Source organism: Balaenoptera ricei, chromosome 15 (genome assembly GCF_028023285.1).
Source record: "Balaenoptera ricei isolate mBalRic1 chromosome 15, mBalRic1.hap2, whole genome shotgun sequence".
NCBI lineage: Eukaryota > Metazoa > Chordata > Mammalia > Artiodactyla > Balaenopteridae > Balaenoptera > Balaenoptera ricei.
This window is the reverse complement of record NC_082653.1, coordinates 21,242,301-21,530,658: the sequence shown is the minus strand read 5'-3', so window position 1 is coordinate 21,530,658 and position 288,358 is coordinate 21,242,301. Positions and strand designations below refer to the sequence as shown.

At 44.9% G+C, this 288,358-nt stretch overlaps 4 protein-coding genes, 3 long non-coding RNA genes, 6 other non-coding genes and 1 pseudogene across 22 annotated transcripts; 10 read left to right on the top strand and 4 right to left on the bottom strand.

Moving 5' to 3' along the window:
- Window positions 1–42,180: 42,180 nt before the first annotated feature.
- On the bottom strand, window positions 42,181–49,209 carry LOC132349438 (uncharacterized). Of its 6 annotated transcripts, none has more exons than XR_009497673.1 (6): window positions 49,055–49,209; window positions 45,443–45,702; window positions 44,205–44,357; window positions 43,841–44,025; window positions 42,627–42,726; window positions 42,181–42,549 (listed from the first exon to the last, which is right to left on the bottom strand). It is a non-coding gene; the product is annotated as an uncharacterized LOC132349438 (long non-coding RNA). The 6 variants fall into 6 exon arrangements; XR_009497672.1 differs by having other exon boundaries at window positions 42,181–42,520; XR_009497676.1 differs by having other exon boundaries at window positions 42,181–42,520; window positions 45,443–45,558.
- LOC132350101 (small nucleolar RNA SNORA71) lies at window positions 44,745–44,876 on the bottom strand. Its single transcript, XR_009497849.1, has one exon. It is a non-coding gene; the product is annotated as a small nucleolar RNA SNORA71 (small nucleolar RNA).
- LOC132350097 (small nucleolar RNA SNORA71) lies at window positions 46,446–46,579 on the bottom strand. The gene has a single exon (XR_009497845.1). It is a non-coding gene; the product is annotated as a small nucleolar RNA SNORA71 (small nucleolar RNA).
- Window positions 47,734–47,867, bottom strand: LOC132350100 (small nucleolar RNA SNORA71). The gene has a single exon (XR_009497848.1). It is a non-coding gene; the product is annotated as a small nucleolar RNA SNORA71 (small nucleolar RNA).
- Window positions 49,210–60,696: 11,487 nt separating the features above from the next.
- On the top strand, window positions 60,697–67,529 carry LOC132349283 (uncharacterized). Of its 2 annotated transcripts, XR_009497638.1 has the most exons (6): window positions 60,697–60,825; window positions 62,996–63,152; window positions 63,745–63,805; window positions 64,982–65,054; window positions 66,884–67,054; window positions 67,141–67,529. It is a non-coding gene; the product is annotated as an uncharacterized LOC132349283 (long non-coding RNA). The 2 variants fall into 2 exon arrangements; XR_009497639.1 differs by lacking the exon at window positions 63,745–63,805.
- Window positions 62,151–62,284, top strand: LOC132350099 (small nucleolar RNA SNORA71). Its single transcript, XR_009497847.1, has one exon. It is a non-coding gene; the product is annotated as a small nucleolar RNA SNORA71 (small nucleolar RNA).
- Window positions 64,386–64,518, top strand: LOC132350102 (small nucleolar RNA SNORA71). Its single transcript, XR_009497850.1, has one exon. It is a non-coding gene; the product is annotated as a small nucleolar RNA SNORA71 (small nucleolar RNA).
- On the top strand, window positions 66,086–66,219 carry LOC132350098 (small nucleolar RNA SNORA71). Its single transcript, XR_009497846.1, has one exon. It is a non-coding gene; the product is annotated as a small nucleolar RNA SNORA71 (small nucleolar RNA).
- Window positions 67,530–68,094: 565 nt separating the features above from the next.
- Window positions 68,095–82,357, top strand: LOC132349284 (uncharacterized). Its single transcript, XR_009497640.1, has 5 exons — window positions 68,095–68,214; window positions 75,861–76,031; window positions 77,236–77,366; window positions 77,897–77,986; window positions 80,124–82,357. It is a non-coding gene; the product is annotated as an uncharacterized LOC132349284 (long non-coding RNA).
- A 2,969-nt stretch (window positions 82,358–85,326) lies between these two features.
- On the top strand, window positions 85,327–192,039 carry RALGAPB (Ral GTPase activating protein non-catalytic subunit beta). 4 transcript variants are annotated; one of them, XM_059896340.1, is made up of 31 exons: window positions 85,327–85,551; window positions 104,528–104,743; window positions 108,850–109,052; window positions 116,110–116,273; window positions 117,851–118,037; window positions 120,589–120,720; window positions 131,126–131,304; window positions 132,355–132,503; window positions 132,630–132,846; window positions 135,096–135,131; window positions 136,374–136,575; window positions 139,374–139,541; window positions 140,063–140,177; window positions 140,560–140,707; window positions 148,799–148,863; window positions 150,066–150,195; window positions 152,022–152,143; window positions 156,544–156,726; window positions 157,984–158,135; window positions 163,679–163,866; window positions 166,195–166,301; window positions 167,861–168,013; window positions 170,166–170,375; window positions 175,602–175,760; window positions 177,372–177,537; window positions 180,196–180,318; window positions 181,576–181,712; window positions 183,750–183,858; window positions 184,635–184,713; window positions 186,963–187,111; window positions 187,942–192,039. In XM_059896340.1, the coding sequence occupies exons 2-31, from the start codon at window positions 104,558–104,560 to the stop codon at window positions 188,133–188,135; spliced, it is 4,512 nt and encodes a 1,503-aa protein (XP_059752323.1). In that variant the 5' UTR covers window positions 85,327–85,551; window positions 104,528–104,557; the 3' UTR covers window positions 188,136–192,039. The 4 variants fall into 4 exon arrangements, with proteins under 4 accessions (XP_059752323.1, XP_059752322.1, XP_059752325.1 ...); XM_059896339.1 differs by having other exon boundaries at window positions 152,010–152,143; XM_059896342.1 differs by lacking the exon at window positions 135,096–135,131.
- Window positions 154,474–155,297, top strand: LOC132348768 (small ribosomal subunit protein uS3-like; annotated as a pseudogene).
- A 2,276-nt stretch (window positions 192,040–194,315) lies between the features above and the next one.
- On the top strand, window positions 194,316–198,323 carry ADIG (adipogenin). The gene is made up of 2 exons (XM_059898287.1): window positions 194,316–194,442; window positions 198,211–198,323. Exons 1-2 carry the CDS (start codon window positions 194,316–194,318, stop codon window positions 198,321–198,323), a joined length of 240 nt encoding a protein of 79 aa, XP_059754270.1.
- Window positions 198,324–212,332: 14,009 nt separating this feature from the next.
- On the top strand, window positions 212,333–224,996 carry ARHGAP40 (Rho GTPase activating protein 40). Its single transcript, XM_059897874.1, is given in 14 exon segments — window positions 212,333–212,395; window positions 213,016–213,059; window positions 213,061–213,178; window positions 215,535–215,595; window positions 215,598–215,699; window positions 217,219–217,309; window positions 217,928–217,999; window positions 219,746–219,782; window positions 219,839–220,048; window positions 221,993–222,151; window positions 222,276–222,403; window positions 224,026–224,081; window positions 224,903–224,970; window positions 224,973–224,996. Coding segments are annotated over 14 exon segments (1,233 nt in total).
- Window positions 224,997–283,291: 58,295 nt separating this feature from the next.
- SLC32A1 (solute carrier family 32 member 1) lies at window positions 283,292–287,217 on the top strand. Its single transcript, XM_059898118.1, has 2 exons — window positions 283,292–283,684; window positions 286,030–287,217. Exons 1-2 carry the CDS (start codon window positions 283,292–283,294, stop codon window positions 287,215–287,217), a joined length of 1,581 nt encoding a protein of 526 aa, XP_059754101.1.
- The last annotated feature ends 1,141 nt before the right edge of the window (window positions 287,218–288,358 follow it).

Genomic DNA, 288,358 nt, shown 5'->3' with positions numbered 1-288,358 from the left:
TATACATGTGTATAACTGAATCATTTTGTTGTATAGCAGTAATTAACACAACACTGTAAATCAACTATACTTCGATTTTAAAATAAGTAAATAAATTTTGAGGAGGGTTTTAAAAAATATTTTATTTATTTATTTATTTGGTTGCACTGGGTCTTAGTTGTGGCATGCTGGCCCCTTAGTTGCAGCTCCCTGGCTCCTTCGTTGTGGCATGCAAACCCTTAGCTGCCGCATGCATGTGGGATCTACTTCCCTGACCAGGGATCGAACCCAGACCCCCTGCATTGGGAGTGCAGAGTCTTAACCACTGCACCACCAGGGAAGTCCCAAGGAGGGGGTTTAATTTTTCCATGTGGTTGGGTTTTTGTCTCATTTCTACTTTTTTTTTTTAAATATATATACTAGTTTTTTTGTTTTTTGTTTTTAAATTAATTAATTAATTATTTATTTATGGCTGTGTTGGGTCTTTGTTTCTGTGCGAGGGCTTTCTCTAGTTGTGTCAAGTGGGGGCCACTCTTCATCGCGTTGCGTGGGCCTCTCACTATCGCGGCCTCTCTTGTTGCAGAGCACAGGCTCCAGACGTGCAGGCTCAGTAATTGTGGCTCACGGGCCTAGTTGCTCCGTGGCATGTGGGATCTTCCCAGATCAGGGCTCGAACCCGTGTCCCCTGCATTGGCAGGCAGATTCTCAACCACTGCGCCACCAGGGAAACCCCTCATTTCTACTTTTTGTTTTAATTTCTGGTTTTATTACTTGGTGGTCAAAGAAGTCTCTACTATTTCTATTTGGGGGAAAATTACTGGTATTTTCTTTATAGCCATGGTCAAGTTTTGTAAATATTCTCATGGGTGTTTCAATGGAAGACATATTCGCTGTTTACATATTCATTTGTTTGCACGATGCCATATTATCACTAATATCAACCTGATTCATTGTTTGATTCAGATCCTCTGTATCCCTTTGTGACCTATGGCTCTTGGTAAAGCCCTTTAGCCAGTGTGGTTGAGCTGATTCACCTCTGTTCAGCTGGCATTGTACAAAGGTGATATCAGAGTGTGATTCTCACCTCTCTCTCCTCACCTTGCCCTTAGCTTGTTGGTTTGATATAGGAGCCCAGCTCAGAGAATTACAAGGGTGGTAAAGTTACAGAGTCATCCTTACAGCCCTGGTTCCCATCACCCCGGGGCTTCAAGACAGTCGCAAGGTGTGACCTTCCCTAACACTCTTGAGACCTCTTTTGCTCTGAGTTCTCATCTTTCCAAGTAAAGATGTTGGCCAGACCCTTCCAGACCCTCTTACTTACTTTTAGGAAACCTGTACCTACTTAATATCCGGGAGATAGGCAGGGACTCTCCATGTCTTCCTTAAATGTGTTACAGATATCTCTGGGCGGCTGGAAGGGTACTCTTGCCAATTTGCTCAACTCTGCCACATTCATTTCAGATGACACGTTCTTCTGTTACTTGCTCCGTCAATTTGTCTCTGCTGCTGCTGTTGTTCACCTGAAAGGTGTTGGAGAGGGTCAGCGGGGCTTTCACTCTGCCACCTTTTCCTCCTCATACCCATCAAAGCCAATTGCTTCTGTCTCTTGCCACGTTCTATGAAAGCCAATAGCTGGATCCTCACTAAATTGAGAGACTGTGTGCTGAAGTGTCTGACTCAGAATAAAAGCTATTAACTTTATGGATCCTTGGGGACACCTCAAAGGTCATTCTGAAACTAGAGTTCAGCGGGAAGCCCATGTGCTTGCTGATGAGGACAGACAAGGCGTGTTAAGGTGCCTTTGAGAGACAGCACAATGGCTTCAATCACATGTCTTGAGGACGGAGAGATGCTCCCTATTGTGTCTCCCACAGGCAGTTCGAAGTGGCTTCTAGATAAGCAGCAACCAGGCTGCTCTGGTTTAATAATATTCCTCTTATTTTCCTGAGCAATACCAAGGAGTCAGTTGAGCTGTCTATAAACACAGTATTCTCAAATTTTCTTTGCTTTTTCTTTACTGTTTTACCTTTTTCTTTCTCCTTCCCATTTTGTTCTTTTTTCTTTCTTCTCCTGTTCCTGCAATAAATTTGAAAGCATCAGTGTTTCTAATGTCCAGGAAGTATTTTTACGACTCTTTTTCTTTGCTTTAGACCTTACTGGCTCTTTCTTCAACCATAATTCTCACCTCCTCATAGTAGTATTTTACAAAACAGGAAATTTCTATTTACTGTAACTGGAAATTATTATATAAACATTCCTCATGTGTATTGGTCAGGTTTCAGCAGGTTGTGCTGCAGAACAAACAACCCCAAGATCTTAGCGGCTGATCACCATAGTGGTTTATTTCTCACTCATGTGACATGTCAGTTGCAGCTCTGTGCCAAGTCCTCTTCATTCTGGATCCAGGATGCAGGAAGAAAGGGAAGATCAAAGTGCAAAAGGGACAAACTAGCCAAATCTAATCCCTTTTAGAGGGCTTTTCCAGGAGCCTACCCTTTCCTGGTTCAGGTGGGTCACTCAGCAGCCTCCTACAGCTCAGGCAGCTGGTCCAGCACCCATTCCTACAGTCTACAGCAGCCAGAAGCACTGAAAGGCCGGTAGCTTCCCCCAGCATCCCCACCTTTGGCAATTTTGTATTCAAGTGCTTCCATTGAGATACCTCAGTGGTATCAGGATAGCTTTCCCTGGGACGATAGAGGGCAGTTTTCTGGCAAGTTCCACCAAGGCAGACCTCAGTAACTTTTCTGCTGTTTAGTGAACCACAGCTGTGCCCAATCCAACAAAGTCTGGACCTCAGCACTGGGGGCAGGGCATAGGGGAGGGGAAGCTCTTTCTCAGCCCGGAGAGTCATGACTTCTCCTTATATCTGCTACTTCACCTGTATTCTTCAGAGTTCTCTTTACCTCTTACTTGGCAACCCCTCATTACTTCAATCCTCTGTTATAGTCAATAATTCTTTATATTACACTTTCCCTATTCAAATTACCATGTGGTTTTTCTCTCCTGATTGAATCCAGACTAATACACCAGCCCAGCTTTGTTGGCTCACATCTCATTGGCCAGGACTAGCTGCCAGTGCTGGGAAATGTAGCTCTTTAGCTGGGCAGGTGGCCACTTCAACTAATCTAGGGTTCTACTAACAACGAAGAAGGGGAGTTGAGGTCTTGCATAAACAATGTGCAGCGTTGACCTCAACAGAAGTACATATTGATAAGGATGCCTTCCAGATCTCCAGTCAAACTTCTCTGCTTTCTAGGACAATTCCCTTGACCACACCCATTGGTGAAAATCCCCATCTGCCCACATCTCCAGGTGAACATTCTTACTTGTCCACATCTCCAGGCTCATTTCACAGCATCCTCCCCAATACCATGGATCCCTTCCCTTGGAAATCCCCTCAGTCCTCCTAGAAGAGGATTAAATAAGCGGAAACAAATTCAACAAGTATGATTTGCTCTATTATGAGCATTACACAGACTGAATGTCCCACAGTGTCCCCCTGAAACAGGTGGGAAGGGGGCAGGGCACAACCTTTAAAAGAATGACATAGCCTTTGGATATGACATAAACTGGTAAGAACCAACTAGGTCCAAGATGGCAGAAGATTCGACTTCCAGTAGACCTTGAGCTTCATTTTATGCTCATTGTAATACATTAGCATATGCTAAATGACACCAGGGCCATGACAGTTCTGAGGCTAACCATAAAAGGCCAAAAAGTGGGCAGTGGCCCAATTCCTGGAAATTCCCACCCCTTCTCCAAGATAGTTGGAATAATCCTCCCACTCATTAGCCTATGAAATTACCCAGCCCATAAAAACTAACCATCCCATATTTCAGGGCCTCTCACCTTCTGAGATGGCCCACACTCTGTCTGTGGAGGGTGTTTCTCCCAAGGCCACTCTCGCCTTTTGAGACAGACCATGCTCTGTCTATGGAATGTGTATCCCTCTAAATAAATCCACTTTTTACCTATTGCTTTGTCTCTCACTGAATTGCTGAGACATAAAGACCCTGAACTTCAGTAGGTCCTGAGACCAGATATGTGATTTAGTCATACAGAGTGAAGTAAGTCAGAAAGAGAAAAACAAATACAGTATGCTAACACATATATATGGAATCTAAGGGAAAAAAAAAAAAGGTCATGAAGAACCTAGTGGCAAGACGGGAATAAAGACACAGACCTACTAGAGAATGGACTTGAGGATATGGGGAGGGGAAGGGGTAAGATGTGACAGGGTGAGAGAGTGGCACGGACATATATAAACTACCAAACGTAAAATAGCTAGCTAGTGGGAAGCAGCTGCATAGCACAGGGAGATCAGCTCGTGCTTTGTGACCACCTAGAGGGGTGGGATAGGGAGGGTGGGAGGGAGGGAGATGCAAGAGGGAAGAGATATGGGAACATATGTATATGTATAACTGATTCACTTTGTTATAAAGCAGAAACTAACACACCATTGTAAAGCAATTATACTCCAATAAAGATGTTTTAAAAAAAAAGACAGTGGATTCAAGTCCCCATCTGGGTTTTGGCCAGGTTTGAGTCCCGGCCCATTGGTTCAAATCCCAATCTGAGTTGTGCGGTTTCACCCCCAGTCTTTGAAAGCCCCCCAGTCCCTCCAGCCTCTCAGACAGCCTGCCCACTGGCCCTCCATGTGCTGTGACCCATGTCGTGTCTGCCTCCCTAAACAGTTGAAGCCCCCTTAACAGGGGGACTGACCCTGTGTCTGTCCCTTGCAGCTCCCTGCCAGTCACCCTGGCCCCCAAGGCAGGGAAGGGCATCCTCTCCTTTCTCAGGATGCTCCCCAAGCTCTCAGAGTCTGCGCCTGAGATGCAGACATTATTGCTCCCCGTCTGATCCTCTGACTCAAGCACAAGTTCCAGCCAAGATGGAAAAAGGAGGTAGTGATGGGAACTTGCTGTGTGACTGTGGGAAGGTTAACAATCTCCTTCTCAGGGATAGCTGTGAGCGTTAAATGAGAAAGCGAGAGTCTTGCTAGTCACACAGTAAGTTCTCAGTAAATGCTAGCTGGGGTATTTTTATTTTACAGTTGCTGGCTAGCTCTTCAGGAAGAGGGGTCTCTCACCTCGAGGAGTTTAGGAACCTCCAAGTGAGTTCTGACCACTTTGAGGTCCTGGGGCATCAAGAGAAGTCACTCTGAAGGAACAGGAGGGGAGAGCAGCTTAAACAGCCAAGCTCCCCTGGTGGATGTTAACTTGAATTCACAGGAAGTTTCACAGGGAGATCTTTCCAGAAATGCAGAAGCTGCATTGAAAGTGCAAACTGCACCGCCATCTACTGGCCATGTCTTGGAAGGAACGTAGACAAGTAGACAACTGGTCACACTGTGCTGGTTAATCACGTAGATTCCTGGCCCACACTCTCAGGGGTACTGGGATGTCTGCATGTTTATCGAGTCTTTCAGTGGATTCTTGTGCAGGTGGTCCAGTGCCCCCCACCTCTTCCCATGAGGGGACCCTATTTTAAGGCATGAACAAAAATATTCACAATGATGTGATGCACTGAAATGCACTCTTGCCCAAAACACCTAATCTGAATCTAATTATGAGGAAACATCAGACAAACCTAAAGAGAGTGACTGGCCTATACTCTTCAAAAATGTCAAGGTCATGAGAGACAAGAAGACTGGGAAACTGTTACCAACCCAAGGAGACTAAAGAGAAAGGAAAACTGAATGTAATATATGATCCAAGATTTCCTTTCGTTATGTAGGATGTTATGGGACAGTTGACAAAATCTGAATATAGGCTGCTGAAAACAGTATTGTACCAGTGTCAATTTCATGATTTTAATCATTGTACTATGACTATATAAGAGAATGTCCTTGCTTTTAGGGAATACACGCTTAAGTGTTTAGGGGTAAAAGGCCAACAGGTTTGCATCTGACTTGGAAACAGTTCAGGAGGGAAATTTATGTATATATATGTATAATCTTGATGAAGGGTGTTCAGGAATTCTTTGTACTCTTTTTGCAACTTTTTTAGCAGTCTGAAATTATACTAAAATGAGAAAAATTTTTTCACAGCCTTACTGAGAAAATAGTGACATAATGCCACCATAAATCAGTTACACATTAAAACCTCACCTTTTTACAGAGCCCTTAGTAGGTGCTGGACATGTGCTTTTCATGGTTTATCTCATTAAATGCTCACAGCAACCCAAAAGAGAAATGCTGCTATTACCCTCCAATTTTCACATGAAGAAAGCTTCACCTCAGAGAGGTGAAGTAATCTGCCCAAGATCACACAGCCAGTAGGTGATAGAACTGGGATGGGCTCTCTCAATCCACAGTCATAAGAATCCAACTAGCAGCACGTAGGGTCCACAACACTAGAAGACATGGTTCTCATTTTTGAAAGGACTGGGGGCCACTCCTGCAGTTGCCAGATTGAACTCTACCATATCCTCCAAACATGGTCTGCCTCTGTCCAGACCATTGCTCCTGACTGCCTTTTTTGCTGTCTTCAATGTCCCTCCCCTACATCCTCTTCTGGGCTGAGAAACCTCTTCCCCCATAGTTCCTTCCCAAGCCCTGTACCTAGGAGGGACCTGTCCCCGCTCTGCAGTCCCACAGCCCTATACTTGTCCTTCTCTCAGAGAATATCCTATTCTCCATCTCCCACTATAACCCTTTGGCAGAGGCAGAAGAAGCAAGCTATTCCTGGCTCCAGCTCTGCACTCAGACAGACCTGGATTCGAAACCTGGCTCTGCCATTTACTGGCTGTGTGATCTTGGGCAAGTCACTTCACCTCTCTGAGCATCTTATAAGTAAAACAGAGCTACGATAACCCAACTCATTATAAAGAGAAAGAAAGATGAGCTATACAAGACATTTCCTATAATATCTGGCAAGCAGCAAGTACTTAAAAATGTTAATTACTATTCCTGTGTCCTACCTCCATAATGACTGTTTTAAATTTTTTCAGATAATTTAGTTATAAGCATGTGTCAAAGTTTTATTTTGATCATGCCACAAAGCCAAGTCAGAGTTCCCTTTTGTTAAGGACATTTCCCAGGAAAAGAGAATGATTGGATAAGCATTATTAAACTGAATACAAGATAAAGAATGTCTGATAATCAGCTGAGTGTTTGGGTAGCTGATTTCTCCAAGGAGGTTTTAATCTTGTTAGAGTTTATCAGAAAATTGCTTAAGCATTTACCAAGAATGCTAATTTCCTCCCAGAAGGAGACTGTGAATTGCATCAAGCAAGAGAGTTCTATACCAGATCGTGATGGGAACACTTTTCTCTTAATCAAACTCATAATAATCAAGGCTGACATTTCGTGAGGGTTCACTATACACCCAGCGTGGAGCTGTGTCACAGGCCTAGCCTTGAAGCAGATCCTGGATGTTTTTTTGTCACTGTGCCCTGTTCTGACTTAGTTCAGAGTCAGACTATGCAGGAGGCTACAAAATGCTAATGGAATGTGTGAACGGGAGTAGCGGCCATCACGTCCCAGGACTTTGCATGATGTGGGACACACACCCTCTCCTGTCCTGCACACCACCAAGATGGAAACAAACAGGTTTCTGAGAGTAGAAACCATCCACTGTTCCCCCAATATAATGGGATGTAAGTACATGACTTGGTTAGGCTTTCTGGTTCAATACTGTCAAGAAAGTCCTTTACCGGCTAGATGACAAAGTGCTTAATTCTGGCCACAGAGCCTGGCAGAGAGACCAAAGACTCATTACCAAGCATGGATGCCTTTCCTCTGGCAGACAATAAAGAGTTGGATCCAAGTTGCTCATTAGTTTCTTTAGGGATTTGTTGGACATCTTGCTACTATGTGAACAAACAGATGGACTTGGCTGTTGGCCACAAGGATATTTAATGAGGAACAGATCTGCCTACCCATTGTGAGAAGCAAAACGCTGTGTCTGAAGGGGGTGCACTGCCTCCCATATGGTTTTGGGATGAAGTCAGTGGTCTTCAAAGTGTGGTCCCCTGACCAGCAGCATCAGTATCACCTGGGAATTTGTTAGAAATGCGAAGTCTTGGTCCCCACCCCAAACTTACTGAATCAGAAACTCTGAGGTGGGATCCAGCACTCTGTGCTTTAACAAGCCTTCTAGGCGATTTGGATGCACATTCAAGTTTGAGTTAAATTGGGTTAAGTTGTAATATGTTTTCCTCTTTCTGTCTTCTCTGGCTTCCCCACATCTTCTCTTCCTCCCCATCATCTCCCATCCTTTCTCCTCTACAAACCAACACCTTCTCAGAATCTCCTGGGATTGAATATAAGTACTCAGCTGGGTTGTGAGACCATCCGTGGATCACCAAGAAAGATGGAAGATTATCAAACTCCAGAAAATTGTCACATTCTCCCAGCTGAACGTTTGAGAGCAGGCCTGCCTGGATGAGCTAGAAGACACCTTGATGGCATCTGAGGCCACAGCACCACATGCTTCTAAGGCAGAAACAAGATCAGGCCAGAGTTTGGAGTCTGTGCTGTCCTGGAGCCAGCCATGGCTGCTCAGAAGATGTTCAGAGCAAAATAGCTCAGGGAAAGAACAGCAACTGGGAGAAGAGGTGAAGAAATGGCTGTAGGTGACCACAAAGAGGCCTGGCACAATGGAACCATTCAGAGAAAAATACAACGGCTACAGGATGGATCTATGGAAACACAAGAGCATGTACTGGGCTCTTGAATGGATTTCCTGCAGATCTGGGAGCTGATATTCAGTGGATGTTCAAGGAAAGGGTGACTCCTGAAGGCTGGAGAACTTGGGACACTCATGTGACACCTACAAAAAGAAGGCACAGTCAACTGATTCTTTTAATAAACATTTTCAATTCACCATGGCACATGCTGAATTTTAGGCAGAGGGCAGATCTGGTACCTCACTCTGGTACTGTGGTCCCTTCTAGCAGGCTCTCCAGCCAGCTCCACAGCCATCTCTAGGTCTACTTAGACCACTCAGGATCCCAGGCAGCTCAGGGAAACTAAATTTCAAAGCCTCCTGCTATGGACAGAGTTATGTAACCCCAAAATTCATATGTTGAAGCCTAACCCCCAGTGCGCCGGTATTTGGAGTAAGGAACTAATTAAGGTTAAATGAAGTCATAAGAGTGAAGCCCTAATCTGGTAAAATGAGTGTCCTTATAAGAGACACCAGGCATATACACAATGGACTATTACTAAGCCATAAAAAAGAATGAACTTTTGCCATTTGCAACATCATGGATGGACCTGGAGGGTATTATGCTAAGTGAAATAAGTTAGACAGAGAAAGTCAACTACTGTATGTTATCACTTATAAGTGAAACCTAAAATATAAAACAGGTGAATGAATACAATAACAACAACAAAAAGAGACACCAGGGAGGCCACTCTGTCTCTCTCTGTCTCTGCTATGTGAGGACATGGTGAGAAGGCGGCCATCTGCAAGTCAGGAAGAGAGACCCCACCGGAAACCATATTGACTGGCACCATAATCTTAGACTTCCTGGCCTCTAGAACTGTGAGAAGATAAATTATTTTATTTAAGTCACCCAGTCTATGGTATTTTGTTTTGACAGCCCAAGATAATGAAGATAGCTCCCTCTGTCTGATCCCACCAGGCTGTCCAGTTGTCCTGGATATACTACAGGGTAGGACAGGGGATAGTTCAAGAAGTGGCTTCTTTCAGATTGCTAAATGGGAAGCAGAGTAAATGATTTCCCTCCTGTCCTCAGTGTTCCCTCTAATGCACCTTTCCCCCTGCAAGCCAAAGTCCACAGAAGAGACACCTTGGACCCCTCAGCCATCTGTCCAGGAAGCACAGAGAGTCCCAAACAGGGTCAACACTAAGAGGACCACACCAAGACACATTGTAATTAAAATGGAAAAAATTAAAGGGAGAATATTTAAAGCAGCAAGAGAAAAACAACTAGTTACATACAGGGGAACTCCAATAAGAATACCAGCTGACTTTTCAGCAGAAACTCTGCAGACCAGAAGGGAATGGCATGATATATTCAAAGTGATGAAAGGGGAAAGACTACAACCAAAAATACTCTACCCAGCAAGGCTCTTTTCATTCAGACTTGATGGAGAGATCAAAAGTTTTACAGGCAGGCTGGGCTTCCCTGGTGAAGCAGTGGTTAAGAATCCACCTGCCAATGCAGGGGACATGGGTTTGAGCCCTGGTCCGGGAAGACCCCACATGCCACGGAACAACTAAGCCCGTGTGCCACAACTACTGAAGCCCGCATGCCTAGAGCCTGAGCTCCCAACAAGAGAAGCCACCACAATGAGAAGCCTGCACACCACAACGAAGAGTAGCCCCCGCTCGCCGCAACCAGAGAAAAGCCCACATGCAGCAATGAAGACCCAACGTAGCCAAAAATAAATAAATAAATAAAAATAAATTTATAAAAAAAAGAGATGGTGGGCCAACTTTGGCCCACAAGTCATAGTTTGGCAACCCCAGGTCTAGAGCCAACTTAGATATCATCAAGATGGCAGGTCAGATTTGGATAGCAAGAATAGAGTGGACAAAATGTTGTTTTGGGGATCAGGGAATTTGATTTCAAACCTCTGCTCTGCCATTTACTAGTTGTGTGATCTCAAGCAGACACATATTTTCTAAGTCTCAGTGGATTCATCTGTGAAATGAAGAGGCTGTGACCTCATCAGATGGTCATGAGAATTGAACACAATCATGTATACAGAGAAGCTCTCGGTAAGCCATAAATAAGATATATGTGTGAGTAATTGCCCAGGAGATAGATTCCCCTGAAAGACAGTAAGTATTATCACCTCTACCTGCAACACGCTTCCTCCCTCCACCCACAGCCCTCCTTCCTCACCGGGCCTGTCCCCATTCTTCTGGTAGGACCCGTAGCTATTCACATGAAGAAACACATATGTGTGTTCTCTGTACTGCTTGTCTGCCTTTCCCACTGGACCACACAGCAGGACTCATCTCATTCCCAGCTCTATCTCCCCCTCACCAGGCCAGTACCTGGCCTGGAGTCTTCTCAACAAACACTTGCTTAATCTTTTCTTGAGTTCTCTTCCCACAGTCTTCTATTGGGGTGGCCAATAGAAGAAAAACGTTCATTTGGGTTTTTCCGTAATGAACTTTTTGGCCAACCCAGTACTTAAATTTCAGATACTCTATGAAGGAAAGTTGGATGGAGACAGTGGAAACATTTCCAAGTTCGTGGGTTTGGGAAAATTCCTTATAAAAGCTGGATGAGAAATCACTGCCCAGGATTCTGAGTGTCAGAGTCTCTGGAAATACTCTGAGAAGCGGGAGGCTACATGTGTCCAAATGTTCCCACACTTCTCATTTCTGTTCTATTTCCTCCTTCTTTAAGGGAAAGGACATCTACACTTTCCCCCAAGCATCCTTGGGGGAAACTTCAGCCTATATGTGGGAAGTCCTTAGAGATTTTTTTCTTACATTTTTTAAAATCTCCCCTCACTTCCAGGCAAGCAAGTTATACAGGTAGCCTGAATAAAAGGGAGTAATTGGCCCTCCTGCAGTTCCCTTTCCTGCTAAGTTTCATTGAGCATATGCCTACAGTCCGCCCGCAGAAGCACATGGGGAAAGTCTTCAGTCTAGTAATGAAGTAATGGAAGAGATCACCCCCTACATCAATTGTTTCCCCTTGTGAGTGCCAGGGGGAAAAGTCCCTCAAGCCTGCAGCCAGGGAATGCTTTGCTTCTTATGAGCAATTGGTATTTTTTTTCTATGCCATAAGTCTTGTTTGCCACTTTGCTTTGGCTGCAGGGAAGCTCAGCATCTACCTCTAATAACCTACATGTGAACTTTTCTTCCAACCTCACCTCACTCTTCTAACCTTATTTTCCATCAGCCTTGATTTCTTTATCTGTTTTCAGCTTATCGTAGTGTTATTCCTTCTGTAAGTTGCTTTAAAGCCTATTTAAGTGAATTGATTATAGAAACAAAAACACTTTGAGCCTGGTGTGTGTTATTGCCCAGAATTCATCTGGGGCACCTGGAAAAATTGACTTGAATACATCTGACCACAGATGTCTATGTCTTTGGAAGCAAAATCTCCTCCCTACAATTTTGGAGAAATCCTGGTGGGCTTACATTCTCACTTATTCACTCAACTTACATTTCATGAGCATGTCACCTGCTCCCTCTGTATCCAGTGGTGCCACACATATAGCCTCAATCCTAAACATAAATGCAACTCCTTGGATCCAAAAAAAAAATTAAACATAGAATTGCCATGTCATTCAGCAATTCCACTTTTGGGTATGCATCCAAAAGAATTGAAAGTAGGAACATAAATGGCTATTTGTACACTGATGTTCATAGCAGCATTATTCACAATAGCCAAAAGGTGGAAACCACACAAATGTCCATCAACAGATGAATGTATAAACAAGATGTGATATATACAAACAATGGAATATTATTCAGTGAATACAACTGACATATGCTATAAAAGGATGAACCTTGAAGGCAGTATGATAGGTGAATGAAACCAGTAACAAAAGGAAAAATATTTCATGATTCCACTTATATGAGGTACCTAGAGTAGTTACATGCATAAGACAGAAAGTAGAACAGTGGTTACCAGGGGCTGGGTGGAGGGGAAAATGGGAAGGAGGTGCTTGATGGGTACAGAGTTTCAGTTTGGGAAGATGAAAATGTTCTGGAGAAGGATGGCAGTGATGGTTGCACAACGATGTGAATGTACTTAATGCCACAGAACTGTACACTTAAAAATGTATAAGTGGGGCTTCCCTGGTGGCGCAGTGGTTGAGAATCTGCCTGCCAATGCAGGGGACACGGGTTCAAGCCCTGGTCTGGGAAGATCCCACATGCCGCGGAGCAGCTGGGCCCGTGAGCCACAATTACTGAGCCTGCGCGTCTGGAGCCTGTGCTCTGCAACAAGAGAGGCCGCGATGGTGAGAGGCCTGCGCACCGTGATGAAGAGTGGCCCCCGCTCGCCACAACTAGAGAAAGCCCTCGCACAGAAACGAAGACCCAACACAGACATTAAAAAAAATAATAATAATAAATAAATTAATTATAAAAAAAAAAAATGTATAAGTGGCACATTTAAATGTTAAAGTGGTAAATTTCATGTTATATAAAACATATACTTTACTGCAATAAAAAATGTTTAAAGTAAGTCAGACAGAGAAGGACAAATATTGTATGATATCACTTATATGTGGAATCTAAAAAATGGTACAAATGAACTTATCTACAATACAGAAATAGAGTCACAGATGTAGAAAACAATCTTATGGTTACCAGGGTGTAAGGGGCAGAAGGATAAATTGGGAGATTGGGATTGATATATATACACTACTGTATATAAAATAGATAACTAATAAGGATCTACTGTATAGCACAGGGAACTCTACACAATATTCTGTGATGACCTGAACGGGAAAAGAATCTAAAAAAGAGCTGATATATGTATATGTATAACTGATTCACTTTGCTGTACACCTGAAACTAACACAACATTGTAAATCAACTATACTCCAATAAAAAAAATTTTTTTAATGTTTAATGCAGCTCCTTCACCACTTTCCACCAAAGGAATACACTAAAATAAAGATTCCTAAATATCTCAGACCTTACCAAAGAGTTAAGGGAGGTAAAGAGGAGATCATGGAATGCACCACCCAGAAAAAAGATATTCTAATCTACATTCAGCATTGCCATTCTGAAAGGTCTCTTGTGGCCACTTTGCAGCCTGAGTTTTCTTTGACATTTTCACCACACTCATCTCCCTCTTCATTTTGGTTCCTCTCTGGTCCCTCCACTCCTCTGCATTTCACCTCCTACTGCTCTGAAATTCCAATCCCCCCCTCCTTAACTATGTATATAAGTTCAGTTGTCGCCAGTGTCTACATACTTACATAATCAGTGCCTTCCATTGAATGGAAGCCATCTCCTTGGAAGGCTAATGTGGTTGTATGTGCCATTATTTCCTGGGGACCAGATCAGGTTGAACTTGAATGTAAGTGTTCAAGGATATGAGTGGCTGAACAAAAGGTCAACTCACTTCACAGCCCGGATAGTACAGGTAAGGGGATGGTCAACCCGTCAGCATAAAGACCTGCTCCAAATGAAATGGACTACAAGAACCGGATAGATCATTCTGTCTTTCCAAGGCAAACGCCTCCACCAGAACGCTTACTCTCTTTGAGATTCTGTTTTATTGATAATTACCTCTCTCAACTCCATTTTCTCCTCTCTCCTCCCAGTGGCTCTATATGTCAAGTGAACACTGGGCTCAAGCATTGGGGTTCAGATGGCCAATGAACTAAAAAACAAAAATAATTTTTCCTCAACTCCACCAGCCCAATGGTTCATTATCTCATCTCATATTTCTTTAGAAAGAAGAAGAAACCTGTAGGGAACGTCCTCAACAACAGAGTCTGCAGCTGCAGAGGTCAACCTCCCAGGGCACAGTTAGGGTGGAGAAGGACGGAGGGTAGATATAGAGAGGCCAGGGGACACTCTCCAGCCACTTTACTCCAGCAGGTTTTCAACGCCATCCAAATACAGAAGATTCCCATATTTATATCTTCAGCCCAGGGACTTCCCTGGCAGTCCAGTGGTTAAGACTCTGGTGCTCACAAGGCAGGGGGCACGGGAAACTAAGATCCCACGTGATGCATGGCGTGGCCAAATAATTTTTTTTTAAAAGTATATATATTTTCAGCCCAGATCACTCCCCTGCCTTCATATATCCAAATTCCTGCTTGACAGCCTCACCCCACTGAACCATAGGCCTGCCAATCCAAATATGTCCAAAATAGAGATCTTGATTTCATAACTGGTGGCTCCCTGATCTTACCCACCCCAATGAATGGAACCACTAAACATGCATTGCCTAAGCCAAGAAAAGCAAGAATTATTGTTGATTCCCCTCCCTCTTCACCCATATCCAACACATCAGAAATCCCCAGCTACGTACACTGCCACCTTAATCCAAGGCACAATCGCCCCTCCCCAGATCTAATACCCTCTTAATAGGGCTTCCTGCTTTCACTCTCAGTCTCCTCCAATCTATTCTCTTCTCAGTGGCCAGGGCGTTTGTTTAAAAATGTTAACCAGATCATCAGGCTCACCTGCTTTAAACTCTTCATTCACAGAACAATATCCAAACTCTTCATCATGGCCCCAGAGCCCTATAGGAGCTGGCCCCTGCTGATCTTTCTGACTCCATCTCCTACCTCCCTGGCCCTTCTCATCTTACTCTTCCTCATCCTCGCTCTTATTCAAACACCGTGAGCCCTTGCACATTTGCACTTGCTGTTCTCTGTGCCTGTAGTAATCTTTCCCCAGCTAGACCCTCCTTACCCTTCAGTCTCCTCCGAGACACCTTATCCAAAGTAGACCTCCCTCCAGCTCAGGTCCTAGCTTGTCACCCTATTTCTTTTGCAGAATCTGCACGATCTATAGCAGACATTGTCAGCATCCCCCCAGAGCCCTCAGATCTTTTTTTTTTTTTTTTTGCCCGTACCGCACAGCTTAGGGGATCCTAGTTCCCCGACCAGGGATTGAACCTGGGCCCTGGAAGTGAAAGCACAGAGTCCTAACCACTAGACCGCCAGGGAATTCTCTAGATATCTCAGATCTTTCTGTGTGTTTCCAGCTGCTGGGGAATCAACACCCCCTCACCCTGGGAATAGTCTCACCACACGTTGGGGGGCGTAGTTCCAAGGCATGTGTTTTGCACCATTTCTTAGAGTTTCCCTCCAGGATTAAGCCCCAGTCTCCCACTGTGGTCTCTGGCTTAATATCTCATCTTTTGTCAGCTGCTTTCCCTTCCTGTATGGATTCCCCATCCCACTACCATGTCCCCTCCATCTTCAAAATAAACCACTTACACTCAAATCCTTGTCTCGGGACCCGCTTCTGGGGAAATCCAGGCAAAGACACTACCTAAAATTATCGTGTTTATTCAGTTGTTCATTATGTCCCTGACAAGGATGTAACTTCTTTGCCGATATGCACTCTGTCAGCTCGGGCCCTCCAGGAAGCAGACACCAAGATGAAACTGAAATGCAAGAGATTTATGAGAGAAAATGCCTGTGAAGGATAGAGAGGAAAGGAAGCAGGAGTAGACAGAGTCTTCAGACTACAATTTTGGTCTGACATATGTGAAGGGAGAGAGGGAAGGAGGGAGAACTGAGTTGTTCTAATTGAGAACTGTATGTGTAAATTACACACTGGGTTTTGATGACTTAGTATGGAAAAAATGTAAAATATCCCATTAATTTTATAGTGATTATATGTTTTAATGATATTTCAGATATACATATTAGGTTAAATAAAACATTATTAAAATTGGCTTCACCTGTTTCTTTTTACTTTTTTAATGGGGTTAACAGAAAGTTTTAAGTTACACATGTGGCTCGAATTACTTTGTTTTTTGCCCAGCACTGAGCTAAACAAAAGTTGTGAGGTTTGGAAGACAAGGACCGTACGAGGCTTCACATATTAGAAAGTGCCAGTCATGTGAGAGGCTCTATGTACATTGTTTTATAACAGCTTTATTGAGATGTGAGTCACATACTATAAAATTCACCCTTTTAAAGTGTACAATTCAGTGATTTTTAGTATATTCCCATAGTGGCACAGCCATCACCACCATGCCATTCCTAAACGATTGCATCACCCACCAAAGAAATACCCATAACTGGGTATAACCTGCAACGATTCTGAGCCTTCTGACAAGTTCAGACCTTTCCCATTTGGGGGCTCCTAGACTATTAAAAACTGAAGAACTCCTAAATAGGTTTACAGGCTCAATTTACAAAATTTATTAAAATTTAGATATTTACATTTAACAAATAAACACTATTAAAATATTCACATAAAAATACCATGAAAAATAACTGCGCCATTCACAAAATAAGTATAGGGTATGTTTCTAAAACATTAATTCAGGGAATTCCCTGGCCGTCCAGTGGTTAGGACTCCTCGCTTTCACTGCCAAGGGTGCAGGTTCAATCCCAGGTCAGGGAACTAATATCCCCGCAAGCCAAGCCGAGCGGCACAGCCAAAATAAATAAATAAATAAACAAAACATTAACTCACTGTGCACCAGAGGCAATATTGGTCCTGGAAAGAGACACAAATTTATCTTTGAGGATTAACCTTCTGAGAGCCTAAATCAACAGGCCCTTTGAGAAGGAGAGACCCAACCAAACATGGCCCTCTTCCCACCAAGCCCACCCCTACCATTCTAGGCCTTGCTAAGGTTATTTGGGGATTATGAAATACTGTATTAAGTGTTGTAAATACACACAATAAAGAAGTAACCACCAAAAAGGACGGACTTTTATTAAAAATTAGGGGAAAAATCTAGTTTTCTCTTCGAAGGGTATGTGATGACTCTTGCTAACCTCTCCTTAGAGCAATGCCAATCTTAACAGGAAGAAGACTCCTAGGTATTTGGCTGAATTTCTGAATGGATGTGTGATGGAGCCATTTGAGACACCTACTAGACATCCAAGTGGAGATGTTAGTTAGAAATTTGGGTCTATGAGTCTGGAACTCATGGAAGTGGTAGGCACTGGAAATGTAATGTGAGGTCTTATACAGATAGAAGATGCTTAACGCCAAGAGACTGAATGAGGTCACCTAGGAAGTGAAAGAAGAGAGGAAGGCCAAGGTTGGAGCCCAGGACACTCCAACATGTAAAGGCTGGAAAGAGGAGCAGGTGTGAGCAAAGGGCCCTGAGAAGAAATGGTAAACGAGATAGGAGGATATCCAGGGAAAGGTATTGTCCCAGAAGGCAGGAGAAGAAAATGTTTCAAGAAGGGAGGAATCAACTCTGTCAAATGCTACTGATGAGTTTGGCCAAGATGAGGAATGATAGTTGACCAATGGTGGCCTCAACAAGAATAGTTTTGGTGGAGTAGCGGGGGTGAAACCTGATTACCATGAGTTTAGAAAAGAACAAGGGGACTTCCCTGGTGGCACAGTGGTTAAGAATCTGCCTGCCAATGCAGGGGACACAGGTTTGATTCCTGGTCCGGGAAGATCCCATGCCTCGGAGCAACTAAACCCGTGCGCTGCAACTACTGAAGCCTGCGTACTGAAGCCTGTGCTCCGCAACAAGAGAAGCCACCACAATGAGAAGCCCGCGCACCGCAACGAAGAGTAGCCCCTGCTCGCTGCAACTAGAGAAAGCCCGTGCACAGCAACGAAGACCCAATGCAGGCAAAAATAAATTAATTAATTTTTTAAAAAGAACAAGAGAGAGATAGTGAGCCTATGCAACCAAATCAACAAAGGAGCCACTAATTTTCTATACCCCTTTCCTGGTGCACATTCCACTCTTCTCCATTTTGCTCTGTGCCCAGGGAGGCCAACCTGTATGGACCACACCAGTGGGCTCCTTATCCTCTGGCTTCCAAGTGTGTCTGGCAGGAGATGGGAGGGAGGAAGGAAGTGAGTTGGGGTGTCCTCTACAGGAGGCCTCTATACAACTCTCTTCTTCCAGCTCTGATAAGTGCTTCCTCCCTTCTCCTTTTGTGCCTGGGGTATGAGTTCAGCTGTCACTAACTTCAAGTTCTTGAACTATCCCTGTGGATCCCCTAAACTTTGCCCATACCTTTGAAAACAGTCTCTTTGTAAATAAATTCTCTTTGAATCATCCTTATTTAAATATGTCCTCCATTTACTGTTGAGATATTGACTTATACAAGTTATAATCCAAGAATTGAGCAGGTACCTGGGAACCTTTTGTTTAAAACATTTATTATGGAAAATTTCAAGATATATTAGAGAGAATTGTTATAATAAACCCCCATGGACCCATTACCCAGCCTTAGCACCTAACTCATGGCCACTCTCATTGCATCTAACCCCTGCCTGCCCACTCCCCACCCCTGCCACTGGATTATTTTAAAGATCTTGGACACCCTGGACATTCATCCATGAATAGTTCAGTATGGATGTAAAAAGTAAGAATTTTTTACATTACCACAATACCATTATCACACCTTAAAATTTAAGACTAATTCCATCGAAATATATAGTCGGTGTTCACATTTCCCTAATTGTCTCATAAATGTTTTTTTTCCTGCACAGTTTGTTTGTATACCAGGATTCAAACAAGTTCTCTTAAGTTTCGAAATGTCCCTTTTATTTACTTTTTTTCTTTGCCATCTTTTTGGTTGACAAAACCAGATCATTTGTCCCGTGGAATTTCCCACGTTTAAAAATTTTTCTAATTGCGCCCCTATGGAGTCATTGAACATATTTTCATTCTCGTGTATTTTCGGTAAACTACTAAAATTTAGAGGCTGGCCAGATTCAGATTTGAGTTTGTGGCAAAAATACTCATAGATGTCTCTGGGTACCCCTATTAGCATCAAATCAGGACTTACATAATATCTTTCGAGTGCAATGAGCACACCTACTGTCCAGATCTTGATTTCTAAATACCTTTCTTCCCTAAAAGGAACCAGGCTCCTTGGAGAAATGACAGATGCCAAGTTGGGGGCAAACAAAATATAAGATAAGCGTGAAATATCTTCTTCCATCGGAAAGTAAGTAAGTGCTCAAAGAAAGATGGAGACACATCAAAAGGACATGCGAGCCAGCTTGAATGGACTCTCACTGGACAAATCTGAGATAAATTTTTTAAAAAATAAATTTATTTATTTATTTAGGGCTGCATTGGGTCTTCTTTGCTGCGCGTGGGCTTTCTCTAGTTGCGGCTAGCAGGGGCTACTCTTTGTTGTGGTGCGTGGCCTTCTCATTGCAGTCGGTGGCTTCTCTTGTTGAAGAGTGCAGGCTCTAGGTGCGCGGACTTCAGTAATTGCAGCACAAGGGCTTAGCTGCTCCGCGGCATGTGGGATCTTCCCGGACCAGGGATCAAACCCGTGTCCCCTGCATTGGCAGGCAGATTCTTAACCACTGTGCCACCAGGGAAGTCCCAAATCTGGGATAATTTGAGTATCAAAATAAATAATGATATTAATGAATTATAACTCAGGGAACAAAATAAAGATCCATGAGTCCACACTAATATAGACAGATAAATATATAAGTAAATACGAAGGAAACACTTTTCCTTACAGTAGAAAGTCAATTAATTTGTAACTTTATGTTTGATAGCTTTTTATTATAAATAATTTAAAACCTACAGGAAAGTTGCAAAAACAGAAGAAAGATCTCCTGTATACAATTCACCAAAATTCCCCAATTGTTAACGGTTTCACTATATTTAGTTTAGCTACCAAAACATAAAGTTTTGCATAGTTGAATTGTAATATGAAAATTTCCAACCCCATTTCCCGACCAACATCTCCTTATACATATATGCTGGCTTAGATACAAAAGCGTATTCTTACAATAATTTCTTGGCAGTGAAATTAATGGGTCAAAGTGTCTTAAACTCAAATATTATCCCATTGCCCTCTGTATTAGCTCCCTAGAGCTGCTGTAACAAATTACCAGAAATTTGGTGGCCTACAACAACAGAAATTTATGCTCTCTCAGTTCTGAAAATCAGAGTCCAAAATCAAGGTGATAGCAGGGCAGCAATCCTTCCAAAGACTCCAGGGAGGATCCTTCCTTGCCTTTCTCAGCTTCTGGTGGCTCCTGGTGTTCCTTAGCTTGTGACTGCATCACTCCAATCTCTGCCTCCATCTTCACACGGCCTTCTTCCCTATGTGTCTCTCTGTGTATCCTCTCTTCTTATAAGGACACTCTCATTGGATCTAGGGCTCACCCAAGTCCAGTATGACCTCATCTCAATCCTGACCTTAATCACATGCACAGACACTGTTTCCAAATAACATCACAGTCTGAGGTTTCAACAGGAATTTGGGGGCACACTCTTCTATCCACCACACCCCTCTGAAATGCATGAATTTATACTCCAGCAACAGTGTGTGCATATGGCACCACCTTGTTCAGCTTTAAAAATTTTTTTTGTTCAAGATCAGCCCCAGCCCCACTGAACTATCCCATGATGGGACCCAGAAGTTCCTAAGAAGTTCTTTGGAAAAGCAGATGTCCAGCCCAGCTGTGAACTCCTGCTCCAGTTCCCTTGTCCTGCAGCTGCCTTGGGGCCACTGTTTCTTACATCTGCCCTGGGTGACATCCAACACTGCTGGGAAGAAGAGGAAGCACTTTCCCCTTCCAAAGCCCCTCCTTGGACTGCAGGGCAGTGAGAGGACAAAGCTCCATCTATCCCTCCGAGGAGGAACTACAACAGAACTCGATGACACATACAAGCAACAACTTCCTGGCAACCATGATAGTCTGCAGGGGAAATCCAACCAAGAAAGCACAGTCCAGCAGCCCTTCAAGCAACCTTTTCCTTCACTGCAAATTGCTGGAACTTGGGCTGCCCGAAAGCCTTGAACTTTCTCAGCTCCTCTCAACTGGCTCAGTTCCTCATCTGGCCCCTGGCTTTATAAGCACCTAAGCTTCTGCTTAGGGAAGCTGCAGGACACATAATGCAAAGCCAGCTCGCAGTGTTACCAAAAGTGGGGTCCGGCTCCTTGCAGCTTGAAAGCCAGTACTTGAGAGGTAAGGTTGATAGAAAGGAAAGTTTTCTTTATTTCGGAGGCTGGCAACCAGGGGAGAGGGTGGGCTCATGTCCAAAGGCCAACTCCGCACTGACAATCAGTGGGCAAGAGTTTCAGGGGTGTATAGGTGGAAGAAGGGGGCTACATGCAGAAACAGCACAGTCAGCTCTGACAGTCGTCTTGAAATTGGGCGTGCAGTGGTCTGATCAGCGTCATTTTGATTGTTTTAAGTACAGTTAGTCTTCAGTTCCAGGGTCGGTTTGTTCCCATTTCTTGGAGACCAGTTCTCAGAATTGTGGCAGCCTATGTCATGGCTACAGTCTGGTCATCATGTATCGATAGTTAACTTCTTCTACAAGGTGTGGGTTTCAGTATATACAAAACAGCTCAAAGGATATGGCTCAGAATATTACCTATAGCCCTTGAGGAGGAACTTAAGGTCCTTGACTTTACTGAATGACTATACTATTATTTGGTCTCGTTTGACTGTTTTCCTTTGTTTCTACATGTTCTCACTTCTCTGATTAAATGTATTCTTTGACTAAAGTTCTTCTACAGGCAGGCAGGCGGAGGACATGTGTGGGGCTGGCGTGGAGGACCATCAACAGGGTCCTTGTGGTGGTGAGAGCCCAATGAGTAGGATGGACAAGGGCAGCTAATGGGGGTGGGTGTCCGAGGCGAGAGGAAGGTCTTTAGTCTTGGAACGCTGGGGAAGGCTTCCTGGAGGAGGTAGAGTCTGAGCACACCTTGAAGGATGTGAATGAGATGATTTAATTGTCCTTTGCGGTTTAAGTCAATAAATTTGAGACAGCGTGAGAGGCTGAAGGGGACTCTCAAGATTCATTCAGAGGACTGATGTGCCCCTGGTTTTTCTGAGTTTGATGATCTGTCTTCCTTCCCTAGATTGAGGATACGTCGCTTCTTACTCCGGAACTCTAATCTAAGTCTACACCCAGGGCAGGGTGTCAGAGCCTCCCTGTCCAATAACTATGTGTCTGTCAGTGGGAACTGGAAGGTGTTTTTCACGTGAGTAGTACTGGCATTAGACTGTTTCTCGGCTTTGGGCAAGGGCATGTCCTCTTCCACTGGAATTCCCTTTCTGGGTTCTGAAACCTCCAGTCAATAAAGGACACAGATCTGACCATCTCTAAGCCTCAGTTTTATTATCTGTAAAATGGGGTCAATAATAACCCACCTCATAGATGCAATTGCGGCTTAAATAAAATAACAGATGTAAGGCATTTAGCAGTGTGCCTGGCATGTAGCAAATAATCAACACCGGCGGTTTTAATTTAAATGTTGAGGCTCAGGGACTTCTCTGGTGGCGCAGTGGTTAAGACTCCGCAGTCCCAGTGCAGGGGGTCTGGGTTCGATCCCTGGTCAGGGAACTAGATCCCACATGCACGCTGCAACTAAGACTTCACATGCCACAACTAAGGGGCCCGCCTGCCACAACTAAGACCTGGTGCAACCAAATAAATAAATAATAATTTTTTAAAAAATTGAGGCTCAGACAGGACACACAGCTGGTTAGTGAGGACTGGGAGACAAACCTGGGTCTTCATACGTTTGGCTTCTCTTCTGGGAGGTGACTGGTTCTACACCCTTTGCTTCTCATTTCTCCCACCCAGCACCTTATATGGTACTTTTGATGTGAGTGTGGATGGCACTTCCATCTCGATTTCTCTGAACTTGGGCAAGGACCAGTCTGGGTGACCCACTGCCTCCATGACCCACTGCAGCAACTCCACTGGCCATGTCAGCATTGAAATTTCTGGACACCTAAGGTAAGTGACCCCACACACTTGCTGGAGATTGTCAGAGTGGCCTCGGCATCCAGCTCACCCAGGGGATGCCTCTGATGGGACATCAGAGCAAGACTGAAGATTCATTAAGATCAGAGGTCAGTGACCCAAGGCCTGTGGGCCAAATCCACCTGCCACCCATTTTTGTAAGCAATATTTCACCGGAACACAGCCACGCCCATTTGTTTACATTTTGTCCGGGGCTGCTTTAGTCTGACAACAGCAGCGCTGAGTAGTTGGCAGAGACCATACGGCAGGCAGTGCCAAAAATGTTGACTATCTGGCCCTTTAAGAAACAGTCTGGGGACTTCCCTGGTGGCGTAGTGGTTAAGAATCCGCCTGCCAATGCAGGGGACATGGGTTCCATCCCTGGTCCAGGAAGATCCCACATGCCGTGGAGCAACTAAGCCCGTGTGCCACAACTACTGGGCCTGTGCTCTAGAGCCCACGAGCCACAGCTACTGAAGCCCGCGCGCCTAGAGCTGGTGCTTCGCAACAAAGAGAAGCCACCACAATGAGAAGCCCGTGCACCGCACGAAGAGTAGCCCCCGCTCACCACAACTAGAGAAAGCCCGTGCGCAGCAACAAAGACTCAACACAGCCCAAAATAAATAAATAAATTTCTAAGAAAAAAGAAACAGGCAAGATTGTCTTTAATGGCAAGCCAGCATTTCAAAGTGACTTCCTTGGAGGGGCTGCTCAGTGACTATGGAATGAACGATGGTGGTCTCTGGGTGACTGCCTCTCACTCAGTTTGGGTTGGCACTGCATCACTCAGGTCCTGGCGGGACACAGAGGGCAACTCAAAAGGCTTAACTGACAAGAGTCTAATGAAGAGAATATTAACTGGAGTGTGGTTAAGATTAAGGGGTGTTCAACAAGGGGAGGGAAGGGGGTTACCAGAGCCTAGAAAGAACTGGAATCTTGGAGAAGGAGCCAGGGGACAGGAGTATAGTGGTCCAGCAGGGAGGCACCTGGGTGTAAATACCCCATCTCCTCTCTCCTTCCTGCCTTTGTCTCCCATTAGCCAAAACAACCAGCAGCCAGGGAACAAGAGAGCTTGGGAGATGAATCTGCTGTCAGCCCTCCAGGACACAGAGAACAGAATGGAGCTGGCAGGGGGAGCAGTGGCAAATAAAATAAACTGTGAATTAACTTTTTGCTTGAGATGTATATGTTGGGTGACCATGTTGAGTTGAAAAAATGTTTCTTAATCCTGTCAGTTTAGGGGGAATTTCTATTTTGGGGAACCCAGAGACTGTTCCTTGTTCATTTATTCAACTGACAAATGTTTTCTGCACAAATACTAGAGGCTTTAAACCTGAGGCTGCCATTTGGGAAAGAAAACTTTTAGCTGAGCCTGTATAGCTTCAAACCACTGTATTGTTTTTGGTGTTTTGTTTGTTTTATTTTTGGCTGCGTTGGGTCTTCACTGCTGTGCACCGGCTTTCCCTAGTTGCAGCAAGCGGGGGCTACTCTTCGTTGTGGTGCGCGGGCTTCTCTTTGCGGTGGCTTCTCTTGTTGCGGAGCATGGACGCTAGGCACGCGGGCTTCAGTAGCTGTGGCACACGGGCTCAGTAGTTGTGGCTTGCAGGCTCTAGAGCACAGGCTCAGTAGTTGTGGCACACAGGCTTAGTTGCTCCGCGGCATATGGGATCTTCCCGGACCAGGGCTCGAACCCGTGTCCCCTGCATTGGCAGGTGGATTCTTAACCACCGCGCCACCAGGGAAGTCCCCACTATATTGGTTTAATTGGATGGGCATAATACCCCATTTCTCAGGAGCAAATCCATGAAATTTTATATGGTTTACACACACACACACACACACACACACACACACACACACACACACAAAGTGGAAATGGACAGAGTAGAGCCAGCAAAATGTTTTAGCTACTTCATTATGGTGGTGATAGCTACATGGTTGCAGTGCTATTGATATGGACACAGAAAACATGAACACACATGCTCTTGACCAAAATGGGGACTTAGTAGCTTTACTTAATCATTCGTTCAACAAAGATATCTTGATCCCCTATTATTTGTCAGATCCAATACAAGATGATGCAAAATAGACAGGGTCCCCATCTTGGTGCAGTGTATACTCTAGTGGGAGAAAGAGACATAAAATATTTTAATATATATTGAATTACCTTCAACATAGCTGTGATAACATACTCATTAGGAAAGTCCAGATGCTATGGACGCAGAAGGATTTTCCAGCCTCTGGAGCAGGGGTAGTTTCTTCATGGAAAGGATATCTGAATCAAGCCTTGAATTCCAGCAAAAGCGGAGGAGGGAGAGCTTTTCTAGCAGAGGAAGAAGCATGTGCAAAGATCCTGAGGCATGAAATAGCCTGTGCTTTCCAGGAAGTAAAAGGAGATCAGTGTACTTGGAGGGGGAGCAATTAATTAGGAGAATTGAAGGGAACAAGCAGGAATCAAATTTTGGTCTTTACCCTAATAGTAGGCAGTGGGAAGCCATTGGAGGATTTTAAGAAGGGCAGTGACATAATCAGAATTGCTTTTTAAAAACAGCACTTCCTTTAGAAGAGATTAGAGTAGGGCAGAGTGGAGAGAGGGAGACCAGAGAGGAGATGGAGGCAGTAGTCCAGGTGAGAGACAATGATGCCCCAGACAGGTGATGGCAGTGGAGGTGGGGGAAACAAGAGGAAGAACCAGTCCAGGATGACTTTTAGTCTGTGATCCACGGAAAGTCTCTTAGTGCTTCAATCTTTTATACTTTGACTCAGCGCTGGAGAGGTACCCATGGGTGTCATGGGGGGCAAGCTTTTCCAGAAGCAACACCCCAACCACAGCTGCCTGGGAACCCAGCCACAGTCTCTATGGCCAAGGTCACTCAGGCCCATCCAGGGGCCAAGGGTCAGCCAGGCTGTGAGTCCCAGGCTTGCTCAGGGGACAGAGCCCCAGAAAGTTCAAGATGCTTTCTGCAGAACCCCAAGAAATACTTGTGTCCGATTTTACCACATGGGTTTATAATACATGTACATTTAAAATAACACGCATAACTAATCATTCAATCAGCAAGCATCAAATGGGAAAGGAAATTTTACCAGAGAAAAAATTTTATCGGAAGTGATTCTACAAACTTAGTTCACTTTTTTCCCACAACCCCTTAGACTCACCCCCAGGTGAGTATGTAGCGTGACACACCCCGTTCTGGACCACGATTCTCACAGAGTGGCCTGTGGCTGGAAGTGGGTTAGACTCACATGTGAGCTCTGTGAGGTTCCTCATGTGAGTTTCATGAGGTCCCCTCAACACCTAACAGTGCTTAGCATGTAAATGAGGTCGGCAAACGTTTGGTTTTTTTTTTTAAATTAATTTATTTAGTTAGTTTTTTGGCTGTGTTGGGTCTTCGTTTCTGTGCGAGGGCTTTCTCTAGTTGCGAGCGGGGGCTACTCTTTGTTGCGGTGTGCGGGCTTCTCATTGTAGTGGCTTCTCTTGTTGAAGAGCACGGGTTCTAGGCGCACGGGCTCCAATAGTTGTGGCGGCACACGGGCTCAGTAGCTGTGGCTTGCAGGCTGTAGAGCGCAGGATCAGTAATTGTGGTGCACGGGCTTAGGTGCTGCGCGGCATGTGGGATCTTCCGGGACCAGGGCTCGAACCTGTGTCCCCTGCATTGGCAGGCAGATTCTTAACCACTGCGCCACCAGGAAAGTCCCCCAGATGCTGTTTTAAGTATTTGTACAAATGTTAATGTATTTAAATTTCATACCACCTCTATGAAGTAGAAACCATTAACATCATCCCCATTTTATAGGTGAGGAAGTTGAAGCACAAGGAAGTTGGAGACTTACCCAAGGTCCCAGAGCTAGTAAGTGGCAGGCCAGGATCCCAAACCATATAGTTAAGCTCCAGAGTCCATACTTTTCACTGGGCTGTGCTCCCTCCCCTGCATCCTGAGCCTGGAAGAACACAGGACACAGCTCCCCACCCAAAGAGAAGATTCTGTGACAGGGGAATTTCAGGCAGCTGTCAGGGCCTACATATTGTGGAGCCAGAGGAATCTTCCAGGACCCTGATCCACAATCTAGAGAGGAATCCAGCCACCATCCAGGCAGGCGTTGGATGCCTCTGCCCGACAACCTGTCTGGTAGGAACCTTGGTGGTTGATATGTCCTTCTGTCTTCAGGGTGAATTATTTGGCTGAAACTGGAGCTCCCCAGTCCCCTGTGATGCTCCGCCCATCAGGCTGCCCCCAAAACACGACCGCATGATCTACTTTGCAGTCTCCGAATATGCCATCAACGTGGCCAGCAGGGTTTACCAGCAGTCTGGGCACATGAAATTCATCATCTAAAATAAGCATGTGAGTAGGGGAGGGAGGAGGGTGGGGGCCCAAGGAGAGAGCATCCGATGGGACGGTAGACCTATTGTGGGTGCTCTCAGGATCCAGGGGAAGAACGTGGAATTTGGAGCCTGCCAAATAGGGGTTCAAATCCAGGCTGTGCTTCAGTTTCCCTATCTGTGTGTATGGTTCCTAATCATTCTTATTCCCCAGGGATTATATGAAAGACAGTCTGTAAAGAGCTTGGTGTCTGATGCACGTATGTACATGTTAGCTATTATTAGCAGTATTTCTAAAAATAAGATAGACTCTGGTGTGTCATATCAGGTACTCCAAGCAGCAGATGCCAAGACAGCTTTAGACTTGTAAGAGATTTATTAGGGAAACACCCGAGAGAGATAATGGGGATTGGAGGATGGAGCAGGCGGGGAGAGCCCTCAGACTGGGATGCCCGAGAAGCAGAGGGAAGGCAGGCAGATGGGGTAGAGGAAGTGCTGCTGTAGCTCTAAGTCTCAGCTAAACTGATGCGGAGCCACAGCACAAAGCTTGCTCATTAGAGGAGTGCATATCAGGCAGAAATCAAAGGAGTCTGGCTCCAAGGTGAAATCCTATGCGTGATCTTTTAGGTCTGACCATAGGCAATTACATAAGCTTTACCTGATAGGTCTTACCTGGCAGACCAGACTTGGTTCATGGCCAGTGTTCGCTAGTTTCCAGAGGGAGCTGCCCTTAAGGACACAAGCCCCCGCCCTGCTCCCACCCGGGGCTGGCCATGCTCTTACGCCAATCTGCGTTCCTAGCTTAGACACCTCCGTTTAGAGGCCTATTTATGGATGGGGAGGGGGAAACTTTAGCTGAGACCCCTTACTGGGGGCCTTGAAGACAGTTTTCTCCAGTTTGACTCAACAGTCAATACTTTTCTCCTCCTGGTCCTTCCCCATGTCCTCCACCTCCTCCCCCTGGGTCCACAATGACATCCTGTGTCCTGCCACAGGGAAAAGTATAGAACACAGCGGGGGCCAACGCCCTTTCCGGTTTAGCCTCTTGCTTGCACTCTGGCAGTAAGCGAATTAAGCCTTAATTGTGACGTTCAGTGTGGCTCATTGTCTTAACCAATCACCTCGAATCCTGAAATCTGACAAAATCCTCCAGCTCTACCACCCGGACTGTGCCCAGTCTGGAGCTGGGAGCTGTCTGGAAGAGGGTGGCCCCCGCGTGAACAATGTGGGCTCTGAGTGTGACGCAGGGGATGCGGGGTGCTGGGGGGAGGCTGTCAGCCGCTGCCCTCCTCACAGCTGATCCCCTGAAGGGAGGTCTGAGCAGCGCACACACACAGCCCCAAGCCGAGCGCTGTGATAAGGAGCAGCCCCGGTGAAGAGTGGGGATCTTGACGGTGGGGGGGGAAGAGATGGAGGAAGGTGCGCTGTGGACGGGTGTAGGCAGCGCTCACCAAGCTGAAAGAGGAGCAAGTCAGAGGCCTGGGTAGAGAATAGCACCAGGAGAAATTTCTGGCCAGAAAAGAAAGCCATATCTGGAAGCACATTCAATTCAGGTTGCAGTGGTTATCAGCTCTTGTTGACCCTTTAGGGGAGCATCCTGAGAAGTGATAAATAACAATAACAGACATTTATTAAGCCCTTCCTATGTTCCAGGCCCTGCACGTAGCACTTTACCTTTATAACATCTCATTCAGTCCTCACACACCCTGTACAATTTGCTATTACGTTCATCCTTGTTTTCCAGGTGCAGAACCTAACAAAGTTTATCAACCATCAGTCAGCCAAAAAATGGCAGAAGAAGTATCTGAGCCCAAGCTGCCTGACCTCCAAGTCCACCCCTCTAACTACTCTGCTGTCCTGCTTCTCAAGTAGCTTCCTGCTTCGTCTGCTGCAGATTCCCTTGGACTTTCCAATCCAGCTGCACACCAGCTCATTCCGGGCCATCATTCCTCAGGTAAGACCTCTGCCCGCTCATCACAGAGGACAAGACAAGCCTACTGACGTGGGCCAAATGTGGAGATTGTATGTGGACATCTATGAATGGTGCATAAACTTTCTCCAGACAAACAGCTTACTTACTAGCATAGTGGATAAAAACAGAAGTTATTAAATGATTTTTTTTTTTTTTTTTGGTACAAAATTCCCATCATTCTCTGACTCTTTGTGGCATAAAGACACAGGATCTGGATTCAGATCACCTGGGTTTGAATCCAGGGTCTGCTGTTTCCTGTCTTGGGAACTTGATCTTGTTGGGTCTCAGTTTCTTCATCTGTCAAATGGGAACGACTCTACTACCTGCCCCACTGGGCTGCTGGGAGGTCAAGTGGGAGGTAACACTCAACCAGTGCAAATACACAGGCTCCTTCCAGGATGCAAATAGGGGTACATAGGGCAGGCTAATAATTGGGGGCTAGACCAATAATTGATATTTGTTTGATGTTTATGTAGAACAGAGCTGAAAAGTGGCAGGAGCAAAGTGGAAAAGAGCTCTCAGCCTCCTCTTTTTTGAACCAGGCAATTCAGCTCTGGCCCCAAACTTGCACACTAGTCAACACAAGCTGGCCTACGTAGGATGCAGTATGGTGACCATCCACTGTTATTGGAGGATGCCCACCGGGGTGTCTCACCCATCCCAGATACTTTATCAAAGTGCCCTTTCCAAGCATAAAGCCGTCCACTGAAAAGGAGTTCTGAAAAATATAATTCCCACCATCCTGTGATTTTCCACTACCATTTTAGGGCCCTTGAAGATTTGAGTCTTGGAGCTCTGCCCATCTGACCATCTCCGATACAGCTCAGGGTCCCTCTGTCCATCTCCTGTCCTCCCCAAGTCTCTGCCCTCTTTTTCCAGCTGGCCAGATTGTACTCCAATATGGAGCTAGAGTTTGAGACGTCACCTCAATCAGCTCCATTCCTGATGTTCACCCCCGGAAATGTGACCCTCGTGCCAGTGATGGACATCCAAGCCTTCGCTCTCCTGCCTAACTCCTCTGGCCGCAAGCCCCTCTTCCAACTCAGGGCGTTAAGTCTGAACCTGGCCAGGGCAATAAAGGGTCATGTTTGCCATGGGTGGAAGCCCCTCGCTCAGCTGAAGGACTGGGAGACTATGCAGTTGATAGATTCTGGAGGCTATTTGTTTCTGGAGCGTGGTGAGTGGGTCTTGCATTCCTGGTCTGAACAGCCAGCCTTCCTGAGGCCATAGGTAATCAAATCATACACTGGCAGAGTTGCAAGAAACCTTAAAAGTCATTTACTCCAGCTGAGGTGGAAAATTTTAGCTTTCTCACTGTTACATTTACTATAAAAATTTGTTTAATTTCAGGCATAAACTTATTTAAATTGTTATAAATAAAAATCATCAAATTACCTTTTTAAAGAAGGTATAAAATTTAAAGAACTTGTAAAATAGCAATACTCTTCAAATTTATTTACAGATTCGACACAATCCCTATCAAAATCCCAGCTGGGTTTTTTGCCAGCTGATCCTAAAATTCATTTGTAAATTCAAGGGGCCCAGAATAGCCAAAACAATCTTTTTTTTTAAAAAGTTTATTTATTAATTAATTTATTTATTTTTGGCTGCGTTGAGTCTTCATTGCTGCACGTGGGCTTTCCCTAGCTGCGGTACTCTTGGCTGTGGTGCGCAGGCTTCTCATTGCAGTGGCTTCTCTTGTTGTGGAGCACGGGCTCTAGGGGCACGGGCTTCAGTAGTTATGGCACGTGGGCTAAGGAGTTGTGGCTCGTGGGCTCTAGAGCACAGGCTCAGTAGTTGTGGCGCACGGGCTTAGTTGCTCTGTGGCATGTGGGATCTTCCCAGATCAGGGCTCGAACCCGTGTCCCCTGCATTGAAAGGCAGATTTTAACTGCTGCGCCACCAGGGAAGTCCCAGCCAAAACAATCTTGAATATGAAAAATTAAGTTGTAGAACTCATACTTCCCTATTTCAAAACTTACTATAAGGCTATAGTAATCAAGACAATGTGGTACTGGTATAAATTGATGGAATAGAATTGAGAATCCAGAAATAAATTATCATAATTATAAATCAATTGATTTTCAATAAGGAGACCAAGACAGTTAAATGTGGAAGAATGAACATTTAAGAAATGGTGCTGGGGCAACTGGATATTCACATGCAAAAGAATGAAACTGGACCCCTTCCTTATACCATACACAAAAATTAACTCCAAATGGATCATAGAAATAAATGTGAGAGCTAAAACTATAAAACTCTTAGAAAAAAGATAGTAAATTTTCATGACCCTGGGTTAGGCAAAGCCTTCTTAGATACAACTCAAAACCACAAGCAACAAGATAAAAAATAGCTAAATTGGACTTCATCAAAATGAAAAACTTGGGCTTCAAAGGGCACCATTTGAGAAAGTGAAAAGACAACCCACAGAATGGAGAAAATATTTGCAAATCATATATCTGATAAGGGATTTCTATCCGAAATAGTTAAAGAATTCTTACAACTCAGTAATAAAAAAAGACAGCCCAATTTAAAAATGGGCAGAGCACTTCTGGGAAGATGGAGGAGATGTACATTTCCCTATTCCCCCTGCTAAGTACAACTAAAAACTCATTATGTATAAAACAAACATAAGAAGACTCTGAAAGGCAGAAATAAGAAGGCAGATTAGCTAGGGACCTCAGGACTTATGCAACAACATAATCATGAGCTCTCTGAGTTTTATTTTTGCCCTCCTGCATATCCCAATTTGGGGCTGAAGAAGTCAGCAACCCAGAAATGCCAACAGGCACAGACAAAAACAATAACAACAATGACAACAACACCACCTCCTTTCTCCACCCAAAGAACCAGAAAAAGGGAAGCCTAGTAAGATAGAAAACTTTTAGACAATAATTCCTCTACTGCAGCCAAACACCAGAGAAAAAGAAATGTAGCCCTAACCCCACCCATGCCGGCAAAGACTGATTGGAAAGCCTAGACTTCCACTCTCATGAAGCTGTAACAAGTGCCCCGACACCCCTCCTGGGGTGGGGTGGTGTCAGTGGAACAGAGAAGGAATAAGTGAACTAGAAGATAGAAAAGTAGAAATCACTTAATCTGAACTACAGAGGAAAAATAGACTGAAGGAAAAAAATGGAAAGAGCCTCAGAGACCTGTGGGACTATAACAAAAGATCTAACAGGATCAGGTCATCAGAGTCTCAGGAGAGGAGAAAGTAGGAGGGGCTGAAAAAGTCCTCAAAGAAATAATGGCTGAAAACTTCCCAAATTTAGTAAGAGACACAAATCTACAGATTCAAGAAGCTGAGCACATTCCAAACTGGATAAACCCAAAGAAATCTATGCCAAGACACATAATAATTAAATTTATGAAAATTAAGGGTAAAGAAAAAATCTTGAAAGCAGCCAGAGAAAAATGACACCTTATCTATAAGGGAAAAACTCTTCCAATGGCAGTATGTTTTTCATCAGAAACCATGGGGGCCAAAAGAAAGTGACACAATATTTTTCAAGTGCTCAGGCTCCCATAACAAAATATCATAGACTGGGTGGCTTAAACAACAGAAATTTATTTCTCACGGTTCTGGAGACTGGGAAATCCAAGACAAAGTCTGGAAGTAACACACATTTATGCCCACATTCCATTGGCCAGAACTCAGTCACACGGCCATACATAACTTCAAAGGCGGCTGGGAAATGTAGTCCAGCTCGGTGTCTTAGAAAACATGTAGCAGGCTCTGCCACAGGACCTTCCTTGTTCATCTTCAATACTTCTTAGGCACTGTTCAAACTGATAATGACCTTGTCTATACCTGAGCAGAAGCCAGCCTTTTTCTGTCCTTTGGCTGGAACACAAATAATGTTCCCTTTTTCCTTCCACAAGCCTTTGGGACATCAATTAGGTTTCAGAGTGGAGCTGTTCAGTGATGCTGCCACAGGCATTCATTCAAGTGTTGCAGGTAAGATCTCACCTCCTGGAAAGAGGAAGTGGACTCAGGTAGAACAGCTAACCATCATAGATGGGACAGGCTTTACGGGGCCTCCAAATCCAATCACCTGGTTCAACCCCACCACTGTAACAGGTCAAGCTTCATCATTAAACACAGATGTCAATTATTGGTGTCTTTAAATGTCTTTAGGGCTTGGGGACTCTCTGAACTTCCCTTGGTAGCCTGCTTATAAGTGGATGATCTCCCCATTCAAATGCTCTGTATCTTTAGTTTGGACTTATTCCCCTTTCTTGATGCTTCCATGAAGGTGGAGACCTCTGAAACCTCAGCTCACCTCTCATGACGTTAGCTGTGGAGCCACCAACATCCTGCATCCTCAGTCCATAATCCTTGTGTAGCTGCTCTTCACTCATCTGTCCCACATCTGGCTGTAGTATGTATCTCCAACATTTCTGGAGATTTGTCTCCTGGACTTGGACCCAACAGGATGCCTTCATGGGCTGAGAGTCTGGGTCATCCTCTTTTGCTTTTCTAGAGAACAAACATCTCCATCACCATCAATGTGAACTCCAGCAGGATCGTTGGTTCATTGACCACAGGAAGGTAAGAGGCCATGGGTGGGGGGAGGGGAGAGGATGGGATGGTTTGGCACTTGTCCTAGCGGTGTCCTCTGTCCAGAGCCTTTACCTGTGCCCCACATCTCATCCACTCTGGGCGCTGCTCCCTGCTGAGGTACAGGTGCAATGGGTTGACCAGAGGAATGAATTCCTGGTCTCAGGGTTAGATGCTGTTGGCTAATGGAATGCCCAGATCCTGTTAAAACAAACATCTCCTTAAGGGATCTTTAAAAAAGAAAAGGTAATTATGAGCATTTGGGGCTTTTGGACGTCCTGGAATTTGAGTTTATGCATGTGCCTTGGGGGTCTCTGCAGTGTCAGGGAAGACAGCCAAGGGCTTAGACTATGAGGAGACCACAAAGTAAGGAGAATTTGTGAGAAATCTCACACAATGATTTTACCAGGGAATCAATGATACTCCTCTGCCCCATGAGCGGAAAGCCAAGAGATCTGTCCAGGGTAATTAGAATTCCTGAACAAGGGAACCAGGTCAGCAACCAAGGGAAAGTCCATCAGGAAGGAGATCAATGGGGGGAATTGGGACTCGGCTTTTATAGTGACAGCAATCGGCATGCCAGCATCATTTGTGGTGCCTCTCTTTTCCATTTTTATTGTCTATTGCCATATTATAAAAGTATTGCCTGCTCATGGCAAGAAAAAATTGGAAATTACAAAAGTATTGAAAAACAAACAAAATCACCCATCACTTTGCCACACGGAGATTATCACCATTAATTGTTTCATGTTTTCGTCCAGTCTTTTTTTTTTAAATTAATTTATTTATTTATTTATTTATTTTTGGCTGCGTTGGGTCTTCATTGCTGCGTGTGGGCTTCCTCTAGTTATGGTGAGCGGGGGCTACTCTTCGTTGTAGTGCATGGGCTTCTCATTGCTGTGGCTTCTCTTGTTGAAGAGCACGGGCTCTAGGCACGTGGGCTTCAGTAGTTGCGGCACGCAGGCTCAGTAGTTGTGGCTCGTGGGCTCTAGAGTACAGGCTCAGTAGTTGTGGTGCACGGGCTTAGTTGCTCTGTGGGATGTAGGATCTTCCCGGACCAGGATTCAAACCTGTGTCCCCTGCATTGGCAGGCGGATTCTTAACCACTGTGCCACCAGGGAAGTCCCCAGTCTTTTTTTATGCATTTTTAATATCATTGGAGGCGTACATTACTTTTTGTATTCCACTTTTTCCAGGTAGTATTTATATCATCCTAACTTCTTCAATTTATCAAAGAGGCTCAGTAAATATTATTTTTAACAATGTCACTTCTTAAATCACAATGCATGCTTAAAGCCTCAAATCCACAAGCACCACATTGCAGAGGAACCCTTGGGTATCCAGCCCCCAGAAATGCCTGTGCCCTTAAGCACCACACACCCCACTGGCGTAACCTTGGAGAAAGTACCAGCCATGGTCCGCAGTGACAAGTGCTTCTTTCTTTCTCCGCACAGTGAGCTGAAATTGGAACTGAAGCACTCCAACATCGGTTTCTTCAATGTGAGTTGTTTTCCTTCAGTATTTCTTGAATGTCCTCTCCAAGCAGGGCTTCATGGGAAGAAGCTTCATGGAAGGGTTCCAGGAGAAGCGACGAGGTCCCAGATAAAGACGCACTGTAGTCTTGCAGGAAATGGGATACCACGTCTGAAAGTTAACCATCCAAGAAGGGCTAAAGGGGCAACAGGACGTGAAGATTAAGAACATGAGCTTTGGAGGAAAATAGGTCTGGGCTCTTCTATCAGCTCTGCCACTTGCTAGCTGTGTGACCTTGGGCAAATCACTTAACCTTCCTGAGCCTCAGCTTCCTTGACTATAAAATGTGAATGATAATAGCATCTACCTCAGATCAGAGCTGTAATTTGAGATGAGCAATGAATTCAGTAAGACACTTTGATCAAATGCCTCACACATATTAAGCTCTCAATGTATGTCACTATTATAATAATAGTGCCCAGGTGCACAATCCTTCTCTAAAGCCCTTGGGACCGACTGGTTTCAGAATTGGGAATTTTTGAGTGGTAATATGAGGCATGGCCCCTGTGTTATAAAACACTTCCAGCAGGACCTGGGGCAGCATTCTATAATCAAAACACATTTCATAATTTTGCAGCAAAATTTTAAAACATTCACATAAAGTAGAAAAAAAAAAACACTAAATAGTCCCATGACAGTTCAGGTCATGTTTGCCATAAAATAAGATTGCAGGCCCTTATGGGGAATGAAGTTCAGAGATTTGGGATTTGGGGATTGAGTAAGGAGCTGTTTATGTGTCATGGTGATGGTCATTGTCAACCTCTGTTTTTTAAATGGGATGACAGGTTGATGTTTCCAGAGTGGGGAGTCAGATGTTCTTCCCTTGGATTTCTGTTTTTATTCATGTCTTACTTGATTCCTTTGCTCTGGCCCCTCCTCTGCTCCAGATGAATTTGATGGAATCCATCCTCAATTACTATGCGCTCCACATCATATACCCCTCTCTCGATGGTAAGAATAGCTGCTACTGACTGGCCCATGCAAAAGCTGAATTCTACCCTTTCTGTAGGATTCATGGTTTGTTCATTCCTTCAGCAAGGTGAGCCTCTCTTCTGTAGTGGCTGGGGGACTGGCAATGCATGATCCTTGCCCTCATGGAGTTCACACTTTGTTGGGAAGGCAGACATGTAAATGACAACACAGTTAGATAAATGCCACAGCGGAAGAAAACTGTGGGGACTCGAGGGCTGCAGGAGCTAGGAGGAGGCACTGAACCTGACTTAGAGGTCAGTCTAGACGTGCAGGAGGTGAGGGCTATGTTGACTCCCAAAGCACAAGGAGTTAGGCCAAGGGAGGAGGAGCATTCCGGGTGGCACCGTGGAGAGCACCTGGAGTTAGCATATTTGGGTCCTGGTCAGGTTAGGTCACTGACTTGCTGGGTGACCTTGATGGAAGGAGGGCTTGGGACAGTCGCTGCTTGTGAACCTAGTGGGTTCCTCCGATGCCAGAGCCTTCTCCAACTGGCCTCACCATCTGCCTTTTATGACCAAGAGATAAGAGCAGCAAAACTGGCTAGGAAAAGAGAAAGTGGGGGAGATGGTGGTCCTCGGGGATGAGTCCTTGGATATAAACACTGCATGTCCCAGCCCAGGCCTCTTTGGATGGTGGATGAAAGAGGGCTCCCGAAGGGGCCAAGAGAAGCTCAAGAGTGTGTCACATCTGTCCACCCCTGAAGAGGCCTGTGTCTCTATGTGCCCTGCATCCAGTAGCCTGCCACCTGTCAGAGTAGCCCGCTCTCTCATTGGCCAGCTGGGAATGCAACGTTCTGCATCTATATCTGCAAATATATTGAAATAAGGTATATAAACTGCTCAGGGCAATTCTTGGCTCACACTAAGCTAGATCGATAAATTATAGTTGTCATCATCCATTCTTACTTATTAAAAATTCCTTAATATACTAGGAGTAGGATGACACTTTTTAATTTAAAAAAAAAATCTATCTTAAACCATCAACCAATGTCATTCTTCTGGTGAAATCATAGAGGTGTTCTGTTTTTATCTTGTAAGGCCTAGGGAATTAGCCAGGGACGTCTGATGACCTTGGCCAGGAAAACCCGAGGTACCTAAGAGGAGTAAAGACGTGAGATTTTTGGCAAGGATGGTGAAAGATAATGAACCAACGCCAAATAGTATCCTGGAATGCTTGGTTAGTTAGCAAAGAAAGTTACGATTTTTCCTGCAGATTACTCTATCCAATCTACTGCTCTAATCATGGGCTCTTTGAAAAAAACTTATTATAAAAACTTTCCAGTCTCCTTGGCCCCTCCTTCTCTGTTTCTGCATCTTTTGGCAGCAATAGGCTACCCAGTTTCTCATGGGTTTTCCTGACCAAGGTCATTGGACAACCCTGCCTACTTTCCTGGATTTTCAGGGTAGAAACATGTCCCCTCCAACCACAAAGGCCCACTTCACACACCACACACACCACACACACACACTTCTCCCACTGGCAGGAGGCATGCCTGCTGTTTTATTTTTAATGTCAGCAGACATGTAGGCAGATTGACAAACAAGGCTGAGTCTCTGAGAACGGATCGTTGTCTGGGAGCTGGGAGTGACGGCTGACACACACTTATTTAAACGGTTCAGCTGGTCCCCTTGCCTTCTGGACTCCTGGGTTAGCTAGGCCAGCACCACAAGCGGGCAAGTCTTCCTGAAGAAGTACAACACCTGCTGGGCCTCATGCCAGGGCTGGGCCCATCACAGGATACCCTAATAAGAAGCATCATACCTGACAAGCTTAGAAAAAGAATCGATGATGCTTTGGATTACAGTTGACAGACATCCAGCTTGACTGGGTATATGCAGAAAATAGACTTCATCAGAAAGTTCTTGTAAGCAAAAGCCAACATTGGTGGGAAGATTTTAAAGGCCTGACCAATGATGTTTCTCATGCATGTCCTGTCTACAACCAAATGTCTGACAAAACTACAGACAGTCTGAAGCCAGAGCCTCAGGGTCCCTTCAACCTCCTCCAAATGGACTGCATTCAATTGTCCCTTAACAATGGGACATATGTTTTGGTCATTATATGTCTATTCAAGAAAGGATCAAAAATTCCTCTTGTGGGGCTTCCCTGGTGGCGCAGTGGTTGAGAATCTGCCTGCCAGTGCAGGGGACGCGGGTTCAAGCCCTGGTCTGGGAAGATCCCACATGCCGTGGAGCGGCTAGGCCCGTGAGCCACAACTACTGAGCCTGCGCGTCTGGAGCCTGTGCTCCGCAACAAGAGAGGCCGCGATAATGAGAGGCCCGCGCACCGCGATGAAGAGTGGCCCCCACTTGCCACAACTAGAGAAAGCCCTCGCACAGAAACGAAGACCCAACACAGCCCTAAATAAATAAATAAACCCAAAGTTAAAAAAAAAAAAAAAAATTCCTCTTGTGAGAAAGTCACAGCTTTAACAGTGACCAAAAAAGTTTATGTTGCAACAGGCGAATAAATCTGACTTTATTGTTCCCTTGTGGTCTTTATCAGATGGGTTTTATCAGACTATTCAAGTTTTCTTTCTCCTTGAGGCAATTTTTTTGGATGTTTTCTAGAAATGTGCTCATTTTGTCAAAGTTTAATTTTTTTTTTTTGGCCGCACCATGCAGCTTGCAGGATCTTAGTTCCCCGACCAAGGATTGAACCCCGGCCCTCAGCAGTGAAAGTGCCGAGTCCTAACCACTGGACCGCCAGGGAATTCCCAAAGTTTAAATTTTTATAGGCGAAAAGTAATCTGTATTCTTTTTAATCCCAGTTCTGTCCTATGTCCTTTTCCCTTCCTGAAATTATTTTTCTTCATCAGTTTCATGACTTTTCAAAGAACCAACTCTTAGCCATGTTGATCGTTGTTGTATTTTTGCCTTCTGCTTTAGTTTCTGCTCTAATTTTTATCCTCATTACTTCTATTGTTTATTACTTATTAATAAAAATTATTCAGCCTTTCTTCTAATATAAGGACGTGAGGCATGAACTTCTTCAGAATTACTTTAGCTACATCTCACAAGTACTTGTATGTAGAAATTTTCATTATCATTCAGTTCTAAGTATTTTCTAATTCCCCTATGGTTTCATCTTTGATGAGTTATTTTTAAACGCTTTAAATTTTCCAAATATATGGATTTTTCCAAACCCATTTTTGTTGTTATTGTCCTTAATTATATTGTAGTATGATACAAATGTAATCTGTATAACTGATTCTTTGGTATTTGTGACTTGTTTTGTAACCTGGAACATAAAAAGTATTTGTAAATGTAGGTGATTGAGAAAAGCATATATCCTCTAATTTGGGGGTACATGTTTCTAGATATTTATTAATCATTGCATTATACATATCTTAAGTTGTAAAAGGAGGGGAACTATTTTTGCTTTCTTGGAAACTTCAGCATTACAGGCTATACCCTGAAAGCCTCAAGGCCGAAAAAAGACAAAAAAAAATTAAAGAGGAAACTTCAATAAATAATAATATCTATCAGTTATTGAACACTTTCTGAAGCCACACCCTACACAGGCTTCCACATACAAGTCTGTTTAATCCTTACCTCACCATATTCCTGTGGAGGTGTGGTTCTCATTTCACAAGGGGAAATGGAGGTCAGGTGATGGAAACTCACATTACGTCACCCTGCTCGGTTAGACCCCACGTCTGTGACTCAGAAGCCAGTGCTCTCACGCCCCCTCCAGGCTGATGCCCCCGATTTACCCAACCCCCCCACTCATCATCACAGGAATGCAGCGCCAGGCACAGCAGCCCTCTTTGGACTCCTCAAATGACAGCCTTTCTGTAAAGGTGTCCCAGCAACTCCTTTCACGGAATTCAACTCCTTATTTTCTAGACTGGTGCTGTCTGAACCTCCTGCAGTGATGGGAATATTCTATGTATCTGCACTGTCCAACCCCGCAGCTACTTGTGGCTACTGAGCACTTGAAATGTGGCTGATAAAACTGAAGACCTGAATTTTAAAAGTTTTATTTAAATCCATTAAAATAGCCACAGGTGTCTGGTGGCTTGCCATAATGGACAGCAGTTCTAAACAAGCTCCAGGAGGCACCCCGTTTTGTTTAAAGCTGCATCCCCAATACCTACAGTGCCCAGCAGTGCGTGTCCTGTAACGTTTGGTGTGTGGAGACATTATCTATATATTTATTGGTGACCCCTTTTAGGGCACAAACTGTCTTATTCACCATTGTACCCCTATGTCTAGTTATGATGTCTGGTTAGTCTCCCACCAGCTGCTCCAGTGAGGCCTAGTTTCCCAGCCAAGGTTTGTGCCTTACTGACCTTAAGCCTGGCTCCTGGGTCACCTTGGATGAATGCTCTCCTCAGATCTCCTCAGGCCCTCCAGGCCTGGGATGGCTACTGCTTCACACACTGCGGTAGAACAGGGCAGGCACGATGACCAGTGCCCGGTGTCCCCAGGAACACTGGTCAAGGACTGGCCTGCACGGCAGCAAACGTCACGCTCAGCCACAGCTGTGTCTCCAGTGGACCCAGACTCCTTCTCTCAGCATCTTTCCAGGCAGCTACAACCAGCTGAATAAAGGTGGCAACAGAAGTCAGAGGATAGTCCTTGGAGTGAGACAGAAAAAGGACTTCCTGCTTCTGGATGCCTCTACCAGGAACTAGCTAGCAGGGCAGAACATTCAGCCATGAAGAATGGCTAGCAGGGCAGAACATTTCAGCCATGAAGAATGGCTAGCAGGGCAGAACATTTCAGCCATGAAGAATGCCTGCCCCTGCACAGACCTTCAGGGTGTCAAAGCCACCAGGCAGGCCTGACAGCCTGAATCCTGCCTCAGCTCAGCCAAGGTGGTTTCAATTCCAAATGCAGAAACTGGACAATTAAGTCCAGCCTTTCATCACAGCCTTTGGGACATACTTCCTCATGTAGACTCCTCCATCTATAAAATGGAGATTAAAAAGTTCACATACATGTCCTCAGTGCAACTGTTGATTTTACCCCAATTATCTCCAAAAGACTGAGTCCACCAATGGCAGCTCCACATTCACCATTCTTACCTTTACTCAGTAACCTGTCCTCTCAAGTTGACACCATGTATTTTACACCCAGATAAGTTGACCAACTTGTTCCAGTTTGCCCAGGACTTTCCTGGTTTTGGCAATAAAGGTCCCATGTCTGAGAAACCCCTCAATTCCAGGCAAACTAGGCCAGTTGGTCACACAAGCAGGTACGTACTCATGAGACAGGCACCCACAGCTTCCCCAATGCCATCAGCACCTGTCTCACTCCGGTCCCCATCACCCTTCCCAAGCCCTGGCCTGACTGTTCCTCGACGCCCTCAACTCTCACAGGTCCTAACCTGAGCCAACCACCAGCGTTTGTTCACCCCCGTCCTAACAGAACACCTCAAACAACAGCCCGTGTGCCAAGCCTCAGGAGCAGGACGGAAAGGCTCAGAGTGAAAACAGGATTTGGCCTGTGACCCACTTTCTCCCTGCCCAGCCTCGCTGGCACGTGGTTCGTTACTGACTTAAAACACAGGCGGGGGTGGGGGTGCATACAGTTTATTGAACGGATGTGTGGAGAGAAAAGTGATGATGATGAGCAGCTGCCAACTCAAGAGACAAACTCTCGGTCACTGAAGCCACGCAGGCACGGCAGAGGGACGGGGGCCGGCCTTCCCCGTCCACGGTGTCCAAGCGCACTGCTGTCGGGACTCAGAGCCAGCTGAAGGGGACCCCAAGCCCCCAGTCCCAGCGCTTTGCCCTGATTTCTCGTGCTGAGTGAACAGTTCTCCCATGACACTCCGAGCAGGCGGCGGGGAGCTCTTCACGTGTGGACTGCACTCTCCATTCTCTGCCCCGCTGGTGTCCACGAACAAAAGGAATCTACAAGAAAGGACAAGCGAGACCAACGGCTGGGAGTTCCCATTTGCATAAACTCAAACCAGCCAACCCTCTGGAGGTGAGTTCCCAGCCCGTGGCATTAACTCACCTTGGGGAGAAATACCGGCAATGCCAGATCCCAAGTCACCCCAAAGTCACTGACTCATGGCCCTGGGACTTCCTCAACGATCTCCAGATCTAACGCTGACCTAGGAGGGAGAAGAACCATACAAGCATTTAATCTCCAGCACCATCTTCTCCCCAAGTAACATCACTGAGAGGGTCCCAATCGACTAGGCCCTACTAGGTATCACCAGAATAGGACTTCCCTGGTGGTCCAGAGGCTAAGACTCCACGCTCCCCAATGCACAGGGCCCGGGTTCGATCCCTGGTCAGGGAACTAGATCCCACATGCCGCCAACTAAGACCCAGCACAGCTAAATAAATAAATATTAAAAACAAACAAACAAAAAAAACTGACCTTAGATATCACCAGAATAGACGGGATAATAAAGGAAAACACCTCAAAGGTTCGGTTTTTAGAATAAACAATTTTCTTTCAAGCAGTTCCCGATCAAGGCAACTGGCCAGATACACCAGAGCTCAGTCTGAGCTCACTGTCAGAGACTTTGACACCAAGTTCCCACTGCATCTTGATCAAAGGATGGACCACCGTCCTCAGCAGTTCTCCCACCACCGTCATTACTTCTCTGCCCAGTCCGTCCCAAGGCCCCAGTAGCTGTCATCCTATTCTGCAAAGACCCACTTAATATGCCCACCCAAGAAAGGCAAATGAAAGAGAAACTTCCAGAAAGACTCATTAGGTGCCCAGATGGGTGAAAATCAAGACTGCCAGGCCCATTTGAAGGATAAATGAGAAAATATCATTAACGCTTGAGGACACTACACAAGTGACCCCCAACTCAACGTGTGGGACTTTGCACCCAGAGGTTTAAAGTGCCAGGTCTGGGATGGGGGTGTACGGGGGGAAGATAAAGTCTTTTCAAAATGGTCACCATCAGCCATTAAATCCTCCAGGCTGGCTGAGGAGCCCCAGGACCAGGGACTAGGCTGTGGGACAGGACAAGCCTCTGATGCGAAGGGGCAGAGGGCAGGTTTGAAAGACAAGGGAAGTCTCAGATTTGTTAGACGGCTACTGAGGACCAGGTGGTTCACATATATTAGTCTCACTACTTTCACGTCATCATGAGATGAGAACAAAAACATCTGGCAAAACAGGATCAAACAGGAGAAACTCGAATGTAGATGGAAGAAAAGGAGCCCTCAGGCCAAAAGTGGGTGGTGAGTGGGACCCCACCTCACCTGTTGTCTGGGAGCCAGACACGCCTCTTGGGAGCACCACGTTGCCCCTGCAGAGTCTACTAAGCGAAGGCGCCGGTGCAGGGTTGCGGCCTCCACCCAACACATCTGCAGCGCAGAAAGGCAGAAGGGCAGCCCCTGCTGACGGCTGACTACATGGCGGGAGACACCTCTTGCCACACAACATCCTAACATGAACCAGAAAGCAAGCCTTGAGTCTACAGATACAGACTCACAGACCCACAGGCCTGGGATTTCTTCTCCAGTGAACACCTGGGGTCACCCTTTTTAAAAGAGAACCCACAAAAGCACAGGTTAAAAGCGGGGGCTACAAAGAGGTTGGTGAGTCAGGGCACTCTTCTCTCACCAGTGACTGACAAGAAAACTCCTCGGGCTTCTGGCAGACCGTGATGAATGGAACCTTTCTGAATGATTCGGAGTTGGTAGGACCCCTCTTTGCTCCTACATCTGGCCCACCTTTATTTTTCTTTCTCCACATATTCGACACTACTGGTGGCTCCTGGAGAAGCAATACACATTGTGCTCAAGAAACGGTAAAGGGAAAAAAACCAAAAAAAGAGTAAAGGAGCAAAGTCAACACACAAACAAGCATGTCGGTCATGGGCTGCCTTGAATAATCTATTATTATGGGTCGTCCTCCATTCCTGTGAAGTTCATAGAGCAGAACCTACGATTTACAGTTCTCCCATGTGCCCTTCAGCATTATCTGAACTTATTCCAGTGTGAGGTCCAAATACAAATGGATGGACTGGTTTCTGTCCGGAGGCTCCTTTACTTCAAAGACAAAGTGAACCTCCACAAGTCCGGGGTCCAGCCCGGTCACCATATCACACGTGGGTCGGCAAAGGCCCGTGCTCTGAAGGAAATGGCAGGACCAAAAAGCTAGTGTGTGAAAGCTCCAGGGTTTGGAAGGGACAACTGGGCCCTTCAAACACGGGGAAAGGTCTTTCAGCGACTCCTGTCCCTGCACTATCGATGACCAGGGCACGGGCAGCCCACGATCACTTTCGATGCAGGAGCAGAAAAGGACAGAAAGAGCCAGGAAGGACGGGAGGCTGGAGCCAGGGGCCTGGGTCAGGGAGAGCAGCCCAGCCCAGCCGAGTCCCAGCAGCTTCTGTCGTGTCCTGCCAAGACCCCACAAAACCTCCCTGCCAGGGGGAGTCAAGACACTTCCAGCATAAAAAACTGGAAATGCTTTTGGGCTGAAAAAGATCAGGATCATGTGGTCATGGCACCACCATGAAAAATTTTTTAGAACTTTTGCTGCTATCCCAGCTTTGCTCTTCAGATGAAGATGTGGAGTCTGAGATGGGGTCACAGCGCTAGACAGGATGAGAGGCGGGACCGGTCTCCATCACAACGCTACTTGCACTGACACCCCAGGGCTCGGAAGGGAGATGCCCCGGGGAGCCCTTCACCCAAGCAGGTTTCTACAGGGCCCTCCCCTAGGCGTGTGGGGGACTGCCCCACAGCAGGATGCTACTGTCACCGCACTTCCCCTTACATGATCACCCGAGCCCCAGAAAACACACACGTGACTTTACAAAAAACACAAAATTCCAGAGAAAGGTCCAAAAGCCTTACCTGGGGCCCCAGGGCCTAGCGCCTGGCTGACACGAAGATGACGCCTCCTGTGGAGCCTCTGTGCACACAGACCCAGCTGCAAAGGAAAATCGGTGAACGGGCACTCACAGCAGGCCCTGGGGAACACACGGAACACTTGGCACAGCAGCTGGCAGTTTCTAGCACCCACGAAGGCAGGCTGTTACTGCAGGACCTGAACGGCCACACTACGGTATCAGGAACAAGGACGATTTGGCCCTAGGAAGGGGTCTGCAGGTCATCTGCGACAGGAATAACACCCACGTTACCCTGTGTGCCAAGTGTGATCAATTTGCTGCTAACCAGTCTGCAGGCTGTAGCTGCCTGGCAATGACTAGAATGGCCCGGGAGGGGTAACAGGTCGGGGGAGGGCCCCGTGCCTGCTACGTAGTATAAGGGCGACTTACACATGCATCCTCAACTATACTGGGCTTTGTCCAGGTCGGTCACTAGAAAATCACCCACAGCGGACCACGGGCCCTGCTCATGACCAGGATTAAAGGCAGATTATAGTAAGTCTACCGTTCATTACAGAAACAACAATTCCAGTGGAGAAAAGGAGGCTGACCCGGCAGGCTGGCTTGCTGGAGGGCTTGGTTCCCTGACACTCTGCAATGGGAGGAGCCCTGTCACCTCACAACAGGTGGGTCATCTCCACCTCTTCTGGGGTTTTTTTGGTCCAGGTGCTATGCATCAGGCACCAGACACAACACAAAACAAGGAGGCGCTGCCCTCAAGATTACAGCATAAGGGGCACGATCAGCAAATCAGCACTTTCTAGGTGTGATCAGTGCTGAGGGGCGGGGCTGAGGATGTGGGATGAGGAAGGGGTGCGATGGGGAATCAGAGAAAACTTCCGGAGGGGAGCCCTCCACTGCCAGCCCGTGAACTGCTGAGGCAGGGCCCTGTTTGGGAAAAGGGGCACTCAAGTGAGCACACAGCGCCAGGGACCAGGAAGCAACACAAATCAGTGGGAAGAAAGACATGTACGAAAGCTCCAGAGTTTGCAAGGGACAGGAGTGAACCCTCCAAACACGGGGAAAGGCTTTCAGCAATTCCTCTCCCTGCACTATCAATGACCAGGGCATGGGCAGCCCACGATCACTTTCGAATGCAGGGGCAGAAAAGGGCAGTGAGGGAGCTGAGAAGGGAGGCCACTGCCAGCATCCTGGGAAACGGCCTGGCCTAGGAACAGACCAGCAGACAGGTCACTGACCAGACGTACAGCCTGAGATGACAGAACCACCCGATGATTCACCAGTCCCTGCCAAGAGCTGAAGAGAAGACTAACGGCAGAAATACTGAGAACTCTTAGGTACTGAAGGAATGTGTGTTAAGTGGCACCAGGATTGAACCCCTGACAGAATTCTCGCTCAGGCTCACAGAAGGGCACTTGGCTGGTCACTGGATGTGAATCTCTGTCCTCTCAACATCACAGCAGCCTCCATCCAGGCTCTCAGGAGCAGAAGGGGGTCCACGCCTCCACTGCACCCTCACTCTCCACACCTCAGCACCCAGCACCTCTGGCCTCACACCCTGCACACAACCCAAGTACTAGAGAACCGGCGGGACACCACTCACCCGGGACTCAGTCCCGCTCTCCCTGACGACGCGTCTCATGCAACAAGAGCTACGTGACACTCCTGCAGGGGACAAGAAGCTGTCCCGGGATCTGCCCAGCTGGCAGGACACCATCATGCTCATCGACAGGAAAACACGGCGCGTGTGCTGGGGGGATTCGGGTCTCAGGCAATGAACGCACTACAGCCTGACTCCCTCCATCCTCAGACGGCCTCATACTTGGTCACTGCTAGTCACTGAAGCCTGTCCTGCATGGAAGGGACAAGTATGGGTCCCCTGAACATGGGGAAAATCTTGCAACTTTTCCTCAGCCCATATTACCAATGACCAGGACACAGGTAGCCTGTAACCACTTCAAATCCAGAGGCAGAAAAGAACACAGGGCTGCTGAGACTGGAGACCAGGGTCAGAAGACCACAGCTGTGGCAAGACCCATTCCCACTCTCCTTTTTTAAAGCCTCAGAGAAACCAGCACTAAGCCAGGCAGAGGGCACTCAACAGACTCCAGGTGCCAGGAGACATCTAAAGAGGTGGTGGGGGGAGTTCCCTGGCGGTCCAGTGGTTAGGACTCCGTGCGCTTTCACTGCCATGGCCTTGGTTCAATTCCTGGTCGGGGAACTAAGATCAGGCAAGCCGTGCGGTGTGCAATAATACATAAGTAAAATAATAAAAAGGCGGTGGGAGGAAGGCCGTGTGGGACAGCTCCAGAGTTCGGAAGGGACAGGAGTGAACCCTCCAAACACGGGGAAACGCTTTCAGCAACTCCTCTGCCGGCACTACCAGTGACCAGGGCACAGCCAGCCCACGATCACTTCCCAATGCAGGGGCAACAAAGGGCAGAAGAAGAGCCAGGCAGAGGAGCCCATGTTAGCAGCCGGCTCTCCACCCAGGCAGGGGAAAGCTGCCCAGCCAAGCCCGGGACCCCAAAGCTATCCTCACTTCATGGAAAGACTCCATCTCCCCTCATCAACAGAGGCCACAGGAAGACCAGCTTCTCGTAAAAATGCCTCAAGTACTCATCCACCCACAAAATACCAACTAAGTACCTACTAACCACTTGCCAGGCACTGGGGGTTCAAAGACACAGACCAGGCCTATGCCCCCCGGACTGCTTGCTGTTTCCCCCCTCAAACGAAAGGAGAGCTCAGGAGAATGAAGTAACTCACCCGAGGTTCCACGGCTAACGAGGGGCTGCGTCAGCATCTGAACTCAGGCCTTTCTGGCCCCCAAACCCAGCCCCAGCCTCCTGCACAAGACTTTGCAAGACAGTTCCCAGAACCCCCTAAGCCCAGGGACCACCCCCTCTGCGGCGGGGCAGGAAGGCCACGGCCCCCAGTTCAAGGCCCTCAGGAGCAGCACGTGCCCAAGGGACAGCTCAGCCCCTGGACACAGTGGGGCGCAGAGGCAGTGCGCTCAGGGTCCTGCAGGAGAGGAGGGGGCGCTGGCAGAGGCGCAGGGCCCGGCCAGGGAACGGGTGCGGAAGGGCTTCGGTGCGAAGCAGGGACAGGAAGCCAGACTCTGCCCCTCGGGGGCCCTGGGGCGCCCTCACTTTAGAGCTCAAACACCCGTTTGGAAAATGGAGGTTTCAACACTTTCCCTTAAAGCTTATTAAGGGGAAATGGGCTAACGGTCACCAGAGTATTTGGCCGGTAACCGACGAGCGGCTTTGGGGCGTGAAACGCTGGAGTCGGAGGTGATGGGCAGTGAATCAGGGGCTCTGGCGCCCCTCGGGCCAGGTTCACACGGGCTCTGCACGACCCCCTGCGAGACCTCGGGCCCACGCGTCACCCGACCGGTCTCTCGACATCAGCGGGCACAAGTCTCCCCACGGGGCGGGTGAGGCTCCGAGACGGCGCCGGCCGGTGGCGCGGTGACCCGAGGCCTCTTTGTCGAAGACACGAGGGCCGAGAAGTCGACATGCGGCGCTCCCCGCCCCCTCGGGCCTCAGTTTCCCCTTAGGGTGGGGTGGGGGCGGAGCAGACCACGTGCCCAGCGCTCCCCGCAGTAACGCACCCGGGGCGCCGTGAGAGATGGCGCGGGACAGAGGCGGAGACACAGCAGACAGTGCGGGAAGGTGCGGATGTCCGCGGGTGCTGGGAGATGGCGTGGATTCAAGAGAAACAGAAACCACCAGAGCCGGGAACCTTCTCCACCCGCGCAGCGGCGGCGGAACTGCAGCAGAGGCCAGGCCTGCGGCCTAGAGCGGCGTCGCCGGGAGCGGATCCCTTGCGCGCGGTCCTGCAGCGACCTCTGGTGGAGCGGAGCCCGAGTTCTGCGTCGGGATGACTTGGTTAATTTCCAGAAGCAGTCTGAAATTTTGAAAATAACATTCCCTCACCTGTTTTGCTTTTCTGTGTGTTCTGTTTGTTGTCACTGATTTGTCATTAATTTGTAGGAATGGTGACTCTTCCACATGAAGAGCTTTAATTAGCAAAAGTTCTTTTTTTTTTTTTTTAATATCCGAGTATAGCTGATTAATAATATTGTGTTAGCTTCAGGTGTACAGCGGAGTGATTCAGTTATACAGATATATATATCTATTCCTTTTCAAATTCTTTTCCCATTTAGGTTATTACAGAGTATTGAGCAGAGTTACCCCTGCTATACAGTAGGTCCTTGTTGGTTATCCATTTTAAATATAGCAGTGTGTACATGTCAATCCCAATCTCCCAATCTATACCTCCCCTGCCACCCTTCCCTGCTGGTAACCATAAATTCGTTCGCTAAGTCTGTGAGTGTGTTTCTGTTTTGTAAATAAGTTTGTTTGATCATTTTTTTTAAGATTCCGCATGTAAGCAATATCCTGTGATATTTGTCTTTGTCTTTGACTTACTTCGCTCAGTATGACAATCTCCAGGTCCATCCATGTTGCTGCAAATGGCACTATTTCATTCTTTTTAATGGCTGAGTAGTATTCCATTGTATATCTGTACCACATCTTCTTTATTCATTCACTTGTTGATGGATATTTAGGTTGAAGAGCTCATGTATTGTGTTGAGTTTAGACAATAGGGATCTTGTCCGATTGACCATTGTATTCAGTTTAGTGGCTGTCACAGTTGAACAAATGAATGAATTATGGCCGTATACTTATTTGGACACATCACCAGACTAAAATATTGTTCAGATGACCTGAAACTGGAACATGAGGGTGACAAGGAGATAAGCCTACAGAGGTGGGCAAGTACTCTGCTAAAACGTCATCCTAAAAGTAAAAGCAGTCTTGAAGCAGAGGGACTTGATCAAATTTGCATTTCGGGGACCTGGTCAGATTTGCATTGTGCCAGAGAAGACAGACAGAGGTCCCATACTCCCGATGGCACTACAGAGAGGCTTGAGAGGGGGGCTCTCGGCCCCTAATCCCACAAGCACTAACACTGCCTGCATCCTGGGCCGGGTGTATCTCTCAGACCTGAGGCAACCCTGCCACTGACTTGGTCCACATTCTCAAGTGCAAACAGCCCACCCTTGTGTCCGAGCAAGCGTCTCCCCACTTCAGATTCCTGGCACTTCACTAAGTCAGCACAGTGTGGAAATCCAGGCCTGACCGATGCAACGGAGAAGGAAATGGTGGGGGGGGGGGGGTTCTCTGAGGGTGAGAACACTCAATCTTCTGTACCTGGGAGGAGCCTGTGGGATTCTAACACTGTGAGAACACTGGGGCTCTCCGTGATGAGGAGGGGCCGTGGGATGCTGTGGCGGGAAGGACACTGGACAAAGGGGTCAGGTGTGCACACAGCCCCAGTGTCCTCTGCTGCCTCCTGCTCTTGCCCTTACTCTCCCTGTGGCTTTGGCTAAGTGACCTAACTTTGCCCGGCCTTAGTTTTGCTTTTCTGGAAATGGGCAGAGTCATGGTCCCCCCTCCCCCAATAGTGTTGCTGTGAGAATTAAGTGAAACAGTGCACACCGAGAACACAGCACAGAGCAGATGGCCAGGCACGGTAGTTGCTATACTTTGGTATTTCTGCGAAAGCCCAGGGCTTCTGTCACTGTGAGGACACCGTGAGATTATTTATGAGGCAGAGACAGTGTGCTGTATTTGAAGAGCCTAAGGCAGCACTATCCAGTAGAAACATAATGCCGGCCGGCCGCATGTGTAATTTTAAACCTTCCAGGAGCCACATTAAAAAGGTACCAAATGTACAGAACATATAAACAACAAGGTCCTACTGCATAGCACAGGGAACTATATTCAGTATCCTAGGATAAACCATAATGGAAAAGACTATAAAAAACAAGGTAGGGGCTTCCCTGGTGGCGCAGTGGTTGAGAGTCGGCCTGCCAATGCGGAGGATGCAGGTTCGAGCCCTGGTCTGGGAAGATCCCACATGCCGCGGAGCAATTAAGCCTGTGAGCCACAATTGCTGAGCCTGCGCGTCTGGAGCCTGTGCTCCTCAATAAGAGAGGCCGCGATAGTGAGAGGCCCGCGCACCGCGATGAAGAGTGGTCCCCGCTTGCCGCAATTAGAGAAAGCCCTCGCACAGAAACGAAGACCCAACACAGCCATAAATAAATAAATAAAATTAAAAATAAAATAAATAATAAAATTAAAGTGAACTAAAATTTAAAAAAACAAGGTATATATGTGTATAACTGATTCACTTTGCTGTACAGCAGCAGAAATTAACACAACATTGTAAATCAACTCTACTTCAATAAAAATAAACAAATTAAAAATAAAGAATTTAGGGACTTCCCTGGCGGTCCAGTGGTTAAGACTCCACGCTTCCACTGCAGGGGGCACAGGTTCCATCCCTGGTTTGGGAACTGAGATCCCACATGCCGCATGCGGTACGGCCAAAAATTTTTTTTTAAATTAAAAAAAAATAAAAAGGTACCCAAAAAGGTGAAATTAATTTTAATAGTATATTTTATTTAACCCAAGATAACCGAAATATTACATTTCAGTGTGTAATCAATATTTTTAACTTATTAATAAGATATTTACGATTTCTTTTCCTTTGTTCAAAGTCTTTGGAATCGGTGCTTGTTTTATACCGACAGCGCATTGCAGTTGGGACCGACTACGTTTCCAGTGCTCTGTGCCGCATGTGGCTGCACGTGTCTCGTGGCTGCTGTATATCAGCACACGTCTAAGGCCACCTGGCTTTGATCAGCCCTTCAGAGCCAGAGGAGAAAAGCAGCAAGCAGGAGGCTGAGAGCATGTCCCTACCACAGGCCCCCGCCACCCATGAGCCTGGGACATCCTAGGGGGGTCTGGGCCTCCTGCAACACTCAGGTTGGAAGCCTCATTGTTCTGAGCTGGAGATTAAGGGAAAGGTGCCTTCCAAAAGCTGGGAAGGGGCAGAGCCACAATTCCAACCTAGATGATCTCCTGTACCCTTTGCACCCGTGATGCTAGGGAGGGGATCTAGGCTGGTTCATTTCTGCATCCCCAGTGCCTAGAGGAGGCTGGGCATCTAAGAGGCGTGGCTGATGTTTGCTGTTAGCGTAACAGGCTATTAAAATGGACATTTCAGCCAAAGCACCAAGGAGGCACCAAGATAGTGGAATGAACCGCGTAACAACAACAAATCACAGTTGTGGTAGGTAAAAGGTGGTTCAATCTTGGCAGTTTTTGAAGGTTCCACCTGCTATCATGGCAGCGGCCTTCTAAAGAAGGCATTGGACCAGATGCAGAATTTAGGAAGAAAATAACTGGAAAATGGTGACTTGTGACTCAGTTCTCTCTTCTAATTTGAGAGTCTTAACAGTACAGTGTTAGACATGAAAAAGAGAGGGAATTATGGACTCTGTGTCTTAAAATAGTCCCCCCCCACCTTGCCCCCAAGAAGGAGAGTAGGAGGAATTTCCCCTTTCTCTGGTGATCCTCATACCAGGAACTTCAGCAGGAACACATGGGAACTTGATAAATGTCACCTGGAGTTGGGGAGCACAGGTGACCCGTGCCCAACCCGCTCCTCAGTCAAAAGTTCATTGTCTCCTTCAACAGGTGTAAAATCTGGGATAGGACTGTCCACCTGCTGCCCAAGAGGTTCTGCCCTACAGGGAGCCTGCTAGGGGGAGGGGACCCCAAGAAGAGGGCCTGTTCACATCACTGGGGGTACAGTCAAAGGGCACCAGGAGGGGGGGGTCTCTGAAGAACCCCTGAAATAGGGGCTGAGGGAGAATACTCAGCGTCAATTTCATGCCCAGCCTGGAGAGAAATGTTTCCCCCATCTCACTCGTCATTCCATCTGATCCTGGAGGTATTGAGAGTGGGGGTGGGCTGGGGAGAGTGGGCAGAAACCTGGTGAAGAGGAACACATTTGCATAAGCAAGGGGAGAAGGTTCCCATCCCCTCCCAGCAGACAGCAACCCACCCTATGCTTGGCCCCAGTTGGTGGAGAGCAGAGAAGTCTGACGTATCAATGATCATTGAAAACATGATTAATACATGAGATGGACATTTAAAATAATTGAATGAAAACTATGTTCCCCATTTTTAGTAATACAAGACTTGTTACCTAAGAATGATCAGAAGACTGATGACTGCCTGATATTTTTCTAGGGGCAGGGAAAAGGTACTTCCACTTAGAAAGTTTAAAGAGACAGGCAAAAAAAAATGTTTTTATGATGACATACCAGAAGTCCCTCTTTCAACATACTGGTCACATTTATAAAGGATTGGGCTGTGGCTGGGAGGCCAACATTCCATCATCTTGGAGTTTGTGACCTCACAGTGGCTGAGAGATTCCTGGAGCCTGGAGATGGGGGGGATGGGGAGATGGGGTCTCGGCTGGCTAGACAGATTTTCCCATGGAGGTGATGCCCAGGGTCTAGGCTGGAAGTCAGCAGCTGGCCCGGTGAGTCCCGCAGGATCTCCAAGCCCGGTCCCCGCACTAAGAATGATCAGCATGCTGGCGGTCTTGCTAATTCTGTTCATCTTCCTCCTCGCCGTCTTACTGATCATCTGTTACTGCATCTTTCGGGAGGAATAGGCTTGGGCTCCTGCAGGCTGGGACTGAGGCCCATTGGTAGCCTTGGCCAGTCCAGCCACCCAGGGCCTCTGCTGCCCCATGGCCTGGGTCTGGGCCTGTTTGGGAGCCCCCAGCAGCCCCCAGGCCCTCACTGGATGCTCAGACACACTGAGATGAGACAGAGGGTCTCCTCGGCAGGGTCAGTTCCCACCGAGGTGTCAGCATCCCCTCCTCCCTGTGTCCCCTCGCTGGTCCTCTGACCCCCACAGCCTCTTTGTCACTAGTTCCGCTTCTGGTTCATTTCTGTCCTGGGCTGAAGGCCACTGGTTCCGGAGAGGGGGGTCAATGTGGGCTCAGTGAAAGTCTAAATGGCGCAGGCCTCTGCCATGGGGACAGACAGGAGAAGAGGTGGCCCACTCCCTTCCCAAACAGGCAGGGCTGGGCCCTGGGGGACCAGAGTCGAAGCAAAAGACTGATAACCTTCGCTGGTGACATCACACTTTCCTTCTATCTGTGGTGGACAATCCTTGAAAACGACCTTCTTGACTAATGAATCTGGATGGTCTTAGCTAATTAACTTGGGTTTCCCTGAACAACAACTTTGGACCTCCTTTGCTAACTAAATAACTGAGATGTTTGTCATTAATTATACTTAAGCTTTCCTGGCTTGAGAATCATGAACTTTCTTGCCTGAATACCTGGGCCTTCCGGGATAACAATATTTGACTTTGGGTCGTTATCTCTCACCATGCTAGCTGACTATATCAATTCTTTACTCTTAAGACCTTGGGTTGTCCTGGCCAAGGGCAGCAGACATCCCTGACTATTTTTCTGGGACTTCTAGGATAAAAGTAGAAGAATTCTTCTATGATTTCACCATTACATGTGATATTGACTGATGGTTTATGATGTATATTCTATTTTTAGAATTCTAAGACTCTTTCAAAGTTATGAATGAATAGTAATTTTTATCAAATTATGATAATCGTGATGATGATGGTGATAGCTAAAATGTATTACTAGCTGACGATAAGCCAAAAGCTAAAAAAAAAAAAGCACTTATGGTACTCATGTATTTCAATGCATTATTTTACCTATTTTTAAATTTTTGAATTGTAAAGTACACATAACATAAAATTTACCATCTTAATCATTTTATTTTATTTATTTATTTTTGGCTGCATTGGGTCTTCGTTGCTGCGTGTGGGCTTTCCCTAGTTGCGGTGAGCAGGGGCTACTCTTCGTTGTGGTGCGCAGGCTTCTCATTGCGGTGGCTTCTCTTGTTGCGGAGCATGGGCTCTAGGCGCATGGGCTTCAGTAGTTGCGGCACGAGGGCTCAGTAGTTGTGGCTTGCGGGCTCTAGAGTGCAGGCTCAGTAGTCGTGGCGCACAGGCTTAGTTGCTCCGCGGCATGTGGGATCTCCCTGGACAAGTGCTTGAACCCGTGTCCCCTGCATTGGCAGGCGGATTCTTAACCACTGCACCACCAGGGAAGCCCCAGTCATTTTTAAATACTCAGTTCAGTAGTGTCAAGTACATTCACATCGTTGTACAATCAATCTCCAGAACTCTTTTCATCTTTCAAGCTGAAACGCTGTACCTATTAAACACTAACTCCCTATTCCCCACTATCCCCAGCCCCTGGCCACCACCATTCTACTTTCTGTCTCTGAATCTGACTACTCTGGGTACCTCATATAAGTGGAATCATATAGTATTTGTCCTTTTATAACTGGCTTATTTTACATAACGTAATATTATTAAGGTTCATCCATGTTGTAGCATTTGTCAGAATTTCCTTCCTTTTTAAGGCTGAATAATATTCCATTGTATGTATAGACCACATTTTGTTTATCCATTCATCCATCAATGGACACTCGAGTAGCTTCTACCTTTTGGCTATCGTGAATAGTACTGCCATGCACATGGGTGGACAAATATCCCTTTAAGACCCTGCGTTCATTTGTTTCGAGGATAAGTGGAATTGTTGGATCCTAAGGCAATTCTATTTTTAATTTTTTGAGCAACCACCATACTATTTTCCACAGTGGCACACCATTTTGCATATTTTATCTACTTTGAAGTTGAAAACTTGAGGTTCAGAAGGATTAAGTAGCTTGCTAATGTGTAAAATGTGGTAGAGAAAAATTTCAAGTATGTCTATTGAATTAGTTTCCTAGGGCTGCCATAAGAAATTACTGCAGGGCTTCCCTGGTGGCTCAGTGGTTGAGAATCTGCCTGCTAATGCAGGGGACACGGGTTCGAGCCCTGGTCTGGGAAGATCCCACATGCCGCGGAGCAACTAGGCTCGTGAGCCACAACTACTGAGCCTGCGCGTCTGGAGCCTGTGCTCCGCAACAAGAGAGGCCGCGATAGTGAGAGGCCCGCGCACCGCGATGAAGAGTGGCCCCCGCTTGCCACAACTAGAGAAAGCCTTCGCACGAAACAAAGACCCAACACAGCCAAAAATAAATAAATAAATTAATTAATTAATTAAAAAAAAATTTACCACTGTTTAAAAAAAAAAAAAAGAAAAGAAATTACCGCAAACTGGGTGGCTTAAAACAGAAATTTATTCTCTCACTATTCTGGAGGTTAGAAGTCTGAAATCAACGTGTCAGCAGGGCCATGCTCCCTCTAAAACTCTGGGTAGGAGTCTTCCTTTTCCTAGTGTTTGGTGGTGTCCATCAGTCCTGCAGCTGTGTCACTCCAACCTCTGGCATTCTCCTGGGGTGTCTTTCTCCTCACTTATAAGGGCACCAGTCATGTTGGATTAATGGTCCTCCCTCCTGCAACATGACCTCATCTTAATTTACATCTTCGTTACATCTGCAAATACTATTTCCACATCAGGTCACATTCCCAGGTACCAGGTGTTAGGACTTCAACATAACACCTTTTGGGGGTACATAACTTAATCCATAATATCTGTCTTCCTCCAAATTCTGTGATATTTACCATACTTTTGACCTCTTAATGTGATAAACTACCAGACTTCCCAATAGAAAGCCATGCTTGCATTTATGGGACAGAACTTATTTGATATTAGTGGATTATTAGACTCTAAGCTTGGAGGAAGGCAGACACAGTAGGCTTCTTTCATTCATCCCTTTGCCTCCAGTCATTATACAAAAACAAAAACAAAAAACAGTATTGGAAAAGTGGTATAGCTTTTCCAGTGCCTTTATGGGGAAAAATCATTTGAACAGTTGTTTGGGGAATTATTTAGGTGGTAGTTTTTGTTGTTCCTTTCTCAGTTTCCTGCCAATCAGGCTGTTGTTGACATCTGTTGGACACACCCACCAGCATAGTGCCCCATAGAGCGGAAACGCTTATTTACCATGTATTGAATGAATGAATGAATAGAAGGTTCATTGGCTCAGCAGTGCCCCTGCCCCCTTTTTGCTGCTACTGTTCTGTCTTGATGACCAGTGGCTCCAAGTGGCTGGTGGCTCCTCCTCCCCCTACAGCCTCCTTAAGCCCCCGGTGTCCACTCCTGAAAGAGCCTTGGTCCAGGCAGACCTAATCACCAGCCTACTTCTGCCTGGGTAGGTCCCCAGCACATCCCCTTCTGGCAAAAGACCCACTTGAAACATCCATCCCTTCTGGAGCTTGCAGAGTGTGCACTGCAGTTTGTTTTGTTTTTAACGTCTGCAGACACATTGCTGACTGACAAATAAGGACAAGCCACTGAGCATGGACTGTTGTCTGAACGCCAAGAGCAAAGGTTGTCGTAACACATTTATTTCAAGACCTCAACATGCTGCCCTGTTTGCTGGAATCTCCAGTTAGGTAGGCCAGTGTCGTAGATGGGAAAGTCATCTGAGATAAGCATGCAGTGCCTCGTGCAAATGCCAACCTCCCCCCCCAACCCCCACTGATGGAATACCTTAATAACTGGCCATTTAGGATAAGTTAAGGAAAAGACTTGGGCATTTAGCCAGGAGTGTTGGTGACAGAAGCCTAACTTATGCTAAAAAAAAAAAAAAAAAAGAATTACATTCTTAGAAAGCTTATGTAACCGAACAAAAGGAAAGGCAGAGGTGGAACTGGGCTTCCAAGATGACAAACACCAGGGACTGAAATTCCACCAGTACTCTCTGTCCTGCATCTCCCCCTCTCTCTGTGTGTGGATTTCTGACTTTACATTTACTCTGTTTCCTGTACATGGGGTGGGGGGGACATATGCTACATTTGCCCTGAAGTACATCTCCATAAATCTTCCACTGTAGGTAGGCAGGATTGCCACATATGGTTGTGCAGGTTGTGTACTGCCCAACTCATGGACGTGCCATTCACATCATAGACTCTGGCTGAAAAGCAGAGATGTTAGGGATACTTGGCTGAACATAGAAAACACTTGATGTTTTCCTAGCACATCCTTCTCTCGTCCAGCAGAGTCACCCTACGTTCTACCATCCTGAAGGGAGGAGTTCAAAAATCTCCATTCTAATCCTTAAATGGTGAGCCCTTCTAATGAAGACTCTTGGGAATATCTTTAAAGGGCAACACTTTGGGGGAATTTTCCCACAAGCTTCATGAGGACAAGCAGAAGATAATTAAACCTGTGATAGTGTAACCCGTGCAGGTCCATTAGAATAAGAGAAAGGTTTGCAAGAAGTAGAGGGGCCTTCTGAGAAATGCAGCCCTTAACGCCACAATCTTGGAACTCTCAATCCTCAAAGTTACTTTCCAGGCCAAAGGATAGGTCCTCCTACCTTTTCATAGCTGTGGGAGGAGTCACCCATCTCAGAGGTCTCTCATCTCATGGGTGGGTTGGGAGGTGTTGAGCGTGCATAGACTTCAGAGTCTCTGTGGTTTGCCCTGCTTCGGATGCTTGGCCAAGACCCAGCTCCTTCCTGGATGAGCTCACTGGGCAGGCCCTACCCAGTGATGCAGTGGGCGGAGTGTGGGCAACAACGGTGAAAGGAAGAGGAGCCTGAAGGTGATCGAATCTGAGCTGGGTCCTCTGTTAACCTGTCATCACTAACCAAGGCTGCTTCCGCCTGAAACTTACCAATATACTTTTAGGATGTTTAGGTCTACATTACTGAATAAATTAACCTGTAATTTACTTTTCTTTTATTAACCTTTTCTAATTTGGGGATTATGTGAACTGAGAACTGTTCTCTCTTTATAATCTGGGAGACTGTGTAAGGCTACAAATCTTTGTAGAATTTACCTATTAAGACAACTGGGGGCTTCCCTGGTGGCGCAGTGGTTAAGAATCCGCTTGCCAATGCATGGGACACGGGTTCGAACCCTGGTCCGGGAGGATCCCACATGCCGCGGAGCAACTAAGCCCTGCACCACAACTACTGAGCCTGTGCTCTAGAGCCCGCGAGCCACAACTACTGAGCCTGCGTGCTGCAACTACTGAAGCCCACGTGCTGCAACTACTGAAGACTGCACGCCTAGAGCCTGTAATCTGCAACAAGAGAAGCCACCACAATGAGAAGCCCGCACACCGCAATGAAGAGTAGCCCCTGCTCGCCGCAACTAGAGAAAGCCCACGCGCAGCAATGAAGACCCAATGCAGCCAAAAACACAAATCGATAAAATAAATAAATTTTTTAAAAAAATAATAAATAAATAAATAAATAAATAAATTTATTAAAAAACAAAAAGACACCTGGGTATGATGTTTTCTTTGTGGGAAGATCGTTAACTGATTCAATTTTTTAAATTGTTATGAAATTATTTAGGTTTTCTATTTTTCCTTAAGGCAATTCTGTTAAATATATTCCAGGAATGTGTTCATTTTACCTAAATTTAAAATTTTATGGGCAAAAAGTCAAATATATTGTTCTCTAACTTTTTACCCTCTGCTGACTGTACAAAGTCCCTTTTCCCATTCCTAAAGTTGTTTGGCTATGTTGCTCTAAATATGGTTATGCTCATTTTCTGCCATTTTGGTTTCTACTCATTGTTTTATCGATGTTACTTTATTTGGATCATTTCAGTTGTCCTTTTCCTCATTTTTTTAAGCCCTCAGGAACCAAGAGCGGACTGAGACACACGGAATTTTTCTTACATTTCAGAATCAAGTGAGTGCCTCTCCCATTGCAACAATGAGAATTTCTTTCTCCTCTTGTAACATTTAAAGATTCATCTATTACACGCCATGCAATGAGATGCCCTATCCAGTTTCTAACTTCTTCACATCCCAACACATGTATCCACTCCCCCATCCCTTCCCCCACATCAGCTTGTGCGTCTTCCTTTTCCTCCCTTTTCTGAACAACTTCCCCTTCCCCCTTTCTGTTTGAGTCCTTCAAAACACTGCTAAGGTACACCACCTACAAGAAACCACCTTAGTCTGGAAATTGATTGAAGTATGACTCCACTCATAGCTCCACAACTAGCCTCCAAGCTCCTTTAGGATCCCTGCTCTCTCACACTCGAGATACATAATTAAGGAAGAAAGTATAATTTTCCCAGCTTGGGTCCCACGCCCAACCCTTTCTCAGGAGAGGGCAGGACACCATAATTGATATTCCCAACAAGACTGAATTCAACAGGAAAAGTGAATGCCACAAGAAAATCAGGGAGAAGGAGTAGACAGGTCAAAACTACAGATGTCCTAGCCATTTAATATTCAGATGGGTGGTTGGGAAGAGGAAAGGATGTTTGGAGACTTGGCAGGTCAGAGTTTCAGTTCTCATCCACAAGGGGGCGCGAAGGAACCGCTTGCGCGGGTTCCGCCCTGGGAGCTGCCTCTCTAGGCGGCATCCCGCACCTCGACTGCATTTCCGCTGGCGTTCAACCGCTGGACGCTGGGCCCTGCGTCCTAGTCGCTGGGAACCGTGCAGCATCTTCTCACGTCGTCCCCTATGACCTGCAGCCGACAGTCCCGACGCACTGGGTGAGTCACTGCGGGGCCGCGCTGCCCAGGGACCCGCGGCGGCCTCCAAGGCCGGTGCTCCGTCTCCCCGCTCCCGACAGGAGGGGAAACTGAGGCCCGAGGGGGCGGGGAGCTCCGGCCGCAGGTCACCTCGGAGCCCTTGTCCGCTCCCTGTTCTGAGCCCGTCCCCTCTGCCGCGTGTGGACCTTTCGGGACTCGTGTCCTCGACAAAGAGGCCTCGGGTCACCGCGCCACCGGCCGGCGCCGTCTCGGAGCGTCGGGTCCCCTGGCCTCACCCGCCCCGTGGGGAGACTTGTGCCCGCTGATGTCGAGAGACCGGTCGGGTGACGCGTGGGCCCGAGATCTCGCAGGGTGTCGTGCAGAGCCCGTGTGAACCTGGCCCGAGGGGCGCCAGAGCCCCTGATTCACTGCCCATCACCTCCGACTCCAGCGTTTCACGCCCCAAAGCCGCTCGTCGGTTACCGGCCAAATACTCTGGTGACCGTTAGCCCATTTCCCCTTAATAAGCTTTAAGGGAAAGTGTTGAAACCTCCATTTTCCAAACGGGTGTTTGAGCTCTAAAGTGAGGGCGCCCCAGGGCCCCCGAGGGGCAGAGTCTGGCTTCCTGTCCCTGCTTCGCACTAAAGCCCTTCCGCACCCGTTCCCTGGCCGGGCCCCGCGCTGCTGAAGACCCTCCCTCGAAGGGCTTTGCTGCGCCTGCCTCTGCCAGCGCCCCCTCCTCTCCTGCAGGACCCTGAGCGCACTGCCTCTGCGCCCCACTGTGTCCAGGGGCTGAGCTGTCCCTTGGGCACGTGCTGCTCCTGAGGGCCTTGAACTGGGGGCCGTGGCCTTCCTGCCCCGCCGCAGAGGGGGTGGTCCCTGGGCTTAGGGGGGGTCTGGGAACTGACTTGCAAAGCCTTGTGCAGGAGGCTGGGGCTGGGTTTGGGGGCCAGAAAGGCCTGAGTTCAGATGCTGACGCAGCCCCTCGTTAGCCGTGGAACCTCGGGTGAGTTACTTCATTCTCCTGAGCTCTCCTTTCGTTTGAGGGGGGAAACAGCAAGCAGTCCGGGGGGCATAGGCCTGGTCTGTGTCTTTGAACCCCCAGTGCCTGGCAAGTGGTTAGTAGGTACTTAGTTGGTATTTTGTGGGTGGATGAGTACTTGAGGCATTTTTACGAGAAGCTGGTCTTCCTGTGGCCTCTGTTGATGAGGGGAGATGGAGTCTTTCCATGAAGTGAGGATAGCTTTGGGGTCCCGGGCTTGGCTGGGCAGCTTTCCCCTGCCTGGGTGGAGAGCCGGCTGCTAACATGGGCTCCTCTGCCTGGCTCTTCTTCTGCCCTTTGTTGCCCCTGCATTGGGAAGTGATCGTGGGCTGGCTGTGCCCTGGTCACTGGTAGTGCCGGCAGAGGAGTTGCTGAAAGCGTTTCCCCGTGTTTGGAGGGTTCACTCCTGTCCCTTCCGAACTCTGGAGCTGTCCCACATGGCCTTCCTCCCGCTGCCTTTTACATCTGCCTCCTGGCCCCTGGTGTCCGGCTTACTGAGTGCTCCCTATGCAAGGCCCAGTGCTAGTTTCAGAGAAGCTTTTAAAAAAGGAAGATAGGGCTTCCCTGGTGGCGCAGTGGTTGAGAATCTGCCTGCCAGTGCAGGGGACACGGGTTCGAGCCTTGGTCTGGGAAGGTCCCACGTGCCACGGAGCAACTAGGTCCGTGAGCCACAACTACTGAGCCTGCGCGTCTGGAGCCTGTGCTCCGCAACGAGAGAGGCCGCGATAGTGAGAGGCCCGCACACCGCGATGAAGAGTGGCCCCCGCTTGCCGCAACTAGAGAAAGCCCTCACACAGAAACGAAGACCCAACACAGCCAAAAATAAATAAATTAATTAATTAAGTAATTAAAAAAAAAAAAAGGAAGATAAAGCATGGGCTGTGTCTAAGGAGCTGTGGGCTGGCTGTGGAGCCACTGTTCGGGTAATTTTCACCAAGGGCTTCCCTCCAGGAAGCCAGGTCTGCCTCCCCCCTCTCCCCTTTCCAGGTCCTTAGTCAAGCATGTTTCCTGGTGTGATGTAGTGTGGGGAGTGGCTTGATGTGAGATGAGGGCACTAATCATACTTCATGGAAATCAATGGTTTTCTTGTTTTTTTGCCTCTCTCTGCTCTGATCTCAAGGTCAGTGTCTGAGTTTTGCCTCTCCACAGGCTCAGTGCCCGGCAGGTGTCCGGTGCTCAGCAACTGTGGAACAGCTGCCCAGCAGGAAAGAAGGAAAGGACAGATGCATCCCGGTGAGGTGGCCTGGCCCATCATGTCATGGAGAATCAGGGAAAGACTGCTTGTGAGCCAGCCAGTGGGGGAGAGGTGAGGGCACTTCCTGTGTTTCCTTTTCTTGGAATTGTTCTTCCTATTGACCAGTATTTATCCCTTGGCATGAGATGGAGCCCAGTCCGCCAGGGGAGACTTTCCCCTTGGCCTGCGGTTATGGTGGCAGGAACCAGGGCAGTATTGCAATTGGACAAGGCTTAAATAGACACCAGACCTCACCTCTGCAGGCAGCCTGAGGTGCCTTCACCCCTCCTACCCCACCCCCGGGTCGAGGCCAGACCAGGCCAGGCACGGCCTGTCAGGTGCTGCACGCTCCCAGACCTGTCCTGGACTTTTATCCTGTTCAAGATCCAGTTTCCAGAAACTGTACAGTGTCATTAGAGTTTGCACAAAAGATGATCTGAAAAGGCCTCTGCCTCAGATGCACATGAGCTGTTGTCCCATGTGGAGCAATAACTTCCGTCCTGTTCATGAGTAGGTGGCATGGCTCGTGGGTTGGTAACAACAGCCCACTTCACTTTTGTGAAGTGGCTAGCCGCTATGCCACGTACTCTGCCTGGGCTTCCCAGGACATGCTGTGACCAGGTGGGATCTAGGTTACTCATCCAGGGCTTCTCGATTGTTGCAGAGGAGACCCTTGAGAGGTGACCCCATCCTGTCAAGAAGCGGCTGGACCACGTGCTGCTGAGGTGAGCTCTGTTCCCCGGAGATCTGGGGCTTTGCCTCCCTCGAGGTGCACGCAGGTCCCGCCGTGGTCTGGGAAGCAGCTAGAAGAGAGACAAGAGTGGCTTCGACCCGGCCCTCAGCTTTACCCTCTCTGGGGCCTTTGAGAACACACCTGGTTCCTCTTTATGTGCTTGTTTCTGAGAGCCCCTGGGGAGCCCTTCCTCAGACTTATGTTGGCAGCAGAATGTGTGAACGGAGGCAGGGAAAGGATTTCGGTGTGTCCACCTGTACCCAGGTGTCAGTCACTTCTCTGCCTCCTCCTAACTTTGGGACCTTCTCTTATCGCTGGTTTCATCCTCCATAAAGCAGGACTACAATGAGGCCATTTGTCTTCCGATCACCTAGTCCCTGTCTTTTACAACCTGAGAACTCTGTCACTTTTCTTTCAGATGTGTCCTCCCTTTGTCTCTCCCTTCCGGGCCACGTGGAAGGCTTTTTTGCAGGATTAGAAGCAGATACTGGGCCCTTGTGCTCCGTTAGGCTGACTGCTCCAGGCCTCTGCCATTGGCCTCCTTTTTCAGCAAGCCCTCTGTCCTTTCCTGCCCCTGCACTTGGAAGTGATCACGGGCTGCCCGTGGCCTGCACTTTGGTAGTGCAGGCAGAGGAAACGTGGTAGGGTTGTCCTGCATTTGGAGGGTTCCCATCCTCACCCTCCAGTTCTGGGAGCTTTCCCACACACTCCTGCTTCTTCCCTGCCACACCTCGGGCCTCCGGGGCCTTGGGGTCTATCATGCGTGCATTAGTGTCATTGTTGGGGCATTCGCTTCCTGCCCCTGCTGTTGGGAACCAGGCCCTGTGTGCTGCTTAAGTTCCCCTTGATGCCCAGTTGCTGTCAGTCGGCCATGGCACGTTCCCGTAAACCTGGCAGTGGCATCCTTTTCCGCCTGTCACTGATCAATTACACATTGATCAGCGCTGGCCACCCTGCCATAGGCCATCCACTGTCTCCCTTTTTAGAGTTAACTACTATTTTTTGTATGAAGAAATAGTGTGTCTGTTCAGGAAATAATAACAGCCAACATATGCAGAACGTTTGCTGTCTGGTAACTCTTGCACTAAGTCCTTTCCTGGTGCCTGACATGCTCTGCTGTGAGCAGGGGCAAGTCGGGTGCTCATCCTTGGCTTCTCGTCTGTTGCAGATGAGTCCACTGTGTGCAGAAGTGTCATGGAAGTTGTCATGTCAGGAGTGGTCTAGACCCCAGTGTCCTTGAGGTAAGGTCTCTGGTCCATTCTCTGGAGTGTTGGGTCCTCTCATCCGGTAGTCGTGTGTGTGTTCCCAGGGGCTTTGGGTGAAGATGTAGGGGAGCCGAGAGGTGAGCTGAAGGCAGCATCCACGAGTCCCCAGGTCTGCTCACCACCCCAGCCCTGGGCATCCTGGACCACATCTGGCCCTGCAGTGGCTGCTGCAGGGGTGGAGCCTCTAGAGTTCCACTGGGACAATGAGAGTTGTGGGGTATCTGTCCTTCCCTGGAGTGTGGGCAGAAGCATGTTGTGATGGAAAATGGGTGGACCTGGGCATCAGAGATTCCTCCCCTGGCTTTGAATCCCCTTCTGCTGCCGTCTTAGTCAGTGTCCTATTCAGAACCTTGTTTTCTTCATTTGAAAAACCAAAGCTGTGTTAGAGGTGACTTTGTGGTTCTTAAGACCACATGATTTCTGTAATTTCCAACCGTAGTATTTTCCCGTTTTTGTCCAAAGTGACTTCTCTTTTTTTTTTTTTGAGTGGATCTTTTACTGTGCCTTTTTTTTTTTTTTTTTTTAATTTATTTTTGGCTGTGTTGGGTCTTTGTTGCTGTGCGCGGGCTTTCTCTAGTTGTGGTGAGCAGGGGCTACTCTTCGTTGTGGTGCGTGGGCTTCTCATTGTCGTGGCTTCTCTTGTTGCGGAGCATGGGCTCTAGGCACACACGCTTCAGTAGTTGTGGCTTGCGGGCTCTAGAGCACAGGCTCAGTAGTTGTGGCACACGGGCTTAGTTGCTCCGCGGCATGTGGGATCTTCCCTGGCCAGGGCTCAAACCTGTGTCCCTTGCATTGGCAGGCAGATTCTTAACCACTGCACCACCAGGGAAGCCCCAAAGTGACTTCTCTTTGATTCCCCTTGGGAGAAGGTTTCTGTTGGGCTTTTGCAGGAAAGAGTGGCCACTCCGTGGGTCCTGTGCTTGGCTGGGTGGTTTTACCAGACTCAGTCTACCCTGTAGGCCACTGGCACTCCCTTCTCTTCCTGGAGCTCTCTCTGCCTTGTATGCACCTGCATTCAAAAGTGACCATGGGCTGTCCGTGCTCTGGTCGTTGATAATGCAGGGAGAGGAATTGTGGAAAGCAATTTCCCGTGTTTGGAGGGTCCACACCTGTCCCTTTCAAATGCTGGCGCTTTCACACACTCCTGCTTCTCTCCAGCCCGTGCTTTCCAGCCCTCAGGCACTGGGGGCTGCTGTGTGACAGGCAGTGACAGGAGACTTCCGAGCTTGGCCTGTCTCAGCTTGGCCTCCTGTTAGCAGAGCCAGGCTACGTCTGTCAGGTTTAGATACTTTAGGGGTGTAAGGAACCAGGATGAATTACACATAATGAATAAGCACGATGTTGGGTGGTGTATAGTGGTTGCCATAAGATTTTCAGAGGGAAGCAGCTTGTTGGAGGTGGTGGACCTGGCCTTTGGAGGAGTGGGATGTGATAGGCCGTAGGAAGGTCTTTGGGGGGAAGGGAGGGACACGAGGACGATTTGAGGCGGGGGTGAGCGTGAGCACCTGGGAGTCCGGTGTACAGGCAGGTTGTGACAGTGCGGGGGACAGCTGCTGGGGGTGGCGGTCCCCACTCCTGCCACAGTGGGTGGGGCCGAGTGGGAAGAGCTCCTGAGAGCAAGCTCTCCAGCTGTCTCTCTGCCAGTTACTACATTTGCTCTGTCGCCGTGAGAAGGCCCATTTTTAAAAGACAGTGTTCATTTTGACTCTTCTCTGGGAGTTTTGAGATTCCTTTTGGAGCCGAGTTTGGTGTGAAAAGCCCTCAGCTCATGCCTGACTAATTGGGGGCACTCTCACATGTATCAGCTTGAAGGAAGACGAGGTAACGTTGGAGAGTTATCCCTGGTCCTGACCTCCTGCCCCGTGGCCTCCTCATCACTCTGGGGTGCTGCCTTGGAGGAAGCCTCAAGGGATGGAAGCTCTGGCCTCTCAGGATGGTGACCTGGGTCCCAGCTCCCCTGGAAGGGCCTCCTCATGGTGAGTAACTGCCAAGGGGCTAAGTCGGCCTGTGTTTCTGAAATAGAAATTCCAAGCTGCCGGCCTCATGTGACTTCCTCCTTTAGGTTGTTTTGGGGCTGTTCACGGATGCTGGCGTAGCAGAGTGGAGAGGGATGTTGCCGCTGATCATCACCAGACCTTCTTCTCCTGTTGCCTTAGCACAGTATAGAAGGACTTTGCCCCAGTGAGCGGGGCAGAGGGAAAGTCCTGGGACTCTGGGGACTTGGGATTCAGAACTGGAGACCTTCAGCTGTCTCTGCCCTTCCCAGCAGGTGCCACAGAGCACCGCGGACCCAGAAGACTGCTTTCCTTCCGTCTGGACCAGGTCATCCAGTGGCCTCCGTGTCCCCTTGTCTGCTCCTGGTGTAACTTTTTAGAAACAAGAGTTCCCATTGGAGTCTTCTGTGCTGGCCATCGTGTCCTCTCACCCACTTCAATAAATCTTGAAACTGCCTTGCCGCTTTTTATGGTTTTGTTTTCTTTTTTTAATACTTGCTTCCATGTGCACAGCTGGGTATAGAGACAGTGGGTCACAGGGGCAGGTCTTCCAGGTTTCAGTCATTGAGACTTTCCACTTAGCACACTCCTGAGGCCTGACCTAGGGATGGGGATGGGTTGTAGAATTGACATGGGGTTAAATAATCCCAAGTGCTTCTGGGGGCTCAGGTTTAGCAGAGACGGGAATTGTTGGCGGAGGAATGTTTGCTCCAGGGCTTTGGAAGAGAGGATGAGGGCGGGGTGGATGTAGAGACAGTCAGGGGCTGAAGTCCTCGAGGAAGGCAGGAGAGCCTTGGGCTCTGGGGGTGAAAGTACACGGGGTGAATTTGGGGAGATGGTTTTGAGCAGGGCTGGGAGAGGGATGTATGAGGAACAGCCGCCCTTGGGAGAACTCTGGGGGTGTGGTGGGCAAAGGCCAGGTGTTGGGGTTACTGGTACAGTAACAATAACGGCAGTGGTGCGCTTCACCACCCTGGGGGTACATGGTACTCTGCTCACCTTTCAGGTGTCGTCCACACAGGGGAACTCTGCCAAAGGCCCTGGTGAGAACGGAGGAGTTCGCTGTCCATTCCTTCCAGTGACGTTGAATCACCTGACTGGGGCTGAAGTAGCAACCAGGTGGTTAGGCCCACCTTTGTGAGGTCAGCAAATTGATGGCTTCTGTCAGTGGGAGGCATTCTTGGGCCTGGAGGGTCCACGCCGCCGGGCAGCCGCAGCAGAGGTCCTTGTTTCTGCCGTTCCCCTCTCCTCGGTACCTGCCCAAGGGCCATGTGAAGTCTCCCATTTGCTCTCTTGAAGACCGCCCACCTGCTCCGACTCCTCCCTGGGCCAGTTTCATCCCACCGTGGCCCTAGTCCTCTAGTGAAAAAGGAGCACATGTCCGCCCACTTAGCCAAAGCCCCTTCCTTTCCAGCGAGATTTCACTGCTGGTTGTTGCCTTGACGCTTGGAGCCCTCTTTCTTTAACACCGACTGTCCCCTCATTGCTAAGCAACTTCCTGTCAGCTTTTGGTACCAGTGTCTATGCCCCATTCCCCTCCCGTTTATTCTGTTTATTCTTTCATGGTTTTCTGGACCCCCTACCTCAATCCTATAGCCTGGGGGCCCCTGATGCCATTTTGTCTGTGTTCTGTAGGAAGGGGCAGCAATGGAGCACTGGAGAGGGGAGAGGCGCGAGGTGCTGTGGTTGGTGAAATGGGGGAGGGGAGGGGAGTCACAAGCCTACGGAGGTGTGACCTCTGACCATGGCTTGGCCCAAGGGCACCAAAATTTCCTTCGTAATTCGCCAGACTGGTCGCTTTCCGGAGGCGTCACTCATTCCTCGCCCTGTTTCCGTGGCATCCTGGTATAATGACTGGAGGTGGGGGTGGGTGAAGTAATGCATTAGAAGTGCAGGTTGCACCACCCTGCCTGCCCGCCCCGCACGTAGCACTCAACAGAGGACAGCGCTTCCTGATCGTTAACCTGTTCACTTTCAGATTATAAGTGATGCTCACCCCTGACCCAGCCTCTTAAGTCTGCCCTCCCCTGCCCTCTGCTACCCTCAGCCCCAGCTTAGGCTTCCCACTCGCCAGGGTAGACACGCAGGGCCCTCCCCTGTGACCGTGGTCTACTGTCCACCCGCATCTCACACATCACGCCCCACGAGCACCACAGGCCCCAGCCATGCTACCATGTAAGGTTCCTGACCATGCTGCCCTTTTCCTGGCCTGCGTGTTGTGTGCCTGGAACGCCCCTTCCATTTCAGATGCTCGCCTGACTCAGCTTGTGTCACTTCCTGTGGGAAGCCTTCACTGGCTAAACCTGCACCCAGACTGGATCCCCTGCCCTTCCTTTCACTCACATCAAGTTCAATTTTGGATAGGCATAATTCTAGGAAATGATAAATAAAAGAAGGCAAAAGAGCGAAAACCCCTGCCTTTATGGTGCTTCCATTTTAGAGGACAGGGACATACCATACACAAAGTACTGAAATGTCTAGTGTGCTAGAGAAGGACTGAGAAGAAAACTCATCAAGCAGAGAAACAGGACAGGAAGTCTGGGGGCCAGCAGGGGGCAGGGCCTTTGAATCTGTAGATGGAGGAGGCCTCACCTAGGAGGTGTGACTGGGGTAGAGGGGGGAGCTCTCACCTCTGGGCGTTCGTGGCAGCCTGTGCAGTCTCCATCACAGCACGGACCAGCGATGGGAGGGATCTTTCCCCTGGGATACCAGGCCCAGGGAACTGGGGGGACGAGACACCTCTGAGGCCTCTGCAGGGCAACAGCTAATTAGCAACGTCTGCCGTGTGGTGAGGGCGGCAGCCGAATCAAGTTGGGATTAGCTAGTCAGACCAGGCTGTGCACGTCTGGAGGGCAGGCTCCGCATCGTCAGCGCGCGGCCCCTCGCCCCACCCCCCGACCACGGCTCGGTGGACTCGGTGCCATCACCCATGGGCAGGCCTAACCCATGACCCTGGTCTAGGACCAAGAACAGTGCTAACCAAGCCAGGCATGTTTTCCTCTTGGGGAGGAGTTCTTAGCGTGTCAAGAGCCTGAGTGATTGGTTGCAGGAACAAAAACAGGAAGAGATGGAAGAATTAAGTCCCTTTAACAGCAGAGTCCAGAGGTGCAGAGCATTGAGCTCCTGTTGTAGGCAAGAGAACCATTTCTAGAATTTTTACAGGGAGAGGATGAGATTGCAATTTCCAAACCATGTTTGTGCTGCTGTACGAGGCCTGGCTATGGAATCTGAGCAGCACTTGCTACAAGGCCTGGGGTTCAGTTTTCCCTGAATTCTTATAAGGCGTGGCCATGTGACCAAAATTCCCGTCTTCCTTTTCTTTCTAAGAGACATTACATTCACCATCGCTGTACCATTAGTAGAGGGAGCTAAATGAGTCTCTGCTCATAACAGCCTACAAGGTGTTACTTACCAGTGTAGTGGCTGACACAGGCGAGGAGCTCAATCTGCATTTAAGGATGAGGGATGAAGCCAGTGGTGGCCTCGACCATGGGTACCAGGAATGGTTCACTGAGGCCCCTCTGCCCCCATGACTACAACTGCCATGTCACCAGGATACCTAACTCGGCCTGCATTAGGAAGCGACCTAGAGAAATCATTAAGAGCCTGTTGAATTCTGATGTTGTCCCTTAATTGCTGTGGGGCCTGGAGCACATTCTTTTGCCTCCTTGAGCCTCGGTTTCTGGCTCTGTAGTTTGACCATCAGAATAGGACCTACCACAAATAGTAATGATGAAATAAGATGATGCTTGTTAGATGCATAACACAGTACGTGCCTCGCACTGAGTGCTCTGTACACATCAGCTATTTTTATTCGATGAGCACGTCTAGCTTGTTGATAGTTAAAATGAAGAACAAATATAAAATGTCATTATGACAAACTCACCTATTAACGTGACACCATAAATATTTACTTCTTTGCAAATTTGCAGACGTCCCAGTGGGGCTGGTGTTAATCATCCCTACCATTGATTGAACTTTTATTAAATTCCATGCACTGTACTAAGTGAGCCTGTATATATAATTACTTCACTTAATCTTCACAACAACCGGTGAGGTAGACTTAATTATCCTCCGTTTTATAAATGAGGAAACCAAGGCTCAGAGAAATGAAGGGACCTGTCTCCCTTCCAATGAACGGTTCAGCTGGTTTTCCATTGCCTGGTGTATCAAGTAGTGAAAAATGTTGCAGGCTGATTTCATAAATAGCACAAGCATACGAGGCTGTCAGATGCTTGTTTGTACTGGGAGACTGGAAATTAGGATATTTTACTATTCCCTCCATCTGTTTCAAATTATGGCCTATTATCCAATCTTCCTAAAATAGTCCCCATCTAAATCACCAGTCTTGAGGACTGAACTTGTGAACCTGACATGTACAGAGATGATAGGCATGTTTCAGCCAACGTCAAAGTATCAAGTGCGCATCTCATTACGGTTGTGTCTGAGGCAGGTGTCATCCTAGGTCTTCTAAGCTTGAAAAAACCTTGGCAGGGTATGACCAAGGTGGCCCAAGAACCAGGATTAGGGTCAAGAAGGGCCATGATCCTATCAGCAAGTTGGTGCCTGGTACCAGAGGTGAGGCAGCTGGTGGGAGTTTTATATACAGTATAATCAAGCCAGGAGAACGGACATCTGGGAGAATGAAGGTTTATTTGTCCATGCAAAAAAGATTTGTCAGGCATTGTGCTGAGAAGCAGGATCTGCCCTCATGGGGTTCACATACAGGTATATAGATAATAAGTTCTATTTCCAGATATTTATGGAACAGTCACTATGTGCGGGCCTTGCTCTAAGCTGTGCACACAATCCTGAACTAAGCTGAGGAGGGGCCTCATGGAGTGTACAGTCTAGAACAGCACTGTCCAATATAAACCCATACATGTAATTTAAAATTTTCCTACTAGCTGCATTAAGGAAATAAAAAGCAGATGAAATACATTTTAGTAATATGGTTTTATTTGATTCACTACATCAAAAAATATTGTCATTTCAACATATAATCAATATAAAAATGATTGAGATGTTTTATATTTTTCCCCCAAACGAAATCTTTGAAATCTGATATACATTTCATGCTTATAGCACATCTTGGTTATGCTTGTAGCACATGTGGCTGGTGGCTACCTTATTGGACAGCACACAGATCTAGATGATGAGGGGTTCGAGGCTAATTCCATGAAAGAAGAGTGCCTGTAAAGGATGCCTCCTTTACAGGAAGGTTGCTGCATCTGGTAAAGAAGTTCCTCCAGCCTGGGTTCCCCATCCCCTGGAATCCCTCTTCCCCATCTTGGCAGAGCAGGGCCAGGTATATATCAGGTGTGCCAGCTGGAATCCCTGCATCATGTTCCAGCACCTTCTGGAGGCAGGATGCCAAGTTCCATAGTGCTCGTCCAGCATAAGCCACACCTCCTAGAGTTAACCTTAGTGTGCTGGGAGTGTGTTCATTCAGTCAGTTACTACTTGTTACTGAGCACCTACTAAGTGCCAGCCTCAGTGCTAAGTAAGCACTGGGAACACACACCAGTGAACATAGACAGTTGGTAGCTCACAGTTCCATCATGATAAACAAGTAACCCATAAATGAAGAAATCATTAAAGACTGTAAGAAATGCTATGGAGGACAAATGACAGGTGCTGTGAGATTCAACAGGGCCACCTGACCTCTTTGGGGGTCAGAGAAGTTCTCCTGGAGGAAGTAGAATTAACTGGGCAAAGGAGGAGTGGTCCACGTGCAAAAGCAGCGTGGGGGATGTAGGGAGGAGCTCTAAGACAGCCAGTGGGGATGGCATGCACCACTGAGGATTAGGGCAGCAGCCTGGAGTGGCTGGGAGAGCGCTAGCTTTAGAGTCGCACAGATCTGGTCCAACCCAGCCAGAAACTTGGGTGACAAGTTTCAACCTGTCTGGGCCCCAGTTACCTCCTTTAGAGGGACGTGGTGAAGGTTAAACAGAGTGATGAATGAAAACTCTTGATATAGCAGATGCCCTACCTCATTGTTAAATTATTGACCTTTGTTATTATTTATTGAAGGTTCTTCTGCACCATATCAAGAAGATGGCCAAGTTTTGTGTTTGTTTCCTTCTCTTGGGGACTTCAGAAGGCTCCAAAGTAGAAGTGTTTGGAGAACTGGAGACAGAAACCTCCCCCACCCTTTATTTCTTCCCTTGCTTTATTTTTACTAGAAAATTTGAACAGTACAAGTAATAGATGACTTTTAAAAATAAACCCTTTATTTTGGAATAGGTTTAGATTTGCAGAAAAGTTTAAAACCCAGTACAAAGAGTTCCCATGTATCCTTCACCCAGGTGCCCCTAATAAGCAAATTTGTCAAAATTAAGAAGTTAATACTGGTACCTTACCATTAACTGAACTCCAAGCTCAGTTTAGATTTCACCAGTTTCCCCACTCATGTCCATTTTCTGTGCCAGGATCCAATCCAGAATACCACATTACATTTAGTCATTATGTTTCCTTAATCTCCTCCAATCTGCAACAGTTTCTCAGTCTTTCCTTATTTTTCACGACCTTGACAGTCTTTTGTTTTTGTTTTTGGCTGCTAAGTATGTGGGATCTTAGCTCCCCCACCAGGGATCGAACCTGTGCCACTTGCATTGGGAGCACGGAGTCTTTTTTTTTTTTTTTTTAAGGTCACTGCAATAGTGGTTGGAATAAGAGGCTGAAAGGATTTTTTTTTTTTTTTTTGGCTGTGTTGGGTCTTTGTTGCTGCGCGCGGGCTTTCTCTAGTTGCGGCGAGTGGGGGGCTACTCTTCGTTGCTGTGCGCAGGCTTCTCATTGCGGTGGCTTCTCTTGTTGCGGAGCATGGGCTCTAGGCGCGCGGGCTCAGTAGTTGTGGCTCGTGGGCCCTAGAGCGCAGGCTCGGTAGTTGTGGCACACGGGCCTAGGTGCTCTGTGGCATGTGGGATCTTCCTGGATCAGGGATTGAACCCGTGCCTGCATTGGCAGGCAGGTTCTTAACCACTGGGCCACCAGGGAAGTCCCAACCTTGACAGTTTTGAAATGGGTTGGTAAGATATTTTGTAGAATGTCTCTCAATTTGGGCTTTTCTGATGTTTTCTCATGATTAGACTGGAGTTATGGGTTTGGGGGAAGAATATCACAGAGGTGAAAAGCCCGTCTCATCACATCCTATCAGGGAGTATTTAACATGACTTACCACCAGTGATATTAACCTTGATTACTTGCTTAAGGTGGTGGCTGCCAGACTTCCCCACTATGAAGTTACTATTTTTCCCTTTCCATACTCTAGTCTTTGGAATATAGGCTTGATTTTAATAGATACTTAAGAAAACATATTTGGAAATCATTGCCCAACAGTGAGAGAGTATACCTCTTTCTCAAGCACATTTGGAGTATTTACAAATAATGACCACATTATCTGCTGCAAAGCGAGTCTCAAATACCAATGCATCAGTATCACATAGATTACAATATGACTACAACATAAAGATACGTAAAAACAAAACTTTAGACAATACTTAGACTTGAACTATTACGAATATACCATATATCAAAACTTGTGGAGTGCGGCTAAAACAGTACATAAGGAGAAGTTTGTAACTTCGAAGGCCTTCATTGAGAAATTCCCTATAGTAAAGGGAGCGTGTGACTCATCACATAGGAGACTTACCTCCACTGACCAGTGTGGACAGGAGTTCAGAGGGTTTCTCCCCAGTGTTATGGTCTTGGGCACTCCTCCAGGACTTTACCAAAACCCTGAGGGAATCAGAACCGCAGTGAACCACTGAGATTGAATGTCCCATCAGTTCTGAAAAATGGAGGCACAGAACAGTTCCTATTCAATTCTACAAAGAAAAGGGATAAAGGGAACTATGTTCAATATGCTGTGATAGGGACTTCCCTGGTGGTCCAGTGGTTAAGACTCTGTGCTTCCAATGCAGGGGGCGCAGGTTCGATCCCTGGTCAGGGGACTAAGATCCCACATGCATGCCGTAACTAAGAGTTCGCATGACACAACTAAGGAGCCCGCCTGCCGCAATAAGACCCAACTCAACCAAATAAATAAATAAATATTTTTTAAAAATCCTGTGGTAAACCATAAAGGAAAAGAATATAAAAAAGAATATATATATGTATATAACTGAGTCACTATGCTGTACAGCGGAGATTGGCACAGCATTGTAAATCAACTATACTTCAATTAAAAAAAAAAAAAGAAAAGGGATGAGATATTTTCCCCACCCTAGCTTTGTGAAATAAGTTGCAGTTGCGATATCCATCAGAGGTGTTGAGGGAAACCAGAGTTTATGTTATCTTTGATTTAGGTCTGCTAAAGACATTGTTTTGTTGGGAGCAAGAGTTTTATAATTTTTTTAAAAAGCTGTCCTTTCCAAATGCAAGAAAGACAGCTTCTCAACAGTGAAAAAAGTACACAAGAATATAGGTTTAACCTCTTCTTAAAATAAAAAATTCTAAGTAACGAAGTTTGCTCCGACGTCACAGGTATTGCCTTTAAGTGCTACCTTTTTCAGAATGTGCCACCTCCTTGTAAAACTCTCGCCACTTCTAATAGACCCTGTGCGGGTTCTGCTGTCATAGGTTTAGCTGTCTTCTGCTTGAGGTGATCAAGCCTGGGAATACAAAGCTTCAAAGGGCCGATTCTTTGAGCTGTTCCCTGGCAGCTCTACCAGGGAGATCATTAACGGTTAGGGTGGGATTCCTTGAGCTCCCTTGGAATGGGCTTGTCGAGGACCACCCTTCCCCACCAGAGAAGAATGTACTAAGAAAACCTACCCTTCTCTTTCAGTCAAGCATTTTCTATGGCGTGGGCTCAACCAAGCACCCGCAGCACCTCTGCTTCTCAGCTATGAAGTGTGATGCGAACGGCTCCCAGGAGGTGTACAGTGTACGTCCGTATGTGGCAACCTGCCTACCTTCAGTGGAAGGCGGATGGAGACTTGCCTGGGATAAACCTAGGGTATGTGTCTCACTGTATGCAAAAAACCGGAGTGAGTGTGGAGTCAGAAGTCCACACACAGGGAGAGGCAGAGCTGCAGGACAGGGAGTCCCAGAGGAATTCCAGTCCCCCGTGCTTGTTGTCTGGAAGGCCCAACTTGACCTCTGCCCTCCCCTTATTTGACGACATAAGCTTTCCAATAAATATTTCTTTTTAAAGTATAAGTTAGATTTCCATCGCCAATGCATCCTCGCTAAAAGCCCGAGTTTTCCCCTTAACTTGCCCCAAATGGCCAGTTGTTAAGGCGTTCCCTGGAGGGTTTGCTTATCCAGGTTGACCTTGCCTACCTAACGGGGATTCCAGCAAACAGGGCAGTGTATTGAGGTCTCAGAATAAACATGTAGTGACAGCCTTTGCTCCTGGCATTCAGACATCCGTCCATTCTCAGTGGCTTGTCCTTATTTGTTGGTCGCTAAATTTACTTCCTGGTATTCAAAATAAAAGAGTAGGCTCACTCCGTCCATGTGGGAGATGTATGTGTGATTTGGACCTTTTGACTGGAGGGGATGTTCTGGGGCAGCCACTCCAGTGGGGGCCCAAGTTGGCAATTAAGACTGCCTGGAAAATGGTGCTTTCAAGAGTGGGGGAAGTGAGCTCAGAGGAGCTCAAGGGGCCTATAGGGAGAAGAGGAGGACACCAGCCAAGGCAGTCCTAGTATGTGCAAGGTCTTGGCAAATATTTTTTGTAGAGCCCCTGTCTATATAAACAATTTTCTTAAAAATGTATTACAGAGGGGAATTCCCTGGTGATCCAGTGGCGAAGGCTCTGCACTCCCAATGCAGGGGGCCCGGGTTCGATCCCTGGTCAGGGAACTAGATCGCACATGCCTCAATGAAAAGATTCTGCATGGTGCAACTAAAGATCCTGCATCCTGCAACTAAGACCCAGTGCAGCTGAATAAATAAATAAATAAATATTTTTTAAAAAATGTATTACAGGGAATTCCCTGGAGGTCCAGTGGTTAGGACTCCGTGCCCTCACTGCCGAGGGCCTGGGTTCCATCCCTGGTGGGGGAACTAAGATCCCACAAGTCACACTGCGCGACAAAAAAAAAAAAAAAAAAAAAAAAATTCATGGGCCCCATGTGGAGCATTGTGATTTACTGATGAAGATTTAGATAATGGGTAGAGAAGAGGTGCTGAGACTTTATTTCTTGTCCTATCAGTGCACGTGAAGATTCTTGGTAATATCCAGACACCATCTCTTCCTCTTCAACTCCAAGAACCATCTCTTCATGTTATTTATTGTGAAATGTGCCATTCTTGCTTAGTTTCTTATTTCCCACCGCAAAAAAAGGTATGCCGTTTGGAACCTGTTAGTATTGAAGCAATATAGATCTTCTTAACTTTGTATTTCTCTATAATACGTTTCTTTACTTATATATTACATTACAATTCATACATTACTCATGATGCTGCAGCATCCGTGGTGGTGGTCCCTACTTACTGGCTTCCAAGGACTCTCTCAAAGATTTTTACTGTGCCTCATTGATGAGAACTACGAATATAAATCTTACCCAGAGTATGCAGGAAAATGAGAATGATGATCTATTTTCTGGTCATGTTAAATTTATCATTTGCAATATTGTTTTGTAAATGTGGAGTAATACATCTTCCAATCATGACTTGAACTCTCTTCTTTTTTGGTAGAAAGGAAAGTTGCTTTAATCAGAAAGCCAGCAATCTGGGGAGAATGTAGACTCATGTCCTAAGAACAACTCCAAAGATTCTGCTCAGCCATGACAATTTTTAAAGGGAAAAAGGGGAAATAATCTCAGTTAAATATTAAGAAGGTCATATTCTTTGTCATTTTTCCATTGCGTGCAGACCTGCCGACTTCTCCTGATCTTCCTTTGGATGCTCTCCTGTCCGTGTGGTCTGCCTGCAAATTTACCAAGGGGAACCTAGGGGTAGATAGTAAGTCATTCTTTAACTACTTAATTCTTCATTATTACTCCTTCTAATCCAGGAAAGGAATCAACAGGTTAGGCAAGGCATTGTGTACATTCAGTAAAGCAAAAATCAGGAGTTAGGTTCAATGTTACCTAGTGATTATCATTTTTATGATTAAGGTCTGAGGAAAACAGAGATGAACAAACAGAAAAGGGACAAAAGAGATGCTTACATATCTACTGTACAAAAGCCTAGATTTGCTGAGAACACCGTATTTCTCTTTTTATTACAAGTCTTTTCTCTGAAGTCAATATTTCATTCTGTTTCTTGGTAATATATATTTTCTCTCTAACTAATTTTATTCTTTTTATTCCAATTCTGGTTTTATTTATTTAAATTAATTTTTATTGGAGTATAGTTTCTTTACAATGTTGTGTTAGTTTCTACTGTACAGCAAAATGAATCAGCTATACATATACATATATTCCCTCTTTTTCAGATTTCCTTCCCGTTTAGGTCAACACAGTGCATTAAGTAGTTCCCTGTGCTATACAGTATGTTCTCATTAGTTATCTATTTTATACATAGTATCGCTAGCATTGAGAAGCTAGCATCGTTTTGGATTTGGACTCTGCTATCCAGAGTATTCACCAAGACTCGGGGCTTCATGTCTTTTGAGAATCGGCTCAGCTGGTTTTCTAGGTTCTCATCCAAGTCTCTGCAAGAAACTGCTGGGTCAGCCAGAGCTTAGGGCTGAGTCCTCTAGGATTCTATTGGAACACACTCTCCAGCTTGGCTTTGACCCTTTGGAGACTGGCTGAACTCGCTAGGCAGTCAACCAACTGCGTTACTGTCCAGCTTACATCTCTTTATCTCAGTTAAAAAGATATCATGAGGGTTTGGGTCAAGGGCCTTTCAGGCATAATATGGTTACACACAGGCCTTCCCAACCTATTAGTCTCTGATTCTATCACAAAAACCAAATAGGATTACTTGCTATAACTTATTCTTGGGAATCCTTTACTGGCTCCTAGAGCTCATTGGTCCCTCTCTAAGGGTCTACATACTACCTATTTGGGAACAATTATAGTTTGTTTTTTTAAATAAATTTATTTATTTTATTTATTTATTTTTGGCTGCTTTGGTTTTTCGTTGCTGTGCACGGCTTTCTCTAGTTGCGGCGAGCAGGGGCCACTCTTCGGTGTGGTGCACAGGCTTCTCATTGCGGTGGCTTCTATTGTTGCGGAGCACGGGCTCTAGGCATGTGGGCTTCAGTAGTTTTGGCTTGCAGGCTCTAGAGCGCAGGCTCAGTAGTTGTGGTGCATGGGCTTAGTTGCTCCACGGCATGCGGGATCTTCCCAGACCAGGGATTGAATCCGTGTCCCCTGCAGTGGCAGGCGGATTCTTAACCACTGCGCCACCAGGGAAGCCCCTCGATTATAGTTTTGAGTGAGCTAGAATTTGCCGCACAGTTTGTCAGGTCTATCAGAGTTTATTGAAGGGCTTCTTAACCTAGGGTTTGTGAACTTGCCTGGGAATAAATTACATCTTTATTTCACTAATCTCTAACTGAAATTTCGCATGTTTTCTAATTGTTAATGTAAGCAACAAATCACAGTAATATTAGTTAGCATGACCTTGACTTTGTCGCCAATACAAATCATGGAGTTTTTACATCACGCTGGAGTCGTAGACATTTCAAAACACCTTTCAAGTTCAAAACTACTTCAAAATTGTGGTACTTATAAGACCTGCTGCTAGATCTTGTTATTTGATGCATTACTAAAGAGGCACGTATATTACCATATTGCAGGTTTAAAAAATATTCTAATAGCTTTATTTTAATATAATCGGCCTCCCTTGCAATCTGACGTATTTCATTTGATGCATTTAAAAATACGACTCTGAGAAGAGGTCTGTAGGTGTCACCAGTTTGCCAAAGGGGCTCATGTACAGAAATCCATGCTTGTCATGATGGTAGCAGCCCCTCCTCAGAAGCCTCAGGGGCCAGAGCTCTGCCCGGAGCTCCCCTTTGCCCAGACAGATCTCTCGAGGGGCAAAAGAACCCTCACCTCAACTTTGGGTTCTTGTCTTCTCTTCACTCAGACTAAGCTAACACTAATGAAGCTTTCCTTTCGACTACATGTCTTGAACTCTTTAGGCCATAATCACTGCATTCCTGAATTATGATTGCTTTCAATGCTGACCACAGTCCTGCCTTCCACACACCACACCAGTGGGGAGCACAGGAAAGGGGCCTGTGAGCAGAGTGAGAAGAGCGGCCCCCTTCATACAAGATACATCCATCCCTTGTTCTCCATGGCTTAAGACAGATGAGAGCACCATGTCATCACACTGATTGGAGGCATGAAAAGTACATCAATGGAAAGAGCACATCGGCATTGCAGATCAGCATCTCAAAAGTCCTTGGAGGAAACAGGCATGGCCGCTTCTGCCAAAGGGAGTGAGGTGACCACCCTGGGGGCTAGCTGGGGAAGGGACAGCAGGACACACAGAGTAAAGGACATCTGCTGCCCTTTTCTCCCATTTCCCTGGCTGCAGTAGGTCAGAGGGGCAGTGTGGTCTGAACAGAGAGGTGCAAGCCAATACCTGGGTCCACGCTTGCAGCTCAAGCGTCTGCAATGGATTGTTGGTGGCTCACAATCTTAAACCCAGCCTGGTTCCAAAGTGAGTGAGAATCATCTAAATCAGCATACTAAAACTATTTTGGCAGCCCAGTCTTGCACAAATGGTGAAAGAACTACTGTATCAGATAGCAAGAGTGAGGTCCTTGCCTGGCTGTCCTCTTGGAACCAGAGCTGGCTATGGGGCTCCATGATATGAATCCTGGAGTATCTCAGGGCATCTGGTCAACCCCACACATGAGTGAGAGAGGGCTGGGGGTAAGATAGAGGGTTGAAGAGTTCTTCAAAGAAAAGAAATGGAGAATGAGACCCACCGGGTATGGACATGGTCTGGGACGGGGTAGCTGTTCCTGGACGGCACCTCTGGCCAGCCCCAACCACTGAAGTGAGACTTAGAAGATTTCAAGGTAGAAATTTCTGGCCAACAGGACCCACATGGGGCCTGGTCTGGATTGGGGCACCTGGCCAAGATGTCACTGGTGGTCTTGGAGGGGCACTCAGAAAATTTTGGGGAATACCAATCCAAAATGCAGTACCACTTGAGGCACAAGGTCTGGGGCAGGGGACCTCTTACCTAGATCTAATGATATTTTCTACCTCTACCACTGGATATTATTCACTAAGACTTAACGGTCCAGCAAGAAACTGGGTTCAACGCTGAGCCAATGAATCTTCCAACCACCCACCCATCCATCCAACAAATGTTCGTTGAGCACATAACACTGTGCTAGTGTTGCGTTAGGTTCAGGAGAAATAGAAGTGGATCTTCTTAACCATTATCCACACCAAGCTAGTTCTGTACAACTGAAAAAGGAAGAAAAGGAAAAAAAAAACTGGCTACAGATGACATACCTCTCATACATCTGTTCAGTTAAACACTTTTCTCAATTATGGCTTTCGAAAACTGTTCCAGTTACTATGGTTCCACACAATTTACCCCAAAACTTAGTGGCTTAAAACAATGACAATATTTATTTTGCTCATGAATCTGCTATTCGGGCTGGGGTTATCTTGTCTCTGCTTTGCTTGCTTTCAGGTGAGTTGGCTTGAAGCCTGGGGACTGGAATCATCTGAAGCCTTCCTCACTCACATGTCTGGCCATTGGTGTTGTCAGCTGAGACAGGTCATCTCAGGTTGTCAGCTGGAACATCTCCACATGCTCTCTTCATGTGGTCTGAGCTTCCTCCCAGTATGGTGACTGGGTACTGAGGGTGAGCATTGCAAAAGGGGGTAAGCCAGGTGGAAGCTGAATCCTCTTTATGACCTAGCCCCAGAAGTCACCAAGCATTACTTCTGCCCTATTGGCCAGAACAGTCACAGCAGCCAACCAGACTCAAGGAGAGGGAATATGGATCCATCTCTCAGTGGCAAGATGTTGGTTACATTGTAAGAAGAACTGGGGGATGGATTATATATATTGGTGAGGTCAATTCAGGAAAAAAGTGCCACATAAGGTTGATACAACTGCTCCATTTTTTTTTTCCTTTTTCAAATGCAATACCTTTTAATACACAGTAATTAAGTACATGATACAAAGTGATTATTCTGACAGTACAGTTTCAGATGAAGACAATTCCCCAATTCATTCTACTTTTATAGTTAGAATTTACGATGCAGAACAGATTTGAATTGTGCCCTGTTTGGATAATCCAAATGTTTTATTCTGTATAGCATTTCATATGTCTCTTCAGTCCATTGTGCATGCACACTTTTCGCATATGTTTCAAAGTGTTCTGATGTTTAATTTTCCCTCAAGGTGTTTTGTGTGTGTTACAACTTTATTTTTATGTTGGTTTAAGAGAAACCCTGAAAATTTTTTTTAAAATTGTAAAAGAAAAAGATGCAGAAATATAATATCACCTTTAAAAAATGACTGCTCACTTGTATCTTTCCTCCACCCACCACCCCTCACCTAATATTACATCTTGTCTTCTTGGTCAGTACATTAGTCCTTATACGTTACATTTTTATGTAGAAGCCACATTCTTTTTTTTTTTAGCATTTTATTTTATATTGGAGTATAGTTGATTAACAGTATTGTGTTATTTTCAGGTTTACAGCAAAGTGATTCAGTTTCATTTATTTATTTATCTTTTGGCCACACCGTGTGGCCTGTGGGATCTTAGTTCCCCGACCGAGGATCGAACCCGTGCCCCCTGCATTGGGAGCGCAGAGTCTTAACCACTGGACTGCCAGGGAAGTCCCACAAAGTGATTCAGTTACACGTATACATGTATCTATTCTTTTTCAAATTCTTTTCCCATTTAGGTTGTTACATATTATTGAGCAGAGCTCCCTGAGCTATACAGTAGGTCCTTGTTGGTTATCCATTTAAATATAGCAGTGTGTACATATCAATCCCAAACCCCCTAACTATCCTTCCCCCCACCCCCGTAGAAGCCATATTCTTAATTTAAAATTATTTATTTATTGCTTATATGATTTTTGTTTCCATTGTTCCATTGCTACATTTTTGTCTGTTAAAAATATTTAGGTGTCTTGGGTTGGAATTGAACACCTATCTTTTTCCCATTAAAATTAACGGAAGGGCTTCCCTGGTGGTGCAGTGGTTGAGAATCTGCCTGCCAATGGGGGACACGGGTTCGAGCCCTGGTCTGGGAAGATCCCACATGCCATGGAGCAACTAAACCAGTGTGCCACAACTACTGAGCCTGTGCACTAGAGCCCATGAGCCACAACTACTGAGCCCACTTGCTACAACTACTGAAGCCCAAGCGCCTAGAGCCCGTGCTCCGCGACAAAAAAAGCCACCGCAATGAGAAGCCTGAGCACCGCAACAAAGAGTAGCCCCCGCTCTCTGCAACTAGAGAAAGCCTGCGCACAGCAACGAAGACCCAATGCAGCCAAAAATAAATAAATTAAATAAATAAAAATTTAAAAAATTAATGGAAATATATATTTTTTTCATTTATCAGCTTTTCACTTAGAGGCAGGATTTTCAGCAATGAATTAAAGTCATCAGGTGGGAGATAGATGTACTTTCATCATCTCCCTAAAAGCTTTGACAGCCTCCCAGTCCTGTGTCTGTCATTTTTCCAGTTCCCACCACCCATTGCTCTTCTAAGCCATCACCTCCATTATCAGCTCCTTACCTGTCTGATATATTACAGATGTTCCATATTTATTACGTTAGGAATGAGTCTGGTTGAAAGTAACAGGTAACTTGACAAACTGTCGTCTAAAAAATATTTTTTCCCCCTCATAAAACAGGAAGGCAGTCCAGGGTTTGCGCAGCTACTTGAGTATGTCCTAAAGTACCAGGCTTCTTTTGTCCTTTTATTTCATCTTCCTTAGCACAATCCTCCTCATGGTCTCAAGGTGATTGCTGCACCTCCTGGTGTTGTGCCTTAGTTCCAAGCCTGAAGTAGGGGAAGGGTGAAGGTCACAAACTTCTCCAAAGAGTTCCTTTTTATTCTGGAAGGGAAGCTGTCCCTTGGGACTGCTGCCTACATCTTATTGGCCAGGACTTTGTCTTATTGCCACTTCTAGCTGCAAGGGAAGTTGGGAACTGTGTGCTTTGCTTTCCAGCCTCTGTAGTTTGGAAAGGCAAGGGATAAGTGGTTGGAATAAATATTGAGAGCCTTTTACATGTGCCACACTGCGTTTAATTGAAATGTATTGCTTCGATCCACAAAGTATCCTGGATATAGCCTGTTCTTGTCCTGGAACATTCTTCCTTTTCCTTTTCTCTCCTCTAGTTACTTTCCTGGGTATGTATGTATGTGTGTGGGAGGAGACAAAATATTGAGGAAACACTTTTTTTTTTTTTCCGTGAGGATACCAGTTCCCTTGTCTCTCCTTCCTCCATGGTCTCTTCTAACTGAGGGTAAGGAGGACGAGTCAGCATCTTCTTTGCTCCATTCTGCTCTTTTCACACACCGTGACTTCAGCACTTCTACCCTGATCCCTTCCTCTCTGACTAGCAAGGAGAGTCTCAAGGCCAGGTTCTCCCTCCTCTTCTTTCTCAGGCCAAGTTTCCTCCTTTACACTCCCAAGGGACTTGAGCTGTATCTCTCTAATGGTATTTATCATTTTCTTCGTTGAAGCTGAAACCAAATGATTGGAAGTGGTACTGTTTACGAAATGTGTGGTGCATTGTAGGTGCTCAAACCGGTAGCTCTTGCTATTATTACTACCATTAATAATGTCTTATCGCCTATATCAGACTCAGCTCCTTAATGACAGGCTCTGAATCTGATGTCCGATTCATCTTTGTGACACACATCTGGCCTGGAATTGAACATTGCTCATAATGCTATCAATATAACGGGGGGGGGGCGGGTAAAGGACAACATTTCAAAGGAAGGGTGCTGTAATGGTGTGAGAAATTCCTAGAACCTGAGTGGGAGCCAGAATCTTGCGGAGAAGACCCTTACTCCGTCCGTATCAAAAACACGCAGAATCCCAACTATTTCGTAGGGAAGCATGTGGACCGCCTCCACGCCTGTATTGCGATGAGGTAGGAGCGTCTGTCACCTTATCCCTCCTGCTCCTCCGGAAAGGGAGGCGGGACTATACCCCGCGCGCGGCGATCTGGGATAGCTGCGCACGCGCAGCTTCCGGCTCCGTGTCTGGGGAATTATTTGACGCCGCCGCTTCGGCCCCCACACAAGTCTCTGATCAGGCGCGCCGCGCACGCGCAGTGATCCACTAGGCTCGGGGAGTTATTTGACGCTGCCGCCCCTGGCAGTCGGAAGTTGCCTGAGCAGAGCCCAGCCGGCCGGCCCGAGTGGCCTTCGTCGACCCGGGCGCCCTGGGAGAGTCGCTGACGGGTGGACGGAGCGACCGCCTGAGGACAGCCGGCCGGGGCAGCGAAAGCGCCGGGCCTATGGCGCGGGTGGCGTGAGGCGGAAGGCCGAGTGCGGCCGGCGGCGGCGGCGGCGGCGCCCGCCCCAGCAATGCGGGCCCCGCCCGTTGCCTCAGGTAACCGGGCGGCCCTCCCCGTCGCGACCGGACCCTCCCTTCTCCTCCCCTCCGGGTGGTCTAGGGATGGCTAAGCCTTGTTTCTCGGCCCCGGTGGCTCCAAGGGCCCTTCGGAAGCGCATCTCATTTTGGGGGGGACCCACGGGGTCCGGGGGAGCTTGGCCGTGGAGTCGGCGGCTTCTGTCGGGTCTTTTCAAACCCGGGGTGGCCCTTGAGAGCTGCCCCGGCCGGGCGAAGCTCTTTCCTGGCAGCCTGGGGGAGGGGGCGGGTCTGGAGCCGAGCTAGACAACTCTGGCGAAGAATCTGGTCCAGCAGCAGGGTTGGTCGAGTGGCTGTCTCCCGGTGGGGACGATGCTGCCCATTGCACGGTGACTGTCGGATGAGGAAGAGTTAATAATGAGAATAAACAGCTAGCCCTTGTTAAGCGCTTACTGTACGCCGGCCATTGTGCCAGACCATTACGTTCACCCCATCTAACTTCACAGCAACCCGGTAAGGGAGAATGATTATCCCCATCTTACTGACGAGGCAACTGAGGCCCTGAATGGTTAGGTGACTTCCTTGCCCAAGGTCACGGAGCTGGTAAATTTGACTCGAGATTCAAGTTCTTAACAATTAGGTCAGTGGCTCTCCAACTTCGCTGCACGTAGAAATCACCTGGGGCAGCTTTTAAAGATTCCTGATGCCCAGGTAGCAGAGCCAGGCCAATTAAATCACCGTATTTGGGAGTGGGGTCGGTGGGGGAAGCCAGACAGCAGTATTTCTTAAAGATCCCCACATGAATTCAGTGTGCAGCAAAGTTTGGGAACTGCTACCGTAGATAATTCTGCATCTCAGTAAAACGTTTCGGTGTTTCTCCAGTTTAAGTGTGTAAGAGACTTTTCTGGGAGTTTGTTTAAAATGCAGTTTCCACCCGCAGAGATCTTTTCATTAGGCCCACGGACTACTACACCTTGTGAAAGCCTGTTGGGGGTGGGAAGTAACTTTCTCTGCAGGATTTGTGAGTCAGCTGGACCTTTTAAAGTGCGTGCATCTCATACAAAACTGTTAGTTTGCAATTTTCCTGGATACACAGTACTCGTGGTTACAGCATCTCTGATCTCTGGGTCTTGTTTGAATATGCTGTTCTCTGCCTAGTCTGTCCTCTGTGCTTTCTCCCTGCTCCACCCAGACACACACACTTCTGCTGTTTCTTACACACATGCACGTAGTCTTTTCTTCCCATCTCTGGCTGCGTAACTCCCAGCATTCAAGAAGCCACTGTGACCCTCACACCTCTCACTCCCAACCACCTTGGGTCTTTCCTGTTTGCTCTTTAGCATCATCATAATGGAATTTACCAGTGATTTTTCTGTGTTGTATTTATGTCTGTTTTATTAGATTGTGAGCGACTTGAACCATGTTTCCTCATCTCTGTATTCCTCCCAGTTCTTTGACATACAGACTCACAAAAGTTTTACTGAATGGAATGTTTGTGTCCCTTTTATGTCACAGACTGCATGCTGCAAACCGATTCTTCTCTATTTCCAGTTTTGCAAAAGGTGTTTGGTAGTTCTTGCTCTACAGAGTTTTGTTCTTTTTGCTTGAAAATACTCTAGTTAGGTCTGTTAACTTTTCCATCCAGCAGTTAAATAAACACATTGAGTTCTTACAACTGGTGAGACACTAGGGAAGACTAACTATGTGCTGTCAACATTGGTTGATTTTTTTTTTTTTTTTTTTTTTTTTTATTTTTGGCTGCGTTGGGTCTTTGTTTCTGTACGTGGGCTTTCTCTAGTTGCGGCAAGCGGAGGCCACTCTTCATCGCGGTGCGCGGGCCTCTCACTATCGCGGCCTCTCTTGTTGTGGAGCACAAGCTCCAGACGCGCAGGCTCAGTAGTTGTGGCTCACGGGCCCAGTTGCTCCGTGGCATGTGGGATCCTCCCAGACCAGGGCTCGAACCCGTGTCCCCTGCATTGGCAGGCAGATTCTCAACCACTGCGCCACCAGGGAAGCCGGTTGATTTTTAATATCTAGTTTTATCACAGTCAGATACAATCAGTTCTGTAGTGGAAACCCTTTTATTGCCCTTAGGCCTTTGCGTGTGTTCCCTACTAAACACTATGCTGTCCAAACTAGTGTTTAGTTGTCATCCACTAAATGTTGTTACCTTTCTGGTACTTGGTAAATACTAGTAGATGGAAATGCTGTTGGTAGTAGTTCATCCTGTTACCAGGAGAGATGACTTAAGAAGTACTTAGATTAAAACCTTGATGTCAGAGGAGTTGACAAACTTAGTATATATTTATTACAGAATGCCTGAACTGCTGTTGCCCAGCATATTTACAAATTATAAAGGAAGGCAGCCCGGTAATTCAGATTATATTTGTTCTTGGCTGGTCTTAAAACCATGTAAGGTTTATAAAAGTGAGTGAGTGAGTATGTGTGTGAAGGTCATTATGAAGAGGTTTTTGGACAATAAAGTTTTTTATAGTAGTTAAATATGGTAAAGTATGTGGACTGAATAAGAAACACATTTCACGTAATGACATTCTTTACATCATACAGATTGTTATAGAAAGAGTTTTCTTCGTTCTGTTTTGTACTGCTTACTCAAATTTTAGGCTAAGGCTAATGTAGAAACTGATGGGATAATTTATGTTAAATTCAGATACTCAAGAAACTTGCCCTTGTTTCTCGGATCAGATATGGGCAGAGTATCCAGTTCTGGCCTCAGCACATGGAAGAAACTCAATCTTCAAGCCTGAGGTTTAAGTCTCTAGTTTGATCCCCCAGAAAAGGTGAAAAACTACACATGCTCAGTTAAAGACCAAAAATGACTCTAATCATGATAGCCTGAGACCTAGAAATGGATTCTTTTTAATTTGAGGTACCCATCAGTGTTAGCAGATGTGTTCCCTGACATGTGTAAAGGCCTTTTCGATAGAATACATGATTTTCTTTGGTGCAAGACGATTAAACGTTTTAGAATTAAGGTACATGGAGTTTAAGTTTTAGATGCAGAAAATAGGTAACTTGCCCAAGACTACTTGGTTGGCTGTAGCACATCTAAGACTAGAATGCAGGTCTCCTTCCTCTGGACTCAGTATCCCCTTCCACCCTCATGCCCCTCATGTGAGAGGATGTCTTGTTTCTTGTTGTTGTTGTTGTTGTGTGTGTGTGTGTGTGTGTGTGTGTGTGTGTGTGTGTGTTGGGGATGGGGGAAGTGGACAGAGTAGTCTGCTACGTTTGAGATATTAAGTTAGATATGTAACGAGTGCTTGTAGTATGACATGTACTTTGCTATATAAACTAGGGATACTAAGATAAATAAGACACAGCCCCTTTCCTTCAGGAATCTATAGTCTAGTCAGGGTTGTAGTAAAAGTAAAAGTATAGTATCTAAGGCAGCTCTTGTCAAATAGAAATTTCTGCAGTGATGGAACTGTTCTATATCTGCACTGTCCAGTATGGTAGCAGTTAACCACATGTGACATTGAGGACTTGAAATGTGACTAGTTTACCTAAGGAACTGAATTTATAATTTAATTTAAATTTAAGTAATATGTGGTTATGGCTGCTGTGTTAGAGCAAGTCTGGGGCATAAAAGATGAGAACTGTGGTGGGGGTGGGAGCAGGCAGGGTATCCATACTTTTTTGGACAGACTAGCAAAAACTACCTGTTCTCACTTTTGGGGAGGAATGCAGGCAGAACCTGTCTCCCTTTCTTGTAATTCAGGTGTTTGATAGGATCCTTAACAGAATCTGGTGCACAGGTGAATACATTCCTTTTTGGCCAAGCTTGATTGATATTTTCCTTGGGGGTCAATAGGACTACAACAGAAATATGAAATATGTTCCTTTTGCCTTTATTAGTTGTAAAGGTTATATGGATGACCTTGAATGCACTTATGCACCTTAAAATCCAGCATTTATTTACTCAGTTCATTTATTCAGTGTTTTGGCACCCTGTACCCTATTTTTCCTAAGAGAAACAAGGCATGCCTGATAGTGTGTACCTTGCATTTGTACAGCTCAAAGTATGTTGACTTACGTTGTTTTATTTGATCCTTTTCCCAAGTCACTTTAGCTAGGTACTGCAGGTATTCTCCCTGTTTTACAGGTGAGGAAACTATGACAAAGAAATGCCAAGTGACTTGTCCAAGGTCATATGGTGAGGTACGGAGTCAGAACAAAAGAAGGAGCATTGGACTTCGAGGCAAGAGGTGGAGTTTCTTGTCCCAGCTCTACTGTTACTTGATGTGACCCTGAGCAAGTTGTAGAGGCTAGTGACATCTGTCTTGCTTAAATTTCTAGGCTTGTTATTGAACTGAAATGAAGTAACATGTGAAAGCTCTTTGAAAATGATCAATTATGCGAAGGTACATTGTTATCAAGCAAGATCTGCAATAGTTTTTCTGTTGTAGGATGCCACCTTTGTAACTCATCACGTCAGTTACCATGTTGAATACTGCTGTAACATGGATTTATTTATCATGGATTTCTCTTGTCTTCTTCACTATGAAACTTTCTCTTGGGCAGTCATTGTGTCCTATTCATACCTGCCTCCCTACATGTTAGGACAATACCTGACACATAGCAGGTGTTTAATAAATGTTTGTTTAATGAAATGACTGATGTACAAATTTACAAAGTTAAAAAAAAACTGTTCTCTGTAATTAGATTTGAAGCTCCTTGGGAGCAAGGATGATGTTTATTCATTATTATAGTCCCTGTGTTTGGTGTATAGAAGGCATGTAATAAATATTGGCTGAGTTAATTGATGTAATTAATGCCAAGCTGTGGTCTTAGTGTGTCTACCACTGTATTGATCATTTTGGTAGTTTGTCAATTAGACCAAACCTTCATGTTACTTTGTGGTAGTACCTACAAGTCATAAACTGTTACCCAGCACACAGTGACCTGATAGCAGAAACATACAGAGATTACCTAGAAAATGGATACATGCAGAGTTGGGAAGGAGATTAAGTGATCTGCAGGGTAGCACTGTCATCTTTGCTTCCCTCCTATCACTTCTGAAGTTTGAAAGTGGAGACTTCTCTGCTCGCAGCTCAAGTTGATAGCCAACAGAGCCTAGCTGGGAAGGAGACTCATATGATCCTAACACAGCAGTCAAAGCCCTCAACCGTCTGACTTCAGTATCTCACCACAGTGCCCAACCCTCCCTGCAATGTTCCCATCCTTCCTGCCCTCCCCTTCCTCAGTATATTAGAGACACTGGAGTCTGCTTTCCTGCTGTCCCTTCAGCCTGTCTTAGATACTTCAGTCAAATTTCCTTAATAGGAATTCAGTTCCTGTTGTATTATTCCTATGATAAAGTTAAACTTTCTCTCATTCTCTGCCCTCAGTTTTTACTAAGTTAATTTCAAATCTCCAATCTGAGGATTCATAGTATTCTTCCTCCATAAGAGCTATCGTTTGTTGATTGCTTACTATGGACTAGATAGGACATGTTCCAAACATCTTACATGTCTTGATTCTCTAATCACAACTCCAAAGTAGGCTGTTATCCTACTGTTATCTCCATTTAACAGATGAGGATGCTCAGGCACAGAGGTAGAGCAACTTCTGCAGGATTTTCCAACTTGTAGGTGGTGGAACTGGGATTTGAATCTAAGAAGTCTAGTTCCAGAGTCCTGGCTCTTAACCAGTCTCCTATTTGTTTCCATGCTTCTCATCTCTGTGTTTAATGGCTACATTATAGTATATAGAGTTAATATGCCCTAATTGCGAAGGTATTCCATTATTGATGGACAGTTAAATTCTGATCACTTCCCCATCTTATGTGCAATACTACAGTGAATGAATGCCTTGTGCATTTTTCTATTGAGTTGTTTATCAGGATAAATTAAGTGGTATTACTGGGTCAAAGCACCTGATATTACTATGTCTCCCACTATGTATTGGCAAAACATTCGTGCTATCCTTGGGTGAATGGTTAGAAAAATGGCATTAGCCTGAGGTGCCTTACAAGTGTGTCAATTTATCGGCAGGATAGAGCTACAAACAATTCCATGGCAAGTGAACTAGGCAGTCAGGGCCCAGCAGGGTTTTGCCATGGTGCTATCCTGAAAGGTTGATGCACATACGAACATCTTTGCCCAGGAGGACCTAGGCTGTGAATCAATTCTGGTTCTTGAAACTACAGATGTTCTCTGAGATCTCTGGGTTGCTTTGGACAGCCTGAGCTGCAACAGCAAGAGGAGGTTCTTATTTGTGTGTTTAAGACTAGGCTGGCCACTGACAAAACTGGACCCAACAGGACTTACCCTGCCAAATCTGTGACATTACACTCTGCCCTCATCTTTTTTTTTTTTTTTTTTCCTAACAGCAACAAACATGAAACAAAATGAAGTTATAGGACTTCCATAGTTGGGTTATAAGCCCAGACCCTGGAGCAGAGGTGGGATAGGGTGACTTTCAGGGCAGCAATGGCTCATTCATAGTGTATGCCTCCCTACCTTCCCTCCACAAGAATCATGCTAATTCAGTTACCAAAACTAGCATATGCCTTTATCTTTGATCAGAGGTGTAAGTTGACCCATAGATGAGTTCTTCTTAGCTTACATCCTGTTTTGTTTTTTTTTTTAAACTTGAATTAGTTGCCAACATTTAAAGAGTGGACTTCACAGAGATGTCCAGATTTTCTGTGTCTCTTGAAAAACTGGATTATCAGGCAACACTGGGTCTACATTCCTTCAAGGTAATAGTTGGCTAGGGCTGAGTAGTGATTGTGTCCTTTAAAGAGAACCTTAATTCTCTAATTTGCCCCAATGTGCACCCTACCCACTTCACCCCATGTTTGGTTTCCTAGACTGGAGGTTTTCATCCTTCCCAGACCTAATGACCGCTTCACTATCCTGAAATTAACAGATAATATATAACCTACCAACACATAGAATTTTAAAAAAATCTTTGAAACTAACAATAACAAATGAAAACCATAAATTACTATCCTTCTAATAAAGTTGGTATTTCGGTAAAAATGCTCAGGTAGAGCTATACTAGAGGACATAACAAAGTGGTCAGATGCTTGTGTCTACTTATAACTTGAGAAGTAAGACAGTAATATGGCACTTTATATTTGACATTTTGAAATAAGGGCTAAGTAAGTAGCATGTAGTTCTTGTGATTGTGTTCCTGACAGCAGTGTGTGGTATTAGCAACTCAGACACCACAAAAGGTATGGCCTTAGGTGATGTGATTGTTCTGAAATGGTGAACAATTCTTGGTATGGTTAAGGTTCCAAACATAAAAAAGTTGAATCTTTCCTCGGTTTGCATGGTTAATTGTGTTACTGGAAAATTAAGTGTATATTAAAATAGCACAAAATATTTTGTATTTATGAGTAAAATGAAGTTAGATTTTTAGCCTTAGACAATTAAGAACAGAATGATTTTCTGGCAGACATTAGAAAGTCAGGTGAAATGTAGCAAAATTATTCATTGTGCAGGACTGTCACCTGTGTTACAGGATGTCTAGATATCCTGGATCTGCCCATAAATACCATAAATACCAGTAACATGCCCCAATCGTTGCGTTAACCAAAAGTGCACTTAATATTTCCAAAATACCCTGGGGGGGGTAGTCTTTTTTTTTTTTTTTTTTTTAATTGAAAATCATTGCCCTAAACTCTTGAGTGTGTCCTGTTGGCCTTACCTCCTAAATCAGAGTGAGTTTTTATCACTCATTTTGCTAGTTTAATATTTACAAAATGATGCCTTAGTTACTTTACTTTGTGTTTCTTTGATTTTTTTTTTTATGTTTGTTTCCAATGTTTATTTTCTCTTCATTGTTTAATTTGCCTGTGCAGTTGGCCCTTTCTGTTGGTGGGTTCTGCATTTGCAGATTCAATCAACCATGAATCAAAGACACTTGGGGAAAAAAAATCCAGAAAGTTCCAAAAAGAAAAACCTGAATTTGCTCTATGTAGGCAGCTATTTACACGGCATTTGTATTGTACTTACAACTATTTACATAGCATTTACATTGTATTAGGTATTATAAGTAATCTAGAGATGATTTACAATATATGGGAGGATGTGCATAGGTTATATGCCACATACTTTTATATAAGGGACTTGAGCATCTGTGATTTTGGTATTGTCGGAGGGTCCTCGAACCAGTCCCCCATGGATACCAAGGGACAACTGTAATTATAAGGTACATCTTTGTCTTATTATTTTTTGTCTTTTATGCATTTTGTTGAAATTTAGCAGCTGTGTTTTTCTATTACATGCGTTAAATATTTTAGTTCAACTTTTTCTCTCTCTCGGTCTTAGTTGCAGTACGTGGGATCTTTAGTTAGGGCACGTGGGGTCTTTAGTTGCGGCATGCGGACTTCTTAGTTGCGGCATGCATGCAGGATCTGATTCCTGGACCAGGGTTTGAAACCAGGCCCCCTGCACTGGGAGCGCAGAGTCTTACCCACTGGGCCACCAGGGAAGTCCCTACCTTACATGTTTCTTAAAGCATTTATTTCATTTTCTTCCATGTAATCATTTAAACATTAATAGATTTGGAGAATTTAAATTTCTTACATTTAAAAACTTTTTTAAAATTTTAAGAAGAATTTAAGAGCTATTAATCCTGTTTTGATTGGTCTTTCATAGTGTTTTTTCAAGAAAGATACTCCTGTCTTTACTTCGGAATTGGGAAGGGTGGTAGCTGTTTCTTAAAAATGCAAATTCCCAGGCCCTAACCCAAACCTACAGAATTGAGCTTTTTAGGGATGGAGTTTTGAAATCTACATTTTAAACCAGAGGGGGCCCCCCCCCCTCAATGATTCTTATGTATACAGTGGAGTTTGAGAGCTAGCTTGTCTTTTTTTTTTTTTTCTTAAAACATTTTTTTCCCTCTAACAATGTATTATCCGAAATGGCCGCTAAATATTATTTAAATATTCCTTGAATATTTGAAAACCATCCAACTACTTTTTTTATACTAATAAATAGCTTAAAGCAAATGGACATTTTCAATTTTTATATGTATACAACATGCAAAATTTTGGACTTCCTTCAGTGGCATAAAGGGAACATCTTCTAACATCTTCCTTTTTCCCATTGATAAACCTTGGCATTCTGAAACATTCAGTATTCACTGTGTGCCAAGGACTTCTCAAAGATTCAGGAAGTGAGGTTTCCCCTCAAAAAAGGTTGACACACTTGTGGTGAAGATATCTTTACAAAGCTAATGAATAACCAAACGTGAAGCTTAATATGAATAGCCTGTAGGCACTCAGAGCTGGTGAAGAGGGGTGATGGGAGGAGTCAAAAAAAGTTTTACCAAAGAGGACATTTGAGCTGTGCTATGAAGTGTGAAGACTTCGTAAGGTGGATAGAGGTGGGGAACAGCATGAGCAGTAATATAGGGTATGAACAAACTTGTTGGTTTTGAGCAATCATCAGTAGTACTTTGGGTCATAGCTTGGAGGATGGGGTGGGAAAGTGGCCGTAGAAAATAAAACTGGGAATGTGGATAAGCAATTTTAATTAGAATTTTAGCAAGGTTTTTTTCTTTAATTGGATAAAATCATCTTAAATTTTATATAAAAGAGTACATGCCTGAGAATAACTGATAAAGTTTTGAAAAAGAGTAGTCAAAGTAAAGGGGGCTTCCTTTTCAGATGTTAAAACATTCTGTAAAGCCACTGAATTTAAATCATTATGGCTGGACTTCCCTGGTGGCGTAGTGGTTAAGAATCTGCCAATGCAGGGGACGTGGGTTCTAGCCCAGGTCCGGGAAGATCCCACATGCTGCAGAGCAACCAAGCCCGTGTGCCACAACTACTGAGGCTGCACCCTACAGCCCACGAGCCACAACTACTGAGCCTGCGTGCCACAACTACTGAAGCCCGTGCGCCTAGATCCCGTGCTCTGCAACAAGAGAAGCCACCGCAATGAGAAGCCCGTGCACCGTAACGAAGAGTAGTCCCCGCTCGACACAACTAGAGAAAGCCCACACGCAGCAACAAAGACCCAATGCAGCCAAAAATAAAAATAAATTAATTAATTTTTAAAAATCGTTATGGCATTAGTATAGGAATAGACAAATAGTTGAACTGAACAGATTTGTAAATAGATTCCTATATAAATGAGAGTTTAATATATGACAAAATTGGTATTTCAGGTCAGTGGGAAAGGACGTGCTTTTATTTTTTTGTTTTTTGGCTGCACTGGGTCTTCGTTGCTGTGCATGGGCTTTCTCTAGTTGCGGCGAGTGGGATCTACTCTTCATTGAGGTGCGCGGGTTTCTCATTGCGGTGGCTTCTCTTGTTGTGGAACACGGGCTCTAGGTGCATGGGCTTCAGTAGTTGCAGCATGCGGGCTCAGTAGTTGCAGTGCATGGGCTTAGTTGCAAGGATGTGTTTTTAATAGATGATGTTGACACAACTTACTATACATCTCTAAGAAAATAAAATTGGATCTTTCCTATACCACTTGTAGAAGTAAATTCCAGATGATATAAAACTTAAATGTGAAGAATTAATTATCTTGCATGGAAATCTAGTAACTACATTATACACTCTAGGGTTATGTCTTTAAACTTCTGGACCTAGACGCATAGTAAATATTTTATGTATTTTACATTATGACCCACAACATATGCATATATAAAAAATGAAACAAGTCTCAGAACATTGCTTACCTTTACTGTGTGTGGTGCCTTTATTGTATATTCTGTTCCATGTAATTAAAAAGTATTATCTATTTCATTTATTTTATGACCCACAGTTTGAAAAACACTGATACAGGGGATAGGAGGGAGAAATCACCTAAGCCAGACTCAAAACTAGAAGTTATAAAATAAAAAAAAATATTTGGCTAGAGTAATGAAATTTCACTTCATACCTACCAAATTGGCAAATAAATAAATATGTAAATAAATCTGATTCTTGGCAAAAGATTGGGAGTGAGAGGAGGGAAGGGCTCTCATCCATTCCTGATGTAAATGGGAGTTGTTACAGCTTTTTGGGACTCTATCTGGCAAGACCTATTAACATTAAAAATACATATATACTCCTTGATCCAATGGTTTCACTCTTGGAAACTTGTTCCATAGAAATTAAAAGGCCACTACTAAAGGATATATAAACAAGCATATTTATTGCATCATTATTTCCTGGTGACAAAATATGGGAAATGAAGTAAATGTAAATCATTGGGAGACTGAATAAATTGTATCATATCATGGAATATTACACAGCCATTAAAAAGAATCTTATTGGAAGGATATTCATAAGGTACTGGTGAGTGGAAAAAAGATGTAGAAGAGTATATAGTCCCTAGCTATGTGTGTATATAAATTATTTTAATATGATTGAGTTAGGGTGGAGCAAAATACACAAGGAAGTGTTAGGTTGGTTAAATGGATTATCTATTCAGGGAAGTGAGTTATTTGGATAGGGAATGAAGACAAATATAAAGGGTAAAAAATCACACTAAAAACAAAAAACCTTGTAGTATAATGTTCTTGTGCATTTATTGAAGAGATTATAGTGTGTGTATATATATTATACTATATACTATATGTATATGTGTGTGAGTGTGCATTTATATATATGTTTATTAAAAAAAGGTGAGAAAAAATGTTGTGTGGGTATAAGTTATCCTCTGATGAGAATGGCAACCTATCAGAGTCTCCCCTTTTTACCCTTCCATTTTTTAAAAAATTCTTATTAGTCATCAGTTTTATACACATCAGTGTATACATGTCATTCCCAATCGCCCAATTCATCACACCACCCCCCCCACCACCCCCATGGCTTTCCTGCCTTGGTGTCCATACGTTTGTTCTCTACACCTGTGTCTCAATTTCTGCCCTGCAAACCAGTTCATCTGTCCCATTTTTCTAGGTTCCACATATATGCGTTAATATACGATATTTGTTTTTCTCTTTCTGACTTACTTCACTCTGTATGACAGTCTCTAGATCCATCCACGTCTCAACAAATGACCCAATTTCGTTCCTTTTTATGGCTGAGTAATATTCCATTGTATATATGTACCACATCTTCTTTATCCATTCACCTGTCGATGGGCATTTAGGTTGCTTCCATGACCTGGCTATTGTAAATAGTGCTGCAATGAACATTGGGGTGCATGTGTCTTTTTGAATTACGGTTTTCTCTGGGTATATGCCCAGTAGTGGGATTGCTGGGTCATATGGTAATTCTACTTTTAGTTTTTTAAGGAAGCTCCATATTGTTCTCCATAGTGGCTGTATCAATTTACATTCCCACCAGCAGTGCAAGAGGGTTCCCTTTTCTCCACACCCTCTCCAGCATTTGTTGTTTGTAGATTTTCTGATGATGCCCATTCTAACTGGTGTGAGGTGATACCTCATTGTAGTTTTGATTTGCATTTCTCTAATAATTAGTGATGTTGAGCAGCTTTTCATGTGCTTCTTGGCCATCTGTATATCTTCTTTGGAGAAATGTCTATTTAGGTCTTCTGCCCATTTTTGGATTGGGTTGTTTGTTTCTTTAATATTGAGCTGCATGAGCTGTTTATATATTTTGGAGATTAATCCTTTGTCCGTTGATTCGTTTGCAAATATTTTCTCCCATTCTGAGGGTTGTCTTTTCGTCTTGTTTATGGTTTCCTTTGCTGTGCAAAAGCTTTTAAGCTTCATTAGGTCCCATTTGTTTATTTTTGTTTTTATTTCCATTAGGAGGTGGATCAAAAAAGATCTTGCTGTGATTTATGTCAAAGAGTGTTCTTCCTAAGTTTTCCTCTAAGAGTTTTATAGTGTCCAGTCTTACATTTAGGTCTCTAATCCATTTTGAGTTTATTTTTGTGTATGGTGTTAGGGAGTGTTCTAATTTCATTCTTTTACATGTAGCTGTCCAGTTTTCCCAGCACCACTTATTGAAGAGACTGTCTTTTCTCCATTGTATATCCTTGCCTCCTTTGTCATAGATTAGTTGACCATAGGTGCGTGGGTTTATCTCTGGGCTTTCTATCTTGTTCCATTGATCTATGTTTCTGTTTTTGTGCCAGTACTGTATTGTCTTGATGACTGTAGCTTTGTAGTACAGTCTGAAGTCAGGGAGTCTGATTCCTCCAGCTCCGTTTTTTTCCCTCAAGACTGCTTTGGCTATTCGGGGTCTTTTGTGTCTCCATACAAATTTTAAGATTTTTTGTTCTAGTTCCATAAAAAATGCCATTGGTAATTTGATAGGGATTGCATTGAATCTGTAGATTGCTTTGAGTAGTATAGTCATTTTCACAATATTGATTCTTCCAATCCAAGAACATGGTATATCTCTCCATCTGTTGGTATCATCTTTAATTTCTTTCATCAGTGTCTTATAGTTTTCTGCGTACCGGTCTTTTGTCTCCCTAGGTAGGTTTATTCCTAGGTATTTTATTCTTTTTGTTGCAATGGTAAATGGGAGTGTTTCCTTAATTTCTCTTTCAGATTTTTCATCATTAGTGTATAGGAATGCAAGAGATTTCTGTGCATTAATTTTGTATCCTGCAACTTTACCAGATTCATTGATTAGCTCTAGTAGTTTTCTGGTGGCATCTTTAGGATTCTCTATGTATAGTATCATGTCATTTGCAAAGAGTGACAGTTTTACTTCTTCCTTTCCAATTTGTATTCCTTTTATTTCTTTTTCTTCTCTGATTGCCATGGCTAGGACTTCCAAAACTATGTTGAATAATAGTGGTGAGAGTGGACATCCTTGTCTCGTTCCTGATCTTAGAGGAAATGCTTTCAGTTTTTCACCATTGAGAATGATGTTTGCTGTGGGTTTGTCGTATATGGCCTTTATTATGTTGAGGTAGGTTCCCTCTATGCCCACTTTCTGGAGAGTTTTTATCATAAATGGGTGTTGAATTTTGTCAAAAGCTTTTGCTGCATCTATTGAGATGATGGTTTTTCTTCTTCAATTTGTTAATATGGTGTATCACATTGCTTGCTTTGTGTATATTGAAGAATCCTTGCATCCCTGGGATAAATCCCACTTGATCATGGTGTGTGATCCTTTTAATGTGTTGTTGGATTCTGTCTGCTAGTATTTTGTTGAGGATTTTTGCATCTCTATTCATCAGTGATATTGGTCTGTAATTTTCTTTTTTTTGTAGTATCTTTGTCTGGTTTTGGTATCAGGGTGATGGTGGCCTCATAGAATGAGTTTGGGAGTGTTCCTTCCTCTGCAATTTTTTGGAAGAGTTTGAGAAGGATGGGTGTTAGCTCTTCTCTAAATGTTTGATAGAATTCACCTGTGAAGCCATCTGGTCCTGGACTTCAGTTTGTTGGAAGAGTTTTAATCACAGTTTCAATTTCATTACTAGTGATTGGTCTGTTCATATTTTCTATTTCTTCCTGGTTCAGTCTTGGAAGGTTACATCTTTCTAAGAATTTGTCCATTTCTCCCAGGTTGTCCATTTCATTGGCATAGAGTTGCTTGTAGTAGTCTCTTAGGATGCTTTGTATTTCTGCAGTGTCTGTTGTAACTTCTCCTTTTTCATTTCTGATTTTATTGATTTGAGTCCTCTCCCTCTTTTTCTTGATGAGTCTGGCTAATGGCTTATCAATTTTGTTTATCTTCTCAAGGAACCAGCTTTTAGTTTTATTGATCTTTGCTATTGTCTCCTTTGTTTCTATTTCATTTATTTCTGCTCTGATCTTTATGATTTCTTTCCTTCTGCTGACTTTGTGTTTTGTTTGTTCTTCTTTCTGTAGTTCCTTTAGGTGTAAGGTTAGATTGTTTATTTGAGATTTTTCTTGTGTCTTGAGGTAGGCTTGTATAGCTATAAACTTCCCTCTTAGAACTGCTTTTGCTGCATCCCATAGGTTTTGGATTGTCGTGTGTTCATTGGCATTTGTCTCTAGGTATTTTTTTATTTCCTCTTTGATTTCTTCAGTGATCTCTTGGTTTTTTTAGTAACGTATTGTTTAACCTCCATGTGTTTGTGTTTTTTACATTTTTTCCCCTGTATTTGATTTCTAATCTCATAGCGTTGTGGTCAGAAAAGATGCTTGATATGATTTCGATTTTCTTAAATTTACTGAGGCTTGATTTGTGACCCAAGACGTGATCTATCCTGGAGAATGTTCTGTGCGCACTTGAGAAGAACGTGTAATCTGCTGTTTTTGGATGGAATGTCCTATAAATATCAATTAAATCTATCTGGTCTATTGTGTCATTTAAAGCTTCTGTTTCCTTTTTTTTTTTCATTTTGGATGATCTGTCCATTGGTGTAAGTGAGGTGTTAAAGTCCCCCACTATTATTGTGTTACTGTCTGTTTTCTCTTGTATAGCTGTTAGCAGTTGCCTTATGTATTGAGGTGCTCCTATGTTGGGTGCATATATATTTATAATTGTTATATTTTCTTCTTGGATTGATGCCTTCATCATTATGTAGTGTCCTTCCTTGTCTCTTGTAACATTATTTTAAAGTCTATTTTATCTGATATGAGTATTGCTACTCCAGCTTTCTTTTGATTTCCATTTGCATGGAATATCTTTTTCCATCCCCTCACGTTCAGTTTATATATGTCCCTAGGTCTGAAGTGGGTCTCTTGTAGACAGCATATATATGGGTCTTGTTTTTGTATCCATTCCGCAAGCCTGTGTCTTTTGGTTGGAGCATTTAATCCGTTCACGTTTAAGGTAATTATCGATATGTATGTTCCTATGACCGTTTTCTTAATTGTTTTGGGTTTGTTTTTGTAGGTCCTTTTCTTCTCTTGTGTTTCCCACTTAGAGAAGTTCCTTTAGCATTTGTTGTAGAGCTGGTTTGGTGGTGCTGAATTCTCTTAGCTTTTGCTTGTCTGTAAAGCTTTTGATTTCTCCATGGAATCTGAATGAGATCCTTGCTGGGTAGAGTAATCTTGGTTGTAGGTTCTTTCCTTTCATCACTTTAAGTATATCATGCCACTCCCCTCTGGCTTGTAGAGTTTCTGCTGAGGAATCAGCTGTTAACCTTATGGGAGTTCTGTTGTATGTTATTTGTCGTTTTTCCCTTGCTGCTTTCAATAATTTTTCTTTGTCTTTAATTTTTGCCACTTTGATTACTGTGTGTCTTGGTGTGTTTCTCCTTGGGTTTATCCTGTATGGGACTCTCTGCGCTTCCAGGACTTGGGTGGTTTCCTTTCCCATGTTAGAAAAGTTTTTGACTATAATCTCTTCAAATATTTTCTCTGGTCCTTTCTCTCTCTCTTCTCCTTCTGGGACCCCTATAATGCGAATGTTGTTGCATTTAATGTTGTCCCAGAGGTCTCTTAGGCTGTCTTCATTTCTTTTCATTCTTTTTTCTTTAGTCTGTTCCGCTGCAGTGAATTCCACCATTCTGTCTTCCAGGTCACTTATCCGTTCTTCTGCCTCAGTTATTCTGCTATTGATTCCTTCTAGTGTAGCTTTCATTTCAGTTATTGTATTGGTCATCTCTGTTTGTTTGTTCTTTAATTCTTCTAGGTCTTTGTTAATCATTTCTTGCATCTTCTCGATCTTTGCCTCCATTCTTTTTCTGAGGTCCTGGATCATCTTCACTATCATTATTCTGAATTCTTTTTCTGGAAGGTTGCCTATCTCCACTTCATTTAGTTGTTTTTCTGGGGTTTTATCTTGTTCCTTCATCTGATACATAGCCCTCTGCCTTTTCGTCTTGTCCATCGTTCTGTGAATGTGGTTTTTGTTCCACAGGCTGCAGGATTGTAGTTCTTCTTGCTTCTGCTGTCTGCCCTCTGGTGGAGGAGGCTATCTAATAGACTTGTGCAAGTTTCCTGTTGGGAGGGACTGGTGGTGGGTAGAGCTGATTGTTGCTGTGGTGGGCAGAGCTCACTAAAACTTTTATCTGCTTGACTGCTGATGGGTGGGGCTGGATTCCCTCCCTGTGGTTGTTTGGCCTGAGGCAACCTAACACTGGAGCCTACCTGGGCTCTTTGGTGGGGCTAATGGTGGACTCTGGGAGGGCTCAAGCCAAGGAGTACTTCCCAGAACTTCTGCTGCCAGTGTCCTTGTCCCCACGGTGAGCCACAGCCACCCCCCGCCTCTGCAGGAGACCCTCCGACATTAGCAGGTAGGTCTGGTTCAGTCTCCACTGGGGTCACTGCTCCTTCCCCTGGGTCCCAATGTGCACACTACTTTGTGTGTGCCCTCCAAGAGTGGAGTCTCTGTTTCCCCCAGTCCTGTCGAAGTCCTGCAATCAAATCCCACTAGCCTTCAAAGTCTGATTCTCTAGGAATTCCTCCTCCCATTGCCGGACCCCCAGGTTGGGAAGCCTGACGTGGGGCTCAGAACCTTCACTCCAGTGGGTGGACTTCTGTGGTATAAGTGTTCGCCAGTCTGTGAGTCACCCACCCACCAGTTATGGAATTTGATTTTACTGTGATTGTGCCCCTCCTACCATCTCATTGTGGCTTCTTTGTCTTTGGATGTGGGGTATCTTTTTTGGTGAGTTCCAGTGTCTTTGTGTTGATGAGTGTCCAGCAGCTAGTTGTCATTCTGGTGTTCTCACAAGAGGGAGTGAGAGCACGTCCTTTTACTCCACCATCTTGGTTCAGGGCCACAAATTTCCCCTTCCGTGTTTGAGAGTGCTTATTTTAGGGCGGTTGTGCCAGGGGCGGGGGGAACATCAGGATATCCTTAGGGGGGTTCCTTATAAATCCTAAGGAAATTGAGGGAACTTTAGCAGTCAGTCGCATCCACCCATCCTTCACATTGTAGGTACCTTGTTTGATTCTGGTTCATCCTTTCTGCCTTCCCATTTTCAGGGCCTCTTGGTTCAGAGGAGGACCATATCCTCTTGAAAAACACTGATACTTACTGATCTGGAATGAGGTTTTGTAAGATAAAATTAAACAAAGCTACCAGTTTGAAGAAAAGCTAGTTTAAGGGATAGAACTTTTTAAAGCTTAAGTGTATCCTTAAACTCTGCTGGCTGGGCAAACAGATTTCAGAGCAAGTAGAAAATGAAAGTTAATAGAAATTAATTGGAAAGGACTAACCATCCTTGATTCTCCTCATGGGTATGGCATTTATGATTGTAATACTTACATTGCATTCATATAGATATGTTTTCTGTGGCTAAAGTTTTTCATTTGTATGGTAGACTTAGATATCTTTACATGGAGAATATACAGCATAGGGAAAAGTAGGACATGTCATGGAGAATATATAGGTTAGGGAGGGGCAGTACATGCTGTGGTTAAGAGCATGGTCCCTGGAGCCCAACAGATGTGGACTGAAAACCCACCTCTACCATGTTATAGTTCTGAAGCCTCAGGGAAGCAGCAGACCTCTCTATGCCTCAGTTTTTTCATCTGTGAATTAGGGATAGCATTACTTAATTTTCATAGAGTTGTTATGTGATTTCATGAGTAGTATGTAGTAAATGCTCAGTAAGTGGCAGGTCTTTATATGTTTTCTGAAGGACATTGACTTCCAGGGGTTCCATTACCAGAAGAATGTATGCCACTGCTGTAGAGAATGAAATATTCTCAAAGAATTTTATGTCTGATTTGAGGGCATTGGTGGGAAATTGCAGGGGTATGTTTCTAGCAAGTAATAGGTGCTTGGAAACTGTTGACTGAAAAATCTGGGGCCTAGAGTAAACCCTTTCCTTTGTCTCCCTTTCTTACTTAGAGCATACCCTTCTTGTATCTTTTTCTATCCTGGAACATGGAATGTAGAAGGTTCCCTCATGCTGTGAGTGTACCAAATTTGATTATTTTATCCCCTTGCACGGTGGCCATCTGCCCCAGCTCTACTCTGGGCTTCTGAGGGCTCTTTTGGGGAGGTACTCAGACAGCTGCTTCCCAGGGTCTGCCTTTCCTACCTGATCTCACTAAGAGGCTATTTAGGACATTCTCAAGACATTTAAATGTTTTTTTTCCTCAGTCTTCTCGAGGCAATATATTTACAACTTCTTTATCTTGCTATGTAGGGTAAATATGTATTTTACTAAGTTTTATTAGTTTGCAGCAATATAGTTTGACTTGTAATTCTCTTTTGTCTTTTCAGGTGCCATTTGGATAGTCCTTTAGCGGCACGATGTACTCTGAGTGGAGGTCGCTGCATTTGGTGATTCAGAATGATCAGGGCCACACCAGTGTGCTACACAGCTATCCAGAGAGCGTTGGGCGAGAGGTGGCCAATGCGGTGGTTCATCCTCTCGGGCAGGCCTTAGGTACCCTTTCAGCGGCTGGTAGTGAGAGTTTGTTGAAAACTGACAAAGAAGTAAGTGTTTTCTCATTTCATTCTACTCTGTGAAAATATAAGTTTGTTACAGAATAATTTGTTTAACATTGTCTTTTTAAGTGGATTTCTGCTCAGTGTAGTGTGACGTCTTAATTTGACTGTATTTGGGTTGAGGGTTGGGGCCCAGAGTCTGTGGGAGTTATGAGGAATAGGTTGTACCATTGTGCTGTTGGGACTTCCTGCTAGCCGGACCCAGTTCTCCACTTGAGCTGTGAGCTGAGACAGAGACTTGCCTGTCAGGTCCCTTTCCCTAAGTCTTAGGCTCAGATTTCCATTCAGAGGTTGTGTTTGGAAGGTCTTCATTCCTACCTCTAGATAGCCTCTGACTGAAGGCTTATCTTGTGTTGTCTTCAAGCTACACATGTGCGCTGCGCTTGAGGCTCTCCCGCTGTCTCCATCCCAGTCTACCCTTGTCTAACTTCTAGGTTTAAGAGTGCTACAGAGCAGCTAAGTCTGTATGGCTGTGAGCCCACGTGTTTGGAATGGGGGTTGTGTTTGCTGTTTCTAAAGATGAGGAGCTTTTGGAGTGGCTTGGCCTAGAGCTGGTCCTCTGTTCTTGGGTTCAGGGGACGGGGCTGAAGTTAAGTTGCCAGTGGGGAGTCATGAAGGGGCCCTGAGAATGGAGTGATACAGAGCTTGCTAGTATGAGGTCTGGCTAAGATCGGGATTAGAACTTGTCCCCTGTGCTTGAGGACATTCATACAACCTTTAGGCTTTGAGTTTACCTATTTCTCAGACACCGCCCCCGCCCCCCACACCGTTTTTCACTTACATTTTGATTTCTTGTGAAGGAGAGATTAGACTTAATCTAGATATAAGACAACTCTAGATAGGAGACTAAGGTTTATAGCTCAGGAAGCATTTTATTTACCCTCTGTAGGCCAAAGAGCCGGGGTTGCCGAAGGGGAAGCCCCTCATACTGAGGAGCATTTTGTTCCCAGAGTGCCCTGGCAGAGACTTACCCCGAGGACCAGCGCTTGTCCTGGCGCACTCTCTTCTTGGTGTGTCTGTAATTCCTTGCTGCCCTCTCCTGGGAAGAGATGGCATGTGAGTAGATAAAGGTGCTCAGTGCAGCCCTTGTTTTTTCTCCTTTTCTACCCTCAAAAGGATATGAGAGAATAGGTCTTGAATCCAGTGTCCTCTCGAATTATACAATTGAACTATTGTGTGAAGATATTACCAAAGATATCTTCTCCTTGGTCTTTCTTGTGATAATTAGGGACTTGCAACCTCTTTTAAAATTCTTTCTCTTGTTCAGCTAAATCCCACCCCCTCCATACCCCTTCCCACCTCATTTGTAACAGCTTCACTGTGTTTTTATAGTCACTTTTAACATTTATTGCTGTTATATGTTACTTTCTATTATATTATATTGTTGTTATGTATTTTCTACCCTTAGCCTTTGTAGTTCTGAGGTTAAAAATTTCAGTACATGTATTTATCTTGTTAGATTCAGCTTTAGTTTTAAGCTGTTATAATCTTTTTTTAAAATTATTACTTTTTATTTATTTATGTTTGGCTGCATTGGGTCTTTGTTGCTGCGCACGGGCTTTCTCTAGTTGCGGCGAGCAGGGGCTACTCTTCATTGCGGTGCACGGGCTTCTCATTGGGGTGGCTCCTCTTGTTGCGGAGCACGGGTTCTAGGCACACGGGCTTCAGTAGTTGTGGCACACGGGCTTCAGTAGTTGTGGCACACGGGCTTCAGTAGTTGTGGCTCGCAGGCTGTAGAGCACAGGCTCAGTAGTTGTGGCGCACGTAATTGCTCCACGGCATGTGGGATCTTCCGGGACCAGGGCTTGAACCCGTGTCCCCTGCATTGGCAGGCAGATTCTTAACCACTGCGCCACCAGGGAAGCCCAAAGCTGTTATAATCTTTTTGAATCCTGAATTTCTATTTAACAAGTTAGTTTTGTTTTTTTTTTTTAGCTTTGTGATATCTACAAATGGTCAGCATGTAATCTGTTTTTCTCTAAGTTAAAATCTTGGCAGAGCCTTTGGCATGCCATTGGGCATCTTCTTCCAAAATGATCTTGGTACAGTAATCCACTGCTATTCTCCCATGTTATTTTGACCAGTTACAAATCCAACCATTCTACCTCCTTCTGGACTGTATCTTTCCATCTTGTCCACAAGGACCAAATTTCTTGTTAAAGCCCAGATCCGCCTTTGCCAGAGAAGGCTGTTAATGGCATGGTGAGAATAGCTTTAGATTTCTAGTTGGAAGACCAGGGATCAAGTTTTCAGCTCCAGCATTTTCAAACGAGTGCCATGGGCCAAATTGCTTAATTTGCTAAACTTCAGTTTTCTTATGTATGAAATGAGGATGGGGACTTCCCTGGCAGTCCAGTGGTTAAGACTCCACGTTTCCACTGCAGGGGGTACACGTTTGATCCCTAGTTGGGGGACTAAGATCCCACGAGCCATGCAGTGTGGCCAGAAAATAAAAATAAAATATAAAAATAAAATGAGGATAGTTTACCCTTTCACACCGGTTATTTTGATGTTTAGATAATATTTATGAAAGTACCTCAGAGACTGGTTTTAAATCAGTGCCAGGTTTCTACATTTGTCAGCTGCTTTCATAGTAACCCTCTTTTTTTTATTTTTTATTTTTTAAATATTTCTTTTTTCCACTCATTTTGCGTTTTTTTTTTTAAATTATTTATTTTTTTATTTTTGGCTGTGCTGGGTCTTCATTTCTATGCGAGGGCTTTCTCCAGTTGCGGCGAGTGGGGGCCACTCCTCATCGTAGCGCGCGGGCCTCTCACCATCGCGACCTCTCTTGTTGCGGAGCACAGGCTCCAGACGCGCAGGCTCAGCAGTTGTGGCTCACGGGCCCAGTCGCTCCGCGGCATGTGGGATCCTCCCAGGCCAGGGCTCGAACCCGTGTCCCCTGCATTAGCAGGCAGACTCTCAACCACTGCGCCACCAGGGAAGCCCCCATAGTAACCCTCTTAATAAAGGAATGAAGCTTGTCTGGCATGACTTGCTCTTTTTGAGCAGGCTGGTTCTCAGTGACCCTGCTTCCCTTTCATAAGTGCTCACTGATCATCTGCTTAGTAATTTGTCCCGGAGTTTTGTCTGGAATTCACTTAAACTTTCCAGTCTACATTATCTGGAATATAGTTTCATCCTCTTTTGCAAATTAGGCCATTTCCCCTTTCTCATTGTGCCTTATTCGTTCATGACTGCAAGCAGTGGTTCAGCAGTCTCTTAGGCAACTTCTCTCGGCCCCTATGATTCAGACAGGTCAGGAGGCTGGAACTCGTTTAGTGCAGCTAAGTGCCTTTTTAAGATCTTACCCACCTTCAGTCCCTTCTGACCTGTGTTTGTTCTTGCCCTTCCATTTAAAATATTGTTTTCTTTGCCAATGAAAATAGTCACAAAATAAGAGTTGGGCAGTTCATCTTCCTTCCTGTTGTTTGTTAAAGTTGCGTAATCTGGAAATGGAATATAATTAAATTTATGTAAGTGATTTCCTAAATGACACACATACCCGCATGCAAATTAAGTGGAGAAAAATATCTAAAATTTTCTATTTCTGTGCCTCCAACCTCTATGGAAAATCAAGATGACCTGTACTTACTTTTTATTTTACAGAGCAAACAATAATAATGTTTAAGGGGTGAAAGCCAGCATAGGCTTAATAATTAGAAATAAGTAATTTATTTTCTTCTTAAATCTTTTTTTTTTTTTTTTTTTATAAATTTATTTATTTATTTATTTTTGGCTGTGTTGAGTCTTCGTTTCTGTACAAGGGCTTTCTCCAGTTGCGGCGAGCGGGGGCCACTCCTCATCGCGGTGCGCAGGCCTCTCACTGTTGCGGCCTCTCAACCACCAGTGGATTCCCAACCACTGCGCCACCAGGGAAGCCCTCTTCTTAAATCTTTTGCTTAGGAAACGTTGTCTGAGTATGTCTTATACATGGAAAGTACATTCTGTAGAATTAATCTGATGTATGTTGAGATGAATATACTTCAGTTGAGAGGTTTTTGACAATAAAAGAGGTTAACATTTTATATCTGTCTACTGATATACAGATAGGAATGTATAATAATTCTATATGTATATTTTCTTTTGTTTAGGTAAAATGGACCATGGAAGTAATTTGCTATGGACTGACCCTTCCATTGGACGGAGAGACTGTAAAATATTGTGTTGATGTATATACTGACTGGATTATGGCTTTAGTGTTGCCGAAAGATTCTATTCCATTGCCAGTTATTAAAGAGCCTAATCTATATGTTCAAAGTATACTAAAACACCTGCAGAATCTTTTTGTACCAAGGTAAGCTATACTAGTCTATCTGGCCTGTTATCAGGATCATAATAAACTACTCATCAATATTACTTTTTTATATTATAGGAACTAATTTCATTGTTAGACCTTTGAACAGTAACTTTCATTACTTGTTCAGTTAAAGAGTGTGTTAATATGAATGAGAGAGATGGGCTTATATAATGTTTACTAGGACTCTTTAACAAGTGTGTGTTCATTTTAACGGCTTTTGGCTTTGCTTCTAAGATCTGATAGCTATTAGACGTTAAAATACTGTGACCCCTTTCCCTTCCAGTCAAAAAAAAACATACTTTTGCCTAACGTAATTCTTTTCTCCACTTAAGCTAAAGGCGACTAAGCCATCTACCTTAAAATGAATCTTTCTTATGAGAAAATGAAGACATTGAAGTAAGCAGATTTGAAATTATAGGCACATTTGTAGTAGGCCAAAAGAATACTTTTGACAGTTTGTTACTGAGTTTTTCCCCTATCTCTGCAGCAGAGACCTTAAATATTGTAATGTAAGATTGCCTTACTTGTGCCTAAAACATTTTTTTCCCATTCTAAAAGAATTATATGTCAGTATAAAGGATTTTGGAAATACAGAAAATAATGGAGAAGAAAGCATTAGTTGCCTACCTATTTGTAGGGATTTCCTTTGAGAAAAATCTGTTTTCAGCTGTTTTTTATGTCTGTGGAAGGGGCAAGTGGGCTTCCCTCCTTTTGGAAAAGTTCTGATTAGGGCTTTTGGTCTGTCAGATGATGAGGACTTTGAATCATCCAAAAACCAGCCCTGTAGATTTTAACTTTTTAAATTTAGAAGGAAGATTACTTTGGAAAATCTGAATTAAAAAAGAGGAATCTCCTTTAAGAGCTCTGGTCTATAGGATCAGTTGTACAAACATACCTCAAGATATTGCAGGTTTGGTTGCAGACCACCGCAATAAAGCGATCATTGAAATAAAGCAAGTCACATGAATTTTTTGGTTTCCCAGTGCGTAAAAGTTTTTATACTATACTGTAGTCTGTAAATATGCAATAGCATTATGTCTAAAAAAACAATTACATATCTTGATTAAAAAATACTAGCATTGCTGAAAAATGCTAACCATCTGAGCCTTTAGTGAACTGAAATCTTTTTGCTGGTGGAGGGTCCTTCCTCAATGCGATGGCTGCTGACTGATCAGGGTGGTGGTTGCTGAAGCTTGGGTGGCTGTGGCGATGTGTTAAAATAAGACAGCAGTGAAGTCTGCCACATTCATTGACTCTTCAGTTCATGAACCATTTGTCTGTAGCGTGCAATGTTGTTTGATAGCATTTTACTTACAGTAGTTCTTTCAAAATTGGAGTTAATCCTCTCAGACCCTGCTGCTGCTTTATCAACTAAGTTTATGTAATATTCTAAATTCTTTGTTGTCATTTCAATAATTTTCACAGCATCTTCACCAGGAGTAGATTCCATCTCAGGAGACCACTTTCTCTGCTCATCCATAAGAAGCAACTCCTCTTCCATTAAAGTTTTATTATGAGATAGCAGCAATTCAGTCACGTCTTCGGGCTCCACTTCTAATTTTAGTTCTCTTATTATTTATACCACATCTGCATTTACTTCCACCACTGAAGTCTTGAGCCCCTCAAAGTCATCCGTGAGGGTTGAAGTCAGCTTCTTCCAGACTCTTATTAATATTGATGTTTTGATCTCTTCCCATGACATAAATATTCCTAATGCCATTTAGAATGGTGAATCCTTTCCAGAGGGTTTTCAATTTCCTTTGCCCAGATCCATCAGAGGAATTGCTATCTGTGGCAGCTATAATCTTAAGAAATGTATTTCTTAAATAATAAAACTTGAAAGTTGAAATTGCTCCTTGATCCGTGGGCAGCAGAATGGATTTTGGGTTAGCAGGCAAACATTAATCTTGTTGTACATCTCAGTGTTGACTGAAAAAACTGCACAGTCTAAAAGTTGAGAATTATGTTTTATTCGGCGGACATACTGAAGACTATAGCCCGGATACTGTTTCTCAGCTCTGAGGGGCTGTTCCAAAGAGGTAAGGGAGGAGCGAGGATGTATAGGACTTTTGCTGGGAAAAAAACAAAAAAACAAAACTGTGTAGTGGAACATCAAAAGATTACTGCTAATCAAAAAACAGACATCTCAAGTTAATGATTTTAGTGCCTTTCTGTGTATGGGAAGGTGCAAGTGTTTGGGCTCATTGAAATTATTCCTTTGGTATGCATCTTAACTATCTAGGGCCACTATTTTGTTTCCCTCTGTCCTGAAGTCCCCTCAGGGTGCACCATGGGGGTGGGGGGGCAGCTGCAGCAGCTGATGGCTATGGCCACAATATTGTTTGTTTACTGAAATGGCAGGTGACATTCTTTGTCCACATCCATTAGATCTCTTGGATGACCCAGGTACATTGTTAATGAGCAGTAATATTTTGAAAGGCATCTTTTTTTCTGAGCCACTGTAGGTCTCAGCAGTGGGCTTAAAATGTTGTAAACAGATGTGCTGGCATCCAGGCTTTATTGTTTCATTTATATGGCACAGGCAGAGTAGATTTAGCATAATTCTTAGGGGCCCTAGGATTTTCAGAATGGTGAATGAGCATTGGCTTCAACTTGAAGTCACCAGCTGCATTAGCCCCTAACAAGAGAGTCAGCCTGACCTTTGAAGCTTTGAAGCCAGGAGTTGACTTCTCTATAGCTATGAAAGTCCTAGATGGCATCTTCTTCCAATAGAAGGCTGTAGGCTGTTTTGTCTCCATTGAAAATCTGTTGTTTAGTGTGGCCACTTTATCTTGGCTAGATCTTCTGGATAACTTGCTACAGCTTTTACATTAGCAATTGCCGCTTCATCTTGCACGTTTTGTTTTTTTTTTTTTTAATAGAGACATTTCCTTAAACTTCATGAACCAACCTCTCCTGGCTTCAAACTTTCCTTCTGCAGCTTCCTCAGTGCTCTCAGCCTTCATAGAACTGAATAGAGTTAGGGGCCTGCTCTGGGTTAGGCTTTGGCTTAACGCAATGTTGTGGCTGGTTTGATCTTCTATCCAGACACTAAAACTTTCTTCATATCAGTAGTAAGCCTGTTTCTCTTCTTATCATTTGTGTGTTCACTGGAGTAGCACTTTTGATTTCCTTCAAGAACTGTTCCTTTGCATTCACAATTTGGCTAATTGGTGCAAGAGGTCTAGCTTCCAGCCTGTCTTGGCTTTTGACTTGCCTTCCTCACTAAGCTTAATCATTTCTACCTTTTTACAATGTTGTGTTAGATTCTGGTGTACAGCAAAGTGATTCAGTTTTTTGTATATATATATATATATATATATATATATATATATATATATATATACACACACACACACACATACATATATAAACACACACATACATATGTATATTCTTTTTCAGATTCTTTTCCATTGTAGGTTATTACAGGGTACTGAATATGGTTCCCTGTGCTATAAGGTAGGTCCTTGTTGTTTCTAGCTTTTGATTTAAAGTGAGAGACATATGATTCTCCTTTCACTTGAACACTTAGAGGCCATTGTAGGGTTATTAAATGGCCTAATTTTAATATTGCTATCTCTCAGGGAATAGGGAGGCCTGAGGAGAGGGAGAGAGCAGGAAAATGGCCGGTTGGTGGAGCAGTCAGAACACACACAACATTTATCAGTTAAGTTCGCTGTCTTACATGGGCATGGTTTGTAGTGCCCCAAAACAATTACAATAGTAACATCAAAGATCACTGATCATAGATCACCATAACAGATATAATAATGAAAATATTGCGAGAATTATCCAAATGTGGCACAGAGACACAAAGTGAGCAAATGCAGTTGGAAAAATGGTGCCAATAGACTTGCTCAGTCAGTGCAGGATTGCCACAAGTCTTCAATTTGTAAAACAACTGCAATATCTGTGAAGTGCAACGGAATGAAGTGCAATACAATGAGGTATGCCTGTAAACTCCTTATCTTGTGTGAAATGCCTGCTGTAATCTGGCCCCTAACCAGGTTAGCTGCTGCTAATTCTGCGTGAGCCCTGCTCTTTGGTCAGACTCATAAATTAAACATTCTCCCAAGACTCCTAAAAGATCTTCCCCATCATTATCTACTCTTTTGCCATCCTCATCCTCCTCTCCCTGTCCTAGTTGTCCACATCTCTCTCTTGATGGTTCATCTTAAATTCAGCCTTACCTGATCATCCAGGCCCATAGTGATCACACCTTCTTTGACCCTGTAGGGTACTTCCTGTGTACTTCTTGTATCTCTCCAGTTTTATTGCTTATCTTTTAAAATGTGTATGTCTCATTTCCCCATCTAACCAACTTGAGGGTAGGAACTAGGTTATATGTAGTTTGGACTTCCACAGTACCTAGAGCAGTACTGGTATTACATTAGGGTGAATAAAATGCTGGTTGCTTATATTTATTGATTTCAAATAGAATTATAACAGGAAATGATGGGAAGTAAGTGGCATATTGTTTGTGGCTAAGCAGGTTCTTCTAAAATAATATAATACTTCTAATGCTTTCTTGTCATCCCATTTAGGAGACTAATTTACTAGGCTTTTTCTTAGTGCGTGGGACAGTCTCATGGATAGTACAGTCACTGTGTTTCTTTCCTCTTTGTACTCTTACCAACTCTCAGTGCTCAGTTAGTTTGTATTGATGAGAAAAATCAATGGCATTTGAGTTAATTAGGATTTTGCTTTGGCTTTTCTCTTTTGAGAAACATGACTACCTTATAAATTGTTCATCTTACTGTTTGGTAATTAGCTTATTTTCTCAAAAGTGTGTGTGTGTGCATACTTCTGAGTGGGTGCTGAACTGAGTATTAGAGTTCTCATGGCCAGTAATGTCTTAGGGAGCTGAATATTTTCAGTGCTAAATATTGGGAGTTGTGATCTCATCTCCTATTACTGGAAGTTTCATTTTTTTTTTTGATTCAGATAGTTCACAAAATTGTCGTCAAGTTTACTTAATGAGTTGTTTTTATGAAAACTAACACTCAGAATAGAGGAAACAGCCTCTACTACTTTGCTAGAGATTAAGTCAGAGTGGATGTAACCTTCCTCTTTTGCCTATCAGTTTTTTGGGTTTTTTTTTTTTGCATAATTGAGTGAAGAGTGACCCATCGTTTAAAATTATTTAGTGTTTTCATTGCTCAAATAAACTTCTTTAGAAAATGTGATGTTCTTCTAAAGCAGTGGTCGGCAAACTTTTTGTGAAGAATCATATAGCAAATATTTTAGCCTTTGTGGGCCATACGGTGTCTGTCACAACTATTCAACTCTGCTGGTGTAGAGAAGCAGCCATAGATGATATATAAATAAATGAGCATGGTTGTGTTCCAATAAAACTTTATTTACAAAAACAGATAGCAGGCCAGATTTGACCCATTGGCCATACATAGTTCACCACCCCATGTTCTAGAACAGTTTTCTGAAGTTCACAAGTTGCTTTTGAAAATATTAAGGGGAAAGGAACATCTTTGGTGTTTAGACCTTTCTGTTTATTTTTCAGTAAAGATTACCTTGTTTCTCTTAGCTGTAGAAACTTGGACACTGCTCTTAAATTTAGGCTGTCTGAGTGAGGCTACAGTACCTAAGGAGCAGATGTTTCTTTTTCTGCCACTGGGCAGGTAGTACCTAGAAAGGGTGGGTAGGCCTGGGTTACCATTTGGAAGGCTTCTAGTGTCATTGCTATCTTGCAAGAGTGTCACCCCCAGGACTGCTAGTGGTATTTTTCTTATTCTGGGTTTCCTCTTACATGGCTACATGAGGTTTGGGGCTGTTATGTATTTCTTACTCTTCTTTAGTAGCCAGAGCAACAGACACAAACTTGGGCCTCATGGCTTCCCATGGACTGGATTCAGATCAAACTGAACATGGGACATCTTCCTGCTCTTGGGGACTCTTGGCTTTGCCTAAGTGAATGTCTCATCATTTTACTTTAGATCTGACTTCTTTAGGGAAAACTTAAGGTTGTCATTTTTTGGCAACTCCAGTGTAAGTTTCTGGTTTTCTGGGTCATGGCCCAGAATCTGGGAATCTTTATTCTAAGGTTGTAATGGGAGTTCTAAGGGCACTCACTTCATTTTCTGGATTTCTTGAGGCAGCTCTGCGATTCCCTACTCTGATTCAGACATGTTTTATGAATTTGTAACATGAGTCATAATATATAGAAACTTGGCCTCAAGATTTATTTCAGTAGTATTAGTTACTTGTCTTGGGTTTCACATGGGAACTCCAGAGGGCAGTTCAGCATTTGCTGATGCAGTGGGTTTACTACGATTCTTGAAATTCTCACGGTGATCCACTTTGGACAGTGGGGATAAGGGCTGGAGCTTGGACCTGATATATTGATCTAATTCTGTTGGAGAAAAATGGTCCTGTGGACTAAAAAGCGTTATAAAACTGTTCTTTGGGAGTATCTTGGGGTACCTTTGGAGCCCCCATCTTGGGTTATGTTGCCTTTTTTTTTTGTAGAGCAGCAGTAGCAGGTGCTCATTTCTGAGGCAATTGCCTCTATATCTCGTCAGTTTTGGGGACCTGTTAGGATATTCTGTTCTATAGGCTCTTCTCTAGCAGACATTAGCTTCAGAGGGACTGTGAGCACTATGAAATCACGTGCAGGATTCTTGTAAATGTATGTTTAAATTTTTTAAAAAGAATACAAAGGCCATTCTGCTGTGTGAGCAGCAGAAGTGGCTGTGGGTATTTGCTCATTCATTCAGCAGAAACCTATTGTGTATCTGTTGTATGTGCCAGGCACATTTCAGACTTAGAAAATCTAGAGGTGAAGTTTATTTTGTATTATCCTCTATCTCCCCAGGAGCTCTTCAAGCTCTTTAAGAGTGGTAGGCTGAGATCCCAGAGGGCCAAACTGTATGACGAGGAAGTAGCTTTGAACTGAAGAGGGTGCACCTAATTCTGTCTGCTGATGCTGTTAGGGAGTATCATTGGATCATTGCTTGCTGTATCCAAAAGTCGCCTGTCCTTAACTGTTGCATTCTCTCCTCAAGGCTTGTCAGTGATGTCTGTCTGTCTTCTTCAGACAGGAACAGGGCTCCAGTCAGATCCGACTATGCTTACAGGTCCTGAGAGCCATTCAGAAACTGGCCCGTGAGTCATCCATTATGGCCCGAGAAACCTGGGAAGTCTTACTGTTGTTTCTTCTGCAGATTAATGACATACTTCTAGCACCACCAACCGTTCCAGGTTTGTTAATTTTTTTTCTAATTTATTTCTGAGCTCCAAATGCTGTTTACTTTTAGTCTCAATGAGTAGTAGACTCTGTGGGGATTTAAATTTTGGCACTACAGTTGACAAACCAAGATGAACAGTTCTTAGAATGGAAAACCCTCAAAGGCACAATGCAAAGTTATGTTACCTTCAGTGATGATTTTGCTAATATAGGGAGGGACTCAGTGAATTAATGCATGTTTGATAATGACAGTAACAGTAGCTTGTTCAGTATATTAGGATAGAGCCTATATACGAAACAACTAATGTACCTGATTACAAAGTAGTTATCCAGGTAGACTCTGAAAACTTGATAGCTAGAAGATATTTTGTTTAGCAAATGAACCCTACAGAATCTTAAAGTGTTCTATTTGGAAGTATGACAGTATGTCATTCATTGCCTAGCCATTAAAAAGCCTCCAAATTTTATAAGATTTTAGAGTGTATTTTAGACATCCTGCTTTGTATGCACAGTATACACAGACAATAAGTTGATATTCTAGATCCAAGTTCCCTTGTTGCTTATTCATCTGTGCAGTCTCTTTACTAACACATGTGAGTGTGCTTGTGCTCTCACACAAATGCAGTGTCCCGGAAGATATCTTAAAAAAAAACTAGAATTTTAGTGTTGCAAGGGACCCCATGATAGGAATGCCCTCTCTGGTATTGATGATAGCTGGCCAGACACAGATAGTGTGTCTCTCTGCTACACACTCCCCATGCCAGGGATTTCAGCACCATGAGGCAGGCAATCCATCCACTTCTGGGGCTTATTATTGTTGAAACTTCATTTTTGCACATTTGAAATAGGAATCCTTAGAACTTTTCCTTCTCATCCCAAGTTTGCCTTTGGAGCTATGCAGAGTACAGACCACTGCTGTTCTTCCTAGTTCCAGGGCTTGGAACAGAGGAGCAGCTCTGTTTTCATGGTTGAGGCTCTGTCCTGCCCAGCACCAGTCCTTCGGCTCCCTTCTTTGTCTCCCTCTCCCTTGAAGGGTAGCTTTCAAACACCTGAAGCATTTTATAGCAAAGTTTAGAGGTAAAAAGTCTTGGGTATTTGTTCTGATTCCTTTACTTATTGGCTGTGTGAACTTGGGCAAGTTACTTAAATTTCCTGAACCTGTTTTCTCATCTTCAAAATGGGTATAATCGATAATTGGTAAGAGATACTATAAACACCTATCCTGCAGAATTAATGTGTATGAGCTGTGTGCACAGAAACTGACTTATAGCAGTCGTTCATTATAGACACTCATCCTTTCCCTTCTTCCCTCTGTACTCCTTGTCCCACTGCTGGAAGATTAAGATCTTCAATACGAATCGAGCAGGGCCACTTGAAAACTTTCAAAGTGATAATGGGTTGATGTATCCATGATTTCCTTCATGGGAGCTTCTAAGAATAGTTTTTTGTTCTCACTGTTAAGTGGTTATTTGAAAGTCGAAACTTAACATTGCAGTTATTTTAATTTTTTGACCAGTTCTCCCAAGTCAGTGAATTAAAGATTCTGCTCTACAAATAAGTATGCCAAAGATGTTTTCTTTTTGTTGGTAAGGTGGCATTGCTGAGAATCTAGCAGAGAAGTTGATTGGTGTTCTCTTTGAGGTTTGGTTACTAGCTTGTACTCGGTGCTTCCCAACACCTCCTTACTGGAAAACAGCCAAGGAGATGGTGGCTAACTGGAGGCACCACCCGGCAGTGGTGGAGCAGTGGAGCAAGGTCATCTGTGCGCTCACTTCCAGGTAAGTTACCATCATCCACTTGCCTTCCTTCATCCGTCTGGCCTTGGGTAGCTTTCCCCTAGTTCTGTGTCTTTCTGGGAGTCACAGAGTACATGGTAAAAAGTCTCTATTCTGTGTCTCTTATTACTGTACTTTAGATAGAGAATCAAACCACTTTTTAAAAATAGATGTGTCAGTTTGGCTAGTGCCTGTCTAATCCAAAACATTTTAGATTAAGCAAGTATTTTGGAGAGGCAGATAAATTCTGAGCCCTACCACTCCCACCCCCAAAATCCCACTCTTATTCTGATTATTAAAATATTCATGATCATTATTTTAAAAAAACAAACCAAAGAAAGGTGTAACAGAAAGAGTTAAGTTCACCAGAAGTCTTATTATATATGTTTATACATAATTTTACAGAAATAGGACCATACTATAATGTTCTCCTGTGTAACCAAAGTAGGCAGTATTTTATTATAATAATTTAACTTTTTTTTTTTTTTTTTTTACCATTTATATGTAATGCCATCACTATTCTGTGAATAAACTGTTAGGCTTCGTTTTTTTCAGACTTGTTTTTTCATTTCTTTTAATATGACTCTAAAAGCTGAGCATTCTTTTTTAAACATAATCACAATACCACTTACCACACCTAAACAAAATGTTAATAGTTTGTTAATATTGGTTAGCTGTTGAGTGTTCAGATGTCCCTGAATGTCTCAATTTTTTTTATAGTTGATTCCATTGAATCGGAACACAAACAAGGTTTGGACATTGTATTTAGTTGACATGTTTCTTAAGCCTATTTTAAACTGTAGGTTACTGTTCTCTCATTTTTATTTCCTTGCAGTTTTTTTGTTGAACTGGATTGGTTGTCTTATAGAATGCTTCACATTTTGGATTTTTCTGATTATGTCCTAGTTGTGTTAATTAGCATGTTCCTCTGTCCCCTGTATTTCCTGTCCACTGGTGGTTAGATCTAGAGACTTGATCTGATTCAGATTTGATTGGGGGTGGGGTAGTGGTGGAGGTGAGAACAGATCATTCGTAGGTGGTGTCATGTATCAGAAGGTAGACTGGTCGTTTTGAGAGTTAATAAATGTTTATCTCTTTATCATCGTTTAAACTAAGATGAAGGTTTGGAATATTCTATTGATTCTGGTATATCTTTGTGAATGTCAATATTATGAATCTATTTTTAAATAATACATCCTTTTATCTTGATTATAAAAGCAATACATGCTTATAATAGAAAATTTAGAAGATGTAGGGGGAAATATCCATCACTTACAAATAACCAAAGTTTGAATGTATTTTTTGTGTTTTCTCTTTTTTAAAAAATCAATTTGAGATTATTTGATATAGTATTATCTGCTTTTTTTATCTGTTGTCTGATTCTTGTCCCAGTAATTACATGTGCCTTTTTTCTTCTTAAATAGATCTCAAGATCATTTTTAATGGCTTTATAGTTTTTCATTTTATAAATGGAATTATAATTCATTTAATAATTTCCTTGCTGTTTTGATATTTAAGTTTTTCTCTGTGTTTTATTTTAAAAATATTGTTGATATGTGAGTACTTTATACATAGTCTTTGTGTATATTCTGGTTATTTTATTAAGACATAATCTTTAGATTATATAACTATAATAGAGTATAATCTATTCTAATTATAATAGGTTAATAATTGGGTCAGAGGGCTTTGAACAGTTTTAATACATTTGGAATATTACTATTTAGTTAAGTAATTGAATTGTCAGATTCATTTTATGGCACACAGACCATAAATTCTAAACTTCATTTAAAGTTATGTAGCAGTTATTATGAATAAATTATAGCTTAGTTGTGTTGAAGGCATTTGCAGTGTGATGAATCTTTTAAAAGTAATTTAAAGAATTTATTATTTATATTACATGACTAATTATATAATCAACATAAGCATAATTGTGTTTATGATTATATGATTTATTTGCAATTATAAAGTAAACTTTAGGTAATTTAATTTTATAAAGTAATATTTAATTTGTAATTTATATTATAGTATATATTATAAAATTATATTATGTATAATTATATTATATACACCATTGTATGTTACATGTTATACATATTATAATGTTATATACAAGATGTATTATAAAATTTATATGAGATATAATATTTAATTTAAAAAATCACTTATTTGATAATTATAATAAAATCATATAAGTAAAATAAACTTACAATTAAATACATAAATTTATAAAATTATAAAGAAATTTTATAAGTAAATAAAATAAACTTATAAATTTTATAACTTAAAAATATATGAACTAAATTATAAATAACATTAATTATTTAAAAAAAGAAATACATGTTTTAAAAAATCCTTTACAAAGCTGGAAATCCTATTCCAGTTTATCTATTTTATAAAGAAGGGTTTTCATTTATTTTATTCACTTCAATGAGGTATAAGACAAGTTTCATCTATTTTCTCTTATCATATTTCTCTTAGTATATTTTAATGCTTGAATGTATTTTCCATTCTGTTACAAAATGAACTTGGTGGTGTGACTTTTTTTATTTTCTAGATTGCTACGCTTTACATATGGTCCTTCATTTCCTCCATTTAAAGTTCCCGATGAAGATGCCAGTCTGATCCCTCCTGAAATGGATAATGAGTGTGTTGCACAGACATGGTTTCGCTTTTTACATATGTTAAGGTACTGTTGTTGTTGTATTTCATGTGGTCTTTACACAGTGAGTGTCTTAGGGCAGGAACGGTGCTATAATTCCTTGTTGGAGTTCACAGTGTGGCTGTTAAGCCCAGTCATCAGATGGAGCCAAATTGGACAGCACACACATCTACATCATGTGCCCCTGCTCTCCCCGTCCCAGCAGGGTCAGGCTGTCCTCAGCTGCTCTTGGGCCACACTCTCTAGAGGCTTGTTCCCTACAGTAGTTGCAGCATTTGTTCTCTTGCCTGTTGGTGCAGCTTGGATGATGATCTCTCTCCCAGGACTTTGTCACATTCTGTGGGGACTGGAGACTAGCTTGTTCCTCTCTATGACCAGCACTGACTGGTCAGTCTGGCTCTCAGGACCTCTCCTCCAGTAGCGTTGTTTAAAATTTCACTGAGGGTACACCATAAAATTTCACAGAGGGACAAATTGCTAAAAGTAATACTTCATGCTCTTTCTTTTTTTATAGTAATTCTATTCAATTCAATTTCATTGCTTCCTACCTTTCTCTCTACTAGCCCCATCCTTGTGCTCTGTGGAACTTTGGTTCTGTTGTATACTGTCTTGATTTGTAAACTTTTTCCTTGCATATCTTTTCTTTCTGGTTTGACGAGCCTCATTTTTCTATTTGTGTATTAGTGATTCTAAATTACTCTGTATGACCTGTTTATAAGTTAGGGATCTTAACCACTTTCTATCATTTTTTTTCAGTTGGTATTGTGTGTTTTTCATCTTTCAGTGATTTTAGTTTATTTTTTAAATCTGTCTTTTTCTGTGATTATTTTCTGTTTCCTTTAAGATTAGAAAGTTTTTGTGTTCTTTGATCAGATAGATATTCACCTATGATTTCTTCTGACTTTGTTTCCTTTGTGCCATTAAGTTCTTTTATATATATGGGTTTTGTCTTTGGGTCACATATTATTCCATTGATCTCTTAATTCATTCTTATAGGAGATTAACACTTTTAATTATTTTAACCTTATAATAGTTATTGATATTTGGTGGGACTAATATCTTTTTCCCTAAAACATTTCTTGGAATATTTTTAAAAATCTCTTCTTGCCTGTTTAACATTTTAGATGAATTTTAGATCTGTTTGACATGTTACAAAACACAAGTGAACAGAAGAACCTCACAAAACCTTTTGGGGTTTGGAGTGTATGTTAATTAGGGTAAGGAACATGTCCTCCTTTAGCAGATGAACCTGAAAATCTTAGTGGCTTAGTACAGTATGTTTCATAAAGTCTTGGGTAAGGAGCAGCTCTGCTTAGGTAGTTGTTCAGGGACCCAGGCTGGCAGAGTCTCTGCCATCTTCAGCATGTGGCTTTATTAGGGCCTTAACTTTGTAGGCAGGTGCCTCTGTATCTGGCTAGAAGATGGAAAAGAGAGAGAGCAGGAAAATTGTGTGGAAGGTTTTCATGGACCAGCTCCTGAAGTGTGATGTAAGTCACTGCTACCCATATTCCATTGGCTGGAACTCAGACATATGCCACACTTAATTGCAAGAGAACATAGGAGGAAAAGAGAAGCTAGTGAACATCTAACCAGACTCTGCCAAAGATGAGAATTGCTTTAAGCTTGTATTTATATTTAAGAACAGCTGACATCTTAATATATTGTGTTTGCTTTTCTAAGAGTAGGTATTTTTCTTTTTTAGAATCTTATTTATTTAATTAATTAATTTATTTATTTAGGTTGTGTTGGGTCTTTGTTGCTGTGCATGGGCTTTCTCTAGTTGAGGCAAGCGGGGGCTACTCTTCATTGCGTTGTGCAGGCTTCTCATTGTCATGGCTTCTCTTGTTGCAGAGCACAGGCTCTAGAGCGCAGGCTCAGTAGTTGTGGCACATGGGCTTAGTTGCTCTGCAGCATGTGGGATCTTCCCGGGCCAGGGATCGAACCCATGTCCCCTACATTGGCAGGCGGATTCTTAACCACTGCACCACCAGGGAAGCCCCTAGAATCTTAAATATCTTGCAGAAGTGTTTTGTAGTTTTCTTCACAGAGATCTGCATAATTTTTTTTCTTTTTACCATTATTCCTATGTATTTATTGCTGATGTTGTGAAAGGCTAACTTTTTTTCTACTGTTAAATCTTGTAAGTGGCTATTGCTGCTGTGAAGAAAGTGTTTTACTTATTTTATTTTTGTATATTTTTTATATGTTTGGGATTTTAAAATGCTGTATTTCACTAATTCTTTTTAAATTTCTAGATATAATGAACACATATCTGCAAATAAATGTCTCCTTTCTAGTAATTCATACTCGAATCTGTGGTAATTAATTATAAGTGCTTTGATTGCAGTAAGATCTGTATATGAGTTCATGTTCTGCTACTTTTTTCTTTGTGAACTTGAGCAAGCAGTTTAGTCTCTCTGAGTCTCAGTCTCTTTTAATCTATACAATGGGGATAATAATAGTATCCATCTTGTTATAAGTATTGAAGATAAAGTATGTAAAACAGTACGTCTAATGCTTGAAAAGTTGCCATTGTTATAATTATTTTTGTATGTGTTTTACTACATTAGGCAGAATTTCTAGTACATTGTTGAGTTAAAATGATACTGTTTTGGCATCCTTCTTTCATTCTGATTTTCATTGGAATGCCTCTATTGCGTGAAATTTTGAGTGGGATATTGGTTGTTGATATTAGATAGTTATTCTTTTTTATGTTCCTGATTTCCTAAGCAATTAAAAAATTTTAAATTTAAAAATATAAGTAAAATCAGAAATAGTACTGAATTATTTTCAAATCATATTTTGGCATCCATTTAAACAATTAAATGTTTTTTCTTCTTTTACCTATTGATAGTATGTTAATTTTCCCCCAGTACTGAATCATCCTTCATTGTTTAGAGAAAAATTCTGCTTGGTTATGGAATGCTGTTCTATTGAATCATCCTTCATTCTTTAGAGAAAACTTCTGCTTGGTTATGGAATGCTATTTTAATGTTTTCCCAGATTATCTCCGTTTCTATTTTTTGACTAATTTATATTTTGGTAACTTAAATAGGAAACTACCTATCTTTTTCTATGCTCTGTTGCATGAAAGTTATATATTTCTTAAGAGTTTGTAGTTCTTGGATAATCTTTTCCTATTCCTTCACTATTAATTGATCTCTTCAGGCTCTATCTTTCTTCTTGAGCTGAAAGATTTTAGTATTTTAGTCAGAGTTTTTTTTTGATATACAGAATAGGAACTTACTTAAACAAATGCAGGTGAAAGAGGGGTTATTGTGTGATGATAGAGAGGTCTCACTGGGCTCCAAGAAGCAGTGAACATTCAATCATGATAGGGAGGGATCAAGGCAGCCTTGGGACAGGCTGCTCTATTGTCTGTCTCTTGGCATTTTTGCTCCTCTTGGGCATATGCACTGCTATCCTTCTCTGGCAGGCTCCCCCTGAACCCCTGTTTCTTCCTCCCCAGTTTTCAGTATCAAACAGATACGAATTTAACAGAGCTCTGCTGGACTGAGGTGTAGTCCATTCCAAGCTTACTGCTTATTTTTATAATTTTTGAACATAGAACTATAATCCCCAGTAGGTACTGCTTCTAGAGACTTCTTATCTTCTCTATGCCACATAGTGGACCACAGTTCTTTGGATACAGTGTACTAACACTAGAAGCCCCTTTTCCATACATGCACACACACGCCCCTGTCCCCATTTGCAGTTATGTGAAATTCAGAGTCTGAGTAGATGGAGAAAGGTTTCAAAGGCTCAGGGCATCTATAAACCACTGATTTATGTTTCTCAGCCTAGTTCTTTTCGTCTTGAAGCTAGTGGAAGTTCTTTCCAGGTGCTGGCTGTAGGTTGACTAACAATATTACTTTGGGTTGGAAAGGCTGTTTAATGGACAGTTAAGCAGACTATTTTGAGTGGAAGCCTAAATCTATTTTTTAATGGAAATGTTTAAAATTATTTATATATAAAATATACCTCAAGCCCATTGTTTTAAATACATTGAAATGGGTCTGCTGCCCTATCCTACCTCTGCCACACATGCTGGGGTGTTGCTCCAGGACCTTACTTCAGACATCCGTGTGGCTGACAGGGTCGTGGTGCTCCGGCCTGGTGTCAGGCCTGAGCCTCCAAGGTGGGAAAACCAAGTCCAGGACATTGGACCACTAGAGACCTCCCGGTCCCACGTAATATCAGTCGGCAAGAGCTCTCCCAGAGATCTCCATCTCAGTGCTAAGACCCAGCTCCACCCAATGGCCACCAGCAAGCTCCAGCTTGGCTGGACGCCATACCAAACAACTAGCAAGACAGGAACACAACCCCATGCATTATCAGAGAGGCTGCCTAAAATCATACTAAGTTCACAGACACCCCAAAACACACCCCCCACCGGACGCAGCCCTGCCCACCAGAAAGACAAGATCCAGCCCCACCCACCAGAACACAGGCACCAGTTCCCTGCACTAGGAATCCTACACAAGCCACTGAACCAACCTCACCCACTGGGGGCAGACACCAAAAACAACGGGAACTGCGAACCTGCAGCCTGCGAAAAGGAGACTCCAAACACAGTAAGTTAAACAAAATGAGAAGACAGAGAAATATGCACCAGGTGAAGGAGCAAGGTAAAAACCCACCAGACCAAACAAATGAAGAGGAAATAGGCAGTCTACCTGAAAAAGAATTCAGAGTAATGATAGTAAAGAGGATACAAAATCTTGAAAATAGAATGGAGAAAATACAAGAAATGTTTAACAAGGACCTAGAAGAACTGAAGAGCAAATAAACAATGATGAATAACACAATAAATGAAATTAAAAATTCTCTAGAAGGAATCAATAGCAGAATAACTGAGGCAGAAGAACGGATAAGTGACCTAGAAGATAAAATAGTGGAAATAACTACTACAGAGCAAAATAAGGAAAAAAGAATGAAAAGAATTGAGGACAGTCTCAGAGACCTCTGGGACAACATTAAACACACCAACATTTGAATTATATGGGTCCCAGAAGAAGAAGAGAAAAAGAAAGGGTCTGAGAAAATCTTTGAAGAGATAATAGTTGAAAACTTCCCTAATATGGGAAAGGAAAGAGTCAGTCAAGTCCAGGAATCGCAGAGTCCCGTACAGGATAAATCCAAGGAGAAACATGCCAAGACACATATTAATCAAACTATCAAAAATTAAATACAAAGAAAAAATATTAAAAGCAGCAAGGGAAAAGCAACAAATAACATACAAGGGAATCCCCATAAGATTTAACAACTGATCTTTCAGCAGAAACTCTGCAAGCCAGAAGGGAGTGGCAGGACATATTTAAAGTGATGAAAGAGAAAAACCTACAACCAAGATTACCCAGCAAGGATCTCATTCAGATTCGACAGAGAAATTAAAACTTTTTTTTTTTAAGATTTATTTATTGATTCATTCATTGATTGATTGCTATGTTAGGTCTTCGTTTCTGTGAGAGGGCTTTCTCTAGTTGCGGCAAGTGGGGGCCACTCTTCATCGTGGTGTGCGGGCCTCTCATTATCGCGGCCTCTCTTGTTGCAGAGCACAGGCTCCAGACGCGCAGGCTCAGTAATTGTGGCTCACGGGCCTAGTTGCTCCGCGGCATATGGGATCTTCCCAGACCATGGCTTGAACCCGTGTCCCCTGCATTAGCAGGCAGATTCTCAACCACTGCGCCACCAGGGAAGCCCCTAAAACTTTTATAGACAAGCAAAAGTTAAGAGAATTCAGCACCACCAAACCAGCTCTACAACAAATGCTAAAGGAACTTCTCTAGGCAGGAAACACAAGAGAAGGAAGACCTACAAAAACAAACCCAAAACAACAAAGAAAATGGTAATAGGAACATACATATCGATAATTACCTTAAATGTAAATGGATTAAATACTCCAACCAAAAGACATAGACTGGCTGAATGGATACAAAAACAAGACCCATATATATGCTGTCTACAAGAGACCCACTTCAGACCTAGGGACACATACAGACTGAAAGTGAGGGGGTGGAAAAAGATGTTCCATGCAAATGGAAATCAAAAGAAAACTGGAGTAGCAATTCTCATATCAGACAAAATGGACTTTAAAATAAAGACTGTTACAAGAGACAAAGAATGACACTACATAATGATCGAGGGATCAATCCAAGAAGAAGATATAACAGTTGTAAATATTTATGCACCCAACATAGGAGTACCTCAATACATAAGGCAAATGCTAACAGCCATAAAAGAGGAAATTGACAGTAACACAATCATAGTAGGGGACTTGAACACCCCACTTTCACAAATGGACAGATCATCCAAAATGAAAATAAATAAGGAAACACAAGCTTGAAATGACACATTAGGCAAGATGGACTTAATTGATATTTATAGGACATTCCATCCAAAAACAACAGAATACACTTTCTTCTCAAGTGCTCATAGAACATTCTCCAGGATAGATCATATCTTGGGTCACAAATCAAGCCTTGGTAAATTTAAGAAAGTTGGAATTGTATCAAGTATCTTTTCTGACCACAACGCTATGAGACTAGATATCATTTACAGGAAAAAAACTAAAAAATACAAACACATGGAGGCTAAACAATACGTTACTAAATAACCAACAGATCACTGAAGAAATCAAAGAGGAAATCAAAAAATACCTAGAAACAAATGACAATGAAAACACGACAACCCAAAACCTATGGAATGCAGCAAAAGCAGTTCTAAAAGGGAAGTTTATAGCGATACAGTCCTACCTCAAGAAACAAGACAAATCTCAAATAAACAACCTAACCTTACACCTAAAGCAGTTAGAGAGAGAAGAACAAAATAAACCCCAAAGTTAGCAGAAGGAAAGAAATCATAAAGATCAGATCAGAAATAAATGAAAAAGAAATGAAGGAAACAATAGCAAAGGTCAATAAAACAAAAAGCTGGTTCTTTGAGAAGATAAACAAAATTGATAAACCACCTGCCAGGCTCATCAAGAAAAAAAGGGAGAAGACTCAAATCAACAGAATTAGAAATGAAAAAGGAGAAGTAACAACTGACACTGCAGAAATGCAAATGATCATGAGAGATTACTACAAGCAACTGTATGCCAATAAAATGGACAACCTGGAAGGAATGGACAAATTCTTAGAAAAGCACAACCTTCCAAGACTGAACCAGGAAGAAATTGAAAATATAAACAGACCATTCACAAGCACTGAACTTGAACCTGTGATTAAAAATCTTCCAACAAACAAAAGCCCAGGACCAGATGGCTTCGCAGGTGAATTCTATCAAACATTTAGAGAAGAGCTAACACCTATCCTTCTCAAACTCTTCCAAAATATAGCAGAGGGAGGAGCGCTCCCAAACTCATTCTACGAGGCCACCATCACCCTGATGCCAAAACCAAAGATGTCACAAAAAAAGAAAACTACATGCCAGTATTACTGATGAACATAGATGCAAACATCCTCAACAAAATACTAGCAGACAGAATCCAACAGCACATTAAAAGGATCATACACCATGATCAAGTGGGGTTTATCCCAGGAATGCAAGAATTCTTCAGTATATGCAAATCAATCAATGTGATATACCATACTAACAGATTGAAGGGTAAAAACCATACGATCATCTCAACAGATGCGGAAAAAGCTTTCGACAAAATCAACACCCATTTATGATAAAAACTCTCCAGAAAGCAGGCATAGGGGGAACCTACCTCAACATGATAAAGGCCTTATATGACAAACCCACAGCCAACATCGTTCTCAGTGGTGAAAAACTGAAACCATTTCCTCTAAGATCAGGAACAAGACAAGGTTGCCCACTCTCACCACTATTATTCAACATAGTTTTGGAAGTTTTAGCCACAGCAATCAGAGAAGAAAAAGAAATAAAAGGAATCCAAATCGGAAAAGAAGTAAAACTGTCACTCTTTGCAGATGACATGATACTATACATAGAGAATCCTAATGATGCTACCAGAAAACTACTAGAGCTAATCAGTGAATTTGGTAAAGTAGCAGGATACAAAATTAATGCACAGAAATCTCTTGCATTCCTGTACACTAATGATGAAAAATCTGAAAGAGAAGTTAAGAAAACACTCCCATTTACCATTGCAACAAAAAGAATAAAATACTTAGGAATAAACCTACCTAGGGAGACAAAAGACCTGAATGCAGAAAACTATAAGACACTGATGAAAGAAATTAAAGACAATATAAACAGGTGGAGAGTTATACCATATTCTTGGACTGGAAGAATCAACATTGTGAAAATGACTGTACTACCCAAAGCAATCTACAGATTCAATGCAATACTTATCAAACTATCAATGGCATTTTTCACAGAACTAGAACAAAAAGTTTTGCAATTTGTATGGAAACACAAAGACCCCAAATAGCCAAAGCAATCTTGAGAAAGAAAAACGGAGCTGGAGGAATCAGGCTCCCTGACTTCAGACTCTACTATGAAGCTACAGTAATCAAGACAGTATGGTACTGGCACAAAAAACAGACATATAGATGACTGGAACAGGATAGAAAGCCCAGAGATAAACCCACACACATATGGTCACCTCATCTTTGATAAAGGAGGCAAGAATATACAATGGAGAAAAGACAGCCTCTTCAACAAGTGGTACTGGGAAAACTGGACAGCTACATGTAAAAGAATGAAATTAGAACACTTCCTAACACCATACACAAAAATAAACTCAAAATGGATTAAAGGCTTAAATGTAAGGCCAGACACTATAAAACTCTTAGAGGAAAACATAGGCAGAACACTCCATGACATAAATCACAGCAAGATCTTTTTTGGTCCACCTCCTGGAGAAATGGAAATAAAAAAAAAAAATAAACAAATGGGACCTAATGAAACTTAAAAGCTTTTGCACAGCAAAGGAAACCATAAACAAGATGAAAAGACAACCCTCAGAATGGGAGAAAATATTTGCAAACGAAGCAACTGACAAAGGCTTAATCTCTAAAATATACAAGCAGTTCATGCAGCTCAATATCAAAAAAACAAACAACCCAATCCAAAAATGGGTGGAAGACCTAAATAGACATTTCTCCAAAGAAGATATACAGATTGTCAACAAACACATGAAAGGATGCTCAACATCACTAATCATTAGAGAAATGCAAGTCAAAACTACAATGAGGTATCACTTTACACCGGTCAGAGTGGCCATCATCAAAAAATCTAGAAACATTAAATGCTGGAGAGGGTGTGGAGAAAAGGGAACCCTCTTGCACTGTTATTGGGAATGTAAATTGATACAGCCACTATGGAGAACAGTATGGAGGTTCCTTAAAAAACTAAAAATGGAACTACCATACGACCCAGCAATCCCACTACTGGGCATATACCCTGAGAAAACCATAATTCCAAGAGAGCCATGTCCCACAATGTTCATTGCAGCACTATTTACAATAGCCAGGACATGGAAGCAACCTAAGTGTCCATCGACAGATGAATGGATAAAGAAGATGTGGCATATAGACACAGCCATAAAAGAAACGAAATTGAGTTATTTGTAGTGAGGTTGATGGACCTAGAGTCTGTAATACAGAGTGAATGAAGTAAGTCAGAAAGAGGAAAACAAATACCATATGCTGACACATATATTTGGAATCTAAAAAAAATGGATATGATGAACCTAGGGGCAGGACAGGAATAAAGACGCAGACGTAGAGAATGGACTTGAGGACACGGGGGTGGGGAGGGAAGGGTAAGCTGGGACGAAGTGAGAGAGTAGCATGGACATATATACACTACCAAATGTAAAATAGATAGCTAGTGAGAAGCAGCTGCATAGCACAGGGAGATCAGCTTGGTGTTTTGTAACCACCTAGAGGCATGGGACTGATTCAGTTTGTTGTACAGCAGAAACTAACAACATTGTAAAGCAATTATACTCCAATAAAGATGTTAAAATAAATAAATTAATTAAAAAAATATGGAACAGAAAAAAAAATAAATACATTGAAATGTATGGCTTTAGTATGTTCATGTGAACACAAACACTAATCCCAATTTTCACATAGTTTTTAAAAAATTGGAAATGTTAATATTAAAGTAAGATTTTCTCCTTGGGGTTCTTGTTGATTTATTTATAGTTTTACCATTCCATTGCTTAATTCCAAACATATTACAAAATATCCATGTATACGTTAAAAAAATTAAAAACTAGTCTTATTTTGATTCTCATTCTCTGAATAGGCAAAGTAGGTTCATGTAAGCACACTGCAGGTCTTCTGTAAAGTAGTGTTGATGTTTGAGTCCCTAGCTTATTAAATACAGATTAATCTCCTCTCTGAATCAAAGAAATAGGCACAAACAGCCTGTTCTTAAATTAGATTGCATGCATTTTATTGCTAAAGAAATTTCTAAATGTATAATTAATTCTTGCTCTCTCTTTTGATAGTAATCCCGTGGATTTGAGTAACCCAGCCATTATAAGCTCTACTCCCAAATTTCAGGAACAGTTCTTAAATGTGAGCGGAATGCCGCAAGAATTGAATCAGTATCCCTGCCTTAAACATCTGCCTCAAATATTTTTTCGTGCCATGCGTGGAATCAGCTGTCTGGTGGATGCATTCTTAGGTGAATTTTGTGTATGTTGCTAGATGTTTGAAGATAACTCTAGAGTCTAGTTTTAGAAACTTTTGTGGACAGCCCAAAGCAAAAGATGAACAGAGTTGATTACAAATAATAACCTGGGAAAAATTATTTGCAACGAGTGTGATAGCTAGAGGGTTTTTGTTATTATTATATAAATAGATCAAATAATGCAAAGAAAAAGAATAAGACCTGGTAGATAAATGGACAAAGACTATGAATAAATAATTTGCAAAAGAGAAAAGTGTTCATTCTCACTAGTAATCCAAGAAAATACAGATTAAAATGCATTAGGTATCATTCTTATGTGAATCATTAGGAAGCAGTTTATACTTTTTGTGAACCGTTGTTTTAAACTGTTTTTCACATGAAAAGTCAGTATTTTTTTAACCTGTTAAAAGGCAGCGATATTTAATACCTATCATTTTCAAAAACATTTTGTTATGTGCAATTAATATATTACAGAGGTAATATATTAGTTCAGTTAACTTTGGCTGCCCCCTAGCCAAAAGTACTAGTGGTTTAAACAAGGTAGTTTACTTTCACACGTGTTAAGTGCAGGACTAAGCTGTATACAGGGCTGCTATAGCAGTTCCACCATTGTCAGAGACCCAAGGCCCTTCCATCTTCTGGCTCTTCATCCTTTGTACACACTCTCATGGGCCGTGATGGCTGAAAGAGTTCCAGCTATCCTGTTCAGGAATTGGGAAGGAAGGAGCATCTACCTTTGATTGATTCTTTTAAGGAGATTTCTTGGGGAAGACCCACCCAATAATTGCCCACTTCTCTATGGTCAGAACATGGCCACATCTGGCTGTAAGGGAGCCTTCAAAATGCAGTTGTTTATTCTGGGTAGCCATGTCTAGCTAAAATTTGTGTTTTGTAACTCAGGAAGAAAGGACAAATTGATATTGGGAGGCAGCTAGCAGTCTCTGCTGTAGTCTGTTGTGAGCCTTCACTGGTGTTGCTTGAGGAAGATTTACTGACCACATATTTTGAACTATGAAGAATAACTCCATTTGTCTTTCTTTAAAGGCATTTCTAGACCCCGATCAGACAGTGCTCCTCCAACACCCGTGAATAGATTGAGTATGCCTCAAAGCACTGCTGTCAATACCACCCCACCACATAACCGGAGGCACCGGGCTGTTACTGTGAATAAGGCCACCATGAAGACAAGCACAGTAAGTTTTCATGACCGTTGTTATACTGTATAAAATGGGCTTTTTAATCTGCCCTCCTTTTAAAAAATCCTGCTGTTTTCTCAAACTTTTCATGAGTGTGGCTATATTCTTGTGTTCTTCTAATAGGTTAGTACTGCTCACGCCTCAAAAGTTCAGCACCAGACATCCTCCACCTCTCCTCTGTCAAGTCCAAATCAGACTAGTTCAGAACCCCGGCCACTGCCTGCCCCACAGAGACCAAAGGTTAACAGCATCTTGAATCTCTTTGGATCATGGTTATTTGATGCAGCATTTGTTCACTGTAAACTTCATAATGGGATAAACAGAGACAGCAGCATGACTGGTAAATATTGCTCAAGAAATACGTTGTCATTTTTTTCTTTTCTTTTTTTTCTTTTTAATCTTTCCTACCTGCAAGATTAATATGTATCTTAAAAAGCTCTCTGTCTCTGACCAAGCAGTGTCTTGTGCTTAACCCCTTCCAGCTGAAGTAATTTTGAAAGTTTCCCTACTTGTCCTTTTTATGTTTGTTCTATGAGGTTTGGCTTTTGTCTGGCTTTTGTCTAACACTTCAGGTTAGCCACTTTTTGTTAAACCAGATTCCTTTCAGTAGGTGACCTGGAAGTTCCCTTCATGTCAGCCAGGATAATAATATTGATATAAAGAATTAAACATAATTGACCAGAAATTTATTCATAAGAAGTGTTTTCTTAGATTTTGACAGCCATTCACTCATTACTACATATAAATATCAGAAATTTTCTGCTTCACAGAAGACTCTAACCTTTTAGGTTTTAGTCTAGAGAACTTTATTTCAAGGGCACACTTTGAAAAATATATTTTCTCTGAAAATAAATAAGACTGGTGAAGAATTAATAACTCAACCCTGATATCTTCATTTAGATTTTATTACAGAAATGAAATTCTATCTAAATCTGATTGATATTTGTCATCTTACCATTATACATGGAAGTAGTGGCATAGGGTGCAGGATGGAAGGCTGGGGTACTGCAGAATATACTGAATATTTATGACTGTTTTATAGAGCTGAACAATAAAAATGGCTAGCACTTATTGATCTGCAGTTACTCTGTGCCAGGCACTATGCTTTATGAATTAACTGTGCTTTATGTAATAATATAATTAATATTGGTTGGTTGGTAAGAGAAGCACTTTTCCACTGGGGTTGGAAATAACTTGAGATAAAAGGATGCCTAATTGCATTAGATTATGCATCTCTAGGGAGAGTGTTAATTTCAAGGATAAAACTAATAAAATGGTCATAAGGGTCTCTGCTTTCTCTCAGAAATGCATTCTTATTATGTATCATCTCGGAACTAAGGGTCTATGACTGTTAGCATTATATACATGTAAATTATTTTGGTTGTTCTTACAAATCTTTAAATAATTTAGAAAAGTAGTGCATATAAAGGCATTTTCAGGAATATAATTTGAGATTGCATGATTGAGTTTAGGGATTCCTTTGTTTATTTTCTTCAAATTCAGACACTTTATATTCTACCATTTCCATATTTTATTTGCAAGTTTGACTTATGGATAAGTAAATGTACTTATTTGATGACTAAATGAAAACATTTAAAAAACATTTTGGCTTATGTTTTCTTATGTTCATGTGCCCTATATTTTGAGTTTTATGACCCATGTTTATATTTATTAATTTGTATTGTATATTCTAGATTGAGTTAGTCATATTTTTATTTTTTATTTTTATTAAGATACAATTCTTTACAGTGTAACTTTTGGGTATCAAGCTGTTGACACTAAAATCCCTGAATCCAGAGTGGTTCAACCTGCTGCTTCCTTGGTCGGCTTGCTTAAAGGGAATTTATAGATCTTCCCACTCTCTAGGGAGTTTTTAACAGCTTTTCTCACCCTCTTGTGCCGAAAGATAGAAACTAGAATTCAAATCATGTGTGGGCTACAAATTCCTACTTTTAACTCTTACCATTTTCTTTGGTGGGGAAAGGATAGAAGCTCTTCTTCCCCCACCTTGTGTTCAGAGATGAGAAAGGCTGTTGTATTTATTACCCAGGAGATAGGAGGTGTCCAGATAGCTGAATGGGTTAGAGTGCTGTTGGGTGCTACTCTTGAGGTCTTGGGGGTGGTGGGAAGTTTGAGAATACTGACTCTGTTAGTCTGTTCTCTAAGTACTGGCTGCCATCAAGGAATTCTGCCATGTAGTTCACCTCTAACTTAAAATGTTTGCTTCTGTGAACTGGTTAGCTTTAGAGTTACATGACAGTACACTGTGCTTTGTAATTGTAACATTGAGCTGGGAAGGGTTAATGAACTAAAATTTTAATGCACGTTATGGGCAGTTCAAAACCTCAATTTTTTGTAGTTGTGTAATTTTCTTCGTTCATTGTTTTGCATGATACAAAAATCATAATTTTGGATCTGAATGCACAATTTCCTGTTTTTGAACTAGCTTGTGGTATCATAAAGCTTTTAATCTAACTTTTAAAAAGCTAAAAAGCTTCTTAACTTATTGTAAAATTTCACCATCTTTAAAGTATTTTATAATTACTACTGTCCTTTGATTTGTTTCCATTTATTTCTATTATCTTGCAGCATCTTTTATCCAAATTCTTCTTTCTTATAAATCTTGTAAGTAGGAACCAGAAGCTTCTCCTTAATTGCAGTCATGTTTTTATTTTTTTCATAATTCCATTAAAAATTTTGATTGTCATTGTCTCTTGTAGTTTTTGCACTTGGGAAGAAAAATACTTTTCTGTGTTTTGAATGGGGAAGATTGTTGGCAAAAGCAAATTAATCTGCCTGAATCAGTCCCATTATTTTCGTACACTAGTCTGGTCATGTCATGAATTCCAGGATTTTGCACTAACTGTGTTTTGGCTTTTTTTTTTTTTTTTTAATTTAAAGCTTTAAGCGTATTTTTATACAGATTTAGTGTTTGATTTGTATGCATTCTGCATGTAGTGTTTTTCAAATGTATTATTGCTGGATAGCTTATTCAGGACTAAAAATGGCTCATGGGAAGTTGCATAAAGATTTATGCTTGACTCTGCATTCTGTTAAATCTGTTATTACAAATAATTTAAACATTTCATGTAGAGTGATAAAAGATTTCAGAGTGATTTTCAATACACTGTGAAATCTTTAGTTAAAAATAAAAGCAACTTTCGAAGGGCTTCTGTTTCAGTGACAACGAATGACCATGATAATCTTTCTTACCAATCCAATTTTCTGATTTATCAACCTCAAGTTAGCTGCTGTCTGTGGTTGTTAAAATTCATTCTCATTTTGCTTGGTTGGGCGATTCTTTGGTGTGTGTTTTGGAGTTGGGTGGGTGGTGGGAATGCTCTCTCTTCCTCCCTACCCATTTCTTATCCTTACCTTGCCCTCTCCCTAAAGTATACAACCTGGCATGGGATTACCCATTCAATTATGATGTCTGTCTGGGGTAATGTGTAAATTTGCAGTACCTATTTTTCTTAATGTTTAAGCATCATTTTTTAGGGAGAGGAAAAAAACAGAATAAATAATAGAAAAGCCAAATTCTGTGTTATATATCTGTATGTATGTGAATACAGATATATACAAATGTACTCTGCTAATCAGAAATTCAGTTGAAAAATGCATCTTGTAGAATCTGTTAAACTGACAGTACCACTGTAAATTGTTACCCCTTTTCAAAGAAGATTTCAGAGAGCCCTTTTTTTAAAAAAAAAAAAAAAAAAATTAAGACATAATTGCTAAACAAAAGCATTATTGGATTCTATTCAAGTAGCTATTTAATGACACCAACATTTGATCTTTGTGTCCAGGGTCCCATGAGCCTATTTACATATCAACAAATATAATAAAACCCTCCTTTTTTCTCCCCAGCCATTACAACACAAGCTAGCATGGAGTTTCGACGGAAAGGGTCACAAATGTCCACAGACACCATGGTTTCCAATCCTATGTTTGATGCAAGTGAATTTCCTGATAACTATGAAGCAGGAAGAGCTGAGGCTTGTGGGACACTGTGTAGGATTTTTTGTAGCAAGAAGACTGGAGAAGAGATTCTGCCAGCTTATTTATCCAGGTCTTAGAATTTTTTTTGTTTATTTTTCCATTTATATAGTTGTGATAGTGAAACTATTATAGCATGGCGTAGTAGGTTGAATTGTTAAGTAAACGTTGGTTTGAAATACCTGCAAATGTATGTAAGTAACTGAAATTTTTTGCTTGAATTCTTCCTTTTTACCTGCCTTACCAGATTTGGTGAGGACCCCTAACACCCTTTTTATTTTAGATGTATTGTTAATTCCATCTTACATGATGTTTGTTAATTACAGAGAGATTTGAAGGGCCACACTAAATTTTTAATACATTTTTACCACAGTACTAGACACTATAGATGGTCCAGAAATGTTAGCTGTCAATCCTGCCTCTAAGGAGCTTATTTTCTCAAGTGAGCAAAGCCATGTACACAAGTAACACCAATCCAATAGCAATAGGAAGCTGGTAAGAGAGAGACACAGAAAAAGTGCTATAGGCGTTCAGAGGAAGCAGCAGCATACACTTGCCCTGGGGGTTCAGGAGAGAGTTACAGAGGATTGGGTGATTGTGCTGGACTTATAAAAGGTGACTAGTATTTAGACTATGTTAGCAAGTTGGGTAGGGTCATCCTATCCAGATTTATGACTTCAACCAGTCTTTTTGAGTGGCTCTGCCATCCATTCAGTTGCTCATGCCAGAAACTAGGAGTCTTTAGGCTTCTCTTCTCTCCCTCTGTATCTTTAGATGGTCAACCGACTCTTGCCTTTCTGCTACTTAACCCTCGAAAATCTCTCCACTCTGTCCCCACCATGACACTTCAGGCCTTGTCACTTTTTTGCTAAATTAACTTGTAATGGCCTCCTATTTTTCTTGACTGTCTTTTGCCCTCCTCAACTGATCATTCACACAGCTGCTGAAGTGATACTTACATTAATAAGAACATTCAGGTGTCTGTACATACTAGGTTCTCAGGAGAGAGGATTAAACTGACTCAGAAGGAAAAAGTGTAGAAGAATACAGATATGAAACAGAATGGTACATGCAAGGAAGTAAGCAGTATCTTAATAGGCACTTGACTTTAAGTAACAGAAAACTCTTTCAATGTGACTTAAGCCAAAGGGGAATGAGTTATGAGAAACTCACGCTATTGAATACTTTCTAAGGTCAGGACATGCCGCAGGGTCTCACGAAGGGCAGGAACCAGGAGCTAGAAAGTGTTCAGGGACCAAAACAACTTTCCTCCTTTTTGTTTCTCTGTCATCATGGTCTCCCAGAACTGCTTCATTCTTCTCTTACCTGCAGATCATGTTTTTATATTGTAGTATGCTTCTAAGTTCAAATTTCCGTGACCTTTGTCTAGGTGACCAGCAGGGCCAATTAGCATTCTGAATCCTAATTTCAGATTCCTGAGAAAGAGGATCTGATTAATCAGGTGTCTACCTCTGGTCTAATCAGCTACAGCTGTGAAGATGGGTCCCATTGGATACTGGCACCCCATGTGGTGGGGGCACATTTCTTAGGAGGGAAACGATGGGTTGGGGCAATACTCCAAACGGTATCAATAGCAGTAAGGGAGAAGGCTGTGAACACGAGCCTTCCATCTGGCCCATAAGATTGGGTGGGTGGTAGTGTGACCGAAGAAGGGATTTGTGAGGGGGCCAAGGATGGGGTTAGTGTTGAACCTGTTGAATTTGAGGTGCCTGCGGGCTATTTATCAACAAATATTTATTAAGTTCCTACTTTGTGCCAGTCGCTGTGCACAGGGAGTACTAGAGTAATCAGTAGACATGTCCTGCCCTCAGGTGTCCAGTATGCTTTTGGCTAGTAGATCTGGAGCTAGAGACTGATCTGATTATGTTTGGTGGCTTAAGTAGTGTTTAAAACCAGGCTAGTAGAAGAGATAGCTTAGAGAACTGAGGTTGGCAGCCTGAGGAACACCAGTGTTAGGAGGCACGTGGAGTAAGAAGATCTGTTAAAGGAACTAGCCATAGAAGCCAGAGAAGAATTAAGAGCAGAAGGGAGTAATCAAACGGTTGAATGCTTTAAAAAGGCAAAGTTAAGACTTAGACATGTCTTTTGGATTTAGCAATTCAGAGGCCATTGGTTATTTGCTATAACATGGTTTTAGTTGAGTTCTAGAAAGAGAAGATAGATTGAAATGGGTTGAGCAGTGACCAGGCGGTGAGGAAGTTGTTTCTGAGGAGGTTTGTGCGGAAAGGTACCTTACAGTAGCAGAAGAGTATACTAGTGTAGTTGCTCTTGAATGATGGAAGATTGAATGCTTAGTTCATTGGGGGTTAGGGGAGGATGTTGAAAGTAAGGTATGTTCAAGTACATTCCTAAAAGGATTCTTATTCAGAGTGACCTTCATATCGTGGGGAATACAGGGTCGAATGAGGTTTCTTTCTTTCACTGTGCCCCCAAAAATAATGGGGGAGGGGGAAAGGGACACAACACACTTTTTTTCAGGAATTGTGAAACGCTACAAAATTTTACTGACATGGAAATCAATTCAGTAATTCCTCCAGTTTATTGATAATTACTGCAGCCTTTTGTTTTTATCAATACTTACTTCATTTGCAGGCACCTGTAACTGAGTTGCAAGGCTTAAAACTTCAAGAAAGTGTAATAGACATGAATCTTTTTTTTCTTTTGATTAGGAAATATAACTTGGTTCTTAGTGTATTTGATTCTGAATTGTTCTAACTCCAGTAATACCTTTTAAAGGATAGAAGTAGTGAAGATTGGAAATAGACTTTAAGATGACTGTGTAGAAAATATTAATAATTATGAAAATAATTGATCAGCAGTTTGTTTAAAATTTTTTTCTTGCTTTCCTAGATTTTACATGCTTTTAATTCAAGGTTTGCAGATAAATGATTATGTGTGCCATCCTGTCTTGGCCAGCGTTATTCTAAACTCCCCTCCTTTGTTCTGCTGTGACTTGAAAGGGATTGATGTTGTGGTTCCTTACTTTATTTCAGCTCTTGAAACCATTTTGCCTGACAGGTAAGCTTTCATTCTGTACTAGTATGTCAGTTGTCGGTTTTGGCCTGGTCTGTTTTGGTGCTTCCTCCCCAGTTTCCCAATTTATCCTGTCCAGTTGTCTTCATGGCCCAAGGGAACTCAGGCCATATTAATTGAGTGCAGAACATCCAGGCCTGTCTCGTCCCTGAACTCTTTCAGTTCTCTTTGTCCACGGGCGTGTTGAATCCTTCTTGGTCTGGTCTAGAGGGGTAAGAACAGCCCCAGCCCAGAGGTCTTTTGTGGAATAGGCCTTACATTTAAAATCAATCAATCAATCAGATTCTAGTTTAATTCCATAACAGTTTAACATAGAGATTCTCTCTCACACACACACAAATTGCAGAATATAAACTCAGTGGAAAGTAATTACTGCATTCTTTATAAAACCAAACCCAGTACGTGTATTGTGAAAAATTGGCATAATGTATATTTGGCAATAGCTAAAAACATACTTTACTTCAGAAATACTAATAGCTGTCTTTATTATTATTTTTTTTTGGCAGAGAACTCTCAAAATTCAAAAGCTATGTAAATCCAACGGAATTAAGAAGATCTTCCATTAATATCCTGCTTTCTTTGTTGCCCCTCCCACATCACTTTGGCACAGTCAAATCCGAGGTAGAGTTTTATTAAAGTTTTTTATATTCTGTATTCTCTTTTGTGTGTTAATTCAAGTCAAATTGAATTTTTTAAAATGGAACAGGAGCTTTTAAAAAATTTTTCAAATTATTTCAAGTGAATCAACAAAGTTGATTTGTTGAGGTATTTCTTCTGTCAGTGAGCCAGCACGCCCTTGGCCTACCATTTCAAGCGGTGATGAGCTAGTGATGTCTGATCTCATATGTTGTGTGAGTTAGTGACACACTTAGCACAGTGGCTAATGTTAGTCAGACTGAAAGCCTTGCTTGTTAGACTGATCTGTGTGTCCACTGTAGCAGTTCCTACATGGGCATAGCGTACCACAGCAGACGACGTTAAATGTTATTTGTTTCTTCCGTAGGTGGTCCTGGAAGGAAAATTTAGTAATGATGACAGCTCTTCTTATGATAAACCAATAACTTTTTTGTCACTGAAGTTGAGACTTGTGAATATACTAATAGGTGCCTTGCAAACGGAGACAGACCCCAACAACACTCAAATGATACTAGGTTTGTGTTCACATGTTTTTTTGTAAGTGAAAACCCAGGTATGTTGACCTCAGGCATGTTGAGGAGGCAGGGGTCAGGGATGGGAACCTAAGCATAATATAGCCCTACTTATTCTGAATCAGAGGCAGAATTTGTTTGCTTTTATATGTGAAAAATTTTGAAGGGGTGAGATGAGGGAAGGAAAGCATCCTAGTTGCCTTGGTAGGTCATGTTGGCTTAGTTTTATTTGTGTTCTTTATTTTTCTCGTTCCCTCTTGCCCTTCCTCTCTCCTTCTCTCCCCTTTCCTCCCCTTCTTCTCCCCTTCCCTCTCTTCTCTTTCCTTTCTGCCCTCATTACTTCTGCCTCTGCCTCTTCCTCCTGCCTATTACATACATGTGAAAATGTTTGGAGTTGGGTGTAATTCTGGAAGCCATGTTTGAACAGCCAAGAGGAGATTGAGGAGTAGCTGTTGCTGTGCCTCCTCCCTTTTTCCTTCTTATTTCCTGTTGGTTTTCTAATCATACTGACTCTCTGTCTTAAGTGGCTCCTTATTATTATTGCCACTTACATATTTTAAACCCTTATCACCTCTCAGCTTGGTTACTGCAGCTGTCTCTTACTGTACTTCTGGTTTTTTATCAAAGCCAAGGGCATGGTCCTATGTGCAGGTACTCCAAGGAGAAAGAAGAGAATGGCATGGCTTTTATCCTTGAGCAAGTCTCATTGCAGAGATTGGAACACCTTCACAGAGTACTCAGATAACAGCAGAAGGCAGTGCTGATTGCGTGTCATGTTGAGTGTCTTCAGGGTTGAGAAAGAAGAAACCAAAAGAGCAAGGAAACTTCATAGAGGGAAGTGGAAGTTAAATTGCATCTTGTAGGGCAAGATTTGAATAGGTGCCAGTGAGGTTAGGATTTCATTCCAGGAGAGGAGATGACAAGGCCAGAGAATTGGTGGTGGCAGTAGTGGTTGGAGTGGGTACTCAGGAAGTATAGTATGTTATGCAGCAAGAGAGGGGAGTAAACAGGGAAGAGTAAATCCTTTCATTTTGGAAAGGAGTTGAAGGAACAGAGGTTAAATCTCGATGTGAGAGAGCCTCCAAATTATACTTTTTTAGGTTATTCAAATAACATCACTTGAAATCAGATAATTTCTACAGTTGATAGAGTATTTAGTTCCACTTTATCCTTTTTCTGAAGAAGCTCCTATGTGTGTTCCAAGGAAGAATCAATTGTCGGTCTTGCCATAGATTGGCAAAGCTGTGTCTGTCCTCTCTTTATCCATAGTGCACAGGAGCACTCCCCCACTGGGATGAGAAGCAGTGTGCTAGGCTCACTATCTTGTTTCTGTCCTAGTCTTTCTAGGGCTATGAGTTCCTTGGTAATAAATACATACAGCTTGCCTTCAGAATATGCAGCCATGGGTGAGCCCTAAACCATTCGTAAAAAGCAGTTGGTCAGAAAGATATAGCTGTGATTTCTATTTTGTTATTTTATATTGAAAAGATCAGGGCTTCCCTGGTGGCACAGTGGTTAAGAATCTGCCTGCCAACGCAGGGGACATGGGTTCAAGCCCTGATCCGGGAAGATCCCACATGCCACGGAGCAACTAAGCCCGTGTGCCATAACTACTGAACCTGTGCACCACAACTACTGAGCCCGCATGCTACAGCTACTGAAGGCTGCATGCCTAGAGCCCGTGCTCTGCCACAAGAGAAGCCACCGCAATGAGAAGCCCGCGCACCGCAAGGAAGAGTAGCCCCCGCTCACCACAACTAGAGAAGGCCCGCGCGCAGCAACAAAGACCCAGTGCAGCCAAAAATAAATTTAAAAAATAAATAAATTTATTTAAAAAAGAGAAAGGAAAGATCAGAATCTGGTTTTGAAAGTATTACATAATATTTTTCTTAGTTTATATTACCCTCGAAATTGAGATGTTTACATCTGGTCTTTCACACCAATTAAAAAATACCTGAAAACGGTCTTTTTTTTTTTTTTTTTTTTTTAACCATTTTAACTATTTTTTTTTCTTTTTTTTTCTTTTAATCATTCATCAATTTTATACACATCACTGTATACATGTCAATCCCAATCGCCCAATTCAGCACACCACCATCCCCACCCCACCGCAGTTTTCCCCCTTTGGTGTCCATACGTTTGTTCTCTACATCTGTGTCTCAACTTCTGCCCTGCAACCCGGTTCATCTGTACCATTTTTCTAGGTTCCTCATACATGTGTTAATATACGATATTTGTTTTTCTCTTTCTGACTTACTTCACTCTGTATGACAGTCTCTAGATCCATCCACATCTCAACAAATGACTCAATTTCGTTCCTTTTTATGGCTGAGTAATATTCCATTGTATATATGTACCACAACTTCTTTATCCATTCATCTGTTGATGGGCATTCAGGTTGCTTCCATGACCTGGCTATTGTAAATAGTGCTGCAGTGAACATTGGGGTGCATGTGTCTTTTTGAATTACGGTTTTCTCTGTGTATATGCCCAGTAGTGGGATTGCTGGGTCATATGGTAATTCTACTTTTAGTTTTTTAAGGAAGCTCCATATTGTTCTCCATAGTGGCTGTATCAATTTACATTCCCACCAACAGTGCAAGAGGGTTCCCTTTTCTCCACACCTTCTCCAGCATTTGTTGTTTGTAGATTTTCTGATGATGCCCATTCTAACTGGTGTGAGGTGATAACTCATTGTAGTTTTGATTTGCATTTCTCTAATAATTAGTGATGTTGAGCATCTTTTCATGTGCTTCCTGGCCATCTGTATGTCTTCTTTGTAGAAATGTCTATTTAGGTCTTCTGCCCATTTTTGGATTGGGTTGTTTGTTTCTTTAATATTGAGCTGAATGAGCTGTTTATATATTTTGGAGATTAATCCTTTGTCCATTGATTCGTTTGCAAATATCTTCTCCCATTCTGAGGGTTGTCTTTTCGTCTTGTTTATGGTTTCCTTTGCTGTGCAAAAGCTTTGAAGTTTCTTTAGGTCCCATTTGTTTATTTTTGTTTTTATTTCTATTACTCTAGGAGGTGGATCAAAAAAGATCTTGCTGTGATTTATGTCATGGAGTGTTCTTCCTATGTTTTCCTCTAAGAGTTTTATAGTGTCCAGTCTTACATTTAGGTCTCTAATCCATTTTGAGTTTATTTTTGTGTATGGTGTTAGGGAGTATTCTAATTTCATTCTTTTACATGTAGCTGTCCAGTTTTCCCAGCACCACTTATTGAAGAGACTGTCTTTTCTCCATTGTATATCTTTGCCTCCTTTGTCATAGATTAGATGACCATAGGTGCGTGGGTTTATCTCTGGGCTTTCTATCTTGTTCCATTGATCTATGTTTCTGTTTTTGTGCCAGTACCATATTGTCTTGATTGCTGTAGCTTTGTAGTAGAGTCTGAAGTCAGGGAGTCTGATTCCTCCAGCTCCGTTTTTTTCCCTCAAGACTGCTTTGGCTATTCGGGGTCTTTTGTGTCTCCATACAAATTTTAAAATGATTTGTTCTAGTTCCGTAAAAAATGCCATTGGTAATTTGATAGGGATTGCATTGAATCTGTAGATTGCTTGGGGTAGTATAGTCATTTTCACAATATTGATTCTTCCAATCCAAGATCATGGTATATCTCTCCATCTCTTGGTATCAGCTTTAATTTCTTTCATCAGTGTCTTATAGTTTTCTGCATACAGGTCTTTTGTCTCCCTAGGTAGGTTTATTCCTAAGTATTTTATTCTTTTTGTTGCAATGGTAAATGGGAGTGTTTCCATAATTTCTCTTTCAGATTTTTCATCATTAGTGTATAGGAATGCAAGAGATTTCTGTGCATTAATTTTGTATCCTGCAACTTTACCAAATTCATTAATTAGCTCTAGTAGTTTTCTGGTAGCATCTTTAGGATTCTCTATGTATAGTATCATGTCATCTGCAAACAGTGACAGTTTTACTTCTTCTTTTCCAATTTGTATTCCTTTTATTTCTTTTTCTTCTCTGATTGCCATGGCTAGGACTTCCAAAACTATGTTGAATAATAGTGGTGAGAGTGGACATCCTTGTCTCGTTCCTGATCTTAGAGGAAATGCTTTCAGTTTTTCACCATTGAGAATGATGTTTGCTGTGGGTTTGTCATATATGGCCTTTATTATGTTGAGGTAGGTTCCCTCTATGCCCACTTTCTGGAGAGTTTTTATCATAAATGGGTGTTGAATTTTGTCAAAAGCTTTTTCTGCATCTATTGAGATGATCATATTGTTTTTCTTCTTCAATTTGTTAATATGGTGTATCACATTGATTGATTTGCGTATATTGAAGAATCCTTGCATCCCTGGGATAAATCCCACTTGATCATGGTGTGTGATCCTTTTAATGTGTTGTTGGATTCTGTCTGCTAGTATTTTGTTGAGGATTTTTGCATCTCTATTCATCAGTGATATTGGTCTGTAATTTTCTTTTTTTGTAGTATCTTTGTCTGGTTTTGGTATCAGGGTGATGGTGGCCTCATAGAATGAGTTTGGGAGTGTTCCTTCCTCTGCAATTTTTTGGAAGACTTTGAGAAGGATGGGTGTTAGCTCTTCTCTAAATGTTTGATAGAATTCACCTGTGAAGCCATCTGGTCCTGGACTTTTGTTTGTTGGAAGATTTTTAATCACAGTTTCAATCTCATTGCTTGTGATTGGTCTGTTCATATTTTCTGTTTCTTCCTGGTTCAGTCTTGGAAGGTTATACCTTTCTAAGAATTTGTCCATTTCTTCCAGGTTGTCCATTTCATTGGCATAGAGTTGCTTGTAGTAGTCTCTTAGGATGCTTTGTATTTCTGCAGTGTCTGTTGTAACTTCTCCTTTTTCATTTCTGATTTTATTGATTTGAGTCCTCTCCCTCTTTTTCTTGATGAGTCTGGCTAATGGCTTATCAATTTTGTTTATCTTCTCAAAGAACCAGCTTTTAGTTTTATTGATCTTTGCTATTGTTTTCTTTGTTTCTATTTCATTTATTTCTGCTCTGATCTTTATGATTTCTTTCCTTCTGCCAACTTTGGGTTTTGTTTGTTCTTCTTTCTCTAGTTTCTTTAGGTGTAAGGTTAGATTGTTTACTTGAGATTTTTCTTGTTTCTTTAGGTAGGCTTGTATAGCTATAAACTTCCCTCTTAGAACTGCTTTTGCTGCATCCCATAGGTTTTGGATCATCGTATTTTCATTGTCATTTGTCTCTAAGTATTTTTTGATTTCCTCTGATTTCTTCAGTGATCTCTTGGTTTTTTAGTAACGTATTGTTTAGCCTCCATGTGTTTGTGTTTTTTACATTTTTTTCCCTGTAATTGATTTCTAATCTCATAGCGTTGTGGTCAGAAAAGATGCTTGATATGATTTCAATTTTCTTAAATTTACTGAGGCTTGATTTGTGACCCAAGACGTGATCTATCCTGGAGAATGTTCTGTGCGCACTTGAGAAGAACGTGTAATCTGCTGTTTTTGGATGGAATGTCCTATAAATATCAATTAAATCTATCTGGTCTATTGTGTCATTTAAAGCTTTTCATCTTTTATAGCTGTTAGCAGTTGCCTTATGTATTGAGGTGCTCCTATGTTGGGTGCATATATATTTATAATTGTTATATCTTCTTCTTGGATTGATCCCTTGATCATTATGTAGTGTCCTTCCTTGTCTCTTGTAACATTCTTTATTTTAAAGTCTATTTTATCTGATATGAGTATTGCTACTCCAGCTTTCTTTTGATTTCCATTTGCATGGAATATCTTTTTCCATCCCCTTACTTTCAGTCTGTACATGTCCCTAGGTCTGAAGTGGGTCTCTTGTAGACAGCATATATATGGGTCTTGTTTTTGTATCCATTCTGCAAGCCTGTGACTTTTGGTTGGAGCATTTAATCCATTCACGTTTAAGGTAATTATCGATATGTATATTCCTATGACCATTTTCTTAATTGTTTTGGGTTTGTTTTTGTAGGTCCTTTTCTTCTCTTGTGTTTCCCACTTAGAGAAGTTCCTTTAGCATTTGTTGTAGAGCTGGTTTGGTGGTGCTGAATTCTCTTAGCTTTTGCTTGTCTGTAAAGCTTTTGATTTCTCCATGGAATCTGAATGAGATCCTTGCTGGGTAGAGTAATCTTGGTTGTAGGTTCTTTCCTTTCATCACTTTAAGTATATCATGCCACTCCCCTCTGGCTTGTAGAGTTTCTGCTGAGGAATCAGCTGTTAACCTTATGGGAGTTCTGTTGTGTGTTATTTGTCGTTTTTCCCTTGCTGCTTTCAATAATTTTTCTTTGTCTTTAATTTTTGCCAATTTGATTACTGTGTGTCTCGGTGTGTTTCTCCTTGGGTTTATCCTGTATGGGACTCTCTGCGCTTCCAGGACTTGGGTGACTATTTCCTTTCCCATGTTAGAAAAGTTTTTGACTATAATCTCTTCAAATATTTTCTCTGGTCCTTTCTCTCTCTCTTCTCCTTCTGGGACCCCTATAATGCGAATGTTGTTGCATTTAATGTTGTCCCAGAGGTCTCTTAGGCTGTCTTCATTTCTTTTCATTCTTTTTTCTTTAGTCTGTTCCGCTGCAGTGAATTCCACCATTCTGTCTTCCAGGTCACTTATCCGTTCTTCTGCCTCAGTTATTCTGCTATTGATTCCTTCTAGTGTAGCTTTCATTTCAGTTATTGTATTGGTCATCTCTGTTTGTTTGTTCTTTAATTCTTCTAGGTCTTTGTTAATCATTTCTTGCATCTTCTCGATCTTTGCCTCCATTCTTTTTCTGAGGTCCTGGATCATCTTCACTATCATTATTCTGAATTCTTTTTCTGGAAGGTTGCCTATTTCCACTTCATTTAGTTGTTTTTCTGGGATTTTTTCTTGTTCCTTCATCTGGTATATAGCCCTCTGCCTTTTCATCTTGTCTGTCTTTCTGTGAATGTGGTTTTTGTTCCACAGGCTGCAGGATTGTAGTTCTTCTTGCTTCTGGTGTCTGCCCTCTGTTGGTTGAGGCTATCTAAGAGGCTTGATGGGAGGCTCTGGTGGTGGGTAGAGCTGACTGTTTCTGTGGCGGCCAGAGCTCAGTAAAACTTTAATCCACTTGACTGTTGATGGGTGGGGCTGGGTTCCCTCCCTGTTGGTTGTTTTGCCTGAGGCAACACAACACTGGAGCCTACCTGGGCTCTTTGGTGGGGCTAATGACAGACTCTGGGAGGGCTCACGCCAAGGAGTACTTCCCAGAACTTCTGCTGCCAGTGTCCTTGTTCCCACGGTGAAACAGGGCCACCGCCCCCCCCCCCCCCCCCCCCCGCCTCTGCAGAAGATCTTCCAACACTAGCAGGTAGGTCTAGTTCAGTCTCCCCCGGGGTCACTGCTCCTTCCCCTGGGTCCCGATGCGCACACTATTTTGTGTGCGTCCTCCAAGAGTGGGGTCTCTGTTTCCCCCAGTCCTGTCGAAGTCCTGCAATCAATTCCCACTAGGCTTCAAAGTCTGTTCTCTATGAATTCCTCCTCCCGTTGTCGGACCCCCAGGTTGGGAAGCTTGACGTGGGGCTCAGAACCTTCACTCCAGTGGGTGGACTTCTGTGGTATAAGTGTTCGCCAGTCTGTGAGTCACCCACCCACCAGTTATGGGATTTGATTTTACTCTGATTGCGCCCCTCCTACCATCTCATTGTGGCTTCTCCTTTGTCTTTGGATGTGGGGTATCTTTTTTGGTGAGTTCCAGTGTCTTCCTGTCGATGATTGTCCAGCAGCTAGTTGTGATTCTGGTGTTCTCGCAAGAGGGAGTGAGCACGTCCTTCTACTCCGCCATCTTGGTTCCTCCTCTGAAAACGGTCATTTTTTTATGTAAAGCAAAGTTTGACCTTCAGAGTTTTTTTTTCTTTTTGACCTTCAGATTTATTTTAGGAAAACGTCATTTTAAAATTTGGGGGTGAGATCAGGAGATTAGGTCATTTCTAAAGAATATCTTTTCTGACCAACCAATGGATTTATTAGTAATTTTATGGAACCTTCAGGAATACTCAGCTAAAGTAATATTCTTATCTCTGTATTAATGGAGATGTTTTAGCCATTTTAGTATTCTTGTCATGTATTTAAATGTATTTTTTTGTTGTTTCAGGGGCAATGTTAAATATTGTTCAAGATTCAGCACTTTTAGAAGCCATTGGTTGCCAGATGGAGATGGTAAGAAGCATACAACATGTAATTTGTCAGAGAATATCAACTTCTGTTTTTATGTAAATTATATTCCAAAATGTCTGTCCATGTGTTTTTTAAAGGCATTTGTTTGTAAATTCAGCTCATTGATTCAGAAAGGATCCTTTTTAAAATATCTATTTTGAGGTTTCTTACCTTTCAGTGCCTCATCAGGTCCCTGAGAGATTCTGCATGAGAGAAATTCCAGCTAAACACTGTCTTTATTCCTGGACAGTGTTTACTTAAAGCTCTTACTTCTTTTGCTGTGTTGGTGAATTGGCTTGAATAATCTAGAAAAAGCCCCCTACTGCATAATTCCTTGTATCCCTTGTAGATCTAGTGTTGGCTGTAAACAGCATCTAGTTTATTCTTTTCTATCTCATCAGCTCTTTCTGGCCCCTCTAGACCAAAGTTTGAAGATCCCCCCCAAAGCACCAATGCTTCTAAATCAAAAAAACTTTCCAGAGACTCCCAGTGCCCCCTGCTTCTGTCTTCAAGATATGTGATCCCTCTACCTGGAGTAGAGGTGGGGCGGTGGGTGGGTGGGGAATTAACAGAGTATACTGGAGTGAGATGGGTGGATGTTGGATGGGTGGTCAAGTTATTATTAAGGAAATTATGTTCATGTCCCAGTAGGTGGCTAATAACAGTCACCTTATCTGGATAAAAGGAATTGTGTTTGTAGGGGAAGAAAATGAGGAATGTCTTTAACAGATACCTTTGTTAGCCCCTATACATACAGGAGTTAATCATATGTTTTATTGTTTGTGTTTTATCATATAACTACATTTGAAAGTTGTTTGTTTATTTGTGTTTTGTTTTTTTAAGATTGTATTCCTGTTCTGATGTTTTGCTTGGGAGGCACTAGGGTATTTCTTTAAGGACCCAGAGTCATTAGCTAGTGAAGTCTAGTGAAGATGGAAAAGGTCTGGCCCTTTTAAACAGCAGCAAAGAAAACCCCAGAATGGGTACCCTCTAATCATCAGACCTTTGATACCTCCAATAGATGGTGTTTATGTGAAAACACCACAGCAGTTTTAATCCTTTGTCAATTTTTATCTATGTATCAGTTTGTGCTGTTTAGCTGGCACATTCCATTTTATCAACATGGCTTTAGTGATTGACTTCTGTCTATACTTGTAAACTATGTGTCTAGCTGTCAAATATTTGATTCATTTTTATTTGACTAGGGTGGTGGAGAAAATAACTTGAAGAGTCATAGTCGCACGAATAGTGGTATTAGTTCAGCAAGTGGTGGAAGCACGGAGCCCACAACTCCTGACAGTGAAAGACCTGCTCAGGCTCTCCTAAGAGATTATGGTAATCCATGTTTGTTTTTTTTTTGAAATCTAAAGTTTATAGAATAACTTTTAATGCACAGATATACAAAACAAGCAAAGAAATTTTAAACCAGATTTTAAGTTCATGACTTTTATGTATCTAAGTGTAACAGAGTGGCTATTAGTCCAAAACATTAAGAACAAGAAAACATTTAGCTCTGTAGCTTTTAGTAGTTAGATTTGGGGTGGTTTCTTAGATTTTATAAGTGATTATAATGTGTGGTTAGGAAACATTTCTGAATTCTGTACCAGGCGCTAGTAGTACAGAGTCAAATAGGATTTACCCTCTGCCTCAGAGTCTAATGGCAGAGTCAGCCAGTATATCAGTTTTTGCAGTGTGGTAAGGGTGGGTGATGGTTTATGCATTAGATGGCAACCCAGAGGAGAGTCTGTCTTTGTGTTTGAAGGCTATATACCCTACTATATCTGGGTAGATTCTTCAGTCACAAAATGTAAGAAAGAGTAAGGAAACACTTGCCATTAGAGCATCCTATTCAATAATGTCCTTTATCCTGGGCAGTTACTTGATGGGTTCTGTGAGTTTATGGGTGCCTTTATGTTTTTACACATAAATACTAATGGTGTATTGAATCTGTGAGTATTAATCCAGCTAGATTGGGATGAAATCTAGCTCCTTAGATATGAGCTTAATTTTTTTAATCATTTGGAGAGTTCATGAGCCCAGGAGTCCAGGCATATTTCAGTGATTTAAGTTTGTTTTAAGTGTCCTTCAGCATGTCAGATACATAAGGTCATTATGTGGCTATTAAACACATTTAAATATTGCATTTATGAAGAAGTTATTTAATTGCTGTCTTACTCATTATGCTTGTGGATTTAAGTGTAGGTGAAAATTTGTTTTATTTTTCATGTTTCTAAGACACTTTTAAACTAAAGAAATTTTTGCATTATATGTGTTCTAATATAAATGTTTAAAGTGGTTATTGTTTGTTTCAGTATTTTGAACTGGTGTTAGTGAGTTCTGCTTGTAATGTCATAAAGTATTTTTCCTAAGAAATCCAGATTTGTGTTAGTGTTGCATGAATGTCTCTCTTTAATGATCATTCCTTTTTTTGTTGTCACTGCCCTCTTTCTGATAGGATCGACAGGTATAATGTCCCTAAAGCTTCCTTTACAAATTCAATTTAATTTGTCCTAATTTATTATTAACCAAGTAGTAATTACTTTTAAATATAGAATTGGAGGCTAAAGAAAAACACAATAACTTGCTTATTTAATTTTTTTAGAAGTATTAAAGTTGTCTTAGAGAATTCAATGTTAAAATTTGTTTGAAAAGGGATTGCATGTAACTTTTGGTGGTTTAAACCCTGAAAATAATTTCAATAGATGCTTTAGGGTAATTCCCAGCATCTGAGGAGATTCTAAAGTTTGAATTCTTTCCTCTATAAAATTCCAAGGAAATAATTGATAGCCTTTTCATTGTTTTGCTTTTTTTTTTTTTTAAATGTAACTCTGTGATTTAATTTAGAAGTTTTAAGATTTACATTGTTATAAGAATGATATTGAAACTTTCAAATCCCAGTGGGTGTCTGTATGAAAGTACCTGAGCTGGGAGCTAGAAGCTGCTCTGGTCCAGTGTGTATGCCCTGTGCACTGTTGTTCAGTCAAGCTTGACGCTCAGGCCAGTGGGGCGGGGAACATAGTGCTGTGTGGGTGCCCATCGTGCTCACTGTGGCTGCTGTGGTCTGTGCCTAGTGGAATGCTGTGCTTCTCGTTACTAATGCTTAGTTGTTTTCCCTCCCTGTGGGATGTGGCATTGGGGTTATATCCTAGCTCTTAATACAGATTCAGCTGCCGGGCTCCTGATTCGCAGCATTCATCTCGTCACCCAAAGACTCAATTCCCAGTGGCGGCAAGACATGAGCATATCACTGGCAGCTCTAGAGCTCCTCTCTGGCCTGGCGAAGGTGAGAAGGACAATCCTTTTATCTTAGCCCAGCGGCCTTGGACTATGGCTCTTTTTTCTGTATCTCCTGACCCCTTCTTGGGGTATTGCGGTGTTGGTTATATTCAATGCAGTTGATATCAAGGTGTGCAAAAATGAGCCTCCAAGTGAGATTTTACAAAATAATCTTTACTATTTTGTTTAATAGGTTCAAAGAGTGTGAATGATATTTTTTGCTGTTAAATTACTGGAAACATTTAGATACTTGCTATTCATTTGTACATAATAATAGAATACCTGTTGATTTATACCTGTTGATTTTGTATTTGCTTATAATACCCTTAAATTTTCAACAACATTTTGTGCCATTATAAGATCATCTAACTTCAATGAACAAATGCAGATTTGGCAACAAAAGAAAAGCTTATACTAAAATATGCCATTTGGGACTACCTGTGATTCTTCCATCTTCCATTATCAGGGATAAGTGAAAATTGGCTATATTTTCAAATTTCTTTCATAGCTCTTTTTCAGTTTTGTGGAACCTTAGAAGCTGGGTGTCCATTTGCATTTCTCTAAGTATTTTCTTTTTTTTTTTACTGAGGTAAAATTCACATAACATAAAATTATCCTTTTAAAGTGAACAATTCAGTGCCTATTAGTACTTTCACTGTGTTGTGCAACCACCACCTCTATCTAGTTCCAAAACATTTATAACCCCAAAAAGAACCGTGTACCCATTAAGCGGTTGTTTCCTGGTCTCCGTTTCCCCTAATCCCTAACAACCACCAATCTGCATTCTGTCTCTATGGATTTACCTATTTTGGATATTTCTTATAAATTAAATCATACAATCTATGACCTTTTATGTATGGCTTCCTTCACCTAATATGTTTTTGAGGTTGATTTATGTTGTAGAGTCTGTCACAACTTCATTCCATTTTATGGTTGAATGATATTCCATTATATTTATGTACCAATTTGTCCGTTCCTCTGTTGCACATTTGGGCTGTTTCTACCTTTTGGCTATTGTGAATAGTGCTGCTATGAACATGGACATACATGTGTTTATTTGAATACCAATTTTCAGTTGTTTTGGGTATATACCTAGGAGTGGAATTGCTGGGTCGTATGGTAATTCTATATTTAACTTTTTGAGGAGCTGCCAAACTGTTGTCCACAGCGACTGAATCACTTTACATTTCCACCAGTGATATAGGAGGGTTCCAATTTCTCCACATCTTCACTAACATCTAAATGTTTTCTTATCTGTAAAATGGGCAGGATTATCTTCTGTATAACACCTGGTGATGTGAGGATGAAATGAAATGAAATATATAGAACACTTTGTAAACACAAAGGTGATGTACACACATAAGGTGATATTGTCTGAGATAAAATTTAAGCCCTTGTTTTACAGATGAGGGGACAGGTAAACAGAGGGTGTGACTTACCTAAGTTATGAGAGACAAAACAGGCAAGAAAACCTGAGATGTTCTCACCACCACTTAGAGCTTACCTTTACCTCAGAGATTCTCAAGGATAGATGAAATGGCCATAGTTTTGTGAGGAGCAGTATTGATGCAGAAGGTAAGAATAGCCATTTGTGAGACATGCAGGACCACACTGTCTTTGAGAACAAGGTACTGTTGCCTATGACCTTCAGTACACTTGCAGTGGTAAGGAATAATTAGTCCTAGATGGAGTGCTCTCTGGACCTAACAAACCATAAAGGGCTAACACTACGTGATTTCAAGACTTGCTGTATAAACCTATGGTAATCAAAACAGTCTGGTATTGGTATAGGGTTAGGCAACTAGATCAACAGCGTAGTATATAGGGAGTCCAGAAATAGATCCACACATGTATGGACATCTGATTTTTGACAAAGGTGCCATGATAATTCAAAGGAGAAAGGATAGTGTTTTCAACAAATGGTGCTGGAACAATCAGATATTCATATACCAAAAAAAAAAAAGAACTTTGATTCATACTTTGTACTATGTACAAAAATTACTTCATAATGGATTGTAGACCTAAATATAAAACCTATACTCTAAACTTCTAGAAGAAATAATGGGAGAAAAATCTTTATTGGTTGTACAGAGATTTGGGTTATACAAAGATCTCTTAGATATTACACCATAGAGGAACAAACTATTAAATTGGACTTTATTAAAATTAAAAACTACCATTCTTCAAAAAATACTGTTAAGAGAATGAGATGACAAGTCACAGATTGGGAGAAAATCTTTACAGAGTATGCTTGTGGTGAGGGACCTGTATCCAGATCATATAAAGAATTCTCAAAACTCAGTAATAGCCTTTCGTTTTGGTGTGTGCAGTAGTAACATGGTGGTGAAAATTTCCAAGAACAGGACGTTTGTTGTTGATGGCTTTTTCAGAATTAAACTGAATGAGTTCCTCACTCAGAGGCTGGCTAAAGATGACTGCTCTGGAATTGAGGTCTGAATTATACCAACCAGGACAGAAATCATTACCTTGGCCTTCAGGAGCAGAATGTTCTTGGTGAGAAGAATCCAGGAATTGACTGATGTAGTTCAGAAGAAGTGTGGATTCCCTGAGGGCTACGTAGAGCTTTGTGCTGAAGAGGTGGCCACACGAGGTCTGTGTGCCATTGCCCAGACAGAATCTCTGCATTACAAACTGCTAGGAGGGCTTGCTCTGCAGAGAGCCTGCTGTGGGGTGCTGCAGTTCATCATGGAGAGGGGGACCAAGGGCTACAGGGTCATGGATGTCAGGGAAACTCCAAGGACAGAGGGCTGAATCCATGAAGTTTCTGGATGGTGTGATGATCCACAGTGGGGACCCCGTTAACTACTATATTGATACCCCTGTGTGTCAGTGTTGTGCTGGCCATCAGAGTGAAGATCATCTTGTCCTGGGGATGCAAGTGGTAAGACTGGCCCTAAGAAGCCCCTTTCTGACCACATGAACATCGTGGACTCTAAGGATGAGATATTATCCACCATTTCCATCTTGGGACAGAAGGATAGGAAGCCAGAGCTACCTGCCATGCTCGAGCCAGTCCCCACTGCATAACATGGTCTTCTTGGCACCTGGATCTGGAGTCTGGATGTTGCTTTGTAAAGACCTTTAATACAGTCTTTTAAAAAGACAGTATAACAATGACAGCAAAAGCCCTCAATAATACAACAAACAACCCAATTTTAAAATGGGCAAAAGATTGGACAAATATTTTACCAAAGAAGATATACTGATGGCAAATAAGCACATGAAAAGATGCTCATTATCATTACTTACTAGGGAAATGTAATTAAAATCACAGTGAGATACCACTCCATACCTTTTAGGATGGTTAAAATTTAAAAGACTGACCATACCAAATGTTTGGTGTTGATATAGAAGAATTGGAGCTCTCATATACTGTTGAAGGGAATGTTAAATGGTGCAACCATTTTAGAAAACAGCTTGGCAGGTCCTTAAAAAAATAAACATGCATCTATCATATGATTCAATCAGTCCACTTCTAGAAAATAAAAGAGCATATACGTGTACAAAGACTTGTACATGAATGTTTATAGCAGCTTTATTTGTAATATTCAGAAGCTGGAAATAATCCAAATGCAACAGGTGACTGTATAAATTAATTGTGGTATAATACATTTAATGGAATACTACTCAGCAATAAAAAGGAATGAACAACTGATACACACAAAAATGTGAATGAATGTCAAAATAATTGTGCTGAGTAAAAGAAGCCAGACTCTCTCCCTGACCCCCACTAAATAGTACAGTACTCTATGATTTTATTTATATAGAACTCTAGAAAATGCAAGTTAACCTATAGTGACAGCAAATCAGCAGTAACCTAGGGAAGGCGCAGAAAGGAGTGAGAGGAAGGATTACAAAGGTGCATGAGATTTTGAGGAGTGATGAATATATCCACTGTCTTGATTGTTGTGATAGTTCACAGGTGTATACTTAGGCTAAAATTTATCAAATTTTACACTTTAAATATGTGTAGTTTACTATATGTTAGTTATACCTCTGGGCAGCTGCACAGAACTTTGTAGCCCATAGAGCATTGCTGTGGGGTTGGGTTAGGGGGCTTAAAAAATGTGCACATGTTCCATTGCCAGCTATTCTTGTGATTTGTGGCAGTGATGAGTAGCTGCACCCCAGGAGTTTAGGTTTTAGAGCATGAAAAAGTATTCTAAAGTGAAATACTGTTTTAGGGTTTGAAAAATGCCCTCTTTTTATAGAGTAGTATATGATAATACATCTGAAATGTTATGTTCTTCTATATAAATAATACTTTAAAAAGCAAGGCTTCCTGTGGTGTGTCATATTCTCAGAAAGGCTGGGCCTCAGTATTGAGTTTTTGACATTGGTACAGTGGTTCCTGGCTAACTGTGTTCACCGTACGAATACGCTCAGGTGAAGGTGATGGTTGACTCAGGTGACCGGAAGCGAGCCATCAGTTCCGTGTGCACCTACATTGTGTACCAGTGTAGTCGGCCAGCTCCTCTTCACTCCCGGGATCTTCACTCCATGATCGTGGCAGCTTTTCAGTGTCTCTGTGTCTGGCTGACAGAGCACCCTGATATGCTTGATGAAAAGGTTAGTCTACTAGATCTTAAACCAGTAAATAGAAACAAAAATGTATGTTGGGAAAATATCTTTTGAAAGAGAATATCTAAATGTAAATACAACATTGCATACTTTAAACTGAATATACTTTTTATATTTCAGGAGAACACTTGTCCTAGTGAGCATAATTCAAAAACTGTCATTGTACTTATATATTTGACCCTTGAACAATATGAGGTTGAACTGTGTGGGTCCACTTATATGCAAATTTTTAAAAATAGTAAATACTACACTATTACATAATTCCTGATTGGTTGAACCCGTGAATGTGGAACTGTGGGTAAGGAGGAACCGCATATATGGATGGCTGACTATACATGTGGATTTTCGACTGAACTGAGGGTCAACGCCTCTAACCCCCATGTTGTTCAAGGGTCAGCTGTATTTGGTTGCAAATTAACCCATAGAGAAGTTCTTTTCAAAGATGGGGCTTTGAATAATTTATCTGTGAACTGTCAAGAGATGGCCAGTAGGTACTTTGGTCACCTGTCATCAAACCAAGAAGGGCAGTTGATAGCCAGGCTGCAAACCTAGAGCACTGCTTGTTCATAAAGGTTGCCTGTATCTAAAAATTTCATTTCACACACCTGTCTTTCTTTTCAAGTAGACACAGATATCTAGGCTGCTTTCTCTACCATTGTTCCATGTAATACTTTTCTTATGGGAAGGCAGACAGTTATAAAGAATTCACAGTGTAAATAAAAGAAGAGATACCAGGTTTATTGGAAAATTATAGAGAGCTTTATATAGTTTTTAAAAAATAATACTGTTGATTAATTCTTAGTCATTTTCATGATGACTTGTAAAGTTATCATACCAGAAATTGCTTTAAAATGTCAATAACCTATGAGCTTCCCTTTGGATAATGTAACATGTTTTACACCATCTAGGTTTAACTGAATTACTGTTACATCTCTTTCACTCGACCTTTCACGATTTACAGTCCATGGTAATTTTACAAGAATTGTGACTGATAAAATTGAATTGAATTTATCATTACTTATTATCTAAATCTCTTAACACTCAAATTTAGTGTTTTAAAGAGAAACTGGGGGGGGACAAGTTTATTTTAATAAATTATTATGAAGTTAATATATACCTATTCAAGAAAATGAGAAATTAGAGTCCCACCACCAAAACACACCCATATTGACACTTTCATGTATTTCCTTGTCGTCTCATAAGATAGGTGTATTACAAAAGCTAATCTGCTTTTCCTTTTTCTAGGACTGTCTTAAGGAAGTGCTGGAGATTGTGGAACTGGGTATTTCAGGAAGCAAGTCCAAGAACAGTGAGCAAGAGGTCAAGTACAAAGGAGATAAGGAGCCAAACCCTGCATCTATGAGGGTAAAGGATGCTGCTGAAGCCACCCTAACATGGTATGAAAGTGACTGCACAGGGATTGTGCCTAAGAGTTAGATGGGATAAGATGTGATCCTATGTTGTTTCATCTCCTCCCCAGGTGTTCAGCATTAAGTGACACAACCCCGTTTAGGATACTTTTTCTCCAGAAATAAAATGGAAAAGAAAATGTCTTGTTTTTTGGACCAAAGGAAACCAGGAACTTGGGGCTGAGAGTTTGGGTCCTTGTTTTTCTGTACTGGTTGTCAGTTAATTCAAGTCATATCATTTTAGAGCTGGAAAGGATCTTGGAGAGCCTTACCCACCCCCTCACTTTGATGGCTGAGTCCAGAGACAGGGTATGTCCGTGGTCACACCATTAGGTCTCCTACTTGCCAGCTCAGTGGTTTGTATTCTCTGCTATACCATTTATATTACATGTTATAGGTTCATTCAGCAAGATTTATAAACTTCCTCTTATGAACTGGTAATAGGATTGTAAAGATAAATCAGATTCAGTTATCACCCTCAAAAAGCTTCTTGTCCAGTAGGGAAGAATAGATGTGAACACAAATATCTATAATGCTAGTTAGATTAAATGCTCCAAGAGAAGAGGTACAAATGAAATGCCGGGGTGTTGGAAGGAGGAAATGAATACTTCCAGATTCGGGGAAATCAAAATAAGATTCCTAAGGAAAATGACATTGACCTGACACTTAGAGAATGGATAAAGTTTGAGCTGTAAGTCAGGTTGCAGGGTGGTTAGGCAGCAAGAGAAGACTCCTGTGTCGAGCAGTTTGGTAGTGAAGGGACAGAGACAGGTTGGTATCTTGAAAAAGTATTAGAGAATTGAAAGAGTGTGTTTGGCCAGTTAGTGAGCAGAGTAGAAAGAGGGAAGAAAGGCAGTTTATCAACTGAAAGGAAGAGGTAGGTGGAGAAGATTAGGTGGAATTGGTACAGATGGAAAGATGAGGCTTATGAAAGGGTAAATGTGGATGAGACCCCAGAACAACATAAAAACAGGAAGGAGGAATGTCAAGTCAGTCTGGGTTGGCTCATCTTGGTCTTCTTGGTAAAGTGGTAGGTAAGACAGCTTGTAGATTTGTATGTAAATCAGCCCTTACCAAGATCCCAGAATCTTTTCTGAGTTCTGTGACCCGTTGAAAGCTTCACAGTAAAGTGTGCACAATAAAGTTGGGTTTATTTCAGTTCCTCACGGGCTTAGGTCATTCGGTAAAGTTTTAGAAGCGCACTTGCTTTAGTTCAGTCCTGCTCACTATGCTAATGATGGACTTTCATTGACTTTGTGGAGGTTTGGCTAATAACTAGAAAATTAGAAAAACGCGATTGAGTACTAGAGATAATAAAATTCCAGAGAGAAGACCATGTGTGGGCTGGGGTGGACTTAAAAGCATTATTAAAAAACTAAGACTTGATGTGTGTACCTTGAAGAGTAAGGAATATGGAGAAAGGGGGAAGGACATTTCTCACTGGGACTCTGCATTATATAAAAATAAGTTTGCTCCGTCCTAGGCTGGATGGGACATTCCATTGAGAATATGAATGGCAGTGAGGATTGGATATGAGCTCGGAATAAGTAGAGAGTCCTGGGATGCTTCCAGGACTAGCCAGCAGTTATCCAGGTGGCTCATCTGTCTTATCTCTGCTGGCAGCTCTACAAAAGGCATCTTCAGTTTTAAGTCTTGAAGAGGGCCCTGAAGAGTCATCATGAAACATATCCAAATCACGTTTTCTCTGTTCCCTCACAATTACAGCTTTATGTCAGTATCATTGCTGTTTTCCAGTTATGCAAACACAAAACTTTGACTCATTTTCTGATTTATCTCTGCTTTATCTATTATTCCCCATATGAAGCCAGTGACTGAGTCCAATAGACTTTACTTTTGAAAGTATTTCCTCCATTTGCTCTGACCTCAGATAGCATTCCCAGTCCAGGCCCTTATCACTTCTTGCCTGATTTCCCTGTTTTCAGTCTCTCACACTTTTCATTTTGCATTCTGTTGCTGAACTCATCAGGTACTGTGCTTATTCTGCTGCTTGAGTGATTGAAAACTGAATAGATTGCTGTTTACTGCCATATGGTGTGAAATTTTTGGTCTCGTTTTCAAGGCCCTCCTTGAGTCCCCCACTCAAACTGTCTGATCTTTCCCAGCACATCCTTTCTGCTACAGCTGGCAGGCCACTTGTGGCCATGAAGTGCACATGTTCATACCTGTCTGTATACTTCCCCTGGGTTTCAGGACTTCCCTCTTCTCCTCTTGGCCACATCCTCCATTGTTCGGTGCTCACATCATATCCACTACTTCCATGGACCTTCTTTGGTCATTCTGCTTCTTTTCCACACCTCTGTGCTCAATTAGTCTGACCTTACCACACTGCATGAATTCTACAGTGTCATGATCACACCTGGTTATATTTGATAACATGCTAGTGTTACCTCCCCAACCTGGGTAAAGGCCACATTTCCCTCTTCACACCCCTCACAGTGCTGAGCACACAGGAGATAGTTACGGAATGCAGATCAGCTGGTTGGTGTTTTTCCCCTTGTTGTATAATATACATTAGGACTCTTGGAAGACATTTCAGCGGCCCCTCTGCTTAGTCACCTTTAAGACTTATTTAGCAAGTTATTTAGCCTCTAATTTTGGGATACTTTAACCCCCAAGTTTGCCCATTTCATTTTAATTGTTAAAACCTTGAAGTTTACACTGAGCTGAAATCTCTCCCGCTTTAACTTCTACCCATTGGTTCTGATTCAGACTTTTAATAATGAAACCCTTTTTTCCGAGGAGTGGTGATATCCGAAGACAATGCTCATGTTCTTTCTGATTCATTTCTGCCAGTACCTTCAACTGTTTCTCATATGACAGGGATTTAGAGTGCCTTTATCATCCTCATCTTTTTCCTTTCAATGGCGCAGGTTTGGCTGTGTACCTCTTTAAAGGTCAGTGACCTTTAAATTGTAGAATATTATATTTTCATTAAAGTGTACTTAGAGACTGCATTGGGTTTTTGAGAACCTGGTGATTTGTACTAAGTCAACTAAAATCTAAGAGGCTTTTTTTTAACGCATTTACCTTTTGTCTTTCTCATCCTATACTTATTTTTGGGGGGGTATTTGGATGTAATATGTAATGTACAGAGTTTTACATTTAAACTTGAAATTTCTTTATGTAAGATTTACCTCATTATTATTAATCTTTTAAGATTCTTTTGGATCCCAGCTCTTACTCTGATATATTAACTCTGCAGCTCAAATTTTGGTCAACTGCAGATTTATTTTATTTATTTATTATTTTAAAATTTATTTATTTATTTATTATTTATTTTTGGCTGTGTTCCGTCTTTGTTGCTGTGTGCGGGCTTTCTTTTAGTTGCAGCGAGCGGGGGCTACTCTTCGTTGTGGTGCGCAGGCTTCTCATTACGGTGGCTTCTCTTGTTGCAGAGCACAGGCTCTAGGCGAGCGGGCTCAGTAGTTGTGGCTCGTGGGCTCTAGAGCACAGGCTCAGTAGTTGTGGCGCACGGGCTTAGTTGCTCTGCGGCATGTAGGATCTTCCTGGACCAGGGCTCGAACCCATGTCCCCTGCATTGGTAGGCGGATTCTTAGCCACTGTGCCACCAGGGAAGTCCCCAACTGCAGATTTAATGAGCCTGCCCTGTGTGTCCTAATCATAGATACTGAGAAAAATATTGAACAGGGACTTCCCTGGTGGTCCAGTGGTTAAGACTCCGCTTCCATTGCAGGGGGCACAGGTTCTATCCCTGGTCGGTCGGGGAAGATCCTGCATGCCACACGGCGTGGCCAAAAAAATAAGTAAATGGTTAGTTCTTTAAAATATATACATATATATTGAACAGAGAAAGACTCACAAAGCACATGATAAGAGGTTTCCCTTCAGGTTCACAGAGGTTTTTAAATCTTGTCTATAAGTTTATAATGATACACTGCCAAATACTTGCATGTCTTGATTTCAGAGATATTTCTCTGCCTTTCCAGTCTAGTAATCATCAAGAAGAGAAAATGTGGTTAGGCTGGTGTGACCTGTACCCTTGCCAGCAACCTATTTGATAATGTCTTAGAATCTTGCATGGAACATAAGCTCACATGGTCCATATGCTTTGTGACAACCATCTCTGTCCCATATTAGAAAACCCATATTTTCCCATTACTCGTCTCTTGGTTTTCCATAAATCCTTAGGTCTGAACTCATCATGAAATTCTCCTGGTCCTTGAAATTCTTAGATAGTCCTCCTCCTAGGAGGAGAGAAAATGGAAGGAAAGTATCTGTTGAGCAGTGTTGCCTTCTATTATCAGAGAGATTTGGGTTTCAAGCATTAGAATGAAAGAGAAAGGGAGAGGATTGCAATGGTGTTGGGGAATACTAATTTTCAAATGAGTTACATATGAAGGATCAGGTGATATTAGGACCACAAGATAAAATCTTTAAGTTTTCTTAACAAGATTCTTTCTGTGTTTCAGTTTCTTAATTATAAAATGGTAATAATAATGATACCTGTCTCATAGGGTTGTTATGATAACTAAATAAAATGTGTAAAGTACTTAGACCCAGTGCCTGGCACATGGTAAGTGGTATATGTAAGTTATTACTATTATGCATTGAAGGTATGCAGAAATCTCTGTGGATATAAACATTTCAGAATGGTAAGACTTGATCAGTTGAATTCCAGTTTATAAAGCATTTTTTCTTATATATTCTCATTTAATCATTACAGTGGTTCTGTGAGATGTAACTACTAGTGCATCAAGTTCCTTATCTGTAAAATGATGTTTTCTATTCATGGCCACACAGTGAGAAGGCAGTAGGCCCTGGTTTCTGGTCTCTTGATCACTTATCTCTTCTGAGCCTGGGTTTCCCCGTCTGAAAAATTGAGGGGGCTTGGCTGATCTTTGGATCCTTTTCTAGGTCTAGAATGCTTTAGCATTATCCTGAAACCTGGAGCACACACATTTTTTAAAATATATCTTTAGGAGCTTCATGATTTGGAAGTATGATTAGTCAGGTTCCCTGGGTAGCAGACTTCGAGAGAGAGAAATTTGCTTGCAGGAAGTTTATTGGAAAGTGCTCTCAGGATCAACCCTTAAGAGGGAATGAAGGAAGTAGGATTGAGCAGAGGGAAGACAAACTGTGATGCATTTGCAACAAAGAGCTCTGGAGCTGGCCTGGCCCTTCAGGATTCTCTCATGTTGGGGCCAGGGGGCTGGGACTTTATACCCCTGCATTAACAGTTCATTGGACGAGAACTGTCCCAGGAGGAAGCTGTGATCTTGAGTGAAGTGGTTCTCATTGGCCTCTCCAGGACTCAGCTGAAAGCGATGGCCACCATCTCCCTGCATCTGGGGGACTGGGTCTTTCAGTCTCGGAGAGGGAAATCTGGACAGTACACCACAGCATCCGCCACAGGGAGTAAATCTGACTCTCAAAGAGGAAACGTGGCTGTGGTCAAATAAATCCAAAAGAACAGAAGGACAGATTGATGCATGAGGTGAACTTAAGATTTCTCTTTGGGGATTAACTGTTATCTTTTGCATTCTCCGTAGTATTATGCAGTTGCTTGGCGCATTTCCTTCACCCAGTGGTCCTGCCTCTCCTTGTAGTCTGGTGAATGAGACCACTTTGATTAAATACTCCAGACTGCCAACCATAAACAAGCATAGTTTCCGGTACTTTGTCTTGGATAACAGTGTCATCCTGGCAATGCTGGAGCAACCTCTTGGAAATGAACAGAGTAAGTTTCAGCACTTTGGGCTTTTTCCACTGCTAAATCAACATGTTCATCAGTATTAGCAAGCTGTTTCCAGGATCGGGGAAGGAAAGACTGCAAATTCTAAGTAATTTTGCATTTGTCAGAAAGCCTTCTAGCTGATGAGATAATAGCAACTAAAAAATAGAGGGTCAGAAAATGCAATATACATATTAAATAGAATCTTTTAGAGGCTCTTTATATCTATTAGAAAAGAGCTCCATAATTTTATAAAAAGTTTACTTTAGTGGGATATTTCTGTTGTTTACTGTGTATAAAAATCATTATTACTCTTCCGTCCTTCTTGAACTTTGGACCGTGCCCCTCTCCTTTCCTGCCCTTCACTCCACATTGTTCTTTTTCAGTTATTGGTGCCACCCAAACAGGCTGGAAATTGGAGGAGTCATCTTTGCCTGCTCCTTCCTGTTACTCCCTTATGTAGTTGGTTTCCAAGTTTCTACCCCCCTAGTGACTTTGCAATCTTCTTTTCTCTGCATTCCTCCCAGTACAGCCAAATGCAGGACTTTATTATTTCTTACCTGGATTATTGCAGTTGCTTCCTACCTGATCTGATTCTTCCTCCTTCCAGTTCCAAAATTTGTTACCGTTACCTCCATCCTACTTGCTGCCACCATTGCATTCATCCTCAAATGCAGATCTGACCATGCCAGTGCCCTCCTGAAAATTCTTCAGTGATTTTCCATTGACAAAACATGCACTGTTTTCTTCCCCTCTTTCCCCCAATTATAAACCATCTCAAGGTGTGTGATTACCACTGCAACGCAGACTACTCAAAGTACATTTTTTTCTGATGGTAATTGGAATCAGCCAGTATGTAAAGGAAGCATGTTCTTAGAGAGACCCTTATTGCTGGGAAGGTAAAGGAAAGTGAAGGTTACAGAATCGTTGGGCATACAGGGAATCACCTAGCGTGCAATTCCCTCATTTACAGGTTAAGAAACTGGGGCTCAGAGAGGATATGTGACTTGTCCAGGGTTACTTGAGAAGTGTATGGTATGACCAGGACTAGAGTCCAAATTTTCTGAACCTCATACTGTCTCTTTGTTATTGTTGCCCCCACAGTGATAGGATTTCCTCAGTGATTAAACACTTACCTTCTTACTTTTGCAAATGTGAAAAGGATCTTAGAGTCCCATGCAAATTCTGTTGAGTATATATAGGTAGGATCTCATAAATCCATAAAATGAAATGAGACGTTTCCCAGTAGTTCAGGGACAAGTGAATACCATCACAGGTTTCCTTCCTCTTGTGGTAAGATACAGTGACTTTAATATGAAGTGGATGGAGGCTTTAATCGTTGCCCAACTCCAGAAGCACTGGTCCCAAGTCTTTCCTTCTTAAGGCACCTCATCCTTCTCTACCTCAGACCTGGGTGTTGCTTGACTTTCTTCCCTGGTTTGTGCCAATTATTCATGATTCCTCCAGTTTCCCACTCCCAAGCCACCTGCTAAAGAGTATAAAATCCCAGTATCCTCTCCAGGTTTCCTGGCCTGAGGGGTAAATGTCAACCCTTTTCCAGATTTTTTAGGTTTCTATTACTCTCATTCTAAGCAATTTCATTGCATTAGAAGTCTACCAAAAATATAAACAATTGGGATTTTATAGAAGTACAGGATATTTTAATGGTTCGTTGTAATAGTTAATAACAGAAGTAAGAGAGAGAAGTTTGAACAAGTTTGACTCCTACACCAGAGACAAAAGAAGGGAATAGGAAGAAGGATCTGGGTACTCAGGAAGTCCATCCTGAGTTCTTTACCTCCCTTCTTCCTGCCCCTGAACTTGTGTTGGGATGAAACAGTGCCTGCCTGTGGTGGGCCGTGGTGCACAAAGGCATGGGTGAATGTAACATCAGCACCGCAGGCACCCAGCCTGTCTTCTGCACTTAGGTCATTCCCAACACTGAAAGTTAAGAGTATTTGCTAGGATAGTGTTACCCAAAAATGTGTATGTTTATTGCTGGAGGTATGTGAGATGATGTTGGTTGATACATCGGTGAACATTATTTTATGTATTTTTAAACATGTGTTTTAAAAATATATAATTAGCACACCAAAATTCATGGTTTTCCTTTTAAGGTAGAAATATATCATTTCCTTCAAAAATTTTAAGTTTAAATTTAAACAGTAATAACGGTACTTGAATATGGCAGAATCCACAGAGATGGTTCACAAAGGATATAAGTTAGGGAAGCACTGTGCTAGGGCTTTGATTATTAGAGGCTCTAAAATTGACAATAGGTGTATTTTATATGTTGTCAGAAATAAAAACTTTTCCACCAACATTTTATTCTAGATGATTTCTTCCCCTCTGTCACTGTGCTGGTCCGGGGAATGTCTGGAAGACTTGCTTGGGCACAACAACTTTGCCTTTTACCCAGAGGAGCAAAAGCAAATCAGAAGGTATCCATCAGAAGTTACAGGGAAGTGACTAGGAGTGAGTGTGTGTGTGCACGTGTTTGTGTGTGTTGTGATTTAAAGGTTAAATAATATTACAACAAAAATCACAGATAAATATTTTTGATCCTAGCCAGATTCTCAGTCAGTGAGTTCACATCAGAATCATCTTAGCAGCCTAGAATTCCAGGTCCACTGAAATACTCTTTAAAGATGTCTTCAAGGCCAGGTGTATTTTCAGAAAGCTTTCCGGGTGACCCTGACATCCACTTATGATTAAGAACTACTGTTCTGAACAGTGGCCCGAATTTTTTTCATGCAGTGTTTAATATAATAAAATTTAGGTACATGCCATTATGAAAAAAATTTTGCCAGAGCCTTGATGTCTCTGGCAACAGCTCTATAATTTTTTAACGTGCTGTATAATTTAATGAAATCTTTCTTTGCGGTGGCACAGTTTATTTTCTTTATAACAGTTGTAATTATGTGAATAAAATTTGCTCACGGGAGAAAGTTGGAAAATTCGGATAATGAAGAAATTTTAAATCACCTGTACTCTTACTCTCCAGAAGTAGATAGCCACTGTTAATATTTTAGTGGATTTCCTTCCGATCTTTTTGTTCCTTTCTGTACATAACACTTAAATAGAATTTTAGTCATTTTTGTATACTGCTCTTTTCACTTATCACATTGTAAGCTTTTACTTATGTTACTAAAAATTCTTTAAAACATAACTTAATAAAATTTTACCAGCATTTAAGAGAGACGCTCACAAAATTGGAGCAAATGCCTAAAACAATTGAACATTCCAGATGTCTCTGTTAGATGAAATGTGTTTGCTGTGAGGAGCGCACCCCTATTTGCTCCTGGTGACGTCACGCCAATCACATTCTGTCAGCAGCACTATATAAGCCACTGAATGCCATTAAAGACTGAGGAAGAAGGAGATCAGGAAAGGCACTAAAACTGATTGATAGTTTAATATGTGCCATATATTTTTTTGTTTAATCCTTATGACAGTCTTGTGGTGGATTATTTCCATTTTTCAGGTGTGAAAACGGAAGTCACAGCTAATATATATTAAAGCAGGGATTTGGCGCCATGAAGACCTTGATTCGGTGCCATATCTTTTCAGTTAAGCCATGCTAAGGTTCTAATTATTGAACTCACTGTCTAGAGATGCCCAGTGGATGTAAACTTGTACCTTATTATATGGAATGATTTGAGAGCCCTTAGGGAAGAAGGAAGTTTGAGCCTTAAGCTCTGAAATGGCTTACCTATTGGCTTACCACTGAATATGGAAGGTTCAGGCCTGGTGCCGTGGAGGTCCGTAACCCATTTATCAGTCGCAAAAATCTATCATAAGTTGATGAACATTTTTATAAAAATAAAATAGAGTACATTGGTACCTTTACCATTAGCAGTAGTATTTGCAGATTCTTACTGAATTTCTGTGTTATGCAATCCTAGGGAAACACAGGCATCTAAGAGACCAAGGAAATACATGTCATTTCAGATGGCACCCAAATGTAATAAAGATAATGTTATTTGTTTTATTTTAACAGCTTTTTGTGCCTGAACCTCGTCCAGTTCCTAAAAATGATGTTGGATTTAAATATACTGTGAAACATCGACCATTTCCTGAAGAGGTGGACAAGATTCCTTTTGTGAAAGCAGATCTGAGCATTCCAGATTTGCATGAAATCGTCACTGAAGAAGTAAGATAAATTATTATCAGCTGTTGTTAAGAGAATGACTATTAACATTCTTCAACAGCTTCTGTGGTCAAGACACTGCCTTTCTTTGGTATTCCTGGAGGTGATTCATAAGATGACCTGGGTATTTGTCATCCAGGAGGTTACCATGTAGTAAGACAAATATAGATTGTGGCTGATTGAAAGGAACTGGACATATCTTATAGAGGGGTGGCACTGGGCTGCCTGGGCTGGTCTGTGGTTTCAATAGTGTTCTGATATGATCAGATCCTAGTGGAGGATATTTGGAGAAGGGAGCCCAATTCAGAGACAGTTATGACAATCTAGGCAGGGGATGGGAAGGACTACCTCATTGATAGTGGAAGTTTAAATATATGGCATGTCTTGTAGAGGTAGATCCAGACAGTCTTGGATTGACGAGGGAAGGAAAAGAGCCGAAGAACTTTAGATTTCAGGCTTGAGTGACAAAGATAACAGTGCCATTTATAGAAATATAGACATTAGGAAGAGGACAGGTTTGGGAAAATGGGAAAAATTTATTTGGTTTTATATTAATTTAGATACTTAACTAGGTTAAGTAATTGGTCGCTTAGGTCAAGAGAGAAGAATTTTAAGAAATGGAAGGCAGGTGTGTCAGGGCATGAGAGAATATAAGGGTAGGAGTGGAGGCTGCCTGCAGTTTCAAATGCTAGAGAGATCAAGGAGAAGGAGCACTAAGAAGAGGCCCCTGGATTTTGTCATGAAATGTTGGTGACCTTTGAGAGCAAGTTCAAAGGAGTATTAAAGTGTAAGGGTCTGGGGAATGAATGGTTAAAGAGGAAAGAAAAGGCAGTGGATATAAACTACACTGTTACTGTTAGCAGTAAAGGAAGGGTACAGAGTGAAAAATAGTGTGAGGAAATAGCCTTAGCTAAGGAAAGGCAAGGCTAGTTTTTCTTTTTCTTTCTTTTTTTTAATTCAAGAAGAATTAGAGGTGGAAGGAGCCAGTGGAAAAGGGTCTGCACCTGCTAACACTGTAAGGTGGGCTGGGGAAGTGATAAGTAACAGAGTAAAGCCCTGGAGGCAGTAGGGTCAAGGGTCTGTGATTGAGTCTAGAAAAGGGACACTTCTGGTAAGACAGGAGAGGAGAGGGTCAGTGAAGGTTCAGAGACATTTAGAGGCGGAAAGGAGGAAAATTGAAGCAGCTTATGTAAATTTTAATCTTAGTTCTTAGCAATGAAATAGGGGAACAAAAATGATTCTTAAAATTTCCAGGCAGCCCAGCTAGGTTTAAGTAGCATCATCTGTAGTGAAGTTACTTAATGCACTCTGCTGACTTTCTTCAAAAGTCCTTGGTATCCAGAGGCATAAGTAAAAAATTTGAATGGTGTGGAGATTGGCTGGGTGAATAAGGAAGAATAAGGAACAACATAGCCGTGTTATATGCTTAGAAGAGGGTATTAAGAAGTCACATTTGGGGATTTAGTTTTGGTTGGGAGGTAGATGAAGCCAGAAGGATGCTAATGGCTTGGGGAAATATGGGGAGGGGTTGTTCGCCTCTCAGTGATAGTAAAGGGGGAGAAGGGGTATGGGTGAGCTGTAGGAAAGGAATTTCAGGATTGTAGCTCTTGAAAGTACAGCACATCTGAGGTACGAAGTGTGTCATGGATGGCCAGAGTTGTGAAGGTTGCGGAGATTGTAGGAATATAAGCCAGGCTGTTCACCACAGAGGATGGAATTTTAAATAGGATGGATCAGAAGGGAAGCAGAGATAACTCCAAGAGTATAGCAACTAATGCATATGGTTGTGGACTTCAAAACATGAGGGGATCACTGCAGGATGAAGATGGACAGGGATCTGGCAGAGAGCAGCAGCTCTGCCCCCTGTCTTGCCACTGTGAAGGGAAGCAGAGACAGAGTGGTTTCACTTACAGCGAAGAGATGAAGGAGCAGTTTTTGAGGCTGTAGGGACATGTTTTGGGTATTTGTTTTAACCTTGTAACGTATTTGTTTGATTGTATGCTCTTGGTTGTACTGAATTGAAACTCAGTGTTGATCACTGAAAATTACCTTCATTTATTTTGTTGCTTGTAGCTTTATTTTCATTTAAAACTTAAGATTAATTCTATTACTTTTATGATAATTCCAAAAAAATGAAATGTTCTGTTTATTTCAGTTAGAAGAGAGACATGAAAAATTAAGGAATGGCATGGCCCAGCAGATTGCTTATGAAATACACCTTGAACAACAAAGTGAGGAGGAATTGCAGAAGAGAAGTTTTCCTGATCCGATTACAGATTGTAAGCCCCCACCTCCTGCCCAGGAATTCCAAACAGCACGCCTTTTCCTTTCACACTTTGGATTTTTGTCCTTAGAAGCATTGAAGGTAATTTCTATAAACTTTTATGAGTAAATATATTCATAAATTAACAATCAGCTGATGATAGCTAAAGCATTTTTATGAAGATAGAAGGAATTTTAAAAACCAAAAACTGTTTAAAACCTTACCCTTCATACAAGGAAATGAAATTCTGTGATGCTGTAGGTTATAATATGAGCTCCAAGACAGTTTTCCCATGAATGTATTTAGAGTTCTGTCTGAGGGGACTGCTTATAATATAATAATATATGCGCCTCTGAATTTTCCTAGGTAATGTAGGACTCATATCACACATATTAATGAAATCTATAGATAATTAGAAAAAAGAATGTTAAAACTCTTCCCCAGTAAACTTTATTACTGAAAGTATGGGCTACAATTTACTCTGCTCTTTTATGCCACTTTTAGAAAGGAACAAGTATAAGCACTTCTTATGTTGTGCAGTTCCTGAGATCAGACTGTCTAGGTTTATGTCCTGGCATCACTACTTGCCAGCTATGTGATCTTGGGCAAGTTGCCCAACTTTTCTGAGTCTTAGTTCCTCATCTATAAAATAGGGGTGGGCTTCCCTGGTGGTGCAGTGGTTAAGAATCCTCCTGCCAATGCAGGGGACACGGGTTCGAGCCCTGGTCTGGAGGATCCCACATGCCACGGAGCAACTAAGCCCGTGCGCCACAACTACTGAGCCTGCGTTCTAGAGCTCGTGCGCTGCAACTGCTGAGCCTGCGAGCCACAGCTACTGAAACCCGCGCACCTAGAGCCCGTGCTCCGCAACAAGAGAAGTCACTGCAATGAAAAGCCCGCGCACGGCAACAAAGAGTAGCCCCCGCTCGCCGCAACTAGAGAAAGCTCGCGCACAGCAACGAAGACCCAATGCAGCCAAAAATAAATAAATAGATAAATAAAATAGGGGTGATAAGGGTATCCATCTCATTATGATCGTGTCAGGTGCTTCATGTAGTACGTAGTACAAAGTCAACCAGCCTGTAAGGTAAATAATGTCATTATTCTTAATTCCATTAAAACAATTTTACAAGGAAAGTAATGGTATCTCTATTTCACAGATGTGGAAACAGGGCCTCAAAAATGTGAAATGGCTTCCCTGAATGTGGATTTAGAGTTTGTACTAAGGCCTGTTTGTTTTGAAAAGCACAACTGAAGATTGCCAGGCAAGAAGTTGCTTATTGCATAAGTTGCCCCCTGCCTTTACTCTCCAGCAGCTACTTGGTTAAAGGCCATTTAACTTTTAAGGAAAGCAGAGGGGAACATTGCTGACTGAGTTTGGATTTCAGCATGTAGATGAAAAATATTTTATGTTGTAGAAAATTGAGTTAGTGGTGGAAAGTAAAAAGTAAAAAACTCTTAAAACACAGAAGAAAACAACAGAAAGAGGAAAATAATGAGAAATACAGCGGTAACTATGGAAGGCCAGGAACAAAGATACAGTCTACAAATGATTAGTGGTATTCCTAGTGGAGAAAATTGAACAGAGTAGAAGCAGTAAATAAAAATATACTGGAAGAAAATATTACATTCTGTGGACTGAAGGGAGATAAGAAGAGCCTTAACAGCCCTGTCTCTGAGATTGCAGTTTTCCTTTCATGTTATCTATTCTGCTTGAAATTTTTAAGCTTTCAAGGAAATAATTCTCATGCTTTCTCACCTGGTTCAGAACATAGGAAAAAGGGACTTCCCTGGTGGTCCAGTGGCTAAGACTCTGCACTTCCAATGCAGGGGGCCCAGGTTCAATCCCGGGAATTAGATCCCACATGCCACAACTAAGAGCCCGCATGCCGCAACTAAGAGCCTGCATGCTGCGATGAAGATCCCGCATGCTGCAACTAAGACCCAGCACAGCCAAATAAATATTAAAAAAAAAAAAGAGAGACAGAACATAGGAAAAAGTCAGAAAGTAAACTGGTTTATTTTATGAATCTTAGCTTATCTCTAATAACTTAAACCGGACAGCACACACATATGAAAAAGCTATAAACCAGTCTTTACTTATGAATATATGTGCAAAAGTGTTAAGGAGAATGCTAGTAAAACTGAATTCAGCAGCGTGTTAAACAAATTAACTTCTACAACCAAGTAAGGTTTATCCTAGGAACTCAAGGAGAGTCAGTTATTGGTAAATATTAGTAAAGTTATTAAGAAAATAATTTGATCCTATTTTAGCAGATCAGTCAATAAAACAGTCAGTATTCAGTAGAATAATATTCAGTCTGATTTTTAAAAAAATGAATAAACAAAAAACCAAAAACTTAGCCACGGCCAGTAATGTAGATCTCAGTAAATGGCAGCCTCTTTAGGAAACGAGATGGGGAATGAGGAAACTAGAACCACCCTTTGTTAAAAATCAGAGGTAAAGGATATCTACCTTGGCCACTGTTTAACACTGAGAGTTTTTTAGTTAATGGAAAGTTGTTATTTTTTTATTTTTAATTTTAAAAAAAAATTTTTTTTTGGCTGTGTTGAGTCTTCATTGCTGCACGTGGGCTTTTTCTAGTTGTGGCGAGTGGGGGCTACTCTTCGTTGAGGTGCGCGGGTTTCTCATTGTGGTGGCTTCTCTTGTTGCAGAGCACGGGCTCTAGGCGCATGGGCTTCAGTTGTTGCAGCACGCGGGCTCAGTAGTTGTGGCATGCGGGCCCTAGAGCACGCAGGCTTCAGTAGTTGAGGCACGTGGGCTCAGTAGTTGCAGCGAGTGGGCTTAGTTGCTCCGTGGCATGTGGGGTCTTCCCGGACCAGGGATTGAACCCGTCTCCCCTGCATATGCAGGCGAATTCTTTTTTTTTTTTTTTTTAATAACTGGAGAAGAAGTAACTCTTTTTTTAAAAATTATTTATTTATTTATTTATTTATTTATTTTATTTTTGGCTGTGTTGGGTCTTCGTTTCTGTGTGAGGGCTTTCTCTAGTTGCGGCAAACGGGGGCCACTCTTCATCGCGGTGTGCGGGCCTCTCACTATCGCGGCCTCTCTTGTTGCGGAGCACAGGCTCCAGACGCGCAGGCTCAGTAGTTGTGGCTCACGGGCCCAGTTGCTCCGCGGCATGTGGGATCTTCCCAGACCAGGGCTCGAACCCGTGTCCCCTGCATTGGCAGGCAGATTCTCAACCACTGCGCCACCAGGGAAGCCCCAGGTGAATTCTTAACCACTGCACCACCAGGGAAGTCCCTATTTTAATTTTTAAATAATTATAGATTAACAGAAAATTTTTTAAAAAATGTGCAGGGAGGTTCGCCCAATGGGTAACATCTTACATAACTACAGTATAGTATCAAAACCAGGAAAGTCAGTGAAATATTAAAAGAAACTAAATAAGAGGAAAAAAACCATTAGAAAGGAAAAGACAGTTCCCAGGTAATATGATTTCTAATTAGACAGCCATAAGAGAATCAATAGAATGTTTAAAGTAAATGAGAATTAAGATCACTACACACAAAGTGCAGATATTAATGACTGTGGCTCTAATATCCAGTTAGAAATATGATGCCAAAATACCTCAGTTACAACTGCGATATTGACAAAAGTTATTCTAAGAAAATGTATTAAAACACAGACCTAGAGGGAAAAATTTTAAATGAAGTTATTAAGAGTTAAGAGATATAAAACATATGCATGTTATGTTCCTGAATCAGAAGATCATCCAGAAGAACAAGCTGATGAGATAGCTTATTTAAAAAAGAAAGAATGAGGAGCCTTTGTCCTATAAAGTGTATCATAGCATGCTGCAGGTCTACAGTTCCTTATCCATGATTTCAAAGTAAAAAATGAAAACTAGAAGTTCTTTTGTATGTTTGTATAAAATTCACTTAGTGGAAAAATCTGACCTGAATTGATGTGAGGCTATTTGTAGTCTTAACTTATTTCATAGTGTGAATACTCTTCTGTTTGACTGCAAAAATAGTAATGTTTTTGATGATAGGGTGTTGCCTCAACCCCTGTTAGGAATGTTACATAATGGACTAGAAGACCAGGCTCACGATCCTTGCTATTGTAGAGGAGAGTAATCCTTGCCGTCTCTGGGGGATGCTTTCCTGAAAAATATCGTGGATGGCCCAACCTGCTGGGCAAGATCAGGGTCTCAAAGAAGATAAGGGATGGGGGGAAACAAAACAAAAAATGCCTTAAAAAATTAATAGACTATTTTTTAAAGCAGTTTTAGATTTGCAGAACAATTGAGTAGAAAGTAGAGAGACCTCCCATATAACCTCTCTTCCTCCACACACATAGTTTCTCGTATTGTAACATCTTGCATCGTTGTGACACATCTGTAACAAGTGATGAACCAGTATGGGATGGATTATTAACTGAAGTCCGTAGTTTACATTAGAGTTCACTCTGTGTTGTACAATTCTGTGGGTTTTGACAAATGCGTAATAACATGTGTCCATCATTATAGCATTATACAGAATAGTTTCACTGCCCTAAAAGTCCAGTGTAATCTTCTTAGACATATTTCCTCCTCCTTCCCCCACCCAACCCCTGAGTTTTTACTGTCTCTACAGTTTTGCCTTTTCCAGAATGTCATATAGTTGGAATCATATACTATGTAGCCTCTTCAGATTGGCTTCTTTCACTTAGCAATTTGCATTTAAGTTTCCTCCATGTCTTTTTGTGACTTGATAGCACATTTCTTTTTATCATTGAATAATATTCCATTGTGTGGATGTATCACAGTCTACGTATCCATTCACCTACAGAAAGACACCTTGGTTGCTTGCAAGTTTTGGCCATTATGAATAAAGCTGCTGTAAACATTTGTGTGCAGGTTTTTGTGTAGACATGTTTTTAATTCATATGGGAAAATACCAAGTTATGTAATTGCTTCACTGTATGGTAAGACTGTGTTTAGCTTTGCAAGAAACTGCCAAATTGCCTCCCAGCATGGCTGTGCCATTTTGCATTAACACGGGCAATGAATAAGAATAAAATACATATAAAATTTTTTCCTAGAAAGCTTGATATTTTATAGAGAAAATAGGATTTTAAATTATATACATATTAAGATTTCAACTGTCTTTCAACAGAAAAAGGCAAATAAGAGAACTGGAAGGAAGTACACAAGCATGTTAAATAGTTTCTGTAGTTTGGGATTATCGTTGTGCTTATTGCTGCCACTTTATAATTTTTTTTTAACTTAATGTTTATTAAAACATGAGCAAGTATTGCCTTTATAATTAGAATGATGAAGAGAGATAATAATTTCTCCTTTCTTCCTTTGGCGATAGGAACCTGCAAATAGTCGTCTACCTCCTCACCTTATTGCACTTGACTCCATGATACCTGGATTTTTTGATGACATTGGGTATCTGGATCTCTTGCCATGTCGTCCCTTCGACACAGTTTTTATTTTCTATATGAAGCCAGGTCAGAAAACAAACCAGGAGGTAAGATTTCTGGATTTTGGGGGTAAATTTTTATGCTGTAAATTTTATAAACCCTTGAGGTAATTCTTACACCGGTTGAGTTTCCTTAGCTTTCTAGGGACTGAGTGTGACTAGAAAACAATAAGATTCTCTGAGGCCTCCTTTAGAATGGCTGAGACCTGCCTTCCCTAGCCACAGGGAAGATTTAGATTAATTTCCAGCTGCCAGCCAGTGGCCTGCGAGTTGAATTTGGCTTACTTATTGCATCTTGACTAAATTTTCAAGTTGTTTATTTTAAAGTTTCACTTCTGAAAAAAATTTTTAATTGGAAGAAAAGGAGAACTGGCTGTCAAATCAGTTTCCTGGCACTTAGAAGAACATGAAGGGACATGGGTGAACTAAACAGGTACACTTCTAAGGAGATGATGTGTTTAAGAGATGATATGTTTAAGAGATAATGGCCTGGCACCGATGCCCAGTGGATTGAGAAGTATTCGACGTAACACACCACATATTTTACCTTTATTAGGCCTCCAGATGGTCTTGCCATTGATTAACATTGTATGAACTACATCAGTGATCTATGGACTGGCTGCATCAAAAGTTACTTGGGAGAGCTTTTAAAAGTAGTAATTCCAGGATCTTATCTCTGCTGATCTGATAGAGAAGTTCTGGAGTAGGCTAAGAGAATCTTATGTTTTAAGAGATTCCCCAGATGATGTTGATACAACTACCCCTCTCCCCATCTCATTTTTAATTTGTAGAGGATTTCTCCTTTTTCTTCCTTTAGCATTGGGTTTTCAACAGAAGCACTGTTGCTATTTTGGGCCAGATAATTCCTTGTTATGGGAGCTGTTCTATAGAATAGGACATATAGCAGCATCTTTGGCCTCTACTCACTAGATCCCAGCGGTGCCCCACCAGTTGTGATATCAAAAATGTCTCCAGACATTGCCACATGTCCCCTGGAGAGCAAAATCACCCCCATGAGAACCACTGTTTTAGAACAAGGGACTTATCTTTCTGAAGCCCAGGAATTAAGTTTGGTACTTGGTAAAGAGGAGAGACCCTTCTGGTCACTTCATTTTTTTCTGGAATGGTTGCATTCTCTTCTTTGGACTAAGAGAAGGATGTTTTCCCACTCATTAATTATTGAATTTTTAATAGGTTTATACTTTTTATAGCATTTGTCAAGATTTGTAAGTAAATAATCACATACCTGTGTAATGTTTTTCACTAATCAGACTCTGTGAAGGTGGGGACTTAGTGTTTTTTGTTTACTTTTAGTAAACATGTCTAGCTCAATAATTATTTTGCTAGGGAGGGAGCTAAAGGACTTTCTTGTATTATCTCACCTAATCTTCACAACCATCATTATTACTCACTTTACAGATGAAGAAACTGAAGCAGTGGGGTTAAGAAACTTGCCCAAGGCCCAGCCAGGATTTGAACCCAAACCTATCTAACTTGGAAGCATGCGTTTTTAACTACAGTGATATATATAGTCCCCAGTTTATTCTAAGCTTGGGCTTGACTTATCAGACACTTCAAAGTGAATCGATTTTTATGAAGCTTATTTTGATACGCTCTTTTGTTTCCTTCATTATATCTGATGATTGTTATGTATTTCAGATTTTAAAGAATGTGGAGTCTTCCAGAAATGTTCAGCCACATTTCCTAGAATTTTTGCTCTCCCTTGGCTGGGCGGTAGATGTGGGCAGACACCCTGGCTGGACTGGGCATGTTTCCACTAGTTGGTCTATTAACAGTTGCGATGATGGTGAAGGACCTGAACAAGGTAAAACTCATATGTTCATTTGTTTTTTCTTGTTTTGTTACTCTTGACTCTTCCCCCTTTACTATTAGTTTGTAGTCTTAAAAAAAACAAGCAGAGGTATAGAATGGAAAAGCCTCTTTCCTCTAATCCTCACAGGAGGTCACTTAATAATTGTATAGTCTTCCAGACATTTTCTGTTAATATGGGGAATACTTATGTATATGTATATATAAATGAATGTATATGTTATATACATATATAATGACAGAGTTAATTAATATAAAATTAATGGCCTAATTATCACAAGGTTAATAAGTTCCTTTTTTGGAGTGTGAGTGAACAAATTCCATTTTCTATAACAATATTATAATAGATTATAGCAAACAGTACAGTTTCCTAACAAGTGTATTTTGTCTAATAAATATAGTTTTCTATTAACAGGTGTGTTTTTTAGACTTTGTGGCTGTCATTTAAGTTACATTCTTGAGATATTATATAAAAATCTTTGTAGTAAACAGCTGACTATCTCTGAGAGATTCATGCCCATCTCTGCAAATCCTCCTGAGGAACTGTAATCAGGATAACAAGTACCAGAGCAAGTATAAGTTTAAACTTAAGGCCTTTGCCCCACCTGGCTAGTGCTTTTTGTTCTGGGGGCTCTTGAAATCACTGGAAAGTTAATAATACCTTTCTCAAGTGGGTAATGCCTATGTCCGTGCTTTGAATTAGCAGAGTTTTTCTGTCAACAAGATTATACTCTCTCAAGGTTTCCCATTGAATATCATTGTGACTTGAGACTTGTAATTTTTTCTACTTTCAACCAAGGTTGAATCAAAGTATTTGAGGATATGCTCTAATTTTAGTTGCCACATAACCTTTAATATGTGCTTGAGTGTATTTATAGACTAAGTTCTCATAAGTAGAATTGATAAAGGATTAAGTTTGATAAATGTATCAGCTGGATGCTTAAGGTTGCAGGTAATAGAAAACCCAACCCAAATTGGCTTAGATTTTGAAGGTCATTTATTGCCTCATATAACTGAAAATTCCAGAGATTAGTGTACATTTTTTGTTGCCATTTGATCAGCAGTCCTGTTCTATTTCTCTGCAGTTTTCCTTTAGCTCTGTTTTCCATGTGTTGGCTTTGTCCCAGCCTGGCTTTCCTCATAGTGCAAATAAGGCAGTTCTAGGCTTTACATTCACATACCACACTAGTCTGAAGAGGAGAGATTAGCTGAGTCTCAGAACCTCCCTTCTCCCCAAATCCTGAGATACGCAGTGATTGGACCACCCTGAGCCTGTCGCTGTAGCAAGAGAGATGGAATGATCCTGGTAGAAATAAACAAGGTAGAGGAGGGGAGGGTGGAGTGGATGTTGGGGCAGTAACCACAGTGTGTACTGCAGTAGACACAAGTGCCTGCCCAGCATCTAAACCGGGAGTCAGCAACTACAGCCCATGCCTGTTTTTGTAAATAAAGTTTTATTGGATCTCAGCCACGCTTCTTCATGTATTATCTGACTGCTTTCATGCTACAACGGCAGACTTAAGTAGTCGTGACAGAGACCATATGGCATGCAAAGCCTTATTTACTATCTGATCCTTCGCAGAAAAAGTTTGCTAACCTCTGGTCTAAACTTCTGTTTGCCACATCCTCACCAATTCAGGTGTCTTCCGGTCTGTTAGATGAGGAATTTTCTATTTTTAATTATGATTGAGTTTCAGCATCTTCTCATATTTTTATTTCTTACCTGAGAACTACTTGTTCATTTCCTCTTCCCAGTTTTTTGTCAGGTTGTTGATCTTTTATGTATTAAGGGCAGGGCATTGTGTTCATTTTAATTGAAAACTATACTAGCTCTCAGGAGTGTTACTTTTGTTAATTCAATCTTGCTGGCTTAGAGCAGATACTATTACTAAACTGCCTGTACACTTTCATATTATATCACTGATCACTGGAGAAAGTGGAACAGAAGCAAAGCTGAGGAGCAGTAGAGAGAGACCAGGGACAGGAAATGCCTTGAAAGCAAGAGTACACACACGCAGGCATCTGTCCCCCTTCCCTTCAGAGGGACTGTGGTAGTCTTCTCCCTTTTGATTACTGTTACCTCTTCCAAAAAGACTGTTCCCTAAATCTGCCTTATACAGATGAGCTAAAGGTCCTGCTAATCAAAAGTGGTCTGATTTAGAGTAGTTTCAGAAAGTATGAAATTAAGATTTTATGATTTAAAGTTAGTGTACGTGCACCACAACTACTGAGCCTGCACGCCACAACTACTGAGCCCGTGTGACACAACTACTGAAGCCCGTATGCCTAGAGCCCATGCTCCACAACAAAGGGAAGCCACCACAATGAGAAGCCCGTGCACTGCAACGAAGAGTAGCCCCCGCTCGCTGCAACTAGAGAAAGCCCGCACGCAGCAACGAAGACCCAGCACAGCCAAAAATGAATAAATAAAATAAATTTTAAAAAAATACGACTTCTAATTTAAAAAATAAAGTTAGTATAAAGACATTTAATGAACATTTATGGTTTATTCTTCTTACACATTAATTGGTTCATGTTGAAAATGTACCTTCTATTTATTATCACTTTATTAACCAGTTAAAATTTCATGAAGCAGGATGATATTGGTTTTCCCCACTTTTTAGAGCAGTAATGTAGTGTTTCTCATTCCTAGATGAAGTGATTTCCTCTGAAGATGCTGGGGCTAGCATTTTCAACGGACAGAAGAAGGTGCTGTATTATGCTGATGCCCTTACGGAAATAGCTTTTGTGGTTCCTTCTTCTGTGGAGTCCTTAAGTAAGGGCATTTTTTTGTATGGAACTATTTTTGTATTCACTGGTTTGTGCAGTAGTATTGCATTGGGGGAGATTCTGAAGCCATCTAAGACATTCTTCAGCTTCGAAGGCATGATAGCTTTTAGATTATGCAGAGGTACAGGATGTTATCCCCTCTTAACTAAAGGAAAGTAGTTAAAAACAAGAAGACTGGCCCTCTAATAATAATTTTTAAATAAAGGAGATCCACTTTGGCCCATTTTTTAACTTTTTTTAATCTGATTAATACATAGAAGCCCTGTTTTCCAGTTTATTCATTTCTTTCTCTAATTATGAGTAAGCCCTCACCTGCTTCCTTGTTTCCATGTGAGAGCCTTTATATGGAACCCCAGCGAATACTGCAATTGGAAGGCTCTCATGATGGCATCTGGCTGATCTTCTAACACTGAGGAGGAGAAACTTCAGCCTAGAAAAGGTGGTGATTAAGCCTGTTCTTCTCAAGGATCAGGAGTGATCATTACTTCTCAGTCTGAATTCTTAGTCTTATTTTGCCTAGAACCTTTGCTTCCTGCAAATTAAACTCATTTCTTTGTGCCTGACCAGGCAGTAGGTGGAAAACTTCAGCTTCTTCATTGAGACCATCCATAGGATAGAATGCTGCACATCACACTTGGATGATCTCATCTCTAGGCTAATGACTTGTTGTGTACCCTAGCCTACCTAGGCAGCCTCCTAACCTTTGTATTTGGACCCTTAATTTTGCACTCTAGGCCCCTCTCTGTCTCTTACTCTGGGGCCAGTTGTGTCCCTGGCAGGAGGGGCCTTCCATGGTCTAGGTCAGTGTCTTAGCAGCTGTTTGCCTTCATGTCAAGGCTGTGATCTACCACCTGAATTCCAGAAGCCAGGCCCCATCTGTCCTCTATGAACTGAGTCCCTGCCTGGTGTCTCTGGCCCAGCCTGTTTGCACCAGCTCAGTAGAGCCAGAGCCAGCAAATTACGGCACACAGGCAAAATTCAGAACACTAAGAATGGTATTTACATTTTTAAAGGGTTGTAAATAAAATACAAAGAAGAATATGCAGTAGAGACCTGTATAGCCAGCAAAGCCTGAAATATTTATTACCTGATCCTTTGCAGAAAAACTTTGCCAACCCTTGCTGTAGAAGCAATGCTTTGCTTAAGTGACTTAGGTTGGAGTGTTAGCATAACTAGTTTAATAAACACGTTTGCTCTAAAGAAGTAGTAGGTATTATAATTATTTTTTTTCTTTACACTATAGCTGATTCGTTGGAAAGTAACATCTCAGACCAAGATAGTGATTCAAATATGGATCTTATGCCAGGAATTCTGAAACAGCCATCCCTGACGCTTGAGCTTTTCCCTAATCACACAGACAATCTTAATTCCTCACAGAGGGTAAGTCACTTTGTTGATAAACCTCCAAAAATTTGTAGTGAAATGGAAGTAATTATAGAATCGCACCTGAAAAGCTTTTAACTTTAACCCAGAGAGTAATTATAGCAGTACTGGTTCATTAGTATCTTAATTTTTTTTAATCAAATTCTTATGATTTTCTTTTTTTCAGCTTGCAACAAATATTTAATTTTAATTCAGCCTTTGTTGTTTTCCTTGGTTTAGCCATTTCAGTTCCATGCTCGGTTCTTTCACCCATTCCGTCTCAAGCCTAGGTTTTTATTTGGTCCCTAAAATATCCACTAATGGTACAACAGTTACTATACATTTCATAGCATTAATCATGCAAAATTCAACTTAAGTCTGACAACATACAGATGATAGCATTTTGAAGAATCACCCAGTGTTTGAATAAATGCACTGAGTGAGGCAACACAGCAGCTACTACAAGAAGACAGCATTTTACTTTTATCCTTTTTTCTTACCTTTTCAGATGTTATGTCTTATCTGTGTCCTCCCCTCATGTTATGTCTTAATCCTTACTGGAAAGTGACCAAGTAAGTGATAACAAGAGTACAGGATCAGTTTATAGGTGTAAGAAAATTGATTTAGAACAAATAATAAAAAAGACGAAGTGTAGTGTAAACTTTTCTGAAGCCCTTCTTCCATTGTAAAGGGGTTTAATTTGGCTCTTTCTACACTTAAAATTACTTTTAACGTAAGTATTTGCTTAAAAGAATATGGGAGAGGTTCACCTTTAAAATTGATTTAGGAAAAAAAGTTAACTTACACAAAACTCTCTGAAGTAGACTGATTTTGAAAATCATGAGTTGCTACCTTTAAAAAGGTTTCACAGGGCTTCCCTGGTGGCGCAGTGGTTGAGAACCTGCCTACTAATGCAGGAGACACGGGTTCGAGCCCTGGTCTGGGAAGATCCCACATGCCGCGGAGCAACTAGGCCCGTGAGCCACAATTACTGAGCCTGTGCGTCTGGAGCCCGTGCTCCGCAACAAGAGAGGTCGCAACAGTGAGAGGCCCGCGCACCGCGATGAAGAGTGGCCCCCGCTCGCCGCAACTAGAGAAAGCCCTCGCACAGAAACGAAGACCCAACACAGCCAAAAATAAATAAATAAATAAATAAATAAATAAATAAATAAATAAATAAATATTTAAAAAAAAAAAAAAAAGGTTTCACAGAACACAGTTTGGAGAAGAACAAGTCAGGTAATGCAGAATTTTAGTCAGGTCTAATAGTCAGGGATTGCTACTCATTTTCTGAATGCCAACGTGGTTACGATCAGAAGGGAACTTCCTCAACCTGAAACAGAACTCTACTAGAAACCTGCAGCTAACATTATACTTACACATTATTCTGAAAGCTTTCCCCCCAAATGGAGGCAAGGATGTTTGCTCTCACTACTTCTATTCACAAGATAGTAGAGGTTTTATGCAGGGAAATAAGAAAAAGAAATAAAACACATAAAGCTTGGTTATTTCTTAAAATCCAAAGAATGACAACTCTTAAAGCACCATGCTTTTATATACCACATACTTTGCAGACTACTAACAAACTTAAGGAAAGAAAAATCATATCATTGTATCAGTAGATACAGGAAAAGCTGTTGACAAGAATTCAACACTGAAAGGATCCCCAGGCAAATCAGTGATGTTGCTATGATGGAAAAATCGTACTGCTTTCTGACCATAGAGATAGACTCAGATCCTTTTTAAGCACCCATTAAGACATTGCATCAAATTTTATTTTTATAACTATAATTGTTTAGTGTTCCTTATCTTTTTTTCATTTGAAGTTTCTAGACCTTCATTTCCTTGTTCTAGTTTGAGACTTGATAAACAGAGGAACCAAAGAAGGGCTTTTCTGCAAACATATTTTATACTTTTTTCCAGAAGTGACTTCCCATGACGTGATCCTTATTTCACTGGGTAGCTTGATGAATGTATGGTTGTAGTTTTATTAAGCCAGTGTTTTTTATTTGTTTGTTTTTCTTCCCCTCTTCTGCTTTTCTCTGCCTCATATAGCTCAGTCCCAGCTCCAGAATGAAGAAGCTGCCTCAGGGGCGCCCTGTGCCTCCCCTTGGACCTGAGACAAGAGTTTCTGTAGTCTGGGTGGAACGCTATGATGATATAGGTACTGTGTAAGGACTTTGTCCATAAATAAGATTATAATAGGATGACGATGACTTGTTAAATGTCTAAAGGGAGTGGCAGCATAGGCCCTATATGGTGGCCAAGAGCTGGGACTGGAGTTCAGCAAGCCTGGATTTCATTAAGCCTTAGGTCACTCATCTGTTAAATGAGTGATCAAGCACTTATTTCATAGTTGTGAAGATTTGATGAGACTCATGGTTACAAAAAGCCTTTAGCTCTTCTTGGTATGACAGTTACTGGTTTGTGGCCACTTGGTCCCACTGCATGTAGCCCCCAGTTACCCCAGAACCTCTGGAAAGGAGAAGGGGGAACACCTCCCTCACCCTCTTTCCACAGACCCTACTGTCTTATTTTAGTGTAAAGACTAATTTGTCCTTAGGGATTCTGCTATGGATATGTTTCTCATGATTTTTATGTAAGCTGCATAAGAACATTAGAAATGTGTATTTATCCTAGAATCTCATCCAGCTCAGAGTTTATAAGGAAGTTGTGATAGTTGCTTTCCAGAACTTCTAAAGCTATTTCCAAGCCCTCCAAGACTATAGATTATGTTCTGTAAAAACTCTCTGCTTTAGATGAACTTACCTAAAATATGTCTTAAGGGAGAATTTTTTTTTTTAATTTGTGAAGAATAGTTAGGATTATATATTTTAGGATAGTGCAGTCCATATATTTGTTGCCCGCTATGTGAAGAGATTAGGAAAATAGGTTTCCTAGGAGGGAGATATTAATTGTAATGCTATGATTTTCTTCCAGAAAACTTTCCCCTCTCAGACCTGATGACAGAAATCAGTACTGGTGTGGAAACTACTGCAAACAGTAGCACTTCTCTGAGGTACGCTCTTCACTTGCTTGAAGTTTATCAGCATTGTGTTTAAGCGTAGAGAAACCTATTTTTTACAATATGTTGATTGCAGTTTAATTAAGAGATAAAGACTTTAATGAAACAAAAGGGATGAAGGCAGTAAGAAGTAAACATAATTAGGGGAAAAGAATCAGAGAGAAGTTTGTAGATTAATGCACAAGGTGATCAAATTAGCAAGGATTTTTAAATGGCATAATTAATTGCTGTTTAAATTTATCTGAGGGAAAAAGAAAGACGGAGAAGTGGAGGCAATTAAGTATTAATGAAGGCTGATAATAGAGTAGCAATATTAGATAGAAATAATGGAATTAAATTGGTCAAAACATTCTGGATAGATAGCAGTTAAAACATCCTCATCACATAGGAGCTATTTAATGGAAAAATATTTCTAAGTAAAACGTAATACTAACTTTATTATAATATTAAGATTTTTATTTTAACTTTTCATGCACAAAAAGGATAAAAACAGAATAATATGATTCTAGGAATAGTAAGAATGTATCTGTGCAGCTTTTACTGTTTCAAAGCTTTTTGCTTGCTTGTCTTTGGTTTAAACAAATAATTTATATCAAGCTAAACTTGATATTTTAACTTTGAATAAGTTCCTTCTGTTTCCATGATCTGGTTTGTATTGCACGTGAGATGAATTTAGATTACTGTTGTAGAAATGAAGTCAGTAAAGGTGGTTTATTTTGACATTATCATATTAAATTTCTAGAATAGGGCAAGTCATTCTTAAAACTTCCATGTTTGTTTTGGTTTTTTTTGGCCACACCGCGTGGCATGCGGGATCTTATTGACAGTTCCCCGACCAAGGATCGGAACCCGTGCTCCCAGCAGTGGAAGCATGGAGTCTTAACTACTGGACTGCCAGGGAAGTCCCCATGTTTTTTATGCTAAAGTATTTTAAAGCAAATTACAGATTTTCTAACATTCTAAATATGCACCTCTGAAGATTAAGAACACTTTTCAAATAGATAAAGATAACATTATCACAGTAATAAAGTTAGTAGCAATTCCTTAATTTCATCTAGTAGCCAGCTCACATTCAAATTTCTCCATTTTCCCTAAAATAGTCTTTATAGCTGGTTTGTTTAAACCAGCATCCATTTCATCCATCTGGTGTTAATTCCTACAGTCTCTCTTAATACAGAACAGTCCTGTTTTTCTTTTTTTCGTCCATGACAGTGACTTGCTGAAGAGACCAGGATAGATTTCATGAGGGGTACTTTTCTAGAACTAGTTTGGAAGAGAACTTTTAAGTCTCTTGTACTGTTTGTTGTTGTTTTAATCTTTTTAGGTCAAAAGTTGTAATATGATTGGACTGTAAAATTTGTGTTTTACTAGTAGTTTAGCAAAGTTCAGAATTTGTCTTGGGGACAGAATTAGTATAGGATTGGTTTTTATTAAATGTCTTAAAATATTGACTCACTGTCCCTTTGGCCAAAATCACTTTAGAAAGAAAGCTCATTGTGTTGCAAAACAAAAACAAACCAAAACCCTGGCATATAGCATCGAAGAGTAACATGGGTACCTCTAGATGCATTGGCATAGCCCCGACACATGATGTGCAATTCAGTCTTCTAAAGGTATGGTTGCTGACCTTGGCAGCTGTGTTACCTGTTCAGAGACTTTGAGGGCTTTGACTGTGATAAGATTCAGCCATTTATCACCTCTGCTGAGGAGGACACTTGCAACTGACCCAGACTAAGGTCCTCCCGACCTCTTTCCCCAGCCCCTAAAAAAAAATCATATCAGGGATTCCCATAGTGAGCCTAAAGTGTATTCCCACTTCTGCTCTGAGGTGCCAGCATTGACTGTGGTGGAATTCCCTGCCCTCTGGCCAGCCGCACTTTTGTTCCCTACAAGAAGGAGGAACTAAGTAAAAGTCCCATGGCTGGTTGCTATTGATGGTTCCCCACCATACATTTTTCTGGCCTTTCCTTCCACCCCGTGTCCCCAGTGGTTTTCTAAGCACAATTTTTAGCCCCTTTTTTGGTCAGCTTCAAAAGTCCAACCCCAGTGATAGGTAATTAGGGTCAGGTGTTGGTGTGGGGAGCTTCACCATGGGCTCCCAGAAAGAAGATTCTGAGCAGACTGATCACTTGTCTCTTCTCAAATACTGCCTGGCAGTAAGTCCCCTTGGTATTCTTATATTACACATGGGGGACTTCAGCTCTTGAATATCTGGGGTAAAAAGAGTTTTTTCTTTTCTTAAGATCTACTGCTCTTGAAAAAGAAGTTCCTGTCATCTTCATCCACCCTTTAAACACTGGATTATTCCGGATTAAAATTCAAGGAGCCACTGGAAAATTTAACATGGTCATCCCTCTTGTGGATGGGATGATTGTCAGTAGGCGAGCACTCGGTAAGCTTCATATGTGGCTGAAGGATTGAATTTTCTTTTCATTTCTTTTTTTAAAAATAAATTTATTTATTTATTTATTTTTGGCTGTTTTGGGTCTTCGTTGCTGTGCGTGGGCTTTCTCTAGTTGCAGCAAGCAGGGGCCACTCTTTGTTGTGGTGAGTGGGTTTCTCACTGCAGTGGCTCCTCTTGTTGTGGAGCACAGGCTATAGGCGCGCGGGCTTCAGTAGTTGTGGCACACGGGCTCTAGAGCACAGGCTCAGTAGTTGTGGCGCACGGGCTTAGTTGCTCCGCGGCATGTGGGATCTTCCCGGACCAGGGATCAAACTCGTGTCCCCTGCATTGGCAGGCGTATTCTTAACCACTACGCCACCAGGGAAGTCCCATTGAGTTTTCTATTTTTTTTTCTTTTTTTTTTTTTTTTATTTAACATTTTCATGAACCAAAAAGAAGTATAAATAAGGAAATGGTGATATTACTTAGTAGGTCCCACATGTAGAAAATCCTGTGGCTCTTGTTAAAAGGAAGCATGTTTGGTTCTGTTTTGAAGTGTGCTTAATCTGCTAAGTATGAGCACAACTATAATTCACAAACTTCCAGTCCTGGAAAACGAGCATAGTTGTTTACAGTCCAGGGCAGGAAATGGGTTGTCAGGCTAGATTTTGTTTTTCCATGTCATTGTGTGTTTCTTCTGACAGTTTTATCTTAGTAAAGCTCTGTCTCTCTGGGGACAAGGAGTTTTGCAAATGGAATGAAATAGTTTGAGTTTGCAGAGAATAGTTCACTTGAATACTGATAGTTCACCTAGCTGACTAAAACCCTCTGTTTTCAAGGTTTTCTGGTGAGGCAGACTGTAATTAACATTTGTAGAAGAAAGAGACTGGAAAGTGACTCCTACAGTCCACCACATGTCCGCCGGAAACAGAAGATCACCGACATTGTCAACAAGTACCGGAACAAGCAGTTGGAGCCAGAGTTTTATACTTCACTTTTTCAGGAGGTTGGACTCAAGAACTGTAGTTCTTAGACCACTGTCTGTCTAGGACTATTGAACTCTAGTTTGGAGCTATAATATCAAAGCAAAACAATTTGATAGGTGATCACTGTAACAATAAAACAAATCACTCCCCAAGAGCTTACTGTTTAATCACCAGAATAGAAGAGACACATTATAAACCCATCTGAGAGAAGACTTTTCGGCTTTTTAGTGAAATTGGCTCCCAGACACAATCATATTCCTGCTGGTAATGATGATATACGTTTTAGCCATAAACTTTCTTTTAAAAGTGGCAATTTTAGTTAAATATAAGCCTTTTGAGGAGAAAGGCTTTTATGCATCTCAGTTAAACATGTGCATTGGTAGTTTCAAATTTGCAAATTAGAAGTTGAAGATAGTTTTATACCTCACTTTTTAGGAGGTTGTGCTCAAAAGTAAAATCTGTCTCAGAATCTTCCAGGACATTTAAAGACTCGTGTTGATAGCATGGAGGAGAAGGAAGGAAACCTCAACTTTCTGCTCACTCGTAGGTCCATTTGTCATCCAGCTGTCATCCAAATGTCATACTGACGGGAAAGAACTTAAGTGTTTTTTTGCTCAGATAAGAAGTCTGAGATTAAAATATTTCATAGTCTCTCTCCACATTTCAAAAAGTTACTCTCATCACTGCAAAGGGTCTGTCTGAAGGCCTCAGTTTCTGGGCAGCCCAGGAACAGATCTAAAATGGAAGCATGGCCCAGTCCTTTAATGAGGATACAAATGGAGTTTGTGGAGTTAAGTTAGAAGACGGCTTTGATGCCTCCACTCTCTCCGTTATTGTCTAGTTCCGTGACATTATGACAGGTTAACCATTTGTAATTCCTTGGTAATTTCTTGGTTAAATATTAAGAAATATAAATTCACAGCAAAGGTTAAACATTATTTGGTTTCATCCATTGTCTCTTATTTCAGGACCAAGCAGGAAACTGCAGTAGTTTATGAAGGATTCTAATTTGGGGTTCAGGAAATAGCCTCTCAACGCTACTAATTCAGATCTCTCCCAGAGAGCTACTAGATTTCATCATAATTGACAGACATTAGTGACCACCTCCTTGGGTGGCTTGCTTTTAGAAATGGCTGTTGTCATATTTTCTGGACTTTGCTGGCTGAAGGCACAACAAATCCCTGCCCGGGTTTTTGAAATACTTCTGTTACCTCGCTGCTACTTTTCTGCCAGGGATAAATGTTTTGAGGTGGCCAGACCCAGAACCTCCTTACAAGGATTCCTGTTACAGTGCTAGCATATACACTGCTCATTTCTCCTATTCTTGTGTGCTTTCTTCTTTATTAAGATTATTTTATGTTAAGAAAATAAGTGACATTTAAAAGTCCAAAGAGGAGTGATCACAGTTGTATAAGGGGTGATTTCCCACTTGAACTCTGATGTCAGTAGATTCTGTAGGTCAGGCCTACAGTGGTCTGTTTGGTTTGATGTTTTGGTAGTTTAATTAGAGGGTGGGGAATAGTATAGGACTTAATTCCCTGTGCAGATATTTCTATTCCAGAAGTACATGTTGATATCTGTGAGCAAGAAACGGCATAGCAGCTCTTGGTTTTAAGTTTGCCGTACCTTTTTCTTCATGTTTGTTTTAAGCTCAGGTAAAAGTAACCTCCTCCTTCTATGACTCCAGTTTCCATTCAGGGTATAATATTATTCAGTAATTGATTTTCTTTTTAATCTGGGCAATAAATTGATGTTTCCAGATGGTAGCATGGGGGAGGGGGTTGTATGATTAGCACGTTCTACCCTAAAAATGTTTTAGTAGCTCAGCAGGTGTAAAGTGAGGTTTAACAACTTTCATGGAAATTCCAGATTGACATTTCATGGGAAAAAATAGGCCCTTGTTCTGATGGATGTGGACAAAGAAGGCTATAAATTAATGTGCAACTTATAACATTCCAGAGGTTAAAAATAACTGATGTAGGTGTACCTCTTCAGTGTGACTCTTCAGATAACACTTTTACCTTTGGCATAGTTCTGCTGTCAGCAGAATGTACGGTGGTGTGTGTGTTGGGGTGGCCTTCCTGTTGCTTCAGTTTGCTCTAATTTCTGACAACTCTTTGTAATTCTAATGGCTTTGATAAGTCAGTGAACAACCATGTTGAATGCATTTATGATCTGGGAGACTTTGTGGTCCCCCAGGGAAGGAGGGATGGATTTAGGACTGTGCTGCTCCCAAAGGCATGAAACCCCAGTGTGTACGGCACAGAGTGTGGGGTACACGTACCTCGTCAGGTACTCCTTCTGCTCAAAACCACATCTACCTAAAAAGGGAGTGTGGTGAGGACCCTTGGACCTTTCACTAGTGTGGGTTTGAGTTCATGGTCACTAAGTTCTCTCAACTGCCTTTGTAAAAGTCACGTTGAGTACAGTAATGCCAGAGGAGCATATTTAGTCCCTAATAATAATCTTTAGTAGTCCACTTGATAAATTTGCTAACATAGGTTCAGAACCTTTGGGGGGAAGCCAGGACCACTTTGGTCTTTGGCTTAAACAGTTTAGTTGCTGCATGTGACAGGACCAGGGTGTGGATGAGTGTGACATTTGTTGACAAGGAAAGCGTTACCCAGGGGACAGAGGCAGGTAGCCCCTCGTAGTCCCTTCTCACATTTGGGGGATAGGGGCTCTCTCCCCCTCTCTGACTGGGAGCACTGAGGACAGAGAGGAGGGCTTTTGCCTTTTCCCGTTCAGCCGGCTCTCTTTTGTCCAGTGCTTCCTCCTAAGACCCCCTCCTGTCCGTTGGCCCTTTGACCTGGATAGTTACATGGTGGTTTGACCCCCTCCCGTCCTGGCAATATATACACAACATGCATGCATGCTGTCCTCCATTTCCAGGTCTTCAGGTCCCCTGAGGCCGCCCATTCTCCTCTGGACTCATTTATAAAAACAAAATACCTACATCTTTGGCCAGTAATGTCAGTTCCCTACAGGTTGTGTGTGTGAGGCCTTCATGAGTGGTTACTTCCTGTATAAACTGAGGAAGCGTTTGTCAGACTCTGCAGAGTGATTTTTAGAGAAGCAGTGTCTTCAAGAGTATTTATTTATATTGGAAGGTGGAATTTTACCCAAAGAAAGTGGCAGTCAGCCTTGCTCAAAGACATGTAGATGGTAAAAAATGTATCGGAGGTAATTTGACACTCCTGCTGGTAGTTCTCCATTCAGCATTTTAAAACCCGTTCAGGTTATATCTTCCTAAAAAGAATTGATTTATATGTTTACATGAAATGGTAAGTTGCGTTAGGTGGTCTGTTTTAGGGATTTCCATGACAGCCTCTTTTCCCGAGATGGAGAGATTGGAGGTAATCCACCTGTTCAATGTGGAATCAAACTGTGGGTTCTCAGTAGCTAAAGAAGCCATGTACTGTATAGTGTTTTTCTCGGAGTATCAACTCATGTTTTTCAGATGCTTTTCTTTTTTTAATGGTGAGGGAAAGGTATAATTTGGGATTCCACAGTGCCTTGCATACAGTAGGCGCCCAATAAATATTTGTTGAAGCAAACCAAGTTTCCCAAGTCCTTATCTCTTGCAGTGACCAAGAACATCTTTCTCCTCTGAAGGGCTTGGCAGTTGTGGCTAAAAAATAAGCAGTATCATTATTTGCTTGAAATCATATACACAATTTGTATGAATTTTGGTATGTTGCCAAGACATGATCTTTTTCTTATTGTATTTTCTGTAAATATTTCTGGCACTGAACTGTAAAGTAAAGGCGAAATGTAAATATGAAGGTGTCCTGTGTACCCTCGCCTCCTGTGTTTCCTCTTCGTCAGTTAGGGAAGAAGGCCCAGAGGCTTGTTTGTATTTATGCAACCCCTTTGTCCAGAAGAAACCCATGGAATATTGAATGTAATACATTTAGTCAATTAAATTTTAAGGAGATTCTTATCTAAAAATGTCATGTGTGCTTTTGGTTTGCCTCTGGCATGGGTGTGCTTCATAATTTAGATCAGTAGGTTTTCACCCTGGTTTTGTAGAGTATCATGAAATACTCAAAATTTGATAAATTTAAAAAGAAAATTATTTGGCCTTCTAGGCTGGAAGGAGCTTGTGTAACTAAGGCACTGCCAGCAGAGACCCACCTTACAGAGGCTAGCAATTGCTGAGCGGCTGGCTGGCTCTCTGTGTCCTGGGAACAGAAATGCCAGCTGAGCTCCCTGCCTGCAGAAGATCTGAGCTCTGCCAGGGCTGGCCAATCAGGAAAGCAGAGATGCAGGGGGAGGTCCTCCCGCTGCCCACTGGCCCTTTGAGTAGGGTCTTGGCTGCAGAAGGTTCCATGGGGCCAGATTAACACCTAATGCCTAGGTCACACGTGGGGGGTGGTGGTACCACTTGAGCAAACAGCTGTGGTGCATGACTCTGCCAAGAGCCACCCCTCCAGCCTGGCACTGACTCCACGTGACAATGCGTGACCCCCCAAACTGCAACTGGAAGCCAGGGCTGCGAGTTGCCTCCCCTGCAGGTGTGTGTCCACACCTGCTTGCCTCCTCACCACAGGACCTGCTGCTGGGTTCTGGTGGCCAGGGGGGCTTAGCCCTGGGCTGACTGCACGGTGGCCCTGTTTTGGGGTCTGGCAAGGATATGTGTGTTCGAGCCTTTCTCAGCTGTGCTGCTCAGCTCTTTCTGACCCCAGCCCCTTCAGAACCCAGTGCCAAGGGACTTCCCTGGTGGTCCAGTGGCTAAGACTCCGTGCTCCCAATGCATGGGCTCAGGTTCGATCCCTGGTCAGGGAAATGGATCCTGCATGCCCCAACTAAGAGTTCGCATGCTGCAACTAAAGATCCTGCGGGCCACATTTACGACTGGCACAGCCAAAAACGAACAAACAAACAACAGTGCCAAGAAATCACCCCAACCCAGACCACCCAGCTCTTGGTCTTGGCCCCTGGGCCCTGAGTGGCACAGCTTGCCAGGCTACTGTGTTTCATGGATGCACATTCTAATACCATCTGCCCTGACCCTCCTCTGCTGGGGACTCGGGTCATTCCACAGCGGGGCTAAGACTCCCTTTAAACACACTGGCCCTGCAAACCCCAGCTGTCCCCGCCCCCATTTTTACTGTGGCTGGACCCCTCTTACCCTTCTCCCTGGGCCAGTGTCTTCCTCTAAGGGGGTCCTTCCACTCCATGTCTCCCCTAGGTCTACCACCCACTTCCTACAGCTGCTCCCCCAGCCTGGAACGGGGTCTACCTGACTTTCCAACCTATGCTCCACGAGATGCCGTGGTCTCAAAAGCAAGTCGGCCTCAGACTGGTTGCCCATTGATGCGTGGAGTCCGAGCCTCACCCCCTGGAGGTTCTGACTCAGCAGAGCAGGGTGAGCATGCCAATCGGCATGTCTCATAAGTACCGTCCAGCCCCCTCCGCCCCTCTGCTGGCAGTGGCTGAGGCAGGTGGGCCAGCTGGAGAATACCACGCTTCTGCCTTCCTGCCCTCCACAAGCAGCAGCCGCTCTTCGTGTGGACTTCCCGCACCCACCAGGCTCCCAGCCTGGCCAGAGTCTCCCTCCAGCTTAGGGGCTCTCAGGCCCTGGGAGGTCCAGCGCCTCCTTCCTGTCGTGGGACCTGACGTGGAGATTTACTGACTACTCCATAATGAAGGAATGACAGAGGCGAGGGGGAGAGAGAAGCTCGGCATTTGGGGGTGTCTTGCCCACTTGGGAGATAAAGGAACAAGGTTAAAGTCTTAGAAACTCTTCACTGAAAACCCTAATAAGGAGAGATGCAGAAGCTTCCAGATTAAATAACAGTCATTTACTGAGGGCCTTGCTGGCTCCAGAAGGAATATGTGACCTCAGATATATGAACACCCACCTGGGGGCAATTTGTATCCACTTTTCTAACTTTTAGCAGCTTGGTGAGGTAAGGATTATTTCCGTTCTGCAAGAGGGTCGGGGAGGTGTCACGTGAACCCACAGCATCTTATGAGGATTCAAACCCAGGCCTGGAAGCCTGGGCTTTTGTTCTCAGTCAGATTGTCCCACTACCCCTGCTTCTGCCCACTCGTCCAAAACAGCTCTCTCTTCAGCTGCCTGAAGGACCTTGTGGTTTCCTTATTACGTCACCCGTTCAGTCACAATTGGGCTGAGAGCGGAGCGTGGCTCGGCCCGCCAGGTCCCCGGGGCATCCCTGCCAGCCCAGCCCAGGCCGGCCTGGCCTAGCCACACACACACCATGAAGTACCCTCTGGTGCCGCTGGTGAACGAGCTGACGTTTTCTTTCCTGGTGTTCTGGCTCTGTCTGCCCGTGGCTTTGCTGTTGTTCTTGCTGATCGTCTGGCTACACTTCTTACTCAGCCAAGGTGAGCTGCCCAGGTCGGGCCCTAATCCTGGAGGCCGGGCAGGACTTGGGATAGGGTGGGAGTCCCAAAACAACTGCCGAGAGAGGGTTGTCCTTCAGGCAGAGGGGTTTCCTGCTGGCTCCGAGTTGACAAGCAGTCACCTGCAAGAGAAAGCATTGACTTGGGGTAGTTTAGCGTTTCTTAACCTGAAGTCCCAGAGTGAATCCTGAGTTTGGAAAACAATATGTATGTGTGCACATCTGTCCCTTCAGGGCCACTGCTAGCATATAAGGTCTTTGGTACATATGAAATTATTGTGAATGTGATTGCGAATTTAGTTAAGATATTCTAGATAGAAGATAAAACAATTTATTACTTTTGCACTATAATATAAATATATTTGTGGTAAAATAAACTTGGAGCAGAAATGTACTTGGAATTGGTCATCGTGTATACAGAATTCATATTATTTCTGAAGAAGCAGTAGTCATGTACCACCGGTAATAGAAGCTATTATTATCAAAATGTGTATGTAAACTATATATATATACACAGAATAATGGAACTATAATTTTTGTGTGAAATATGGTGTCAAATGTAAAATGTATGTTTCAGCATGGCAGTAAATGCTTTCTGTTTTTGTGACCAATCATTAATTTAGAAGGAATTGAATCTTTATAATAAATAAATAAACAAATAAATAAATACACACACAAAAAGGTGTCCCTTCAGGGCCACAGCTAGCACATAAGGTCTTTGGTACAAATCAGAAAGAGGTGGCCCCTCTGGGCAGATGAATTAGTAAAAGATGTCCCTTCCTGTGAATGCAGCCAGGGCACAAGGCTCGGTGAGCAGAGCACGGGCTGGCTTTCAGCCCCTCTCGGCCCTCAGCCCTGTGCTTTTGCAGTCAACACCCAGTTCGATGGGTACAGCAGCCTTCAGCATTTAGCAGGTGCCCAGAGACCACTCACACAGTTTCCTGCCCAGACCACACATCAGGGAGGATCTGGGTTTCTGTGGGACGCAGGATCACGGAAGCTGACCGACATCTGTCCTGAACTCAGCATGCCACCCAGAGGAGTGGGAGGCAGGGCGAAGCAGGCCTGAGAGAGGCTGGAAGCGGTGGGCCGGTGGGGACGGGGGACAGCCTGGCCACGTGGCAGGAATGACACTCTGCTCCTCAGGTGTCCCGTCTCCCCCGGCACTCCCGTCACCTAGGGCCCTCTTCCTGGGCACTGCTTGACCTCCCACCTCCTGCTCAGCAGCCCCATGACCTTTGACCACCTGGGCAGGGAGGGCACTGAGTGTGCTGCCAGCTCTGCTCAGATGGTGCTCAGACAAGCTGAGCAGTTCACCCCCAACTTGCCCCATGATCTCACATGTAGGAGCTGGCAATTGTGCAATTGTTAGGAGTTCCTGGCGAGAGCTTCCAGAAAACATTTGTTTAAAGTGTGTTCTTCTGTTCCCAGGGTGGACGGCAGCCCTCCCTGAGGGCCAGTGTTGGGTAGGAGGCAGAGCCCTTGCCTGCAGTGGCTATAAAATCCCGTTTCTCCAGAGTCTAGGGGATGCGGGCCGGGTTTCAGCTTTGCCCCTTAATCATTCATAACAATAGCTTTTTTGAACACTGTGCTAGGCCTTGTGCTAAACACTTGGTGTACCTTATTTCATTTAATCCTCAGACTAACCCTGTGAAATAATCCTTATCGTACAAGTGAGGAAACTGAGGTTTGGAGAGAAGTTACCTCCAAGGCCACACCCTTAAGAGTGCCGACTGTCCAGTGTCTCACCTGGGCTCTGACACCTACCAGCTGTGTGACTTGGGACAAATCCTCTCTGAGCCCCAGTTTTCTCACCTACAAAATGGAGATAATAATGGTCCCTACCCTTTGGGGCTGTGGAGAGATGCATGTCAGGGGCAGGGTACCTGTACACACACGGCACATAGCAGGTGCTTGGAAGCTGAGAAATAATCCAGGCAGTGTCGGTTTTATCAAGGTAGGAGGAAGTGTAGGCGTGGCTTTGGATGGCTTTTCCGGAAGGTGGGACACCTTCCCTGAGGTCCAAGGCACTAATCTCCTCCAATTCGTTCTCCTTGGAGGCCCATCTCTAAGCCATCCACAACCTGCCCTGTCCGACCCCCCTCTCAGACTTTCTCCTGAGAGGCTGTTTACCCACCGACGTCTCACGCGGCAGTTTGAAACAGGTCCTTTTGTTGATTTTGCATTGAAGAGAAACTGTCCTTGAAGTGAGGCAAGCAGCCCTCCCTCAGGGTCCCCGTCTTCTTGGAAATCTCAGTATTACTGTGTTCTGTCTTTGTGCTGAGAACTGGCTCAAACCCAGGGTCTGGACCTGCCAGGGTTTGGGGGGCTGGGGCTCGGGACACCCTGGCCTGGGGTTTTCTATTCTGCCATGGATCTCTTGATTGGAATAATTCTGGCCTGGAATCCAGTATGAACAGCCATCAAGAGGAGCTCTGATTCCCCCCTCCCCACCCCAACCTGGCCTGGCTCAGCAGGGCGGTTTCAGAGCCCAGAAGGCAGAAGGTTGAGCAGCAAGTGCCACGTGGCCCACGAGGATGTGAGGATGCCAATGAGCTTTTCCAAGTGGAGGCTCGAGCAAGTGGAGAGAAGGAGGGAGCTGCCTGGTGAGATGGGTGCAGAGGCAAGAAAAGATGGTTGGCAGCTGAGCCCTGGAGAAGCCGGCCAGGGAGGGCGATGCTGGTCCCCAGCCTGACATAGGAGGGGACGATGAAGACTCCGAATTCCCTGCCTTTGGACAAGGGCCCCCATGGAACCACACGGGACTGTGGAGCCGGGACCTGCTTTTGCGTCCAGCGCTGCCACCTCCCAGCGGCAGGAAAACATACACGTGTTATTAGATGGGTACCTGAGCTTGCTAACACGGCATATCTCGGGAAGGCAAGGTGAGAAAAGAGGGGGAAGGGGGAGATTCTTATTTTTCTGAGTATACTCAAGTTGTTTCACTGGTTACAGAGAAGTAGAGGAGGTTGAAGACAGCCCCTCAGATTTCAGACCAAGAAAAGGCCGAGGGAGTTTCCTGGTGGTCTAGTGGTTAGGATTCGGTGCTTTCACCACCGGGGCCTGGGTTTGATCCCTGGTGGGGGGCTTTGGGGTGGAGAAGGGGATGTTCTTATTTTTAAGAAAGGGATTCTACCATATACTTCTCTGCAACTTTCTTGTAATATACCATAGACATCCAGCAAGTTAAAAGATACAGATCTAATGCGGGTGTTTTAAAAGCCTCATGACATGCCACACGTGAGTGTGCCACACTTCATCACCCAGACCTCTCATGATGGACACACACACGGTTTCCAGGGTATTTTAGTGTGTGTGTGCGCATGTGTGTGTTTCACCATAAAACAGTGCTGTACGGGACACCATTGGACACATATACTCAGACATTTGTTAATGAATGAACTGGTGGACGGATGGATGAACAGGTGGGTGGGTGGGCTTGTGTCTCCTCAGTGTCCCCTCCTGGACCATGCTCAATACAGGTAGGTCATTTGCTCACCCCTAGGGTCCTTCCTCTTCTAGAAGTGGATGTGTCATGGGCCAACCTTCTTTCTTGGTCCCTGGTCATCATTCAAGGCCCTAAAGTCTTCCTGAGGTCTTGGGGCTGTCTCATCTGCCAGGATTCTGCCTTGGCCCCCTGGCCTCAGATAAAGCTTCAGGGGATGCCTGGGCCCGGCAGGGGGCTCCTTTAGCATCGAAAATAGGAGCTAGGATGTGACCACCGAAGAGGCCTTGTCTTGTCCCTCCACAGATTCAGAGGAAAATGACTCAGATGTTTGCTTTGATTGGGAGCCCTGGAGCAAAGGCCCCGCCAAGTTTTGCCAGAAGACACCCCAAAGCCAAGAGGAGGAGAGGCCCTGCTAGTGAGCCTATTCTGCCAGGTGAGGCCCCTCTAAGAGGTGGGGGCTGGAAACAGGAGCCTCAGGGCTGCCCAAAGCCTAGGGCGGCTGCCATGTTGGAGCTCTTCTCCCTCTACCATGTTGGAAATCTTGCTGTCTCTGCCATGTCAGAGAACCTTCTGCCTTACTGTGTGGGAGACCTGTTTTTGCCACGTTAGAGGACCAGTCACCTCTGCCGTGAAGAGTTTCTTTACAAAGGCCCCCCTACCCATTATCTCTAGGACCTCACCTCCCATCACCCTCCTTAGGCTCTTTGCACTGGCTGTTCCCTCTGCCTGGAACCCTTCTCCCCACACATGCCTCACCTCGAAGGGTTCTGCTCAGATGTCACTTTTTCAGTGACAGCCACCCACCCTCCTTAATACTGTAATCTCTTCCCCACTCTGACTCTGTTCTACGTTTTCTTTTGCCATAGCACTTATTACCCCTGACATGCTCGATAACTGATGTCACCAAAGCATCTATAGCAATGCCTGACACACAATGGAGGCTCCACAGATATCTGTAAAAGGAAGGAGAAAGACATGATAACAGTAGTAATAGTAATAATAATGGCTGATATCCACTGAGTGTTTAATAGGTACCAGAGCCCGTGCCAAACATTCACAAGCTCATTTACGGAAGTCCTACGGAGAAGATATTATTCTTATCTTCATTTTACAAATGGGAATTCAGAGCGTCAGTGCAGTTAAATAATGTGCCCAAGTATCAGAGCTCTATCCTCACTGAACAGCGAGGATACCTCATCCATCCCAACGGGATTAAAGGCCATTTCTATGCCAGTGACTCCAAATGTATCTCACTCTAATCTCCCTTCTGAGCTCTATTATCTGTCCCCTCGATGCCTTTCCATGGCTAGAATGGGATTCTTAATTCCCTTTGCTACCCAACAAAGCAAAACACAGCACCCGATCTTCTGCCAGCTGGTCCCCATCTCCATGAACATCACTGCCGTTGGTTGGTCTAGTTGCTTGAGCCGCAAGCCCGGGAGTCAGCCGTCATGCTTTTCTTTTCCTCCCATCCACGTCCAGTCCATCAGCAAGTCCTAAATGCCATCTCTCATGCGTCCACTTCTCTCTGTCCCCAGGGCCACCATGGCCTGCCCTACCCCAAGGTCTGCCCGTACGTCTCACTCTTGGAGCCCCTGCCTGTCCGAGTGGAGAAAGGAGGTGGTGGCGAGAAGCAAGGACCCTCACTTAACCTCAGTCACACTGACCTTGTCAGGTCATGACCTTGACAGTTAAGAGCCCTTTCCCCGGAAAACACACGCTTGGACACGCACTCAGAGTTTTGTGCTCAGGACCAGGTTCACAGGTTGTCACCTGTGCAGTCCCACAAGGTCACATGTTCAGAAGAGCCTCGTGCTTCATTTAATGTTCTGCTGTCGCTGTCTTGAAATTCTTAATTTTTTTTTTTTTTCTTTTGGCTGTGCCACGTGGTTTGTGGGATCTTAGTTCCATAACCAGGGATCGAACCCTGGCCCTTGGCAGTGAAAGCCCAGAGTCCTAACCACTGAACCACAAGGGAATTCCCTTGAAATTCTTAGTTTTTGAACAAGGGGACCCACATTGTTCATTTTTTTAATGGGCCCCACAAATCACATAGCCCATCCTGTTTGCGTACAATTAATGGGGTAAGAAAAGGAGATATTCGGACGCTGATATAGAGCCCTTCCTGCCCCATCGTGGGTCTGTCTCCCTCTTACTCTTTCATCTCATTGTCACCCTAGGTCCAATGTTCCACTGCTTCCCAGCCTGGTTTTCCCAGAGTCAGCGGGGCTGCGGCAGCGGCTGAGGTGGATGGGAGACTCGCTGGGGAGGGGAGAGGACTTTGGCGAGTGAGGTGCTCCCCAGGGACCCCCGACTCGTCTCCTCCACTGATGGACACACGAACGCCTCCAGAGACCCGGCTCTTCTCCGTTACAGACCACCTCCCAGTCCCCCCAGGGAGGAGCCTGAGCCTGTGAAGACAGTATAAGCCAGCCCTTGGGGAGAAGCTGCCGACTGAACTCAGAGGCCTGTGAGGACAGGCCCCTGAGAAACCTACTGGGCCTGACCAAGTCCACTCTTCTGACAAGCTGTGCAGCCCGGGCCCAGCCCTGGCACCACCTTGAGCCATTCTGACCTTTGGGAATATCTTTCCCACCTGTTCAAAGGGCTGGGGATCTTGCTCTGAACTTCTGTTCTCTAATTTCAAACTCACTGTATGTGAAATCAAGCTCAAAATCACTCATCCTTATTTTTTTTTTTTTTTTTGCATGCCACGCAACTTGCGGGATCTTAGTTCCCTGACCAGGGATCGAACCCCGGGTCCCCGGCAGTGAAAGTGCCAAGTCCTAACCACTGGACTACCAGGGAATTCCCTCAAACTCACTCCTTGATTAGTCTTCAGGTTGATTTTAATAACAAATGTTCATTTTATAACTATGTACATTGTCTACCATTTGCCTAGTTACAATAGGAAGAGCTCATCTTTAGTGGGTGCTTACTGTGTGCCAGGTGCTTCACTATGCATTTTTTATACACATGATTTTTTTTTTTCTTTTTTTGCCGCGTTGGGTCTTCATTGCTCCGCACGGGCTTTCTCTAGTTGCGGCGAGCGCGGGCTACACTTCGTTGTGGTGCACGGGCTTCTCATTGCAGTGGCTTCTCTTGTTGTGGAGCACAGGCTCTAGGCGCGTGGGCTTCAGTAGTTGTGGCACGTGGGCTCAGTAGTTGTGGCTCGCGGGCTCTAGAGCGCAGGCTCAGTAGTTGTGGCATACGGGCTTAGTTGCTCCACAGCATGTGGGATCTTCCCAGACCAGGGCTCGAACCCATGTCCCCTGCATTGGCAGGCGAATTCTTAACCACTGTGCCACCAGTGAAGTCCCACATGATGGTTTTTAACCCTCACAAGCATTCTGTGAGGTAGGGTCTTTGGTTATTCCTGGTTTACAGATGGGGAAACTGAGGCACAGTGTGGTCAAGCAACTTGCTCAGCGTCACACGGGTCGGGTTGGGATTTGAACCTGGACCCTGACTCTAGCGCCTGGTCCCCGATCCACTGTGCCAGTTCTTCTCCAGGTTGGGGTGTTGGAGGAGAATATGGAGGAGACACAATGTTCTGACCTTTCAAGAAACCCCCTGTCCTTGTACCCCTGCTGGCTACGGGCAAGCAGCAGGGTTGATGGGCTGGAGAAGGGGACAGGCCCTCTCAGGGATCACCTGGGTATCATCTTTGTGTCCCCTCTTTCTCTCTCACCCCACATGCCACCAGCCACCGTTAAGACTTCTAAACAAAGGCAAGAGAATGAGTCTGAATTATTAGCACCTGAATTATTAGCTGGTCTCCTGGACTTTGTTCTCTCTGGCTCTGCTTTTTTCTGCCCTGTTAGAACAATCCATCCAAAACACAAATCGGAGCATGTCTCTCCCCACCACCCCTATCTTTCTCCCTCTCTCTCTCTGTCTCTGTCTCTCTCTCTCTCTCTGTCTCTGTGTGTGTATGTGTGTGTGTGTGTGTGTCTCTCTCTCTCTCTCACACACACACACACACACACATGCCCCTTTCTCCACACATGCTTTGTCACGAGCTTCTGTCAGTGCTGTGCTTTCTGGAGACTCTCCTGGCATCGAATAAACACTTTTAATAACAAACCTCCCCTTTGGCTGAAGCTTCCCCCCGGCTTTGTCTGACATTTTCTCCAACTGCCCTGCTCCGTGGAGTGCCACATACCGCTTAGTGCCACTGCCCCTTTGCTGTCTGTAGGGGCTGCTGGGGCATCGTTCGGCTTCCTGCTGACCCAGAAAAGCCACCAAGCCCCACCCCGTCCGCCACCCGCCCCCAGCCATTCTGGAGGAGCTTCCTGGGGCGAGCCCAGACCTTGAGGGAGGGCAGGTGCAGCCTGGCTCTGCGGGAAGAACGTCCACTCATGCTCCCGGGAGCGGGAGGGAGCGGGAGCGGGGGCGCCTGCAGCAGAAGGCGGGGCAGACAGCTCCCTGGGGCCCCTGGAAAGCTAGCAGCTCCAGAGGATTGTTGGCTGTGTGTGTACGGGTTGTCTGCGGAAAGATGCCCTCCCTGCTTGGGTGGGAGGCTGAGACCCCAGGCCTCTGAGGGGATGGATTGAGGCCCCCTTTCTGGCATTTTGTCTGGTAAGGCAGGAGGGGTGTGTGTGTGTGTGTGTGTGTGTGTGTCCTTCTCCCTGCTGCCCAGATGACCCTGGTGGCCCTGGCTTCACCGTGTCCCCAGATCCCACGGGCCCTCATTGCCAGGCGCCTGGGGCGCTGTGCCTGGCGCTGGGCAGACCTGGGCTGCAGGTACAGGAATCCCAGGAGAGGAGAGGGAAGGTTTGGGCCACTGGTGTCTCAGGGCCAAGCCCGAGGGGCAAGGGGACCAAGTTGAGGACCCATGTGTGCTGGGGGCGTGCTTCATCTCACTTCATCCTCACCACACACTTGTGAAGCAAGAATTCCCCTCTCATCCTACAGATGAGGAAATAGACACTCTGGGAGGTCAAGTAAATGGCCCAAGGTTACCGCCAAGGGGTGGAGTGGGTTTCATTTTTTTTTTTTTTTTTTTGACTGTATGTTGAATCCATGCCCGCTGCAATGGAAGCACGGTGTCTTAACCACCGGACCACTAGGGAATTGCCCAGATCAGAGTTTTTAAAACGTCCTTTCTCCTCGACTGTGATTACAGCATATTACAAACAATGTGATTCTGACAGAAATTCAAACAGTACAGAAGTATATGCGCCTACTTCCCAGAACCTACTACTGTTAAGGTTTAGACATATACCTTGGGAGAATGTTGTGACATATATAAAGCTGTACCTATATAGTTCTACGCAAATACGATCATGGTAGTGGTTGTGCCTTTACGCTTCCCTTCAACCCTTAATTGATGTTATGGACATCTTTACATGTCAGTAACATAACGATCTAACTCATTCATTTTAATGGTCTCCCAGAATCCACTTTTATGGGTATCCTTTCGTTAATTAGTTCCTGGCTAATTTAGACATATAGATTGGCTCCAATTTTTAACCATTCTAAGCAATACTGTAATGAACATCTTTGGGGATTTGTGTGGATAAAACTCATTCCTAGAAGGGTAATTGTAGGTTTTAAAGGAACAGTTAGAATCTTGATATTTCCTGCCCAATTGCCCTCCAAAAAATGCTGTAGCTCAGAACATGCCTGCAGCAAGGAAGCCCGGCTGCTCTCCTCATTTCCACCTGAGGACCAGATTGCTGCCCCCAACCAGAGTTTCTAATTCAATAATTCTCGGGCAAAGACTGAGAATTGGCAGAGTAGATTCGCATATCCAAGTTTTCAAGCATCCAGTTTTAAATTTAAATTAGTTAAGATTAAATAAAAATTCATTTTCTCAGTCATACCAACCACATTTCAAGAGCTCAGTAGTCACACGTGGCTAGTGGCTACTGCACTGGCCAACACAGCATAGAAAATAGCCTGATTAAGTGACTCAGGCAGGGACAGGCTCGTGTCTATGACCTTGGTCAAAGGAAGGATCAGGGCAAGCCCCAACCCCCTGGGGAACTTCCAGAACCTCTCTGGCAAGCCCTGCAGGGAAGCCCATTGAAGGGACAGCCACTGCTCAGCTTTAGCAAATTATCGTCCCTCAGGGATGGGGCCCCAGGATTATCCTCTCTTTTGATTTTTTTTGGAGAGAATTGGAGCTAGAGGATTTATAAATGAGAGACCTCCCTATGTTCAAACGATGGCAAGCTATATTAAATGCGTTAACATCCAGTGGGGGTAGTAGCCACTCTGCTACTTCGAATGGAGATTGTTCGATCCTGATCTTCTGGTTGGGAACATTTGTCATCTCAGAGGTCACAGGCAGTACCGTAATCTTCCCCAGCCATCTCAAAAATGCAGGTGGCTCCTCCCAGAAGTGCTATGTGAGAATTTTGAGGCAATCCATCCGTTTCACCCGACTCTTGAAAACTTCTGTGCAATTCTCTGAACCCAAGTGGCATAATGATGCTTCCAGCACTGCTCCCCAGCCTTGGCTGCACAATGGAATCAAGTGGGCAGCTTCAAATAATACAGGTGCCCATGTCCCATTTCCAGTGGCTTTGGTGCAATTGGTCTGGAGTGTTGCCTGGGCATTGGGACTTTGAAAGCCTGCCTGGGTGATTCCAGTGCACAGTCAGGGTTGAGAACCACTGGTCTGTGGGTCTGGTCTTCACACCTAGAATGCGGCTTCTTGGCCCGGCAGGTCTCCTATTTCTCTGGCTCTCACCTGCCTTGAGCAGCTGAAGGGAACACCCACAGCTGTGCCTTTCTCTGTCTCCTGGCCCAGCCTCAGATCGGATTCAAGAAGCTAAATTATATTGATTCTATTTCAAGATGTTTTCATTCTTGTTTTCTATAACACAAAATAGTCATGTCTGAAAATTTTACAACCCAGACATCAGCTCTAGCAGAATTACTTCGTGGAAGAAAGGTGGAGAGCATCACTGGACAATTCAAAGAATGAGCACACTGCTTGGAATAAACCTTCTTGTCTTAAGGGGAAAGTTGTTGCTTTATAGGGGTTTTAGGGGCTCAGTTAAGATGATACTCAAAAGGTTAACTGAGGATTTGCCTTTTATAAGATCTCATTCCTGTCCGGCCCACACATGGTCCCCACAGGGATTGCTTCATAGATGGCAGTGTTGCTGTGTACTGTTGTTCAGGTTGTGTACTGCATAAAGATGTTCCATCCAAAGGGGCACCATCCACATCATAGTCATATACTAAGTTATGTGAGAGTTCCTGTGTGGGCATGGAGAATCCAGACTTCCTGGAAAGTCCTAAAGCAGCAGAGGAGAGATCCTCCTTCATAAGCTCCTATTGGCACACATGACCACATACACGTTCATGGGAGAGTATGGACCTACACATTCCCTGGCACACGCATGTGCACTTGGCTATGCCCTGCCCTGAGACTGACTTTTCAACCTCTGCTCTCAGAGGCTTGATTCTCACCCTTCACATGACTCAGAACCTGATGTGTAATTTCATCTGGGGGTTGGGGATAGGGTGGGACATGGTGTGGGTGTGTGTCATGTGCATCTAGCATCTAGGAATGTGTGTGAGTGGGAGAAAGTGGGCCTTCTGCTCTTCTGGGCAAGCTGTTAGGGTTGTTCAATAATACACTGTATGTGTCAGCTATGACAGTGTAACAAATGATCCCAAACTCACCAGCAACCATTTATTAAAGCAACACTTATTCACGCCATGTGTCGATGGTCAGCTGAGGGTTGGCTGATCTGGCCCTAGGCTCAAGCTGTGAGTGCTCACTGGGCTCTGGCCTGTGCCACATGAGTTCATTCTGGGACCCAGGCTGCAGCCATCCAGGGATAGCGCTTCCCATGGTGATGGGAGGTGCAAGAGGGCCAGCCCCACCACACAGCCTCAAGTCTGCTACCATTCCACTGACCAAGGCACATCATGCACCCAAAGCCCAAGTCAGTGGATGGGCCAGGGGGACAGTAGCCCCTGCCTCTGTTGGAGGAATGGCAGATGCCTTAAGGAGAGGGAGGGGTAATGAATTGATAACAATAATTTGGTTTATCTGGTATTAACTTAAATGACAGAGGGACAACACAAGCTGCACACCTAGGACTCTGTTGGGAGAACTTTTCAAACACTGTAAAATATGTTTAGTGGCATAAAACAACAAATATGTGATTCTGTTCATGGATTTCGTGGGTCAGGATTGGGGCAGGGCAAGTGGGGATGGCTGGTCTCAGCTCCATGATTTCCGGGGCCTTGGCTGGGAAGATTGAACAACTGCAGGTGACTTCACAGCTGGGGACTGGAAACATCTAGAAGCTTCTCTACTCATATGTCAGAAACCTAGACCAAAATGACTCAAAGGCATGGTTCGACTGGCTCTGTTACCCGGAGCGCTTAGGGGTGACCTGATACCTGACCTGGGCTTCTCAGCATCACAACCGAGAAGGAGCAAGCAGAGGGAGAGAGCCAGGTAGGGGCTTTTATGACCCGACTCAGAGGTCACAGAGCTTGACTTCTGCTGTGTTCTGTTGGTTGCAGCGGTTGCAAGTCTGCCAGGTTCAAAGGGAGCAGATGTAGACCCCACCTCTCCATAGGCAGGGTGTCAAAGAACTCGGGGACCGTATACTATATACACTACACCTACTATTTGCCAGCAGTGTTCTAGGCACTGGGGAGACAGCAGTGACTAAGGAAGACAATCCATCGATATTTCCAGGAAGAATGAATGAGTGTTATCCAAAAGCAAAATAGCAGAGACCTAATCCAGGTAAGGGATCTGAGAAGGTCTTTTTGAGAAAGTGACTTTCAGGCAGGGACCTGAGGAAGAACTGACAGATGAGGGAAGGCCACTCCAGGCAGAGGGAGGAAGAAAGGACAGGGGATGAGGTCGGAAAGGGAGTCAGGCCAGACCCATGCCATCTTAAGGTATCTGGATTTTATCCTCAGGGTACTCTCAAGCAGGAGACTGATAGGTCAGCTTCGAGAGCTTGGGAGATCTTTCTGAACCAGATAAGGGTACCTAGAAGCCATGTAGGGAGACTGTGATGAGGCTGTGGTCCAGGCAAGAGGGGAGGGTAGCCTGAACCAAGATGGCGGCTGTGGGAATGGGGGGAAGTGGGTGGATGCAAGAGATGTATGAAGGGCCGAATTAATTAGTGGTTAATTGAATGTGGGGAATTACAAGAAAGCATTCTTCAGGAGTGGCCCTCAGCGCACTTGAAGGTAACACCTGGTGAGACCAGGAATTCAGAAGGGGAATCAGAGTTTATGGTGGGGAAAGAATGGGTTCAGATTACTTCCTTCATACCTAAGGGCTTCCTGAAACCACAGCGCATACCAGTTGAGAGCACTGGAGCTGGGGCTTGCAACGTGGGTTCGAATCCTGGCTCTGCTGCTTGCCAGCTGGGTATGTATGGGTGGGCCGTCTACTCCTGGGTCTGTTTCCTCACCTGTAAACTGGGGACAATAGCACCCACCTGTGAATATTAAACTGATGCCTGCACGTGTCTGGTGCTGGGCATGTAGTAAGTGCTCAGGAAACACTGGAAACAAAATGACAACAGGAGACAGTTATTCATGCTGTACACGGAGAATCTGTTCACTTTTCTGCATATACTGTACATCAGTAAAACACTAAAAATAAAACAAACAAAAAATCGGCTGTTAGTGATGTTCAGAACATATTTTGTGGATGTGCTGAGTGCCCTTGTTCTCTGGGGGAGAACGGGGGACTCACTGCAGCACTGCATCACGTGACCTTGGGACAGTGACGCCATTGGAACTGTTAGGGTTTTATTTCATTTCTGTCCCTTCCTGTGTCCCATCTGACCTCCTCAAAAAGTTCACCCAAAGAAATGATCACTCCCCTCTCCCTGCTTAGCTGTCAAAACGGGGACAAAGGTAACGACTTTTGTTTTGGTTTAGTCACCGCAGTTTTCAAATTGTCATGAAAACACCCAGAGGCCGGTAATTTCCAAGCAAATCACAAAGCAACTAAAGAAATCGTGCTGTGCACCAGCAGGGGTTTCCAAACGGACACAGGAGGTTCCCGGACTGGCAGTTGTCTCGAAAAGCATAAATCAAGCTAAACGGCCAATTTTATAATTAACTGGGAATCAGTCTCCAGTTAAGCTTCTGCTTGGTGAAATTGGCCAAGAGGTTGCCCAGGGAGAGCTGGTGCCCTGCCTCTTCCTTCGGGCACTGGCAGACCTGAGATTGTTTTGCTTTACCACTGTCAAGGATGTTTCAGGATGGGAGGGTGGAGCTCAGCGTGTGGGCGGGACACTTGGGGGAAAGGCACAAGCCAGGGCCTGTGGGTAAGGTGCTGGCGGGACAGGCCACATGCAAAATGAGCATGGGGGCCTTTGTTCAAAAATTATTAAGAATTTCAAGATGGTGAAAGCAGAGCACTAAACCCAGCATGGGCTCCTCCTAAGCCTGGGATCCTGTGGGACTACCCAGGTCACACACCTGTGATGCGGGTCCTAGGTACTGGATCACACCTCCAGAAGTTGGAGGAACATCCATGGGTGGGCTGTCAGGCTGAGGGCAAAATACAGCCTCAGAGACTCCAGGGCACAGGACCCCACGAGGCAGAGGCCAGGTAGACAACAGGAGCAAAATTGGCCCCCTGTTCCAGGCTATAACAACTACGACAACAACAAACAGAGAAAAATCCAATAGAACAATTCCGGGGGGGGGGAGGCAATTTGGCAGGAAGTGTCAAAATTTTCTACAAACCCTTTGATTCAACAATTCCACTTTCGACTCTCTTCCACTGTTACCTCTGCGCAAAGGTACACGGTAATAAATCTGAGGATGCTTTTTACTCATGATCTGGACCCAGTGGAAGCAATCCAAGCATCTGTCAAAAGGGCATGGATTAAAAAACCAAGCTACCTCCCCAGGTAAGGATATTTCAAATAAAATGCACTCTGTGGGTGAACTTCTTATGATTCGACTGCTCAAGATATTATCTAAGGCCCCGCTTCTAAAATTTCTTTTTATAGCTGCGCGTGATATCCACTTTGTTCTAAGCCCGGATCCCTGCTGGGTGACTGCCAACACCTGGAGGTGTTATTTTCCGCACATGTCTTCAGCAAGTTGTCTACATCTCAGAATTCCCAACGAAAGTCCTGAGCTTTATCTTCTTGAAACAATTCCTGTGGCTGGAGGAATGCACGCAATGGTTCTTTTCTGTTTTTTTTTTTTAAACAATAGCTTTATTGAACTATAATTCACATATCATATAATTCACCCATTATAAAGTACACAATCCAACCGTCTTCAGTCTATTCCTAGAGTTGTGTAATCCTCATCACAATCGATCTTAGAACATTTTCATCCCCTTAAAAAAACGCTGTACCTATCGGCAGGCACTCACACAACAGTTCTTAATTCAAGCTTACCTGGACCTGCGTCTGAGACTAGGCTTGAGGGGGTGGGTCACAGCTGCTATAACGGGGGATGCGTGGAAAAGATGCTGGGGAGGTAGCCACAAGGCCCACCACATCTGTGCTCCGCTCACTCGTGACGTTGTGATGTCCCTTTGTCCTCGTCTGGCCCCGAGATGCTGACGGCCTCCTGCAATATGCCTTCCTTACCTCGCCAAGCTCTTGTTGTAAGACTGCCTTTAGTGCAGTAAGAGTGGGCCAGATCTCATGTAAAAGGGATACGGTGGCCAGGATTGGGGAAACCCAGCCCTGGCTGGGGGAACAAATTATGCAAAGACACGGAGGTCTAAGAGAAACTGGAGAACTTGCCAACTCATAACTGGAAAGCAACGTTCACGTGGGGAAATGGCAAATGATGAGGCCCGCGTGTTTCTGTCAATCTCACATTTCTAGCCGTTCTTGTTTATTTTTCTTGCTGTGCTATGAAGCGCATAAATGTTCCTCACGGTCATAGGTTCTTTGTGGATTTACTCTTTTCCCCTCCTTAGAATGCTTCTCGATCTGAAAGTGCTATTGATATCTCATCCGTTGTGTTAACATTTACCCAATATTTGGCCCATCTTTTTTACTTTTAACTTTTGTTCTTTTACATTACGTGTGTTTTCCCCAGCTTTATTGAGATATAATTGACATATAACATTGTGTAAGTTTAAGGTATTCAATGTGATGACTTGATACACATATATTTTGTGAGATGATTACCACAAAAGGTTATTAAGATCTTTATCACCTCACAGGGTTAGCACTTGTGTGTGGTGAGAACATTTAAGATCTACTCTGTTAGCAATGTATAAGTATTTTAACTGTAGTCGCCATGCTAATCATTAGATCCCCAGAACTTACACGTTGTACAACTAGGAGTTACCTTTTGACCAGCATCTCCCCATTCCCCCCACCAACCCCTAGCAACCACCGTTCCACTCTCTGTTTCTATGAGTTCTGTCTCTGTGAGCTGTTTTAAATTCCATCATACAGTATTTGGCTTTGTCTGAATTATTTCACTTAGTATAATACACTCAAGGTCCACCCACGTTGTCACAAATGGCAGGATTTCCTTCTTTTTTATGGTTGAATAATATTCCTGTGTGTATGAACACAAACCAAAGTCTCCCCTGTGGAACGAAGATTCCAGTGGAATTCTTAGTCCTAGGCTCAAATTCCCAAATGTGTCTCCATCTCTTTCAGAATAATAGACAACTGTAGGTTCCCATTACGTATTATGCGTAACAAAGCACCCCAAATTTAGCAACTTAGCAGTGTAAAGCAACTATTATTATTATTATTATTATATCTCACTGTTATGGGGGTTGACAGGGCCCAGCTAGGCAGTTCTCACTCCGGGACCCTCATGCAGTTGGTCAGATGGTGGCTGAGGCTGGAGTCACCTCAAAGGATTTCTCACTCTTGTGTCTGGTGGGGGATGTGACCATCAGCTGGGCCTCACCTGGAACCATCGCCTGGAAAGCCTACTCTAGGTCTCTGTGTGTGGCCTGAGTTTCCTCATAGCGTGGTGACTGGGTTCTAAGAACAAGAGTTTCGGGGCGGGGGCGGGCAGGAGGAGAGAGAGAGAACCAGACGGAAGCTGTCTTGCCATGTATGACCCAGCTTTGGAAGAAAGACAGCATCACTCTACCACATCCTATTTCCCTACGTCCAGCCCACATTCGAGGGGAGGGGAATTAGACCCCCATCTCTTAATGGGATGAGAGTCAAAGAATTTGGGGACATGTAAAACCACCACATCACAGCTTACCAGGCTTTGCAGAATTGGCCCTGTGCCCCGCTCTGCCTCCCCTCCTCCCACCCCCCCTTCCCATCTCCCCACTTCTGCCACTCAGGCCTCCTTGCTGTTCCTGGACCATGAAGTAGTTCCTGGACCACTCCTGCCTCAGGGCCTTTGTCCTCACTGCTGCTGCTGCGTGGAATGCTCTTCCCCTGGGGATCTGCCTGGCGTCTTCTCTCCAACCAGAACTGGGCTCAAACGTCACCTCCTTGGAAAGCTGTCACCAACAGCACCCCTGCCCTGTCACTCACTAGCCCCTCGACCTGCTTTATTTATTGTTAGAGCATTTATCACCACCTGACATCACATAGTGCATTTATTTGTGCATTTGTTGATGTCCTCCACTAGAATGTAAAGTCATGAGGCCAGGGACATTGCCTGTCCTTCTCACTGCTGTAACCTCAGTGCCTAGAACAGACCAAGCATACACAACTATGGGGGACCACAGGCAAATCCAGAGAACAAGGAAAGGAAAATTGCTTTTATAGGGAAAAGTTGGAAATTGGGAAAGGGTGTGATAACCAAAGAGCCCATCAGAGGAAGCCGGAAGACCAAAGTATGGAGGCTTCTTATTGGTTGGGCTGCTACAGTCTTTGGCTGAGCTGAGAGAAATTTTCTTCTTCCTGACGGATATTAAGTAGAGGCCCCTTCCTGTTGGAGTTGTAGGCATAGGTCTCTTCTGTTCGGAGCAATTGGTGATGCATGGCAGGGTGTGACAGCCCCCCCTACAGGCCTGTTCCGACTCCAATTCTAGCTGAGGTTTCTTTAACTGCATAGCTTGCATGCGCTATGTCCCCATTTTACATTAGGTCTTCGTCAGCTGTGTAGGCCAATATGTATATGCCTGTTGCCACTGTGCATCCTTGGGTGGCCTGAAAGCTTAGGTTCTCTCTCTATATAGCCATTATCAGTGCAACTCTCATACTTTTTATTGTCGTTTATATATCCTGCTGGCACTTGAAACCTGATGGGTTGTGGGCATCTTCTTTCTTGGAATAGATTTGACGTGGCATAACCCAGTGATTGAAATGATAGCCACTGAAAGCAGAAAGTCCTGGGTCCCAGTGCCCACCCTCCCACTTAGCAGTCACGGGATCTTGGGAAGATCTCTGAGCTTCAGCCGCTCCATCTATGAAGAAAGGGTAGTGAGTGGCTCCTATTTCCCTGGGGTGTGTATCATCTGCTTCCCACGTGACTAACTGGAAGCTGTCTGTAATTTGCAAAGGAAATGTCTCCAGAGAATGGGGACTTGGGTGTGAAATGGAACCAGCTCAGTTCCGGGGCTTTTGAGTCTCCTCCACATAAGGGGCCTTCACTCTCCAGGGCCCTGGGAATCCTCCAGGCTTCATAGAGGGGCCGCTCTGTGAAGTGAGAGAATGTGCACACTTCTGAGCATTTCTGTCTGCCTTTCCAGCTTGAGGGCAGTAGGAAGGGACCCTGAGGGGAAAACTTGGGCCCTTGAGTGGACTTTTCCCATCAGGCCCATGGGCTTCAGCCTGGAAAATCACTTCCTGGGCAATGAACCTTAGCTAGGAAACCACATCCTGGGGCAAGGGACTTAGCTAAGAAATTACTTCCTGGGGCAAGGGCCTTAGCTAAGAAAACACTTCCTGGGGCAAGGGCCTTAGCTAAGAAATTACTTCCTGGGGCAATGGTTCTGAGCTCTAAGCTTTTTTATTCGATCCTGGGGCTTTGAGCTTGAGTCTGGAAATCACTTCTTGGGCCAAAAGGCCTCAGTCCTCAGCCTAAGAACTTGCTTCCCTGAGTCACGATCTCAGCCCCCGTATCCTAGGCAACTGTTACTGAGGTTCCTGGGCCTGAGCATGGGCACAAGCCTGGGAAATCACTTCCTGGGGCTCTGGGCTTGGAGGAGGTAGGGAGCCAGCGGTCCTGACAGTCTCTCTGTTCTGCTTCCCCACAGCAGCAGAGTCTGAAGGGCTGCAGGTGCAGGCTGGCGGGGGAAATCTTCATCATGGACTCCGCTTACTCCGAACAAGCTGTGCTGCTTCTGCAGAGAGGCAGGCGGCCCCCGGGAGGCACCTGCACCTGTGCCGGTGATGTTGCTGCCCAGAGGGCTGGTGGCTAGGCCCTGCCTTTACGCACCAGCACATCCTGCGCCTCCCTCCTCCCCCTTCCCATGCTGCTGGGCACCCAGCAGACAGTTGTTGAATCATGCATTCTTTTAGTTCATTCAACAAATATTTACTGGGAAGCAGGGAACTACAGTCAGTTATGCTCTTCTCTATTTTCATTTATCCTTTTCTTCTTTGCTTTTATGCGTTGAAAGTCCTCCCTCATCCAGCAAACTAACTATCCACCTACATGTGTTTTTCTAGTTGTGTTTTTAAAATTAGTTTTGGTGTCTGGTGTGAGAGACCCAACTTCTTAGTTTTTTTCTTTTCCAAATGTTCAGTTGTCCCAGTACAGTCCCAGACTCCCAGTAAAGTGCACAGATATTTACCTTGCACATCTTGATGTGTGTACCTGTGTAACTACCACCAGATCAAGATATGGAACACTCCTATCACCCCAAGCCTCCCCCATGTCCTTTCCCAGTTAATCCCCCCTCCCCCCAGGGTAACCAGGCTTCTGATCTCTCATCAGGAAGAGTCTTTCCCAGGTCCTCGTGCTGCTGAAGGAAGAGGTTCTTTATTGATCATATTTTGATGTGGCTGGATAATCCTAGGTAACATTTTACTGAGGCCTTCCCTGCCCCAGGAGTTGCTCCAGAGGCATCATTCACACGCACTGGCTTGTTTCCTTACCTCACCCTACGAGATGGGTGCTGTCATTGTACTCCCGCTTTATAGATAGAAAAAAGAGAAGTGAAGCTCAGAGGGAAGTGATGGAGCTAACTGAGCCCCCAGCAGCCTGACCCACAGCCTTGCAGATTGACCATTACTCCCTCTTGCTTAGGAAATTTGCCCTCCACACCTGCAAGAACCCCACTCCAATATGAAAGCACTGTCTTTCCCTCGAATGGAATCTTCTTTTAAACCTTTTGTTTTGAAATAATCTTAGACTCACAAGAAGTTGCAAAAATAGTACAGAGTCCCCATGTATGCTTCACCTACTTTCTTCCAGTGTTAATATCTTATGTAACCATAGTTCATCAAATAAAATTTTTAAATAATGACTTTCTATTCCTAAAGCATCAGAGATAATTAATGTTCAACATTATCTTATCTTCTCATCTTGGTAATTTGATTTTCCCCACTCAGCTATGAATGATGATAATAATTAATGCTAAAGGGTACCACATATTGCTGACCTTTTACCCTGGATCAGTTATTAGACCAAGTACTTTATATACATGATTGAATTTCATTCTGTTATGTTGACAGTAATTATCTATAAATAAACTAAGAAATAGTAATAGTTATAATGACTGAGTACTCAGTATATGTCAGGTGCTGTGTTTTTTGGCCGCGTGGCTTTGGGGATCTTAGTTCCTCCACCAGGAATTGAACCCTGGCCCTCAGCAGCAAAAGTGCAGAGTCCCAACCACTGGACCGCAAGGGAATTCCCTCAGGAACTGTGTTTTATATGCTTTATCCAATTTAACATCCCCAACAACCTTGTGAAGTAGATGCTATTATTAGCCCCATTTTACAGATGAGAAACTTGACTCACAATAGGGTAAAATTACCCAAACTCACAGGTAAAGTCAGAATCCGAGCCCGGAGAGTGTGACTGCATAGCCCATACAACGAGCACTAGGCTGTATTATAGCCACAGCATTATTACCGACAACCACAGCATGATTCCTTTCCCTTCTTAGAGCACTCTAATGATGCACTGGGGAATATTCTGGTTAAGTCTTCTGGTAATACTAAAGAAATCTGTCCCCCCCTCTCTCGGCATTTTTCACCTCTGATAGCAGGAATGCCTGCAGATCCCCACTATTGCCTCTAGATGGCGCAGTCTAACATAATTTATTTTTCAATTAATATTCTGTCGTTACGCAGAGTGCGGAAGAGGAGCATCGGAGCTGTGGGTGACACGGCCAAGCGTAGGGACAGATTGGGTGAGAGAGAGAGCAACAAAGGACCTGAATAGACACAATGAGGAGAGGCCTGTGGGGTGACCCCTTTCTTCCCGCCCCTCCTGTTGGAATGCAGGTAGTAAAAGCATCTTCCATTCACTGGGGCCTCTGGCACCCGAAGCGCTTTACACCCCTTAGCCCATTTTACCATCACAAAAACCTCACAAGGTAGGCACAATTTTATGATTACAAACGGGGAATTAGAGACTCAGAATGTGACCCCATCAGTCAGAGGTAGAGCTTGGACTTGAACCTGGGATGCAGTCCTGAGCCCCTGCTCTTCTCCACTCTGCGCTTCCTCTTCCTGGTTGCCTGGGCGGACGGGGGAGCCTCAACGCACATACTGCTGCATGGCTTGAACGAGTGTTTTTCCTTTTCTCCCTAGAAATTTAGGATCCCCAAGGGCAGACTTGGCCTGACTAGGGTAGGAAACTTGTCCTTACAGGATATCAGAAGGTCCCTGCCTTAGCCCTTATCGAGCTGACCACGCTCTGTGACGTCCTGGGCTTGGACCTGAAAAAGAGCAAGGCCGGCAAACGGAAGGCGACAGGTCAGCGGTCCCAGCGCATCAAAAACCCCGAGGCTAAAGTCCCAGCTTTCTCATCGAGGGAGCTGCCTGGGGAATGTTCCACCAAAACATGCTTAGCTGCGATATTTCTTATATATATAAAATTTTGCATGTGAAAACAATTCCTGCTCGTTGTAGGGCATTTGGGAAATAGAGCAAAAATACAAAAACGAAAAATGCAATTCAGGTATAAGCTCTATTAACTTTCAGGGTATCATTTTCCTTTTTGTTTTTCATGTGTGTGTATAGCCTTTTTTCACTAAATATTCTAGAATTATGGACACTTCCCAGTCACTGTATCATTCAGCTATTGTCACAGTAATGCTACATAATAAGAACCCCCAAACTCATGACTTAAAACAATTATTTACTCTGTTTGGGGGTGAACTGGGGGTCAGTTGGCTGATCTAGGCTGTTGGCAGGGTCTGGGTCAGCTTCATATTTCTCTCGTTCTCCTGGGACCAGCAGGCTATCTGGAGCCTGTCCTTAGGGCAAGAGGGCACGAGAGGGCGAAGCCTACCACACCACGCATTTTAAACCTCTGTGTGCATCACGGCATCTACTGTTCCACTGGCCAAAGCTATCAGCTGACTGACCAGCAAGGAGTGGGAAAGTACTTTCTGCTTCTTTCATGGGAAGGATTGCAAATTCACATGGCAAAGGATATGGATACAAGGAGGGGTAATGAGCTTGGAACAGTATTATCATTTACCACAACTATTAAACATTCTTTGAAAACATGATTTTTAATCAGGGCACTATTTCCCTCCTTGTGGATGTGATTTATTTAACCATTTCTTATTAGTGGACATTTATTATTTCATGATTTTCTATTATAAAACACAATCACTATGGCTGCACACACAACTTTGAATGCATTTTAGATTATTTTAGAATATACTTATTCAGTTCTTGGTATATATTAGCCTTCAATAGTGTATGAGAGTGTTCATCTGACTGCATCACTGTCAATATTACACACTGTGATTTTTTTGTTTGCTTCTTCAGAGACAAGAGGATGGGGGATAAGAAAGGCCAGGGGTAGGGGTTTCGCAGAGAAACACGTAGGTGGTTGAAGGGAGAAGGAAGGAAATTAGAGAAGATTGGGAAGGAGGAATTTGCCCAAGAAGACTGCAAGGCAGGATGGGAAATACATTTCTTCAGAACTCAGCCTGTCCTTGCAGACCTAGACCCTCTACCCCAGGCCATTGTCACATGTCATACCCAGCACTCCCTGGGGCTGCAGCACGTTTTCCTTTGAACACCTCTTTATCCAGCTGAGATTGTCTGCTCTGTGGTGCACCTAACGTTTTCATGATCACTGAGGCCAAAGGTTCTGTTGGAGAGATGTGGAGAATTTTGAGCTCAACCATCCTCCAGAGAGCTCAGTCCTCACGCAGGGAAAAGAGTCTGATTCTAGTTACCCACGAGATCTCACAGGTTGGAGCCCAGCTGTCACTCCAGGAAGTGAAATGCCCCTTCTGGTCTTTGACTTCCGCAGAAACTTGCCTTTTCAGTGTGTCCCTCGACACCTTGCTGGAAGCCGACCACAGATCCCTCCCCAGCACCCAGGTCCCGCTGGTCCTTCAAGCCGGAAGTTATCCCCAGATTGGGCTCATTTAGCCCATGAGAGGCTGGCTCTGGAGCCATTATTGGGAGACGTCTAGCCTGGGAGATAAGAGTGTGGACTATAGAATCGGGAGACTTGGGTTCAAATTCGGTCTCTGACATTTGGTAGCTGAGAAACTTGGGATGAATTTTTTTGAATTTTTATCATAGGAGTCTTTAATAATGTCTTAAATGTAAAGAATTTTTGCACAATCAAATAACAGAATTTAACATTCACTTGGAAGAGAGTCAAATTATTACGATTGACCCTTGAACAGCACGGAGGTTCGTCCACGTGTAACTTATAGTCAGCCTTGGGGTGAATTTTTAAACCTCTATGAGCCTTTCTTTTAGTATCTACAGAGGAAGGTTTAGAATAACAGCATGCTCCTTTTATTACGGATGAAATGAGATAAATGCACGTAAAGCTCTCAGAACAATCCCTGGCTCATGGCAGCGGCCAAGAAAGCTGTTCTTCTCATTTTGAGGGAAACCTCCTCCAAACTCTCTCTTCTTTCTGGTTTTCATGGAAGACAAACATACATGTTTGAATCCCGCTTTCCAGTGGTTGCTGGTTTAAACTTTGGTTTCTTTCTCCCATAGCTGCTGTCCTGTTTGGAAGAGAGAGGGCTGGACACATCGGGCATTCTCAGGGTGCCAGGGTCAAAGTTATGGTTTGGCTTCCCCATTTCTTTGAGGCTGCGTCTCCCAGCACCCTCCTCTGTGCGTTTTTTTTAAAATAAATTTATTTATTTATTTATTTTTGGCTGCATTGGGTCTTCGTTGCTGCGCGCAGGCTTTCTCTAGTTGCGGCGAGCGAGGGCTACTCTTCGTTGCGGTGCCGGGCTTCTCATTGCAGTGGCTTCTCTTGGTGTGGAGCACAGGTTCTAGGCGCGCAGGCTTCAGTAGTTGTGGCACGTGGGCTCTAGAGTGCAGGTGGAGTAGTTGTGGCGCACGGGCTTAGTTGCTCCGCGGCATGTGGGATCTTCCCGGACCAGGGCTCGAACCCGTGTCCCCTGCACTGGCAGGCGGATTCTTAACCACTGCACCACCAGGGAAGTCCTGCCAAGTCTTTCCTGAGACTTTTTCCCTAAAGAGAGCAGATGGGTCTTGGAAGGAAATGGTGCTTCCCGGAGTGGGCACTGCAAACATTAGTGTTACGTGGTGTTAACAGGTGTCACTGGGAAAAGGGGCTCTGTATCCAAATAAGATGGGTAAACATTGAGTTAATGAAACAAAGTTAAGGATCATTCTTTCCTACAAGACTTCTCAGAGCCTTTGATATGCTAAGGCTTCCTGAATCTCCAAGTGGGACTAGAGAATATAGCATTTTCCAAACTTAGTTGTTCACGGACCTCTTTTGTTGTGGAAGACATTGCATGGCACTGGTATTCTCTGGGGCACTCGTTTGGGAAACAGTCTTAAGGAGCTCCCACTGTGTGTTATGAGAGTGGGCGCTCAGCACTGGGGGCTGGGGCTGGATGTAGGCTTCACTTAGCCCCCAGCACGCTCCTGGCTGTCCTTGGGTCGAACTCAAGATGCACCTCGAGCGTGAGGCTGTGAGGAGACACCAGGTCTACTGGAATCCTTGTCTGATGTAAACATAGGAGCCCCCGAGAGGTCTTTGTAAGCAGGTAGTGCTGGGCTCAAGGGACCTCCTCTCCTTATGCCTTAGCTTTGGTTACAGAGACAGCCTCTTAGAATTTCTGTTCCTTTTTCAGTAAACTGAGGATAATAATAGCATCTTGTGTGATTGGGGAATTACAAGAGCTAACACCTGAGGAATCATAGAGTAGAAGATGTAATACTTTTCAGTATTTGCCCTTCCTTCTTTCCATCCTTTCTGCCTTCCATCATCCATCCTCATCCACCATCCATCCATCCATCCATCTTTCTATCCTTCCATTCCTTCCTCCTTCCCTTCAGCCTTACTGGCTATGTGGCCTTGGGCACATTCTCCAAACCACAGTTTCCTTCTCTGCAAAATGGGTACAATAATAGAATCCACTTTATAGAGTTGTTGTAAGGATTAAGTGAGAAGATAAAAGTATGTAAGGTGCTAACAAAGGGGCCATGAGTACAAAGAATACTTAATACCTTGTAGCTGTTTTCATCTTCCCCTTTTCTTCCCATTGTCTCTGCTTCCCTATTCTTTCCTTTGCATCCTGGGCAGATCCAGACTTCAGAAGAAGGAGCTGACGTGAGGCTCTCCAGGAAAAGACCCACTTCCTGGAGTTGTGGTCCTTTCCTGCCTGGGAGCTGTGGTCTGACCCAGATGTCTCAGTAACATCTGGGGGAGCAGGGAAGTGGGAGGGTTTGGGCCACTTTTTGAGGAGCAGGGAACTGAGACAGGGGTTGTGGGATGGGCTGATGGCAAAGCTGAAACCAAAACCCCTATTCCAGTCCCTGGCTCTTTCCAGGTGTCCCCAGGTCGTGCAGCATGATGTTCTGGGGAAGGTAAGGAGCACCAGGGATGTGCTGAGATTTGAGGGAGGCTCTGTGTCCCCCTCCAGGCACTCCTGGAATTCTTCCCAGTGGCCCGGGAGCCGAGCAACAAGATGATGTTGTGGAGTGTTTCCACGGAGATGGCCCCTCATCTCTTCCAGCACCGAGGGCGGCCCCCAAAACTCCCCAGGGGCAGAGAGAAGCAGCTGGCAGAGGGGGCAGCTGAGGTGGTGTGGATGATAGCGCAATACCAGGATCTGCCCTGGACGGTGAGTGCTGTGGTCCACCACGAATGGAGGGGATGGCTCGTCCACCCAGGTAGCAGGGACAGGCCCCGTCTTCCTCCAGGTACAGCTGTCCTGATGCCCCTGCCCTCCAGGATTGTGGGTGCTGTCCTTTCAAATCCCTAGTTGTATCTCTTGTGGGACCTTTGCTGGATCCTATGTGTAGGCCAGAGTCTTCTTCCTCCCCCTGCCTTCGCATCCAAGAGGGGTCTACACTTTCTGTCTCCACTCCCACACCTCAGTCAGTCCACTGCCGTCTGATGTACCCCAGGTTATGGGTGTTCTCTGAGCCCCCGCAAAGATTCCTTCACATCAAAGCGTTAATGATGCTGAGAAAGCCCCACCCCTGAGGCTCAGGAGCACAGGGGCTGCCGAGGCCGGAGTCAGAGGACCAGGACACCCCCGCCCCACCATGAGCCTTGCCCCGAGTGACAATCCAGAGCAAGAGGGAGGGGCAACAGTAGGGAGAGAGACCCCTCTGTGGTCTATCTGTGGTCACATGCCAAGGCCCGTGGAAGTTGAGGGTGGAGCGGGAGCACAGAGAAGACCCGGCCGGTACTCCCATGAGCACAAGGTAGCGCCGCCACCGCTGCTTGTCAGGCCACTTCACTTAGACATGCAGCCTCCTCCATCCATCTCTCCGTTCGTCCTTTCATCCAGTCACCCACCCATACTCCTCCATCCGTCCGTCCATCCACCCACCCAGCCACCCCCCAATCCAGGCATCCATCCACCCACCCATTCATCCACCCCTCCACGCATTCATCCATCCATCCATCCATCCATCCACGCACCTTTCCCCCCTCCCTTTCTCTCTCTCACCTTCCCTCTCTCACTCTCCCCATCTCTCCCTTCCTCCCTCCTATCCTTCCCTTCATCTGTAAAGTCATAAGATAGTTTTTTTTTTTTTTTAATTTCAGAAACCCGCAAGTGAAGCTTTCTGAGTGTTTCCAGTTTCTCCCCCCTCCAAACTCAGGCAATCTTTTCTGTTCTAAATGCACCAAATGCCAGCGCATTCTCCAAACTCAACCTGCACTGCACGCCTCTGCGTTTTTGCTTAGGGAGTTCACTCTGCCTGGAATTCCCTTCCATTTTAGAAACAGCAGAAAGCTGGTACCCTCTGCTGATTCTTCAAGACCCAGTTCAAGCGTCAACTCTTCTGCTGAGAACTCCCACCCTTCCCCCACACAGGTACCCTCCTACACGCCCAGAGTGCCTTTCTTCTCTGTGATCTTTCAGCTCTCTGGGCTAATGGGACTACTAAAACACTTTTTATTGCACGCAGTTTTTTAAATTCAAGAAATACCTTAATGACTTCTTGTAAAACTTTCAGGCAACACAGATGTAGATAAAGTAAAATAGAAGAATTCTCTTCCTCTCCCTCTCATATGTGTCACCTTGTTTGGGTGTCACACAGCCAGTAAACAGAGGAGCCCAGAATGGAACCCAGTTCTGTCAGAGCCCAGGGCACATGCCCTTTATTATCAGGGTCCATGGAGTCTGGATTCTCCTGACTGTCTGCTGGGTTCTGATTCGACAGAGGGGTATGGGTCGATCCAGGGGTCTTTGGGGATCCGCCAGTGAGGGCTGGCTGGGGTTCTCAAAGCCTTAGTCCACTACAGGTGTGTTCTTGGGGACACCCCTGCTTGGGTAAGACAATGAGCATCTGTCCCACAGCAGGTGCAGTACCCTCCAGCCTCTGTCTTGGGAGATCCCTGTCAGGAAGCCCAAGGGTGGGCTCTGCTCTCAGAGTCCCCTACTCCATGGTCCCCTTTAGGGACTAAATGGCCCCCACTCCTCCCATCAAACTAGTGCTTCAGCCCCAAGTTCAACAGATATATATTGTCAAGCTCTGTTTGGGACGCTGGGACAGGGAAGAGGCCCCAGTGACCCTGGCGGCTCTGCTTCTCACTCCAGCAGCCCGACCCCCCTGCTAAGACTTGATTCTTTCTGGCCAGGTTGCCTTTCTTGGTGGTCCAGGTGTGAAAACTGAACGACAGCATTCGCCGGTGCCCCCAGCTCTGAGATGGGGGACTCAAGACCTGGCTGCGAAGGATGCACGCAGACAGGAACGAGGCGATGGACGGCCCCGAGTTGGTAAGTGAGCCCTGCACCACCGCCCCGCCCCGACAGGTGGAAGAAGAAAGGGGCAAGGGGTGGCGGGAGGGCACCTGGTGGCCGTGCCTTCGCATCGTCTGCATCAGCCGGGACTCACGACCAGGCTGCCAGGAACGGCGCTGCCGACTGTGGCCACCAGGGGGCGTCCCGGGCCCGTCGCAGCGAGAGAGGAGGCGGGCTCTTAGAAACGAGGGAGGTGACGCGGCTGAGCAAGGAGGAAACGGTGGGGCGGTGCGGGGTCTTCTGGAAGCTATCACCCCTGCCTCATTTTTAGGCAGCACTTGTGTGCTTTGCCAAGGGGTTGGGAAAGTGGGGTTTGCTTTGTGGGGTGTCGAGTGATTGGGGTGGGGAGGGGCGCAGTAGAAGAGAAGGGACTTCTAAGAATACTGAGTGTTTCCAGGAGGAGTCCAGAATGGGGACGTTGGCAGTGTCGCCTTGTGCATCATGTGTATTTATGTAAACCTAGAGGAGGTGCGTCTGGAGGTGCCCTGCACGAGCTCCTGTTGTGTGTGAGGGTGAACGCATGTGCACACATGTTTCTATAGCCTGTGTTTATGTATGCACGCTTTAGGGGACATTGTGTATGTGGACATATGATCCGTGCCCAAGCAGCTGGTGTGGGTGTGTTGTGTGTGTACATCCAGTATTCTGAGTGCGGGCCACCTCCCCCCGTTACAGGAGCCTCTCCCGTGCAGGAAACAGGGTGCTGGTGCAGGGAGAGGTCAGCCCCTCGGAGCTGAAGGCCACTGAGGGGAGTTGTGCCTGCTGTTGACCTTTCCCTTTCTGGGGTGGTCAGAGCTGGGTTCTCCGACCTTCTCAGAGAACTTCTGGGCTCCAAATCGTAATGGTGATAGCCATGATGCATTCATTTATTCATTCATTCATTTCACAGGTATTTAATGAATGCCTACTCTAGACCAGGTACAATGTGGAATGCTAGAATCACAAGGAAAAGAACAGACAAGGGCCCTGGACCTACAAGCTCACAACCCTGTGGAAGACATAGACATGAGTCAAATAGCCACAAAGTAAATATCAAGTTACAAGCTGTATTAGGTTGTATAAGAAATACAGGGAACAATGTGAATGTAAAACAAGGCACCTGGTATAGTGTGGGAGATGAGGTAAGGCATCTAGGCACCAAAAACTGCATGTGCAAAGGTCCTGAGTCAGTGTGGCCAAAGAGCTGGAAGAGGATCCATGGGGATGATCTGCAGCTGTCACTCCAAGATGTAAGAAATAGCTTGAACTCTCAGGAGCCTCCTTGATGGAATTGGCACAAAGGACTCTTGGACTATTGGTCCTTAGCAAGTGTCTAGTCCAGTTCCTCCTTGTACAGATGGGAGCACTGAGGCCCAGAGAGGGAAAGGGCTTTGCCCAGAGCCCCACAGCAAATTGGGGACAGACTTTGGAATTGAGCTCAGGATATCCATAATTATCATATGATAATTATATGATACTTATATACTAATTATAATTAACATACATACTCCTACAACATTCATAATCCATCTTGACTCGCAATTTGCCCCTCACTGCAGGCTCTTGTCCTCATCTGTCACTCCTCATCCCACCACTCCCATAGCTTCCATTCTGATGCCCAGCAGGAAGGGGCCTTGTGACAGGGGACCCATGGCTGGCCCTCCCCTAGTGCCGTCCAGCTGCCTCTTCCCTGCCTCTGGGTGCTGGGCTCCTTCCTGAGCTCCGGCTCTCTCAGGAGGGTCCATATGTCTCATCTCCCACCTGTGACCAAAAATCAGTGAGGCCGCCCCTTCCAGTCCTGGGCTCCATACGCAGTGGTTGGTCTTGCTGCCTCTAGAAGAGTCAGTGGCTTGCTTCTCTCTGTCTTACAGCAACAGGTCCATGAAGTCAGCCGACATCCTCCTCCACGAAGTCGGAGGGAATATCAGTGAGTTTCCCTGTGGGGAATGAGTCTGAGCCCAGGTCACTGGGAGCTCTTTGACCTTGAGGGCTCACTGGACCCCTCTGGGGGAGGCCAGAGTCCACCCTGAGATGAATCTCCCCCTCAGGCCTCTGTCTCCCGTGAAACCAAGTGGAACCCTGCTGTGAGGTCAAGGGTCAGCTTGTGCACGCCTTAGGATTCCGTCCTGGAGTTTGGAGTTTTGCCTGGAGCTGGCATCAGACACGGAGCGGGCAGAATTTTTTGTTTAGTGTGACAGTTGTCAGTACCTCCAGTGAAATTGATGCTTCTGGGCCAGCCTAGCTGAAGTGGACCTCCTCCCGGGCCAGTGACCATGGATTCCTCAAGGAATTCTGTAAACATGTGTCCAGCTCTGAGAGTCCCCAGCTTTGTGGGGACCGAGGATAGGCAGCTGTCCTCAGTTGCATTCTCTGGAGCAGTGATTCTCAAACTTGAGTGATGCATCAGAATCACCCAGGGGGCTCTTAAGACACAGGTGGCTGGGCCCTGAGAATCTGCATTTCTAACAAGTTTCCAGGTCCTGCTAACACAAGGACCACACTTTGAGAGCCACCAGCTAAGGAGCAGAGGCTAAAAGACAAGGCTTAGGGTGTAGTGATGCTTTGAGGGAGTGTCCTCAGGCAAAGCCTTCCAAGGGAGGGAGGGAGGGAAGGAGGAGAAGGGGTGATGTCCAGCCGTGGCCACAAGAGGGCTCTGGAGTGCAAATTTCATCAGAGCAGTTCCCTTTGGCTGCGGGGAGGGAGGCTGGTCTTTCCTACCTCAACCTCCTTCACCCCCGCTTCCCACAGGTGAGCATCGCCTGGACCCAGATGCCCACCTTTTAGATCTGTACCGCACCAACCCCCATGGCGAGTGGGGGTCATCAAACAGAACCCCACCTAAGCCCCTGGACTCTAAGGGGCAGCCTGGATACCACATCCCTGCCACTACGGGCTGGGTGTACTCGGCGTGGGAGCACAGCTACTTAGGGAGAAGGTCTAGGTTGTCCTCCAAGGTGACCTTCGTCTCTGAAATGCCTCTCAGAACCCACAAAGGACCCCGTAGAACCACACACATTGAGCCCTCACTCCAGGGTGGACTCCTACACCACGCTTGCTGTATGCCAACACCTCTTGGGGACTTAGACCTGCATGGATTTTTGTCTGTGATTCCCAGCCCTGAGGAGAATAAAAAATATAGCACCCCTATCAAGGGACAGGTTTTTCTTTTTTCCAGGAAAAAATTGCTTTGAGAGTGGCCCTATGATGTATAGTGGACAGAACTGGAGAAGAAGCCAGGAGAGCTCTGTGGCCTTGGGCAAGCCTCTTGCCCTTTCTGAGCCCTTGTGAAAGATGAGAGGATTGGGTCTCAGTGAAGGGGAGCAGGCACTGTGGCCAGGAACAGCCCCAGAGGGGACTGGAAAGAGGAAAAACCTCTCCCTTCACAGTGCCCATATTTTAAGTATTGCTTTGGACAATCATGTCATTTTGTAAAATGGTATTTAAGTTCTGTTTGAACATTAAGGGCATAAGTTAAATGTCACTTTTACTTCATTCAAGTTTTTTTCTCCCCAGTCTAGCTCTCAGTGGGTGTTGTCCTTCCAGTGAGCTAACATGGGAGCTTGGTGATGAGGATGTCTTGCTGTGTTTCTCAACGTGGTCTGTCCACACCTTGAACCTGAAGCCACCCAGAGGGGCCAGGAAGAGAATCAGAGGGGGAGGCTTGGAGTCATGACGACAATTGTTGAAGGGTGGGGGGCTTCAGGGGCAGCTTTTCTGGGATCCTGTCCCACCCCTCTCCTATGGTCCCAGGTCTCTTCCTCCTCTTTCCCCTACCCTGGGTCTGTCTCCTTGGGACAGGTGAAGCCTCATTCATTCAACAATGAATTTATTAAGCCCTTAATATATGCCAAGAGCTTTATAAGTTTAATCTTCAGAGTAATCCAGGTCTTCATTTGTGTTCCCCCAGAAGCAGACCCTGAAACAATGATTCAAGTGCACGGAGTGATCCCAGGAAACACAAGGGAGTGGGAAGTTAAGAAGGGGAGGCAGCCCATAAAAGGATGCATCATCAAGCAAGTTACCACTGTGGGCACCAGAGCTTAATTCTCCTGGAGAACTCTGAGAAACAATGGAGAAGATACTCATCAGTTATCCACACCCAGAGGGCAAGGGAGCTGGGTATTTATTCATCAGCTCCTGTGAGTGACTGGCTGAGGGCTCCTCCTGACAAGGGTGGGCATTTCGTTCCCTGGCACTTCCAGCCAGCATGAGCACAGGCATAGTTTGCTCCGGTAGCCAGAGATAGCCCTCAGGTAAAGGAATGTAGATGCTGGCAATTAGAAGTTAACCACTGGACACTGAAATGGTAGGTGATGAAAGGATATTGCTGGTGCATTGATAGTACCTGCTTGACCCTGTAAGGTGATGATGATGATGGTGATGAGAATGAGTGTGATGGTGATGTTGGTGATCATCATGGCGATGGTGATGGTGATGATGGTGATGCTGGTACTTCTGCTGCAGCTGCTGATAGTAGTGATGATGATAACGATGATGGTGATGCTGATGATAGTGACGATACCGAGAGTTTTATAAACTTAATCTTCACCACAATCCAGTGTTTTAGTTTGAGTGAGGATGTGATGACGGCAGCTAATAGTCACTAAGCACTAAGTATGTACCAGATACTTTACATATGTTAGCTCCTTTAATCCTCACAACAATCTTCTGAAACACAATATTATTATGGACAATAAATGACAGGATTCAATACCAATGCAGGTTAGTCTGGTGTCAAGATGCAAGCTCTTAACTATTTTAGACTACAAATCCACACTATTTTGCCTTAAATATCTATATTTTAAAATATTTTCATGATAATCACTTTGTCAGTCTCCCCTTCTCTCTCCCCACCTCCCACAACGCAAACACCCTCAGAAGCAGAAAGAGGGAACCAAGAAAACTTAGTGAGGAGGGATCGACATTAATCCTAGAACTGCCTGGCGGGGCATGTGGAGATTGTAGCAGGTTACAAGCCTTTAAGCGGTCTCAGTTTCCCCAGCAGCCCCATCCGAAGAGCATAGACTGGATGAAGCATGAGTTTAGCCCAGCAGTAGCCCCAAAGTCCTATGAAATAGGTATTACCATGGTCCCATTTTACATATGAAGGAACTGAAGTTCAGAGAGGCTAAACCGTGTGTCTAAAGTCACACTGAGAGTGAGAATCTTGGATGCCCGATTCCAAATCCAGTGCTCCTTCAGCCACACCACGATTGCCTGAAGCAGGAAAAGGACCTGGTAGGTGCTAGTGAGAGAGGACAGTCGAGAGCAGAAGTAGGGAGATTGGGTAGATTTTCCATATTGGGTTCAGCTAGAGTTGCTGCTTCTGTTCCCCAATTCCTCCCTGCCCCCTACAGACCACCTCCAAGCCCTGCTGGACCTCCCACCAAAATATATCCCAATCCCCCCACTTCACTCCTTTGCTCCTACTGTCATCCTAGTCCAAGCCTCTGTCATCTAGATGCCTTTGACGATGATGATGATGATGATGATGGTGATGATGATGGTGGTGATGGTGATGATGATGATGATGGTGGTGGTGATGGTGATGATGATGATGGTGGCGGTGATGGTGATGATGATGATGGTGGTGATGATGGTGGTGGTGATGATGGTGGTGGTGATGGTGGTGATGATGGTGGTGGTGATGGTGATGGTGGTGATGATGGTGGTGGTGATGGTGGTGATGATGATGGTGGTGGTGATGATGATGGTGGTGATGTTGATGGCAGTGGTGGTGGTGGTGGTGATGGTACAAAGTCTCAGTGGCTTCCATGCCTTTTAACTACTCTCTCTCCTTGCCCTCCTATCTATCCTCTGTACGGCAGCCATAGTGACCCTTGTAAAACAAAAATTCAATTCTATTAAAAGCCCTCTTACTGAAAACCTTCCAGAGGGATCCCACACCACTTAAAGTAGTATCCCAACTCCTTACCCTGGCCTATGAGGTCCATCCACTGTCTCTGATGACACTTCACCCACCCTGCCTGTCGCTTTGCAGAGCCAGCCACATGAGCCTCCTTTCCATTCCTCAGACATACCAGGTTCATTCCTGCTTTGGGGCATTTGCACGTGCTGTTCTCTCTGCCCAGAACATTCCCCCCTCAGCTACTCTCACAGCCAGCTTCTTTCACCTCCTGGTCTCAGCTCACATGTCCCTTCCTTCCAGAGGCCTTCTCTGACCATCCTCTTTGAACTGTTTGAAGTTGCTTCCTCTCTTCCTCTCTCTCTCTCATCACCTTAATTAATTTTCTTCCTAGAATTTATCATTACCTGAAATTATCATATTTAATTAGTTTTTCCCCATCTGTGACCCTGACTAATATGTAGCCCCATGAAAGCAGAGACCATGTGGGACTTTGCTCACCTTTGTGGATATAATGGTGCATAGTAGGTGCTCAGTAAAAATCCACTGGATGAATGAACAGATACATGAATCCCTGTCTGCTCCTCTATTTCCTCCAGAAACTGTTGTCCTCACTACCTGACTTTACCTCCCTGGTTTGATGTGTGAAAATGAGGAAATGACCTATAGCAAGTGCTCATTCAGGGCTGTCATTATTATTATTAATTATCAACAAGAGCCAGGCGGCCTGAAATGGTGAGTAACGATATTATCTCCCCCATGGTTCTCAGCACCTGCTCTGGTCCCATGGCATGCCTCACCCCCTCATTAACAAGGCTGGGATCCCAGGGAGCTGTGTGGTTGGAGGGACAATCCTTTAACCTTAGCAGGAGGAGGAGCATGTGCCTTGGTGGGTGCTGGGAGCCCAGGCCTGGCTGTGCTAACTTTGTACTCAGAGAGGGCCGTCAGCCATCAGCGGAGGAGCCGAGTTTAATCGCATGTTGGTTTCCCCATTCATCTTCTGCGCTATCCGAGGGCTCACCTTTTGCCACCCTGTGGCGTCATGGTGACGGATGATCTCACACCAGCCCTGCTGCTGGGTTAGCACAACTCACAGTGCGTGCCCAGCTTCTGCAGGCTCTTTGCCGTCTGGACTTGGGCCGAGATCATGTTTCTTTTAAGGAGCCTTGTTTTGTTATGGTGGTAGGTGCAAAGGGGCGTGCGTGGATCCAATGTGCACGGAGTGTCTGCTACTGAACACCTCTCTGAGGAGGTGACAATGGAACTGACACCGAAATGAGAAGGGGCCAGCCATCAGAAGAGCTGGGAGAAGAGGTTTGCAGATAGAGGGAACACAAAGGACTCAGCTATGGCCATAGTTGCTGGAGCATCACGTGCCGGGGCAGAGAGGTTGTCTAGGGTAGCTGGACTAAGGGATGGATCAGGCTCCCTCCCTGAGATTCCCCAACCCTCCCCCCTGCTTCATCCAGGCTCCTCCCACCCTTTGTCCCCACCTACAGCAGAGTCACTCCACACCTGTCCCCTTGCTCCTCCTCTGCTCCCCATGTTGGCACCACATTTTCTGAACTTACTCTGTCTTCTCTGGCCTCAGAGCCTTAGCTTGTGCTTTTCCCTCTTCTGAGAATGCACTTCCACCCCATTTCTGCCTGCTGAAAATTTCCAACATGCAATCAGCAAAAATTTCTCCTGAGAGCCAGGCACTGGGGATGGAGCGTTGAATCAACACAGACCTTCCTTTCAGAGTTTACCATCTAGGGAAGGAAGAATGATGTTAAAATAACTCATCCCACAAATTGCTATTTGCTACTTACCATTGTATTGCTAATTACAGTTGTGGGGAGTGAAACGAAAGAGAGGGGAAGTGGACTAGGTCTGAAGTTTCCCAGGAGGCTGAACTTGAAAGATGAACAGGTGAGAGGTGGAAGGGCCCTCTGGGCAGGAGGAACAGAGCGTGTTAGCCTCTGAGCAGAGGAACAGAGCGTGGAGGAGACACTGAAAGGCTGGCGTGGCTGGAATTGAGAGAGGGCAAGGGGGCAGTGGGCAGACTGGGCAGGGGCTGGAAATGGATCCAAAGAAGTTTGGGAAGACTGGAAGGGTTTAAATCTACCAAACCACCAGCCTGGGAATTCTGAGACTGCCCCCAGGTTTGCTCTTAGCAAAACTAAATATGGCCCCAAACGCCCTCGCATGGGACTGTCTGTTGGTCTGCTCTGGGCTCTGGTTGGTGCCCCTCACTGCCCCAGGCCCTCCCAAGGGGTCTCGTATATTCTTCGAGGCCTTCATTCAAGTCCCTCCTCTTGGAGAAGCCTTCTAACCTTGAAATCAGAAGAGATCTCGCCTCCCACGTCCTCCCCGCACTTGGCCCTTGGCTCTTAGGGGCACTGGTGTGAAGGTGAACATTCCTCTGGCTGCCGCTGGGGGAAGGGCAGCCCAGGCTCTGCGGGGGGTGAGGGCAGGAGGGTGCTGCCTGGTACCTGGCTGTGGGCAGGTGACTCTCCCCCTGCACGTCCTGGGATCCACACCGCTGCCTGCTCCTCACACCTGGATTCTGTAGGATACGTGCAATTGCGATCTATAAGGGACTTCGTCCATAGACTGCGGGTGGCGGGAGGGGTGGTCTCCTGTCCTGATTTTCAAGTCTAGATGGGGAACAAGCCAAGGTCCGCTGCTGTGCTTTGCAAGTCCCTGGAACCACGGCTAGGGTGGTAGAAACGAAAAACGATTCCTGGCAAACCCATCCTGCTGCCCCCTTCCCCCTCCGCGGGCTGCTCAGAGGGTGGGAGATGCCTTCTATTGAGAACCCCTCTTTCCACACCAGCCACTTTGCGTTCTGGGAGAGGAGAAGGGGAGCCACTTTCATTGTCCCTGAACGTTGGCTGGCAGGAGGCCCAGGGAGGGGGGGTCCTCAATAGGGAATCTGCAGCTGCCTGTCTTTAAGGTAAAATTACCGTAATTACTCCAATTACCAAATCCATCAAGAGCTTTGGACTGAGGAGGCCGGTGAACAATCACTTCTGAGGAGTGTGAGTCATGGGGTTGGGGGCACAAAGTGTAGGAGGGGGCAGCGGTTGACGTCAGACCAGGCTCTTGATTGGGGTGGGGGTGGGGAAATGCAGAGAAATCATGATTAGCCAAGACCCTGCTTTGCTGCCTCAGTGAGATTTTTCTCCTATATTGGAAAGAAAATTTTTAAAAAACCCTCTCTCTGGCTTCTCCTTTCACAGAACCCTGCACCCCATGGCCAACTGACTTTGTTTGTCTTTACCTCCTATGAGAGTTAAAAGAAACAAAACAAAATAAAACAAAAAAAAAGCAGCTGGCATCTCCTACGCTCTTGCTGAGGGCCAAGCTCTGTGCAAAGAGCTTTTCAACTTTCATCCCTTCCAACCTCATGGAGCAGGTTTACTCCAGTTTTACAGATGTGGGCGTTGTGCCTTTCCTCTTGGCTTAGATGCTCCAGACGCCAGACCCTGGGCGTGGTTTGCTTCTGTGCCCCTCAGCCCTGTCGCACCTGGTAAATCTGCTCTTGGCACATAAGAGATATTTGGTGAAGGAAATGAAGTATGAGGCTGACAGGTTTGGTGGGTTACTGGGAAAATCACCTTACTGGTCAGGCCCCCTTAAATCACCCCATCTCCTCCCTCCCTTCTCCATCCAGCTTACAGCCTGGACTTTGGGGCCTGGAGCTCCTGGTAGGGCTCACTCAGAGTGCAAGATGACCATGACCCCCGGGCCCACCCACTTAGACAGAAGGGTGACCCTGATCACTCATGAAGATGATTTCAATGCTGTGTAGTTGTGTATATTTTACCACTACTCAAAATGTATACATAACATAAAATTTGCCATTTTAACCGTTTTTAGGTGTGCAGTTCAGTGGCATTAAGTACATTCTCATTGTTGTACAACCATAGCCACCATCCATCTTCAGAATGTTTTCATCTTCCCAAACAGAAATTCCGTACCCATTAAATAGTAACTCCCCATTCCCCTCTCCCTCCAGCCTCTACCAGTAACCACCGTTCTATTTTCGTCTCTATGAATTTGACTACTCTAGGGACCTCGTGTAAGTGGAATCATACAACATTTGTTCTTTAGTGTCTGGCTTATTTCACTTAGCAGGATGTCTTCAAGGTTCATCCATGTTGTAGCATGTGTCTGAATTTCATTCCTTTTAAAGGCTGAATAATGTTCCCTGGTATGTATAGACCACATTTTGTTTATTTGTTCGTCCATTGATGGACATTTGGTTGTTTCCGCCTTTCGGTTATTGTGAATAATACTGCAGTGAACAGGGGTGTAAAGTATCTGTTTGAGTCCCTGCTTTCAATTCTTTTGGGTATAGACCCAGAAGTGGAATTGCTGAATCATACAGTTATTCTATGTTTAATTTTTTAAGAAACCATCATACTGGTATATATATATTTTACCACAATTTTAAAATACCCCCCAAAATGATGTTAACTGTTACATGATTATTTCCCCCAGATGCTGAATAAAATGGACATTCCAAGAAGGGGCACCCTCTGGTACTCTGCCAGACTACTCATATACCCCTTTGAAAAGCATGGCTATCGTTCATTCATTTATTTACTAATTCTGCAAATATTGGCTGGGTACCCTGTGTCAGGGATCCTACTAGATTCTGGGGATATAATGATGAGGAAACTGGACACAATCCCAGACTCCAGGGCTTACAGCCTGGAGGGGAGGCAGGCCTCGGAGGCATTAAAGGCCCAGAGCCATTCTCAGAGCCCAGACCTAGAGGCAGTGTCTCAGCCCTCAGCAGGGATGCTTCTTGGTGGGCTGGCCCAGACCCTGGTGTCCCTTCTCTTCCCTAGGTCTCAGGTTTCTCATTTGTGAAATGGGGATGATCAGTCCCCCCTTCCCACTTCATTGGCATGGCAAGATTGGACTCTCTTCCTCTCATTTTCCTTCCCTATGTGTGAGATCAGTAAGAGAATTATCATGTCCATTTTACTGACAAGCAGACTGAGGTTTAGTGAGGCAGAGCCAGTCCCGTGCCAGCCCTACTGAGTTCTCAGCAAGGTCTTTCACTGGACAGTCTCCCTCTGTGGATCTTCTCTCCAGTCCCCAGTTTTCCTCAGCCTGTGGGGCACTGACCACTCCTCCAGCTGGGCTCCTGCTGAAGGTCAGTGCATCCTGGTGTCTGAGGGCAAAGACACTGGGGCTTTGCAGGAACCTCCCAGGGCACCTCCCCCTGACTTGCTTCCTTCCACCTGGCATGGACCACTGGGCTCCAGCTGAGGCATCAGTTCCCACAGTTCTGGAAGTTGGAAGTCCAAGATCAAGATGAAGCAGGTTTGGTTCCTGCTGAGGTCTCTCTCCTTGCCTTGCAGATGGCTGCCTTTTTGCTGCGTCCTCACATGGCCTTTCCTCCGTGCGTGTGCATCCCCGGTGTCTCTTCCTCTTCTTACAAGGACCGCAGACCTTTATGATCTAATTTAACCTTAATTACCCCCTTAGAGGCCCTATCTCCAAATCCAGTCACATTGGGGGTTAGGGCTTCAACCTCTGAAATTTGGGGGCAACGCTTGTGGACACAATTTAATCCATAACAACTACTCAGAAATTAAAAGGAAGAAATTAATGATAAATAAGAGAAGCCAGACACAAAATGTATACACTGTGTGATTCCCATGATACGAAATGCTAGAAAGGTCAAAACAAGTCTATAGTCATGGAAAGCACATCTGTGGCAGCTGGGGCTGGAGGGATGGGTGGGAGAGTCAGTGAGGGGTTTGACTGCAAAGGGGCAAGAGGGAACCTTCTGGGTGATGAAAGTGTTGCCTCTTGATTGGGGTGGTGTCTGTATGGATGTATACATTTGCCAAAACTCACTGAACTGTACACTGAAAATGGGTGCGTTTTATTCTATGTACAATTATGCCTCAATAAAACAACAAATTAAAAACCCTACCTCAAAGGGTTAAAAATAAGGTTCAAGTTAGGTGGTTGTTCAGAGTAGATGAGCTAATGCCTGCAAAATGCTTAGATTGGAGTCTGGCACAGAGTAAGTAAATGGTAACCATGGTAACCGGAAAACAAAACTTTTGCTCAATAAGTGGGGCAAGAGAGAGAAATAAACACAGAGGGCACACATGGGAGGGGAGGTGGAGGGGGAAGGGGGTGAGGGGAGAGGAAGAGCAGACAAGCAGGGGCTGTGAACTTGGTTCCCTGGGATCATCGCTCCCTGCTGACCCAGGGGAGGAACCCCCATCACCTGTCAGCATCTTCTGGGCCCCGGGGAACAGCCACCCACAACTCAGCCCCTGCTCTGTCCCCAGCCTGCTTTTCTTCATTCATTCATTCATTCCTCCACTGAACATACACACTGGACCGCTACCCAGTACATCAAAAGGCATCAATAGCTGCTTGTATTTACTGAGTGCGTTTTGGGTGCGGGACACTGCTCAGCGCTGGACATTTTAGGTTGAACCAAACGAAAGAGCAGATGTTTGACAGGTTTTCACTCCCCAAAACAGCAGCTTACTGTGGTTCAACCAGATACATGATCACGTTCCATCCTCTGTAGAGGAGATATTGTTATTCTCCTTTTTGTGGCTGAGAAGAGTGATGTTTGGGAAGGTGAAGTGGCTGGCCCAAGGCCCCACAGCTATAAGTGACTGGATTTGAATGCAGGTCTGACTCTGAAACCCTTATATTACATGTTCCTTGCCCTTAGAGAGCCATTCTAGGGGCTTCCCTGGTGGCTCAGTGGTTGAGAATCTGCCTGCCAATGCAGGGGACACAGGTTCGAGCCCTGGTCTGGGAAGATCCCACATGCCGCGGAGCAGCTGGGCCCGTGAGCCACAACTACTGAGCCTGCGCGTCTGGAGCCTGTGCTCCGCAACAAGAGAGGCTGCGATAGTGAGAGGCCCGCGCACCGCGATGAAGAGTGGCCCCTGCTCGCCACAACTAGAGAAAGTCCTCGCACAGAATTGAAGACCCAACACAACCAAAAATAAATAAATAAATAAAATTAAAAAAAAAAAAAAAGAGCCGGTCTAGTGGGGAGATGAACACATTAAGTATGCCTCCCTGGGTCCCCCTGAGGATCTCCCCTGAGTCCCCAGACAGGCTGCCCTCTGCTCTCTAGACCCTGGATATGAGAGTCCTTGGTCTTCTGAGGATGCCGAGGCCCTACCACGCCTGACCCCGGCTCCCTTGCCCACCAGGACATCCTACCCCTGCCTGGCCTGCCTCCTTAGGCCTTGGGGGGCTTGTTGTACGGGCAAAGCTGGCTGGGCCCCCGGCTGCGGCAGTATCCGTGCTCTTCTGCTGCCCCAGGATTTGGCCTCATTCTGCCCATCTTATCCTCACTCTGGGCCAACCCCTCACCAGCCTTGCCCTCTTTCCAGCCTCCCTCTGAGTTTCTGTTTGTCTTTAATTCACAGCTCATTAGCAGATGAAAGAAGTAGAGATACCTTGTGTCCAAGAGTCCCTCAGGCAGCCCCCTCCTCATACTCTGTGAGGTGCCGCCCTTGGCACAAGGCAAGGGACTCTCCCTTGGGTGCTCTTCGTGAAGCAAGAGAGAGGCCGGGACCTGGCTCCGGGCTCCCCCATCCATAGCTGGGCCAGACACTGAGCTGGCGGGGGCTGAGGCCGAGGCGCTGGGAAGCAGCATCAGCCCCCTCCTCCAGAGCCTGAGCAGGACAAGGACAGTTAATTCCTCTGGTGTTATCAGCTGGGCACAGGCGTTGGTTGCATAGCAACCCAGATTGCTCTCTGTCTCCAGTGCTCAAAAAGAAAAAAAAAAATCAGCATTTTCTCCGATTCCACATCAGTGAGATGGAAACGGACCCGGGGCAGCTCTGACTCCCTGCCCCCGAGTGTGACTAATTTCCAGGGAGCTTCTACCCATACCCCTTGGTGGGGTTCCCACTCTTAAGGCCTGCACCTCCCTCTTGCCTCCCACATACCAGGCTGGGTGTAGGAATCCACCAATCACAGTAGCATGCAGCTGGGCCAGGAGCTGAGTCTGGGTTTGTGCAGAGGAATGCTGGGCAGGCCGGGGATCTGGGTGATAGGGTGTGAACTGTGGGAGCCCCGGCCAGTGCTGGCAATGGCATTGATTTCTTCATTCATGAAGAAATATTTATTGAGCACATACCGGATGCCATAACCCTAAACTCCCCAGATTTGGTGGCTTAAAGGTGGCTGCAAATTCTTTGCCACCCCTCTCATGGACAAGTGTAGTCTATTTCCCTTCCTCTTAAATCAGGGCTGGTTCTGTGGCCTGTTTGACCAGTAGAATGGGACAGTAGTGACACTGTGTAACTCTGAAACTGGGTCCTAAGAGATCAGCAGCTTCTGCCTTTGTCACTTGAAATACTCCTTCCTGGAACCCAGCCACCATGATGTGAGGAAGCTCAAGCAGCCATGTGGAAAGGCTCTCCTGAAATCTGTATCATTTGCCATATGAGAAAGTCACATGATGGCATGTGAAGCAGAAAAATCATCCAGTTGAACCCTACCAAATCCTTGACCCACAGACTCACAAGCAAATAAAATTATTCTCGCTTTAAGCTAGTAAGTTTTTTTAAATTAATTTTTATTTTATATTGGGGTGTAGTTGATTTACAATGTTGGGTTAATTTCAGGTGTACAGAAAAGTGATTCAGTTATACATATACATATATCCATTCTTTTTCAGATTCTTTTCCCATATAGGTTATTACAGAATATTGAGTAGAGTTCCCTGTGCTATACATAGGTCCTATCTACTGTTGATTATCTATCTTATATATAGTAGTGTGTATCTGTTAATCCCAAACTCGTAATTTATCCCTCCCCCCTACTTTTCCCCTTTGGTAACCATAAGTTTGTTTTTGAAGTCTGTGAGTCTGTTTCTGTTCTGTAAAGAAGTTCATTTGTATCATCTTTTTAGATTCCACATATAAGTGATATCATATGATATTTGTCTTTGCCTGACTTACTTCACTTAGTATGATTATCTCTAGGTCCATCCACATTGCTGCAAATGGCATTATTTCATTTTTTTATGGCTGAGTAATATTCCATTGTATATATGTACCATATCTTCTGTTGATAGACATCTAGGTTGCTTCCATGTCTTGGCTATTGTAAATAGTGCTGCAGTGAACATTGGGGAGCACGTATCTTTTCAGAGTATGGTTTTCTCCGAAAGCTAGTAAGTTTTGGAGCAGCTTGTTAGGCAATAATAACCGAGACACCAGGAAAACTTACTTTTTTCATTCATAGATTCCCAGATATCAACAACATGGCTTAGGTACCTGATGTTGCTGGGCCCTGTGCTAAGCGCCAAAGCAAAATGCCACCCAAGAGAGCTGAAGTCCAAAATGCTGGAGGGCTGAGGGGTATCAAGAGATGGCAGAGACACAAGAGAATAGAACCAGGAGCTGAGACAGAAGCAGATAATGACTAGAAGTCACTTGTAATTAGAGGGGTCAAAAAAGGAGGTGAGGAAGGCAATCTTGGTTCCTGACCAGACCACATAGTTTTAAATTTGGGTACCAGCTCTGCTTATTTGGAAATGGGTGTCTGGACCATACTGGGAAACATTCTGAAGCTAAGTCAGTTCCAGAGAGCTGTGATTGATTAGTGATGTCTACAGTGGGTAGGCAAGGAGAGTAGAGACATATGTGTCATACATATGCCTCTTGAGCCCACACTGTCTGCTGGCCTCAGTGACTAACTCTCCTTGGCCTGCTTGGGTGTGGAGAGAGGCTGGAAAACAGGGTGTTCAGGCAGGTTTCAGGAGGGCTGGAGCAGAGGACCCCACGTGTGCACTCATACTTTGAGACCCGGAGTTTCAGAGCTCCACATAAACTAGCAGGGCAGCTTCAGAGGGTTCATTTTAGCTTAGTTTTTGTTTTGTCTTGTTCATGTCTTGTATTCAATTCATTTCAAAATTCCATTGTCTCATTCTGTGAGGTTGGGTCAGATTTTCTTGACCCCTACCACACATCAAAACCACTGACTGGGACTTCCCTGGCAGTCCAGTGGTTAAGACTCCGCGCTTCCAGTGCAGGGGGCATGGGTTTGATCCCTGGTCAGGGAATTAAGATCCTACATGCCACGCAGCCAAAAGATTAAAAAACAAACAAAACAAAAAGCCGCTGATCATGGCCAACAGGCATGGGGTGGGGCAAAGCTGTGGTGTGTAGAGGGTGTGGGATGGAATGGGAGGAGATGTGGCTGGAGACCTGGGTTCTCAAAGTGTGATCCACTGACCAGCAGCATCGGCAGCCTGGGAACTTGGAAATGCAAATTCTTAGGCCTTTCCCCAAACCTACTAAATCAGAAACTCTGGGGCTGGGGCCAGAGGCTGTTTTAACAACCCCTTCAGATGGTTCTGGTGCACACTTACATTTGAGAAGCCCTGGGTTAGGAAGAGCAGAGGGAAGAGCCATGGAGGGTCTTCTGTGTGACATGGAGGGATTCCAGGTGGTTTGCAGGTCTAGGACTTCCCCCTTGCTGCCTCCAGAGTTTTCCTCCTTCTTGGACACCCCTTGACAAGAGCTCAGTGGAAGAAGCAATTTCCTCACTCTCTTTTGGCAGCCCCTGTCCTTGTCTCTCTCTCCCGCTCGAGGGACACTTTTGCCATGTATTCCAGCATCAGTCACAATGATGTCATCACGGGTAACTGTGGGTAATTCCCTTACTCTGATATGTCCATGATGTGTGCAAGTATCATATCAACCACTCCTACAGTTCAGTCCTCGAGCCCTGACTTCCAAGTGAAATGTGACTTCTGAGCCAACTTCATGTGTGTGAGGCCTGGAGAGGGCTCCGCCAAGCACTGATGGATTTGCTGATGGGATAGTGATGGAGAAGGAATCCCCTGGAAGCATCCTCCACTCCTTCACCCCAGTCTTTGACCTACTAACTGATTCCCACACCTGGCCTTCCTGGGATGCCCCCTCTTCCATGAAGCCCTCCCTGCCTGCCACTCCCCACCCCCATCTGGATTATGCCCCTCCATCACTATGAGCCTACAGCCCCCTCGACCTTCCCCACTGTAGAAACTTTCATGCTGTTCTCTGATCACTTGTTTAACTGTCTCTTTCTCCACCACAAGGCTGGGATCTTGTGCATCTTACTCAACGTGACATCCCCAGGACCCTGCCCACAGTCACCTCCATTCCAGTTCCAGTGTCACGCCAAGGGCTTTATGGGCATTGTGTCATTTAAACTTGATACCTGCCTTATGAGATGGGCATTTTTTTCATCCCCATTTTACAGATGAGGAAACCGAGGAACAGGAATAAAATACATTGCCCAAAGTCATACGGCTAGTGAGTCACAGGCAGCCTGCCTCCAATAGATAACGACATCTTGTTTTGTGAGTATTATTGTTCTTTTTGTTTTCGTTCCAGGGAGGGGGAAGATGAAAAAAATTTCCTGAGCATCTTCATGGCCCCTGGAGTCTGCAGCCCCCTCCTGACTGCTGGCCTGAAGTCCAAGCAGCACTGCTTTCATTCTGAGGGACACTGAGGAAGGACCTGGCAGAGCTGAGTCTTGTCTGGGACCAGGGGCCACTACATTTTGGGGACAAGGAGCCAGTGTCTCTGCCTAGACTCGGTCATGGTCCAGGGATCTCAAGGGAACTGTCCCTGCAGGGCGCTGGCTGGCAGCTCTGGCAGATAGTACCTCCCAGCTCCCCCTCACTGGGGGCTGTAGCCATTAGCTCTGCAAATTAGCATCGTAATTGCCTTTTAACTATTCATAGATGTGAAAGAGATCAGGCTGGCCCCGCCCCTCCCCCTCCCTACCCAGAGAATGCCTGGGCCTCCCTCTCTGGCCGGGAACACCCCCTGCCCACCCTCCCAAGAAGGGAGCTTCAGGTGCTCCAGCCCCTAAGTGAAGGTGATGATCCAAACCTCAGAAGCCCATTGTGAGGCATGGAAAATGCCTGGCACAGTTCCTGACACCTGGGAGCGCTTGTTGTCGCTGTTGTTGTTGTGTTTGGAGACCCAGGGAGGGCAAACATTTGCAAGTCGGTAGCACTCAGGTTTTCTCTGCAACCAGCTCAGGGCTCTTCCTGCGCCGCTGTATCAGTCTTCATCATTCCCTGCCAACCACGACTAGAGGACTTGCAATCACATGAGCGGAGAGTCAACAAGACTTGCCTAAAGATATTCCCCTTTCTCATCATAATTAGAAGATTTTTTTTACTATAAACCAATCAGGGCTTAATTAAGACAGGGGATTTACCCCAACTGTGTTGGCTACTGGATCATCTAGTTTGTCTACTGTAAATGTGAAGATGCAGCAGAGTCGTGGTTAAGGGGATTGATCCTGAAGCCCAGCTGCCTGGGTTCAAATCCAGTTCTGCCACTTCCCACAGGGTGACCTTGGGCCAGTTGCTTAACCTCTCCGTGCTTCAGTTTCCCACTCTACAAAATGAGGATGAAAATAACAAACACGTCCCCTGTAGGATTGTTGTGAGGTAGCAATCAGTCAATATGTGTGCAGTACCTAGCATAGTGCTAAGATATAGTAAGTACTAGGTGCTTGCCCTTATTACTTATTAGGCGTCTTATTTTTTACTCGCTTGTATGGCTTCTATATTGCATTTTTGGGGAGGGAGTTTCTGCAGTGATCTTCAGCAAGATGTTCTTAGGCCAGTCACCAACACATGGACCACAGACAAAGGGCTTTCTTGCCTTTAGTTTCCACTTGAATCTGAGTCAGGCCAGGAGGGGAGAGCCTCAAGCTGGCCCCATTAACAGATGGGAAAACTGAGGCTCAGGAAGGTTAAATGACTTACCCGAGGTCACACAACCTGTAAATGGGAAGCCTGGTTTTGAATGCAATCAAGCCACCGGTGCTGGGAGCCAAGTGGCCATGGGCCACAGCAGGCCCTGCATCTTCTCAGCCCTCCCGGCAGCCCCTGTCACCAGCATCTCCATGTTGGATGCAAATGCTAGATCCTTCTTCAATGTGAGAGGCAAGATACCACGCAGTGGTTAAAAGCACTGATAAACTGAGGTTGATGCGAGGATTAAACAAACTTATATTTATAGTGACCAGCACGGTGTAAGGCACATAAGTGCACAATGAGTAATCTCTATTATTGTGACTAGTCCTGTTATTATTTAGCTCTGAAGATCAGCCCTTAATGAACTCACCCGATACGCCACTTCCACGCCTGGATTTTAAACCACCTGCACAGTTTAGTGCTATGTCCTGGCTTCAAATAGGTAAATCCTGTTGTGAGAAGGACATGCCCTCATTAGTCATATTTCAATTTTGCTTGGGCAGAGAAGAAAGTAGCAGCTTGGTGCTGGTGTGTCTTTAACACCTGCCTAGCACTTCCAATCTCCTTTTTTTAAGGGGAAAGCAAGCAGCCTTGTCTGATTTGAGATTTGTAGCATTGTGGTGCTTCATTGTATTTATAGGTATTTTACATTTATGGCCAGAGATACTGGTTTTCCATTTATGGCAGTAATATGAATTCCCTATTAAATAAATGTAAAAATAGCAAACAGCAATAGTTGAAATTTAGTAAAATAGTTGAAAATAGTACCAGTTGAGTCAATTTAAAGAAAGATATTAAGTAAATAATTAATAGTACAGATGGCATACAGATAAAGCATAACTTTTGGTGGTGAGTTGTAGATGATTAAAACAGGGGACTCTGGGACTTGCCTGGTGGTCCAGTGGGTGAGAATCTGGCTTCCAACGTAGGGGACGCGGGTTCAATCCCTGGTCAGGGAACTAAGATCCCACATGCCTCAGGGCAACTAAGCCTGTGCGCAGCAACTACTGAGCCCACACGCCGCAATGAAGAGCCCTCATGCCACAACTAAGACCCGACACAGCCAAAAATAAATAAATAAAATATTTAAAAATAAATAAATAAAGCTGGCAACTCTGCCTTAATCCGGAGGGTAAGAAGCCTGAGCATTCAGAAAGAGGCCTGGAGGAGACTGGGGGCTGTGGGTAGCCCTTGGAGCCATGGAACCCAGAACTGGGATCAGCCAGGCCACTGCGTACTTCCCCTAGTGTCATCTGTCAAAGGTAAACAAAGCTGGACGCTGGCTGAACGTGGTAAGGATGGTTTTTAATCAGTAACGTACTACTGCAATAAGGAAAAGAGTCCAGTGTGAACTGAACTCAACCCTGATTTGTACAGAGGTGACTGGTCGTGTCAAAGGGAGAATGAGGGGATGGGGGTGGTGAGCGGGGGCTCAGTGGAGTCAGTGAAAACTTACAAGAAGTGGGAATTGGGAGTTGGTCCATGTGAAACCCATCTGGGTTTGCTCCCACCCTCCCGAAGAGGCAGGGAGACAGCGGCCCATTTTCAGATGTTGGTTGGCAGAAACGGTCAATTCATTAGGCAGCCTTGAGTTTTCTCAGGCAGGCACTTTAAGGGGGGGCTTAAGGTATCCTAGGGAAGTGGCCTTGAGCTGTTAGAAACTATGTTAGTGTTTGTTCAAGTCTTTATAGGCCAAGGTTGCGGCCTGGCTGAGAAGAGCGCTCAGGAAAGCAGCTGGAGTTTGGTCAAGGACAGAATCTTTGTCGCTTCTGAGAGGGTCTTAGGCTAGCCAAGACACCACCTGTGCTCTGCTTGGGGTTTGTGGGTGCAGGCGTTGTCCCCAGCTCCCATTTGTCCTCATTCAGTTTCCATTGTGTTTGTTGAAGTTCCGCTGGGAGCCCAGAGATTGAGGGTGGGAGGGGGTGGGAGAGGACAGAGGTCATCTCCCGAGATGACCTTCAGAGTGTTTTAAATAATATAATGATGCCAACAGCTATCTATGAGGGCTCACTGTGTCAAGAGCCATCCATCCACACGTCATTTAATCCTCCAAAAAACTGTGAGACAAATAATATTACCCATGTTTCACAGATGGGGAAACTGAGGTTCAGAGAGGTGAAGTGACTTGTCCAGGGGCACCGAGTAGATGCATGGTGGAGCCAACTGGACCCAGATCTTCCTGATCCCAGAGTGTTTTTACTTGGCTAGTAGAGAGCCAAAGGATACTGTGGTGGCTTTAAAACTTGCCCCCAAACTCTTGCACACTCACTGTCAAGAGGTAGAGTTTATTCCCCTCCCCTTGAATATTGCTGGCTAGGGGCCGAGGCGCAGGCCTACGGAGTAAATCAGACACTCTGTCCAGCACTGTCCAAAGGAAATATACTGCAAGCCATAAATGTAAGCCACATATATCATTTTACATGTTTTAGTAGCCATATTTTTAAAAAATAACAAGACAGGTGAAGTTAATTTTAGGAATATATTTCATTTAACTTAATGGATCCAAAATAGTATCATTTCAACATAGAATCAATATAAAAAGTTATTAATGAGCTATTTTACATACTTTCCTTCACACTAAGGCTTCAAAGTTCCGTCTGCATTTTATGTTTGCTCCACATCTCCAGTGGAACTCATCACCTTTCATGTGGCCAGTAGCCATGTGGCTTGTGGCTCCTGTACGGGGCAGTGCAGCCCTTCAGCGCCAGGTTCTCAGAGTCTGAGGCTGGATTGGCCATGGGGGCCTCGGGAGTCAGGTCAGAGAAGGCCCCGCCCACCATGAGCACCCGCCTTTCCTGACCTGACCGGCCAAGGAGATGCGCTCTTTGACCTGTCCACCCTGCCACCTTCTCTTCCATCATAGCTCCCTTGAGCCTTCACTTCTCAGGAAGAAGGAGGGGGAGGGGGAGGAGAAAGGCGAGAAGAGGAAGAGAAGGAAAAAGAGAAGAACCTAAGACAGGCCAGGCACTCAGCTGGGTACTTGAGAAAGGGGTAGTGAGGGAGAAAGAGGCTGTCCCGCTTTGATGAAGCTTTAAATCAATCAGTGTCTAATTACAAAATTTGCCATGCCTTGAAAGTGAAGAAAATCAACAGGGTGGTATAGGGACTAACAGAAGTGTGGGACTCTACTTCCTAAAGGATGTTCAGGGAGGGCTTCTGGAGGAGGTGACAGTCAGCCGAGAGGGAAGGAGCCCGTCAAGCAGAGTGGGTCAACAGCTTTCCAGGCAGAGGGAAGAACACGTGCAAAGACCCGAGGACACGAAAGCGATTGGCTTGTCCAGGAAACAGGACACTGATGTGTGGGGCACATTAAAGGGCACCATGGTGGGCATGGGCTGCAGCAGGGGCGGGGCCCGATCCCACACGGTCTCGTCACCATGGTGAGGAGTCAGGATTTACTCAACCCTGGGAGTCAGAAAGGATGGTCCACCCCAGTGCCCTGATAGGACGCTGTATGTCCGGAAACACTCGAGGTTGGGCCCAGTCTGGCAGGCCCCGCAGCCGCTGGGGGCCCCAGGCTTAGCTCCTCTCTTTCTCCGCCCCCAATTCTCCCAGGGCGGGGAGGGAGGGGACGCTAAAGGCCCCCCCGAGCGGCGTCCTCGCCCCTCCTGCCGTTGTTTAATCACAGGGCTCTCATTTTCCCGGCAACAAACAATTTTCCGCACGGCTCCAAGCGGAACAGCAAAAGCAAAGCAGGGCTTTTTACTCGTCCACGGATGGCGGCGGAGCGAGCGAGCGAGCACCTCCTTATCTCGCGTCCAGGCCCGCCCCCGGTCCTCCCCCAGATCCCACTTCTGGACCGGAGAACCAGCGCCGGACCCGACCTCCGACCTCAGTAGCCCGGCCTGTGGCGAGCGCCCGCCCGCGCAGGCGCAGAGCGCGCCAGCCTCGGGGTTAGGGGCCGGGGTGGAGGCTCTCGGGCTCCGGCAAGTGCGCGGGCGTCCGCCTCTTTGTTCTCCGGCTCCCGGGGGCGGAAGGCTGGGGGGCCGGCTGCACTGGGGGCGGCACGTGGTCGCCGACTGGGAGCGCCCCCGCTCCCGCCCAGCCCGTTATTCAGACTGGGGTGGCGGGTCGGAAGGGAGTTTGCGGGTGAGTTCTGATCAGTCCTACGCCAAGTCGCGGGACCCGGGTCTCCGCACTCCTAGCCCAGAGCTCTCCCGCTTCTTCATTCAGCGCGGATATCCCTATTTAAGATGTGGGAGGTATTCTCAGGCACTCTGGGAGCGCCAGAGCAGGGACCCCAAACTCACCTGTGAGATCTGGGAAGGCCTCCTGGAGGAGGCGAGTCCACATGCCCGGAGCCGGGGTGGATGGGGTTTTGTCTTGGAGGGCCTTGAATTCCAGGCAAAGGACATGGGGCTGTAACTGAGGGCAACAGGATCTGCAGGGAAACGAGGTTGGGGTGGGTAGTGGGTCTTGATCACATTTGTGTTCTAGAAAGATCCCTCTGGCTTTGGGGGCTGGAGGGATGGGGCGGGGAGACTGGAGTCCAGGGCACCAGGAACCAGGACGCTGCTGTTGTTCTGGCAGGAGAGGGTGTTGTGAAACCTGGGAGAGGTGGGTCACGGGGACAGAGAGAAGACATGAAGAGCTATTTAGGAAGTAAAATCTACCGAGCTAGTGACTGGTTATATTTAGGGAGAGAGGGAGGAGGAGCTGAGGACACCTCCGGATTGTGACTTCGGTGACCGCGTGGAAGGTGGCACCACTCCTGAGAAGCAGGGAAGATGGGAATGTTGCTGGATTCAGCAGAACCTTCCCCATGGCTCCCCCTGCCCTGCCCCTGCCCACTCTTTATCCACAGTAATGACCACCTGAAGTTGTATTTGGATTTGTCCATTGGTTTCTTGTCTGTCTCCCCCACTAGGCTGTGAACTCCTTGAGGGCAGGGGTTTCCTTCTGTTCTCTGTGGCATTCCCAGGTCTTGGAGCAGCACTGGCTGATATTTGTTGAATGAATGAAAGAGGCAGTGCAGGGACCAGGCCTTGCTGGTTTATCACTGAATCCCAGGCCCAGCCCTCAATAGCAGTTTCTTCTAGAAATCCATGAATGAATAAATGGTCACTTCAACACCTAGCAGACAAACTCTAGAGGCAGAATGTGAGAAGTGGTGCCATGAGATACCACCGCAATAATAGATGAGTAATAGCTATGTTTATTGAGTGCTTCCTTCACCCCAGGGCAATGAGTTACCTCATTTAGTCCTTGCATCAACCCCATGAACCAAGGATTGTTGGTGCCCCCATTATGCAGATGAGGAAACTGAGGCTCAGAGAGGTGGAATAACATGTCCAAATTCACATAGCTAGTAAGTGGCAGGACCAGGATCTGAACCCAAGAAGTTGGCTCCAGAAGCTGAACTATTACCACGTCACAGCACAGTAGGTAAATGCTCTGGCTTGTTGGAAAGGGTGAAAGCATCCTCCCAGCCACATGCAAGGCTCTTCCCAGCTAAGATGATCCCCTTCCCAAGGGATCAGAGGCTCCACTTTGCCCCCAGCCAGGCCCAGTGCCGCACAGATCTGAGTGAGTGGAAACACCAGCACTGAGTCAGCTGGCCCTGGCCTCCACTGGGACTGTCACTCTACTTTAGGTGTGTTACAACATTTAATCTTCACAGCAAACTCAATGAAGCCCCCATTGTTATCATTATCCCAGTTTTCCAGAAGGAGAAAGGGGGGCATAGGGGGGTTAGCCAGCTTACCTAAGGCTGCACAGCTATCACGTGGGAGAGCTGGCGTCCAAACCCTGTCAGTCTGACCCCAGGTACCACAATCTTGCTTTCTCTGCGCTGACAGCAGTGGGAGGCCGGGTGTGGCCGGGCCAGCCCAGCCAACCAGTCGGTGTGCCAGGTGATGGCTGCCAGATATGTCTGGGGCAGCATTTACCCTGTGGCCACCCTGTCTCTGCTCAGGGATGGGGCAGCCCCTGGGAGCATCATAAGCCCAGCTGAGGCTGAACCGAGATAGCAATCCTCATCCTCCATCCCCTGTCACTGGACATCCTGTATTCAATCACCCACATATTCATTTCGTTTAATCGTTCTCTTCTTGACTGTGATAAAGTTATTTTTATAGCGCTGAGAACGTGCATTTCATTTGAATTAAGCGTGGTGGAGTCGATCAATTTTGTTGGAGAATCGGGCTGATAAAGGAAGACATATTTCAGTGGTTCCCTTCCTTTTAACTGATTGTTCTCCAGGACACTATTATGAGTCTCATTCAGGGAGTTTTTGTATGTGACAATTTGCATACCGACTTCTAGAGCTCTAGAATGCTAAGGAAGGCCACCTGGGAGCCTGTCTCTACGAAGGGCATCAGGGTTTTCAGACCCAGCAAGGGTCCCTGTGTACATGGTTGACATTCAGACCTCAGAACCACATGTCTTCAAGGACTACAGTCAGCCCTCGGTATCCGCAGGTTGTTTGAGTCCGCGGATGCAGAACCCGCGGATACAGAACCTGTGGATACAGAAGGCCGACTGTACTACACCATTTTATACAAGGCAGTTGAGCATCTGCAGATTTTGTTATCCTGGGGTGGACCAGGGTGGTGGTGGTCCTGGAACCAGTCCGCCACAGTCACAGAGAGATGACTGTATATGAGTTTGAACAATGAGCATTTCAATAGCAACCAGTGGGAATGGAGAACAAGAGGATTCTCCCCAAGCGACCTGCTCTGAGTAAACCCTTATGACCTCAATTCAACTGGCAGAGGCGGAGGTGAGGTGGAGAAAGCTCAATATGACTAGTTGAATTTTCTTCTTGGCCAGCTGGATGCGGATTTGAAACTGATCACATTTAATTTTAGGAAATAAGTGATGTGACAATTCTGACTCCCAAAATGATGGAGTTAATTCAACTTATTTCAGGGTTGTTAAATGGGGTTGCACAAGTACCCCTGATCCTGGGAACCTCTTTTAAGTTCTTCCCCTTGTCAAGGTGATTGCTTTGTTATAAGAGCTGGCATCTCCAAGAGGCCAGGTGTCCTGAGGCCTCACAACCAGTGGGCAACCTGTGGCTGAAAGGAGAGACTTTTGAAAGCAACCAGCCTGGGCTAGAGCTGCCTTGTCTAGGGACAGCATGTCACCTACTCCCATGGGCCCACTCTGCCTTGGTTCCCTGCCTCATCTCATCCCCAGTCACCTCCTCCTTCCAGGGAGGGACTTCAGCATGGAGTCCCCCAGAGGGAGAGGTGGCTATTAGGTACGTGACTGTGCATGCATGTGCAGACCCCCGTGTGTGCATCTATACGGGTGTGCTCTTTGTGTGCATGCACTTTTGTGCCCTGTTATGGGTGTGCATGTGCATGTGCCTCTGTGCTTTAGTCTTTATGCACATGTTTGTGCCTGTCTCTGCATATGTGTGCACAGTCATATATGTGTGTGCCTGTGTGACCATGGGAGGTGGGACCCTTTGGTGATGGGAGGAACTTCCTCATACCTCACCTGCTCCCACAGCAAGAAGATGTGTGTTGGCTAAGGAATGGGCTTCTGCAGCAAGGATTCACCTACTGGGTGGCCCAGGAGGTCCTAGTCACAATCTGGGGTCAGCTGCTTCTCTGCCTCAGAATTCTCCTTCATGGTCCAACCACTGAGAAGCAGGTTATTCCCACATCAGGAAAAAACAGTGACAACCTCAGTTCACCTGTTTGAAGAAACAGTGCAGCCCTGGCCCCAGACTGTCCAGGATTCTATGGTGTAGATGGAGTGGTATCGTCCAAGCCATCCACTGCTTCTCTCCTCCACCAGTGAGTAAGAGAGGGATGTCCATCATGCAAGGGCCAGCCATTTTCACCTGGCTGTGCTAAGACCTTAGGAAAGTCATTTCACCTCTCTGAGCCTCAGGTCTCTTAATTAGATAGAAAACTGCACAAGACTGTTGCAAATTCCATAAAATTAAATCCTATGTAAAATGAGAAAATGCCCTCTGACTGGGTTCTTCCTGAGGGCATGAGACATGTCTTCTTATCTTTGTCCCCTAGTACTTTGTAGGGGACTTGATGAGTGGCAAGCTCTTAGTTTGTGTTTCCTGGAGGCATGGATGAGTGGATGAAAAAAGGAAAGTGTCTGAAACACAGTGGGTACACAATAAAAATTAGATTTAATTTTCATGTACTCTCAGGCTAAATTTCTCAATTGTGTTCTAAAAGCATTATTGTTCTTTGAAGACTCAATAGGAAAAAAAAGTCATGGTAAAGGACTATTCTACAGTTAAATAATTTTGGAATATGGAAGCCCTTGGAGATTCCCAATATTAATTAATTCAGTGCACATTTATTGAGCATCTACTATATGTCTGGCACCATTCTGGGTGTTGGGGATTGAAAGAGCTGTCAATAAGAGTGGAAAAAATCCCTGTACTCATGGAGCTTACTTTCTAGCGCATATTTGTATCTCACGTTAGGCTCTGAGGCCAGCAGTAAAGAAAGTTGATAAATTTTGTTGGATCCAGTGTTCTCCATATTTATTTATTTATTTTTATTTTATTATTTTTTGGTTGCATTGGGTCTTTGTTGCTGCGCGCGGGCTTTCTCTAGTTGTGGCGGAGGGGGGCTACTCTTCATTGGGGTGCATGGGCTTCTCATTGCGGTGGCTTCTCTTGTTGCGGAGCACAGGCTCTAGGCATGCGGGCTTCAATAGTTGTGGCACAGGGGCTCAGTAGCTGTGGCTTGCGAGCTCTAGAGCGCAGATTCAGTAGTTGTGGAGCACGGGCTTAGTTGCTCTGCGGCATGTGGGATCTTCCCGGACCAGGGCTCGAACCCGTGTCCCCTGTTTTGGCAGGTGGATTCTTAATCACTGTGCCACCGGGGAAGCCCTCCATATTTATTTAATTATGGAATCTTCCCCCTTTTTTCTGAAATGAAAATTTAATTTTGCCTCATTTCTCATTACCTGTCACACTCCAAACTCCAAGGTCACCCAGAAGAACTATGGAATATAGCGATGAAAATAACCAGTTCTAAAGCCAGGTTCTTGGTTCTGAATCACATCCGCACCACTTATTAGCTATGCGACCCTGAGTAAGACTCACTTTATTCATGTGTAAAATGACGATAATAGCAAGGATTAAATGCTGTATTTCCAATGCTCAGTAATGTGCCTGATATTTGGTAATTATTCTTTTAAATAATATTTGTCACTCCAGGTTTCCTCAAAATCTACAAGATAATGGCCAAGTTCCTTACATGGTATCCAATGCCTTACTCACCTCCCCAGAGTCATCTGAAATCATTCTCCCTTTTATGACCTGGCCATTCAGAACCACTTCCCAATCTCTATGGCTCCCAAACAGCCCCCAGCCAGTTCAGGCCTTTGCTTACATGCCGATTCTTCTTCCTAAAATGTTCTTCTCAGTGTTGGCCACCTGGAAGACACATCTTCCAGACTCATTCCTGGAATCACCTTCATTAAATTTGTACTCGCTGTCTTATCCCCCAGCCCCAAAGGATCCACTTGCTCGTTACAGTTGTGTAAGTTTCCCAGGCAAGGCCAGTAGAAGAATCACCCAATCAGCAGAATCACAATAAATAATTGTTGTGTTATGCCTCTAAGTTTTGGGGGTGGTTTATTATCCAGAAATAGACAATTAATTCAAGCTCCTTGAAGTCAGCAACAACTGGCTTTAATTCGTCTTCATCACCACTGTCATGCAGATGAGTACATAGGAATCCCTAGAACCGCTGGTGAAGCCAGGAGATAGTGAATACCCTGGATTATCTTCACTCCAGACTATAGCTGGGATAAATGTGGGACATCCATAAATCATCGATGGAAGGACCCTAGTAGGAAAGAACTGTCCTGTCTGAGAGTGTGCCAATAGATCAATGGCAGACATCTTGAGCTGTCCAGCGTGCTGACTCTCTTGTTCTCCATACCTGGCCTCTCCTGCCCCAGGATCACCCCACTCAACCCCTACCCTAAGTTTGATAGCATCTGTCCAAATCAAATTTAAGTAGAAGGTTTGTATCTTCACCTTCCCTTCTCCCTTCCAACCTCCCTCTCGGGAACCATCTGACCATTATAATAAAAATCCAGCTTTATGTAAATACCCTATCCTCCAAGTAATAAATGCCATTAGCTGAGCCTGTCTGAGAAACCGCAGGCTTTTAAACATCCATTTGAAGATCTTTGAAAGCTCTCTCGAGGCTGTTTCTCATAATTCACTAAGTGGGTGTTGGTAATAACTGTGTTAAATGGCCAGGCCCAGCAATTCGCAGGAGGTGTGTCTGTTTGTGTGTTCGTGGTGGTGGCAGTGGGGGGATGTGCTGGGAAGAGGATGCCCTTTCTTCCATGCTGATCGGTTACTTATTTTTAAGAGTCCCCCTGGGGGCTCACAGTCCTTTGATGAGCTACTAATGAAAGAGCCAGATCTAACAATTAATTTCCCCAGAGTTATTATGTTGTTTTGGCAACAGTTCTATGAAAAGCCTTAATGCTCACCTGGCTTCTCACTGGTTGAGGGGAGCCGTGAGTTGAGGGCAGAAATGGATTCTACTCATTCAACAGTCATGTATTGAGCTGTGTGCTAGGCACTGCATTAGATCAAGATACACCCCCTGCCTTCTTGGATCCTTCAGTCTGGTGTATGAGTGGGAGGGTGGGAGGTTGGTTAAGACAGGCGAGTGAATAGGAAGTTACAATACATGTGATACATACTATGGAGAGGACAATGGAGGGGGCTATGGGAGTATGGGGGGCACATAACCCAGATCTGAGGAGTCAGAGAAGGCTGCCAGGATTAAGAGTCCTTAATGACTGCCTAGACTTAGCAAGATAAATAAGAAAATAGGGAAAGAGAATGCTCTAAAAAGAAGGATCAGCATGTGCAAAGACTCTGAAAAGAGAGAGTATCCATAGAATTCTGGAGAGAAGGAGGAGTACCACAAATTCTCAGTCATTGCGAGTGGGAGTGCAAGTTGGTACATTTTATAAAACAGTTGGGCATTATCTAGCAAAGTTGGAGATATGCAAGCCCTATCACCCAGCAATTCCATTACTTTCCAGAGACAGTTATGTACATAACATTAGAAGATTCATACACAATGATCATAGCAGCATGGTTTGTAATGGCTAGTAACTGGAACCAACCCAAATACCCATCAACAGTAGAATAATTAATTGTGGTGTAATCATACAATAGAATACTATACATCAGTGAAAATGAATGAACTATAGCCATGCATAGCAACATGGATAAATCTTTCTTATATTGACACCAAAGAATACCTACAACAGGAGTCCATTTTTATTAAATTCATAGTAGGCAAAACTAAGATACTGTTTTGGGATGCATGCAAATGTGGTACAACTATAAAAGAAAGCAAGGAAATAAATGACCGTAGCAAATGGAATAGTGACTTATTCTACGGGAAGGATGGGGGCATGATTGTAAAGGATCACATGGGTGGTTTCAGGCAATTTTCCATTCTTTAATTTGAGTGGTAGTTACACCGATGTCTACTTTAGAATTATTAAATAACCGTGTACATTTATGTCATAAGTTTTTCTAGATGTGTGGCATATTTCATAATTTTTGTTAAAAAAGGGAAGAAAAAGAAAATATCATTGTAGCCTCAATGAGGAGTCTCTACTCTGGTCATGTCCATGAGAAGCCCAGCATGCTGATGGGAGGGCTGGAGGTGGTCTCAGGAACTGAAGCCAGCATCCTTCATCTATAAAGATAGAGAAATGGTAACACAGAGGGGAAATGAGTTGCTCAAGCACACCAGAATGCAAATATCAGAGCTGGACAGGGTCACACCTCTAGATTCCCTACACAGGGTTTCTCACCCACTCTACAGCTTAGATCCTTGTGGTAAATTTTCTGGGAATTGCTAGAACAAATTTTCTCAGAGTATGATCTTCCTTCATCAGAATCATCTGGTGCTTCATTAAAATTCAGATTCTGGAGTCATACCCAAATCCTATTGAATCAGAATCTCTAGGAAGTAGAGCCAATGAATCTGCTAAGAGAGCTTTTAATGCTTTTCTTATATTCACTAAAGTTAGAGAACCATTACCCTAAAAGCTCAAAGTCCTTGCATAGGCACAAAGGGAACTGTCTAGGAAGACAGGGGTGGAGAAGTCAATGGGAAAATGGCATAGTAACTCTTCCCTACACCACCACCAGCTGGAGAGAAAGCCTTTAAGGCTGAAGCATCGAAACAGAGTTATCACTAGGGACCTCTTGGCCTCTTGCTGTCTTTAAGCCAAAAGCAAGCTTTTGTGGCAATAGGGGTGAATCTAATATATCACTTTCTTGCTGGTATAAAGGTGTAAGTGTCAATTTCTTCTCGTTTTTGTGAAGATTTGACAAAGCACTTAGAGCAGCACCCATTTTAATCAACAAAGAAGCCAGAAAGATCACAGGGCAGCAAGTGTGCCGTATCTATCTGAGCTCTAGGTGGATTTGAAAATTGCACTTTTAATTAAAATTGGCATTTCTGAAGCTCAGAGTTGAAGCTGGCCGTTTTGCTGGGGAATTGCAGATCATGAGGCAAACAATCTGAGAGGGGGGTTTAAACGAGCAAAGAGGAAAGCTTGTGTATGAACAAGAGGTTCTTGTTTAAATAATGAAGTAGAGAAAAGATGATGTAAAAATGCCTTTGTCTGTGTTTAGATAGGTTTCCTCGGAGACCCGTGTAATTGTATCTGAGCTGTCCGAGGTGCTGACGGCTGGATATGAGAGGAAAGCTTGTCAGAGGTAAATGCCTGGTGCATACTTCTCAGTCCACCAAGTTTGGCCTCTTTCAACAGTTTCTTTCCAGTCAATGATAAACACACAGCCAGATGTTATACTACAATATTATTCATTCAGTAGGTCTGCAAAAGTTACTGATTACCTACTATGTATAGTGGGTGGTGCTCTGAGGAATGGAAAAAATGTCAACCCAGAATCATTGAATTCTGTTTTGCAGATGTGGCAGTGAACCTCAAAGTTGATGTTATTCCAAGATTTTAGGATTTTGTGAACCAGTAAAGTTAAAAATGATCAAGGACAATTCCAAGTAAAAGACATTTAAGAACATCAACTATCACCTACTCTCTCCATCTTTTAATAAAAATCAGCACATTTAAAAACTGAAAAGGTAGGAGGGTCATAATCTCAGACTAAAATACAGTTAGTTAAAATGAATTTATAAAAACTCCCTTCATTGTACTTATCTTAATCATTTCACTAAGAGCCACAGAAAATTTTATCATGCACTGGCATCATTTTCAAAACTGTCAGTTGGGAGTAATTGATCCAACATCTAGGCCCTCAGGAAATAAATAGTATCTCTATAAACATCCAAATCAGGTCAACATCTAGGCCCTCAGGAAATAAATAGTATCTCTATAAACATCCAAATCAGAGGTCTTCTACCTTCTAGGTGCACATCTGACCTCCAGGTTAGCCTGTTGGGCAGTCTTGTAAGAAATTTTTTCCTCTTTCCATAGTTGCAGAGCCTTAAACATGGAGGAGGAGAGTGTCTACGGGAGTGGGTGGGAGGCGATGGAATTACCACTTGTTGAGAACCCACTATGTGCCAGAACTGTGACTGTGCCAGATCCTATACTTAATTTACTCCACATAATCTGATGTTCACTCTCATTTTGTGAGGGGGGTATCATTAGCATTCTAATTTGGGGATGGGAAATGTGTTACATATAATTATTTAATTTATAATAAAAGAACTTTCAAAGATCAATTTAGAGAGAAACAGTCAATAAATAGCATAAGGTTAATTGGTTAGGAAAAAAAATATGTTTCGACCTTCACATCAGAGGACGAATCAAATAAATTCCAAATGAATTAAATACTTAAATACAAACCATACAAACATATAAAGTATTTTTTAAATAGAAGACATGACATTGAAAAGTTGTCAAATCTCAGGAGGAAAATAGATTTTCAAAGCTTAGAAACAGTTGAGGAAAAGGAAAGTTGAACAATTTTAATTTCCAGGATAGAAGGATTCTATTACACTTTTAAATCTCATTTTGCAAAAGCTGTAATTTGTAATTGTGGATGTTTTAAATTTAAAAGTGAAACCCATAGTGATCACTTCTGGGGTAGAGGTATTGACTGGGAATCCTATAGGGGAAATATTCTCTATTTTGATCTGGGTGAAAATTCACCAAGCAGGATGTATACTTGAGATTAGAACACTTTATTGTGTGTTAGTTATACCTTGATTTAAAAAAAAAAAACAGGAAAAAGTAAAATCCAATCTAAATGTAATACCCCTGTTTTGGACTACTTAGGGGAAGGAAACCAATTCCCTATGGCGGTAAAATCTCTTGAGATCACTGTGTTTTGTATGAATTCAGGCCGGACAATACTGACGCAGTCCCAGTTCATATGAGAAAGATTTGAAGGTTCTAGTTGACCACAAACACAAGAATGTCAACCAGGTGGTTGAGCCAGTATCAAGAAAATGCACAACCCAAGGTTTTACTGGTAAAAACATAGGGCCAATAAGGGAATAATAGACACCTGGTTTAGTGACCATTACCACACCAGACTGGCTAATTTTTGAATAAATTAGTGAAACTGACTTATTGTTCTACATGACAAAGTGTAAGGAGAGAGGCAATCCAGCCTGAACTTTGGAGTTTGAATCCCAAATATACCAAGTACAAGTGAAGTAAGTCACAAAGAGAAAGACAAATACCATAGGATATCACTTATATGTGGAATCTAAAATATGACACAAATGAACGTATCTATGAAAAAGAAACAGAATCAGGGACATAGAGAATAGACTGGTGGTTGCCAAGGGGGAAGGGGGTGGGAGAGGGTTGGGATGGGAGTTTGGGATTAGCAAATGCAAACTAGTATATACAGAATGGTTAGACAACAAGGTCCTACTGTATAGCACAGAGAACTATATTCAATATCCTGTGATAAGCCATAATGGAAAAGAATATGAAAAAGAATATATATAACTGATACTATATAGCAGTAATAACACAACATTGTAATTCAACTATACTTCAATAAAAAATAAATTTAAAAAAGGAATACCAAGGAGTTCCCTGGTGGCTCAGTGGTTAAGAATCCCCCCTGCCAATGCAGGGGACATGGGTTCAATCCTTGGTGCGGGAAGATCTCACATGCCTCGAAGCAACTAAGCCTGTGTGCCACAACTACTGAGCCTGTGCTCTAGATAGAGCCTGTGAGCCACAACTACTGAGCCCGTGTGCCTCAACTACTGAAGCCCGCGCGGCTAGAGCCCGTGCTCTGCAACAAGAGAAGCCACCGCAATGAGAAGCCCGCGCACTGCAACAAAGAGCAGCCCCCCTCACCGCAACTAGAGAAAGCCCGTGCGCAGCAACGAAGACCCAATGCAGCCAAAAATAAATTAATTAATTCATTAATTTAAAAAAAAAAGAAAGCCAAATCTACCAAGTACATGTTGTATGACCTTAGGAAAATGTCACTTCTCTGAGCTCAGTCTCCTCATCTGCAAAATGGGAATACTAATAGTACCAGCATTGGAAGGCTGTTGTAAGAACTAAATGAGGTACTGCATGTAATACACTTGGTCCAGTACCTGACATAATAACACCCCCCCCCCAGTGTTAGTTATTGTTAATGGTATTATTAACCGTGAGTTCCAGGGATCCTGTTTGTATGTCATCTCCATGGTATTCCCGAGGAAGTTCCTCTTTTGAGGAGCTAGGAAAGTTGTGCAATCATTTGCGAAGAGAACCAAGTTGCCTCCTCCCTCCACCCCTCCTCTCACGCCACTGACCTAGAGATGCCCCAGAGCCTGCATGGTCTCATTTCGCTGCTTGAGTTGCTGCAATCAGTGTCCAAGGCAGCAAGCAAGGCAGGGAAAGGGGCTGTGCAGGAGCGAGGAGATGGAGAAATTGAGGAGCCAGCACAGCTGCGACAGGAGCTCATTGACTCCTTCTCCCCAGGGGCCAGCTCAGCCAGCTGGGGAGGCCTGTCATTAACTCTCTTTATTGTCTAAATTTTTTGCCTCACTGACTCATCTGAGAAGGCAAATGGGACTGGCTTTAAGTCACTCCTTGCAGGGACATTGCTTCATTGGCTTCTGGAACTGGGAGGAGCTGGAATCACTGAAAACACTGACTGCCAAGGAAGCATTCACACGTGTGAGATGGGAAACTGAGTGTGCACATAACTTGGGGTTTTGTCTTGGGAATTCATCCTAAAGACTATGGCAGTTTCCACCCAATCACACCTTCTTCCAATCCCAGAGTCTCCTACCACTGCCACTTGGAGGGTCAGCCTTGTCCTTTCTGGCAAGACTCATACACTCACCCCTTCAATTTTTTTAATGTGTTCATATGGTATTCCCCCAGAGGCTAGAAGCAGTGTGGCATGGACTTTGCATGTAGACATTGATTTGTTGCACACTTGCCATGAAACCTTAGACTCTCTGAGCCTCAGTCTCCCCGTCTGTGAAATGGGGATGATTACACCTGTCTTGAAGGGGTGGGTGAAGATTAATAACATTAGTCTCCATATTGAACATATACCAGACCCTAAATGCTTGACCAAGAGTTTTCTAAATCCTACCCTCAGAACAATCCAGTGAGGAAGGTACTAGTATCATCCCCATTTTGATGATGAAGAAACAGACACAGTAAGGTTGAGCAACTTGTTCAAAGTAACTCATCTCTCTCCCAACCTCCTGCAGGGAATTCACTCATTCTCATAGCTTTTAATATCATCTTTAGACAATGGCTGCCATGTTAATTTTTCCAGCCCCATCCTCGCTTCTGAGGTCCAGCCCTGTTTATCCAATGGTCTACTTGACCTGTCAACTTAAGGGTTAAACAGATCTCTTGAATTTAACTGTCCTCAGACAGATGAAGACACTAAGTGACTTTCCCAAGGTCAAACAGCTAGGGAGTCACCGAGCCAGAATCTGAACCTGGATCTTTGTCTGCAAAGCTTGAATTCTTGGGCATGCATTATCTGTCTATTAACTGATTCACCCTTCAAAATATCCCTCTACATTCTCTGACTTACTAAGCCAGATATCAGATAAGATCTTAGAAGTTTTATAAGTCAGATCTACCAGATCACCAGGAATTATGTCCCTGGAGATTCCTATGTGCATGAGGGAGGATTTCTGAGCTTCCCCAAAGAGTTAGAGTGTGTGACAACTCTCATTTATCCAGGCTACCCAAACCTTTTTCCATCTGCTGTTCACCTACTCCCAACTTGCCCAAGGTTAAGCTCCCACTAGCAGGTGCTCCCCCTCACATCTCCACCTCCAGTTTCATCCTCAGTGTAGAACACAGCCTCAGACACAGAGATAGGGCTATGCTACAAGGCAGTGAAGCCCTTCTTGACTTTACAAAGAAAATTAGATGGAGAAAACTCACACCTATTCAGTAGCATGTGCCAAGTATCTGCCCTGTTTGAAATTGTGGGGCCTCCATGATTTATGGAGAGAAGCTGTGTTTTGCTCAAAATCACTGAAGGTTGACAGCAAAGCTAAAGTTTGACCTTGGGTATATACTGCTTTTCACCTAGCTATTCCTTTCACATTGGATCAGCCAAAGGCACATGGAGCTTTCCTGAGATAACCTTATATTTGATGCTGTCAAAGGTCCATTTACATCACCCCTCCTTGGGAATCAGCCACAGAGTGACTGCAAGTCAGACCTTGGGGCCTTCCCTGATCAGCAACCTCCCTGCTGCAGAACATAGGGAACCAAACAATGCACTGGTTGATTCCAGCCCAGGAAAATCTAAAAGAGCTTTTTAAGTTACACGATGGAAAACATAACTCCCCTTCTGCAAACATGAGGATACGTGAGCCAGTGAGTTAAGGAGAGACCAGTTTTGTATTGAAAGTTCAAAGAGATACAAGACACTCAAAGAGGATGGAGGGTGATCCGGAAGGGGTGGAATGGAGGGGAAGATAAGCAGGGATTTCTCCCCTAGTCCCAGGCATTGCCATCTTCTATAGTGTGACTTCAGTCTAGTTATTAAGCCTCACTTATATTCTGTTTCCTCATTTGTAATATGAGGGATATGATAGCACCTATATCACAAGGTTGGTGGGTGGATTACATGAGTTGCAGCACATAAAGAACTTAGCAGAGAGCATGACACAGTAAACTAACTGATTATTGTTGTCATTTCCCTCAAGTTCCTTCTCTGGCCGATATTGATGTGGAATCTCTAACCGCCCCAAGTCCTTCCTGTCTAACATCGGAAAGACTTAGCCTCACTCATTCTGCCTTGGCCAAACAGTCAACCTTTTCTTCAACCACTGAGCAAGTTGAAAAGTACAGACCCCAAAATAACACACCATTATTTGACCTGCAGAAGAATTCTCCTTCCCCTTCCCTCACCATTCTCTGCCTCCTCCCTCCCCCCTCCCTCTTTCCTTTCCTCCTTCCCTCCCTCCCTCCCTCCCTCCTTTTCTTCCTTCCACCTTTTCGTGGAAAGCCTTGCGACGTGCTGTCCTTGGTGCTGACTCTTTTTCCTCCCTTGCTCAGCTGGGGAAGGAAACTGTACCTAAGTGAAAAGATGTGTAATTCCACACAGCTAGTGAATGCTGAAGCTGGGGACATTCCCCAAGCTTAGTTCTGTGCCTTTGGCATGGCCAGAACTGCCACAGTGCCCCCAGAAAGATGCCTGGAGATACTGACCTGGCCTGGAGACGCCAGTCTGGGTGTTACCCCCTCCCCACAGCCATTGACTTCAGAGCTCAGGGTACAGACAGCTAGTGCCTTATCTGGGTACCCCAGGGGCTGCTACTGGTACAGTGATGGCTCCACTGGGACCGTGAACGTGGAGCCCAAGCAGGATACACAGGCCGGAGATAAGGCCAAGAACAGAGTCCCTTTGGCGCTCAGGTGCTGTTCATCAGAAATCGACAGCCCCACAGCCCTGGCTGGTGACAGGCACAGGATGATAACAACGCCATGAGATCAGTGGCCTTGGCGGACAGGCTGTCACTGGCTCACAGAGATAAGGGAAATATGAGCAACCTCTCCACCTAGGGAGGGGTCCTCAGAGAGCCTACAGGGCAAAGCAGCAGCAAGTGAAGCTTGTCTCTGACCCCTACGCCTCGCCACAGCTCACTCCTCTCAGCAGGCCCCCAGAGTTCCCTCCTGTCACCCAGGGATCCTTGGCCCCCATTATGCACCCACTTTTCCAATCCTTGTTCTCTGGACTTAATCATGTTATTTCTAGAGCACAAGTGTTAAAGGATGATAACAGAATAGAGGTTTCCTTCCCACCTCCCTGCCCCACAGAGGCTGCTGAGGGAGTGGAGTGTGTGTGGGGTGGCAGAGGGACAGAGTTTCCTCCAGATGGTTTAACTGCCCTACCCACTATAAAAGGGAACTGCACCAGGGCATGAATTCTAGGAGGTGAGAATCACTAGGGGCCATCCTGGAAGCTGGCTTCCACAGTGGGAGATGTTCCCAAGGGTGAAACCACCTGCTTGTTCATAAATTCAGAGACTCTCAGTCATATCTGCCTGTGCTTTGGGGGATATCTGTTAGTCTTTCATTGTTTATCTCCCTTTGCATTCAAGCTCCGTGAGACCAACTAACAAAACATATTTCTCTTTCGTTACAAATGCAGGTGTGTAAATTATCACCATGTCGCAGGTAATGATAACAGCCAACCCTGATGTAGCAGTTACTATGTGCTGGGTGCGTCCTAAGCAATTTACATATATTAACTCGTTTGACCATCAAAAAACTCTATGAGGCAGAAGTTATCATTGTCCCCATTTTACAGATGAGAAAACTGAGGCACAGAAAAGCAAAGTAACTTCCCCAAGGCCACATAGCCATCAAGGGTCAAAGCAAGGATTTGAACCAAGGAAATCTAGGGGGTAGTGCTCTTAACCATTGCACACTTGACCACTAGCAGAAGGGGTAATAGATTGCATGAGACATGGGCGGTTTCCAAGTTCCCCTGGGAGCATTCAGAGGGGTTCAGTGACTGGGAGCTTGAAAGCACCAACACATAAGGGCAGCAGCCAAGGAAGAGCTTGGGAAGGAGATGGGAAGGGGCAAAGTAAGAGGTAAGAAAGAAGCAGGAGATGGGTGTTCACTGGGAATCAGTTGTGAGGGGATAGAATTTGGCCAAAAGCTGCACAGGCCACCGAGTTGTCAAGGAGAATGAGGATGACATTAGAGGCTCCAGATGCAGCAGTTTGGAAGAATGGTGAGTGGGTCCCAGATTACAGTGGGCTGGGAGTGGATGGGAGGTAAAGCAGTGGATATAGACCCCTCTAGGGGAGGGAGGCTGGCTGTGAATGAAGAGAGAGGCAGCAAGGTGAGTGCAGGGAGAGAGGGAAATGAGCCATCCCAGCATGACCTGAGGGGTGCAGGACAGAGCTCAGCCTGAGCCCCTGCCTCCCACCCAGGCCAAGTCGAGCAGAATCTGTCTGGCAAAATTTGTTCTTGATCCCAGAAGGAAACCTCATCCCAGTGAGTGCCAAGCGAGGCCTGAAGACACAAATATTTGCTCGGCTTCTGCCCTTCTTGTTCAAATAGGGCTTTGGCTTTGGGGATTGAGGCTGGCTACGCTAGCAAGGAAGTGAGAAATCAGTGAGGGTGGAAGCGTGTGTAGGCGCAGCAATTGCTCCTGGGGCCAGTACTGAATCCCCCAGGCTCACAGCTACTGGAATCCATTAGCTCATCAAAGCAGCTAAATAACACCCCTGCTCCTTTAGTAGACATCTGTTCAAATAAAGGCAACCTTTCCCCTCACCATCAGTCTCCACTGCACCCCGTGTCTGCCCTGCTCCGTCTGACTGTGGCCGAGTCAGTCGAGTTGGGTTGTGTGTTGCTGCCTCTCCGTGCCCCAGGCTGTAAGATGGTCTATTATTTCAACAGAGTGTGATGTTACATTAAGACCATGACCGTGACCATGTGCTTCTCTGAGGCTGTGCTCTGTGTGGGTTTCTTTTTGCCTGTATGTAAGTGTCTGTGTTTGCTGCTGTGCCTGAGTTACTCTGTGTGTATGTGTTTGTGTGTGTGTGTGTTTGTGACACCATCTTGCTGTGCAACTATATTATGTGGTGTGTGGCTATGTCACCACAGACTCTAAAGTGTTTTTTTCATGCTGTGACAATTTGTGTGCCACATGTTATTGTGAGATGGTACGCTACTATGGGTGATTTGGTGGTTTGCTGTGAGATTTCTCCTCTGTGTGTGTTGTGTGCACACACAGCGTAAAATTGTCCCTGAGTTTGTACATGGCTATATTATGCCATCTGGTTGTGTACAAAGGTACAAGAACAGCGGTCAGCCTGTGTGACACTCCTGGAATTGGGGATTGTGCTACATACATTGAAGTCGTGCGCCACTCTGGGGCACAGTGTGTTTTAGTAGGACGCCTTGTTGTGACTGCTGGTGTGAACAGAACGACCTCCATCTGATTTCTTTCCCCGTGGACCAGGGATACCCTCAGGAGCATCTGGCCAGATGTGGCAGATGTGACTGGATGGTAGATGGGGTGGGGCACCACCTCTCGACTGCTGAATGAAGGTCCAAGCCCTAAATCCTACAAAGGACCCATCAAGGGCAGAGGCAACACCCAAGATGCAGCCATCCCAATGGCTGGTCGAGAGAAGGAGCCTGGAGAGAAGGAAGGGAGTCAAGACAGTGGAATCCAAGCCCAAGAAGTCAGGTGGTCGGGTGGGGGCAAAGGCAGGGCCTGGAGATTCCATAACTGACCGGAAATTCCCTGCTGTCACCTTGCTGTAATGGGGTTAGGCTAGCAACGTCCACATGTATCAGATTCCCTTGGGATATTTGTTTAAATGCGGATTCCTAGGCCTGTAATCAAAGGTACTGGTTTAGTAGGGCTGAGGCCCTGCTATCTGCATTTTTAACAAAAATCCCAGGTATCGAGGGGACCGCACTTTAAGAAACATTAGATTCCAGGAACTCTTGGAAAAGGTGCTGAGAACATGAGGCACGGTAAGGATCTCAAGGTGAAAGGAGGAAAGAAGAGAGGGGAAAAAAGGAGAAAGGGGAGGAAAGACGGAGAAGGGTGACATAGCAGGTGTCATCGGTACCTGCCCACATCTCATGAGAAATCCCCATCCCAGTCTGCGCTGTGTCCTGTGGGCTCTTCCCGTGAGCTGGTGCCTGGGGCAGCCCGGAATGCCTGGGAGTCCATCCCCTGCACCGAGCTGCCCTCAGCGGATGACGGGGAATAAATGTCCTGATCCCTCATTCCTCGGGCAGCACAGGTGTGTTCTGTGCTGTCTCCCAGGGGTCCCCAGCTGGGTCCCCAGCTGCCCTCAGCAAAACCTGCTCAGTAACCCCCTCCCATTTGTTTCTTACCTCTCTTCCCTTCCCTCTCTTGCTTGCTCTCCTACTGAGGTTCCCGGAATCACCCGCCATCTAAACTCCCAGCACCCACATCCTTGTCTCAGAGTTGGCCTCTCGGGGGCCCAGCCAAAGACAGGTAAGGGAAAGGAACCCCAAATCTCCTCAGTGTGAAGAGTCAAGGGGTGCTGGGTGGAGCTGACCCACTGGAAGAACAAGTGGGGTGGGGAGTCCCAGGCTTCCCCTCCCACTGGCTGTTTTAGACCCTCCCCTGCTTTGGAGGGAGGGGCTACAGTGGCCTGCTCACGATCCCAAGGACTAAGTAGAGAAGGTTATGTCATTATACCTGTTTCCGATCTGGTCTTAGCGGTTTCTGGTCAATTTAATGGATGCTTAGAAGTCTCCACCTCCAAAACGTTGTTCTTGGGGCCACAGGGTAAGATCCCAGGGCCTGGCAGTTCCACTCAAAGACATCTTCCAGGGCCACCCTCTTAGCTCCTGGCCTGGGGAGGCAGCAGGAGGCCTGGGCAGGACCTGCTGAAACCTCCAGCAGCTCCAGTTCTGGAGGCCTCCTTCCTGCTCCATCTGGATGGAATGTCTCTGCTCAGACGGTTCAGAAGCGCTGCCTGTGCTGTCAGATGCTGCCGCTCTCTGGTAGACCCAGCCCGTCTCCCTTGGGTAGCCCCACCATCTGCTTTGGAAATTTCCTGCCGGAATGTACTGCATGAAAAAAAAAGACCACTCTAGGATGAGACCCAGCTGCCCAAAGGTCAGCCCCAGTGAGCAGAGACTTTGGACTTTGTTCTGAGGTCATTTCAATGACACTCGCTGACAAACCCCCAGTACTTCTCAGTCTACACAGCCCCGTTCCAGCCTTTCCCCCAGTGCTGGAAACTGGGGGCTCTGGGCCTGATCCGTGGGTCCATGCATCTTCACTAGAACAGCAAATATGTTTCATTTCGAATGCTCCCCTGATGAATGGATGGCTGCCGAGGGCACCATGGTGAGGATTCCAAAGCTGTGTCTGAACTCAGAAGATGACTGCCGAGTGGCTTGGTGATGGCTTGGAGCCTGGAGTGGACAATGGTAGCAGACTGTTGATGTCCCCCGCCCTACATTCCCTTGGCCACCTCCAAGCTCATTTCCAGCCTTGGTGGACAGTTCCAGGGCTCCCTGGCGGCTTCCCATCTCAAGTGCTGGTTCACTTTTGTCCTCAGCCTGAAGGCTTTCTCTGGTGCCATGAGAGTTGGTTCAGCCCACTCACAGGGCACCTTGGAAGTACTGGGGATTGCAAGGGCGGTGCTGGGTATCAATGGACTAATACTCCACTTTGTCTCTTGGTGGGAAAATTCTGAGACACGTTCCACACGCTTCCTCTGAGGGTCTCCAATGGGATGGCACCCCAGTGGTCCACAGCGGCAACCCACTTGTCAGTACATCTTTCCTTCCTCGGCTCTCTCCCTTCCCACTCCTTCACTGAGTTTCCTAGGATCACCTCACAACTAAACCACTTGCACCCAAGTGCTCGCTTTGGGGGGAACCTGAACTAAGACAAGAGTGATGGCAAATGCATCCCCCGCCCCAACCTGTAATGGGGCTGTGACACCTACACTTAGTGGCATCAACTCTCTGCCAGCGCCAGGAGCTGGGGATGGGGAGGCGGACAAAGGCAAATGGGTCAGAATCACAGCCTTGGAAGGGCCCAGTCTGTTGGGGCTGGTGGACACCTAAGTATCAGTGATGTCCTAAGTAATGCAGGACAGGGGGAGCGTGGGGAGGGAAGCATGTGTCTCTGCACGAGGAGGCCAGCGAAGGCTTTCTGGAAAAGCTAACATGATGGGCTGAGCTTTAAGGATGCGCATGATTCCTTGTACTCCACATCCATGATGTAGGGTCAGCTCTTCTTCCGGGAGCACTGTCTTCACCTCCTACTTCCTAGAATGAGTTACATCCCCTTCCCAACGGCTGTTACAGCTCCGGAATCTCTCTTTCATCGCACACCACAGCCCAGGGCTATTTGTTTGATTTTCTAACCAAACATCTGGCTCCCCCATTAGATCACAATTTCCATGAAAGCAGACTGGTTTTGGTGACGGGACAGTCTCCAGCATGGAGGGCACCTCCTTCCCTTGCCCTCTGCCATCTCTCAAGGTCCGACTTCATTGCCTCTCACCTGGATTCTTGTACCTACCTCCTCACTGGTCTCCTTTCCTCCTCAAAGCCACCCTGCCCAACCGCTGGTGTCAACCCCTGCTTCCCCCAGGTCCCGGCAGCTGTAGTCAGTCCCCCTCCGCCGGGCAAGGGGCTAATTCTGACCTCGATGGAAAGGCATCATATCTACTGCCTGAATTGTTCACACCTACCCACTGAGCCACAGCCTTGCCCCGAGAGTGCGCCAGTATACAAGTTGGTAAACTTGTACCAGAGAGCCCTCAACTTTTAATCTTGCAAAACTCTTGGATCTCTCCTTCTCCAGGAAGTCTTCCGCAACCCTCTCCCCTTGGGCCGTGTTAGGTATTCCCTCGGTCCCCCGTGCTTCCCTCCGGCATCTGCCCTCCAGGACGCTACTGGGTCTGGATCCTTGCCCACAAGCCCATCAGCCCAGCCCTCTCCAGGTCCCCTCTTTCCCTAGAGGCTGCTTCCTTTGGCCCCCAGCTCTGGCCCACCCCATGTGGTGGGGTCACAACATTGCCCCTCCCTGCTGTCATCCTCACCCCACCCAGAGCCCCAGCCCATCAGTCCCCTCTGGAGGCGTCTGGCTCTGTACCAGGTCAGCTCTCCAATCCCTCCTCTTCTTCACCAGCCTAAGCTTCTTGACCCTCCCTTATGTACTGAAGGCCCTGTGTCCTTTCCTTGTGTGTTCCCTGGTCCAGCCAATGAAATACTTGCAATTTCCCAAACGCACCTATTGCCACCTCTGAGCCTTGTTATATTGCCCTCTCCACGCCCTCTTCACCTGGACAACTCCTTCTAGGCCCGCAGGGCTCAACCCAGGTGTCACCTCTTTCCGGAACGCTTCTGAGAGCACCCTTAAGCTAGGACGTCCCTTTTCCCACCTTGTTCTTCTGGTCATGAGACTGTTTCTTCGGGGGACCTCTCCCCCACATTACTCTACAGCTAAGCTACCTAACGTGAGCCCCACTCTATGACCTTGTTGCACGTCACGGTCAATGGTTTCCTGATTCCTGGTATTTAGAATACAATGTGATCACATCCCGCCTTGCGGCTCTATCTTTCCAATTTGTTTTCTCTGCTCCCTAACTCCCTCCACACTTGACATTCCCTGTTCCTAGACCTTGCCCGGAGCTTTCCCAGGTCAGTGAACAAGAAGTGGCCCAGCATGCCCCCGATTGCCACCTCAGCATGTGCCCGGTACAGAGAAGGGTGGTTGGACGTTCAGACGCTGGGGGATGAGAACTGAGGCACATGCACGGGAGCAAGGTGAGGCTGGCACTGCCCCTGGGCTCCTTAGAAATGTGGGGTTTGACAGCCCTGGGGTGGAAACTCAGATTTGCCACATACTAGCTCTGTGACCTTGGGCAAAGCACTTCAACTCTCTAAGTCTTCGCTGTCTCCTTTGTAAAATGGAAGTATTAATACCTGCTTGGCAGGGCTGCTGTGAGAGTCCATTGAAGTAATGAGCAGGAAATGCTTTGCTTATGTCTGATATATATAGTCAGAGCATTGTAAACATAATTACCATGAGACAAATCAATTAGAAAACCTCTGCCACTTTTCCAGCCAGAGCAGTGGCCAGGAGTGGACTTTTTGCTCAGACCTGACTGTGCTTGATTTGTAAAGACTCAGGATCCTCCAAGACCCAGCCATGGGGGCCCAGGACAAGCCAGTTCAGGAATTTGTGTTGAGGACCTGGGTCATGGAAACCCTGGAGGTGATGAGGCTGAGGGGGTCATGGGAATCTTAGCTGCAGGGTTGCAGAGGGGAAGCCTCCAGCTGTAGCCTTTCCCGTGGGTGTCCTCATCAGAGCTCTTCTTAGAGGCAGAATGTTTAGTCCATAAGTCTTGACCCAAACACAAACTCCAAAATGAGGATGCAGGATGAGACATCCACCAACCAACAGTGGCCGGGTAGGCAGAGTAGTACCCAGGCCAGAGGGGGCTCAACTGCAGACCCCCAGCCTACATACCTCCCCCTGTCCGCTTTGAGCTTCCTGCCGCTTCTTCTGCCTAGGATCACTCCTTTAATTCTCTTCTCATGTGCAGGCCAATCTCCAAACTTTTGGTGCAGGAAGGTCTCCCATAAATAAGCTCTGGCTTTGACTGGGTGAACTCACCCCTGTATCCTGTGGGCCCCTGTCTGGTCTCTAGTTTGAGGACCTGCTTTTGCTTATAATTCCAGAAATGTCACTTAACCTTGAGTGTTCATCTCCAACCCAGCAGAGGTGAATAAAGAACGACCAAACACATAGCACTATCCCCTGCTACACTCAGGGCAGACAACACTAATTGATCAGATAATCCTTGCCACTGAGATCCAGTGAGCCTCCGAATCCAAGTCTCCTGCAAGCCACTGCCAAATGATTAGGAAACCCATTTCATTCTAGCAAAGGTCTTCGGGGCCCAAGTGATAGCAATGATAATGATGTTAATGACAATGATGTTGATGATGTTGACAATGGTGATGATGATGATTTTATTCGCAGATGCACCTTGTGCCTTGAGGCTTGCAAAGTACTATCAACTACATTACTTCCACAGTTTACCCCTATAACACTCAAGGATAGGTAATTGTATCATTCAGGCCTCTTTAGGTTGTAAGGAAGAGGATTTTTTCTCAAACGTGCTCGAAGAAAATTCCCTGGGTCACATCTCTGTCCCTGGGACCTGCAGCGTTGACCCCACCCATACCATAGGCACCAAGGAGGATTATTATGAAATGGGGGCAGGGCAGGTGATTCTCCAAGAGAATGGATTCTGGAGGCAGAAAAAAGCACAAGTCCACAGGAGTATGACTGCCTCCTACCCCACTCCTTTTTCCAGAGGAGGAAAGTGGTTGCTCAGAGACGGCAAGTGCCTTGTCCAAAGTCACACAGCCAGTGGATGGAAAAACCAGGATGAGAACACAGGGTCCTAAAACTCTGGGTCTTGGATGCTCTTCCCTTCACAAGAGCCGCTTCTCAGAGGCTAAAGCAAAGTGACCCTTAATGCCTTCGAGAAAGTACCCAAGACAGAGCACGCTGCAGTGGTCTCAAGTACCGGTGGCCAGAACCACAAGGTCTTTTTGTCAAAGTGGACAGAAGGTGCCTTTATTCTGCCGTGGTTCCTCCCCAGATGGCCTGGGCATGGATTCAGAGGGGACAGTGGAGGCAAGATGTGGAGGGACACTCCCCTCCCAGCCATCAGCCAGCCCAGGCCCAGGCCCAGGCAAGAGCTGTCCTGTATCCTCCATCTAGGTGACAGCAGGAGTCCAAAGAGGCAATTAATTACTGCCTGGCAGCCGCTGGCTCCTCTCCCCCTCTGCTCAGCCAAGTGTGTAATGGAAATGGGACCAAAACAGACTTCCCTGCCCAGAGGGACCCTGGCCCTCTCAGCAGAGGATGAGCTCCAGGGGACCCGGGGAAGGGGGCTGAGATGCAGAGGTGAGTTTATTAAATCAATGAGCTTCGTTGGGCACCTCATCCCTCACCTTTCCCTGACTCTTGGCTGCAATACCATCTTCTCAGGGCCCTGCTCAGAAGTAAGCCCTTCCTGGCAGCCTGAGTATAGGAGTACCGTAGACATTCATCTTAGGTGATATTCATCGCAGTGTGTTGGGGAGTGTCCTACATACTTTGCAGACATGATCCCTTAAAATCCTCAGGTCAGTCCTTTGATGTAATTTTTTATCCCCATTTTACAGATGAGAAAAGGTGAGGCCCAGAGAAGTGAAATGGGCTCTCAGGGAATGGGATAATGTAGTGGTTGGAGTACAGCCCCACTTATGTCCCTTACTACTCATTCGGTCCAGGGAAGTTACTTAACTTCTCCGTTCCTCAGTTTCCTCATCTATGATACGGCGATGATGGTTATATTCACCTCACAGGGTTGCTAGGACAGTGTGCCATGTGAAGCATTTAATAATAAATGGCAGCCATGTGACTTTAGAAGGTAGCTGCTATTATATCCTCGTTCTATAATAACTTTAAAATAGTAAATGCACCAGAGGCATAAAGTGGATCATAATACATACAATTTGCACCCCAGGCTCATGACAAACACCACAAGGAACTAAGGAACTGTTCATTCACAAAATTTCAGGCGCATTCTGAATCTTCACACTCTGCCTTCTGTATCCTTCACCTGCCAACACCGCAGTCGGGTATTATTTTCTGTGCTTTGTGTTAAGAACATTATGGGAATTTTTGTTTGTTTCCAGAGGAGCCATGTAAATGCTAATGATGAATTTGCTTTTCTAAAACTCAGGCAGGGACTTCCCTGGTGGTGCTGTGGTTAAGAATCTGCCTGCCAATGCAGGGGACACAGGTTCAATCCCTGGTCCGGGAAGATCCCACATGCCGCGGAGCAGCTAAGCCCGTGCACTACTGAGCCTGTGCTGTGAAACCTGCGCGCCACAACTACTGAAGCCCGCACGCCTAGAGCCCATGCTCCACAACAAGAGAAGCCACCACAATGAGAAGCCCACACACCACAACAGAGAGTAGCCCCCACTCACTGCAACTAGAGAAAGCCTGCACGCAGCAGTGAAGACCCAACGCAGCCAAAACTAAATAAATAAATAAATAAATAAATTTAAAACGTAGACACATACACCTCTGCTAGAGATTCTTAGAAATACCCGCCCCGCCCCAAACCTAGTTGAAAAATCCTTGCCCCAGAATAGGGGAAATTGACTCCTCTGGCCATCCAGAAAGCCAGATTGGTGGGTGTGTGGCCATGGTGTAGTAAAGGTAAGAAAGAGAAAAACCCAGTCCAGACCAGTGGCCTACAAAAGACAAGTCACTCACGACTAGAGTAAACCCGGGACTGCCCCCTCCCCACTCACAGCTTGCTGGGGGTGACTTGGCTCCCACCAGCCTCTGAGTCCTGAGGAAGGGGGCCTGGGCTAATTCATTTCTGCTGCCCCAGCACCCTGCACAGAGCAGACGATTGGTGAACGCTGAATAAACGGATGAATGAATGAATGGCATATCTATTTGGTGGAAGCGGTAGAATATAAAGAAAAGAAGGAAGGAAAAATAATTAGAGAATGCTATTCTCAGCTCCTTTAGAATGTTGAGTAATTTCTATATTCTGATGTGAAAGATCTCCAAAGATAAATTGGGCAAAAAATTAACCCCAAAAGCATAACAGGGAGTAGAATGTGCCACCTTTTGTGTGACTAAAAAAGGAAAAGGACAATAAGAATATATATTTGTACTTGTTTGCATATTTATATTTGTTGTATAGGCAAATGGAAAGAAGCCAGTAACAGCGGGTGGGGAGAATCAGAAAGTAGGCAGATGGGAAATAGAAGTCAGAGGGAGACTTTTCACTATATACATTTTATATATATTTCTTCGCAACCATGTAAAATGAAAAGTAAATCAAAAAAGGAGAGCAAAACAACAGAAAGAGGAAATATCTGCTCCAAGAAAATGCTGAATAAGTCACTTCCTTGTTTGGAGGGAAAAGAATGCTTAGTTAATACCTAGTTACAGCTCGTCTTCTCAAGGACTTAGCTTAGTTAAGGGCTTGGAGATCTCCTCACCTGTTGATCTTGGACCAGAAAGCATTAGGTGAATTCCCAGGAGCCCTGAGCTTTCCAGAATTGTTTCCCTAAATTCCACATCTCTCTTGTTGTAGCCTCTGCACCCAACATGATGGTAGTAGCTACGGATGGCAGGAGAGAACTCTTGGGGGGAATCGGAGGCCATCCTGGAGGAGGGGGAGAGAGGGGAAGAGGAGAAGAGCATAAATACAAAGGGCCAAGGAGCAAAAAGAAGGAAACCTCGTGGTCCTTGCCTCATTGCCCCTCCCCGCAGACCCACCTGCTGAGAAACATCGGAAGATCCAATATCTTGGAGAGAGACTTCTGCCAGCCGTGGAATCAGGTGGGCACCCTCTCCGATCTCCAGGGTCAGGGAGCATCCCCTGAAATCAGGGTTACATTTATAATAGCCCAATATGGAGGTTGCACCAATGCTTTTACCCAGCATTGAACACTGAAGGCCCAGCTGGGAGAACAGAGTGGTGGTGGGATGTTGGTGGGGGGAAGGGAGGATGGGAGGGTGGGATGGGGGATAGCCTACAGCACCTGCACCTGAGGGCAGAGTTGATTCTGGAGTCAGAGAGAGGAGGCCAGGGCTGGATCTGACTGGCCCCACTCCGAGGGCCTGGGGTGCTGTTCAGGTACAAGGATTTCTCCCTGTCTATGGGATCTAGACCCAGAGACCCCACAGAGAGGACCTCCTGCCTCAAGCAGGCCTATGGCCTGTGAATTTCTGACATCGAGGGACACCCTCTATAGGAGGCCCTTTGGTGAGCGCATTCATTTGGCTTTTACATCTTTGCATGGAGGAGACTTCCTTGCCTTTCGGTGACCTTCATTTAACAGACAAAGTAGCCCAGACTGCGAGTCCCTAAGAGGACAGCCCCAGTTTTGGTCTGCAGCTGCCAGGATCAAGGTCAAAGGGAGACCTCCAGCAGGCTTGGAGAGAGCCCCGTCCTTTGAGCCCTGCCCTAGGGCCTGGTCATCCCCCTGGTGAGGCGACAGGCTGGGTCTGGGGCATGGTCTCTAGTGTGAGCAAATGTCCTTTTCAGAACAGGGTCTGTTTCAAGGATGAACAGACCCAAATCTCATGGGTTCCAACCTCACATCCCCGCCTATGAGTGTCACATCCTCCTAAGCTGAATATGATCAAAGCTGGTAATAATAATAACAACAACCACAGTATTAATCACAGCCACCATTTACTGAGCGTTTACTACAAGGCACGAGACTTTAATGCACATGATCTCATTTAATCCTCGCAACAACCCTGCCAGCAGGGCAGACACTCGACTTGAGCTGGCAGACAGCTAGTCTCCCTCTGGTGATGACAGCGATGACATGGGAGGCTTGGGAGCTATTGGGCAGTTATGTTCCCTCGATACGGAAACAGTCAGTTTGCAGCAGAAGAAAACAAAGGTGACGTATTAAGGAAACAGAAGTAAGGAACGGGAGCAGGGGGGTGGGGTCCCTGGTCCCAGATCCCCTGAGGCCATGCTGCTTCCTGTCCTCCCATAATTACCTGAGACCCCAGCATCCTTCCAGCAACACCCCTTTAGACTAAGCTAGTGGCTGAGGTTGAGGATAAATGAGATACTACATTTAATGAGATGCTACATTTAATGAGATAATGCATTTAGCACATTAGATGGATAAAGTAAGACTTCAGTAAGTGGTAGCTGCTATTACTATTATGAAAAGAGCACAGACCTAGCTCAAATACACACCCTGAGAGGCAATCCATCTGTGTGGGGCAGACAGGCAAATTCTATTTTCTACGCAGTACTTTGTGGTCGGTGGTCCTGGAAAGTCCCTTGGGCAAGACAGGCTTTGGAGGCCAAGAGGACGGTGAAAGACATCCCAGCAGGGAGTACAGTCTGGATAATGGTCCAGGGGCTGGGATGAGGAGACAGGTCCCACTGAAGCATAGACTGGTGGCTTGCGGACTCAGCCCCACCTCCCCCTGGCTCAGGGCTTGGGAGCCAGGGGTTCTTGGCATCCCCCGACCTGGTCCTGGCTGTCAGGACAGTGGTTTGTCCAGAGGCCCATGGAGAGCCTCCTCCGTGGCAGGCTCTGTGCTGAGCTCCAGAATACAAGGACGAGTAATACACAGGCCACACCTGTCTGTACCTGCCACAGGGCAGGGCAAAGCACAGAGGGTGGTTGGAATACTTAGGAGGGGCAAACCCCAGACTTGGGGAATCGAAGAAGGCTTCCTGGAGGAGGTGGCATCTAAGCAGTGACCTAAGAATGCATAATAATACAAGCTAATATTCATGAAGGGTGTATTACATGTGAGATATTTTAATCTTATTTATTTATTTTTGTTTTTGGCTGCGTTGGGTCTTAGTTGTGGCGCGCGGTTTTCTCTCTAGTTGTGGCGTGCAGGTTCCAGAGCATGTGGGCTCTGTAGTTGCTGCACACGGGCTCTCTACTTGAGGCGCACGAGCTCAGTAGGTGTGGCACGCACAGGCTTAGTTGCCCTGCGGCATGTGGGATCTGTGGGATCGTGGTTCCCAGACCAGGGATCAAACCTGCGTCCCCTGCATTGTAAGGGGGATTCTTTACCACTGGACCACCAGGGAAGTCCCCATGTGAGATATTTTAGCTGCTTTATCTCCTTTAATGTAATCCTCTCTGCCACCCTGGGAGGGAGATCTGATTATCCTCATTGACAGATAAGGTTACTGAGGTTCTGTTAGGTGGAGTGAGTCTCCTGACCACACAGTTACAAAGTGGTGGAAATTCTATTTGAAGGCGGCCCTGCCTGCCTTTCAGTGTGGGTTCTCAGCCACAGAAATGAGAGTAAGTGGGAGTGGGGGTAGGAAGAAGGTCACTCTCTGAAAACGAAGATCCAGTTTTACTGCTGGACAGGAAGCTGTTGAGGCAGGCGGGGGTCAGGACACACAGGGTCCTATAAGCTGCACGGGCAGGGGAGGGAGTTTGCACTTCATCGTGAGTGCAGTTGGGTGACAGAGATGGCCAGACTTGGCTTCAGAACTCTACCAAGTCAGCATCAGGCCCATAGATTAGCCTTCAGTGGCTGGGGACGTCGGTGCCTAGGCCTGGAGTGCCACCACCTCCCTGGAGGACAGGGTCTCTTTCTGAGACCCATCTGCCTCTCACAGCCCCCCTTGGGGTTGGGCGCCGGAGAGAAGTAGCCGAGGGACTGGTTTCCAGCTGCCTCGCTCAGACCCTCTTCCTCTTGAGTGAGGAGCGAGCGGGCCTTCTCAGCCAATCACCAAGCCCACCCTAAATAAGCCATAATGACTCCTGATTGCTCCTTTGTCGCTGGCTGGCTGTCAGCTTCACTTCCATTTGAGGCTGTGGGGAGGAGGAGGGGGCCATGCAGCCAATGTGTGTGCTGGTTTCCTATTTTAGGATAAATGCGTGTGCTGCGGGGCTGAGCCCCCGGGCTCTCAGAAATCCAGGTGCCAGGCACAGATGAGTGGGGGTGGGTGTGGAGGTGAATAGAACCGGTTCCAACAGTGGGCAGGACTTTACAGTTTGCAAGGCGTCTCTCTGACCAGGGGGCAGGATCACATCCCTATTTGACTAATGAGTACCTGAGGCTCAGAGAGGGGTTAATGTACAATCATAGATAGTAGATAATGGGACCAAGTGGGGTTTCATTCATTAATTCAGTCTACAAACATTTATTCAGCACCTACTATGTGTCAGGCAGTGCACTAAGTGTTAAATATAAACTCAGAGCTTTTCTCATTGTGACCACAAGAATAGCTCGCTTTTTATAGATAAGCTTTTCTTTTTAATTCTTATTGAAATATAGTTAATTTATGAGAGTAGCTTGCTTTTATTGAGCACGTACTATGTGCCAGGTGCTTCGCTACCTACTTTTCAAGTGCTGTCTCATTAATCCTTCCACCAACACAGTGAAGTAGGGTCAAGGATGTGCTTGGATGGGGCAGGAAGTGTTTCTGTCTCCATCCTAAAGGTTGGTATATGCCAAAGATGGTTCACAAATAGGGGCATGTGGGGAGCACAGAGACTGAAGGGCTGAGGAGATGAGAGAGGGTCCAAAGGGGAGGGGTGACCGCACAATGCATGACCACATGGGTGACTCCAGGAGATCCAATCAAAGAACTCACATCCCATGTAGGGTGGAGAGCCTGGGTGAGCTGACCACAATACACACACACACACACACACACACACACACACACACACGGACTGTGTTGTATCGAAGATCCTACTTAAACACAAAGTAAAAGCCTCTTCCAAATCTTCCTTTGGACTCCCTAGGCAGCTCTGAGCACTGACCAGTTAAATAATGAATGACCCACTCCTTCCTCCCACTGCCAGGACATCATTCTAGGACAATCATTTTTATTCCCATTTAACAGATGAGTAAACTAAAACTAAGAGACCCTGAGTCACCGGCCCGGGTCACTCAACCAGGAGTGGCAGAGTAGACTCTGGAGCTGAGCTCTGAACCAACATCCCCCTCAGGCTGCCCCTGGACCTGTTAGTCGTGAGGCCAGCCCGGGTGCCCTCAGTACCTAGCAGGCAGTGGGCGGCGGATCAGCTCAACTCCTCACTGTAAAGCAGCAAGCCCCCTTCCCCCCTTCCCCTCCCCCTCCCCACGGCCCAGCTCTGCTCAGAGCTATTAACCAGGTCACGCTGGCTTGTCCCAGTCCAATAGTTCCCTTAATTGCCTTTTTATAGCACGTCGTACAACTGTTCATTACGCTGTCATATTTCCCCTCCAAGGCAGCAGTGGGGGAGCCGAAAGGAGGATGGGGACCCATGCAGGTGGCAGGGGCTGTGTGTGGGGGGCACCAATGTGTGAAGCTTATTTTCCACTTGGTCAGAATGAATTAAACACGTGCTTCTCACACTTGACTAATACACGAGCTGCTTTTCAAAGGGGAAAAAAATCACAGCCCCCTCCCTACAACTGACAAACTATCTTTATTATGATTTTACTGAAATATGTACAAACATAAAGCTAAGTATAAATTCGTATCCTTTTAGCTTTATACAACTGGAAAAGCAAACACAATGTACCCACATGATACAAACAAAGCTACAAAATCAGAAATTTCAAAATGACACGATTAATTTAATGTGATGGATGATGTGTCGCTGAAATTAAATCGCCACTTGCACAGTGAGTATTGTGCTGTATGCTTCAGCATTTAGCCCCCCTCTGTTCTTTTGTCATAAGGCCCACAACAATTAAAGCAGTATTTGGTCATCCAGGGGATCTAGAATTTGCTGGTAGATACTTTAGATATAAAATGATACAACATAAAATTAACCAGTTCTGGGCGAGAGTTCATACACCCCAAGTTAAGAAACAGTCAATGCCCCAGGAGCCTTTATCAGCTGTACTAGGCTAAGCCATCCCATGGGGAAGAGCCATGTGCTCTTGAGGCTGGAAAGCCCAGGATACAGGGCCTGGCCCTCAAAGGCCACCCAGACTTTAGTGAAATCCACAAGCTCTTCTGAGCACCTACTGTATGCCTGTCCCTGTGCCTCCCAACCTCCTGTCCCAGAGGAGTTGCCTGTGTGGTCAGGAGGAAGATGAGGGTGACCAGAGTAGACATATATACCTCTCAGTGCAGGAAGAATGCCCAAGAGCAGACATGGAGATCTGTTTCGCCAGTGGGAGCCAGATCTGGACTTCAGCCCCTCCCTGGAGTCCAAGGCCTAAGCTCTTCCTGGCAGACTCACCTAGAGTGTGGAGGTTATAAGGTCAGCTCTGATCCTGGGTTTGAATACTGGATCCTCCACTTCCTAGCTGTGAGATCTTGGACAAGTTACTTAACTTCTCTGTATGCCAGAGTCCTCATCTGTAATGGACATGAAACCAACGCAAGCTCAGAGAGATGCTTTAAGGCAATAGTGAGAGAACACAGACAAAGCACTTACTCTAGAACCCGGCATAGAATAAGCATTTGTTAAATATTAATGTTGATATCTCACCTGATTGATATCTCACCTGACTCCAGCTCTCAGCAGAATTGGAAGAGAAAGAAACTTCTAGAGTTAGCCCTTAGACTGGAGACCATAGAGTTATCATGAGTGGACAATAGAGGATTTGAAACTCTGTGTGACATTTTGTGTGTGTTTGTGGAAGGAGGATCTTCAGCCTCATTAGATGTTCAAAGAGGTTGTGACCTAGAAAAATCTTAGGCCACTGAGGTAGTGCTGGTCAGGGGTTGGCAGATCACTCAGTGTCTTGGCTTGAGCAACATAACAAAATACAACAGACTGGGTGGCTTACACAACAGGCATTTATTTTCTCACAGTACTGGATGCTAGAAGTCCCAGATTAAGATGTGGCAGTGTTGATTTCTGGTGAGGACTCTCTTCCTGGTCCATAGATGGCCACCTTCTCACTGTGTACTCACATAGCGGAGAGAGCAAGCAAGATCTGGTGCCTCTTATAAGGACACTAATCCTATTGGATCAGGGCCCCTCCCTTATGACCTCATTTAACCTTAGTTACTTCCATAGAGGGTCTATCTCCAAATAGTCACATTGGGGGTTAGGGCATAGTGAATTTTGAGTGGACACAATTTGATCCATATCACTCAGGAAGGTAGGCTATCTGGGTGAGTGAAAGTTTTGACCAGCAGAGGCTAGCCCTTAACCCTTCTAAGCAAGGATCACCTCCAGTTCCCCTGGCCCTCCAAATCTAACATCTCTCACTTTGCATAATCCTTCCAACCTTCCCCTTTTCCCTGCTTGTGCCCATCCAGCACCATCTCCCCCAGTCCCTGCCTGCAGCCTCTGACGGTGACAGTAGCCTAACCTAAGGATTATGGGAATTTAAGTAGGCAATCCCCAGAGTTCTTTCAACAATGCCTGGCACACAAAGAGCACTCAATAAAGGTTAGCTCTGCACCAACAGGTTTGAAGGTCCAGGAGGTCAGACCCACAGCACCTTTGCACTCCTGGAGTTCAGGGGCCTTGCAGCAGGGCTCATTGGAGTCAGAGCCTCCACCACAGCTATCTCTCCCAGTTATAACTGGTGACCCACAGATTCCTAAGGGTTGCTGAGAGGTCTTGCAAGGAGTCTTTGAATCTGGGTGTGTACCCCAAGCCCTCTCTGAACAAAAATCACATCTCACACATGTATGTATGACTGGCTTCCTACTATGTCGAAGGTAATGTGAGCATTAAAGATGAATCAGTTTAGAAGAGCTACAGAATTCAGAATTCAGAGCTAAATTCTGGCCATTGCCTATGTGTGTTTCCTCAACCAATTATACTAAAAGTTCATGGGGGGAAATGGTTTTGTGATATGGATTTAATCCAACCCACAAATGTTTATTCAGTGTCTACTGTGTGCTAGGGACCCAGTGGGGAATGAGGTCGTCATTCTCCCTGCTTCCCAGTGTAATAGGAGGCTGTGTTCTCATAAAGGCAGGAACCCTTGGTCTAAGGGTTCAGTCCAGGGCTCTTGCTTCAGTTCCAGGCAGCTTCCTCTGGTTTCAAAGGCTGCCAAGGGCCAGGCCTGGGTCCCCAATGTCCCCTGCTCCCTGGTCTCTTCTCAGAGCCATGCACACAAAGGCGTGAGCCTAGAAGCCCAGAACTCGTGAAATCCAGCCTCCCTTGCCCTGAGGCAGGACTCCACATGATCTCTGAGAGGACATCCAGCCTTTGCCTGCATGCCTCCAGAGATGGCATGCTCTCTATTTCAGCAAGGAAAAATGCTAATATTTACAAAGTCATTAATACATTTTAATATGTTTCACCCTGAGCTAGCAGAGGCAGCGTCTTCACCATCCATGGTGCCCCCTGATTTGTCTCACCAAAGGTAAAAGGATCAGGGTCTTTGTTCCGGGCATGGATTGCTGCCCCCTCCCCGCCCTTGTGCCCATGGACTCAGCATCAGGAAATTGGGTTCTGGTTTGAGGCAAGATGGGCATGACATTCTCAAGCCAATGCACTAGCTTGATGGGGGAAGGGTGATTTATAGAGCCAGTGCCTGTCCCCGTAGCAGGAAAAGGCTCACGGACAGAATATGCTCGGGAAAAGGAAGAGGAGGGGGGGGTCTGTCTGTGATCATTCAGCCCCGAAACGATGCTCATGATGTTGGCTTTCCAGGCCATTAATTCAAGGGCTCCATGCCCCACCCCCATGGTGCTGCCTGCTCTGGGAGATAAGCCCAGTTTCTATTTAACCCTATTTATTCCCCCAAAGTGTCCTCCATCTCTGCGAGCCAGGTGTTTAACCCTTTGGCTACTGAAGGCATCAAAAATAGAATAATCTCATTTGGAAGAGGGACACCCACCCCCCACCCCCCACCCCGACCCTGGTCCGGGTGGCAGGACCGATCCAGAATACGGGTTTAGCTTCATGGGACTTGGCAGGAGTCCTGGGAGTCCTTCACTGCTCCCTCTCAGGCAGCCCAGGTCCCCCAGGAGGGTGGGGCTTTGTGTGGCCCTGGGAGGAGAACCCCCGTCCCCACTCCAAGGACAGGCAGCAGGGGCAGCTCCTGCTCCCTCACCCGCCGTCCACATTATCTTAGTCACAGCTCTGGGTTCTGACATTGGCCAAGTGTAAGGCTGTGGCAGCTCCGTCTCTTCTGTGCCCCCCCGGCTGCTGTCTCTGTCTGGCACGTCCCGCTCTGTCTCCCTGCTGCCTCTTCTAGCATGTTCATTTTTATGTCTCCTCTGCCCCTTTCCTCTCTTTGTTCTCTCCTCTTTTCCCTTTCGTGATCACATAGGGGTATTCTTGCTTTTGTGGGTGCCTGATGATTGGTCTCATTGTGAATCTGTGTGTGTGTGTGTGTGTGTGTGTTCCTGTGTCCGGGTGTCTGTCAGTGTGTGTATGTGCTGGCCTGTCTCTGACCTGTGTGTGTTGCTCTGTTAAGCTGTGTGAATCTGCTAATGTACTTGAATCTGTGCGTTGGTCCTCATTTCTTTGTGCATCTGTCAACTGGCTTGTCATTATCTGTGTGTGAGTGGATGTGTGTATGCTCATGTTGTGTTTCAACTCAGGGGGCCAAGCAGCTGCAAATTCCCCTCCCGAGGGTGCCCCTAGAGGAGCAAGTAGGAGAATTCAGAAGTTGATGGCTTCACTAGAGCACAGCCCAGCTCGATCCCAGATAGATAGGTTGTCCTGGTCGTCTCCTGGGGCTGCCTGCCAGGCCCCCTGCCCTCTGCGCTCCTCCTGCCCTTCATTCTTTTCCCTCCAGGTCAGCCCAGGACTGTAAGGGGTGAGGACAGGGAGATGCGGCAAAGCCAGAGAGTGTGCATTCAACTCACTTCGACTCTCAGCCCCGATCACAGGCTTTTTCTCGTACACTCACTTTCCCCCAAACAATGAAAAATGGCCATTGGGTTATAGCGATAACAACAACAATAATAAAATAATTGCTACCATGTATTGGGACCCTTAGCCCATGCTAAGAATTTGATATACACAATCTCGTTGAATCCCCTCAAGAACTCCAGGAGTCTGTTGTTATTTTCACATTTTAGTGATGAGGAAATGGAAGCTAGGACATGTTAAGTGAGTCATCCAATGGCACACAGCTAGTACATGATGGAGCAGGACTTTGCAAGATGAGGTCATGGAGGCGAAGGCACACTGGAGGAGCATCAGGGTTCCTTCATCGTAGCCCAGCTCTACCCTGGACTCTGCGTGACCTTGCACAGGACACCTTCCCGCTGGGCCTGGGTTTGCTTCTCTGTGCAATGGGAATGAAAGTGAGGCTCTGTTGGGATGTTTTAGGGATGGTTGAAGCATTGCAGAGAGGGTGATTGGCCTGAGTGCTCTCTGGGGTCCCCACCCGCAGTCCCAAGAATTGGGGTGAGAAGCAGAAACAGGGACCGTGCTTGTGTCATCTTCAGGCAAAAGAGAGTCACACACAGAATAAGCTTTGAGAAATTTTGCTGAATGAATGAATAAATGAGTGAATGAATGACCTCATTTCTCAATACTACAAGAACTTCACAGCTCACCTTGGGTCCTACAACAGTGAACACCAGTAGGGAAAAGGAAAGAGAGGATAAGCACTCCGGACCCTCATAAAATCCACACACGAATTGGCAATGACCAACTGATACATATGTGTTATTGAATCACTTGTAAAAGAAGGCATCAATGACCATCTTCAGGTCTGGGTATGCATGGGGTAGAAGGGAGCCCTAGGGAACTGTTGTCTCTGCCCAGATTATCTCCTGTGCAACTAAAGAATTTCACCAAGAACAGAAGGGGAGGGATGAGGATTAGGAGATAGAGATCTTTGTCTATAGAAATCTGTAGGGAAAAGGCTCTCTCTCCCTAGCATCTGGGGTTTGGGGTGGGGAGGGTCTGTCTCTAGGGCAAATCTCCGGGATGGGAGATCAGTTATTTTGTTTTGTTTTGTTTTTTTCAAAGCCTCTTTGGAGGAGTGAATCTCTGTGTTTGGGGGAAGGATCTCTGTCCTGTCTTTGTTCTGAGTCCTATCATGATTTGGAGGGTCTGTGTTTGGGAGAAGGCTCTACGGAGAGGTTTTCTTGTCATAGTGGTGGTGGGGAATGCTTCACGCTAGGGCAGAGGGTTTCTGTTTTCTTTTCTGGCAGGCAGGCTCTTGGGGGAATTTAAGGGGGTACCTGGGAGCGATTACTAGCATCTCTGCCCAATGTGGTGGAGGTTCCGTATCCGGAGAGGAGTTTCTCAGAGACTGTGAGGCGCTGGGGGTGTGGGCAGGGAGGGGTAGGAGGTAGAGGGGAAGCCTGTCTTCTCCTGGCAGCTCCAACTTGATGGTCAAAGCCCTCAGGCCGTCCTACTTGTGCGCTGACCTGAGCTAATCTAGAAATACAGCAGGGGAGGAGGAGACTGGGGTTCTCAGAGAGACTGGGTCTTGGGAAGGGGGTCACTGGGAGCCCCTTTCTTTTCCTTTCCTTCAGATTCTCCCCATTCCACCCCCAGTCACAGCCATTAGTCCTCCTGCACCTAGGCTGGGACGGCCAGGTCGCCGACGCTGCTGTTTACTGCCTAAGAGCCCGGGGCAGGAGTCCAGCTGGGAACACACTGAGCCGCGGACCCGCACGGAGACACAACTACAAAAGGACTCCTACAGGCAAAACCGCAAGCAACCCATTCAGGAATACATATACACATCCAATCCAGCACACAAGCTCTGCGCACACACAGGCACAAATGCGCGCAAAACTATGCATTTACAGAATAAACATGGTTACCAAATCTCACCCTCGGAGTCCGCTCAGCTCCAGCCCGTAGCAATACCTGGTACAGTGTCGGTCTTTGTCTCTGGGTCTTTCTCCTGCTCTCGAGCTACACGCAACCCACTCAACAGAAACAGTGTAGGTTTGCACAGCCCCCGGCAGCCGCCGGGCTAGCAGGGCCGGAGCGCACAGCGCGCCTCCCCACCCTGGGCCCGCCGCGAGCCCTTCCTTCCTCTGTGCCAGGCACCAGCTGCGCCCCTCCGCGGCGCGGGCACTCGCAGACCCGCCTCGAGGCTGTTGACAGGTGCCTTCAGTCCTTCCTCCTTCCAGACCCCCAAACGAAAAGAAAGCGAACAGCCAACCTTTCGCCCTCATTATGCACACGTTTGGAGAACGGTTGGTGGCGAACATCCCGCAGAATCACTTCCATCTCGGCGTCCCTGGACGGGAGGAGACAGCCCCAGTGACCGAGACCGGGGCTGAGCCTTCTTGAGAGCGTTCCTCCACTTCTGCCGGACACTTCTGCCTTCAAGGGGGGCTCGCGACCAGGTTGAAGTGCTGGTGATGGGTGCCAGGGAGACAGAGCGATGCCCAGACGGCCTGGGCCGCCGGAGACAGGTAACTGTCCTGCTGCCTTTCTGGGCGTCTAGACCAGTCCTTGGCCAGAGGATCTGGGGCTGAAAGGCTCGCGAACTCTGGAGGGGGTAGCCAGGGACAGGGGACCAAGAGGATCTGCCCGCTCGGGCCCCCTCCCTTCCTGCGGCGGCGAGGTGGGAAGGGCCAGGATCGGAGTTTAGCACCTCCTCCAGAAATGCAGCACTCCGGCCCCCACTCCGCCCTCCACACCCCTCCTTCGCGCGCTCCCTCCTGCTCCCTTCCGTGGGCGCCCTTCTCCTGTCCCCATCTCGGTTCTCCGGAGTCCCTTGGTGCCCCCTTTCTCTTCTCCTTGCCCTCTCCTCACTCCTCCTACCTCCCGGAGTTTCTCCCTCCCCAGCCCCTCCGCCCCCGCCTGATTCCGAGGGGCGGGAGCGCTTTGGGCTGCGCGCGGTTGGGGGCGCCGCGCCAGCTTCGCGTAGCTGCTCTGACGCCGCCGCCGCCGCCGCCCTCCGCAGCCCAGCCCGCGCCCCGCGGCAGCTCCGCAGTGCACTCGCCACCGCCGCTCCGCCAGCCCCGCTGCCCGCCCGCCGGGTCGGCCTTGAGCGAGCCTCAGACGCCAGCCGAGGGGGTCATGAGACAGAGCGCCCCGGGGCACCGCGGGGAAAGCGAGCGAAGATAGCGGTCTCACGCCCCCGTGGCCCTCACCGCCTTGCCGTGCGTCCCCCGCGTCCCCAGCCCCTTCCGTCCTTTTCTCGGGCCCCGCTGCCGCCATGGCCACCCTGCTCCGCAGCAAGCTGTCCAACGTGGCCACGTCCGTGTCCAACAAGTCCCAGGCCAAGGTGAGCGGCATGTTCGCCAGGATGGGTTTTCAGGCGGCCACCGACGAGGAGGCGGTGGGCTTCGCGCACTGCGACGACCTCGACTTTGAGCACCGTCAGGGCCTGCAGATGGACATCCTGAAAACCGAGGGCGAGCCCTGCGGGGACGAGGGCGCTGAACCGCCCGTCGAGGGAGACATCCATTACCAGCGAGGCGGCGGCGCGCCCCTGCCGCCCTCGGGCTCCAAGGACCAGGCCCTGGGAGCTGGTGGCGAGTTCGGGGGCCACGACAAGCCCAAGATCACGGCGTGGGAGGCGGGCTGGAACGTGACCAACGCTATCCAGGTGAGCGCGGGATTCCCAGCTCTGCCTCCCCCCACCCCCACCACAGATCTGCGCACCAGGCTCTACTCGCAGTAGAGTCCCCTGGAGATCTCAGCCTCAAGACCCCTTCCTGTACCAGGAATCTCGCCTGCCCCCATCCCTTCCAGCCCTGCGCGGGGATCTACGTCCCCATGTGGTGTCTCCCCCCACCCCATCCGGCCCCCTCCCGTATCCCGGGCCGCCGGACAGCTAGGCTGAGGTTCGGTCAGAGAAGCTTTCCGGAGACCCTGCCGAAGCGAGGGAAACAGGAGGAGGGAGAGTGGGGAGGGGTGAGGGAGAAAGAAAATCAGGATTGGAGGGAACAGTATGGCCTGGGGCTCCGGAATGGATTCACAGCTGCATTTTCGGCAGAAAAGGAGAGGGGGAAAGAGCTGAGCTGGGAGTCTTCTCCCCCGACACACAAGACACACACGCATAGACAGCGCGCATGTACATAGGCAGGCACACATGCCCACAGCCCCCCTCCCCCGAAGAAACACCGGTCACAGGTGCACACGACATACATCTATATATAGACCACAGAATTATCCTCAAATGCACCTTCATACACCCCTACACCTCCCCCACACAGAAACACCTGTACATACCAAGGGCACACACATAAACCCGTCTGAATGTAACACACGCACACATGCACAGACTCATGCACACAGGATCCACCCGCTCTCTCAGGTGCAGCCCTGTCGGGGACAAACAGGTATACACAAACATGCACACACACACAGACATACGTATGACCACACAAGCACAATATGGTCCCTGGTACCTCAGCGCTACCTGCGCACAGACACACCTCTCGCTCGAAATCCCAGCTACACCGCAAAAAGCTCCTCCGCGTGTGACCCTGGCGAAGCCGCCTCCAGATGCTCTGAACAGCCTCTGGTCTCCAGGCCCGCCACCCCGTCACCCCTACTCTCAACCCTCAGTCCCCACCAGGCGGCGCCGGACTCCGCCGGGAGCGGGTTTGGAACCTGCACAACGACCCCGGGAGCTGGAGAAGGCGAGCAGGCCGCAGCTCGAGGGGCAGAGAGGGCCTCCGCCCCACGCGTCCCCGGGCCCTGCGGCTTGCCTCCCATCTCCCACCCTCGGTGTCCCCGGAGCGCACAGGTCGTTGGGGCGCAGAACGTGGGTTTCCCGGGAGCTGGAGGCCGAGATGGGGTTGTCCCAGGACCCGGGCTCCGCAGGGCTCCTCGGGGCCCTGCTCAGTAAGTGACCCGACCCGAGGCGCCTTCCGCTCCAGGGCCGGGCCGGACGGCCAAGCGCAACCAGGGACCGGGGGGGGAGCGCACCAGCTTCGGTTGCTGCCCCCGCCTTCACCTGGGGCATCTTTAAAGGCCCCGTTCCGTAGGCCTTGATGGAGGCCAGGGTGGAAGGCTGGAGGCCTGCAAGCCTTGGGAACCCTGGATTTCGTTAGCTTTGCTTCCCTATGTGGATTCTAAACCCTTCTTCCACAGCTCTGCCCGCCCGATCCCGCAGGTTCTGGTTGTTGACTCCCGCTTGAGTTCGCCGTTCACAAAGCGCTTGCGCTTTCCCCGTAGGCCCCTAATCCTGCTTGCCTCTACCACTTAGTCCCCTTCCTTAGGGATCGGTCTCTCCGCCCCAGTTTCGGCCTGGCCCTAAGACTGCCCAACCCTGTCTCCCCGTCCCCACGCCTCTGGCCTCACCCCACCCAAAGCACTTCGCCAGCAAACCCCACGTTCCCTCTGTTCTTGCCTCCCTGCCGCTTGCCCCACGCTCAGCCCCCCTTCCTCCCTACCCTGTCTCCTTTCTCTCCCGCTGCCGCTTGCAACGGTTTCCTTCTCCAGTTCGGCCCTTAGACACCTGCGTTTCCCTCATTGGCTTCCTTGCACCCCATTCCAGCCCCATCTTAGATTCTGTGTCCCCTTTTCCTAGTGGCTCAGGCCCAGCTCTCTACCTTTCTCCTCGTCCTTCTCCGGTCAACCCCCTCCAGCCCCTTCTCATCTTTTTCCGAACCACCCCCAGGTATCTCCTCGTACCCCTTCCCTCTTTGCGGCTTGACCCCTTACTCAGCCCCCTCCCTACCTCCCAGCCATTAAGCACACCTCTCCTTCTCAGTTTTGTCCTTCAACACCCCCCTCTCCACCTCTGACTCAATACCCAGGCTCCCCATTAGACCGCTCTACACCTCCACTCCAGCCTATCCTTACCCTCTCCTCCCAGTGGCTTAGGCCCAGTTCGCACTTAGCGCCCCCTTCCGGCTACACCCTTAAGTCACTCCCCCAGACCCCGTATTCCGATACCGCATCCACTGAGCTCCCGGGTCTGGTTGCCTTTTCGTTCCGCAGGGCATGTTCGTGCTGGGCCTGCCCTACGCCATCCTGCACGGCGGCTACCTGGGATTGTTCCTCATCATCTTCGCCGCCGTGGTGTGCTGCTACACTGGCAAGATCCTCATCGCATGCCTGTACGAGGAGAACGAGGACGGCGAGGTGGTACGCGTGCGGGACTCGTATGTGGCCATCGCCAACGCTTGCTGCGCTCCGCGCTTCCCCACGCTGGGCGGCCGCGTAGTGAACGTGGCGCAGATCATCGAGCTGGTGATGACTTGCATCCTGTATGTGGTGGTGAGCGGCAACCTCATGTACAACAGCTTCCCAGGGCTGCCCGTGTCGCAGAAGTCCTGGTCCATCATCGCCACGGCGGTGCTGCTGCCCTGCGCCTTCCTTAAGAACCTCAAGGCGGTGTCCAAGTTCAGCCTGCTGTGCACTTTGGCCCACTTCGTCATCAACATTCTGGTCATTGCCTATTGCTTATCGAGGGCGCGCGATTGGGCCTGGGAGAAGGTCAAGTTCTATATCGACGTCAAGAAGTTTCCCATCTCCATTGGCATCATCGTGTTCAGCTACACGTCGCAGATCTTCCTGCCTTCGCTGGAGGGCAATATGCAGCAGCCCAGCGAGTTCCACTGCATGATGAACTGGACGCACATCGCCGCCTGCGTGCTCAAAGGCCTCTTCGCGCTCGTCGCCTACCTCACGTGGGCCGATGAGACCAAGGAGGTCATCACGGATAACCTGCCCGGTTCCATCCGCGCCGTGGTCAACATCTTCCTGGTGGCCAAGGCACTGTTGTCCTACCCGTTGCCCTTCTTCGCTGCTGTCGAGGTGCTGGAGAAGTCGCTCTTCCAGGAAGGCAGCCGCGCCTTCTTTCCCGCCTGCTACGGCGGCGACGGGCGCCTCAAGTCGTGGGGCCTGACGCTGCGCTGTGCGCTGGTCGTCTTCACGCTGCTCATGGCCATCTACGTGCCGCACTTCGCGCTGCTTATGGGCCTCACCGGCAGCCTCACGGGCGCCGGCCTCTGCTTCCTGCTGCCCAGCCTCTTCCACCTGCGCCTGCTCTGGCGCAAGCTGCTGTGGCACCAGGTCTTCTTCGACGTCGCCATCTTCGTCATCGGCGGCATCTGCAGCGTGTCCGGCTTCGTGCACTCGCTGGAGGGCCTCATTGAGGCCTACCGAACCAACGCGGAGGACTAGGGCGCTAGGGCCAGCCCCGGCCGCCCTGCCGCGCTCTCCCTCCTCCCCATTCGCCCCTCCCCCAACAAACCCGTGCGCCCTGCCGCCGCGCTTGGGAAGCCAAGCTTTAAACATCTCTGGTTCCCCGTCTCTGATTTTGGGGGTTGGGGGCGGGAGGGGATAGGGATCCACAATCCATCACGTCTGCGTTTCTGTTGTCCTTTCTTTTCCACAACACCCTGGTTTCGGGGGAGGCGGGGGCGCATCTGTGGGCAGGGTTTTCTGTCCTTTCAGGAGGGGCCCCGACACTTTGGTCCCTGTCACCGAGGGGGGGTGGGAAGGGAGGGAGAGGGGCCGCAACCCGCAGGCGCAGAAACTTGACCTTGCGGGCACATTTCACAGCCATCAGTGCTTGGAATCTGCAGCGTCCAGCCATTTCCAGCAAGAACGATTCCCATTCCGGAGACATTTCAACCCTTCAGCGGGAAAGGCTGGCCGGGAAATCCGTTTCGGATGGGCGATTTCCTTCGCCGAAGCGGGAAGGCGAGAAGCCCCGGCGGGGCCGGCTTGCCTGCCGCTTTTCAGGAATCCAAACTCATCTCGTGCAATTTATCAGGTTGTGGAACTGTTCTACTGTGCGTGTGGTGTGCTCGTGGTGAATAAGATGAAATGTATATCAGAAAAAAAAATCTATCTCTAATTTAGAGTGCGGTGCATAATTATATCCGCAAATAAAGAAGAAACAAAGGCGCTCGCGGCCCTGTCTCACTTCTGCATTTTCGCACCCGCCGGAATCCTGGCGCTGGTTGGCGAGGGAACCGACTCTGGCCCGCCCCGTGAAGCAAGTGGGGATGGAGAAGCAGCTGTAGTTAAAGGGTCCCTGCAGAGCTCCGGGGAACGTGAGGGGTGGTCAGCACCAAGGGGAGGCTTTCTGAGTGCCTGGGGGACTCAGGCAAAGGAGCATGTGGTGCGCCCATGGTTTCAGTGTGGCCTTGGTCCCCCAGCCACCAGGACTAGGCTTTTTTTTTTTTTTCCCCAAATCTTTCCCCGGGGGTTGGATCCATCTGAGAATTTGGTGGACGCTCTCGAACTCCAATCCTAAAATAAAGAAGGGGAAAAAAGTTTTGCTTATGTACAAAAGCCCTACAGAGTTGTTCAACAA

Bases quoted from the DNA above. Each gene is read 5' to 3' on its own strand.
- RALGAPB (XM_059896339.1), top strand. From the start codon at position 104,558: ATGTACTCTGAGTGGAGGTCGCTGCATTTGGTGATTCAGAATGATCAG. The intron at 118,038-120,588 runs GTAAGTTACCAT...TTTATTTTCTAG, and splicing joins ATCTGTGCGCTCACTTCCAG to ATTGCTACGCTTTACATATG. The intron at 168,014-170,165 runs GTAAGATAAATT...TGTTTATTTCAG, and splicing joins ATGAAATCGTCACTGAAGAA to TTAGAAGAGAGACATGAAAA.
- ADIG (XM_059898287.1), top strand. From the start codon at position 194,316: ATGAAGTACCCTCTGGTGCCGCTGGTGAACGAGCTGACGTTTTCTTTC. The intron at 194,443-198,210 runs GTGAGCTGCCCA...GTCCCTCCACAG, and splicing joins ACACTTCTTACTCAGCCAAG to ATTCAGAGGAAAATGACTCA.
- SLC32A1 (XM_059898118.1), top strand. From the start codon at position 283,292: ATGGCCACCCTGCTCCGCAGCAAGCTGTCCAACGTGGCCACGTCCGTG. The intron at 283,685-286,029 runs GTGAGCGCGGGA...TTCGTTCCGCAG, and splicing joins ACGTGACCAACGCTATCCAG to GGCATGTTCGTGCTGGGCCT.